General features: G+C 51.9%; 83 protein-coding genes across 83 annotated transcripts in view; 37 read left to right on the plus strand and 46 right to left on the minus strand.

The window, feature by feature from the left end:
• Positions 1-2905: 2905 nt before the first annotated feature.
• PpBr36_07612 (uncharacterized protein) lies at positions 2906-3400 on the plus strand (the record flags this gene model as incomplete). Its single annotated transcript, XM_029894747.1, has 2 exons — positions 2906-3003; positions 3262-3400. The coding sequence occupies 2 exons, from the start codon at positions 2906-2908 to the stop codon at positions 3398-3400; spliced, it is 237 nt and encodes a 78-aa protein (XP_029748514.1).
• A 1112-nt stretch (positions 3401-4512) lies between these two features.
• PpBr36_07613 (uncharacterized protein) lies at positions 4513-9899 on the plus strand (the record flags this gene model as incomplete). Its single annotated transcript, XM_029894748.1, has 3 exons — positions 4513-4661; positions 5323-5562; positions 5657-9899. Coding segments are annotated over 3 exons (4632 nt in total), but the record flags the coding sequence as incomplete, so codon positions are not given.
• Positions 9900-11757: 1858 nt separating this feature from the next.
• PpBr36_07614 (uncharacterized protein) lies at positions 11758-14667 on the plus strand (the record flags this gene model as incomplete). Its single annotated transcript, XM_029894749.1, has 1 exon — positions 11758-14667. The coding sequence occupies one exon, from the start codon at positions 11758-11760 to the stop codon at positions 14665-14667; it is 2910 nt and encodes a 969-aa protein (XP_029748512.1).
• A 2099-nt stretch (positions 14668-16766) lies between these two features.
• PpBr36_07615 (uncharacterized protein) lies at positions 16767-17690 on the minus strand (the record flags this gene model as incomplete). The annotated part of the gene is made up of 1 exon (XM_029894750.1): positions 16767-17690. The coding sequence occupies one exon, from the start codon at positions 17688-17690 to the stop codon at positions 16767-16769; it is 924 nt and encodes a 307-aa protein (XP_029748513.1).
• A 2251-nt stretch (positions 17691-19941) lies between these two features.
• PpBr36_07616 (uncharacterized protein) lies at positions 19942-20325 on the minus strand (the record flags this gene model as incomplete). Its single annotated transcript, XM_029894751.1, has 2 exons — positions 19942-20129; positions 20247-20325. Coding segments are annotated over 2 exons (267 nt in total), but the record flags the coding sequence as incomplete, so codon positions are not given.
• Positions 20326-22454: 2129 nt separating this feature from the next.
• PpBr36_07617 (uncharacterized protein) lies at positions 22455-24566 on the minus strand (the record flags this gene model as incomplete). The annotated part of the gene is made up of 5 exons (XM_029894752.1): positions 22455-23006; positions 23136-23597; positions 23673-23725; positions 24171-24226; positions 24409-24566. The coding sequence occupies 5 exons, from the start codon at positions 24564-24566 to the stop codon at positions 22455-22457; spliced, it is 1281 nt and encodes a 426-aa protein (XP_029748511.1).
• Positions 24567-27194: 2628 nt separating this feature from the next.
• On the minus strand, positions 27195-28342 carry PpBr36_07618 (uncharacterized protein; the record flags this gene model as incomplete). The annotated part of the gene is made up of 3 exons (XM_029894753.1): positions 27195-27218; positions 27277-28267; positions 28320-28342. 3 exons carry the CDS (start codon positions 28340-28342, stop codon positions 27195-27197), a joined length of 1038 nt encoding a protein of 345 aa, XP_029748508.1.
• Positions 28343-29245: 903 nt separating this feature from the next.
• On the plus strand, positions 29246-29866 carry PpBr36_07619 (uncharacterized protein; the record flags this gene model as incomplete). Its single annotated transcript, XM_029894754.1, has 3 exons — positions 29246-29344; positions 29430-29542; positions 29617-29866. The coding sequence occupies 3 exons, from the start codon at positions 29246-29248 to the stop codon at positions 29864-29866; spliced, it is 462 nt and encodes a 153-aa protein (XP_029748509.1).
• A 477-nt stretch (positions 29867-30343) lies between these two features.
• PpBr36_07620 (uncharacterized protein) lies at positions 30344-34278 on the minus strand (the record flags this gene model as incomplete). The annotated part of the gene is made up of 6 exons (XM_029894755.1): positions 30344-30553; positions 30617-30672; positions 30752-31009; positions 31106-32848; positions 32908-33336; positions 33408-34278. 6 exons carry the CDS (start codon positions 34276-34278, stop codon positions 30344-30346), a joined length of 3567 nt encoding a protein of 1188 aa, XP_029747866.1.
• A 604-nt stretch (positions 34279-34882) lies between these two features.
• PpBr36_07621 (uncharacterized protein) lies at positions 34883-36463 on the plus strand (the record flags this gene model as incomplete). Its single annotated transcript, XM_029894756.1, has 4 exons — positions 34883-34935; positions 35007-35108; positions 35249-35328; positions 35400-36463. 4 exons carry the CDS (start codon positions 34883-34885, stop codon positions 36461-36463), a joined length of 1299 nt encoding a protein of 432 aa, XP_029747865.1.
• On the minus strand, positions 35663-38031 carry PpBr36_07622 (uncharacterized protein; the record flags this gene model as incomplete). Its single annotated transcript, XM_029894757.1, has 3 exons — positions 35663-36509; positions 36831-37900; positions 37984-38031. 3 exons carry the CDS (start codon positions 38029-38031, stop codon positions 35663-35665), a joined length of 1965 nt encoding a protein of 654 aa, XP_029747864.1.
• An 839-nt stretch (positions 38032-38870) lies between these two features.
• PpBr36_07623 (uncharacterized protein) lies at positions 38871-40506 on the plus strand (the record flags this gene model as incomplete). Its single annotated transcript, XM_029894758.1, has 3 exons — positions 38871-39578; positions 39666-40407; positions 40490-40506. The coding sequence occupies 3 exons, from the start codon at positions 38871-38873 to the stop codon at positions 40504-40506; spliced, it is 1467 nt and encodes a 488-aa protein (XP_029747863.1).
• A 953-nt stretch (positions 40507-41459) lies between these two features.
• On the minus strand, positions 41460-42815 carry PpBr36_07624 (uncharacterized protein; the record flags this gene model as incomplete). Its single annotated transcript, XM_029894759.1, has 1 exon — positions 41460-42815. One exon carries the CDS (start codon positions 42813-42815, stop codon positions 41460-41462), a length of 1356 nt encoding a protein of 451 aa, XP_029747870.1.
• Positions 42816-44511: 1696 nt separating this feature from the next.
• On the minus strand, positions 44512-47963 carry PpBr36_07625 (uncharacterized protein; the record flags this gene model as incomplete). Its single annotated transcript, XM_029894760.1, has 5 exons — positions 47418-47963; positions 46960-47327; positions 46834-46894; positions 45940-46156; positions 44512-45830 (listed from the first exon to the last, which is right to left on the minus strand). The coding sequence occupies exons 1-5, from the start codon at positions 47655-47657 to the stop codon at positions 44512-44514; spliced, it is 2205 nt and encodes a 734-aa protein (XP_029747869.1). The 5' UTR covers positions 47658-47963.
• Positions 47964-49570: 1607 nt separating this feature from the next.
• PpBr36_07626 (uncharacterized protein) lies at positions 49571-49834 on the minus strand (the record flags this gene model as incomplete). Its single annotated transcript, XM_029894761.1, has 1 exon — positions 49571-49834. The coding sequence occupies one exon, from the start codon at positions 49832-49834 to the stop codon at positions 49571-49573; it is 264 nt and encodes an 87-aa protein (XP_029747868.1).
• Positions 49835-51373: 1539 nt separating this feature from the next.
• On the minus strand, positions 51374-52987 carry PpBr36_07627 (uncharacterized protein; the record flags this gene model as incomplete). The annotated part of the gene is made up of 3 exons (XM_029894762.1): positions 51374-51653; positions 51728-52579; positions 52665-52987. The coding sequence occupies 3 exons, from the start codon at positions 52985-52987 to the stop codon at positions 51374-51376; spliced, it is 1455 nt and encodes a 484-aa protein (XP_029747867.1).
• Positions 52988-55153: 2166 nt separating this feature from the next.
• On the plus strand, positions 55154-56847 carry PpBr36_07628 (uncharacterized protein; the record flags this gene model as incomplete). The annotated part of the gene is made up of 4 exons (XM_029894763.1): positions 55154-55297; positions 55424-55834; positions 55888-56354; positions 56424-56847. The coding sequence occupies 4 exons, from the start codon at positions 55154-55156 to the stop codon at positions 56845-56847; spliced, it is 1446 nt and encodes a 481-aa protein (XP_029747872.1).
• Positions 56848-57253: 406 nt separating this feature from the next.
• PpBr36_07629 (uncharacterized protein) lies at positions 57254-58558 on the minus strand (the record flags this gene model as incomplete). Its single annotated transcript, XM_029894764.1, has 1 exon — positions 57254-58558. One exon carries the CDS (start codon positions 58556-58558, stop codon positions 57254-57256), a length of 1305 nt encoding a protein of 434 aa, XP_029747871.1.
• A 1236-nt stretch (positions 58559-59794) lies between these two features.
• Positions 59795-62438, plus strand: PpBr36_07630 (uncharacterized protein; the record flags this gene model as incomplete). Its single annotated transcript, XM_029894765.1, has 3 exons — positions 59795-60322; positions 60439-62067; positions 62154-62438. 3 exons carry the CDS (start codon positions 59795-59797, stop codon positions 62436-62438), a joined length of 2442 nt encoding a protein of 813 aa, XP_029748475.1.
• An 810-nt stretch (positions 62439-63248) lies between these two features.
• On the plus strand, positions 63249-65236 carry PpBr36_07631 (uncharacterized protein; the record flags this gene model as incomplete). The annotated part of the gene is made up of 3 exons (XM_029894766.1): positions 63249-63443; positions 63532-64305; positions 64475-65236. The coding sequence occupies 3 exons, from the start codon at positions 63249-63251 to the stop codon at positions 65234-65236; spliced, it is 1731 nt and encodes a 576-aa protein (XP_029748476.1).
• Positions 65237-65572: 336 nt separating this feature from the next.
• PpBr36_07632 (uncharacterized protein) lies at positions 65573-68865 on the minus strand (the record flags this gene model as incomplete). Its single annotated transcript, XM_029894767.1, has 3 exons — positions 65573-66154; positions 66244-68384; positions 68451-68865. Coding segments are annotated over 3 exons (3138 nt in total), but the record flags the coding sequence as incomplete, so codon positions are not given.
• A 523-nt stretch (positions 68866-69388) lies between these two features.
• On the plus strand, positions 69389-70094 carry PpBr36_07633 (uncharacterized protein; the record flags this gene model as incomplete). Its single annotated transcript, XM_029894768.1, has 2 exons — positions 69389-69518; positions 69613-70094. 2 exons carry the CDS (start codon positions 69389-69391, stop codon positions 70092-70094), a joined length of 612 nt encoding a protein of 203 aa, XP_029748168.1.
• A 370-nt stretch (positions 70095-70464) lies between these two features.
• On the minus strand, positions 70465-71877 carry PpBr36_07634 (uncharacterized protein; the record flags this gene model as incomplete). The annotated part of the gene is made up of 1 exon (XM_029894769.1): positions 70465-71877. One exon carries the CDS (start codon positions 71875-71877, stop codon positions 70465-70467), a length of 1413 nt encoding a protein of 470 aa, XP_029748478.1.
• Positions 71878-72605: 728 nt separating this feature from the next.
• On the minus strand, positions 72606-75185 carry PpBr36_07635 (uncharacterized protein; the record flags this gene model as incomplete). The annotated part of the gene is made up of 1 exon (XM_029894770.1): positions 72606-75185. The coding sequence occupies one exon, from the start codon at positions 75183-75185 to the stop codon at positions 72606-72608; it is 2580 nt and encodes an 859-aa protein (XP_029748479.1).
• A 1652-nt stretch (positions 75186-76837) lies between these two features.
• Positions 76838-77776, plus strand: PpBr36_07636 (uncharacterized protein; the record flags this gene model as incomplete). The annotated part of the gene is made up of 1 exon (XM_029894771.1): positions 76838-77776. The coding sequence occupies one exon, from the start codon at positions 76838-76840 to the stop codon at positions 77774-77776; it is 939 nt and encodes a 312-aa protein (XP_029748480.1).
• Positions 77777-78287: 511 nt separating this feature from the next.
• Positions 78288-79018, plus strand: PpBr36_07637 (uncharacterized protein; the record flags this gene model as incomplete). The annotated part of the gene is made up of 2 exons (XM_029894772.1): positions 78288-78297; positions 78414-79018. The coding sequence occupies 2 exons, from the start codon at positions 78288-78290 to the stop codon at positions 79016-79018; spliced, it is 615 nt and encodes a 204-aa protein (XP_029748481.1).
• A 148-nt stretch (positions 79019-79166) lies between these two features.
• On the minus strand, positions 79167-83021 carry PpBr36_07638 (uncharacterized protein; the record flags this gene model as incomplete). Its single annotated transcript, XM_029894773.1, has 2 exons — positions 79167-82799; positions 82905-83021. The coding sequence occupies 2 exons, from the start codon at positions 83019-83021 to the stop codon at positions 79167-79169; spliced, it is 3750 nt and encodes a 1249-aa protein (XP_029748482.1).
• Positions 83022-83770: 749 nt separating this feature from the next.
• PpBr36_07639 (uncharacterized protein) lies at positions 83771-86482 on the plus strand (the record flags this gene model as incomplete). Its single annotated transcript, XM_029894774.1, has 4 exons — positions 83771-83822; positions 83917-84176; positions 84260-86320; positions 86408-86482. The coding sequence occupies 4 exons, from the start codon at positions 83771-83773 to the stop codon at positions 86480-86482; spliced, it is 2448 nt and encodes an 815-aa protein (XP_029748483.1).
• A 726-nt stretch (positions 86483-87208) lies between these two features.
• Positions 87209-88818, minus strand: PpBr36_07640 (uncharacterized protein; the record flags this gene model as incomplete). The annotated part of the gene is made up of 2 exons (XM_029894775.1): positions 87209-88008; positions 88182-88818. The coding sequence occupies 2 exons, from the start codon at positions 88816-88818 to the stop codon at positions 87209-87211; spliced, it is 1437 nt and encodes a 478-aa protein (XP_029748717.1).
• Positions 88819-89297: 479 nt separating this feature from the next.
• Positions 89298-89992, plus strand: PpBr36_07641 (uncharacterized protein; the record flags this gene model as incomplete). Its single annotated transcript, XM_029894776.1, has 2 exons — positions 89298-89370; positions 89484-89992. The coding sequence occupies 2 exons, from the start codon at positions 89298-89300 to the stop codon at positions 89990-89992; spliced, it is 582 nt and encodes a 193-aa protein (XP_029748049.1).
• Positions 89993-91063: 1071 nt separating this feature from the next.
• On the minus strand, positions 91064-94739 carry PpBr36_07642 (uncharacterized protein; the record flags this gene model as incomplete). The annotated part of the gene is made up of 6 exons (XM_029894777.1): positions 91064-91824; positions 91911-92753; positions 92838-93629; positions 94168-94307; positions 94329-94404; positions 94628-94739. The coding sequence occupies 6 exons, from the start codon at positions 94737-94739 to the stop codon at positions 91064-91066; spliced, it is 2724 nt and encodes a 907-aa protein (XP_029748052.1).
• A 2520-nt stretch (positions 94740-97259) lies between these two features.
• On the plus strand, positions 97260-98351 carry PpBr36_07643 (uncharacterized protein; the record flags this gene model as incomplete). Its single annotated transcript, XM_029894778.1, has 2 exons — positions 97260-97626; positions 97729-98351. 2 exons carry the CDS (start codon positions 97260-97262, stop codon positions 98349-98351), a joined length of 990 nt encoding a protein of 329 aa, XP_029748051.1.
• Positions 98352-101245: 2894 nt separating this feature from the next.
• PpBr36_07644 (uncharacterized protein) lies at positions 101246-103095 on the plus strand (the record flags this gene model as incomplete). Its single annotated transcript, XM_029894779.1, has 5 exons — positions 101246-101572; positions 101642-102163; positions 102225-102495; positions 102570-102600; positions 102672-103095. 5 exons carry the CDS (start codon positions 101246-101248, stop codon positions 103093-103095), a joined length of 1575 nt encoding a protein of 524 aa, XP_029748046.1.
• Positions 103096-104191: 1096 nt separating this feature from the next.
• On the minus strand, positions 104192-107653 carry PpBr36_07645 (uncharacterized protein; the record flags this gene model as incomplete). The annotated part of the gene is made up of 1 exon (XM_029894780.1): positions 104192-107653. The coding sequence occupies one exon, from the start codon at positions 107651-107653 to the stop codon at positions 104192-104194; it is 3462 nt and encodes a 1153-aa protein (XP_029748045.1).
• Positions 107654-110474: 2821 nt separating this feature from the next.
• PpBr36_07646 (uncharacterized protein) lies at positions 110475-112731 on the plus strand (the record flags this gene model as incomplete). The annotated part of the gene is made up of 7 exons (XM_029894781.1): positions 110475-110641; positions 110726-110851; positions 110962-111065; positions 111147-111293; positions 111391-111674; positions 111816-112379; positions 112534-112731. The coding sequence occupies 7 exons, from the start codon at positions 110475-110477 to the stop codon at positions 112729-112731; spliced, it is 1590 nt and encodes a 529-aa protein (XP_029748048.1).
• Positions 112732-113283: 552 nt separating this feature from the next.
• On the minus strand, positions 113284-116927 carry PpBr36_07647 (uncharacterized protein; the record flags this gene model as incomplete). The annotated part of the gene is made up of 2 exons (XM_029894782.1): positions 113284-116363; positions 116897-116927. 2 exons carry the CDS (start codon positions 116925-116927, stop codon positions 113284-113286), a joined length of 3111 nt encoding a protein of 1036 aa, XP_029748047.1.
• Positions 116928-116944: 17 nt separating this feature from the next.
• On the minus strand, positions 116945-117329 carry PpBr36_07648 (uncharacterized protein; the record flags this gene model as incomplete). The annotated part of the gene is made up of 2 exons (XM_029894783.1): positions 116945-117103; positions 117252-117329. The coding sequence occupies 2 exons, from the start codon at positions 117327-117329 to the stop codon at positions 116945-116947; spliced, it is 237 nt and encodes a 78-aa protein (XP_029747841.1).
• Positions 117330-118056: 727 nt separating this feature from the next.
• Positions 118057-119252, minus strand: PpBr36_07649 (uncharacterized protein; the record flags this gene model as incomplete). The annotated part of the gene is made up of 4 exons (XM_029894784.1): positions 118057-118194; positions 118275-118768; positions 118876-118988; positions 119089-119252. 4 exons carry the CDS (start codon positions 119250-119252, stop codon positions 118057-118059), a joined length of 909 nt encoding a protein of 302 aa, XP_029747840.1.
• Positions 119253-121511: 2259 nt separating this feature from the next.
• PpBr36_07650 (uncharacterized protein) lies at positions 121512-123421 on the minus strand (the record flags this gene model as incomplete). The annotated part of the gene is made up of 2 exons (XM_029894785.1): positions 121512-123061; positions 123172-123421. 2 exons carry the CDS (start codon positions 123419-123421, stop codon positions 121512-121514), a joined length of 1800 nt encoding a protein of 599 aa, XP_029748436.1.
• A 918-nt stretch (positions 123422-124339) lies between these two features.
• PpBr36_07651 (uncharacterized protein) lies at positions 124340-125946 on the plus strand (the record flags this gene model as incomplete). The annotated part of the gene is made up of 2 exons (XM_029894786.1): positions 124340-125587; positions 125674-125946. The coding sequence occupies 2 exons, from the start codon at positions 124340-124342 to the stop codon at positions 125944-125946; spliced, it is 1521 nt and encodes a 506-aa protein (XP_029748437.1).
• A 117-nt stretch (positions 125947-126063) lies between these two features.
• PpBr36_07652 (uncharacterized protein) lies at positions 126064-127686 on the minus strand (the record flags this gene model as incomplete). Its single annotated transcript, XM_029894787.1, has 3 exons — positions 126064-126199; positions 126328-127519; positions 127590-127686. 3 exons carry the CDS (start codon positions 127684-127686, stop codon positions 126064-126066), a joined length of 1425 nt encoding a protein of 474 aa, XP_029748434.1.
• An 858-nt stretch (positions 127687-128544) lies between these two features.
• PpBr36_07653 (uncharacterized protein) lies at positions 128545-130948 on the plus strand (the record flags this gene model as incomplete). Its single annotated transcript, XM_029894788.1, has 2 exons — positions 128545-129240; positions 129320-130948. 2 exons carry the CDS (start codon positions 128545-128547, stop codon positions 130946-130948), a joined length of 2325 nt encoding a protein of 774 aa, XP_029748435.1.
• A 371-nt stretch (positions 130949-131319) lies between these two features.
• On the minus strand, positions 131320-132859 carry PpBr36_07654 (uncharacterized protein; the record flags this gene model as incomplete). Its single annotated transcript, XM_029894789.1, has 3 exons — positions 131320-131905; positions 132000-132556; positions 132713-132859. The coding sequence occupies 3 exons, from the start codon at positions 132857-132859 to the stop codon at positions 131320-131322; spliced, it is 1290 nt and encodes a 429-aa protein (XP_029748440.1).
• A 1236-nt stretch (positions 132860-134095) lies between these two features.
• Positions 134096-135505, minus strand: PpBr36_07655 (uncharacterized protein; the record flags this gene model as incomplete). The annotated part of the gene is made up of 1 exon (XM_029894790.1): positions 134096-135505. The coding sequence occupies one exon, from the start codon at positions 135503-135505 to the stop codon at positions 134096-134098; it is 1410 nt and encodes a 469-aa protein (XP_029747929.1).
• Positions 135506-138586: 3081 nt separating this feature from the next.
• Positions 138587-140677, minus strand: PpBr36_07656 (uncharacterized protein; the record flags this gene model as incomplete). The annotated part of the gene is made up of 4 exons (XM_029894791.1): positions 138587-139252; positions 139365-140244; positions 140403-140533; positions 140621-140677. 4 exons carry the CDS (start codon positions 140675-140677, stop codon positions 138587-138589), a joined length of 1734 nt encoding a protein of 577 aa, XP_029748163.1.
• An 820-nt stretch (positions 140678-141497) lies between these two features.
• Positions 141498-142820, minus strand: PpBr36_07657 (uncharacterized protein; the record flags this gene model as incomplete). The annotated part of the gene is made up of 2 exons (XM_029894792.1): positions 141498-142490; positions 142569-142820. The coding sequence occupies 2 exons, from the start codon at positions 142818-142820 to the stop codon at positions 141498-141500; spliced, it is 1245 nt and encodes a 414-aa protein (XP_029748839.1).
• A 1724-nt stretch (positions 142821-144544) lies between these two features.
• Positions 144545-145814, plus strand: PpBr36_07658 (uncharacterized protein; the record flags this gene model as incomplete). The annotated part of the gene is made up of 3 exons (XM_029894793.1): positions 144545-144932; positions 145055-145166; positions 145262-145814. Coding segments are annotated over 3 exons (1053 nt in total), but the record flags the coding sequence as incomplete, so codon positions are not given.
• Positions 145815-146447: 633 nt separating this feature from the next.
• PpBr36_07659 (uncharacterized protein) lies at positions 146448-147224 on the minus strand (the record flags this gene model as incomplete). The annotated part of the gene is made up of 3 exons (XM_029894794.1): positions 146448-146587; positions 146665-146989; positions 147183-147224. The coding sequence occupies 3 exons, from the start codon at positions 147222-147224 to the stop codon at positions 146448-146450; spliced, it is 507 nt and encodes a 168-aa protein (XP_029747914.1).
• Positions 147225-148833: 1609 nt separating this feature from the next.
• PpBr36_07660 (uncharacterized protein) lies at positions 148834-151281 on the plus strand (the record flags this gene model as incomplete). The annotated part of the gene is made up of 1 exon (XM_029894795.1): positions 148834-151281. One exon carries the CDS (start codon positions 148834-148836, stop codon positions 151279-151281), a length of 2448 nt encoding a protein of 815 aa, XP_029748766.1.
• Positions 151282-152137: 856 nt separating this feature from the next.
• On the minus strand, positions 152138-153264 carry PpBr36_07661 (uncharacterized protein; the record flags this gene model as incomplete). The annotated part of the gene is made up of 3 exons (XM_029894796.1): positions 152138-152898; positions 152997-153122; positions 153213-153264. The coding sequence occupies 3 exons, from the start codon at positions 153262-153264 to the stop codon at positions 152138-152140; spliced, it is 939 nt and encodes a 312-aa protein (XP_029748765.1).
• A 751-nt stretch (positions 153265-154015) lies between these two features.
• Positions 154016-155111, plus strand: PpBr36_07662 (uncharacterized protein; the record flags this gene model as incomplete). The annotated part of the gene is made up of 3 exons (XM_029894797.1): positions 154016-154247; positions 154355-154710; positions 154788-155111. 3 exons carry the CDS (start codon positions 154016-154018, stop codon positions 155109-155111), a joined length of 912 nt encoding a protein of 303 aa, XP_029748764.1.
• A 2078-nt stretch (positions 155112-157189) lies between these two features.
• Positions 157190-158338, minus strand: PpBr36_07663 (uncharacterized protein; the record flags this gene model as incomplete). The annotated part of the gene is made up of 1 exon (XM_029894798.1): positions 157190-158338. The coding sequence occupies one exon, from the start codon at positions 158336-158338 to the stop codon at positions 157190-157192; it is 1149 nt and encodes a 382-aa protein (XP_029748763.1).
• Positions 158339-159083: 745 nt separating this feature from the next.
• On the plus strand, positions 159084-160235 carry PpBr36_07664 (uncharacterized protein; the record flags this gene model as incomplete). The annotated part of the gene is made up of 1 exon (XM_029894799.1): positions 159084-160235. One exon carries the CDS (start codon positions 159084-159086, stop codon positions 160233-160235), a length of 1152 nt encoding a protein of 383 aa, XP_029748943.1.
• A 383-nt stretch (positions 160236-160618) lies between these two features.
• Positions 160619-161074, minus strand: PpBr36_07665 (uncharacterized protein; the record flags this gene model as incomplete). The annotated part of the gene is made up of 2 exons (XM_029894800.1): positions 160619-160813; positions 160907-161074. 2 exons carry the CDS (start codon positions 161072-161074, stop codon positions 160619-160621), a joined length of 363 nt encoding a protein of 120 aa, XP_029748762.1.
• Positions 161075-162128: 1054 nt separating this feature from the next.
• Positions 162129-164090, minus strand: PpBr36_07666 (uncharacterized protein; the record flags this gene model as incomplete). The annotated part of the gene is made up of 2 exons (XM_029894801.1): positions 162129-163739; positions 163824-164090. 2 exons carry the CDS (start codon positions 164088-164090, stop codon positions 162129-162131), a joined length of 1878 nt encoding a protein of 625 aa, XP_029748761.1.
• A 1710-nt stretch (positions 164091-165800) lies between these two features.
• On the plus strand, positions 165801-172343 carry PpBr36_07667 (uncharacterized protein; the record flags this gene model as incomplete). Its single annotated transcript, XM_029894802.1, has 5 exons — positions 165801-168483; positions 168562-169094; positions 169360-169502; positions 169612-171013; positions 171108-172343. The coding sequence occupies 5 exons, from the start codon at positions 165801-165803 to the stop codon at positions 172341-172343; spliced, it is 5997 nt and encodes a 1998-aa protein (XP_029748759.1).
• Positions 172344-173037: 694 nt separating this feature from the next.
• PpBr36_07668 (uncharacterized protein) lies at positions 173038-173340 on the minus strand (the record flags this gene model as incomplete). Its single annotated transcript, XM_029894803.1, has 1 exon — positions 173038-173340. One exon carries the CDS (start codon positions 173338-173340, stop codon positions 173038-173040), a length of 303 nt encoding a protein of 100 aa, XP_029748939.1.
• Positions 173341-174188: 848 nt separating this feature from the next.
• Positions 174189-174609, minus strand: PpBr36_07669 (uncharacterized protein; the record flags this gene model as incomplete). The annotated part of the gene is made up of 3 exons (XM_029894804.1): positions 174189-174250; positions 174376-174459; positions 174549-174609. 3 exons carry the CDS (start codon positions 174607-174609, stop codon positions 174189-174191), a joined length of 207 nt encoding a protein of 68 aa, XP_029748949.1.
• A 547-nt stretch (positions 174610-175156) lies between these two features.
• PpBr36_07670 (uncharacterized protein) lies at positions 175157-176500 on the plus strand (the record flags this gene model as incomplete). The annotated part of the gene is made up of 1 exon (XM_029894805.1): positions 175157-176500. The coding sequence occupies one exon, from the start codon at positions 175157-175159 to the stop codon at positions 176498-176500; it is 1344 nt and encodes a 447-aa protein (XP_029748200.1).
• A 930-nt stretch (positions 176501-177430) lies between these two features.
• PpBr36_07671 (uncharacterized protein) lies at positions 177431-179585 on the plus strand (the record flags this gene model as incomplete). The annotated part of the gene is made up of 3 exons (XM_029894806.1): positions 177431-177977; positions 178043-179010; positions 179091-179585. 3 exons carry the CDS (start codon positions 177431-177433, stop codon positions 179583-179585), a joined length of 2010 nt encoding a protein of 669 aa, XP_029748201.1.
• A 3355-nt stretch (positions 179586-182940) lies between these two features.
• On the plus strand, positions 182941-190063 carry PpBr36_07672 (uncharacterized protein; the record flags this gene model as incomplete). The annotated part of the gene is made up of 4 exons (XM_029894807.1): positions 182941-183125; positions 183473-184223; positions 184440-189794; positions 189881-190063. 4 exons carry the CDS (start codon positions 182941-182943, stop codon positions 190061-190063), a joined length of 6474 nt encoding a protein of 2157 aa, XP_029748203.1.
• Positions 190064-191879: 1816 nt separating this feature from the next.
• Positions 191880-192463, plus strand: PpBr36_07673 (uncharacterized protein; the record flags this gene model as incomplete). Its single annotated transcript, XM_029894808.1, has 2 exons — positions 191880-192054; positions 192222-192463. 2 exons carry the CDS (start codon positions 191880-191882, stop codon positions 192461-192463), a joined length of 417 nt encoding a protein of 138 aa, XP_029747830.1.
• A 329-nt stretch (positions 192464-192792) lies between these two features.
• On the minus strand, positions 192793-193504 carry PpBr36_07674 (uncharacterized protein; the record flags this gene model as incomplete). The annotated part of the gene is made up of 2 exons (XM_029894809.1): positions 192793-193338; positions 193451-193504. 2 exons carry the CDS (start codon positions 193502-193504, stop codon positions 192793-192795), a joined length of 600 nt encoding a protein of 199 aa, XP_029748190.1.
• A 2885-nt stretch (positions 193505-196389) lies between these two features.
• PpBr36_07675 (uncharacterized protein) lies at positions 196390-197689 on the minus strand (the record flags this gene model as incomplete). Its single annotated transcript, XM_029894810.1, has 3 exons — positions 196390-197017; positions 197101-197401; positions 197488-197689. 3 exons carry the CDS (start codon positions 197687-197689, stop codon positions 196390-196392), a joined length of 1131 nt encoding a protein of 376 aa, XP_029748194.1.
• A 4589-nt stretch (positions 197690-202278) lies between these two features.
• On the minus strand, positions 202279-203468 carry PpBr36_07676 (uncharacterized protein; the record flags this gene model as incomplete). The annotated part of the gene is made up of 3 exons (XM_029894811.1): positions 202279-202679; positions 202805-203241; positions 203440-203468. 3 exons carry the CDS (start codon positions 203466-203468, stop codon positions 202279-202281), a joined length of 867 nt encoding a protein of 288 aa, XP_029748198.1.
• A 913-nt stretch (positions 203469-204381) lies between these two features.
• On the minus strand, positions 204382-206084 carry PpBr36_07677 (uncharacterized protein; the record flags this gene model as incomplete). Its single annotated transcript, XM_029894812.1, has 4 exons — positions 204382-204996; positions 205067-205197; positions 205265-205558; positions 205628-206084. Coding segments are annotated over 4 exons (1497 nt in total), but the record flags the coding sequence as incomplete, so codon positions are not given.
• Positions 206085-207316: 1232 nt separating this feature from the next.
• On the minus strand, positions 207317-209451 carry PpBr36_07678 (uncharacterized protein; the record flags this gene model as incomplete). The annotated part of the gene is made up of 2 exons (XM_029894813.1): positions 207317-208995; positions 209091-209451. The coding sequence occupies 2 exons, from the start codon at positions 209449-209451 to the stop codon at positions 207317-207319; spliced, it is 2040 nt and encodes a 679-aa protein (XP_029748388.1).
• Positions 209452-211312: 1861 nt separating this feature from the next.
• Positions 211313-214099, minus strand: PpBr36_07679 (uncharacterized protein; the record flags this gene model as incomplete). Its single annotated transcript, XM_029894814.1, has 3 exons — positions 211313-212270; positions 213400-213818; positions 214010-214099. 3 exons carry the CDS (start codon positions 214097-214099, stop codon positions 211313-211315), a joined length of 1467 nt encoding a protein of 488 aa, XP_029748389.1.
• Positions 214100-215042: 943 nt separating this feature from the next.
• PpBr36_07680 (uncharacterized protein) lies at positions 215043-216148 on the plus strand (the record flags this gene model as incomplete). Its single annotated transcript, XM_029894815.1, has 3 exons — positions 215043-215153; positions 215218-216006; positions 216083-216148. The coding sequence occupies 3 exons, from the start codon at positions 215043-215045 to the stop codon at positions 216146-216148; spliced, it is 966 nt and encodes a 321-aa protein (XP_029748105.1).
• Positions 216149-218487: 2339 nt separating this feature from the next.
• PpBr36_07681 (uncharacterized protein) lies at positions 218488-221023 on the plus strand (the record flags this gene model as incomplete). Its single annotated transcript, XM_029894816.1, has 3 exons — positions 218488-218526; positions 218618-218767; positions 218873-221023. 3 exons carry the CDS (start codon positions 218488-218490, stop codon positions 221021-221023), a joined length of 2340 nt encoding a protein of 779 aa, XP_029748104.1.
• Positions 221024-221788: 765 nt separating this feature from the next.
• PpBr36_07682 (uncharacterized protein) lies at positions 221789-222414 on the minus strand (the record flags this gene model as incomplete). The annotated part of the gene is made up of 4 exons (XM_029894817.1): positions 221789-221844; positions 221988-222095; positions 222233-222292; positions 222387-222414. The coding sequence occupies 4 exons, from the start codon at positions 222412-222414 to the stop codon at positions 221789-221791; spliced, it is 252 nt and encodes an 83-aa protein (XP_029748107.1).
• Positions 222415-223136: 722 nt separating this feature from the next.
• PpBr36_07683 (uncharacterized protein) lies at positions 223137-225109 on the plus strand (the record flags this gene model as incomplete). The annotated part of the gene is made up of 3 exons (XM_029894818.1): positions 223137-223152; positions 223260-223709; positions 223779-225109. 3 exons carry the CDS (start codon positions 223137-223139, stop codon positions 225107-225109), a joined length of 1797 nt encoding a protein of 598 aa, XP_029748106.1.
• A 7128-nt stretch (positions 225110-232237) lies between these two features.
• PpBr36_07684 (uncharacterized protein) lies at positions 232238-233631 on the plus strand (the record flags this gene model as incomplete). Its single annotated transcript, XM_029894819.1, has 2 exons — positions 232238-232582; positions 232690-233631. The coding sequence occupies 2 exons, from the start codon at positions 232238-232240 to the stop codon at positions 233629-233631; spliced, it is 1287 nt and encodes a 428-aa protein (XP_029748109.1).
• Positions 233632-234187: 556 nt separating this feature from the next.
• Positions 234188-234540, plus strand: PpBr36_07685 (uncharacterized protein; the record flags this gene model as incomplete). Its single annotated transcript, XM_029894820.1, has 2 exons — positions 234188-234291; positions 234450-234540. The coding sequence occupies 2 exons, from the start codon at positions 234188-234190 to the stop codon at positions 234538-234540; spliced, it is 195 nt and encodes a 64-aa protein (XP_029748108.1).
• Positions 234541-235676: 1136 nt separating this feature from the next.
• Positions 235677-237350, minus strand: PpBr36_07686 (uncharacterized protein; the record flags this gene model as incomplete). Its single annotated transcript, XM_029894821.1, has 6 exons — positions 235677-236087; positions 236157-236542; positions 236660-236816; positions 236910-237117; positions 237191-237242; positions 237344-237350. The coding sequence occupies 6 exons, from the start codon at positions 237348-237350 to the stop codon at positions 235677-235679; spliced, it is 1221 nt and encodes a 406-aa protein (XP_029748111.1).
• A 2154-nt stretch (positions 237351-239504) lies between these two features.
• PpBr36_07687 (uncharacterized protein) lies at positions 239505-240158 on the plus strand (the record flags this gene model as incomplete). Its single annotated transcript, XM_029894822.1, has 3 exons — positions 239505-239552; positions 239629-239779; positions 239890-240158. The coding sequence occupies 3 exons, from the start codon at positions 239505-239507 to the stop codon at positions 240156-240158; spliced, it is 468 nt and encodes a 155-aa protein (XP_029748110.1).
• A 713-nt stretch (positions 240159-240871) lies between these two features.
• PpBr36_07688 (uncharacterized protein) lies at positions 240872-248086 on the plus strand (the record flags this gene model as incomplete). Its single annotated transcript, XM_029894823.1, has 5 exons — positions 240872-240949; positions 241041-241236; positions 241430-243028; positions 244142-244565; positions 244882-248086. 5 exons carry the CDS (start codon positions 240872-240874, stop codon positions 248084-248086), a joined length of 5502 nt encoding a protein of 1833 aa, XP_029748113.1.
• Positions 248087-248801: 715 nt separating this feature from the next.
• Positions 248802-250131, minus strand: PpBr36_07689 (uncharacterized protein; the record flags this gene model as incomplete). Its single annotated transcript, XM_029894824.1, has 4 exons — positions 248802-248930; positions 249044-249177; positions 249263-249852; positions 250076-250131. The coding sequence occupies 4 exons, from the start codon at positions 250129-250131 to the stop codon at positions 248802-248804; spliced, it is 909 nt and encodes a 302-aa protein (XP_029748112.1).
• Positions 250132-251493: 1362 nt separating this feature from the next.
• PpBr36_07690 (uncharacterized protein) lies at positions 251494-254639 on the plus strand (the record flags this gene model as incomplete). The annotated part of the gene is made up of 4 exons (XM_029894825.1): positions 251494-251545; positions 251845-253679; positions 253736-254431; positions 254499-254639. The coding sequence occupies 4 exons, from the start codon at positions 251494-251496 to the stop codon at positions 254637-254639; spliced, it is 2724 nt and encodes a 907-aa protein (XP_029748670.1).
• A 932-nt stretch (positions 254640-255571) lies between these two features.
• On the minus strand, positions 255572-256888 carry PpBr36_07691 (uncharacterized protein; the record flags this gene model as incomplete). The annotated part of the gene is made up of 3 exons (XM_029894826.1): positions 255572-255639; positions 255747-256655; positions 256792-256888. The coding sequence occupies 3 exons, from the start codon at positions 256886-256888 to the stop codon at positions 255572-255574; spliced, it is 1074 nt and encodes a 357-aa protein (XP_029748671.1).
• Positions 256889-261429: 4541 nt separating this feature from the next.
• On the plus strand, positions 261430-263306 carry PpBr36_07692 (uncharacterized protein; the record flags this gene model as incomplete). The annotated part of the gene is made up of 2 exons (XM_029894827.1): positions 261430-262947; positions 263049-263306. The coding sequence occupies 2 exons, from the start codon at positions 261430-261432 to the stop codon at positions 263304-263306; spliced, it is 1776 nt and encodes a 591-aa protein (XP_029748668.1).
• Positions 263307-264191: 885 nt separating this feature from the next.
• On the minus strand, positions 264192-266034 carry PpBr36_07693 (uncharacterized protein; the record flags this gene model as incomplete). Its single annotated transcript, XM_029894828.1, has 3 exons — positions 264192-265122; positions 265259-265769; positions 265869-266034. 3 exons carry the CDS (start codon positions 266032-266034, stop codon positions 264192-264194), a joined length of 1608 nt encoding a protein of 535 aa, XP_029748669.1.
• A 3051-nt stretch (positions 266035-269085) lies between these two features.
• PpBr36_07694 (uncharacterized protein) overlaps positions 269086-269377 on the minus strand; it is a gene marked incomplete at both ends in the record, with an annotated part of 1941 nt that continues 1649 nt past the window's right edge. The window contains one exon of the mRNA XM_029894829.1: positions 269086-269377. This exon is cut by the window's right edge and continues 137 nt beyond it. Within this exon, the coding sequence (XP_029748666.1) occupies positions 269086-269377 (292 nt within the window).

Genomic DNA, 269377 nt, shown 5'->3' on the forward strand with positions numbered 1-269377 from the left:
AGACGCCCAAAGGGAAATTACCTAGACAACCCTGTAATTATTTGTACCACCACCAAGACCACCTAGCTTCCGGTACAGTTTATCTTACTCAAACCCTCTTCGTCCTGCTCCCTTGCAATGGAGCCGCCCTATTCTCGGTGGCAGCGCACCGAACAAATGATGGATCGACCTTTATTTTAAACACGAAAATCATACTTTTCTCAAGACGGATGTAGGGTGGTAATGAACCGACACAGTAAACCAAAAAAAAAAAAAAAAACCTGATGGTGCCATGCCATCTTGACCAACCTCTTAGGCGCCCAATCAGATGGTAAACAAGGATTACAAGCACAGATGAACCAGTTTGAGCATCCGAAATGTTGCAGGCCGACAGAGTTGGAGTGGCGATGGAGTTTAATCCAAATTTCCTGGAGGAGACCGAAATTCGACTCGTCAAATGACGACAGTCCCAATTAAACACACATCCTTTGATCGGTACTTCGGACTATTGCAGGTACCTCGCAGTACTTGACCATAATATCTCCTGCCGCACCGGGCACTAATGTTTCAACATGCTTATTGAGCTATAAAAAAAAAAAAAAAAAAAAAAAAAAAAAGACATCCCAAATGCCTTTTGGCATAGCAATTGCTTTTCCATGGCGGCGTCTCTAATGGGCGTCCTTGACTGGTTGGCTGGCAAGCAAACGATAATGCTTGCGATCGCCGCGTGGCGTACATACAAAGTTGGAAATGCCATGCTGGTCGAACACGAGTTTGACAGGCCCGAATATATGCAGAATCCAGTTTGCTTTAAATGTTAAACGCCACTGTGAGCGGGTGGACCTAATCAGGTTTGTGGTCGACGGGTGATATGGACTTTTCCACTGGAAGGGTGCGCTTCCGTGGCTGCCAATGCAGTATTATTTACTTCGGACCAAACAGACGCCTGGCACGTAGGGGTTTGTACTTCGGTAGCACGAGGTAAATAAGATGGACGAGCGCTGGAATTACTGTAGGTTGGGCTGACAGACAAGTCGGAGCAACGCCCGGGTCGGACTTGGAAGGTGAGCCGGTGGGTAGGAACAAGGTCGTGGGGTGTTGTGCCGATTGTGGCCCGGTTTCATCGGCGCCGATGACAGAGACGCACAATCAAGTCTTCATTCTTGTCGATCCATTAACTACTGCAATCCCAAGGAAATGGACAAATGAAACCTGAATGCCCCTTTTCCAAGTCGAGACAAGGCAGCAAATTACATTTAGCCATCCAGGCCATCCCTAAGACGCCTCTGAACATGACGTTTCTCCCTTGTTGCTTGTTTGTCTGTCTCCCTCGTCACACCGCCTGACCGTTTGTGCAGCAAGTCGACTCTGGTAAGTGGTGAATGATTGGCTCGGCACGTATTACCACCCATACAACAAAGGACGCAAGGGTCCGGGGTGGGGGGTTTTTGCAAGTAACCCTGTAGCTCACCTCGCTGAGTAGGGGGCTTGCTCATCAGTTGACTGTGTACGACTTCTGATGGTTACGAGCAAAAGCTTCCAGGTACGGAGGCAACCAAGCCCAGCGAGCCTAAGTGCTGTACCTAGGTACGTATGGGAGTTTGACTCGCATTTCTCTTCCCGTCAATGGATGGGACGATTAGGCGCCAATTAGCAACCGAATAGTGCTTCTGGAATGACTTGCAAAGACAAAACAGCATGAAAATATAGAGCATCAAAACCATGATCAGAAAAACTCAAATCAGGGGGTCATGACATGAGGATATTTCGGCGAGGCACGCATTGGGTTGTGTGTGCTTTTTGTGATGACCAGGATGCTTTTCTTTTCAAAACAAACCAACTCACAGAAAAGGAGGAAAACGGAATAAGAAGAAAGGAGGCATGGAAGGCGAGGATAATCATTATCTGCATAAAACATAAATTCACAACCTCAAGTGGCGGCTAAGCTCGTACCACAGATCGTTCGTTGGGTTCGGATAGCAGCAGTGCCGCCGGCGTAAAAAGAATGCCAGTCCTAGCAAGACAGCAGACCACAGGGAACTGCTGCTATGGAATCAAATACTACTAACCAATCAATATTCTCCGGTAGCCACCCCTTGCATTAGACCCGGCATCCGGAGGGCACGTGTTTCTTTTCAGACAACCCAGACAAGTCTAAACTGCACTTGCAGGCTGCAGGCCGAGAGCTAGAAAGAGGACAAAAAAAAAAGCGAAAAAAACCACACGGTACCATAAACTAGTACCTGCAGCGGAAGCAGTACCGGTGGCATGAAGACTCGCGAGACCAGATGGTGGACATCATAAGAGACAAAAAACCAAAGAACCAAGGATCGAATATACAGTAATTAATTGCTATCGACCAAACGAAATGCAGATTTGGCTGGGATTGAATGATCGACGAAAGTCAGCCCATATATCCCTACATATAGTACTGTACGCATTAGGACGGACGCCCTTTCTGCAGCGGGGAGTACCAACAAGAGAACAAGGAAGAAAAAAACTTAATTTGAGCCGATATAGAACAATGGGATTTCTTGCTTGACTTCTCTCTTTTTGTAAGGGTTTCGTGCACAGGCTTGGCTCCGCCTAACTTGGCTTGCTTGGCTTCCGAGAGCCACTGTGGAGCAGACTTGCTTTATCAAATCGTGCTGTACAATAGGGCGACCTGTTGTGCAACTTGACAAAACAGCGAAAAAAAAAGAAAGAGAAAAATAAACTGGATCTAACCATGTACCCTATACACATCGCGTTAATACTCTAATCGTCGTAATTACCCTACCTACAGTCTTCTTCATCCGACATGTTCAATGGAGAGATAGCCAACTTGACAAATTCCAAATCCCGCACCCACAATGGAAGTGGTGGGCGGGTGCAGGGATTTCTTCACATTAGCGAGCCGCTTCTGAAACCTGGGGCGCTGATTGGAATGAGCCCCGCTATAAGACCTTGGCGCTCACAATATCAAAATTGGAAAGTATCCAGACGAGTGGGGAGGGCAAAAATTAATGAGATGAGGGAATCAATGAAAGGAATTCATGGGGAGGCACCCAGGCACAAGCATTCGAACATGTATCTCTGCAAAGAAACCCCGCCAACATAAATGACAGGTCGAACGGTTCAATATACAATTGCAACGTGACTGGGTTTGATGGCACGCTGGTGGACCATACCACAGCGAAAAATAACTACCTGCGGTAGCAATATAGCTTCCTACCAAGGCACGGTACATGCACCTGTGTGTCGTAGGTAGTATTTATAATGTCTACCTACTTTGTAGCCAAGATCAGTGGATCTTACAGTACCAAAGCTGAAGAATGTTTCTCGTTCCATTTTGCATTTCCTACCCAACAAAGAAAGATCGCCTCCTGAACTTGAACTTTGTTGCGTTGCAGCAGTACCATCAGAGAGACGACTGCTATGAGAAAATACAGATACTGACACAATAAAATGACTTGTTTCAAGACTTTGTACCCCATATACCCAGGTAGGTATCAACAAAAATAACCTGACGGTTTTGGACAGTAGCATCGTCAAAAATAAAACTAAAAAGGGTCTCGCCCAGTCTGGATTCGGGCCCCAAGCGAACTTTCACTGTCCCTACCTTATTACTTAGTCGGGGCTAGTACCCGTTAAGGTGGGGATTAACTAGGCGGACCATAGTCTATTAGCTCAGGGGCAGGGATGGCTCGGAGGCGAGCTACCACCATCCAGGACAGCCGAACCACGCTGCTACCGGTACAGTGCTTGCAACTAATTATGGAGGATCCTCCGGAAGTCGTGGCTACCACAGTTCACTGGAGATGCCACAATCCACGAACTAGAAGGCCACATATGGACCTGATTTCCATCTGCAAATATTGATCTACCGTTCCGGTTGTTGTGCTCATTGAACAGGCATTGTCTACCGCTTCCTTGCATGTATTGAAAAGTGAGATTCTCGTCATTTGAAAAAAATCAGCGTACAAAATTAAATTCTTGCAAGCTTTGAGTAGTGGTTTTCGGCCGTAGGGAGACGAGGAACGATTCAGAGTCTAGACCTCGACTACGACACCACGAGGAGAGGGGGAAAAAAGGACAAAAAAAAACTCTATGAGCCTATCTGGTACAATACTACATACAGTAGTGTCAGCCTGCAGCTTCAACGCACGCCCACTCCCAACCCCCCAAAACAGAGTGGCCCCGGCAAAAAAAAAAAAAAAAAAGAAAAAAAAAAGAAAAACCAAGCGGTGCGCTGTACGGACAATTAGTGCTGGTTAGCATATGCGACGTCAATCAGGGTTATTTAGCCATCTCGAAACCTCATCGAGGGCCGTCGCGCGTTAAGCTCTGACCCCCTCGGCCGTCGCCAATTGAATTGGGCCTGCTCCAGGGGCCCTTCCATCCCCGACTCGCATAGCGGACCTTGTCGCAGCTTACGCACCAGAAGGGCTGGCAACGGCCCGTCAGACGACGCTCTCTGCTTTACTCATCCTCCACAACCAGAACTAGACCAGGACAGCCCTACCTTCTTGGCTAACACTTGCTCGTGCAGGCGCTGCCGTCGCGATGCAGCAACAACAAAGCCTCCGTCTACCGCCCCTGCAACTACTGCAAATCAACACCACAAAAGCTGCACGAACATTTCCCTCGACCGAATACGGTGACAGCAAATCCAACCACCCGACGACCCCGACGTCTGACCGGTTAGTTTTTTTCCCCCTCTATCTCTGTTTTTTTTTTTTTTTTTTTTTTTGTTATTTTCTCACATCAGCTCGTAGAGCGTACCTTGGCACCTTGCTTCGAATTTCATGCACACATACACACACGCGCGCGCGCTTGCCCACACCGCACCCAGTACAAGACAAAACCGTTATTAGTTACCTGCATCAAAAGAAAGAAGCCAAAGCCAGGGCCGGCCCCACTCGGCTTTTTATTGCCGTTTTGGGCTGTCTTGCGGTAGTCCCCAGTTCAGTTCAGTCCAATCCAGTCCATCCCTCCCCCTTATGTAGGTACCTGTCCCCAGATACCTAACCTACTAGCACCTGGGCTACCACTTCTAGTGGCTTGTTGATTTTATCTTCGTTTTCACTTTCTCATCCCTCCCATCTAAAAGTCACCCCTTTACCAGGGCACACGACAACCCGCGTGTAATACTGCCAAGCGATTAATCACCTGCCTTTTTTTCGGGAAAGAAAGGGCCTTTTCCCAGATCCCCTCAGAAAAAAAAAGTACAAACCAAAGAGCCCCGGCCGTGCCACCAGTGTACAAACGCTGGGCCTTACGACCACGGACTTAGTTCTTATGTAGTCGGTATTGCTAGCGAAGTCAAAGTGCTGATCGGACGCTGTCCTCCGCAATCCCCAGATCCCATCGGAAGCCCACTACTCCTAGTCCACTCCTTACTGCGACCGCGGCATCCGACGACATTTACAACAACCCGACCGCTTGCGATCCGTCGTCCTTGCACACGAGCAGACCTCACATTATTACCAACAGCCGACCCCATAAGGGCCAGTTGCTTTCAACGGCTACCATTGGGCAAATTCCAGTGTACACCGAACCGCCGAGTCTGACCAGCACCACAACCTCTGACGAACCACATACGTGGGTAAAAATCCGCCCTAGACGAGAGATCCGTCATCCGCCGAACCTTTGGTCATACTGGGTAATCGCTAACCCCTTTTAATCGCCCTCCTAGCACGACATCATTTCTAAGAATTCCACATGATACCAAGAGTGCACCCGACATCGTGAGACCTTCGACGCAGCCGGAAGGGTCTCAGGCCTGGCCAGCGATCACCATGGCTGGACCTCGAGTGGAAGCGGCCAAGGGCGCTCCCCGCAACTCGTCCATAGACTCTGCCATTTCGGCAATCTCGACCAGCTCACATTCCCACAAGAACCTGAAAAGTTCGGTCGACAGCCCGGCGGGGCCTTTGGATATTGGCAACTTGATCAAGGCGGCCGGTAGTGCCGAGGCGGTTATCCAGTATCTCCTGAAGGAAAAAACATCACAAGCCCAGCAAAACTCACAACTATGGAGGCTGGTGGACAAACAAAGGGCCATGATCTTGGGCTTAAACAAGGATTTGGAAAGAGCGCTGAAGGACAAAGAAAAGTATCGGAAGAAGCTTAAAGAGGTTCTGGTCACTCCCGAAGTACCACCGCTGCCAACGACAGCGTCCCTGGAAAGGTCAATGACGGACCCAACGTCCTCGGGCCGTCCTCCTCCCCAGTTGCAGAAGCTCAATGTCCCTCTTTCGCCCGTCTTGGATTCCGACAGCCAGAAGCACTCTCCTATCGAGGTTGCACTAGCACCCTATCCAATAACACCTCCGGCAGATCAACCCAACGGCCCCCCCACCGCTGTTGGGGAAATGCTTGATCCGTCTCACACGATGCCCAAAGCCCACGAGCACGCCCTCGACCAGTACGACCACGAAGCGGAGGAGCGGGAGGCCGAGGACGCCCGCAAGGTAGTCGAAGAACTGGAAGTTCCGATTCATCTGGCAATGCCCCCGACGAGGAGCCCCCCGAGCGAACCACCGCAGATGCCACCTCCTAAACCACCAGTCCCTTCGATGAACTCTAGTGACGGTCTCAGCCAGTTTCCTCTCCCGCCCGCGCCGCCACCACGGAAGCCGCCTCCAGCTCCCATACACATACAAGCCAATACCCAGACGTCGACTGATGACGGCGAGGCTGATACCGGTTCGACCGATTCAGATTTGGATGGCCTGATCGGGGTTGCCAAGGGAGCCGAAGTTGAGAGGAGAGGACGACGCAGAACTCGAGAGGAGGATGAGCATGATAGAGAGATCATTGCTCTGAAGGAGGCTGAGAGGCGCAGCCTGTCAAAGAAGAGTAACAAGAGCACAGCAAGCTCCAAGGGTACGCCCAGGGAAGAATTGCCGGTTCCTAGTCTGCCGGCAAGCCCGCCGGCCATCCCACGCGGCAGTCAGGCTGAAAATCCGTCCATGTTGACCCTTTTGAAAGCCGATGAACGAGATACTGCGCTCCCACTACCACCGCCATTAAAGAGCCCTGGTCTTCCTTCGAGCCCTCGGCCGTTCGCCGTAGGTGCAGCTAACTCTTCATTCAGCTCACCACCGCTTTCCCCACGCCAACTTGGTGCTTTTGCGAGTGCCCCGTTGTCGCCGCGGCCACCACGCCAGCCGATACCGTTACCACTGAACACCCCCCAACAAACACCGCCATCAGAGGAATTGAAATCGCCTAAACCACTGAACATTGTCAAGAAGGCTATGGATGCTCTTACGGCAACGAGCCCCACCAAGCATACGAGCTTGCGTGAAGGCCCGGTAGGAGAAGGCCAAGTTTACACTGGCTTCGTCACGGAGGAATATCCAGATCTGCTTCTTCCTCCTAATGCACTTCTATCGATTGAAGTCAAAGTGGCCTCATCACGAATGAAGCCATCGCGTGCCAGTCTCCTCTCGCTCACTCAGCTTGAGGAGGACCCTGTTTTCACACTGGCAGTTCTGTTGCGGGGTCAGGGTACCGAGCTCTGGCGAGTGGAAAAGGATTCAGTGTCTCTTGCAAAACTAGACCAACGATTGAAGCAGTGCCCTGCCTTCACGGCTAAAACGCCTGATCGATCTCTCTTCAGTGGCCACGCTCCCGCGAAGCTCGACGCCAGGCGCATGGCATTGGATCTGTATCTTGATGAGTTGCTGAACACACCTTTGGACACGGAAACAGCCATCGAGCTTTGCAAATACCTTTCGACGAACACCCTCCCGGCCAACGCAGACGAGACTGGCATTGCAATACCGCGACCCGATAGCCAGCCCCAAAAGGCGGGACCTGGCGGCCGTCCCTTCAGGACTGGCTACCTCACGAAACGCGGCAAGAACTTTGGCGGTTGGAAAGCTAGATTCTTTGTGCTCGAGGGTCCTCAACTACGTTACTACGAAACGCCGGGTGGTGCTCACCTTGGCACCATTAAGTTACAGAAAGCCCAGATCGGCAAGCAGTCGGCACCTCAAACGAACGACACGTCCTCTCCGTCGTCGGCCGCAGGCGGGAGCGAAGAGATGGACAACCAATACCGTCACGCTTTCCTCATCCTCGAGCCCAAGAAGAAGGACCCGACATCAATGACCAAGCATGTACTTTGCGCCGAGAGTGACACGGAACGCGACCAGTGGGTGGATGCACTCCTGCGCTGGATCGACTACCGAGAGCCCGAGGAGGAAGAGGCCAAGAAGAAGGAGGTATTGAAGAAGGAGCCAAAACAGGGCCAATCAGGGGATGGACGTATTGGACGTTCGAACTCGAAGCAGAAGAAGTCCGGTCGGCCTCAAAAGCCGCAAGATGCCGAGTCCCTGATTGCTGTCAACTATGAGGCCACTCAGCAAGGCGAGATGCCTCACTCGGCACCAAACCGCAAGGGTAATTCGGGGCCCAATTATGACCAGCCCTGTCCAACCCCCATGGGCATGAGCTCTCAGCAAAGCTTTGCCATATCGGGTCCTCAGAACCCACAACCTATCTCGGATTCGGCCTCTTGGGGTAGCAGGACTGGAGGCAGTGGCCTGGTACCACCCGATGAAAAGAAGATTAGGAAGCGCAGCTTTTTCGGCTTCGCTACCAAGCAACCCCGCGGCTCGAGCGATGGCACCGACTCACTTTTTGGAGGAGAGTCTAGCAGCGGACCAAGTGCAGCCTCCGGGGGCCACCCTACAGGTCCCTTCCGGCAGGCTTTCGGTGCTCCTCTGTCCGATGCTGTGAAGTATAACGCGCCATTCGATGTCAAGGTTCCTCTCCCTGCGGTTGTCTACCGCTGCATCCAGTATCTCGAGGCAAACAATGCCCTGAACGAGGAAGGCATTTTCAGGCTCAGTGGCTCGAATGTGGTCATCAAGCAGCTCCGTGAGCGGTTCAACGCGGAGAGCGACGTAAACCTCGTGGCCGACGAGGCTTACCACGATATTCATGCCGTGGCATCCCTTCTAAAGCTGTACCTCAGGGAGCTTCCGACGACGATCCTAACGAGGGATCTCCACATGCACTTCGTCTCGGTGACGGAGATGCCCAATTCGGCTGCCAAGGTTGCTGCGCTGAACGAGTTGGTTGGCAGGCTGCCTACTGCAAATGCCACTCTGCTCAAGTACCTGATTGCCTTCTTGATCAGGATCATCAACAAGTCAAACATCAACAAGATGACTGTCCGTAACGTTGGTATCGTCTTTTCCCCGACCCTGAACATTCCCGCTCCTGTGTTCGCCATGTTCCTCCAGAACTACGAGGGTATCTTTGGTATCGATGCAGAGCAGTACGAGCTGCCTTCGCAGCGAGACTGGCACGGAGAGCAGTCAAGGTATCATGACGAGGACGTCCGTAGCGTCGACATGAACGCGATGCCTATGCAACGACCGTCAGCCCCCAGGCGCCCGTCGATGGCCTCAATCGAACAGGTGCGCCCAATGACTTCGGGACAGGGCGGTTCACCTCACCGCCAGCGCTTGGCGGAGCAGGAGCGGCAGCGGAGCTCGCCGGAACCCAGGATAGGACTGGGTCAGCTGACCAATAGTCAGATGAGGCCGACCCCGGCGCCTCAGCAGCAACAGCAGCCGCCGCAACCAGCCTACGATCCGCAGTATTTGTCGCAACAAGGCTATCAAGGCATCCCCACTGCAATGTCCAACCGGCCTGCTTACGAGGGCGGCTTTGCAATGCCGCAGAGCTTTGACATGTCGCAACTGCACACGCCAATGGGGCCCCGGATGGTTAACCCTGGATACGACAGGCCATTGTATGAAGGTGGCTCTGCTGCTAGCAACAGTGGATATGACGCCTATAACCCTGGCAGTTCGAGGTCTAACCGCCGTGAAAGCGTCCTGATGGGCGGCGCCATGATGGGGGGCCTGAACAACCAAGGCTCGAGGAGCCGGTTAAACCAAGAGACTCACTACTAGATGGGGAGCGCATCCAGAGTGCTGTTTTTAGTTTTTCTCTCTCAAGTATAGAAAATTTCTCCAGAAGACAACGTTTGCGTGCCAAGATCTTCCTGAATACCCGGATAAACAAGTCTCGCTCATAATTTTTTTTTCATGTTTATTTTCACATATTTCCTGGGGCGGAAAAGACTACAGTTGGGAGCAGAGTCTTAACGGTTCTTTTTATTCATATTTCCCTATTGCTTCAGAGATACCACTTCTGCTGGCTTTCTGATTTATCTTGTTTAGAACATGATGGGTTATTTTCGACCCCTCTTAGCTGTTGCTTTTGGCTCTATCATATTCCCAGGGTTGGCTCTTTCATTTGGAATGAAACTTGCTTTTCAGAGGTATCAAACTGCTTTTTCTTTTCTTTTCTTTTCTTTTCTCTTCTTTTTCTTTTCTTTTCTTTTTTATTTTGCATATATTTTGTGTTTTCTTGGCGGCTTTTGTTTTTTGCACTAAATTCTATGTACACTACACTTAGGTCGATTGTTTAGAGCGCGATTGTCATGTAAACGAGAAGAAAGTAAACCCACGCATGACGATAATATTGGACTTGGCTAATAAATGTCATGAGTTCACTCCAGGCGAGGGCTCGAATACTTTTTTTTTTTTTTTTTCGTTTCTTTTCTTGGATACATCTTGCCTGGTCTACTTGTGATGATGGTTGTTCTCTTAATGACCCAAGTATGTCTCTCATATTTTCACACAGGCTGCAGTGATGCACTGATCCTGGAGTCTTGGTGAGATCGGGCAAGATCGGGGGCCTGGGATAAGATGGACCAAAAAGAAAGAACAGAGACATGACCTTACACGTCCACAAATGGTACATTTCAGCCCAGCGCTTGGTCCATCTGCTGTCCGAGACATTGAGTCTCCCCGCGGACATCCAGCCTTTTTCTGCCAAGACACGTACCTACTGGAGGGAAAAGAAAATCAGCATAAGACAGTCAGGAGTCCGTGCCTGGCCGATCTCGGTCTGTTCTGGGAGGGGGAAAAACCACCGCTGTACTGCATATACGTACGACGGACTTGCGAACGCTCGTTTACAATGCCGTGCAACATTACCTGCTGCTTCGACCCGCAGACTCACTGTCCTCTTTTGCGAGACAAACTGTCTTTCGTTCTTCTCTTTCTATATACTTATTTTTTACTCGGCCTTTGGCTTTTGCTGCTAGCTGTGACCTGCGATAATTCGCCAGCAAGTGTCGGTCTGCTGGCTCTTTGACAGTTCGGCGAGGCGGTCAAGGCTACATGCTGTCGTCGTCAGCCCATTTAATACTTTCGCTCTATTTTTCTTTTTGCTTTCTCACCCATTATAGTTTTTTTTTTTTTTTTATTGTTCACTTGAGCATTTATTTTTTCTTAGTTTTTCATCCCGACTCTGCAGGGTCCTGTTCCTTATCATCCGAGGACCGCTCACTCACTCATCTGTCTTTTTTTTTCTCATTCAGGCTTGAACTTTTTTGCTCCGCCACCACTGGATCCTTAGGAGTCTGCATCTTGGAGACGCGTGGCGGCAGTTTTAGGGGCGGCTCTGGCCTTTGCTTGGGATGATGGTGACGATGGTGACCCGTAAAGGAAGGGATGGGCTTGGACGGTAAAAACAAACCTCCCCAGGACAAAGAACTTTGCGCCGATTTTTTTTTTTTTTTTTGTTGTCTTCTCTGGGTTGGGAAAGTCCACCGCACTTCGCCTGCTTGTCTCGTCTTCTTGGATATTGACAAAAGAGGAAGCCCAAAAGCTCTAATCGTCCCCCATGAGCAGCGTCTCGACGTAACGTTGTTGGATTGATGCTACACAAAAGGCAAACTGTAGCCCTCATACGTAAGCAATGACGCTCACCGCAGCAGCACTTTTACACAACAGTTGCGATGACGCGAGTCTCAGGTCGAGGAGTCCGTCGCCGGCATCTGTTGCGACGGCCGCCACCACGAGCAGCGGTCGCGAGGGAGGAAGCATGCCGCCGTCTTCGAGTAACATTCCGCAGCAACAACAGCACCAAGTATCATACGCCCTTCAAGCATCCTGCCCCAAAAGCAATGGCGAAGCGGCGGGGTTTGGGTCCTCGGCAGGTGTCGACACGGACCACGAGGCCGAGGCAAAGAAGCCGCGGGCCTGCGACAGGTGTAGAGGCCTCAAGGTCCGCTGCATCATGGAAGGCGACGGCGACGAGGCTGGCGGCGGCAATTGCCAGCGATGCATCAAGGCCGGGCGAAGGTGCGTAGTGACGCAGCCGACCAAGAAGCGGCAGAAGAAGACGGACAGTCGTGTGGCAGAGCTGGAGAAGAGGATCGACGCGCTCACGGCGTCGCTACATGATAGCAGGCGCGGAAGCGGCGCCGGTGAAGGGGATGGTGGTGTGGAGGATGCTAGCTCGCCGGAGAAGGGTGACGACCAAGATGAACTTCTGGCCGCGACTGCCAGTGCCACAAGTGCAGCACCAGCGTCAACGTCAACGTCAACGTCAACGCCAACGCCAACTTTGAGCCGGCAGCGCCGGCCAATATTGACGGGCGGGATACCCAACCTCAACACCGACAGTTCCTCTCACATGAATGCCTGCGGCATTGTGTTTGAGCGTGCAGCTGGGCCAGGGGTCGGCCAATCTGGTGCTGGCGGCCAGAAGCGGAAGTTTGGGGACGAAGATGGAACTGGGTCACTGCCGCTTCAGCCGCCACGGCAAACCATGGGCCCGGGATATGAAGACGTCGTCACGAGGGCCATCGTCACAGAAACTATGGCAGCACGGCTGTTTGCACGCTACAGGGACCACATGTGCCCACATCTCCCTGGCGTCGTCTTCCCCCCGGACATGACGTGGAATCGGATCAGGGCCGAGAAGCCCCTGCTCTTCCTGGCCGTGATGGCAGCCAGCTCTTCGGAGACGCCATCGCTGCAGCGGATACTGGTGCGGGAGATGATGCAGATATTCGCCGAGAAGATAGTCATCATCGGCGAGAAGAGCATTGAGCTGGTGCAGGCGCTTCACATTGCTGTCTTTTGGTACTGGCCGCCCGAGCACTTCGAGGAGCTCAAATTTTACCAGCTGGTCCACATGGCCGCCGTCTTGGCCATCGACTTGGGCCTTGGGAGGAGGAGGCCGACGGTTCGGGGAAGACACATCCCTTGGTCACTGCGTGAAAGTAGCGGTGCGGGACCGCCGCCTCCAGGAGTAGTAGGCGGCAGCGGCAGCAATGACGATGCTTCTCCAACAAAGAGGAACAGCGCCAAGAGACATCCGCCTCCAGATCCTTGCAGCTTGGAATCTCGCCGTACGTGGCTCACCTGCTATTACCTGGCCTCCAACACCTCGATGACATTGCATAGGCCCAACCTGGTGCGCTGGACGCCCTTCATGGCAGAGTGTCTCGAGGTGCTACAGACGTCGCCTGATGCAGCACCAACAGACGCATATTTTTGCCATCTTGTCTGGACCCACAAACTATCCGAAGAGATCGGGGTAGAGTTCGCCATGGACGACCCAGGCGCCGTCGTGGACATTACAGAGAGACGCACACAGCATGCCATCAAGAGCTTCGAGCGACAACACCAGAAGTATCGGGATGCCGTTCCAAAGGACCTGATGAGACCTTCTCTCAAGCTGGGATTTCACGTTGTGAGCCTCTACATGCACGAGATTGCGCTTCGTATCGAGGAAGACGCAGGCGGGGGATGCGTCGGCGAAGATGCGGCGCTGACTCCTGCGCACGTCAGCTCGCTGTCGGCGTGTCTAGCCGCCGTCCACGGCATCTTTGATACCTTCTCGTCCATGACGCCCGAGGACGTGCGCTGCCTACCCGTCTTCAACTTTGTTCGTGTTGCGTATGCAACGGTGCTGCTCATCAAGATCTACTTTGCCGCCTCGGCTCCCGGTTCCGAGCTCGGCCAGGTCATTGATAAGGATGAGATACGTGTCGAAGAGCACCTCGGCCGGCTCCTAGACAAGTTTCGCTTGGCGGCGGCGGGAAACAGATCAAGGCCGGCCGCCAAGTTTCATATCGTGGTTGCGATGTTGAGGTCCTGGTTCCAGAGACAGGCGAGCGATAGTGGCGCCAGTGATGCGCAGAAAGAAGCTCCCACGTCCACGCAGAGGCGGCAAGAACAACAGGGTGTAGCAGCTGGGTGCGGGAGCAGCAAGCGGCCGTCACAATCAAGCTACAGCGCCGACTTTCCTTTGCAAACACCCTCCGAAATGAGCAAATTCGATGAGGTCGACACTGATGCAGGCGTTGCGGCCGGCCAGCCAGGAATACCCATGGCAGGACGAGAACCAACAACAGCATCAGGAGTCCCCTGGTACGTCTCCCAAAACGCAACCCCACAATCGATAATCTACGAGGCCTCCGGTTCCGACGATCCAGTTCCGTCTTTGACCCATACATCTCCGTCGGAGCCATCTCCGGTGTCCGTTCATATACGGCAGCGACAATACCCACAAATCCCGACCCCTTCCTTCCCCCAGCACCAGTGGATGGACATGGAGTTTGAGCCCGCCACCTTTGGCGACGGCGTGGTCCAGGCCATGGACCCCAGCTACAGCGGCGGCAGCGGTAATCGGGGCGGCTTCGTCCTGCCCGGCATGATGGCGGCCACTGCCTCACAAAACGGCGGTGATATGATGTTCTCAATGCCGCCTCTGGCCGGGACGGGGGCCACGGGGGAGTCGCCCTTTGCCGCGCCCGAGTCCTGGTATGGCGGCATCTTGGACTCGGCCGGCATGGGGAATATGTATTACCTGTAGATACCCTGGGAGGTATGTATAGCGTTGCATAGTCTCGGGAACGCATGTCAACAACGTTTCAATCCGTATGATGCACGCAAGCCACTCCAGATTGCTATCGCTATTTGTTGTAGGCTATATTTACCAAAGTCACTGGCATTAGTCATTGACGGGGAGCTTTCGGCTTTTGGCTGTGTTTTTTTAGTGCGACACTATTGCTCTCTTGTAGTCAACCCCTGAATGTTTATAAACCGTCTACGAATAACATTTCAGCACATACGACCATACCCACTGGAATATACGGGATCCCGTCCGCTCTCCCCTAGTCAAACCAGTGAGGGCCGAACTAGTACTCAGGTGGGTGACCACTGGGGAATCCTCGGTGTTGTATGTTTTTGCATTTCTCTTTTTTTGTGTGTTCCTCATACATAATGGATGGATGCGCTCATCTTTTTTTCCTTTTCTTTTGTGCTGCTCTGCTGGTTGCCCCAAATGTCTAAGACGGAGGGGGCATTACCCTGACGACGGGGGATTGCGACTCATTTTTTTCCCTACGATTACAATCCCAAACAACATTGGCTTGGCGCATGGTGGGTATACAGTAGTACTGAGTAAACATTAGACGTTTTGATGCTTTTATGTTTTTTTTTTTTTTTCTTGTCTTTCGTCTGATCACATCCCACGAGAACCCGAAAAAAAAAAAGAAAAAAAATCATTCTGCCAAGTATTATGCCTATTGACCTAGTCAGGATAGCAGAGTCATATCTGGATAGGGAAATTTTGTCGGCGTGAGGGGGGGTGAGAAAGCACTACGCCGTCGAGTACTGACCGCTAACTAGGTTTTCCCTTTTTGCGCACTCTCAGATCCCTTTTGGATGTTTATGGTTTGATCGTCCACTGTTTCGCTGTTTCCATATTCTGCTCTGCTGCAGCAGTGCATGCTATTATAAACATTGTAGCATACAGCAGGGAACTAGTCGCGCCGGAGAGATCGAGGACTATCAGCTGGGAGAAAGAAAAAAAAAAAAAAAAAAAAAGAACTTTGAAATATCAAGATGGGTCAAATGATCCCCCTCAAATCCGATCCTGGCATCTCTAGCTTTGGCGGGGGGGAAAAGTAACTTCGAGGTTTTCAGACAATTAACCATTCCAGATTAATTATCCGATTATCCAGTTGACAGCCCATTGAATCCTAGAGCCTCCACCTTGGTGCATTCATTATCGTTCTGAAACCAGCAGCAGCAAGTAAGTGTGCGGAGAACGACGAGGGTACTCCCAGGAAACCCTTTGAACTTTGCTCATCTCACAAAAAAGTACAGGCAGCGCTCGCTGCTCGGCCGGCCCCAGCCCAAGTCGTAATAAAAAAAAAAAGAAAAGAAAAGACGAATAACTTGTCCCTGAAGAAAATGACCCGCCAAGGCAAATGCAAGTATAGGTGCGTTCAAGAACCCTGGCACAAGTCTGCATACAGTAGTACTACATCTCGAGCCAAGTAAATTGTTGTGGGTAACTTGGGTGTTTCTGGTCATGTCTTAATTCATTTCCTCTTTTTTCTTTTTAGCTCATTTCATCCGTAACCCCAATTGGTCCGTCTCATCCCAGAGATGGTCGACATCTCTTTCCTAACGTGTTTCTACCAATCATGTTCGTAACCGCAGTTAACTTCCAATACCCCATGTGGCTCTCTTGCGATTGCCAGGAAGAACATGCGTCCCATACTATCAAAAGTGGCTAAAATCCGGCATTCCGGACCAGTGAATTCAGGTACAAGGAACAGCTCAATAGCTCGAGCAATCCATACAATCCGTACAGGCCACCCGCACTTGTGGCTGTGGGTAATTCGTCATATTTGTTGAGGGATTTGTGCACGGGGTTGGCCGTGTCAGGGGGAAGGAAAAAAAAAAAAAAAAGCAAACCCTGACACGAAGCCATTTGGACCTCGTAGATGGCGCGAGGCGTATTCCGTATGTCGTTCAAGGTAGGCTAATGTCTCGGCGGGCACTTAAACTCGGCTCGGGGGGCATCTGAACGAGAAGGCGCTTCTCTTCTTGATGTTGTGGTTGGTTGTGACCATCCTGGCTCGATCGTGGCTCAAGCCAGGATGGGATCACGTGGAACACTCAGTCCATGTAGAAATCCCCTTTGAGAATGCGCTCCTGGAACGCATCTGGCTTCCGAGGTTCCGATCTAGCCTGTGGCGTCTGCGCGGGAGGCGCCGGCATCTCGGAGATGGACTTGGCACGGTCATGCTGGGCACCTACACCGCCAGGGCGTGGCGGGGAGGTTCCCACGCTAGAACCGAACGAGAACTGCGGCCGCGAGCCGGCAACTGTGCTTTCAGCGCGGGACCTAAACTGCTCAGACCAGTTGAAGCCTTGGTCTATAGGGCGAGCAGAAGCAGATAAAGCGTCAATAGCGGTTTTGGGAAATGTGGTTTGGCCCTGTTGTGTGGGGTTGTGGGACTTGGGGACAGGTTGATCAGGTACATTGTCGCCTGAAGCAGCAGTCGACGACAATAAGCCGCCAACACTGCTTCGGCGAGGGTGATCAACACTGGCTGGAGGGGTTGTGGTGACCATACCATTGGTGCCGGGGCTGGTGCCCCTGCCAGTTCGCATGCTACGCATCGCCTGCGTACCAAAACTCATCCGTCGTGTAAAGGGAGTAGCAGGGGCCGTCCGAGAGTTAGGGGCGCCAACCTCGTCTTCATCAATGGCACTCTCGTCAATAGACTCGGAGCCATTGGTGGACAAGCTCCCGCGACGAAGCCCAAACGGTGTTGCCATGGTTGTAGGGGAAGTGCCGGAAAGACCGATTGTGGAGACCGACAGCCTTCGACGCGGGTCATTCATGGCTGTGGCGATGGGCCCAGGCAGTGCAGGCGTCCCGGCAGATATGGAGTTGCTGCGTTGAAAAAGGCTGGTGAAGGCAGTTGAGGAAACAGAGGCACGACGGTTGCGAGACATGTCGTTTGGGCCGTTGGCGTCGTTGTTGGTGTTGGGCGTGTTGTTGTTGGGGTTGCTGTTCTGATCATCCGAAGACATGATGACTGACTGCAATGGCGGCAGTGGACTGTGTTGATGGTGATAAGATCTTTATAGAAGTGCTTGTCAATGTGGATGGTGAGAAATCCAGAGCAAGATCTGATGATTCCGGCACTTAATCTCGAGATCGTTCGGTTTGATGGCGCGGAAGCGGGAACTGGAGCTTCAAGTGGAGAAGGCTTGCCGCTGTGGGTATGTTGGAGAAAGGAAGGTGGTTCGAGAATGGCGTGTGGTGGGCCGCGAAATGGCTCGAGGTCGAAACTTGAAGTGGTTTTGTTTGGCTGATTGACAAAGGAGAGATGGGATGCCCCGAGTTCTTGCAAGTGTGGTATCGTATCAAGCCCGAGTAGGACAGAGGTGGGCAGATGGGCGGCAGATTGGGGTTTTAAGTCCGTTGAACGGCGTGGGCTATACTAACACAGCTCCGCAATGTGCGGATCTGCAACAACGGGCAGGTCGGGCGGTGGTAGTAGCGATAGTGGGCGTGCACGTTGTTTTCCGTGGGTGGTGCAGATTGATTGATTGACTGATTGACTTGGGTTAACGGTCTCAATGCCTGCTTGCCTGCGTAGGGGGACTTGTCCGGGGTCGGCTTTGGTTTGCCTTTGCCGATCAAAGGGAGGCGACGAACAGCAGCCAGTCTCGGAGTTTTGACTTTTGGGGGGTTCTTTGTTTCTGGTTGGCGGGCAAGGTGCCAGACCTAAGCCAATTTAGGTACTTAGGTACCCAAGGCACTTGTGGCAGGGAAAAGGTGACAACAGCATGTAGGGGTAGTCCAGAATCCTTTCTTTTTGGACCAGGACCCTTTTCATGCAGCTTCGGGCGCCAAACAAACAAGGAATAAATCAAACCCCGCCAAGAAAGACGTTGAAAAAAAAAAAAAAAAAAAAAAAAAAAANNAAAAAAAAGGGAACAAAATTGTCTAAGCTGACAGGCACCACACCAACGTCGTGAGGTCCGCCGACTCGCTGTGCTGTTTGTGAGTGGAGTAGACTGTATGTACACAAAGTACGCTGGTGGTTGCTGTTGAAATTGCGTGACGTCGTGTAGCAGAATGGTCGTGTCTGTTCAGCGGCTTCCGTCTAGAGTAGGACGCTTGTCGATTGGCACCCGGAGGATCAGCAACGTGGGTGGCAATTTTTGTAGCACTCGGCCGCTACTTTTTGTGAGGAATTGCGTGTGACGAATGATTGTTGGGAACGGACGCTCGGGTCCCGTCAAAATACTGGAACGATGACGTTAGGACTAAATTTTGATGCTGTTCCTTATCAACGAAGAAATTCTTAGGGATGGCAGTGTTTGTTTCAGTCAATATCCGTGCTGTATGAATGAATAAATGAATGACAGTTGGCATTCTCCAGAAAAGACCTAACGACTCTCTGTCTGTATCCAGGTTGCACTACAAAAGGCTACCTGCAAGCACCTCAGTCAGACATTCTGGGGAAGTGCAACCAATTCATCCAATTGGAACACCAACGACCAGGAAATGTGGGCCTTGGGAAACATGCGAGCATACCAATGGCGGGGTCCCCTGCCAGCATCTAAAAGATCCTAATCCTTGTCACATGGGGTATCTGTGCGTCTAGTCAAATAATACTACTCTACCAGCAAGCCAGGTACCTACCTGGTCCATTCACGACAAGATGATCGAGAAGTTGAATTCGCAACTGTGGTGTCGCTGGTCTAGAGTCTAGTATAATCGTATCGTGACTTCTACTACAATACACGTTCCCAGCAAATACACTAGTCTAGTTATAGACTAAGATGGAGACACTGCAGAAGCTGCCTAGCGTAGCCGATGTGGGTACCGGAGAGGTGGGCGGGCTTGCAAAAGCTTCCCCCTTGCCTCTTAGACCTACTCAGTTCTCCGATTGTAGTGTAGGTTAGGTACACAAAGTGCGTTAAATCCCTGCTCGCTCAGCCGCTGATGTCAGTATCAGGACGAGGTTCCTTCCCCGCAAAGTCCAATGTGCTTGTTAATTAAAATATCTTGAGTGTTCTGGCCAGTTTGTGCTTGACAATATGTAGCTACGTGTCCACTTTTTGGGAGGGGACTCACTCTTTGCGGGGTAAAAAAAAAAACCCCCCCAACCAACCAACAAAACAACTTGAAAAAAGATGCAAGAATGAACAAGGGAGGAAAGAGTTTGGGCGATGAAGTGCAGCAAAACTAGGCACAAGCGTAACGGCAGACCAGCTTCCCCAGGAAAGATCTAAAGCTTCTTATCTGCAAATGCAAAATAGTCCACTATTACACCATAGGTGGAGCTTGTGGAAACGCAAACAAGCCAGGGAGCCACAGTTTGCCAAGAGAGAGGTTGCAGATCTTCATCTGTGCCTTGATGTTTGTGCCTGGAGACTGCCGCGCAGACGACGACCTTGTTGCTTTTTTGCGCCAGTCTGGGTTTCCTTCCGTCGACTTCCGGTTGGAGGCGTGATCTATGTGGTTAGCTCGCTTGCAGGGCAGTAGCCTTTTTTTTTTTTCTCTCTCTTAAACCCAACCCAGAATCCGATGGCTGATGGCTTCAGACAGACAAAGATAAATACCAAAGCAACCAAGCCACACGCAAGCACTCAACAAAAAGCGGTGTCGTAGCTGCCTCCTAGCGCCGATGGCCAAAACCAGAGAGTTGGCCCTACTTGAACTAGCATCTTATCTCACATCTACCATGGATCCTTTGTGGAATAGTGCGCTTCCTAGCTTGCCGTATAAAAAAAAATGAATCAGATAACTACCAATTTATTCAAGCTTCGATGTGGCCACCGTCGACAATGGCCGGATCCGCTACTTACTTTGCAAGTATGCCTTGGGGGAAAACGTCAAGCAAAAAAGGCAAAAGAAATGCATGCCAAAAAGAAAGGGCCACCTTGGTTGACAACATCTCGATGGCTCCCCCGCACACGGCCAATTGGTGCGGAGCTCCGTCTCGCACTGTTGGTCGCGTGTTTGCTTGATTGGTGAGTCAACAATGGACATACTGAAGATTGCGCGTCCCACGGACGGTGAGGGGGTTGCGCAGCATATCTCGAGCCTCCTGGTGTGATAAACAATACCAAAAAAAATACATACTACCATCTATCTCTACTCTGGTACCTTTTGTTGCAGGTGTGTGGGCAGTTTTTAGTGCTACCTCGCCATGGGCTGATGTCGTGTTGCGTTGCCCGTTCCGCATTTTCATTGGTACGTACTGTTTGTGTTGTACAATATAGTATACCAGGCCAACAGCGCCTTCCAGTATTAAACCTTGCCCCAGTACATGTTTTTGGCTTTTTTTTTTTCTTTTTTTTTCCTCCCCTTGGGAAAAGTTCAAAACTTTATCATCAACCAAACAATTTGTTCCAATGTTTCTCTGCTCAAGTCCTCTACCCCATGTGTTTTTAAACCTACCAAAAACGCCTACCACGTACAAAGCACAAAATAACCTTTTGGTTTTCAGGTGACACTCTAAACCAGACACAGCTTGGTGTGCTTGGTGACAAAAGCATCACATGAACTGAGATCCAACCAATTGCTCGTCCCATCTATAACCTACCTTGGCTCTTCTTGGATGCCTTATGATGGGAGCAAAAAGCCCACCCCATCCTCTACCAGCCCCGCACCCAGCCGTTGCCGGAAAATGGGCACATATTTGCATTAGGATGGGCTGGTTGGTCTATTTTATATGTACTACTGGTAAAAGCGGGGCACACAAACAGTAATAATAAGCTGCATCACGGATACCTGCCTCATCTGCAAGTCCCATACCGTAGTACCATACCAATTTCCACCACGCCACGGAGTATAAGTTCCTCTGACGGTTGAGACTTGGCATTTGGCGGCTGGCACTAGACCTAGTTCTAGACGTGAACAAGCTGCCTTTTTCCCCCATAAATCATGCACATAAACGGCGGAGTTTTCTCGGACTGCCTCTGAGCTGCAGGCACCACCAACATAAACAGACACTTACTCTCGTAATGGTCCTTGCAAGTTCTAGACCCTGGCCGACTTTTAATTCTTTTCCTTCCCTTCCTAAATCTCCTGCATGACCTGTACCTCTCCGTACAGTTGTCGCATTGGTCTTTACTACTGGACGGAAGACAAGCCCCGGCGGCCGCAGTTTGCTTCCCCGTGTCCAAAGAAAGCAAAGCATCCAAGGAAAAGAGGAGGGGGGAGGCAAGCGGGGATGCAAGACATGGATGGGATCATGCTTTCTGCCAGCCGATATCTTTGTTCAGGACCCTTTTCTTTTTTTTTTCTTTTTTTTTTTTTTTTTTTTTTTTTTTTTTTTTTGCGCTTGTAATATGTAAGTTAGTCGCTCCCGCCTTTGGACTGTAGATCATTCCAAGTAGGGTGCAATTCTGACTCGCGACTATATCCCCTTGGTGAAGTATGAACCGCACTATATGAACAGCAAGTATGCAGGGGATCATCACCTAGACGTCACCCCGTTGTGTAAACCGGAAATTCTACATCTTCAAAAGATATCCATTTGCTACCCAATGACACAAATTACTATCGGTCAGTTAGTTGAGTGTGACAGTGGCCACGACGTACTTTTGACTACCTGACAGCCAGTAAATCCAAATCAGCTCGCGTTTGTCTGTACTGTATTCTCTAATCTTACCAGTTTCAGTCCAATCTTTCCATGCAAGGATAAATAATTGTAAAAGGGAGAACATCATGTTCTGAAGTCACCATTGCTCAACATAATATACGACACAACATAAACCCCCCAACAGCGCTTGAGTATACAGTGAGAATCCCGGCATAAGCGTCCCGCCAACTCAGGGAATCCAAAGAGGCATCGTCCGACTCGACTCTGCTGCCCGTTGCAGGACAGATCCACTTCTCTGTCTGCTGAAATTCCCAGTGGACTGCCGGTATCGGTGATGCTCAGCCTCCACACCGGTAGCTCCCGAGGCCCTGTATGTTGCACGGCTTATCTGCCCTGGCTTTGCGACTATGAAATCATCTAATTCTGGCGGCGGCGACGAGATCCTGTACTGCCTGGACGATGGGAGAAAGTCGTTGTGTGAAGCCTCAGAGCCCTCCGTGCCGGTCTTGACTGTCATCACGCTTGACCACCTCCCAGATAGCTTGTTGATGCTATCGAGTTTTCCCATCCACCAGAGACCAAGCAGGATCACCGAAGCTGTAACAGGAAGTGCGACAGCCCAATATAGCCACTGACCCACTTCCATCTCACGGATGTCTGCCGTGTTCATTCCAAAAATAGATGCTACAGAAGAGAGCGGGAGGAAGACGATAGTGACGATAGTGAAGGCATAGATTGCTAGCTCTTGGTGGTCTTTGGTGACGTTGACCTCGGCCTCGATCTAAGGAAGAAGGTCCACCAATTTCATGACGGTCAGATACATATCATTTTTGGGAAAACAGGGGCTGTCAACTTGGCCAATCCTGATAGTTTAGAGGAGTGAGATTTAGTTTCTTCAAGGCAAACCTACGGTTTCTCCCAAGTCACGGACATATCCCACCAAGTGTGTGTATTGTTGAGAATCGCGCGATGATATTCGTTCGATATCCCTAATGAACCACGTTTTCAGTCCATATTGCCACTTGGTGGTGTGACTGGGACGATCTGGGTTGCCCTGAACCGTTAATCGCTCAACCCAGGCGTCTTGTGGTTCGTCGAGAATCTGCTGATATCTATGGGTATACTCTGTTCTCCTCGACTGCTGTCTCTGATCTCGAACAGGGGCATGCGTCAGCTTTACGTAGTCACCGTCACGGCCTGAAACTCTTGTCCGAGTCCCCCAGGAATCCGCGGACCGAGATGTGAAAGCAAGACCTCGGATCACTCGGGCTTGTGTTTCGACGACATCATGGACGACCGCAAGTTCGTTTTGCAAAAGATTGGTTGTTTGCAGCAGACGACGGTCCGATGGCTTGGTGGTGATATCTGAATACTATGTTGATCAAACAAGTTCGTTTAGCGCAAGTTAGCCGGAAGGCTGTAAGCCCAAGTTACAGAAACAGCATACCAGCTTTTGTATACACTCGTAGTAGACTTTCCTGATTTCGAGCTGGCTGTGCCCTGTATTGCTCAATAGGGTTAAGTTGAATATAGCAGCAAGATCCACTGGCAGTACAACGGCTTTTCCAAGCAAGCTGTCTGGTTTTGGAAGTCGATCAACGGCCTCCCTGATTCCTTGACTTATCAGGTCGCTCGCAGCGAACAAGTGAGATTCTCCCCTTTTCGAATTGCTTGAAAGGTGAACAAGACTCATAAGAATATGTACCCACGACTGAGGGAGTTGCCTCGGTATAAAGACGCTGTCGATTCCGGCTTTGTCTGTCCGAGAGCTTGAGATCATCTTCACAAAAGCTTGGATGGGCTGCGTGAGAGACCTAAACTCTTGACGAAGCGTCGGTCTGCACAGTGACTTGTCACTGTAGCACTACACTCTACTAGGTGAGCACCACATACGGCATGGCGGGCGATCTCTTGACACATATAGCATCAGCAGCTGGAAGCTTACCCTCAGCATCCGATGAATAGCTCCCCAAAACTTTCCAACGGTGGGCGCTTGGCTTCCTAGAGGTAAATAAAAACGCTGAATGATCTCTGCTGCATTGAAAATGTCAATGCATTCGGCATGAAGCTCAGCAAAGTGCGGGCTGTTAGTGCTTTCCGGTATGGCGCGTGATTTGAGCAAGCTTAGCAGTGACTGATGTGTGTCATTTTCGCAGGCTTCATATAATCTCATGTCTACAAACCTAGTTCGCTGGGAGAGGTGAGTATCAATCGCCTGAAGTTGGTTCTGGACGGTTTGTTCAATACCGTTGCCCTTGAGGCCTGCTAATCCAAGGACCATGAAGACATGAAAGTCTGGATCTGGACCTTGATCCATAAGGTCCGGTGTGATGCCAGTCATCTGCGGTGAGGCTTCGCGGCCTTGCGATCCCAAGACACCACGGGGTGGAGGTTGAGGAAGACTGCTATACTTCGAACTTGACAATTAATATAATATTACCAGCCAAGGAAATAATATCATGCAAGCGTACCTCGTTTTCATGCGAAGGGTAACAGTGACCCCGGAGCAGGCTGTCAAGTCGAAGAAGGCCGACCAGTTTATATGACACACTTCTTGATGCCGGTAAAAGAACTGTAAAGTTCTAGGCCAGAAGCTCCGGAAGTGGGCCAGGAACGACTTGATGCATCCAGATTAGCAAATACTTGGATTATCCCCCAAAGATATCGGGCACAACTCACAGGCCAGCTCTGGCAGTTTTCAAGAGGCAAAGACCATGTGGACTCTGCATAAGATACGAGGATAGAAGGTAAAGGCTTGGATGGTTCTCTGAGTGGTTCACTAACAAGCTCAATAGCTTTTCCTTGGAGTTCTTTCGAGCTCATTTCTCCACAGGTTATGAGGCATGCTGGGGATTCGAACATAATTCTTAGTTAATCGGAGGCAATAGTTGCTTGGCCCTGGAAAATAAGGCCATTAAACTCACAATTTCCCACAACAATACACCACAGTTGGCGAATATGAAGGCAGAAGCCTGGCTTTGCATATTCCGTCTGACAGATAGCCTGTTGCATGTCACGGTCCCGACCAATCTGACTGTGGTGAGCCTGCATCAAGGTTTGGTTGGGATACAAGGTAGGATCCCCAGCCGCACCGAGGCCTGAATACTTTGTGTACGATATATAAGGCATACATAGCCATGTCGCAATACGATCTTTTGGTGACGGATCTCCGAAGCTGTCTTGGTGAGCCAGAGATATGTTGCCATAGCCCGGCTCCATGAACGAGACATGTTTGCCATTCACGGCAAGTTTGGTGCCACTGCCAAAGCTTTGTTTCACCTCGTCTAGCAGAGTGACGAGTTTGGACCGGTCTTCAGAATGCCTCAGTGGAACTTGGCTAACATGTTTCTAGTGCAGCAAGTAAGCTCTTGCAGACGGAATGCGAAACAGAGGCCGGATGCACAAAGGTGGCGACCAGAGAGCAACCACACCAACCTGAAGGTCCTCAAAATTCAAAACATCTTGCTGAAGATGCCTTTTCAAGCGTGTCAGAATCTCCTGCTCTCGAATTAGGATTATCATGGTCATGTTTGAACTCACAGCCAACGGAACAAAGGCCGCCTCTGCTTCTTTGGATCCTGAAACGTGGTAAGCTTAACATGATGAGGTCCGCGGAGCAAGTCATTCGCAGTGTACTTGGAATCGTATATCCCAACCGCAGGGCTGTTTATCACTCCTGGCAAAGCCTCGTTGGTTTGCAGCTTCTCTGTACGACATTCTGTATCCTCGGTGCTCAAGCTGAATGGAATCAGAGAGTTCCAGGGAGCAGTGTCGAATGCTGAGCTGGAGAACAATTCGCTGTAATCCTGATCCAGATTCTCGCTTGATGAACCACTGAAGACATGGCCTGACGGTATTGGCACAGACCTTGAACGAGAGCGATCGTAATATCTTTGCGTGCCCCGCCGATTACGAGATCGACCGTCGTGGCGATCTCGGCTTTGGTCCCTGCCCCGGCTCCTACTTCTCGTCCTGCCGTGAACGAAGCGAAATCTCTCTCTGTGCGGTAATGCTACCTCCTCGGGTTCTTCCACTTGAACCCTAACACCATCATGTTGCCGGTCGCTCTATGCTTGCTCAACCCCGCGATCAGAAAAGTCCACAAACTCAATAATCACGCCGTGGGGGAAATGTGTTTCTTTCTCTGGTTGGGCGTTGGCCAAATGCTCACAGAGTCATTCGCATCTACATAGTGCAATCCTTCGGCCCCCTCTTGCACAGGTGCCTGGGCATTGATTCCATATCTAACTTCGTAGAGTGAATCCGGTAGCACTACGTGCGCCCGGGATCTTGCATCCATAATTGGAAACCTCAAGGGAGCGACCGAGAGCTCTGATATCGCTCACAAGCTTTTCGAGGCCAAGACTTGAGCCCAGCAGATATATCTTGAAAAATAGTATAGCAGTGAAGACGACTCAGTAGGTCACAGGTCGAGGTATTTCCTGAAATGTGGGCGAGTGGTTGCTCGTTTTCACTTGTGCCAAACTCAAATCTGGTGAGCGGTGCGTAGCTGCGAGGCGCACCTGCCTACTAGGGTAAGTAGCGGTGTAGGCAATGTCTTAGCAGTATCTGATGGACGCGAGAACACAGTACCAGCGTTACCTAACTCTAGGTACCTATTAAACGAAACTACTGACCGTCCAGTAAAACGGATGGCCTCCTATAGTCGCAAGCCACATTACCGTATGATTTTGCCATTGCTAGATATGAGAATCAATTTTTCTTCGGTACCAACTCAATCGAACGAGACTAGACAGGGAATTGGATATTCGGGGCTGGATAACGGCGTGTGACTACGCGATAATTTCTTTTTTTTTTTTTTTTTTTTTTTTTTTTTTTAAAAAAAAAAAAAAAAAAAAAAAAACACACACACACACACACACACACACAAATATTTGCGGATCAAGGTTCGTAACGTAAGGATGTTTGTTTTTATGAGAAAAAAGAATACGTCGCTGGCTAGTGATCTTCAGGATGATTTTATCATAAATATCTTCAGACAAGTTAGCGTCATTGCCCCGGGATTCACTTTCGAAGGATTTGTGCCTTACCTGATTCAATGCTTGTTGATCCTTCAGAGCCATCCGCTTTTGAGCAATGAAGCGTCTCCTTGCGAGGTGACGAACCGAGACTTGCGAGACAGGGGTTGAAGTACCACTGGCGACTGGCGTAGACGCACCGGTATCGACCGTAGTGGTCTCCTCGTCCGAGTTGGCCTCCGAAGAGGAACTGTCTTCTTCACGCTGCTGCTTCTTTTTCAATTTCTTTTCCCGTTTCTCCCTTCTCCTCTCTTTGCGTTCTTTCTTTTCCCTTTTCCTCCGCTTCTCACGGCTCTCCTCGTCCTCGGGTTCCTGTTCGTCAGAAGCCGGCTCTTCTTTCCTTCGCTTCTTCTCCTTTTTGCTCTTGTGGTCCTTTTTACTTTTGTATTTTGCCGAGTCCTCTTCCGATGTAACGTCGTCACCGCCAGAAACAGTCTCCTTCATGGACTTCTTCTGCTTCTTGGCCCTCCTACGCTCCTCTTTAGATTGTGCTTCATCGTCATCGTCTCGCCCAGCCTTGCGTTTCTTCTCCTTCTTCAACGACGTCTCTGCAGGCTCTGGTGTCGCATCTGTGCTCTCCACCTCAGCCTCATTCTTCTCTCGAATAACGTCGCCGACGAGGAAGCCGCCACTTACGAAGCGCATCGTCCCAAATTTGCGCTCCACATAAACGTTCATGGCGTGGGCCTCCCTGGCCTTCTTGTCCTTCTCAATCGCAGCCTCCGACTTGCCATTCAGCCTTGCCAGCATCTCCTTAAAGGCGTTCAGGCCGGTGCACTCGTCACCGCGGTTCATCTTGGCGCCCAGCCCGAGGTTATCCTCCTTGAGTGCAACCTTGATGTGCGACGCACTCGCTGCCGTATGGTAGACGGCATGGGAGGCATCTTGTGGTCCTAGGTACTGGCCGGGCTCCCAGCCCTGGGACCGAAGCATGCGGTGCCCAAAGTTTTCGGTGTTACGGCTCCATTTCGTGTTGTTAGGGTCATTGCCCAGTTTGCGCTTGCTGTTGGTTAATGTCAGCTTTGGAGGCGCAAGATGGCAACTGGGCCACTCACTTCTTTGGGGCGGCGAGACCCATTGTGGAATGCCGAACAACGACGGTCTGGCAGCTGGATCTTAGTATCTGGGGATGGAACCAACGCGCGGATCACGTCGTTGAAGGAAACTCCGACCTAAGAAAATTTTGGCGGGGCAAACCCTGGACATCGTCTTATCTTATCTGATGAATTGGGTCCAAGGGGGCTTAGAAACCCTAACCCTGGCTCCTCGACATAATTTGCTGGACGCTCCAGACGCCTTACAACATGAATCTATGCTCCAATATATATTTAATCACGTCACTGACTAATGTACGTAGGTAGTAGGCAAGTAGGTAAATAGCTGGGGTGCATAAATACATTAGGCCCAATGCTTTTGGACTTGCTCAAAGTTGGACAACGGGATTTTGCTGACGGTGTACATAGTCGCAATATATGCATCTGATGTGTGCCGATATTGCATCTTTTCTCGACACATATGAATTTATGTCAATAACAAAAAAAAAAAAAAAAAAAAAAAAAACCATTTTTCGGCTTCCAGACATGCTCTCGTCGGATGCAAGAGCCTAGTCGATACTGTAGCCTTGCCCAAATTTGACAAAATTCCGAATGGCGCACCATAATGAGAAAGATACAGTTTCTGAGAGCCCCTGCCCGATTAAGCATGCCACATGGTCGACAAAGGTCCAGCAAAATCAAAATGGGAAGGTGCAGGTTTTCAGCAGCTAGAAATTTCCAGCCGTGGACAGAGACAGAGACCCCGAGAGCCGTTATCAAAAACGTGCCGTTGTATAAGAAACCGACACAATTCTGGCTCAAATCATTGTAACAACCTGCAGTTGTACGGCACTACCACAAGCACCATGCCAGCAACCTGACAGCCAAGCCCGAACCTATTCAGTGACGCAACAGCCAGCTTTCCGTTGCCTTTCGTTTGGGTTGACATGCCGCCAAGGAAACAATCCACCAGAAACCGAGCTCCGCCGTCCGACGACGAGCCCGAAGACTTGCCCATGGTGGCGCCGGATCCTAAAGCAATTGAAGTTGGCGATATCAAGCCCAGAATACTTGCCGGAATATTACCTGACAAATTTACCAGACCATTCTGACATCTGACTCCACTTGCAGATCCAGACACGCCTTGATGAGCGAGTCGAGAAGATCCGAGCCGACTACTTGACCAAAGTAGAAGGCGTCAAGAAGAGAGCCAAAGGCCGCCTCGCTGTCCTGAGCGTCAAGGTGTATGTGATCCCGATATCGTGACTGCCACAAGACCCATGCACTCAGCTAATCACTTTTTCTTCTTTCTCGCAAGCAACCATATACGAGAAAAAGACCTAAGCAGGCTAGTGGAGCTGTTGAATCAAAGACAAACGACACAGTCAACAATCGCCACAAAGTTGACGGGTCTGGAGCGAGAATTGAACAGCCTTCGGCGTTACTTCGAAGCCGGTTACAACGTTGTGGAAAAGACAGCTGCGGAGTTGGCAGCCATCGGCATCACGCACTCGGACGCCCGTGAAGAGTCCAGGTGCAACAGAAGTAAGGCGACCGATGTGTCGTGAGCTCAAGGAACTTCATGCTCAAGCTGTCCCTCTACCGAGAATGTTGCAAACGGCCTGGTGACAGACTGCGATTTGACGTGATGATCTATAAACCTCTGTTCTCCCTAGCAGCCCCTGAGTATTGGGTTGGCAGATGAGATTATCGGCGACTTGAGCTGGATTTGGTCAGGATGTAGAAGATTGTTGCAGTGCACACAGAATAACGCCGGTACATATGTCTACCACTTAGCTTTGACATCAACTCAACTGTTTGACCATTTGGCGGACCATCAAAGTGCATGGAAGCGTTGCTAGCCTCTCCATTGGAGTGAGTTTGTGAGTTCCAAGCCAAAACGCCGTGTCTATTATGCCTTAACTAGTCGTTCGATGCAGGTAGTTTGTTGGTACACTGGTTGGGTCTAGTGGCCCCTCGTTCGTATAGTACAGTCTCATGCCCCTCGCTCATCCGACAGAATCCGAGGCGCACACAATGGCCATTCAGACCTTGAATCCAAAGCCCGCCATGCAGCTCTTGTACTGTTCTATCTTTGTCTTGCAATCCTCGGCTGGATCCTTGGCGTTGGAGAAGAGCATGCACTCGTCGCGTGCTGCCTTTTCATCTTTGCAAACACAGCAGGGCTGATGCGGGAGGTTGTAGAAAAGAAACTTGTTAGGCCAGATGATCCCTTCCGCTTCTCGAGACTGCTCCTTCGCTCAGACGCATGGTACTTCGCAATTCGCTATAGAAAAAAAAAAAAAAAAAAAACGCACCTTAGGCTTGTTGGCGTCGGCTGCGTTGGAGGCTTGCGCCGGCGCGGTTGTTGCGGCTGCACGCGTGCATGTCTGTGTTAGTTGTAGGGTTGGAGAAGTTTTTTGTTCACTTGCATTTCCAGAGTCCACACTCACGCATCTTTGTTGGTGCCGAAGCTTGCTGTCCCATTGTCACGGTTGACTGTGTGAAAGAATGTGCGTAGGTGATGTTCCGTTGATTTGAAATCATCACGTCGCAATTGTCCCATTGCGCCGACCTCCTGTTCAACTTTTTTATGGGTCCCTCTTCCGTCATGGGCCCACTGGCTCCCATGTTCTCCGGTGGTCGAAGTGCAGGGTAGGTTAGGAGGGACAGAGCGTTGGTAAACCCCTGAGCCAGGGACTTGACTTCAGCTTTGCACGTTTAGGATTGTCAACTTGGGGAGTTAAAGAAAGAAAAGTACTCGCTTTGCTGAGTGCAGCTGTTAGGACACAATTTCGATTATCAACCAATCATGTCTCCAATCAAGAAGGCCCGGAACCTCTCCATGGCATCCCTGAGCCGAATGAGCACTCCGGCAGCCAACATTTTGACCTCGTTCTCCTCGCCGCCTTCTCCATCACCACCGTGCGTGTTCTCAAATACCTGCGCCACCCACTCCTGCGTCTCAACCACCTCGCGCGCCAGCTCTCGGCAGATTTCGCGCATGCGCAGCTCCTCGTTCCCGTTGACCTCGAGCAGCGCCAGCAGCGCAAACAGTGCCGCGCGCGTCACACCCAGGTCTCCCGCGCATCGAGCCCTCACCCCACTGCCTAGTAGTAGACCCCACAGCTCGGCCGTCATATCGGGCAGGGACAAAGTCGATGGGCCGGCGGCATGCATCAGAATGCCCAGGGTGCGGAGCAGGTGGGCGAGGAGCTCGGGCTGAAGCACTATGGCCCTAGCTCGCGACGTCGACGAGCTCAACGCGGCCTGGAAGCGTGCAGTCAGGGGAAAGAAGAATGATGTGGATACCAGCTGGGCTGTGGTGTTTGCTATTACACGAACGCCTGCCTTCTTCTGACTCTTCGAAGCTGAGTTGCCAGGACCTTGCCTCTGCTGTAACCGGGAGGCGAAGGACGAAAGCTTTAGCAAATCAGGCCCTGTTTGTTTGTCTGCCGCGTTCGCCACCAATGGGGCCAGGAAGTCCGCCGTTATAGTTTGTACAATGCTGTCTATGGCACTTGGGGGCAGCGATTTTAGATTTGAACCCCCGGCAACCCGATTTTGCCCGGTTTGCCCCAGGTAGAACTGCTCTACCTTTTCGGGGAGTTTCTTGGATGGGAAAGATGCAGAGTCTGCGTATTCGGACTGCTCAAAACCTGCTATCTCCCTTGCCGCAAGTCCCAGCACGGTCAAGACAGATGCGCGCTGCGAAAGGCTGTAGTCGCCGTCGAAGAATGTCTTCGCAAACCAGGGACCCATTTTCTGCGGCTGCGCTATTATAATGGAAACCATTCCTTGGATCCTCAAAGACTCAAAGCCGTCCATGTTGAACTTGTCTTGTATTCCCACCAGCAGCCCTGCCAGCTCCTCCGCATGATCTTTGACTTCAGTGCCGTAGTTGGCTTTGCGTCGAATCAATACAGGGGCTGTAGTCAAAGCGAGCTCTTGTTTATCGTAATTCTCCGTATCTCTGAGATATGTGATCAGATCCCTGATGTAAACAGGAGCTCTTGGCTTGTCCCTGCGGACCAGCTCTGCATCATCCTCGGAGTCTTCTCGATCGGAGTCGGGCTTGGCGTATGGAACAAGATCATCGTCATCTTCTTCGCTTTCGCTGACCTCCTCAATTACAAAGCCGCTAGCCCGAGGAGTATGCTTTGGTGTTGTTTTCTTCGGAGGCTCCACTGGTTTGGCCAACCTCTGTGTCTGGGTCCTGACCTTGGATTCTGGGAGTGCAGCTTTGACACGTTGGCGCAGCGGTTCCAAAGAGCCAGCCGTGTCGGTCACTTCGACCAAGCTTTTATACCATTTTGCCTCTTCAGTCTTCAATATATCCATGTCGAAGCTGAGAGCCTTCCCAATACCCTGTGTTAGGGTCGAAAGTGCCTCGCCCACGATCATCCCCAGAACGCGAGCCCTTGTCTGAGGAGCACTCAGCCTGTTCGACACAGCATTGAGGTACACGCCAGATTTAACGAGTATAGCAAGCTTGTTAGGGTTCAAACGATGAACATACCCAGCACTGAGTAGTAGTATCTGCGCATGCGCTGTAGGAGAGAAATTTAGTTATGTGCCTGGAATGAGCTTAAAGGGCCGAGAAGCTTACCTTCTTGCTGCAGCAGCGGCGCATGCTTGATGTACAGATTGTCGCCGAACAGAGCCATGCTCTTCTCCAGTACAGCGGTAATATCTTCCCGGTGTTCTGCTAAAACGGCAATAGCAGCACGCCGGATACCCACATGCTCGCCGGCAGCACCACCGGAAACTGATGTCAGCCATCCCACTATAACGCCCCTTCTCTTTTCATCCACGTTAACAATTGCTCGAAGAAGTCCCGCAACTGCATATACCAGAGATTTTTCATCCTTTGGGCTCTCTAGGCTGCTGAAAACATCTGTAGCATACTTCAAGATACCCATCAGGATGCGCTTTTGATCATACCGAGGCAGGTTATCGAATATTTTCTCAAATAATTCGGCATCCTTCTCGATTGAACTCAAAAGCAGTTCTTCTACAATACAGTCCACCAAGAGGTCTGTAGGGGTAAGATCAGCTTTTGTGGTCGTCTCCAAATCACTCTAGACTGTGGGTTCAAGGCTATCATACCGGTATGACCTAGCTGGAGAGCTTTTGTGAGTAGCTGAGAGACCGGATTTCCGGGAGATTCGAGAGAGTCTTTCCGAGCCCAAGCAATGATGTTTCGTACCAGCCATATACTGTAGTCTTTATTACTGGCAACCCATACATTAATTTCACCAGAGATTTTTTGGGCAGACTTTTCTGCTTCTGCTGCCAATGAGACAATCCTGCCGCCACCAATTACATTGACAAACTCCTGAGTCAATGGTCGAAGCATGGATTCACTGCCAAGACTTTGGGAGATGTTGGTCCAAATTCGGTGCAAGGTGGTATGTCCATTCAGAAGTGAACAAAGCAGATCGAGAAGCGTGGATATATTCAAGCCCATCATCGACCTCTGAGTATCGACAGTGCTTGTTCCTAGCTCGCCAATAAGTCCTCTCAAGTGAGTCAATATGGCGTTGAGCCCAGTCAAGTTGAGAAGACAGCCCAGTAGTCTCTGCAATAGAGGAGACTGCTTGCTTTGTGGCTGGGCAGCATCTTGATTTTCCTTAGCTGCCTCGTCTTTCAATACCTGCCAGTAATTTGGTACGATGTTGGTGACTAGCGTCTGTATTATCTGCGAGTTCAGCGCGTTTGGCTGATGGACATTGTGCGGTGCGCCTTGTGTTTTGGTGGCATGTCCGTTGAGGAGAAATTTGAGGACAGAAGAAAGGTCATCATAGTCCGGCTCTGCCTTGAGGGCTTCCAAGGCATCCTCGTAGCTCGACAAGCTAGACCCTATAGCATTAGACTTCTCCCTGATGGGCTGAGAGCCTGAAGTGACTTCTTGTAAAAATGGTTGTTTATCTTTGTTTGAAGTATACACTTGGCTCACTGGTGTAAGTAAATCGTCCATGTTGGAAATGGGGAGTCGCTTGTCCGTTCAACTTGGCGCTTGGAATAAATCAGAATTTAGTGCAACATATTCCACCGTGGGTAGCGAAATGCGCTGCAGAAGTGCGGCGTTAATCTGTATGTAATTTTTCTCATCAAAACTGAGAGCCGATAGCAGATCTCATCCAGGCTGCTGTTTTTGATAGATTCACGGTGAAGCGGTCCAGGATTTAAGCAACGCGAGCGGCCGAGCCATTTGGGAGGTAGATAATCAGACGAAATCATGGGTGATGATGCCTGTAGAAAGCTGCTGGGAGTAACTCTACAGCCTGCTAAACCCGTGGGGTACAGGCCTTCAGCTTTATCGATAAGAAAGCTGCTTGTTGTACAGGGGTCGGCAGGTGCCTTGTGGCGGGGAAGCTCGCCGGGATACCACCAAGTGACTTCACCTCCACTCTCATACGCCCCAACTTTCCACAGTCATCTCCATACCTGAAGGTCCCAGTCCATACTCTACAGTCATCTAAAACGCAAATAAAAAAAAGAGACAATCTGATTTGTACTTAAATTACTCGCTTGTTGGTCAAATATATCTACGCGACTCTTCCACATAGCAGCCGGACAAAATGGCGGCGGACACGGAGATGGTTTCCGATGTCGATACAAGCACAAAAAGATGGTATTCACATAACGTACTAATCAGTGACTGTGTATCTGCTGCCTGTAGATACTGACATTTATGATTTCCAGGCAATATCTGGACAGAATAAGGACCAAACCAGGTCCTTTTACTGACATGGACAGCTTTGACCCAGAGAGCTGCGTCTCGAGCATGGAAAAGATGTCTGTTCTGTAAGTAGGCCATGTGCTGCTGTCTTCTTAGCCCAGAGCTGTAGCATTGATGGACTAACTCCCTTCCAGGGTAATGTACGGTGGTCAAATCCTTGACAAATTTGAATAATTGGACCGGACACTCACCCTCACTTTTCCAGAGGTGCTGGCGGGCTTGGGTGTGAGATCCTGAAGAACCTGGCCTTGACTGGCTTTAAAAATATACATGTCATCGACATGGGTAAGCAGGGACCTTTGACAAAAGAGATACCTCGTTGAATCCTGATCTGACCTGTTCTCGATCCCGGACAGACACCATAGATATCTCTAACCTGAACAGGCAATTCCTGTTCCGCAAGGACGATGTTGGCAAGTACAAGGCAGAAGTTGCCGCCCGATTTGTTGAGAAGCGGGTCAAGGGAGTCAAGATCACGCCTCACAACTGCCGCATTCAGGAGTTTGACGACGACTTTTACATGCAGTTTCAGCTCGTCGTCTGCGGGCTGGACAGTATCGAGGCCCGCCGGTGGATTAACGCCAAGCTGTGCGAAATGGTTGACATGGATAACCCGGACTCATTCAAGCCGCTCATCGATGGCGGCACCGAAGGCTTCAAGGGCCAGTCTCGGGTCATCTTTCCTACCATGACAGCTTGCATCGAGTGCCAGCTCGAGATCTACGCCCCTCGGCCCGCCGTCCCGCTCTGCACCATCGCTACAATCCCGCGCCAGCCAGAGCACTGCATTGAGTGGGCGCACATCATCGCTTGGGAGAAGGAAAAGCCGTTCCCAGCCCTGGATAAGGACGACCCGGAGCACATCACATGGCTGTTTCAGAAGGCGCTGGATCGCGCCAAAGAGTACGGCATCCAGGGCGTCACCTACTCGCTGACCCAGGGCGTGGTCAAAAACATCATCCCCGCCATCGCCTCGACCAACGCCATAATCGCCGCCAGCTGCTGCAACGAGGCGTTCAAGATCGCCAGCAACGCCGCACCCCCACTCGGCCTCGAAGAGAACTACATGATGTACACGGGAGACGCTGGCATCTACACCTTCACCTACAAGTACGAGCGCAAACCCGATTGTCCCATCTGCGGGAGCGAGGCTCGCCAGCTCGAAGTCGACCCGAACTGGACGCTGCAGGAGCTGGTCGATCATTTGGCGGTCCAGCCAGCCGCTCAGCTGAAGAAGCCCAGCATCCGCGCCGAAGGCAAGTCGCTCTACGTGCAGATGACCCCCGATTTGGAGAAGGCTACAAGGGGCAATCTCACCAAGACCCTTACCGAGCTGGGCTTGGTAAGCGGGCAGGAGATTGCCGTGACGGACCCGGCTTTTATGAGCACGGTCTTCCAATACAGGCTGCAGTTCAAGTGAAGACGGACGGCGGCAGCGTTCTCTAATGGAAAAGTGCTTGACTAGCCTTTTGGAGACTTTTTATCGCAAGCTTGTCCAGTCAACCTTGTTGGACTTGATGCAAACTTGGAAGCTATTTCCTCTGTTTGCGCCTGGTCTGTCCTCCTACAACATAGAACAAAACAGTTTGTGGGTGGATATAATGTTTTTCTTTTTTCAGTACCGAACCTTGCCTAGACGCCGTGCCCAATGAAAATCCAAGTAAAACAAAACCGGAATCCGCACAAGATCGGAAAATGCCAGATGAGCAACGTTTCTTTAGCAGCCCCCCTCAAGATTAACCCAACAATTATTGACAAGAAAACAGCCGAAATATGCTTTCATTCACCTAACCATGTTAAGAACCTGCTCCTCTAGCTTCTTGCACTTGGTTTTAAGCTCCGCAATGGACGCGAGGAAGAGCTCATCGCTGTCCCACTGCCCAGCGCTCTCAATCGAGAAGATGAAATGGTCTCGCTTGCGGCCAAGCTTGACCTTGCCCTCGAATTCGGCATGCCGCAAGCATTCCCTGCTGACCGTGTCGCGCATGGGATCGTTGACAACTGCCTTCATCTCGCCCTTGTGGCCCTCGTAGCCGCTGCCCTTCTCCTTGGCCTCGGCGGCGGTGACTGGCTCCAGCCTGATGACGCCTTCGGGAAAGCAGTCGCGGAACTTTTCAGCGTCTGCGCCGACGATGGGCTTGACGATGTCGATGATGGGCATGAGGCGGTACGAGGCGGTGCAGACGGGCGAGAACTTTGCGTGGTCCCAGCCGTAGCCGATGTGGGCGTGCATCTCGAGGTCGATGCCCTGGCCCGGCCGCAGCTTGGCAATCAAGATGTCCGGGTTCACAGGCACTATGGCGCCGTCGCCCGAGAAGTACTCGGTCTGCTGGCCGGCGGGCACGAATTCGATGTCGCTGGCGTAGACGTTTGACTTGATGTAGGCCTTGTTCGGATCGTTCTCGCCCGGCTTCGCGTCGGGGTTTCGGGTGCACTTGACGTTGAGCCGGAGGTTCACCGTGTTAAAGTCGAATGAGTTGTCGAAGCCGCCCGTCTCGGTCCTCTTGAAGGGCTTCATGAATTTTCGCAGCCCCTCCTTAGAGCCCTTGAGTGGGACGAGGCCCAGGCGTTGGGCGAGTACCTCATCCTGGATTACAGAGGTGTTGTTGGTTATGAAAACACGCTCGATGGCGAGGGAGGGGATCTCGGCGATCATGATACGGCGGAAGGCATTTGCAATGGAGGCGTCGACGCCGATTAGACTGAATGAGGCTAGGTTGGGGTCATTCTGGTGGAATTCTATGTTGAGATGCTGGGCAAACTCATTGACGTCCCAGGCGTGCTCCTCGCCGTAGTGTGCGCCGGGATAATCGGTCGATATCGTATTTGTAACTGTCTCCTTGTTGATACCGACAATCTGTGTGGTTGAGTTGGATTAGTTACTGTCGTTTCCTACCTATCGTAATATATAAAGCATTAAAATATGGCTAAATCACATACCTTTCGCCTGCTCAGCTCATCAGAGCTCGTACTTGTTTGTGAAGGCATTACGTCTTTTGAGACTCTAAATGGACGATATCGCGATTAGATTTCCAGAACTTTTTTTCCGCGTCGCAAAACTTTTGGCGGGGAGAAAGCTGCAGGGCGTTGTTAGACAGGCCCCACTTAGGGACGAATCCCTGCTTAAAATTTGAAGACAAAAATGCCATCATTCCGGCGCTGCCTACCCTGCACTACCCAAAAGGGACTTGCAGTTTTGTCGCGGCAAGGTCCATTGTCGGCTTGTTGTGTCTGTAGGGATATTATTGTAGGACCATACATAAGGTACCTGTGTGTCAAAGCTCATGGGCAGCTAGCTGCGTATCTATGCTAGCTCAGACAGCTGCATATTTTCCTGTAGTCAATTGGATGAAGAATACCTTCAGTGACTGTTTTGATAACTTGCAAATGCATATTTTTGCAGGTTGAATTAAAACTCTTTCTGTCTTGCATCAATGCTACATCTTCCAGGTACCAATGTCCAACAGAGCTTGGGAATTTGCATGGCGGTTCGTCGTGTTTTACTAATTGGCCCCTGTGATTGGCTGCAGAGGTGTGGTGGCTGTGGAGCCCACGCTTGTGCCGGATATTCTGCTCGCCCGAGGCTAGGCTGAATTGGGATTTCCAAGGTGGTAAAGCTTCGGGTCAATGACCACACGGTATTCTCGACATCACATATCGTTTGTCGCCCCCCTCCCTACTCTATCAAAAAAGCTCAAGAGCTCTTTCGGATTGCAGTCATCGCCAACCGACAAAGAGGGAGCCCCTCGGGAGGACACATGCTGCTGACCTCTTTGTGGACCGGCCTTTATCAAGATCATCAATCAAAATCGTCATAAATTTCAGCAATGGCCTCGCTCTACCGCCTGGCCGGTCGAGGCGCCTCCAAGCGTCTCTGCCTCCGTCCAGCAACCTCCTCCCAGATTCCCATCTCCGCCGCGTGCTCCTCGGCAGCTTCAACAATAAGATCCCTGTCCTCGACCACCCGCCGCCGATATGCCACGACTCCGGACCATGCCGAGCTCATCAAGGCTCAGGCGACGCGGCTGGTGCCCGTGGACTCGGACTTCTCGAACCCGGTCGACCCCTACTCCGTGACGAACCGCAAGGATGACATTGAGGCGAACGAGCCGGGCGTCGCTGAGCGCAAGATCCGCCACTACACGGTCAACTTTGGTCCCCAGCATCCGGCCGCGCACGGTGTGTTGCGTCTGATTCTCGAGCTGAGCGGAGAGGAGATTGTTCGTGCCGACCCACACGTCGGTCTGCTGCACCGTGGTACCGAGAAGCTGTGCGAGTACAAGACGTACCTCCAGGCCCTTCCGTACTTTGACCGTCTCGACTACGTCTCCATGATGACCAACGAGCAGTGTTTCGCGCTGGCCGTTGAGAAGCTGCTCAACATTGAGATTCCTGAGCGCGCCAAGTACATCAGGACCATGTTTGGCGAGATCACCCGTATTCTCAACCACTTGATGTCGGTTCTCTCGCACGCCATGGACGTCGGCGCTCTTACACCCTTCCTGTGGGGTTTCGAGGAGAGAGAGAAGCTCATGGTAAGGCTGTGTTGAAAGGCTTTTTGTCTTTTGAGGCATTAGCTTCTTCTGTCTGTAAGAGGCTTGGAGATGTTAACTTGATAATAGGAGTTCTACGAGCGTGTCTCTGGTGCCCGTTTCCACGCTGCCTACGTCAGACCAGGCGGTGTCCACCAGGACATCCCGGCCGGCCTGCTTGATGACATTTACCAATGGGCTACCCAGTTCGGCGACCGCATCGACGAGACCGAGGAGATGCTGACAGACAACCGCATCTGGATCAACCGTCTCCAGGGCGTTGGTGTCGTCTCGGCCTCCGAGGCTCTGGACCTCTCCTTCACCGGTGTGATGCTCCGCGGTTCGGGTGTGCCTTGGGACATCCGCAAGAGCGCACCTTATGACGCCTACGACAAGGTCGAGTTCGACGTCCCCGTCGGTCTGAACGGCGACTGCTACGACCGCTACCTGTGCCGCATGGAGGAGTTCCGTCAGTCGCTGCGCATCATCCACCAGTGCCTGAACCAGATGCCGGCCGGTCCCGTGCGCGTCGAGGACTACAAGATCTCGCCGCCACCCCGTGCCGCCATGAAGGAGAACATGGAGGCCCTGATCCACCACTTCCTTCTGTACACCAAGGGCTACGCCGTGCCGCCCGGAGACACTTACTCGGTCATCGAGGCCCCCAAGGGCGAGATGGGTGTCTATGTCGTCAGCGACGGCAGCGAGCGCCCTTACCGTGTTCACATCAGGGCACCTGGTTTTGCCCACTTGGCTGGCTTTGACCACGTCTGCAAGGGTCACTTGCTTGCCGATGCCGTCGCTGTCATTGGAACAATGGATCTTGTGTTTGGTAAGTTTTATTTCATCTACCTGTTTGCCTTGTTTCCGACCAAGAGACTAACGCAGAACTCATCTTTTTCCCCTCTCTACAGGTGAAGTCGATCGGTAAACACAGTAATCAAGTCAGTTGAAAGATTTGAAAAAATATGGCATAGAGTCTAGGAAGTGCGTGGAGGGTGGGGAGGGAATTCTGCAGATGAAAAGAGATGTTTCATGGACAATAGGTGAATAACTGCGCAATATTAGGTGCTGAAACGATGAAAAAGCAGAAAGCATTGATAATCTGGTGTCCTGGTTTTTTTGTTGGGTTTTTTCCCCTCCAACTATTTCCACCTTATAAAGCAAGGCGAGAAGAAGAAGAAGAAGAGGAGAAGAAGGGCTTGTTTTTTTCATATGTTGTATCATAGTAAGCATCGAAGGAAGAGCAACGCGCAAAGATTTCTTTTTTTTTTTTATTCAGCAAAAACAAAGTGGGCAGAACATATGATGAGGGGGAAAAAAGAGACAAGGCAGGTTTGATGAAGCAAATCCATCTTTCCCCTGAGGTATGTGTCTTATTTTTGTCAGTGCTGGCTGGGTTTGTCCTTTGTTGCTGTTGATTTCTGGTCTTTCTGGGTTTTTATCTCAACGCTGGCTGGTTTTATTTTCTGCAAAACGAATGGATGCTTCGTCAAAATGTCGTTGTCGTCAATAGATCTTCGAAGCTAACATAAATTAGGCAACGCAATAGATGTCGAGTTGTTTGCTTTGGCAGGATGCTAAATCATCGCGGACTGCTTGGTAGATACTATAAGGACAGGACGTTCACCGTCGCCGAGTCAGTCTTGTGGGATTCATGAAAGCAGTGAAGCAGTCTTTTCGCTGTAGGGGGGTTGTATCAGGACTTACATTCGAACTTGGTCTAGAAATCAACTATGTCGCAAGCAAATGAAGGGCTTCTTATGAAGTTTGCAGCTTAGAAGTAGCCAAAAAAAAGGCAAGACTTGGATGTTTTGGCTGGCAAATCACAAGACTAAGGATAAGCAGAACGAGAAGAGAAAAGAAGATGGGGTTGATCGTCTCTCAGTTGTAGTAGCGGGTCCTCACGCCAGGAGGATACCGACGCAGGACGCACTGCTCAAACGGTACCATGTGGCGGTGGCGACCCTCCGGTCCGGCTCCGACTGGCAGGCTGGCGATGGGGAGGGCGGTCGGGTTGCGGAAGCGCTGGTGTTCCTCGGGGTTGCCGCCGGTCAGGTTGGTGAAGCTGCAGACGCCCTGCTGCTGTGGCTGCGGCTGCATGCCGGCTCCCATGTGCATGTTGGCCATGTGCATCTCGATGTCGTGCTCCTCGTGGTGATGAATTTGGTTGACAGCAGCAGAAGACTGGGGCTTGAAGACGCCGCCGTCAGCTGAGATGGCGCGCAGGGCTGGGCCCCAGTTGTGGGTTGGGACCATAGAAGGGGGGTCGATGGTGATCATGTCCTGCTTCTGATGTTTGTCTTCCTCGCCCATGTAGTGTGCAAAGTCGGAAGTGGTGATCTCGACGCCGATGTCGCTGGACTCGCGGGTGCTGGAGTTGGACGTGGTTGTGGCCTCGGCGCTCGAGGATCGGCGGTGCTTGGGGTGATTGACCTCGGTCCTGACCTCGATGGCGCCGTCGTTGGCTTTGTTGTCGCCATTGTTGCAGGTGGCGAGGAGGGTACGAGAAATGTCGACCGAGACGGCGCGGCGGCGTTCGGGGCTCAAGGAAGCGGGGGCGATGGGGGTGGCGTACTCAATTTGGGGCTGGACTCGCTGCTGTTGCTGATCCGGAACACCACCGTCTTGGGCCACCCACTCGGGCTTGTAGGGTGTAAAGTCGGCCCTGCAAGAACATTCGCCGCGCTGGTGGAGCTTGCGGTGGTCTTCAACCCACTCGGCGGCGTACAGGCTAGGGAGGCGGACGGCGATGGCAAGCTGACCGTCAGGACCGTGGACTTCCTGGAAGATTGGAGGAGCTCGCTGGCCGTCTTGAGGGGGAGGAGTAGGAGGGAGGGCGTAAGACATTACGGCCTGAGAGTTGTTCTTGTTGCTATGGGTGCTGTGTGCATTGTCCATGGCGGCCTTGCTCTGCTGTTCCTGTTGCTCCATCATAGCCTGGTACCGAAAGACGGCCTCGCCACCAATGATCCTTGGGCGAACGAGGTCTGGGAAGATGACGTCGCAGCCGCAGGCGCCACGCTCGTGGAGGAAGTGGTGCTCCCACTCCTGGATGAGAACGGCGCGGGTGTGCATGATGCGGGAGCATGCCGGGCACATTTCGGGAGAGATGAAGGGCCGGGTAGCCTGTAGGCTGCAGACGGGGTTCTGGTGGACCGAGGTGGTGAGCGAGCAGGGGCGCAGGACCGGCATGGAGCAGTGGCCACAGGTATAGCCGATGAACTCTTGGAAGCACATTTTGTCGGTGTCTGCCTTGATGATGCTGTCGGTGGGAATGTTGAGTGTTGATTATGGTGTGAGGATGATTTTGAGAGGGAGAGGGATGTAAAATTGTAACACTTGGATACTTCTTGACAGTACTTGAGCACTGAGTGCGCTGCGTGTTGCTGAGATGCCAGTCGGAATAGTGAATAAGGTCGTAGAGGGAAGTTGTTGGAGGAGGAGATTCAGATGGTTAGGAGTTCAGAAACAAAAGTGAAGACTGAGGTGCTAAGTAACAAGGGGAAAGTGTATGCAATGAAGACAAGATGCCAAGGTTGAGGGTTAGAAATGGTGGCAGAGGGAGGGGGTAAAGAATATGAGGGTGTAGGTGAAGTAAAGATTGCACGCGTGTATGCGCGTGGGTTATGTGTTGCCGTTACTTCGTCTGGGTGGTTGTGATTTTCAAAGTCAGTTGAAGTTATCATGACTTCAAGGTTAGCAAAATCTGGATAATCCTTACCTTGATATCTGAGGTCTTTGTTGGAAGCAGAATCAGACTCGTTGAGTAACAAAAGAAGTGAAGCCGAAAAGAAGAAGACACTTCCTCGTGGATTGCCCGTTCAGGGTGTTGGTGATCATTCAAATCGAGTTAAAGGTAAAGTGATGATTTTGAAGCCTAGAAGGAGAAGAAGAAGGAAAATCTTCTTGCCAGATAATCTGTCAGAGAAAGAAAAGAGTCCTGATATGGAATAAAATGACAAGAGAAAGTACAGGTAGATTGTCAAGATGATGGCAAACGAAACAGAAGACGAATAGTATCACATCAACGTTCAACGTTGGAGAAAGTGAGGAAGTAATATTAAAGATGATGGAGAAAAACAGCGCACCGGTCAAGGCAGCGGTGAGCTCAACGTTGAAACGCAAAGTGAAGCTTCGGAACAAGTTTGTTGAGAAAGATGATGAAGGAGAGAAACGAAAATCAAACCAAGGCGGAAGAAGGCGGGCTTTAAATATTCAGATCCAGGGGGAAAAGTTTGCAGTAACGTAAGCAAACCAGAGAAAGAATAAACCACAAAAGAGAATGAAAGCCATTCAGACAATATCATGGGTTGGTATTGTTGAATGATGGTGAATGGGAAGAGATGGCCTATACTTGGCTGAATACCCGATATCAAAGTTGACCCGCCATCAGGGTCCTCAAGCGGCTTTTGACAATGCTTCAAGGTGGACAAGAGGGAGAGTATTGTCAATGGTCCCAAATCAGATACAATAGAGACGAGAAAGGCTGGGCGGGGGGCAACAGTCAGGGGGCAATACCCGGAGCATTGATGCGTACCTTCCTGATAGGGAGCATTCTTGTAAATAACGTACAGTGTGAGACCTTTCCACCGAGGTCTTTTTTACTGCTGAGGTGAAAAATAAGTCTTTGGGTTGGGATGCGTCCAGCAGTAGAGCCATGTAGACACAGCCAAAACTGACATGAGCACATAAAGAGACCCCTTCAACCAGATTCAAGAATCTGAATAGAAATGGTAGATAGTCAATCACTTTTACTAAGACATATTATAGAATCAGGTTTAACACAGGAAATCGCTTTTTAATGATAATACATGGAGGCATCGCTATCTCTAGCATAGAAGTGGTATATGATCCCCCAGGGACAGATTTTGCAGGGTCAGTCTATAGTAGCTTTTTGGTGATACATTACAAAATAGTACAAATCCACCCTCCCTCAAAACAGCTTGAACCCATTCCCGGCGGCCTGGTTCATAAAAAAGTTCTTGAGCGGCCTCGCGGCGTTGACCGCACTCAGGCCCAACGACCTCAGCGGCACCAACGGCCCGCTGCCGACCGAGTAGAGCTTGTGCAGCTTGTCGCAGACCCCGAGGATGACATGGTTGGCCGCGTACCGCTCCGCCTCGTACGGCTCGAGCGACATGCGCGTGCCAAGATCCTGCCCGTGCGCCACGGCCTCGGCGATGGTCCGCGAGAGGCTCTCGACGTCGCCCTGGCCCGCGTTCAGGCCCTGCCCGGCGAGCGGGTGCACCGTGTGCGCGGCGTCGCCGACCAGCGCCACGCGCTCGCCAACGTACGTGTCTGCATGCCGCATGCGGAGCGGGAACGACGCGACCGAGCCCTCCTGCACCTCCACAACCGGGGCGGGCAGCGCTCGCGGTGACGGCGGCGCGTCAACGGTGGCGTGCTGCAGTCGCCAGGCCAGCTCGTCGGCTTGTCCGGATGGTATCGTGTGCATGTACTCCAGGTCCACGGGGCTCAGACGGAAGGCAGCGTTGACCATGGCGGTGAAGTCGGCTGGCGAGAGGCTCTTGAGGAGGGCCGCGTAGGCGGGTGTCGTAGACCACACCAATGTGGAGTAATTACCCGGCATGGGGAGCGAGGCTATCGGACCCGAGGGCAGGAAACGTTGGTACGCAACCCTGTACATGCTGTCGTGTGCCGCGATGTCGTCTTCGAGCCTCAGGGTGGCGACCACTCCATGCCTATCATAGTCCCAGCCCTTGGCCTCAATGCCGGCAAAAGACCTCACGGGGCTGTTGGCGCCATCAGCGCCCACGAGCAATCTCGCAAACAGCTGCCTGCCGCCCGCGAGGCTGACGACGGGCCACTCGGACAGGTCCATCTCCTCGGTGTCCTTGCCGAGCGCGATGTCTTCGACGCTCGCATTGTCAAACACATCGACGCCGCCCAGCTCCTCTAGGCGCCGCAGCAGGCCCGAGGTGAGGTTGAGGTTCTCCACCATGTAGGCGATGGTGTTGCCGCGCGCCGCCTCTGCCGATCCTCCTGCCCAGTCGAATTCTATGCGTGCCCCCGTGACACCGTCCCAGACCTGCATCTCTTGATATGCCTGCACGCGCTGCCGGTCCAGGCGAGACCATGCGCCGATCGAGTCGAGAAAATGTGCGGACGATGGCGTGAGAGAGCTGCATCGGTTTGAGTACTGATTCGGGGGAAGGCTCCAGTTTCTTAGCTTGGAGAGATCCTGCGCCTCGACGAGGGCAACTCGGAGTCCGGCGGTAGCTGGGTTCGCCCCTGGAAGGAATTGAAGCAACTTGGTCAGTTTCGAGACTATCTGTCAGGTAGAGTAGAGCTAGGTGGTAGCTTAGACAAGGTAGGCAAAAGAGCCTCGGGGAATACCTACTTAGTGCAGTCAACAAACTAAGTCCGGCTGGGCCACCTCCTACGCAGACAACATCGTAAATGTCGAGCTTGGATCCGCTGATGCTTGTATATGAGCGCGCTGCTGTCCTTGACCTCTTGACGACGTCGTTACACCTTCGGCAAATGTAACGTGTGGTGGATGGCCTGGACAGCATCGCGACGGGCGGGAAAGGCTCTCCTGTCGTGTCGAAAAATGTCTATCAATATCCGACAGAGCTAGAGCTTTGCAGAATATCTGTGCCGAGTTTGGCTATTAGGAACAATTAGCTTTGAGTTTAGAGTGGAAAGAATATGGCCCGTCGTGGAATCGCCGGACAGTGGGCCGCTGAAGCTTTGTGACGGGCCCACTCCCCGGCGCCGATGATACGGCCCCATAATTCGGCAGGCATCTCCACAGCAGGCATCTTGTCAAGTTCAATGGCCACTACCACAGGTACGCATTTGCTTCCAGGAACCTATCTTCCTTAGAGATTAATACTGCTTTCATCTAGTCCATTGCACAACTCATTTCTTTCACCTCAAGCTATGACGGATGTCAAGTTCTCATCGTAGCCCAGAGATTAACTCAAGCTCTCGTCCCCTCCTCATCATGTCGTAAATGTATTCGCTCCAGATTTAAATTCCATCAAAGTCAACTCCTTTCCAACAATGTCTTAATAAAAAAAAAAAAAAAAAAAAAAAAAGGTAAAGCCAGCTTAAAATCACAGAAAAACAACAAGTTCCTTGTCTGGAGACGCAGAAACCAATGTGCAGTCGGCGCTGGCCCATGATGAGTCAAGCTTTGTCGCCCTCGCGTCGCTGTTGTTGCCGCCAAAGGCCTGCTCGTGCTCGATATCGATACTTCCTACATCCTCGAGCAGCGTAACCGACGCACAGCCCGCGCTGGAAATGCTATGTGGGCTGGCCACCTACGCCACTTCATTCGCTTTCCCGTTCTGGTCAGTCACCGGGGATTTCTCAGCTTCTGCCGTGTGCTGCTTTAGCTTTCCTTCCTAGTCACTTCCGCCCCCGGGAAAGGTCATGGATGGGGCCGTCCTTACCTGCGGTGGTTTCTGGCACCGGAGACGCGGCCGTCTCCTTCTTGCTGCCGTTGGTCTCGCTCATCGCCGGAGTCGATGATGACGCCTGCTCAGACTCCAAGCGGTAATCTGGCCGCCAGTTCCCGAGGTCGTCTTCGCAGTCGCACACTATCTGCCGGCTGTCAGCCGCTCCATGGTAATCGGGAATGGCTGCTCCGGGGACCACTGCCTCCTCGTCGAGAAGTTCGAGTAGTCGTCTGCCGTGTCGGGCGAGGATGATCTGTTTCTCTGCACGCTCAATGGTGGCGAGAAATTCGGCTTCGTAGGCTGCTTTGAGGCTTTTCCTTGTCTGCCGAATGTATAGAAGGGTCAGGAACTGTATACAGTGAAGAACAGCAGGAGGGGCTTTGATAAAGCACAAGAGGAAAATCAAACTTACAATATTGAACAGCTGCGCTTCGGCCACCAGATTCTCCGCCTCGGCGCGGACGAGCTCCTGCTCGAGGATCACCAGTCTTGCGCTCTGCGGCTCCTTGCTCTTGAGCCGCGCAATCTCATCCACCAGCTTTCCCCGGTTCTCCCGGCTCGGCTGGACGCTTCTCTCCGTGTTGCGAATGTGCTTGAGCATGGAGCGGCTGTCCTCGATCGCATGCGCGTATGCATCCTCCTGCTCGCCCATCTCGGCCAGGATGACGCCCAGTTTATCCGAAAGGTCGGCGACGGCCGGGTCGGGCGTCCGCTCGCCCCACTCGGACAGCTGCGTGGCGATCGAGATGCGCTCCCGCCCGGCCGTCTCGTGCGCACCTACCAGGGTGTTCTCCGACTTGATGAGCTTATACAGCCGTCGCGAGAGCTCGGGCTGGTGGTTCAGCGGGCCGCGCAGCGACTTGAGAAAACCGCCTCGGTTGCGATTTGCGTGGCCGCCTCCGCCATTTTGGGCGCCTGCGCGCTGCCCTTTACTCGAACGTATGGAGAAGCTTCGGTTCCTGTGATGGGGGTTGAGAAGAAATCCGATGGTAAGTATTTATTTATTTTGGCTGTGGAGACGGGGACTGGAGCTTTGCCTGGCTCACATCTTGTTTTGTGAAAATGTTTTCTTTTTGTTTCGTTCCTGTTATCGGAACACCGTCTCTTTGTGATTCAAACTTTTGGTCAGCTTCCACGATCCAAATTGTGAGTGAAGTTTTCCTGTAATCCGATAAAGTCAGGGATTTGTCTCCAGAAAGTAGCCCTTTCTGAGCTACAAGTTGTAGAAGCAGTCAGGATAGCTCAGTTGCATGGCAAATGCAAGTGTATATCCACGCCGAGGCAGGTGCTCTCAGTATTAGATTCATGTCGGCAGTACTCACCAATCTCTCAGGGCCCGGGCAAGTATTGTACGACCAGGGTCAGCAATTAGGTGCTGGGCTTACTGATCAAGCGTTTAGCTTGAAGAAAAAGCTTCGCCTTTATTCGTACAAGATATGGTATCAAAATGGACCAAAAAAAGATGAAAGGAAGTGGAAGTGATCTTCGACAAGGTCTTTATTCCCTTTCTCCCTCAGGACAGCAAAGCACTGTCTATGCCAGCGGTCTCTACTATAAGAAGTCCCGCCACTAACTGGCTAATAAGTCTGACGCGCAATAGCGCACTCCATTTTACAAATTCCTTTCACAAGTTTGCAGCCGGCATGACGACAACCAAGCCAAATACTGAAAGTCCGCCCACCTTGCTTGGAGAGACAATGCATTTCTTAGATAAGGTTCTCTTTCCCCCCCTCAAGAGCAGTACCCTTCCGATGGGTAAGGTAGTTAGTTAGCTAACTAGTAATGAACCCAGTACGTTCGATGACGGCACCGGAACCAAAGAAAGGACAGGTAAAGGCAGGCTAAGATGAGGAGATAGACGGCCATGGGAAGGAAAGGGTGTCAATCGATCGGTGCCATGACGTCATTGGCCCGAGAACCGGATCCGCGTTTTGTTGTCAGCTTTAGCGATGCGGTGATTGGGCTAAAATTGAGTCTCTTATTTTGCAGGTCATGTTGGTGTTGGTTAACGGATTTCAACTTTTTTTTTTTTTATAATTACTATCATTATTATTCTTCGGTATTTCGTAGCCCGTGACCAGTCAAAGCATCAAACTGCTGTCATCTCATACATGTATTTCGTCCTAATTAACTTGGTAGATCCATGTACCCCATATGGCCCAATGCGTTGTAACACAACACGTCCCTCCGAACGCCTGCATCAAATGAATTAAAAAGCGATCCTGAAGGCGCAATAGCCGCCAGTCCCCAAAGTTCCTGGGCCTTATGTGGACATAAAAGAACAAAGTCCCACGGACTGAAAACAGGAGCAGATGAAATTAAAAAAAAAAAAAAAAAAAAAAAAAAATTAAAAATTAAACAGAATAAAAACCAAAAACGCTCCGACACTGAAAAGTGGAAGAAATGTAAAGAAATGAAACAAACATGAACCCGCGAGACCTCGGTGTCTATACAAGAGACAGCTTTGCAAGCCGCTTATACGAAAATCATGAGGCTCATAAAAGAAGAGCAAAAGATCATAATCATAAATAAAACAAGAAGCCACGCACGAAATGCACTCCACAATCAGACATATCGCCTGCTCGTGGTCTCGCTGCTGCGCTGGTAGATGACTGGCCCGCTGGCGCGCGGGCTGTGATGGTGATGACCATGGTGACCGTGGTGTGACCTGTGCGATGAGACGCTCACATACGAAGACCTGGGCGAGTGGTGGTGATGCCCGTGGTGATGATGTCCATGGTGGTGGTGGTGATGGTGATGTCTCCTCGGGGGGACGATCTCCTCCCGGTAGTAGTACTTTGTCTTTGAGGGCTCTGCACCAAAGCACATCTTGGATTGTCTGGGTGGCAGGTAGTGGAGTTGATACAGTGTGTATATAGGTAGGTGGGGGTTATGTGTGGTAGACGGATATCCGAGTATTTGGTATTTGGCGGCTATACACAGAACCAGGGAACCGGATTTGTGTTGTGGTTGGGACGCGGATCTGGCGGCGTGATTGCAGCTAATGGTGTGTAAGAGGTCTGTTGTACGGTAGTGGGACGTTGTAGTATGCTATGCAAATAGCTACTGTCTCTGTAATTGTAGACGGAGGATGAAGGATTCAAACCCAAGGAAAACTAAAAGCTATGATCCAGGAACTCGGGGGGAAAAAATTAGAAAAAGGACCCTGAACAGGGAGGACCCGACTGGTTTATATCCAAAAGCCCTGCAAGTGTAGTGTCGTCTTTTCGTCGGAACGCACATCACCTTAAACAAGGCAACCAAAGCCATGGGCAAGGGTTAGAAGAGATAGACAGGATGACTTGCACTTGTCCCTACGCATGTCAGGGAGTCATCTGCCACACCCCACACCCACTCTTCACGCGCTTGTGCCTGCGCCCCAATCGCAAACTGGAGCTAGGCCGCCTGCTTTTTGAAGCCCGACTCGATCAGAAATGCAAGGAATCGGTAGGAAAAAGATAAACCCCACATAGTCGCTCTTTGTAACACAGTAGCACTGCCGCAAAGCGAATGTGGCGCAACTACGACTACGATATAGTAGGTCTAAAAAAAAAAAAAAAAAAAAAAAAAGGGAAAAAACCGGGCGTCGGCTGCAGAACGCAGCACCCGTATTGAGTTGGGCTGCGGGGAGGGTGAGACCCTGCACAACAACCAGGTTGAATCAAAGACCCCTTGCAATCCCTGCTTGTCGTGCAGGAGCTATGAGGTAATGCCGAAAAGACTGCGAACCGAACCTAGGCAAGTCGTGAGAAAAGAAGACATCATATCTGTATTTCTTTTTTTTTTCCCCCAGCTCATCACAAGAATCGATGAAGAATGTCCCTTTTTTCCCTCTCTCTCAATCTGAAACTCCTGATAATCCCTACCTAGTCTAGACTGAAACATTTTCGCTTTCGAGTGATGCGGGCGGGCAGATTGCAGCTAACTAAAGTGCTTATGCAGCTTAATCAAGTACGATGTACTTACTACCCTAATGGGCGCGGCCTCAGCGGGAGCGTAATGCAGCCCTATCTACCAAAAGCAAAGGGTCCGTGTGCTGAAGTCCCTGCTGACTGCTTCAGCTGGCCTTACATGCCTAATTCTAGATGACCGGACGGCTGTAAGCTTGGAGTTTAAAGAGCCATGGGATCTCGAATCACCAAACACCTCAAGGCATCTAAGCAACAGGGCGAATCAAACGGCAAGCTTCCTTAGCAAGGCCTGAAATGCGAACCTTTTTTTTTTGGGTTTTATATCTCCCTTCCGAGCAGATTGGTATTACATATGCGCGAAACAAAGCCTGAGAGTCTCCTTTTTGCATCATCAAATTCCCTTGTAAAACTCGTCATAACGAAGGCTTCTCCTTCTAAATACCGGTCAAGTTCTCGTCTACTTCTTGTAAGAAAACTTGGTTTCGACTTGGCCTGCAGCCCAGACAAGCGCAAAAACGCCCATCAAGCTCGTAAAGATCACCAAGGGCTTCCGCAAGCTTGCATTGAACGAGTAATCGTAGGATACTACAAGCTCCCGGTCGCGGTGCTCATCGATGAGATTGTGCGCTGTGATCACCAAAGATGTCCTTCCGATTGTATCCAAGTATGTCCTTTGCGTTCCAACCTCAACCGACGTGATCGACGACGAAGGGATTTTGGTGTGGTACTTGACGTTGCTGTGTTAAGTATATCAGTCAGTGCCGTTCTTCATATTACCTAGAAGTATCAGCTTGCACTCTGTAATACTTACGTGGCTCCCTCGGGAAGCAGTAGTCGCAGCTGAACCTGGCTGTACTCGATACCTTCGGGCTGCTTAGGTCCCTCCAGAAAAGGCACATTGAGCACGTATTGACCTCCGCTAGCACGGCGCACAAAATTCTTGGCATCCGCATTCCATCCGATGGTAAAAGGGAACCTCCAACCACCAAAGATGGGGTAACGCGGCTTCACCTCCAGAAGGGCTTCCCGCTTGTTGCTGCGGAATCTCGAGGTAGAGACATTACCGATCACGTCATAGTAGTACACGTCGGAACTTCCCACACGAAGAGGGAACTTGATTTCCTTGAGAGCATGTGTGGGAGAGTTGTGGTAGCTTTGGGTGGCCCACTTGACGCGGCTGAACTGCGAGCTAAGGTTGGCGCCCATGTTGAAAAGAGTGTAACGCTCCTCGAAAGCAACATTACCGCCCCAGTGGCTGACCTCGATATCCCGCTCCAGGCGGGCAATGTGAGTCACGGGTTTGGTGAACTCGAACCTAACCTGGACCGGCTCGAAAGCACCGGCAGGCTTCTCATCGAAGGGGCCGTAGGTGAGCTTGGAGCCCTGCTTTGCCGGGTTGGGCTTGTCGCCATCGACAGAGGGAAGTTTTGTGTAATCGGGGACATTAGGCGAAGAGAACTTGACTTCTGTCTTTTGCTTCGATGTGACATAGACTGACGGACAGTACGCAGAGAAGCGGTACGCAAGGAACTGGCTCCCGTCCTGGGCCACTTGCGCAGGCAGCGGCCTAAGCGCCTTCAGGATGTTGTAGGTGATTCCCAAAGTCTGCTGACCTCCAGCTTTGAGCGGGGTGGGCAGTCGTATCCGGTAGTACTGCAGGTCGCTGGAGGGGAGAGAATCGTTAGCTCCATCTCCCAAGATCTGCCGTTGCAAAAAGCGCGCCAAATGGAGGCCAACAGGATGCTCACCTTTTCGGGTCAAACTCAACTGCTTCGACTGTAAAAGGGCCTGCGTCGTCGTTCTTACGGTCCTTCACCTCGAACCCACCAACCCGTGACAGCTCGTCGACCGTGAACGGGAAGAAGTACTCATCCTGAGGAGTGCTGGCGATGTTCTCAATCAGGACGTTGACCTGCTCCTTGACATATATCTTCTCTAGCGATATGACATGAACCAAGTTGACGTTCTTGAATACTTGAGGTGGTTTGAAGGTCGAAGGAAGGCGAACGGAGCTTGCCGTCGCGAAGCTGAGGAGCGACAGCGCAGCCGGGATGGCTGTCCAGAGCTTCATTGTGAGAGAAATGAAACGAAATTGGTCATCAACAATACTGGCGGCGCTTCCCCGTTGGCAATTGAATCGTCACAGTCGTCTTTCGTGACGTCGGAAGCTCGATATGAAGATCCGTCGTGACGCCGATGAGATATACCTGACCAACTAACGAAGCCGACCCGCTTCACACTTCGAGACAGCTTGCATCAATCGATGGAGCTGTCCCTGTCCCGTGTTGTGCAGGGATCAAAAAGCTTACGTTGCGTTTCATGTGCCACATTGATGTTGGAATATGTGGCTGGGGGAATCAACGGCTGCGCCACGTCTCTAGGATGTCAAATCTATCTAATTGCCAGGCACCCCAGTTCCTAGCTGCGTCATTTCATCTTGGCACAGCTGCAGGTGTAACTCGTACGACCCCTCATTGTAATTGCCCCGCGGTCTCCCTCTGCTGTACAGCATCGTATTGTACATGCCTTTTCGCACGAGATATTCTTACGCAGTAATCCAGCGTGGTACCGACTTTAGGTAGGAGAGCTCTAAGACACGATAGGTTCACATCCAGTGTTTTGTCTCGCTCAGGAAGGAAGGGGTACATAGAAGGTGACAATCGGCTCCATAGCAGCTTTAGCAGGTAGCTCCTGTCTTTGTGGTTTGATGCGATTCACGCTGCATTTTGCGGACCCTCAAGATTAGATAATGCTCCAGTCGGTGACGCGATGTGCTTCTGCTTCTGCGGGTTCTGTAAATTCAAACCAAACTTATTTTGCTTTGGGTACATGAGTTCGTTGATGAGCTTGTCGGTGTGTATCCTTCTTCAATTGAGAATAATCTACCGGCCCAACAGCTGTACAGTACACTTAAATATCTACGCTTTTCCTTATACCTGCTCATTGCCTGAGTACTTGGGATTTTTGGCACATCGATACACCCTACTTTGACGCTGTAGGGTTCTTCATCCGTATTCTATATATCTTTACCGACGTCAAACGATAGTCAACGCCAAAATGGTGGGCTTGGGTCCGAAGAAGCCGCCGCCACGCAGGGGTAGTAAGTTATTTTGTTCACATATTGTGTTTTCCTTCTGGCGACACAAGTTCCTTGTGCTTCTCTCAGTTTAGTGTGCTTGGCCTCGCTTTTTATACGGAGAACAACAGACAGCCCTCCTGAGCATATTGAACGGCAAGCAGAAAGTTATTTGTGATGTTTAATGTTGCTGGGTGTCACAATCCCATTTCAATCGGCCACTTGACGAGCAACTTTCTTATCTGTCATCAGATCTATTTTAATTTGAGTTTGGATCGAGGATGGAACCAAGACAGAAGCTTCTAGCTGTAGTCATCATTCGACACACGCAGAATACAGCACTGCTTGAAGCACATCCAATCCGACGACGCCCAACCACATGCACTCCCGAATACCAAGCCAACCAACCATACCAAACCAGGCAGGCGTCAAGCGATCCCGGTAGAGATCCCCGAATTCTTCAAAGGCTTGGTAAAGAGGGGAAATACCGCTGGTGGTGGAAGCGGCTTCTCACGCACGAACGACATCATTGCATCACACACCCCCAGCACACCACACTTTTGCCTATTCACCCGTCTCCTTGTGCCCTCACGCATTCAGTCAAAACAACCTTTTCCCATTCAATTTGCCTGCGCCTCGACATTTAGCTCGCTATCCCGCATCCGGTATTTCCGCATAGAACTTTGCGCCATTTCGCACTGTCATGCGTTACCCAGGAGAAAAAGCACTGCAGTGTTGATTACGAAATCCAAAGCTACCTACTTCATCGGGCACTTGACGAACCTGCAATAAATACTCCCTTGAGCTTCCAACTCAGCCGCCCAAGCTCTATCCCGACCTCCAAGTGTGAGACTCAATTCAACACAAGCTTTTGTTTTTTGTACATCCATCATCCCTGTTCCAGCTCAACACTTATCATCTCGATATAAACTTCCTCCTGAATCATTCATCCCTGTCCACACACCGAAGAAGAGCTTGAATAAGGGCGTAAGCAGCTAGTGAAACCTCGAGATGTCGTGGACTGTGAACAACGGGACCTTTGTTTCTACTAGGAGACAACATCAGTCATATTCACCTCACAACTCTCGCGCAGGCATGCAATTCCGCTGCTCAGTATATCCTGAGCTCTTTGAAACTAACTGAGAATACCGAACAGGCACCATGGTGGACGCTCCGAAGGATCTCGTCAAGGAGATCAAGGACCTTGAGGAGATGTTCACGGTCGACACCGACAAGCTCAAGCAAATCACCAACCACTTCGTGGGCGAGCTTGAGCGGGGGTTGAGTGTGGAAGGCGGTGACATTGTGAGTTTGTGTCCCTAGGGAGCTTGCAGCGAGCCTCTTAAATGAAATAAACATGACGCAATATACACACACATATATATAGATGCCAAAACCTCTCGTGTAGATCACAACTGACATTGGCCACAGCCTATGAACCCTACGTGGGTCATGTCCTTCCCGGATGGCTACGAGACCGGGACATTTTTGGCACTCGATATGGGTGGTACCAACCTACGTGTCTGCGAGATCACGCTCACTGACCAGAAGTCGGAGTTTGACATTATCCAATCCAAATACCGGATGCCTGAAGAGCTCAAGACCGGCCAGTCCGATGAGCTTTGGGACTATATCGCCGACTGCCTGCTTCAGTTCATTGAGACCCACCATGATGACGGAAAGAAGATTGAGAAGCTGCCTTTGGGCTTCACCTTCTCTTACCCTGCAACTCAGAACTACGTTGATGAGGGCATCTTGCAGCGATGGACCAAAGGCTTCGATATTGACGGCGTCGAAGGAAAGAATGTCGCGCCAATGCTGATGAAGGCACTGTCTGAGAGGGTGAGTTATAGTACCTGATAAATATGTGACAAGACAGAAGGGCTCAAACTAAGGACCGCGACCAGGGCGTGCCCGTCAAACTTGTGGCTCTGATAAACGACACCACCGGCACCTTGATTGCCTCAGCTTATACGGACACTAAGATGCGTATTGGCTGCATTTTTGGCACTGGCTGCAATGCTGCGTACATGGAGGACTGTGGTTCTATTCCCAAGCTGGCGCATATGAACCTGCCCCCAGATACGCCCATGGCTATCAACTGTGAATGGGGCGCTTTCGACAATCAGCACAAGGTTTTGCCGAGGACTCCTTACGATGTAAAAATCGACGAGGATTCTCCCCGACCTGGACAGCAGGCATTTGAGAAGATGATCGCCGGATTGTACCTGGGAGAGATCTTCCGTCTTATTCTGGTTGACTTGCATGATAACCACGAGGTCCGCATCTTCAAGAACCAGGACATCTCCAAGCTACGACGTGCCTACACACTCGACTCGTCGTTCCTTTCAGCTATCGAAGAGTGAGCTCCCCCACAATGGATGAACAAAGAAGCAAGAGTACCGCTAAAGGCATACTAACATTGGCTTAGTGACCCCTGGGAGAACTTATCCGAGACCTTGGACCTGTTCCGGGACAAGCTCAACTTGGTTCCTAACCGGAACGAGCTCGAACTCATCCGACGCACTGCGGAACTGATCGGTACTCGTGCTGCCCGGCTGTCAGCATGCGGTGTGGCCGCAATCTGCAAGAAGAAGAACTACCAGTCTTGCCATGTGGGCGCTGATGGATCTGTCTTCAACAAATATCCCAATTTCAAGCAGCGGGGTGCCAAGGCCCTCAGGGAGATCCTCGATTGGCCTGAGAAGAAGGATCCCAAGGAGGAGGATCCTATTGAGATTCTTGCGGCTGAGGATGGCAGTGGTGTGGGTGCCGCACTAATTGCTGCGTTGACGATAAAGAGGGCCAAAGAGGGTAATTTCCACGGCATCAGCAACCCAGAGAACTTTAAGTGAGGGGCCAGTTAGTCCCTCAACGAGATTCGGCATACATCGGTCTCATGATGCATCACACCATTGCAACGGATCATGAACCAGACCCACACGCAGCTATCCAGATGGTAGAGCTTGATAGATATGTCCGCCCTATGTCCCAAGGAACAACCTAGAACCTTTTGTTTTATCGTCCCTTTAAGAACTATGTACCGGTGCCAATATTTTGAAATGATTATGGAAGGGATTGAGACTTATTGTGTTGCAAAACTACGTTGCGAGACACCACGAGATTAAGATAATTAGTGGTAGCACTGAACACAAGTCTGGATCCTCAACCCAAAAAGGTACACACTGGTAGACGATAATCTGCCAGCAATTTGTTAGCACAGACTTGGCATAGAAAGAATACATGTTTAGATTTCCGTGATTAGGAGGGAACCCAGGAAAGAAGTGCAAACTTACTGTCAAGAGTCCAGTACCTCCTCTTGACACCCTCCCACTCTCCTTTCCCAGCCTCTGCCATTCGCTCCATGTCAACAGGGACGTCGATCCAGTCGACATCGAGCCCTGCCTCAGCTAGGTGCATCTCAGAAACATTGATGTAAACATCGTAGCAGATTCGCCTGTCAGCCCCCAGCCCATTAAAGAAACCAAATCGGCCCTCGGCATCAAGCAGACCCGGTATAAACTCGGTAAAGAACATGCGGAGCTGGCTGTAGTCCTCGCCGAATGTGTCGAAGTAAATGGCGTCGTATACCTCTCCGGCCTCGAGGAGTTTGCGACAGACGTCTTGCCATTTGCCTTGATGCATCTTGAAGGCGCCCGGTTCGGGCCCGGACTCCTCCCAAGCCGCGCCGAACTTTGAGTCCAGTGCGGTCTTTGCATGCTGGATCACGGCAGGATGTGCCTCTATAATGTGGTGCCGAGACGGTTTTGTGGCCGCAAACATGCTGTCGATGATCCCCATGCCGAAACCAACATTCAGAATACGCTTGCCGGCGGGCAGCTCAGGCAGCAGGGCGTCGACGCTGCGGCGCATGATATCCGTCTCCCAAGCCATCATGACGCCATTGCCGGCATCGTCAATCAGCGCGCCGTCGTTGTAGGTCAGTTTGGAGGCGAGGTAGGCTTCGCTCTCGACGGTGTGCTTCTCCGTGGGGGCGTCGGCGACAGCCGCAGCCGTCAAGGCATCGACATCGATGAGCTCAGGCGCCTCTTCTCCATTCTCTATATCCAGGTCCACCACCTCCACCGCCTCCTGCTCCTCCGCGTCGCTGCCGCCACTCGAGAGCGCCTCGTAGCCGTCCATCAGCCCAAACAGCATCTCGGCGCGCACGCCGGCGTCGCGGCACATGGCGTACAGGTCGTCCAGGCCCTCGCGCAGCGCCACGCACCCGGGCGTCTCGTCCCTGTCGTCGACATCGTTCCAGATGGCGCCGGACCAGAACAGCTCGGTCAGGGTCTTGCGCGCGAGGTCCATTGCTGCGGTGTCGTCGGGCGCCGTGCCGGCGGCGGCCCGCACGGCGGCGTGGAGCGGGGTCTCGCGCGTCTCCGGGTCCTGCACGCTGGCCTTGCCGGGCTCGTCTAGCAGCTTCTTGAGGAGGGGCGCGTCGTGGGCGGCGGCGGCGCGAAGGATCGCGGCGGTCTCTTCGGGGCAGGATGGCGATATGCGCGGCTGGGTTTGGGGCGGCGGGGTGGCGGCCGGCGCCGCGGGGGTTGCGGCGGTGGCCATGGTGGGCAAGCAGGGATAAGTAGAGCTTGTTATGGTTGGTTGGAAGGTGAGGAAATATTATTTGAGACAGGGTGGTGCGTACGGCACTTTGGCGCAAATTCCAAACTTTTTTTTTCTCTTGTCTTTTTTCCCCCCCTAGGACGGACCCCTCCGGCTTGTTGCGGCAGTAATGCGGGGCACTTTGACGGACTTGGCTTCCGGACCCGAGCCGTCATGATGTGGACCGCGCATCGGGCTTGTTCGACTAAACAATTCACTGGGAAAACCTACCCTGTATCAATTGACTACCTGATATCATTGCATGCTCCAGTCTTGCCTGATCGACAAGCATCCATGGCAGAGGTGGCTGTCTAGAACTTTTGACGCGCATAACCGGCTCAAAGACAGTGCGCTTAGTGAACGGGCAACGGCAAGGTGTGGGGTTCAAGGCGCCGAGCCTCCAACAGGTTCACCCCATGATCCTTGTCGAGTCGAGATCGAGACTTACGCAATTGACCAATCAAATGTATTCTTGAAAAACGTGGACGGCAATAGTGGAGTTTCAGTCACGAACTAAGCACACGACCTCCCTGGCCCGAAAGCTTCACTCACTCGGTGGCGATGCACATCGTGGCCAAGGTTGAGGTTTTTTGTCTGCAGCACGCTCCGTCCTTATCCATCGAGCCACCTTCAGTGCCGAACTAGTGGTTGCAGTTTTTTTTTTCCTTGGCGCATTTTTGTATTCTATGTATTTGTTTTTAACTCTACGACGAACGCCCATTGGACTGTCGCGCAGAATAGGACAGTCGCGAACCACAGTTGCTAACCAAGGTCGGGTAGCCACGACAAGAGCCGACCCGCAAGCTCCTGCAAGAGCTAGCCAAGCTACCTAGCTAGCGCTAAACTACGAAACTGGTCCTGCAGAGCAAGGACATTATTTTGGTTGCCGTCACCAGAGCCGCCCGCTTGGTTTCCATTGTTTTTAAATTGTGCCTTGGAACGTAGTATCTGTATATATTCTACTACGGTTGGTTGGTGCCTCAACTGTCTGCCTTCCTATTGGATATCTTGGCAGCCCTACCTCCTTGGGCGAAAACTATTTACGGTACCAGCTCCCCTTCCCTTTTTTGTTGTTTATACCTCAACCGCATTGCCCTGAAGAGACGGCACCAAGCCTGTCAATGGCGTAATTCTTTGGAATCACCTTAGTTTTGCGCTATCTTGGCGCTCTTGCAGCTTCGGCAACCCTCCCGACCCATGCTAATTATTGAATACGATCTTGCTACAAAGAAGCGAACCTGGCACTCGACCAGACTCTCCGGTCCGTACCACCTAGACAGGCCCAACGTCGTCGTCATGAAGTTCGCCGAGCAGCTGCGGGCCAGCATAATACCCGAGTACCAATGGTACTACCTCGACTACCCGGGCCTCAAGGCCGAACTTAAGCAACCGAGCGGACCGGTCAGCAAGAACACGGGAGCCCGGGAATGGTCAGAGGATGACGAGACTCGCTTTGTGCGGAGGCTCGAGGCCGAGCTCGAGAAGATTCACCAGAAGCAGCAGGTCAAGTCCATCGAGATCACCAGAAGGATTGCTGTCTGCGAGAAGGAGGTCATGGATACCATCAGGCGCCAAAACGAACGCGGCACCGGTCCTGGTCCTACCGAAGAGGAGTTTGACCTGCACGAGTCGGATCTGAGCGATATCATCGCAGACGTTCACGACCTTGCCAAGTTTGTCCAAGTCAACTACACTGGGTTTTATAAGATTATCAAAAAGCATGACGTACGTACGCCCTTATTATTATTATTTTTTTTTTGTCTCTGTTTTTTGTGCCAGCGCCTTGACTGTAGGTTGGTTGGGGTTCTATGCTAAAATTCTGCTCGCTTGCTGTTCTGTAGAAAATGACAGGTTGGCATCTGAAGCCCGTCTGGGACAGTCGGTTGAAGGCGAAGCCGTTCTACAAGGAGAACTACGACGCTCAAGTTGTCAAGCTCTCGAAGCTCTATGATCTCGCTCGCACACGAGGCAATCCTGTTCAGGGAGACAGTGCAGCTGGCGGCGGACAGGCCAGCTTCGTCCGAAACACCACAAAGTACTGGGTTCACCCGGACAACGTTACCGAGCTGAAGCTCATTATCCTCAAGCACCTACCAGTGCTCGTCTTCAACGCAAGCAAGGAATTTGAGGTAGCTGACTCGGCCATCACGTCGATCTACTACGACAACCCGGAGACTTGGGAGCTTTACGAGGGGCGACTGAAAAAGACGGAGGGTGCCGAGGCCATCCGCCTTCGTTGGTACGGCGGTATGGACACGGAAACTATATTCGTTGAACGAAAGACGCATCGCGAAGACTGGACGGGCGAGAAGTCGGTCAAGGCGCGCTTCCCCATCAAGGAGAAGAACGTGAACGCGTACATGAAGGGAGATCTCCTACCTGCGGCCCTCTTTGAAAAGGCTCGCCGGGAGGGCAAGAAGCCACAAAAGGTGCTCGATGAGCAGGAGCGTCTCGCGGCAGAGATTCAGTATTCGGTGCTGAAAAAGGGTTACAAGCCTGTCTGTCGGTCGTTTTACAATCGCACAGCGTTCCAGTTGCCGGCAGATGCACGAGTGCGCATCTCGCTCGATACTGAACTCTGCATGGTACGCGAGGACGACTTGGATGGCAGGAAACGTGCCGGTGACAACTGGCGCAGGATGGACATTGGGATCGACCATCCTTTCAGCCAGCTGCCGCCCGAGGACATTGTTCGGTTCCCTTATGCCGTGCTGGAGGTCAAGCTGCAGACCCATGTAGGACAGCAACCGCCAGACTGGGTGCGCCAGCTCACATCGAGCCACCTGGTAGAGTCGGTGCCCAAGTTTTCGAAATTCATCCACGGATGTGCGAGCCTGTTTCAGGACAGAATCAACTTGTTGCCCTTCTGGCTCCCGCAAATGGATGTCGACATAAGAAAACCACGGACTCACAATTTCGGCATCCACCGACCGGCAGCCAACTCGGCAGTAACGGCCACCACCGACGACGAAGAGGACGAGATAGATTCGGACGACGAGGAGGCCGAAGATGCGGGCAAGAACGGTGCAGCTGGCGCGCATACTACCAACGGCAATGGTGAATCATCCAGCCGGGGACTCCACCGTGGTCAGCGAGCACAAGATGTCGAGGACCAGACTGTGGCGCAGCCGGTAGCCGATGAAGATTATCCTGTCTACGATTCGGACGTAGAGGAGGATGAGGACGTTCGGCTGGAAGAGGCACGGAGAGTGGGTGGTTGGGACTACTACTCGACACTGTTTTCTATATATTCGAGTAAAGCCGCGCACACGGGTTTGGCGGTGGCGAAGGCGCTCATCCCGCGCCCCCGAGGGTCAGCCATCCCGAGAAGCGAGCGAAACGAGGCTCTCTGGGGGAGCGAGGACACGAGTCTGAAGCGGTTCAAGGCTCCTAAGGGCAAGAAGATTCATGTGCCGGTCCGTGTCGAACCAAAGGTGTACTTTGCCGCCGAGCGCACCTTTCTGGGTTGGGTGAGTAGTCGTCTTGTTGACATTAACAACAACACTTTTCTCTTTCAACTAATTTAAACGACACTGGATGCTAACGGATTATACAGCTCGAATATTCGATATACGTGGGCATGATTGCTACAACTCTGCTGAACTTTGGCGACAAGCCCAACAGCGCTGCATTTGTGGCAGCCGGTGCCTTCACGATTGTTGCAATTCTTTGCTTGATATACTCGGTGGCTATCTACCTGTACAGAAGCCGGGCGATTCGCACGCGCCGAGCGTCGGCCAAGTACTACGACAAGCTGGGGCCTTCAGCTCTATGTGTGACATTGTTCATTGCGGTTCTTCTGAACTTTGGGTATGAGGGGCACAAGAGAAGTTTTTGGTAGGCCCCTGTGTGACAGTACTTTACTCGGGAGTTTGTGAAGCGAGAAAAAAAAAAGAGAAAAAAAAAAACAGTTGAGGACGCCTGTATGTGTCAATGGTAATGGTGTACATAGTCGGGTCTGCCTCGCAGAATATAGTTTCCTTATGTCTTGACCTGTAGGCTAGTGTTGTTCTCCTTGTCTTTGTTGACACTCAATGTGAGCATCTTCGGGTGGGATTGCTCCTTGTGTAGACATACAGTACCCAAACAATAAGCGACAAGAAACAACGTTGAGGTGAGCATATTCTCACTTCACTGGCTAACAATAATGGAGTACATCTAGACGGATTATCGCTGGCTGACGGCGTAAGGTGTTATGGCCAATAGTGATTTTGACGAGTTAAACATTGTCAGCTAATGTGTCAGTTGCCGATGAGCCGGTCCGAGACCAAATCGTGCTAGGGCTGAAAAAAAAAAAAGTCACCGAGCCGACTGTAAGACGGAGACTTTTTAGGGGCTGGAGAAAACGTGGTCGAGACCGAGATTGTGTCCGAAGAAGTAGCCGACTCCATACAGCAGCCAAACTAGCTTTGTGTCGGTTTTCAAAACGAATGCTTAGAGGGAATGCACCCAACTCGCCCCATGTCTGTCTGTACCTAGATAGGTAGGTATACAAAAGAAATGGAAGTCGTACCATCCTGAAAAAAAAAAAAAAAAAAAAAAAAAAAAAACAGCAGCGTCGAAAAAAAAGAAAGAGAGAAAAAAAGAAGCAGAAGCGGCACCAAATCCTCGTTCGTCGACAAACAAAAGCAAAAAAAGACAAAGCGAAACCATGACCACGACCGTGATGCAAAGAGCAAATGCCACAGAATTCGGACATTCTGCTCCCCCAGAGGGTCCCCATACCATCACAACGCATCTTCCCGGATGGAAATCGGCCGAAGGTCTGCTCAAAGGAGATGTGGCCATATTGCAAAGAATCCGGAGCATATACCCACGCTTTGGGCCGTTTGGCGTCGTTGCACAAGTAAGTCCAAACTTCCGTTCCCTTGCGAGTATATATATATGCATAGACCTAATCCTAAAACAAAACTTCCTCCTCACACCCCCATCAGCTGTCCATGGCCGTCCACAAAAAGCTGGGCCTCCAAGAATCTCAGGCTTGCTTCATTTGGGCGTGCTCCGATGCCTTGGAAAAGACCAGGCTGCACGCCTGCTCCTCTTTCCGGGACGACAAGGACAGGGTCAAGAACACTTCCGAGATCTACGAGACGGTCGTTCGTGTCAAACTAGGCTCAGACACGTTCAAACTTTACGTCATCCTCGGCCCGGCTGCAAACCGCAAAGCTATGGTGTTCTCGTGGCAGCTGGTCGGTTCGGGAGCGTCGACGAGGCTCGCCGAGGCGCTGCTTCCCGAGATAGAGACTTCGTTGGAGGTGGTCGGCGCCGGGGGTGAGGAGGATTTGCTGCTGCCCGAGGGCCTACCCGAAGACCACTCGCACGTTGCCCTCCGTCGACGCATTCTGGATTTGCTGCAGCGCTCCCCCATCGACGCGGCACGCGCGGCGCAGCTCAGGCCTGACGACATCTACCTTTACCCCAGCGGCATGACGGCCATTGTACGCAACCACGAGGCCCTGGTGGCTTACCGCCCCGGCAAGGTCCTCTGCCTCGGCGCCGTGTTTAAACACACCTGGATACAGTTCACTGAGAGTGGATGTGACGGCATGAAGCACTTTGGCGCCTGCCAGGACGACGATTTCCTCTATCAGGTTGGCGAGTGGCTCGAGGTCGAGTATCGGGAGGGGAGGCAGGTTAGCTACTGCTTCCTCGAGTTTCCGTCGAATCCTATCCTCGTCTCGGCCGATCTCAAAAGCCTTCGTAAGCTTGTAGGTTTTTTTTTTTTTTTCATTTTTTTTTTCATGATTAGCCCCTGACCCCTGAACTCCAGGTTGAGGGGCCTTTCTAAAGATGAAGGTTACTACCAGTATATAAACCCAAAAGAAAAAGAGAAATAAAAGAAAACAATGCTAACAAAACAATTAACCCGCATAACAGGCCGACAAGTACGGCTTCCCCCTCGTGGTAGACGACACGGTCGGCTCCTTTGCCAACATCGACCTCCTCCCCGTGGCCGACGTCATCGTAACGTCCCTGACCAAGTCCTTCAGCGGCTACGCCGACGTGCTGGGCGGCTCCGTGGTTCTGAACCCGTCGATGCCGCAGCACCACGGAGCACTGTCCAGGACGCTGGCCTCGCAGCACCGCAACGAGCTCTTCGCCGCCGACGCCGCGACCCTCGTGTCCAACAACGCCGACTACCTCGCCCGCAGCACCACGCTGAATCGCAACGCCGCCGCGCTGGCCGGCGCCCTGGCGCGCGCCACGGACGTCGTCACGGCCGTCAACCACGTCCGCCACGGCCGTACCTGTGCAAACTACGCCGCGTTCAAGCGGCCCGCGACGCCCGAGTTTGCGCCCGGCGACACGTGTCTGCTCAGCGTCGACTTTGCCGACCTCGACACGGCCGCCGCCTTCTTAGACGGCTGCGACTTCTTCCACAGCGGCCACCTCGGCGCTCACAGGACCCTCGCCGTGGCCTTTAGCTACATGATCTACCACAGCGCCGGCGAGGACGAGGGCAGGTACCACGCCGCGTACGGCTGTCGCGCCGCCCAGGTGCGCCTCAGCGCTGGGCTGGAGGACGAGGCTGAGCTGCTGGCCATTGTCGAGGACGCCCTGGCCAGGACGAGGGCTGCCGTGGCGGCTGCGGCCGCGGGGAAGAAGGGCGTTGAGGTGCCGGGCAGCGGTGCGGCCTGAAGGCTTTTGCCCGAGGGTTGTTTGGAATGTCTTGTGGTGGTGCAGGTTATACTGCGGTCATCTTCAGTCGTAAATATTGCATATCTTAAGCTTCTAGCATTGTCAAGCTCTTTGGGTTTTACCATTAATTAAGCCGGCCTCGATTGTATTTTTGCTCGCCTGCTTTCACCTCTGAATCTAGCAGTAAAACTTGGTATAGCAACAGAAACACAAACCACAAACATGCAAGAAATCATTACTCCAATTGAACCAGACACGTCAACTCGTCACTCATGGCTTGCGTGGCATTAGAAGCAGAGCCTCATCCTCTCATTCCTACACCATCACCCGTCCTTCTCAAACCTGGGCTGTGATCCTCCTGATTTGCTTCCGAGGTCCCTCTCCAGATATCGTGATGGCGCCGTCCATCTCCAGTGCCCTTATACACTCGGCAAAGTCGCTGGCCTCGACGGGGACGCTGGCACCCTCGCTCAGCCTCCTGGCCACCTCGCTGTACCGCACCTGGTGCCCGCCGGCCGTCATCTCGTCCAACAGCCCAAGAACAGCGGCCTTGAGGTCCTCGCGACGCCGCCTCTCGGCCGCACTCGTGCCCTCGGTCAGCAGCGACATGTCGATGCGACCCTGTGCATCAGTGGCCGCCGTCTTGAGTGCCGACTTGATGAGTCGGTTGGCCTCACGAACGTCCGAAGCGCTCACCTCTGACGCAAGCCGCATCTTGGCGTGCGCCTCGGAGAGACGGATCATGGACTCCAGCTGTCGCGTAGTTGCCGTGATGCGCTTTTCGGCAGAGCGTACGTCCTCGCCCAACTTGCGCATCTCCACGTATGCGTCTACCAGCTCGCGAGCTGCCTCTTGGCTGATGGTGGGGTGGATGTTGGCGCGGGCGTACGAGATGTATGATGTGAGAAACTCGACAGGCTACAGTCATGTTGGTTTCACATGTTAGCAAGCTTTACAGAGACAGGGCATAATCACGGGCGGATGGAACTATGCTTTTTACGACTTACTAAAATCTCGTTGCTAGAACTTGCAGACTCTGGCTTGTCCTCCAGGTACATCGACAGAAGATGCTTGGCTAGACGACGATCATTCTTCTCGTCAACCCGGTCGAGAATGAGGTATACGAGATCGAAACGGGAAAGAAGAGTAGGGGGGAGGTCGATGTTCTGCGGCACTGGAAGATCGGGGTTGTATCGACTGCCAATAGGATTTGCCGAGGCCAGGATGCTAGTGCGGGCATTCAGAGTTGTGATGATGCCTGCCTTGGCCACCGAAACTGTCTGCTGCTCCATTACTTCGTGGAGGACTGAGCGCGTGGCGTCCGACATTTTGTCAAACTCGTCGATGCAGCAAACACCACCGTCCGAAAGAACCAAGGCTCCGGACTCGAGCACCAGTTGCCGTGTTTCCGGGTCGCGAGTCACGTACGCCGTCAAACCCACCGCGGACGAGCCCTTGCCGCTGGTATAGATGCCCCTGGGAGCAATCTTGTGCACATACTGGAGGATCTGAGATTTCGACGTCGAAGGGTCACCGCAAAGCAGTACGTTGATGTCGCCTCGATACTTTGGACTGCCTCCCTTTTGGAAGCTTTTGTTTGTGCCTCCGAATAGTTGCAGCAAGATTCCTTTCTTCACGTCATCCATTTCGTAGATTGACGGGGCTAGGGATCTTGCCAACAGCTCGTAGATGTCGTCCCGTTGTGCGGTAGCTCTGATCTTCTCTTCCTCCTCGGGGGTAATCTTGCGGGTCTCCTGCATGTTGGCATCCCCCTCTCCAGCCTCTACCTCCTCATCCTCGGCAGCCAGGTCCAAGGTCGAGGGATCGACCCCCATTCGCTTGTTGTCGACCTTTTGGATGTGCAGAACGTCGACATACGTCTTGTGGACGCTCTTGACGGACCTCTGACGAGGGTTCACACGCACGGGCATGACACGGAAAATTCCAGTGAGTTGCACCCTGTCACCAGCCTTGCAAAAGTCCACGAGCTCGTTGTATGCGCACACCGAGACCGAATGCGGAGTCTGACCGGCAGGCACTTCGTCGGGGGTCTCTTGCAGCTTGATGACCTGCTTGTCGGCAAACGCACAACGATTGTGAACAATCTGCATCGAGTTCTTGGCAGAACACATTTGCCGCGGGCACTCGGTCGGCTCCTTAATCCTACCACGGTCGATCGTGACAGTGACTGAGTGGTTGCAGACGCTGCATTTGAAATGTGCATCCCTCATGTCTGGGATGACGGGTGTCGTCCGAATCACGAGACCTTTGACGGCAATCAGCTTGTCCATGTCGGAGGGATTCAGATCTCGTAGATTTGTCGTCTTCTCCAGTCCGAAGGGGCGGATTGCGTAGGTGGTCTGGGCCACTTGCTCCTCCAAGTCATTCTCAGGCTCTGCAGCCGGCCGAGGCGTTGCTGGTCCACCGAATTCTGAGCTGGCATATTGCGGCTCCGAGCTTGGGGTAGCTGCCACCGGGGTGGCTCTGATGCCAGCACTGCTCTGAGAACGCTGCCTCGCCATCTCTGCCTGAGCAAGATCCTCCATCATGTTTGTCAAAGCCTGGTCCATGATGGGAACAAGCTCTTGGGGATAAGCCTGGATCTGGTGCCACAGTTTGATCGTGCGCGGGTAGGCTTTGAGGTCGCGGAGATCGACATAAAGCCTCGAAGTCCCCAGCAAAAGCATAGTCTCCATGGCCTCCATGTAGGGTCGGGACTCTGCGTCATCTCGTTGAGCAGTCTCGGCCTCTGTCATTCCATCCGACCAGAGGCGGTACTTCTTGGTAAAGTTTCGCGCAAAGTCCTTGAAGGAGGCAAACGTATCGTCGATGGAAACCGTGGTACCCCAGATCAAGCCGCCGCTGTCTCCGCCCAGCGCATTCGCTTCTGAAGTATCCGGGTTGACCGTTCGGAACGATGGCGCATCTGAGCCGACCTCTGTAACGACATTACCAGACGGGTCTAGTACCACACGCCTTGGATGGGAGGATCTCAGAAGGGCATCAGGATTAATATCACCGCGGCGGTTGCGGGCAGAGCCTGAGCGCGAGCCAACAAAGATGCCACTGCTTTCACTACGAAGATTGTCTGAAAGGGGATTGAAAGCACGTCCGGGGCTGGAACTCTCGTATCGGATAGGAGAAGACTCTGTCAAAATGCAGTGAGATCAGTATTAGACCAGATACGTTGTTGCTTCCCATTGGACAGACATACCTCCGATGAGTCCACTACCACTGGCCCTTGGCGTCCGTTCAGGGTCTTCTTGGCTGTCGGACTGCTGGCGCAATGGTGAGCTGGGGGTGACGTTTGAACGCCGCGCTGTTGACTGGCTGTGCGTCATCTGACGCAAAGGAGAAGAGGGTTCTTGGGTTCTGCTCCCGTTGGCCGGCGAGGACTGATAAAACATAGGACTCGAGGCCAACTGCGACTGCCTGGGACCACGGGGGGTTCCTCGGACTGACGATGCCGGCTCCTGGTCCTCTGGAGCGTTCGACAATCCGGCCTGGGTGTTGCGCGCCGCATTGCGCGAGGGCGTCGCCGACTGCGAACTCCGTGTTCGCCTACCAGATGGTGTAGACATTGCGAACAAGACTATGGGTATAGATGAAGTGTAGATACGGGATTCTGTCTCTGTGTGGGGATTGTCGCAACAGCTACAAAATCTAGAGTTTGTTGATGATGAAGAGGCGTGAATGTGGAGCGAGTGGGCGGAGTGCGACTGGTTGACGGGAGAACCAAGACCAAAAAGGCAATCAAACAATCAATCATGGAGGGGGGGAAATGCTACAGTAGAGTGAGAACACGGTCAGGGCCTACTCAAAAATTGACGACGTGAGTTCGCCGCGACATCTTCGCGTAAAGTGGATGGTCCGTGCATCAACGGTGGAGGGGCAATCGTTGAAGACTTGAGAAGCTGTCGGGGTCACAGTAAGAAAGACTCAATCGTGGCACTGTACCGCTGCCAATCGAACAGCTTGCGTTGTGTAGCTGCGCGCGACACTCTATAGGAGTACCAGGCTAACATTCCCCGGCGAGAAACAAGAACAAATTCGGAAAGACAACGGCGCAAGCATTCATAGAACTAGTTTCCCAATCTACAACCTCCCCTCCCCTCCATCCGACTGACCTCTGTGGTCTTCCACATATTCAAAATGGCTCCCGGCATGTCATTATCATCCGTAAACGCCATCATCATTCTCGGCTGCGACGATGGCTCAAGGATATTTGCCAAATACTACACCTCCCCCCACCAGGCCGCGCCCGGCGCCGGTCAAGCTGCCGGTATGATCTCCAGCCCTTGTGTGCCTTCTACCTTTGCGTAGAGCTATGCTGACGCAAGACTCTCGGCGCCTTCCGCCCTCCCAAAACCCAACAGCCTTGACCGCCCCGCCAAACCCATTCCCGGACGTCAAGGCGCAAAAGGCCTTTGAGAAGGGCCTGCTCGAGAAGACGGTCAAGCAGACGGGCGACATCATCCTGTACGACAACCGGATCGTGCTGTACAAGATGGAGTCGGACGTCATGATGTACGTGGTCGGCAGCGTCGACGAGAACGAGGTCCTGCTGTATAATGTCATCCTGGCCCTGCGCGACTCACTGCACCTGCTCTTCAAGCAGTCGGTCGACAAGCGCACCATAATCGAGAACTACGACCTCGTCTCCCTTGCCATCGACGAGATTGTCGACGACGGCATCATCCTCGAGACCGACCCCACCATCATCGTTCAGAGGGTCAGCAAGGCCCCAACGCAGGACGTCAACCTCAGCCGCATCGATCCCTTTAGCGAACAGGGCGTCAACAACTTGGCGCAGTTGGGCAAGGCCAAGCTGACGGATTGGCTGAGGCAAGGGTTGTGAGATGGGGAGACGTCTCGGCTATATGGTGTTTTGGTTTCGGGGGGGGGGGGGGTTTTTTCCTAGTTTCCACCTGCGTCTTTACATGTTTCTATAAAATCCCAATGAAAGCAGATGGGAGTTGGGGGGTTTAAAGGGGCTAGCCCAGACCGGCAAGCCAATAAATGACCATTTCTTGTTCTTGGAGAAACGGTCCAACAACACAGTGACATGATTAACTCTAGCCCGTGCCGTCTATGTTTCTATACGCCAGACCGTGTCTAGTACAAAGTCACTGTCCTGTCTATTAACCACCCAACCCCCCCCCCTTTTTTTCCTTAGTTTCCCAAGTCCCAGGGACAAATAATCCTTGAAACATCAACTCCCCACCGCATCACCTCGTCTCCGTTGCCGCCTTTCGCAGCCTGTTCATGACGGCCGCGGCTATGTCATCCCCGTCTCCGACACCCTCGACGCATATCACGTCCGCCTTGCGCGTGTCAAGCTCTCTCAGAGCAGAAAATAACCCCTGAGCCACATCCCTGGGGTCCCTCCCAAGATGCAAATCCAGCACCGTCGTCCCATCCTCGATCTGATACTCCTCTATCGTCCTCTCTCCCGCCTTCTCCGCGGACGACCTCGTCCTGACCACGCCAAGCCTCGTCGGCCTCCCCGCGTCCTCTCCGACCACCAACCTCCCAGCGTCCAGATCCTCCCGGACCCTATCCCCCGCAGCACCGCCGCCGAACCCGGCCTCGTACAGTACGACCTTGGCCCGCGGGCTGTAGTGCTTGTACTTCATGCCGGGGGCGCGCGGTGCGGCGGCGCTCTCGCCTGCTTTGCCACCAGCATCACTACCACCCAGCTCCGCGTGGTCCTTGTACGCCCTGACGACGCCCTCCCAGCCCTCGCAGCGCCTCAGGTCCTCGATGGCGACGCCTCCCGGGCGCAACACAGCAGGCGGGTCGCACAGGCCGTCGACGACGGTGCTCTCGACGCCGACGCCGCAGGGCCCACCGTCCAGGATCAGCTCGAGGCGGCCGTCGAGGTCGTCGAGGACGTGGTGCGCAGTCGTGGGCGACGGCCGCGTGGACGCATTAGCCGAGGGCGCCGCGAGCGGTACGCCGGCCAGCTTGATCAACGTCAGCGCCAGCGGCGACGCCGGCATGCGCGCTCCAAACGTCGGCAGGCCCGCCGTCACCTCGGGCGCCAGCTGCGACGGCTGCGGGTTCGGGAGGAGGATCGTCAGCGGTCCCGGCCAGAAGCGCTCCAGCAGTGGGAGGTAGATGCCGGGGATCGGGTCGTGGGTCGGCGTCTTGCTGTTGCTGCTTGTGCCGTTTGCTGAGCTCGCTGGTTCTGTATCCCATCCTGTCTCCTTTGCCGATACCGACTGGCTGTTCGTCCCGTTGCCGCCATCGCACGCCGGTGACAGCAGTGCACGCAACATGTCAAGGTCACAGACATGCACAATGAGCGGGTTATCCGAGGGCCGACCCTTGGCGGCATAGATGCCCCTGACAGCGGCGCTGCGGGTAGCGTCGGCGCCGAGCCCATAAACTGTCTCGGTGGGGAAGCCGACGGGGACGTCGCTGGAGCCCAGGTAATCTGCCGCGCGCCTGAGAGCCCCAATGGCCGGGTGCCGCGACTCGGCCGGCACCTCCCACGAGTCCAGCCTGTGGGTCTGTGGTGGGCTCCGCGGCTGCGCCGATGACGACGGTGCTGCTGCTGCTGATGCGTGCTGCTGGCGGAACCGGCCTAGGCTGTCGTCGCCCCCGGTCGCCTCGACTTTCACTATCTGGGTTTTCATGGCTGCAGAAGAGATTTCTCGGGTCGTCTGGCGCGTCAAGGCTTGCAGAGGGGCGTGGTGGTAGTGTCTGCAGATGCCGCGCCAAGCAATCTGGAGACTTTTTATGCCCGCCAACTTGACGACTTTGAGTTTGTGAAATTGCAAGATGGACTTCCTCCGACCAGTTGGGTCAGTAAATAATTGAAAAAAAAAAAAAAAAAAAAAAAAAAAAAAAAAATGGCCGTATAGAATTATTAAGATTTCGACAGTATAGATTAATGTTGTTTGTGGGTTGTCAGTATTCGGCTTGAATGCAAGTGGCGTGGCGATAGAGGTATGAGAAAAGAAAAAAAAAAAATCGCTGTCTTGGTTTTTGCGTGAGTCAACTTTGGAAGGGAAATTTCAACCTGGACGTCATCAAAGAAACCTGTTTGACAACTCACAATAGGCAAACATTATTACCAACAACAACAACAACAACAACCAATTACATCTTCAAACGTCTAATTTTTCTATATCTATAGATTCTCCACAACATTCTAATGTAAATGCAGGCTATCAAATGGTGCTGTAGGTTGCTAATGTATCACGACTAAATATATGAAAATGCACGCTCCACGTCACCTCCAAACGCAGCCTTTAAAATGAAAAACATATGTATACATACTATAGGACACAACGAAAACTACAAGAAAAGCCTTCGCGGTGCACAATCGCTGCTATGTCCTGCAGAGCCAACGGTCCTCTTCTCATTCCACAACCGGCGGCTCCAGTCTACTTGCCGCATTCCTACGGACAGGAAGACTGGACAGGTGCGCGTTTGTAAAACTGAGATGCTCTTGGAAGCTGGCCAACATCCTCCGCAGCTCGTCGCTCGCCTCCTGCCTACTCCCGACACCCTGCATAACCCTAGCCGAGGGCGGTTCTGGCAGCGGAGGGATTTCTGCGTCATGATACGGCTGGCTCAGATCCTGTTGCCGGTACTGTGACTGCTGATATTGCTGTTCATCCAGTTGCCGCTGATCAGAGTACGGCCCGCTCATATCTCCGTACTGATCGCGGGTGCGGCGGTCTGCCATGGAGAGATAGTCGGCATCTAGGTAGTCTCCGTTATCATACAACCCTCCTGGTTGACTGGCACCATCGTATGAGTCCGGACGATCCCTTCGATCCAGAGCATCACCGTGGCCCCCATTGAGCACCAAGTTAGGCATGCTAGCACTCGCTGCATCCGCAACACTGCTGCCGAGACGCGCAAAATCAGAGTCGTCCGAAACATATATGGACGGCTCTCTAGCAGAATTCACCGGTAAGGGTTTGTATGTGGATGCGTGCCGTTCAAACTCAAAGGGGTTGAGAGCCCCAATGTCCGATCCAGTGACAGACGCCACGTCCGAGTTGGCTGTCGATGGCCGCATCAATTCGGGTATGCTGTCAGGTAGACTCTCGTCCAGATCGATGAGGCTGCTCATGGACGCGCGGTTGTCTGGCATGCGCGGCACGGACAGATCATTGTAGCTTTGCGACTGAAGGCCGACAGGGTCCGTTGGATGGTGAACCAAGGCCGGACGGTTAAAAGACGGCTCGGGAGTTTCAGGTTCGTCATCATAAACCAGCTCATTGAACGAGTGCTCGTTGAAAGAGAAATGTGACATTTCCGGATTTGCAGAGAGTGGCGCAGATGTCATGGAGGGGAATTTCCAATCCTGGGTCCGCCTGTTATTGCTGAGGTCTGCTGGGTCGCTGAGCGGTGCTTTGTTGAAGTCTGAGCTGTCATCGTACCCAAAGTCGATGGATTTGTGTCCAGCCGGGGCCCTGATGGTTTCCATGTCGGCAAACTGCGACAAGTCGCTTCCGTCTAGTGAAGCATCCAAGTCAATCAGAGACTCGCGCACCGTCAAATGTAAAGAGTCGTCCCTCAGTGGTAAGTCAGAACCTGCTGGTGCTGGGGCCGGTGCAGCAGCAGGAGGGGGCATCGGCCTGCCGTAATACATTCTTGAGTTGTCTTCGTAGTTTGAGATTGTGTTGGGATCAAACACTTTTTCCAGAGGAGCTTTGAGGACAGGGAGATGAGGCGGAGGCCTGCGTCGACCCTTGGCTTTTGAAGGACGCGTGGTCTCGTCGTTAAATTGCTGAGGCAGCTCAACGTTGGTCCCGTAAACGTCATAAACAGCCTGATTATTGTCAGAGTCACCGAGCACGAGCTGGTCAAATGCCATGGTTGTACTGAAATTCCATTCGTCCTCTGCCAGAGCAGTGGACGAAAGATCATTTGCAGAAAGCCCCTGGGCTCCGCCGGGGTTGAAAAGAGATTTCCTCGATCCACCTTGCGATTCCCAAACTCTGTAAGCCCTCACAAGAAGCGCCAGTGAGGATGTCGGGTACATGGTGTCGGTATTGGCAATATAAGGGTGCTGTTGTATAGATTCGATCGGTGGCCTTTGCGTAGGATCATCGACCAAGCAATAGGCAACGAGATCCTTGAGCTGGTCTGAGTACTGGTCTCCCTCCAACCTAGGACTCTGCTTTTTAACAAAGCTGCCGAGTTGCTGGAATCCCATACCAGAAAGTGCATTCGGCGGCAGACCTGATGCGATCTCAAAAACTAAGGAGCCAAAAGCCCAGATGTCGACCTCTGTACCGTATGAATTCGACCCGTCAAACAACTCCGGCGCCATCCAGTTGGGTGTGCCGATGACGGTCGTCCGCTTGTCAAACTTGTTCTCGATAACACCGGCGACGCCAAAGTCGCAGAGTTGGACACCACCAGCTTCGGTGATGAGGACGTTGGCGCACTTGATATCTCGATGGATAATACCTTGCCTGTGCACCCAGAATATAGCCTCGGCGACTTCTCGAAGGATCGGTATAATCCATTTCTCCTGGAGGCCATGGGGAGCGGTAGGCTGCATCAAGGTCGACACACTTCCACCCGCACAATACTCTGTGATGATCCACATGGATTGTTGAACAGGCAAGGCCTCAAAAACCTGGTTGATGTTCTTGGCTCCGCCCTCACTGAGTAACTTTAGGGCGTTTATTTCGTTCATGATCTCTGTGTAAGTGTCTACCAACTTTGGGTTGAGCGTGTCGGCTTCTTCGATATCGATCATCTTGACGGCGACAACTCTGCTGTTTTTGATGTCATTTGCCGTGTAAACACGGCCATAGCTGCCCTTGCCGATGAGCTCGAGCAGATGATATGGCGGTGGCTCCTTTCCAGCTTTATTGCTCTCCTCCACGATATGCATCTGCATCTTCTTGGCATCTTCCAAGGCCTTTTGTTTGGTGGCCGAGACGCCAACACCACGCACTTGGAGCGTAGCCATGGTGGAAACGTGACGCCGGGATGCTTACAGAACAAAGAAGCCGTGCCGTTATGGGGAAAACAAAAAATCCAGATGGAAAGTCTGACAACCTATTTCTTGGGCGCTTGGCATGGGGAAAGCAAACCCTTCAAAAAAGAAGAAACAGTCGAGAAAACAGAGAAAAAAACAAGATCGATGCTGAGGCTCGTGAGAAGAATGCAATGACAAAAAAAGAAGAGGAAACAAAGTAGTGTGTGTATTCGATAATGAGAAAGGATTCCGTCCTCCTCAGTTTGGGATCGGTTGGGATGAAGACCAAACCGACGGGGCTAGATCTCGCCCCAGGACCTCCCTGCACAGCAGCTCAGGCAATCTACCGTGAGTTGTCAAAATCTCATCCACATTGTTATGTTGCTTGTTCGGCGGTTCGATGCGGCTGAGATCTGTCAAGCTTTGGCGTTGCTATACGGAGATGCAGTGCACGATTGCAACGAGCAAAAGCACAATTAATTGGGGCCACAAAGCACTTGGCCGTTCGAATCTGAAGCCAACCGCGGCAGGGCCAGAAGGAAACCCTTGGTTACGGGATGGCTGGCCAAGCAAACAATTGCGTCAGAAGCCCCTTGAATGAAATTTCCCACTCCCCAAAATAAAAAAAAAGGACATGCGCGACAATCCAGAATGTTCTGCCGATAGTCTGAGAATTTTTGTAGGAATAGGATCTTTTCCCGCTGACGGTCGTAGGCTGGAAAGTGAGAGCAAGTCAGTAATGACGGGGCATTGTTTGGCCAGAATCCGTCGATTGATTTCTCCTTCCCCAGACAGAAAAGGGGACGTGCACTAACCCATTGCAACAGGGGTCGCCGCCACGTTGGTCCCCAGGAGGTATAATGTACAGTACATATACAGTTTATACATCATACTTTAACGGTCGACGTACATCCATGTACTGCGCCGTCGCAATTGAGTTCATTCTTGCCTTTGATTTTTCCCCAACTTCATTCAACATTAATTCGAGCGTTATAACTAACCCTCAAGCTCCGTTGCTGAACATACAACCCAAATATGTAAGCTTTTATAAAGCGTGTATCCGCACATGCATTCAAATCCATAATAGCTCGCAAGTTCTGCAACTTCACGCAAGATCGCGAAGGCGCGAAGGCGCGAAAGTGTCCAGTCTGTATAGGTTGGTTGGTTTGGCATACCAAGTCAGGATGCCTTCCCCCAGAGTACCTCCTTGTCTTACTCAGCTTTACGATCGGGCGGGTTTCTTCTTCTTTCACTTTCCACATATTTTTACAAATCCACCAACATATCAGCAACTTCGCTAATGTAGCAACATACGAGCCTCTACCGGCCGAGAATATGCAAACCCCTCCTTGATTCGTCGCACCAACGCCATATGGAGGTGGTTACTGTGCGCTGAGTAATCTGTTGCTGCATTCGGCCTTCATAAAGTACCCAAGTACATAGTAGCGGGGTATACACCTAGCCTAGATCGTTTAACGGCATCATATAAGGAAGCGTTACCACCAGGCTGCTCTTTGTCCACTACTCTGATGATCTTTTGTTACTATCAAGCAGTCTCAGCGTTTACCGAACAAACTTAGACTTGCACCTGCCAAACATCGTCCTCTTCTTGCTCCCCATTTCCGTCTATCCACATCAAAGGCATGACTATGCGCGCTATACAGGTGAAATCATGGGCGGATGGCCCACAAGAGTTAACCTCAGACAAGCCAGCAACACCATCAGCATCTCAGATCCAGCTCCGCATGCAGGCGGCCGGCCTACACCAGGTCGTGCGTTCGAGGGCATCGGGCAAACACTACTCAGCCCAGATGCTGCCGCACACTGTCGGCATAGACGGCGTGGGCCTTGACGAGGCTACAGGCACGAGCTACTACATCATGGGGATGGCGCCCGACTTTGGAACTTTTGTCGACTATGTCAACGTCGACAAGAGGGCAGCCGTGGCGGTGCCCAAAAGTGTCGACCCTGTTGCCCTCGCAGCGAGCGTCAACCCCGGCATGAGTTCTTGGATGGCCCTCACCACCCGCTGCACCGACCTGCCGCCCAACTTCACGGTGCTGATCCTCGGCGCCACCACCGCCAGCGGCGAACTGGCGGCGTCTCTATCGAGGAGGCTGGGTGCCGGCAGCATCATCGGAGTGGCGCGCAACGTGGAGGCGCTGAAGAAGATCGACGGCCTGGACCGCTGGATCGAGCTCAAGGCAGGCGCGGGAACCGACTACTCTGGATTGGAAAATGTTGACGTGGTGCTGGACTACGTTTACGGCGACGCGACTGTCCACCTGCTCTCCAGCCTGCCTCAGGGGAGGCCGGTGCAGTACGTCCAGATTGGTAGCATGTCAGGTCAAGATGCCATCGCACTACCCTCGGCTGCCCTTCGGTCCAAGAACCTGACGTTGCGTGGCTCGGGTCCGGGCGCGTGGTCAATTGCCGAGCTTGGACAGCAGATGCCAAAGCTCATCGAGGCGCTGGCGGGGTTGACGCTGAAGCAACCCCAGAAATTCCCGCTTGAGCAATTCGCAAAGGTCTGGCCGGATATTGAGCTTGCAAAGAAGGGCAGAGTGGTCTTTACCATGTAAATGGGCTGGACACCAGGGGATGTGGGGTTGACATAAAGACCAGGATTAGATGGAATAAGGAAAAAAACAACTAAAAATTCTGGTAAACTATGTAACGTACGTTGGAGCATAATTCACTAAGAAATTAACTAGCGAACTAAGAAAGAACGTATGTCAACGTGCGATGGACGAGCAGTGGTTGGTTGTTGGTGGACATTGACACAGACGGTGTTTCGGGCGCTAATGTGACCCTGTCATATAATCTCCCGCAGTGCCCCAGGGTTGATCTAACTTATTTGCATGCGTCATGAGAACCGAGTTCCATGACAAGAATGCAGCATCAATTTGGAGCTTTGCTTTTCCGGCTTATTGAATACTTATTCAAAGTTTTTATCTAGATATATACATTTTTCTTTTTTCATTTCATCGACGAAAGCTTTCACTTGCCTTTCATCTCTCAACCTGAGAAAATAGTCTAAATAATCGCCTACTGCTCAAGCCCAAACCCAACCCGCACCAGCCGTATTAAAACATGTCATCTTGTAAGTAAACGCCCACAGACATAACCCTCCAACAAAAAAGCCCCCAATCAACTCATTGACATGTCCGACTCTACCGCCAAAAACAAAAAAAAAAAAAAAAAAAAAAAAAAAAACAGTATTCACTGGCACGGCGCAGGTCTCACACAAGACCAAGCTGCCCGCCGGCGTGACCAAGGCCTCGGCGGTAGCAATGCTGCACGACCACGCCTTCTACCTCGAGTGCGACCCGCATCTGGTCAAGTACAGCGCGCTGGACGCGGACAAGGTGGCGTCGCTCAAGAAGACGTCCAAGCTGCCCAAGGGCATCGGCGGCGGCGGCGGGTCAGAGACCAGGTACTACGAGGTCCACGACCTCGTGCACAACCTGCCGGGCGGCTTGTGGGACTCCAACGTGGTCAGCAGCTACGAGATGACCGACACGCCGGAGGGCGTCTTCGTCCGCATCCGCAGCCCCATGAGCGTCGTCATGGACACGTACTGGACCATCAGGGAGATGCCCGCCGGCGAGGTGGCTGAGAATGGCGACAAGACGCCCGGCGGGCTGGCCATCGTGGAGGAGATCACCATCATCGCGCCGAGGCTGGTCGTCGGCATCGTCAAGGGGCTTTGCGAGGGCGGCTGGAAGAAGATTCACGACAAGATGCTCACGCGGTTCCAGGCACCCGGTCAGGCTGCGGCTGCATCCATCCCGCCAGCGGCTCCGGTTCAGGCGGAAAGTTGAGCCGGTCTTGACTAGAGCATAATATATCATATGCATTTCCATCCATAATAATATTTATTTTGGCTCAGGTGATACATGTAAACAGCTAGGTTTATACAAGCAATCAAACATTAAAAAAAAGTTGACTCCCCCCTCACCCCCACTCCCTCTACATCAGACTAGAACGTCCTCCAATCTCCATGGAAGGCTGTCCGTCTTTCATCTGCCCGCTCCTACCAACCACAAACTCTCTGTAAATCCTCTCCAGTCTTGCCCGCTCCTCCGAGCTGATGCTGGGACGCGTCTCGTCCAGCGCCTTGGTGATGTGCCTCCACCCAATCACCACCTCACCCGCACCGCCGCCATCCTGCTTTCCTTTATCCTCACTGCCCTCATCATCCACGCCGTTGACGGGCTGCACCCCCCGGCCGGCCTTGGATGCCTTTGCCGCCTTCTTTGCGAGCTTGATAGCCTCAAGCTTGGCCGCAATGGCCGCGCGCTCCGCCATTTCCGACGACAGCGTGGTCGCCCCGGACGGCTTCTGAGACTCCTGCTCCTCGCCGTACAAGAACTGGACGTAATTGGCGCGCCCTTTACCGGCGGTTGCCACGGCAGACTTCCTGCCGCCGTACTTGTCCTTGCCGGACGATGCGCCCACGCCAGCGCCGTGGTCTCCTAGGACGTCGTGAATGGCCTCGAGCTGCGAGTTCGACATGAGGGCCTGCAGGTCGGCGCCCGTGAATCCCTCGGTGCGTCTCGCCAGCTCCAAAAGCTCGTCCTCGTTAGCCAGCACCTCGTCGCCGACCTTCACCTTGCTCGCAAGGGCCCTGATGATATCCAGACGGTCCTCCGCGTTGGGGAAGTCGCACAGCAGCGACTTGTCCAGGCGCCCAGGCCTCAGTAGAGCAGGGTCGATCAGGTCCGGCCGTGATGTAGCCGCGAGCACGTAGACCCCTGACAAGCCCTCGGCACCGTCCATTTGCGTCAAAAGCTGGTTGACCACACGGTCCGTAACGCCTGTCGAGTCGTGTCCGCGCTTGGGCGCGATCGAGTCAAACTCGTCGAAGAAGAGGACGCAAGGCTTGGCCGCTGACGCTCGCTCAAAGAGGTCTCTCACGCTCTTTTCCGAGGCGCCAATGTACTTGTTCAGAATCTCGGGACCCTTCACGCTGATAAAGTTGAGACCGCACTCTCCCGCCACCGCGCTGGCTAGCAGGGTCTTGCCACAGCCAGGGTAGCCATAAAGTAAAAGACCCGAACGCAGACGCAGAGGACACTGCGCAAAGATAGGGGCATATTTTGTCGGGTACTGCAACGTCTCGAGCAGAACGCGCCGCGTCTCGGAAAGGCCGCCGATGGAGTCGAACTTGATCGTCGAGCTTTGCAGACTGACGTTGTGGAGCGATGCCGGCGTGAAACCCTTTAGAGCCTCGTCAAAATCCTGCATTCCAAGTGGAACGCCCAACGCGTTGAGATGATCATCCTCGGCAATCTCCTCGAGGGACCGACTGAGCGCCGCGTTCCGGGCTCTGGTCACGAGGAGCAAGAGATCTCCTGGCATGTACCCGTCTGTCCGCCCAGCAATGTCCAAGAAGTCGAGGTCTGGTTGCAAGTAGTAGCCGTCACTACGGTCATTCGTACCATTCTGGCTCGGCCTGCTGGGACCATCCATCCACGCACCCTCGTCTTCCGCAGTGCTGCCATCAGCTGTTGTGGGCCGCGAATGGTCACTGGGGGTGTCTCTGGTGGCTACCTCCGTAACGAGCGGTCCTTGCTTCGTGATGGCCTCCATTATCTTTCTCCTTGCGTCTTTGTCGGGCGACTTGAGCTCCACAATCTCGCGAACCACATGACCACCAATGACCACGCCATGCAACGACTCCTTAGCCTGGGCGGTGGCCAGCAGCACCACACCGCTATCCTCGGCGCAGTACTGTTTGACGATGGCACAGAGCGCCTCACTAATCTGCCGGCTGCGACCGTTGTCATTGCCCACTTGAAGCTCCGTCTCAGCTGGGCACAGCTTGTCGAGGTCATCTAGTACCACAATGGCTTTTCCACCCAGCCTCGCACCCCAGCTGGCGTTCATGAAGAGACGGTTGAGCGTCTCACGAACTGTGGCAACCCTGCTCTCGTCGTTTGTGAGGCTGCGACAGGTAAAGTATGTGGTGTGGTAAAACGAGTCCCGCTTCAGGGCGTTGGCGATGCTCTTTCCTACGGACGTTTTTCCAGAGCCAAGGGCACCGGTGAGAAGCACAGATGACAAGTGCATCAGGTGGGACTTGAGCTCCTTGAGAAGTGAATCAATGCCAACGAGAATATTGTCGCCAGACTCTGTCTCGTCGAGATCATCGTCAGGTGCAGCTCCCGCTGGTGGAGGCACTCCGGGCTGTATATCGAAAGGGATTAGCTTCTGTGATCCCAGTACCCAGCTCGTCGATTCTCGGGTTGGTTGTCCAGCCTCCGGTGGAGGGTCAAACTTGATTATACCGCCCTCCCATCCTGGAATCTGTTGTACGCCTTGATAGATCCCGAGGACTTGGCCATCAGTAAGAGGCCCTTGCAAAAGGCCTTTACCATCCTTGCCGCCATACACGAGCTTCAGTCTCTTTGTCGCCTCCTCCTTCTCGGCCTTGGATTCGCCTCCAAATTTTAGTCCAGCGGAGGGTGAGCTGCCAGCAGCCAGAAACGGGAAAATCTTGATGCGACGTATTGTGTTAGACTGATCAGGCTTTTCGGCACTCGAGCTGACTGTAAAAGGCGCTGGAGCCGGTTCGATCTTGACCACTCCTCCCACAATCCCCTGGCAACCCAGTGATGCACATAGGGGAGTCGACAGAGCTACTGTAGATCCGTTCGGCGGGTCATCCCAACCGCACAACATAGCCACGACCCGGGTAGACTGTCTTTGTAGAGGCTCAGTCCCATCTGCAGGTTGGGCCTGGATCTGCGAAGGTCGCAAGAGATCAACAGCGACGTACTTGACACCGCGAAACCCTCTAGAGAAGAGTAGATCCCGATCCACCCAGACGGTTAGTCCCTCTTGTAGTTCCTTATCTGCTTCGTCCACGTCGTCGAACCAATCTTGACAGTATCGTCTGTCCATGGCTCGCAGGTACAATGCAGGCTTGCGCTCCTCGCTTTTGCTCCTCCTGTTCCTTCTGACGGTGCTTGAGCTCTTGCCCGAGGCGCCATCCACGCTGCGGCCTCCCTTGCTGCCGCTCTTCCCCGGCCGAGACGGTTTTGACCTCTCCTTGGGCGCCACTATGACCTCGGCATTGGGGGCGATCTTGACAAACGGGACATCCGATCCCGCGACAGGTTCTAGGGATGCAACTCTGATGCTGGCGGTGGAGGTTGGCGAGACGTGCAGGGCCAAGGGGTGCGCGGCAGACCCCGGAACACCGCCTGGCGGCGCGTAGGTTGGATTGGGTAGCGCGCGCACCTGGGACATCATGTTGAGCTCGAGGAAGTTGGCGTGCAACTCAATGACCTCCCAGTCCTCCGGGGTGAGGGGCTCGATGTGGACTGTGTGCGCCATGGGGAACTCTAGGTGTATCATGGCCGTGATTTTCTGGCCGTCGCTCAGTCCGAGGGTATTTGCCAACGTAGGGTCGATCTCCACGAGTGAAATTTCCTGCTCCCGTGAACCTCCCGAGCCCCGCGAACCTTGAATTCCATCGCGGGTGACTATCGGGGCGAGCTTGCGCTTGCTGGGGAGGCCGGTCCAGCCGAGGTATGCCGACTTTTGCGAGCCGTCGCTAGATCGCCAGCTGAGTTCGACAACGACATTTTGGGCATGCTAGGCGAGTGGTACACACTGAAAGTTAGAAAAGATAATGCCGAGCATAACCGATATACAACCTCGTCGGTGCAAAAAGGAAGCTTGTTGTCCGCAGAAGCTTACAGCGTTGATATTGACAAGCAGGTTGACGAGAGCCGATGGTAGGTTTACGAGACAGTTCTTGAGGTGGACAAGCGAGATCTCGGCCGCTGTCGAATGCGCATTCTTTCGTGGAGCCATTATGTGGTGCGTTTTGATTTCTTTTTCTTTATTCCTTGCCGAATCTGCTGGGAACGAGGAAGGGAGAACAAGGAAACTAGCAGATTCATGAAGCTCTGCAACTGAACCCGACCCAGAGCTAGATTGGCAGTTTGCTTCCCTAAGGTAATTAATTCCCCAAGCTAAGTAAGGCACGGCGCATATAGCTAGGTAGGCTCATTTACATTTGGTGCATTATAGAGATGACGCGCAGGCCTCCCCCTGTCTTGCCCCGTCCGATGCTTCGGCTTTGCGATGGCTTTGCTTCATGCCGAGGCATTGAGATTTGAATTGGTCTAACCATTCATTGCACACCACATGGGGGGTGTCCGTAGTGCGTTCAGCTTGGTGGGGGCTGATGCTTTCGCCCGTTGCCCCTGGTCCAAGCTTTGCAACCCGTTGCCATCTGAGCTTATCGATTGAACCCGATCCACTGACAGGCTGCTGGTCGGCGGGGTGATGGAAAACGCGAAAACGCGCCTAAATTCGACCCTGAACGCGTCTTTCATGCCTCCTCTTGGCAGCGTACGTTCAGGCGCAAACCACCAAAAAGCCCCGTCGCATCCCACTTTTGAGGTCACCCACTTTTGAAGCAATCACTGGCGCAACGAGCAATTCGCAACAGGCCTTTGGACAGACGTCGGGTTCGTCTGATGCTATTTTGATACTTCCAACCGGCAAGAACTACAATCAAAATCACCGCCGCAGGAGACGCATATCCTCTTGCAAGAATGGCGTTGCTTCTCCAATATGCGGCTCCGGTGAGCTACTCGGCGCAACAGAGTATGTTTGGTCCCCCAAATGCATTGGCGGGAAGAAGCTATAAACAAATATCTGCTTTTGGAAGTAAACAGCGGCTGCAGCTAACATTTCTTAGCTGGGTTCGAAAACTTTATTCAGGATTTCAAAACTTCGCCAGAGCAGACCATTACCCAAGGGTTGGGCGACATTGCAATTGACGATGACGACTTGAGCGACGACTATGATTTCATGGACGAGGATGACGAGTCGGCGCAGCGCAGACAGCAGGAGAAAGCCCGGCAAAAGGGCCCGCGTCACAAGTATCGAGAGCTTTTGCAGGAGCTGGCAGACAGGAAGGTTGACGAAGTTGTCATCGACCTAGACGATCTGGCCTCGGTATGGATTTGCAATTCCAGCACTTATGCTTTTTTTAAGGGGCATTGTCTCGCGTCTGTATCAATACTGACCTCCTTTTGCAGTTCGAGGCAGATGTTGATGAGGGTTTGCGCCTGGTTGAATCAGTTGAGAAGAACACCAAACACTACGTTGAGATCGTCTCCAGGGCTATCGATAAATTGATGCCGGAACCGAGCAGCGAGGTCAGCTTCAAGGACGATGTTCTTGACGTGCTCATGGCACGCAGAGCAGAGCGCAACCGCGCTGTTGCTGAAGCCGCCGAATCGCAAAACGACAATTCTTTGCTAAACGACAAATTCCCTGCCGAACTCGTCCGCCGCTACACCCTTGTTTTCAAGCCGCGATCTTCGACAGCCGAGAATCCCCGAAAAGCCCTTGCTGTGCGGCAGGTGCGTGGCGATCATCTCGGACATCTTATTACCATCAGCGGTATCGTCACCAGGGTATCAGACGTCAAGCCCATCGCACAGGTCAGCGCCTACACTTGTGACCGTTGTGGCTGCGAGATCTTCCAGCCCGTAAACGACAAGGCATACGCTCCCTTGACTGTCTGCCCCTCGCAAGACTGCAAGGACAACCAGAGCAAGGGCCAACTCCATCCTTCATCCAGGGCATCCAAGTTTCTCCCCTTTCAGGAGGTCAAGGTGCAGGAGCTTGCCGAGCAGGTTCCCATCGGCCAGATCCCAAGGACTCTTACTGTTCTCTGCTACGGCTCACTGGTTCGCAAGGTCAACCCAGGCGATGTTGCCGATATCTCGGGCATATTTCTGCCCACCCCCTATACTGGCTTCAAGGCCATGAAAGCCGGTCTCCTGACTGATACCTACCTTGAGGCGCACCACATTGTGCAGCACAAGAAGGCGTATGCCGAAATGACTATCGATCCGCGGTTAGTGCGTAAAATCGACCAGTTTAGGGTCTCGGGACACATCTATGAGTATCTGGCCAAATCTATTGCGCCCGAAATCTTCGGTCACCTGGACGTCAAGAAGGCACTTTTGTTGCTGTTGGTCGGTGGTGTGAGCAAGCACATGGGTGATGGTATGAAGATTCGTGGTGACATCAACATTTGTCTGATGGGTGATCCCGGTGTGGCCAAATCTCAGCTGCTTAAATACATCTCCAAAGTGGCCCCTCGTGGTGTCTACACTTCTGGTCGTGGTAGCAGTGGTGTCGGTCTGACCGCCGCTGTCATGCGTGATCCCGTCACGGACGAGATGGTGCTGGAAGGTGGCGCTCTGGTCCTGGCTGACAACGGCATCTGCTGCATCGATGAGTTCGACAAGATGGACGAGAACGACCGAACCGCCATCCACGAAGTCATGGAACAACAAACAATCAGCATCAGCAAAGCCGGCATCTCCACCAGCCTCAACGCCCGTACCTCGATTCTCGCTGCCGCTAACCCTGTCTATGGCCGATACAACCCGCGCATATCTCCGGTCGAGAATATCAACCTCCCCGCAGCCCTTCTTTCCCGTTTCGATATCCTCTTCCTCCTGTTGGATACTCCAACCCGTGATACCGACGCCCAGCTTGCGAAGCACGTCGCCTACGTGCATATGAACAGCCGGCATCCAGACCTGACGGCCGGCGGCGACGGCGGCGTTATTTTTACCCCTCATGAGATGCGCAGCTACGTAGCCGAGGCCCGGACCTACCGCCCTACCGTGCCCACGGCCGTGTCAGAGTACCTGATCAAGACTTATGTGCGCATGCGCGACTCACAGCGCCGCGCTGAGAAACAGGGCAAGCAGTTCACGCACACGACTCCCCGTACGCTACTTGGTGTTGTGCGTCTTGCTCAGGCCCTTGCCCGCCTGCGCTTCGCCAGTCTTGTCAGCCAGGACGACGTCGACGAGGCTCTGCGGCTCGTTGAGGCCAGCAAGGCAAGTCTGGACGCCAGTGCGACGCCGTCGCGTCGTGGACTGAATGCCAGCAGCAGGATTTATAACCTTGTCAAGGCCCTTGCTGACCAAGGAGCGTGTCGTGCGGATGATGGCGAGGACGACGATGAGCTGGGCATCGAGCTGAGCATGCGCCAGGTAAGAGAACGTGTTTTGGCCAAGGGCTTCACTGAGGACCAGTGGACCGCTGCGTTGGATGAGTACACCGAGCTTGATGTAAGTTTTTTTTTTTTTTTTTTTCTCCCCAGTCTATCTCTCTTCCCTAGCCTGCTTCGGCTTTGTACTAACAAGAACGTTCGACAGGTCTGGCAAACTGCTGGAAGCGGCACTCGCCTCGTTTTCATCACGGCCAACAATGGGGAAGAAGGTGATGAATGAGGAAATACACGCGCGCGTTAGATTGTTTCATACCCCTTTCGTAGTCCGTGTCTCTTCTTCTTTTTCTTGTTTGCGCACCTTTTTGCCGTTTTGTTTTTCAAAATGCTGGGTTTAATATGTGTCATGGAGTTGTGGTGTCAAACTTGAATAATTATTCCTTTTGCATGGTGTTTTTTTGCTGCACTTTGTCGGAGAAAGCAGAGGAAAGCAGGTAGTGATAATGCAAGAGAATCATGACAAGCGTGGGACTTTTCTGACACTAAATTGAAAACCGATTCAGAACCATTCTGATGTTTTACGCACGCCTGGAATACACAAACCATATCAAATAAGATATATATATATATATATATATATATATATATATATATATATGTGTGTGTGTGTGTGTGTGTTGTGTGTGTGCGAGTGTGTGCGAGTGTGTGCAAGACATGTACAAGGTACCTGGTTTAGAATATTACAGAGAGCAAGATGACTTCTGTACCATATATACTTGCCTGATGACGAATGCGAACAGTTTTACCAGAGCAAAGGCGAAAAGTCACTGAATCGATTTTGATACTCATGCAGACATCCAACCTCCTCTATATTTGGTACTCTTCAAGAATTTATTCTTCACATCTCTATATGATTACAATATTATGTACACCCTGTACATTGTACATAGAGAGAAAAAATAACTAGCAAATGCATAAAACAATATGGTACACACTTTGCTTCCCATGTTTACATCTTCATGCTCATCAATGCAGCACGCTCCATCTCGCCTACGTTGCCGTTGCCGCCGATTGACCACACGTCGGTGACCTTTTTCTCGTCAACGGCATCCCTCAGCAGGCCGCTGGCGGCCCAGTACTCCATCAGCGAGCGCGTCTCGAGCCTGGACATGCCGCCGAGGCGCAGGACGGGCACGTCCTTGAGAGCCTCGTCAACGCGTGCGTCGTAGTGGCGGCAGTAAGGGTCCCTGGCGGGCGGCTCCTCGCCGCGTTGAATGGCCTCGCGCTGGGCAATGGCGAGCTCGACGCTAAAGGACTTGGGGTTGTTGCCCTTGGTCTCGGCGGCGATGAAGGCGCCACCAGCAGGGAAGCCCTTGAAGCCGTTGCCGTTGGACAGTCCGTCGACGAACCAGCGAACGAGGGTCAGGTCGTGCGAGTGGATCAGCTCAAAGGCAGGGGAGCGGTAGTCACTCGTGCGCATGATGTGGGCGAGGCCGTCGAGCGCTACCATAACGGGGCGGCGGTCCTTGGACGGGGTTTGCAGCTCGGTCCAGAGGGCCTGCAGCACGGGCCAAGCGGTTTCGGTCTCCTTACAGGAGTCGATAAGGTCCAGGAGGGAAGAAGCGTGCGTGATGATCTCCAGGGAGAGGTCCTGGTGCTTGTTCAGCACCGTCATCGTCTGTAGGATGTGGCCGCTAGCCTTGCGCATCTGCTGCAGAATGTTGTACGCGTAAACTGGTTGCATGTACTGCTGGGGTGTTGTGCCGGGTAGCGGGGCGTACTCTGTGCAGGCTGTGGTAAGTTCTTGGGCTAAATCGGTGCAAAAGGTATGTCAGTCTTCAAAATCTCCAACCCGCAAGTTTATCGTCATGGGCATGATATATATATATATATATATATATATATATATATATATATCCCATGTATGCTAGCAAAGGTTCATTGTCTGCCCTTATGAACAGTCCCGTTCGACGTTGACGAACCTTCAGGGAAGTTGATGACAATCCAGTCATTGAGAAAGGCGGTGGTCATAGCCTGCAGCAACAATGTACTCTTGCCCACGACCTTGTCACCAGAGATGATCAAGCGAAGGTTTTCCTTCTTCACTGCAGCATTTTGTATCCTCTCGGCGAGCTCAACCGTCTCTGTCCTGATGAGCGTGTGCGGCGCGTGGAACAGGCCCCACGTCTGGGTGTGCTTGAAGGCCTCTACCGCCCTCAGCTGGTCCACGATGGGCTCTGGGAGGGCGCAGACCGAGCCGATGCTCTTCCTGTCGCCAATGACCTGCCTGGTCAACGTCTGGAGGCCCTCGACGCGCAGGGCGTTGTTGTTGCTAAGCTGGATGCGCTTGCGGAAGGCCTTTCTCTCGCCCGGCAGCGGCGACTTGCCAGTCGGCTTGTACGTCTTCTTCTTGCGGCTCGCGTTGCCCTTTCTCTGCTTTGGAGCGGCCGGACTCGGACCCGAAGCAGCAACAGCTGCGCTGACCGAGAAGGCTGCCGACGCCGTCATGGCGCCCGGCATGGTGGTGAGGATGCCTGGCGTGGCCACGCGACGGGGGGCGGCCTTGAGGACGGCCATGGAAGGCCGCAAGAGGCACCTCCAGCAGTTTGGCGTGACCATGGTCAGTCAGTCGGTGGGCAGGAGGAGGAAGAAGGCCAGCTTCGACTGGTGACGTGCCGTCGTCGTTTTGTTTTGTTGTCGTGTCGATGTCGATTGGTTTATCCAATTCTCCCTTTCGCCTTTCTTCGCTGCACCAAGGTTTCGCACCTGAAGAAATTCATGGTCGAATGCTTTTGGGGAGCTGGCAGGGGTTCGGCAAGCTTCCCGTCGAGGTTGGCGACAGGTCCAATCAGCAGCTTCGAATTCGCCGGTTTGGCCCACAGTCTCGGCGTCAAAGGCCCACATTTGTTACTGCCGCTGAATACCGCCTAAAAAGTTCCCCCAAGGTAGCTGCATTCTTAGGAGGCATCGCGCGCCGCCTCTGGTGCGGGGATCACATACTAATATACCGTTGTTATCTAACTCACCTTTCCTTACCTTTAATTACGTATTCGGAAGGCTGAGGGCCAATAAATAACCTCTGCAACTAACGCTCAATCATGTCTTCGGCAAAACCTCAGGTAAAACTGCCCGTCGCAGTCAACAAGCCTACGCCCTACTCATTCGATCTCGGTAAGCCATTCGCTCCTTTCCTTCCGGTAGCCGCAGACGCGCTTAAGCTCTCCTGCTCTGTCGGCTACAACATCTACCTAAACGAAGGCTTATGCTGATCTTTGACACCACAGCTCTGCTTCTTGCCAATGACCCGAATCCAGTAGAGCTCGACAAAACGGATCTTGAGGGCTCGCTGTCGAGCCTGGCCCGGGATGGCGCGCAGGCGCTCATCAACCAGCTCCTGACGACGTGCCCGATCCAGTCCACCCCCTCGGGCGTGCTGCTGTCGCTGCCCGCGCAGCAGACGGCCCTGCCTCGCGAGAAGCCCGTGCCGGCCGCCAAGGAGCCAACCAAGTGGGAGCGGTTCGCCGCCAAGAAGGGCATCAAGCCCAAGACGAGGGAGCAGCGCCGCAATATCCAGTACAACGAGGAGAAAGGCGAGTGGGAACGCAAGTGGGGCTACAAGGGCGCCAACAAGCAGCTCGAGAAGGACTGGCTCGTCGAGGTCGACCCGGCAAAGGAGGCTAAGCTCAAGGAGGGCGAGACCCTCAGGGGACAGTCGAGAAGGGAAAGGGTCGAGCGCCAGAAGAGGAACGAGAGGAAGATGCGCAAGAACGAGCGGGAGGCGGCCAGGAAGTGATGAGAGAGTGGCGGGGCTCGACAATCTCTGCGCTGTGCACATATGTGTTTCTTTTGGTTGGGAAAAAAACGGCCTTTTTCAAGCGGCCATACAGGTGTCTGGAGTTTGGCTTTTGTTAGGAAATCTTGTGGATATCTTGGGTGGTTTTCTGTGCCGTTTTCACTTCTGCCATGGCAAATTCTTATGACCCCCCATCAGTGTCCTTGCCACTCGATATCGTGCCCATGTCTACTGATTGCCTGCAAAACAAAATATGATCTCTATGTAATTGTCGGTGTCCATAACAGGCACAGCTATGTGACCCGTCAGCTGGCCTTCGGTAACCAGGGATTCACGGTGTACACTTGACGCAACAATGAACAGTGACCACACAGTGGGGCTTGGTTGCATATTCGACAGTGATAGCTGCTGCATTTTCCGAAATTTCCAGCGTTTCAGAGGGATGTCCACATAGTGGCGCAGATGTAGTGCGTATATAATCATTTCCCCGTTTCTCCCAGTATTCAAACCTCCAAGGCAGCATCAATTCAAATTGCAAGAGAGAAAAAAGAAGAAAAAAAGAACACGTTAGAAGTAAACAAGGTCGAAAGCGACTCAAACAAAATTAGGAAAGACACAAAAGTTCCGCGCCTTGTGCTTCATGCGTCCGAAAGCCGATAATGAGGATAGAGAACTACAGATGCCGAAGGGGTATAAACAAAAGATATGGAACGAAATGCTGGGAAGGGGAAGAAGGGAAAACAGCTTTTAATCACAACGTAAAGATAGCAGTGCACCACTCCTACTCTCCAAAACCATCAGTCCGATAATGCAAAGAAATAGCGCCGTGAAAGATTTCCACCAAGTCGCGAGGATGGTGCCATCAGATTGGAGCTATGATTGTTGAGAGAAGTCCACATCAGTAGTAGCAGGGCAAGGCCTTCTACATTCGTGCCAAGAGTCTAATCCACTGCAGCTTTCGAGATGCAAGGAAAGCAGGAAAGCATCATTGGAACCCAATTCTCTCGTACCCAGATCTAAGATGAGTAGACTGAGCTCTCTTTGAAACGCAGGTTGACACTAGCAACAGTACTAGAAGCCCAGCGGCGACAGCGGCTTTATCGGTGATAGAGGCCGCATATTGTCTCCTTGCTGCCTGGGAGGCGTCTCTTGTTTGCTGTCTATTGTCAGGGTTGTCGATATGGTCGAGTCTGACGCATCGTCGGTCTCTTGAGGAGTCTTCTTGCGTGGCCGCGGGGCCTGTTCCTTTGCTTGCTGCTTTGGCTGTTGCTTTGGCTGTTGCTTTTGTTGTTGTGACTGCTGTTTCTCGACTCGATTGGATTGCGAGGCGGTTTCCGATGAAGAAACGGTCCTGTTCTCCATGGGGCTCTCCTCAAGGCGTCTCCTCTGTTCTGAAAGGCCCCGTGGTGGCGGTTGGTCAAACAGCATGTACTCTTCTTCGATGTACCTTGCCTCGTCCTTGCAGCCTTTCCAACAATCCCGCCAGTCGCAGACCAAGAACTTGAAGCAAAACGCATCAATCTTCATGCATGGTTGGAAGCAAATGCAGAGATTGCGGAAGTCCATCTTGTTCTTGTCCGAATGGGCCAGCAATAGGCTGAGGTGGCATGTGATGGCAAAGAGGAGATAATAATTGAAGGGTGACAGGTTGGACAGCTCGTCTATCAGCATCTGAGGTACCGTTTCTGAACCGGCACACTCCCTCGCTATCCGTTCTTGAGCTTGCTTGGGGAAGAGCTCATCCGGTAGCTGTCGGAGCCAGGCCTTGAGCATAGAGCCAATGATGTTGATATCGTAAAGATCATCTTGAGCAAAAAGATCAACGTCATATTCTTGTACAGGGATGACGGTCAGCTTGGTTTTTCCAATTTAACAAGAGCCTAGCCAGCGCGCTTGGAACGAACAGCTTTATACATACCTTCGTCGAATTTGCGTTGCCACTTCTTTATTTGCGGACCACTCCCTGGCACACGGTACAGGCCTTCAACCTCCGTTCCCTTGTAATTAAGATAATCGATTGCACGCCACGGAAACGCCGGCATCCAGAATTCGGTCTTGTCACGGGAGTCCTCGAGTCTCTTGGAAATGCGTGTGCGGCGGACCTGGTCACGGAGGGGCAGGTTCAGGACTTTCAACTGGTAGTGTTCGTCGTCCACCACCGGCTCCTTCTCGGTAGTGCTGCCACTCCTTCCACCCTTACCAAAGAGACCCTTGCTGATCATATCTGCGGCCTTGCTACCGGAGCTCTTCAGACCACTAAAAAATGCCGAACCCGAGGTGTTTTGGTTGTGACTGGTGGAGGATTGCACCTTGGAATGATTATCCCGGTGGTTGTCCCGGTGGTTCTGGTTCTCCTTGTCGCGGCCGTGCGCATCTCTTGTCCGGCTCCTGTCACTCCTTTCCGCTGACTGGTTTCGACTGGAAGAAGACATCATGTCCCGGAAGCTGCGATCGGGCTGCCCAGGAGCGGTTCGCAACGGATGTTGTCCTCCCGCCGTATATGCCCTCTCGGGCTTTTCGATTTCCGGCTGTTTCGCAGATGCGGGTGGCTCCTTTTCCTTATCTTTGGGGCTGAGCTGACCTTCCCTGTCCCTTTCTCTCTGTGACCTTGAGCGACCGAGTAGGGCGAAAGGCTTCGGTTTTCCCTTCTTCCCGGAGCTAGACTCGTTGTCGACCGAGGAAGCCAGAGATATGCTAGACTTGGAAGGCAATGAATTGTCTGTTCTGTGTATCGCACTACTACCATCCGCTGGAGTAGTTTCTGGTTTGAAAAGAGGGTCAGTCGAGGGACGGGGCAATGCGCGACGTCCACAATCGAATTCATGTTCCAAGATCAGGGTCTTACCTGATTGCTTTGAGTTCTGCTTGGTGACAGTAGAGTTATCAGAGCCCCTCGACATTGTGTCGGCCCGGGACTCGGACTTGTGATGGGAGGGAAGCCTATCGGTCGATTTCCCGGACTTGCCAAAATTAAAGAAGAAGCCCGACTTGGACGACTTGTCGTCGCCGTGCCGCTGGTGCTGGCTCTGCTGCTGCTGGGAGCGCAGTGATTGCTGCGACGACTTGTGCTGGTGCCGTGACGCCTTGTTGGTGGTTGCGTTATTTCGACCGTTATCTTGCGAATTGTGCAAGTCGCCAGCGTCGGCTCGTTTCTCGGTAGGGTTCTGAGAAGGCACCTGTTCCAAAGCGGAAGATATGGGAGGATATGGGTGCTCGTCGGAGGGTCGCCAGGACTGTAGTTGCTGGTCTTGATGCTGATGTTGCAGATACTGCGCTTGTGTAGCGGAGGGCGACGTGGCGGAGGACGGCGATTTCTTGTTGTGGAATCTGAACGGCGATCGAGGTGATTTGGGCGAACGTGGTGAGCGTGAGTCTGCGGGTGACAAGTTGACTTGCAGCGTTTCAGCGGGAGCTATGCGTTGCTGTTGGTCATTGCTGGTCGAGGAAGCGACAGGGTTGGACTCAGGAAGCGTCAGCGGCTGAGGTGCAGGTTTGCGTCCCATCGTGGCCTTTGGAGTTGAGGGCCCGTCCCTCCCCGACAGGCCTTCGTCCTGATTCGTACGCTGCCGCACGAGAGGAGGCCAGGCCAGTCTGATCTTACGCAGGCCCCAGTGTCTCGGGGTGTCGGGGCTTTTGGCTGCGTAAAAATAGGCAGGTTGGGCTGCGACGGTATTTGGGGGCACGTTTGCTTGGGCCAAAGGCAAGGCTGGTTTTGGGTTGGGGGTGACGGGAGGAGGGGGAGTGCGGGAGTTCCTTCGCCTTACGGACCAGACTTGACAGGGTCGGGCTCAGGTCCTGCGTATGGACTTTCTTGGTACGGTCTAGTCCAGCGGGCACTATTTTGAAGGGGTGAATTGCCTGCCTGCCTTCTTGGCTGGCTGGCTGGCCGGCTGCTCAATTGGGTTGCTGGTTTTCCGGTTGCTGGTGGGTCGGGTCGTTGCAAGTTCGTAACGAATACTCGGTGTGGCTTGTTCTGCGCAGAACAGTGGGCAACAAACAGAAAAGAGTTGGCGACGTGTATTGATGGATACTTTGTGGCCCGTCGTATCGTGCCGTGTTAGGATCAGATCAGCCTGAGGGATGGGCATGCAATGCAAGCCGCCAGCTTCGGATGCCTGGGATTACGGTGCCTTTTTGCTGACAGGACAGTGTAGGCAGACCTGTTCTTCATGTACGCTGTACAGCACCGTGCTGATTGGAATAAGCGCCGCCCCAAGCTTCTCCTGGGATTTTGCTAGCAGCGAGATCAATGGTGCGCCAGATTTCAATTACCGCGCTCAGGGCAGATTTGTAGTGGAAAGGATGAGCGGCAATTCTAACCACCTAACCACCTCACCCAGTTTGTATGGATTTCGTGCTAGGCTTGGGTGCGCAAAAGTTGTCGCTGCTCGTCGAGAGAGCCGAATTGGTAACTAAAAATATGGAATGCACGCACACGCACACACGTTTTTTTTTCTTCCTTTCGTACAAATTTTCAACAGGAACAAGGCAATTCGTATTGTAGGATGTAAAAAGTAGTGCAGAGCTTAACTTGTCGCGGGCAGCTAATGATTGGTACCTCACTAGGCGGCCGATACCCTCAAAGAATGGCGGTGGCTTTGGAATTGTGTGCCCGCCCGGCTGTCCATCAGGTACGGATGCAATAAATCGGAAAGACAGCCCAACACGACGCAAGAGTACGTGCGGCGCTCTTAAATGCTACGGTACCACCATGACGATTCACTATTGCTTTGTACTTTACAACCATACCTGCAGGCCAGCCCCGCTCAATTGGATGCGCGACGGCGAGCAGAGTAACAATTATCCAGCCAGGTCGCCGCCAAACGAGGCATTACAGGCGGACAATCTGAATGAGCATGGGTGTCAAGGACAAAACGGCGAGCTTGAAGGGATTGGGTTTACTAGTCCAGATGATCACGAGGGCAAGTCTATCTTTAAATAGTCTAGTTCGGGTCTAGGGAGAAAAACAAGAAAAAAGGTACGTACGTACGTCTTGCTCGGAAGTGATATCTAGGCAGAGGATCACACACAGATAGATCGATTCTTTGTCCTTTTACACACTACCTCGTAATTCATTCCTGCCCGACGGTGGATATCACGGTCTGTTATCAACCACAATTTAACATTTAACAGTGGATGCTCCACGGTCCGATCTGCAGAAGGCATGATACAGGACAACCCAAAGGAGAAAAAAAAAAGAAAGAAAGAAAGAAAGAAGAGAAAATAGACGCTCGGAGCAAATTGAATGGGCTGGACCGCGTCCATGGCCAGGATGTGCCCTCATCATCGCAAAATACTGCCGAGTCGCAACATCGACCCGGCCCGCCCTCTTCTTTTGACGCTTGATCAGGTTTCCACTTATCCCCCCCCCCCCCTTTGCGGTCACGTCTCGCCCGCTGCAGACCATGTGCTTTCTGAAACATGCCTATTGTGTACGCTCCAGCAGCAATGTATCATCACATCAGGGGTATTACTTTTTTTGGATTTGCGCACGCCCAGTCTCATTGCATCCAGTAGCCTGATTGGATCAATTTGTACTTTTTGTGCTATGGATGCTTACTGTATAGATGCAGAATTGGGGGCTTCGAATGAAGAATGAGAAAAGAGGAAAAGAGAGCGACGGAAATAATCATCTTCAGCAGACAAAGATTGATAACGACAGAAGCGGTCCGTGTCGTGCAGTCCCTTCCATCTTGGCAACGTCCTAAAACACTCATACCTGTTCGGATGGAAACGGTAACAAGCCAAATATAAACATTTGGTAAGATAAACAAGCAAATCAAACAGTCAAATGTAAACAACCAAAAAGAGTCTCTTAGGCATTTTCTATCTCCGGGCTGGAAAGTCATATACAACGTACTTTGTGTGAGGGGTAATTGTTATGTCGGACCAAGATCATTTCTGGTTTTAAATAAGGTACTGGCTTACCCAGGCATAGATGGCTGCCATGATCGCTATCGGGATTCTAAGTGATGCGCTCAATGGATGGTCCCTTCATGGACCTCAATGCGCGAGATGTGTGCCCCATAACCAAGGCCCCATTTGCTGCTGCGCAATGCATTATCGTGGAGTCGCTGGCCTTTGATCATCGAAATGCCCCGGATAATATCCGTAGTTTGAAATAAATAGATCAAAAAAAAAATGTCCCTCATCGAACCAATAGCGGTGAAAATGAGGGGTTTGCGAGCGATTGCAGATCCAAATACAGCAATTCCGTACTATGGGGTAGGTGGCACGTGATTGAAGATCAGGGCATTGGGGTAATATGTAAGGATGGTGATGTTTCTCAAACCCTTTGATCAAATTGTGGTGGTGTATTAATGGTGTTTTTTTTTTCTCTCTCTACTACGTAACTTATCCGGCACCCTGCAGTCAGTACGTTGGTTGCTTCCTACTACTGTACATGGCACTGTAGAATTATAAGTCAAATTCAGGAACTACTTTCGTCTGAAACACGACACATTATCTGATTTCTACCCTTACCTGCAAATTGTTTTCGGTCATCTGCAGCGCTTACTTACCTACCTACCCACCTAGTTTACATACCAGGGAATTAGACGTGTAGCATTGTAAGCATAGCGAGCGTACCTTGTGGACACCGTATACGAATTACATGACTTGGTATATCCCTGTATACAAAAATCCAACCCCTTTGATTGAGAGACATTTATCTAGACATCCGGGAGCATGGGCTGCGAAAAGAAAGAAGCCAACTTACCATATACTGTTGCTACAGTAAGGTTCTAAACTTCGTTCATAATTGACATCATATATACTTACTCACCCGTTTTTTCCGAATTCATCTCAACTGGCATCGGTCGAGTTTAGATTCCTCGGATGCCGTCGGGACTTTTACCTGAACGATCTCTGTTCGGTACGCTCCCTTCCTAGTCCTAGTCCAAAATTAAAATCACGATCTAGTATTGTCCATCACCTTTGTGCCGACTGCCGAGATTATAACCTCCTGCGAAGCGGACTATTGTTTCTGCTGGTATGGTCCAAGTGGCAGCGGTAGAGCGGGGCACTTTGGAGTGAAGGTGGAGCTAATGAAAGCTTGCTTCGTTAGGCCGGGAAAACCTATGCTGTGCCTGACCTTGTCCGGCTTCTCTGGTTCTCGATATCTACCAGGGGCGGCGTGACTGCTGACATAAGTCGCCAAGGTCGCTTACGGCATTCAAGCCTCCATCTTTGAGGTTAGCTATTGACAAATTTCATATACCATTAATTGTCTTAACCACCGCACCCTGCTGCGGTGCCGGCATCCAGAATGGCAACGCAAGACTCTTCTCTCCCGGACGAACTTCGACTGGCCACCGCTGCCCATGTCAAGTATGTCCAAAGTCTCGACACAAGAAAAGAGGATTATGAGTACTGGTTGACAGAGCACCTGCGGCTCAATGGTGTTTACTGGGGTCTCGTGGCACTTCATCTACTCGGCCAGCCAGACGCTCTACCACGGGATGCGACCATAGAATTTGTGCTTTCTTGCCAGCACGACAACGGTGGCTTTGGGGCCGCCCCGGGGCACGATGCACATATGCTCTCTACAGTCAGTGCTGTACAGATACTGGCCATGGTTGATGCGCTTGACGAGTTGGACAAGAAAGGAAAGAGCAGGAGGCAGGTAGGCAAGTGTAAGTCTGCGTCGTCCTGGCGATACGAGATGTTGTGCTGGAGCAGTTAGCAAATGGGCTTTTTGTGCTCACGCGCCATCCATATTTTGTCTTGCATTATAGTCATTGCAGATCTACAGAACCGGCAAACAGGCACGTTCGCTGGGGATGAGTGGGGTGAAGAAGACACGCGATTTCTTTATGGAGCACTGAACGCACTGTCATTGCTGGGGCTGCTTGAGCTGGTCGATGTGGGCAAGGCCGTCGACCATATTGTCGCCTGTGCCAACTTCGATGGGGGCTATGGCAACCGCCCGGGTGCAGAGTCACACTCGGGCCAGATTTTTACCTGCGTCGCTGCGCTGTCGATAGCCGGCAGGCTGGACCTTGTGGATACAGATAAGCTAGGCCGCTGGCTGAGCGAGAGACAGATTGCGGGAGGCGGACTAAACGGCCGCCCGGAGAAGCAGGAGGACGTATGTTACAGCTGGTGGGTGCTCAGTAGCCTGGAGACCATTGGACGGACGCACTGGATCGACCGCGATCAGCTGGCTGCCTTCATCCTCAAATGCCAAGACACGGAGAAGGGCGGTATGTCGGATCGGCCTGGAAATCAGGTCGATGTCTTCCATACATGCTTCGGCCTGGCTGGGCTTTCACTTCTCAAGTGGCCCGGCTTGGAGGCCGTTGATCCTGTGTATTGCATGCCAAAAGCTACCATTCAGCGCATTGTAGGGCGGGCTTAGACTAATAGTGAATGTATAATGGAATGTGGCTTAAATGCTCTTATTCCAGGTGTATGACAAATGCTATTCCCCGACTCAATTTCCGTTTCTCTTCCCGTTGCTCTTCTTTATTCTTCTCGCATATTCTCTTGCAGTCATGGCCTAGGAGCAAGATACAATGCTCGTTAGGATAGACAGTGCGGGGGTGGATTAATAGCTTGCGTGTTCTTGTGGTCTTGAAGTTTGCTACTCTGAAAAGACTCCTTTGGAAAGCGGGCGAACATGTCTTTGTTTGAGGGCTTCTGATACAAGCTGGGAGCAGCACTAAGCCGTACACTACGGAAGAAATGACCAGGAACCGTCTTTATATTTACAAACCGTTTTCATGAGCATGGAGGGCTCATTATAACACTTGGTTGCCGTGAAACCAAGCATCTTACCCCTATAGGATGTCTATGAGCCCATATACTATGCTTCATAAAATAGTAAGCATCTACCAAAAAAAAAAAAAAAAAAAAAAAAAAGGTTCTCGGGCACCCTCGACACTTTCTTTTCATTAAGAAACGCCCGTTGAGGCAAGCTTTAACTGAGACTGTTGATCTGATATGTGGCAAGGTATGACAATACTGGAGAGTGCACAGTTTCTCTATATGAGGCATTCAGGGGCGAGTGTAAGTGATGTACTGCTGCTAGCTTGTGGATCTGTCTCTAGAAACGAGAGAATAAGGCAGACAGGTTACCCCAGGAACATGCACTGAGAGATGTCAGGCTTAAGACTCGTTTTTGTGCTAGTAAGAAAATTGCCAGTTCTCCGTTACGTTGTACCTTCCCTGGACGGTGGACTCCTGCCAGCGCCCTTGCAGCCCGCATTAGTCCTGCTTCCTGTTCAGGCTTACCCCCTCTCCCACTGTCGCTTTCCAAAGAAACGTTCCAAACCCCAAAGTGATTCTACCATCTTTTGCCACTGGCACTCCGTCATCCTTCTTTCCGAGGCAGCGTAATCTAACTCCAAGTTCTGATGCTGCCTAAGCTCACATGTGAGTTTGCGTCACAGTTAATAGATACACGCTCAGCTTCCCTACCTGAGGAAAACCAGGGCCAGTTTTTCCATCACTTCAAGTGGTGCTAGCCAAAACCCATTCCTTTTGTCCCACTCCCTCTTCGAGCATCGTCTTGATCCTCCAAGCTTCAACAGGCAACTCTCTCCCAACCCAGCCGTAGCTGAGGCTTATCTTCGGGCGGTATATACCATCCACCAATCTCCAATCGTTTACCTTTTTCATTCCGATCACAACATTGGCGACTCTTCTTCGCCATTCGTTCACTCACTTCTCTCCGGATTTTATCGGGGTGTTTCCATTTTCTACCAAGTTTCCTCGTTTCATCCAGTTCCTGGAAGACCCTCCCAGCCTTATCTACATCTTTCTGGTCAAGTCAGCGCGGAGACCATCTCCACCCAGAAAGAACCTACATCTTTTCACTTTTCCTTACTCAGGGTTTCTGAAGCGCATAACCCAAGAATACAACATCGCCAGCTTCAGTGGTTCAAGACGAGTCTTCGAGTCTGGCGAGACGTGAAAAAAGGTTAGCGCAGCTTCAACAATCGTCTCAGATTAGACATGAAGAATCTGAGCTCGAGAACAGGTTCCTGACGGTACGAACAGCCCTTACTATAGACCGACAACACCGAGTACCTTCTCAGCACTGCCTTGTCGATAGGGAACAAAGGAGATAGATCTGGAAAGGCAAATCTGCTTTTCCCGCTATCAACGACCATCGCCTACTTGCTGGCATCGTGCCTCTTATCACTCCCTTGAAAAGAAATCACCTGAGGAAGCTCAGCAACAGGCATATCCGTATCGGCTTCGGAAGCTCCGATTAAGTCTCTACATTGAGGTTTTTAACATCAACAAGCCTCCTTGGCCGAGAAGCACTCCTTCATCGGCTCTCCTTGGGTCTTGTTGCAAAACACTATACCAAGTGAAGCGGCACGAGTTCACTCTCATAGGCAATCATAAAACAATAGCCACAGGCTCAGCACTAGTCTTCCAAGTCTACTCTGGTACTTTGCTACTTGATGTGTTATTGAAGACAGTTTACAGTGGTGAGAATTTTTCGATGTACAAAATACCGACTAGATCGCCACTGACTTGTCCTCTCAGCCGATACGAGGCTTCATCCCTCAATAGCACATTCCCTGTTTTGACAAACTCTCCTCGGAACCTATTGCCACGCAGCTTTCCCAAAGCTGCCAGAGATAACCCAGGGGCATCTCTCACTGGTATGGTATATGCTGCCTTTTAGCTTACAACGTAAGTGTGAGTAGCACGCCTACCCTACATGGGCTATTTCTCAGCTGACCTTCTCTTAAGATATCTGATTCTTATTATAGTGGTTTAACCGTTTGTTAGAAGCCTCCGCTCACGAAGGCCCTCCGAAGGTATCCTCATCGCCAGATATTCGGGACAGTTCGCAACTGGGTAGTATAGAGCTACTTGGTTCCCTCTGAGCATTAGGGCTCGAAACTGGACACTTAATCTGTCTCATCTTACCATCATACTGTGAGTTCTTGGCCATAAGACTCTACTGGATCTCGCTGGATCTGCCTCAATGTGTCCTTTTACTGACACCTCCAAACATCTTTACCCAGACTAATAGACTGCCTTAGCGGCACTCCCTGCTCTCCCTCTATACATGGTGTGGGAAGAGGCTAGCAAAAAGTCACTCAGAAGCTTTCGAGGCCATTCTGCCTCTCTCTAAGCACATACTCGGGCCTCACAGCCGGATCTCGACCAGGCCTGCCTAAGCAAGCTTTCTTGACCTGCAACATCGAAAAGCTCATTAATCTCAAGTGACGTGCTACATCTTTCGGCAAGGCTGTCATTGACTGTCTAGAGCACTTCACGAAGGACAACATGGTATCCCGGGGTTCCGGCTCTAGTCGTCGGGAGCCTGCCTCTACGGAAGAGTCTGCTATTCCTCTGTTATGCGACTTGTGTCCTAAGAAAGGCCAATTCTCCGACATTTCCCATCTCTTGACGCATATCTCGTCAAAAGGCCATCTTTCTTGCAGGTTCACGACTGACATGAAGGCAAAGGCTGGCGATATCAACGCTGCAAAGAAAATGAGGGATTTCGAGAAATGGTATGCTGAGAATGGAATTGATGGTCTCCTTCAGGACCGAATTACATCCAAGGAGCGTCGAGTCAAGAAGTCTCGAGGTCAGGGAGGACTAGCAACAGTGAGTGCAGAATATATGTCAATCGCAGGCTCTTCTTATAGGCAGATGACTGACGCCGACTTGCTGCAGACTAGATCAGCGCGTTCACAACCTTCACGACAGGCCTCGGTAAAATCCGAGCCTGTTGAAGAAATGGACAACATGCGATGGGAGCTTGGTCCCATGCGGCTCCGTCCAACCAACTCCGGTCGTCACAGTCAGCCCGTTTTTGAGACACCTACTACTCGACGCACGCGATCATCCGCCCAGTTTCCTGATTTCGACAGCAGAATTGACAGGTTTGACAAGTGGGAGACTTTTGAGACAGACTTTTCTGATGTGACAGACTTGGTTTACTTTGACACCACCGAAGACATATGCGAATCGACCGTCAGCAAGCTCAAGGGCATCAAGTATCCCGGCATGGCTGTGTTTGATTCCGCTACCCCTGATCAGAGAAGAAAGCGCAACCAACGCAAGCACGAGTCCGTCATAACCAACATGAAGCGATCTTCCGAGGCAATCGAGCCTACGGAGTGTATCTGGCAAGGCATTGGCAACTTCGAACGGAGTCGCGACATATATGCCACGCCTTCGGTGGATGGCAGTCCAGTAAGTTCATGCCCCCTGATACTCACGAATCTGCTGTCCAGCCGCTGAAAATATCCATTAGGTGAGTAAAAAGGCCGAACTCCAGGGCAACCGGAAGCGCAAGAGGCCACTCCGCCCGGATCCGGATCAGGAACTCACCGGCAAGCGCCGGACAAAAGTAGCAGTCAGGGGCGGACCGGCGAGAAACAACTCTGGCGGCTCTCACGAAAGCCTGTCTACAAAAACCATGAACTCAATCTCGGAGAGCTTCGACGATGACTCTTGGGACATGGATAACACAGCACCAGACACAGGAGATGTTTTCCAAGATGATGACAATTCGTGCGTCATCAGTGAGTGCATCTTTCTGGTGGTGAAGTTGTCTTTTTGATGATGGAGCCCCAGTCGGAACTGACGCTTAATACAGATCGAATAGTCAGTCCTGTTCACGATACAAGGTGAGAAGACTTTTTGCAGATCTTTACGGTAAATCCTCAGCTGTCTGACTGGCTCGGCTCACTGGGTATAGGTTCCAGTTCCATCGTCGACCAGCACTGCAACAACTTGACAGTAACTCTATGATGATTCCACCCACCCAGACTCCGAAGCATATTTCATATCCCTTCATGAGCCACGCTAGTCACCTACGTGACTTGCGGGATTTGCGTGGCCCTATCACCCAGCCAGACTTCACGCTTGGTTACATGATACCGCCGCCCACCGCCGACGGCAACAGCTTCAATCCTCTTTACATGCAGGGCCGGGGTGCAGCATACCAGCAATTTCATGGCTCAGTATATGACAGCACAGATCGAACCCCTACAAACACTTTCCCCCAACCCATCAATGGTGGTAGATACGGATACCAGGCTATGCAACACAATAACTCTCCTGTCAATGCCGCGCAGGTCTGCCTCCAGCACAACGGCGAGCATATTGACTTCCAGCTCTGAAGCTATCAGGACAGGGTGAAGGATCAACAAGTGGTATCCGTACCATGGCATACGGCTATGGTGCCATTTCTTGTACCACCAAGTTACGTATAGTTCAGCCTGTGCCGTCAGTCCGAGTCTCCCCAGATACTTTCCATTTCCTTATTCTGCCTGTCACTTCATCATCGTTACATCGACCACGAACTACTGGGACATAGGCGGGCATATACTGCCGCCCGCATCCTGTGAGAGTCTGCTGGTACTCCTATTTTGGTTCTTCAGTACGCAAGAACCCCAAACGCATGAGCATCGCCTGAGTGATTGGTACGTACTAGCAGTATCCGGGACAAATCTTGAGGGCCGTGACCTAACATATTATAGGTTTGCAGTCATCATGCTATGCCGGTTCTGAAATGACTTCTTTGCAATATTACATACTTCCTCGGTCTACTGTAACGGCAGATCGCAAAATCAGCTGAAGAAGGGCGCATTCTGTGCCAGGGTCACACCGGAGGCTCAGGAGGATTTGCTGCTGCTCCCGCTAACTGATTCTGGGGGTCGTATAATTCTTTTGGCCTCTTCTTTTCTTTCCCTTACTTTCCCCTTTCTTCCCTATTTCTTTTGTTCTTCTTTCCAGATTTGGCCCTTTGACTCTGCAATTTTCAGCCCCGGGTGATACCTTGACACATCAACGTTAGTACATTGGGATTGATGTTGCATGGGGATCTAGTTATTCTAGTCGCGATTACCTACACTGGGTGCAAGCAATAGGGCAAAAAAGGCTTGTCGTAGTCGTTTCAGCCTCTGGGTTCAACAGATTTTTGACGTCCTCTGTTCCAATCTTCTTTGTCTTGTTTCATTGCTTCTACTTACATAGTCAAAGAATCGAGACGCATAGATACAATCGACAGCTTTGGGGTACAAGACCTATTTGCAAGGAACGATATGGACGAACTGACCACTTGAAACCACATGCCCTGACGATTGCAAAGTTTCAAGATACAACACAGGTACCTAGCTCAAAAGGGAAGAAAACATTGCACATGGTTCTGATGTATTATTACAAGAAGAGGTATGGTACAAGACATTGTAGTGACACTTTCTAAGATTTCTCGGCTCAAAGCTGCTCGATACTCGACAGTAGATGCTCCAGGTGGTCTTCAGAGCCATCTCCTCGGAACAAGACCTCCAAGAGCTTTGTAGCGCTCTTGAGCCTCCTAGCCCTGACGTCGTCCTCCATTTTCCGCGACTTGCGCGCAGCCACTTCGAGTATCTTGCGAGGGATCCTAGCGAGACGGGCAACGTTGAGACCATAGGATCGATGAGCGACGCCATCGGCGACCTCGTAGAGAAAAGTGATGTTTTCACCCACGTCGTCGTCTTGATCTTGGTCGTCGTCGTCTTTAGCGTCACGGGACGAGGTGAAACGCATATGGACGTTGCGGACGAGGCCGGCGCCCAGGCCCTCTGCGACGCGGGCGAGGCTCTGGTAGTGGGTGATGAAGAGGGTGAGGCAGCGGGTGTGGCGGACGACGTGGTCGAGGACGGCGTGGGCGATGGCGGCGCCGTCGTGGGTGCTGGTGCCGCGGCCGAGCTCGTCGAGCAGGACGAGGGAGCGCGGGGTGGCGGTGCGCAGGATGGCGGCCGTCTCGCCGACCTCGACCATGAAGGTCGACTCGCCAGCGAAGAGGTTGTCGCTGGCGCCCATGCGGGTGTAGATGGCGTCCGAGAGGGTCAGGCGCAGCGAGTCGGCGGGCACGAAGGAGCCGACCTGGGCCAGGAGCACGAGCAGGGCCAGTGCACGGACGAAGGACGACTTGCCGCCCATGTTGGGGCCGGTCACGAGGTGGGCCAGGGGCGCCGGTGAGGAGAGCGTCGTGGTGAATGGGATGTAGCCGCTGGGGAGGGTGTGTTCTGCGATCGGGTGACGGCCGCCTGCCACGGCTATGGTGGGCGGGTGTGAGTCTGGGAGGATGGTGGGCTTGCTATAACCTGGCAGGGCTGCTACTTGTGCAAAAGAAAGGAGACAGTCCAAGGTTGCCAGTGAGGAGACGGCGTCTCGTAGGGGCTGGTACTGGTTTGCAATGGAAGCAAGCATGGCCTTGAAGGCGGCGTCGCAGGCGGCAGCGAGGGCCTCCTTGTGTTGATCCCGCTCGGCGATCAGTCGCACAACCTCAGGGGTGTGAAAGCGGGAGAGCTTCTTTGTGCCGCTAATCTTGGCCCACGACGCGGGAACCTTGCGGATCTCGGTGTTGGGGACTTCGATCAGATACTCGATTCCGGCGACGGTAACGTAGTCGACATCCTTCTTGCGGCCCAGGGTTGAGGCCGCATCTGATCGATGTGCATCCAGCTCCTGCTCGACGGCGGCGATGCTCATCTTCTGGGTAGTGATCTCGTCCTCGCCGTCGTCCCCGGTCTCGTCGCTCTCTTCGCGAAAGAATTCGTACTTGTCGTTTTTGCGGGCAGCGTCGGGGTTTATCCTGTTCAGGTACGAGACCACGATCTCCCTGATTCGAGGAAGGGAAGCCAAAGCCTCGCTGACGAGTGATGATTTGAAGCCGCTCTGACTTGGCTCCTTCACGGCAATATATTCCACCGCGATCCTCTGGAGGGTCTGCAAAACGGCGAGAAGCTCAGGCCTTGTGCACCTGCCGTAAAAGATGCGGATAAGACTCCTCTCGAGGTCGGTCTTGATGCTGGAAAGCAGTTTTTGTAGTTTTTCAATCTGTGGGCTGTTGCGGTTCTCAAAGAGTTCCTCCACCGCAGTGACTCTATCGTCCAAACGCTCTTTATCCAGGAGGGGACGACCCAGCCATTTCCTCAACATTCTCTGGCCAAACCGCGTTTTGGTCTTGTCGAGAGCCCACAACAAGCTCCCCTTCTCGGTGTGGTCGGTCGCGTTACGGTAGACCTCTAGACTCTCGAGGGTCGTTCCGTTGATGCACATGTGTGACCGGGTGCTGAAAGACTGAAAGTACTTTGTCAAGTCAAAGATGTGCTCCAGGCCAAACTCTGTCAAGTGCGTGATCATGGCAGAGAGGCAAAGAGTGACTGGTTCGGGGAGATTCAGGACCTTGTCTAGCAACACGGCAGCTCGGTCGTCCTGGGAACTGCCCTTCAGCTTCCCGGCATAAAACTTGGTCACATGTGAGGAGGCCTCTGCCGGTGTCGTCTTGCCCTTGACCACCCTTTCGACCCTCGTCCTGTCGCCAAAGACATTACTGGCGCTGCCCGAGAGGTGCTTGACTAGTTTCTCGGTAGCTTTGGAGAGCTGGCCCACAATAAGCAGCTCGCAGGGCGAGATGTGCAGAAGTCGGGTCTCTATCTCGCTCCGCATGAAGCCGTCCTCAAAACTGTCATAGATGATGTCTCCTGTGGCAGGCTGCACTGCTACTAGACCAACATCGACTTTTTCATCTGTCCCGGATCCCTTTGCCGCTGTCTCGGTGAGGCACAGAAGGTAGCCCCCCGAGTGCGCCCCTGAGGCTCCGGCTTGGGATTCCATTTCACCCATCTCGTCGATGTATGTGCCCTTGGTATACACCTCGCACAGTTTGCGTACAAAGGGTGCGTTGCGATTATCCCCCGCCTTCTTCAGGGCTGCCGTCTCGATCTGCCTCACAACGCCGACCTTGTGACCGGCGGCGACGAGCCTCTTTGCGTGAACTGGCAGTCGATGGACCGGTATGCTGGCCGAGGCGAAGCGGTCGAGGTGGGCTTCCGAAGGGTGCTCGTCATAGCGGAACTTGCCGGGTATGCACACGATGCTCAGCTCCTTGGCGGCCACGCGGGCATCCTCGCCAAAGAAGCGGAACTTGTAGCCGACCTCGACGATGAGGATCGTATCCATGTGCTTCCTCTTGATTTCTAGGAACTGCAGCTCCATGGGCGTCAGTTTACCCGACTTGGCCACCTTTTTCTTGCCCTTGGGTGGGAGGGGCGGCTCCTCCTCTGCCGCATCTCCGTCGTCTTCATCTTGCGCGCCCGTCTCCTGTTCTCCCCGCCCGGCACTCCCCCACCTTGACATTGCCTCGGGATGGCCGAGTTTCTTGACGAACTTGTCGTGGAGTTCTCGCTTCTTTCGGAGAGTGGCAGCATCAAGTGCCTCGCCGATTTCGTCGGTCTTGGTCCGTCCCTTCGGTTGGGACTCCTGATAGATGTATCGGCCAGCTCTACTTGCGGACGACGACGACGACGACTGAGAGACTCCGGCCGTGCCATCATCAGCAGCTACTACTGGTTCAGAATCGGCCTCGGCCTCGGGATCTGGCTGGAAATCGTCATCGTCATCGTCCCCGCCATCGCCCTCGTCATCTTCATCGTCGACGACAACGTTCTTTGCCCTTTTGCTGGCCCTTGGTCGGCGAGTGTTGCCAGCGTCAGGGTCTTGCTCCAGTGGGCGCTTCCGGGCGTTATCTCGCGACGAAGGGGATGAATCGGTAGCACGCTCCCCGTCCTCTTCACTTGCGCTCGGTCGAGATGAAGTGGGTCTCTTTAGGCCGTTGACCGTCTTTGGCGTGAAGAAGCCGAGGAGCGAGGCTTGTTTCTTGGGAGCAGCCCCCGAAGGCCCGGCCATGGTATGAAAAGAAAAGTGAAAACAGAAAATTGCGGGCAGCGTCAAGTAAGCGAAGGATATCTTACTGCCTTGAAATCGTTTTATGGGTTGAAAATGATCGGGCAAATTATCGTCGCTATTATAAGCATCGTCACCCGAATGGTTTCCAAGACTTGTCGCTGAGAAACGCGCCAGCCAAGCGTAAAAGCGCGTAAAGTGGTAATCCAATTCAATTCATGACGACTATTGGTCTGCCCATGCACGTTCTCACGTGATAAATCACTATCTATACCCGTCAATTTTTATAGTCAACCAGGCTCTTCCTTGCCTTTACAGTAGTCTAATCTTGAAAATGCATGACTTCCCTCGTCGGAGACTATTCATCTGAAAAACGAAATCAATTGACGAGAACTTGTGGTCTACTCATTCAAAAAGTGGTCATAGGATTTTAAATTTGGAGGGAAAATAAAAGACAACACAATATACAGAATGAGAAGAAGAAAAAAAAAGACTCATCCATTGAGCAAGCTCAGTCAAATTTACCTACTTCCAAACGCGTGGTGTCTCTGGTTCGGGCCGTTGTCCCTGCCTCCGCCAACTTTATTTATTGATCACCGCCAAGTGGTAGCGAGGGTAGTTGCTTTGTTTGCCAGGTAGGAGGAGTTCCAATTCAGCCTAAAATGCCACTGGAGACAGGACCTGTGGGCTGCTGGCCGGACCCATCGATCTCCGTTGAACACCGAAAATGGCATGGACAGCATAGGAAACGTTTTCGTTTTTCTCTCTCTCTCTCTCTCTCTCTCTCTCTCTCTCTCTCTCTCTCTCTCTCTCTCTCTCTCTCTCTCTCTCTCTCTCTCTTCTCTAGACCAAAGCCAAGCTGATATCCTTCTTGGTATGCATTTAGTGCTCATATAGCTTGGTGATTAACGCTTATGCGGTCATCATCTTGTCAAAGTCTTAGACAAAAGCTTGTCAGGACTTGTCTCATCCTTTCTAGTTGGCATTTTCTCTCTTTTTCTTCACGACGGTTCCTGCTGGTTTTGGTTATTATTCATTCATACCCACCACCATCAGCGGAAAAATGGCGGCGAGAGGAGGGAGTTCTCCACAAGAGCATTGAGTAAGGTAGGTACAGCTTGTCTAACCTCTTGATACACAGTGGCACAGTGATGCGGATCGGGATGGCGTTTCCGGGGTTCGAAAGTACCTCGGTAGGTACCCAATTACATACAATAAGCTTCTCACAGACAGTTGAATTGTTTAAACATCCCAAAAATACAGGGATAAAAGCACAGTTGCAAATATCGTGCCTTCTAATATATGGGAAGCCATGCCATGAGCTTGCATATTACCGCATAATATGCAGGCAAGCCATGCCGTTCCTTGATGGCCCGAATGGAGTCCTTAAAATGAACTGATTATCTGCTGTGTTTCCTACAAATATCGTCATCATACTACAATCGTAAATTATACCAAGATTACTTTTCCTGCTTAAATAGCCGAGAAGGTTTACCATTCGAATTTATTTGCCTCTCTGGATAAGCTCCGATCATCCGAAGATTACAATACAGACACCAGAGGTTGTCCAAAGGTTTCCTTCCCACTAACACGTGGTTGCGACGAGGTCATCCCAAGTCAAGGCAGGTGTAGCTACCAATGGAGCCCGGATCTCTGATAGTATCACTAGGGAATATAGTGGAGGATAGCCGTGAGACTAATGGCGCATCCCCCAGATTTTACCCCTCAACTTGTACAGCGCCAAAGCCCAAACCTTGGTCCGATTTGTTCTAAACTTCTAAACTCAAACCCACATTTATACCATGGTACAGCAGCAAATGGGGCTGTACTGTTCACGACTCGCTCGTTTTCCAAAACGCTTCCCGAGCTTGACCAGTCTCGCATCAGAGACATTGTGACCACTCAGGACCTGTTGCTCTTCATTGTCGATGGCAAAAAAAAAAAAAAAAAAAGTCGGATGTGCGGCGAAACCAGCAGCCGTCTCAATGGAAAATCGAATGAACCAAATAAGTAATGACCGGGAAATCCTTTTGGGAAATGCACTGGAACATCTACAGTAAACAAACTTGACCACCCAGGTGCAAGTGCAACACGACTAATACAACCTCACCACCTCGACTTGGCACTCGACGATCCAAGTTCCACTGGTTGTATTTTACCGGAAGTTTAAGGGACATCCCTGTGCCGCCTTTAGCTTTGTACCGCCATGCCCTGCGAACACTTTACCCTTTTTCTTTTTTTATGTTAGACTTGTTTTTTATTACCTCGTGCTTTCTCTTCCATCCTGTGCCCCTCATATACACAGGCTCACTTCTCCAACGAACCGTTTTCCGTAGCATGGATCCCCTCCTGGCTACATGGCAAAACTCCCGCATGAAGTTCGGTTGATACATGGGTCCAAGAACAAAAAAAAGAACGCAACACGCCAGTGTGGTCCTATACTAATTACATTTGTCTCGGTCCGTCAGTCCATTTGACCTTGCTCAGTCAGAATTAAGCTCATACATCCATGTTTATGGAGTTTTAAGGGTATTCTGTGTCGGGGTAGTTCATCTCTCTTATATCTTCACCTCGTCCTCCCCCCCTCCGCTTCGAGGACCTGCTCCATTTTTTACTTTTTTCGTCTTTCACTTTGTGCACCAATCGTGCTCAGGCCAGCAAAGCCAAGCCAAGCCCAGTCTTTTAAGACGTTGAGTCAAGGTGGTGCTTCTTGTACCGGCTAGGACTTTTTTTTGTTTTCTTCTTTTATTGTGCGTCCCATTGTCCGTTTTTCCCTGTTGGTACATCTGGTCAACCGACGTAGGGGCCAGCTCTTACGGCCATCATGTCCAAGCTATTCTCCAAAAAGCCCAACGAGGGGGCCACCATCCAGGCTCAGCAAGAGGCTCCCCGGTTCGAAAAGGTTTCGTGGACCAAGGAGCCCGGCCTCCGTCAGCTCTACTTCTATGCCTTTGTTCTTTGTGTTGCATCTGCCACTACGGGTTACGATGGGTATGTGCCATATCGTTGGGTACCCCCTTTTGTGCTGGCTCCCGGAGCTAGACTGCTGACCAATGTGACTCTCACTCGCTACAGTATGCTGTTCAACAGTGTCCAGGCCTTTGATACCTGGAAGGACTACTTTGGAAACCCCCAGGGCCAGATGCTCGGCTTGCTCGGAGCGCTGTATCAGATTGGCAGCATGATCTCTATTTTCTTCGTGTAAGTGCCTGACTAACCAACACTGCTCTTTGAGCTAGTTCTTTCTTCTTCTTCTCTTTTTTATGAATAGAAACCATCTTGAAAATTGACCTTTAGATTTTTTTGGACAGGCCTTTCTTCACTGACCATTTTGGTCGCAAGATCCCCATCGTTATTGGCTGTGTTATCATGATTGTCGGCGCTATCCTTCAAGGATGCTGCCAGAACCTTGCCAGTAAGCTCTGTCTGGGTGCATTCGTTGGGTGAGATGTACCATGGATGTGACTTTGACTAACGTCAAGCTTCTTTCTGAAAGCCTTCATGGGTGGACGTGTGATGCTCGGTTTTGGAAACAGCTTCACTCAGCTTGCATCCCCCATGTTGCTCACCGAGATCTGCCACCCCCAGCATCGTGGTCGTTTGACTACAGTCTACAACTGCCTCTGGAACGTTGGCGCTTTCAGTCAGTACACTCCGTTACCACATCATATTAGATACACTATTTTCTTTTTCTTGTTTCTTTTTTCTGGCAAGTGCTAATCTTTTCATCTACCATACAGTTGTGGCATGGCTTTCCTTTGGCACAAACTACATCCCCAACGAGTGGAGCTGGCGTATCCCATGCATCATCCAGGGCCTGCCATCCCTGATCCAGCTCTCTTTCATCTACTGGGTTCCCGAGTCTCCTCGTTACCTCATCGCCAAGGACAAGCACGATCAGGCTCTTGCTATGCTCGCCAAATACCACGGCAACGGTGATGCTCAGCATCCTACCGTTCAGTTTGAGTACCACGAGATCAAGGACACACTGAAGCTGGAGCTTGAGCACAAGAACGCTAGCAAGGTGAGTCAAAGATGAGCTTCATGCCACTGAGCTTGGGGCTCCCCCCTTTTATTTTGCATTGCCAAAAAAGAGGGATTATTTTTGTACTGCGAGGGGGGTTTTTATCAGTACATCCACTAACAGACTTTGCCTCAAACACAGTATTCCGAGTTCCTCAGGACCAAGGGAAATCGCTACCGGCTCGCCATCCTGATCTCCCTCGGCGTCTTCTCCCAGTGGTCCGGCAACGCCATCATCTCCAACTACGTCGCGGTGCTCTATGACACGGCCGGCGTCAAGGGCTCGACGGACAAGCTCGGCCTGGCCGGCGGCCAGACGGTGCTCTCCACCATCGTCTCCATCAGCATGGCGCTCCTCGTCGACCGCGTCGGCCGCCGGCCCATGTTCCTCGCCGCGACCGGCGGCATGTTTGGCACCTTCATCTTCTGGACCCTGACCTCGGGCCTGTACGAGGAGAGGGGGATAGACGGCGCCCGCTTCGCCATGATCTTCTTCATCTGGATCCACGGCATCTTTTACTCGCTCGCCTGGTCCGGCCTGCTCATCGGCTACGCCATCGAGGTCCTGCCCTACAAGCTGCGCGCAAAGGGGCTCATGATCATGAACGTCTGCGTCCAGGCCAGCCTGACCCTCAACATCTACGCCAACCCGCTCGCATTTGAGCACTTTACCGGCCACCTGTGGAAGCTGTACCTGATCTATACGGTAAGTCTTCTTTTGGACTCATTCTTTTGGGGGGGCATATTAGCTACCCGAACAAGAATCCCCAAAAAAGAATTCGTAGAAAAAAGAAAAAAAAAAAGAATTATGCTGACCTTTTTTCCCCCCCTCTTCCCCCTCTTGCCCCTCTCTGCTCTAGTGCTGGATCCTTGGCGAGGTCGTCTTTGTCTATTTCATGTACGTCGAGACCCGCGGTCCGACCCTCGAGGAGCTGGCCAAGATCATCGACGGCGACGAGGCCGAGGTCGCCCGCCTGGACCTCGACAGCAAGGTCTACTCAGAGAAGGACGTCCTCAGCAGCAGCAGCACCGAGAAGGTCCCGAGCCGTGTAGTCTGAGGGGATGCGGTGCCAGAAAGAGACGGCAACATCTTTTTTTTTTCTTTTTCTTTTTTTTTGTTGTCTCTTGACTATCTCGGGTTCAGAAGCTCATGGTGGACATACATATGACCTTTTCCTTTTTCCTTTCTCTTTTTTTTTTCTTTTTTCTTTTTTCAAAAGTCAAGTCCCTTCTATATTTGGGACAAAATGCTCTGGCACTCCCCTTGCCTTCACTCTATCCACTGTTTCGGACATGCTTTTTTCTCATTTACACGCTATACTTGGATACTAGACTTGGCTGATTGTAGATGGTTAATGTGATACCTCATCTGTTTATCTCGCACTGACCCGAAATAATCTACAGGAAACAAAAGGCTCATGATGTATCTAATCACGTATTATCTAATCACCATGTCTTCATATAATTGTATCTGACAGATCACTGTCTATGTAATTTCCCTATCCTAGCATTACTAAGCTAGCAAGCAGGCCTATTGCAGAATCAAGATAAACCAGCATCCCGATTTCTTGCATAAGCAACCAACACGCCGCTCCGATATCTTTGCACTATTAACAAGCACCTTTTTTCCTATCCTTCCCATCACTAAGCCTACTAATAGCCGCCTGTCTCCTCTGTTCCGCCCTCCGCCTCCGCGCCGGTTGGTAGTCCTGGGCCGCCGCTCTAATCGCCGCCTCCTCGGCCTCGGCGATGGCCTCAGCATCTCTCCGTAGCCCTTCAAACCCTTTGAGATCAGCCAAAAAGCGCCGCAACCTAAGGCCCGTCTGGTTTTGAATCCACGCGTCGAATTCTTCATCACAGGCTGCCTCTATGGCCAGCCTGAGCCCCTTGAGAACATCTCTGTCGCAAATATCGCGGTCCCGTTGATCCACAAACGTCTCATGAGGAGCAAGTGGCCGCTCCTTGCACGCTGGCGGCGCCTCTAGCTGATCTTCCCAGTCTGACTCGTTCCCTCCTGCTTTGTCTTCTGGTGATGGATTTACCGCCACCTTAATAGCGTTATTGGGAGCAGTCGCCGAGGAGAGTGGATTGTTAAGCTGAGCAGGACTAGGTGAATCCTCGACAGAAGCCTTTAGCCCGAATCGAGCGTGATCCTGGGACTCTGGCGTCGGCTCCGTGATGCTTATAATAGGCGGATCAGGCGCTGGCTGCTCGGTGTGAGGTGGAGTGGCTGACGGTAGAGTGGGCATTTTGGCGGCAGCGGCGGCGCCGTCCAGGGCTTCTAATTTATGCAGAACTGCGTCAAGCGCCTCTTCAAAGGATGAATCCGTAATAATTGCGTACTTCCAGGTGTGTGGTAATTTTGGGGGTGATCTAGCGCTCATGCGTTGGTACTTTGGGCTCGTCTCCGGCGCTATTTCCGCTAAGTCCTTTGCTTGTTTCGGTGTGTTGTTGGTATATCTGGCGTCGTTGATGGCTTTCTGTTCGGTAGGAGAGGCCTTCTGCTGTTCTGGAGGTGTCTTGGGTAGCGGCTTGTTAAAACCCATGGTCGATGATGGAGATGCTTCGAGCTCTTCAGGGATGGGAGAAGGCTGCTGACGGGTGTTGGACGAGCGAAGTTCGGGCAAAACTCGAGGTTGACGTTTTACACCTATAATCCTAGGTGATCCGTTGCTTGCCGACTGCGAGATCCTTTGACGAGCTATAGTATTTGGCCTGGTCTTTAACTTGTTACTCTGAGGCGGAGGAGTGGTCAGAATCTCCTCCGTGTGCTGGCCCGATAAGCACTTTTCATGATCCGGAATCGCCTTCTTGGTTGAAGAAATGGCGGGATGCTCGGTCAAGACCTGCCTCGGGCCTGATCTCTCTATGGGTCGCGCTGCTGATTTGACAGGGATTGGCGGTGCCTTCCACGATGATTTTCTCCGAGGCATGCTGCCGGGGCCATTTTTCTCAACAATTCCTTTAGCTGGACTTCTTGAACCTGGTGTAGCAACTCTCTCAGTGGCAGCCCACTCCCTCGAGGGTGATTTGCCTTTGCGTGGAGAAGTTTGCACCGCTGTAGGGACAGAACATGTAGGACCATGAAAAAGTTTAAATTGGGGCGCGTTTTCATTGTTTCTGTCATGGGCCTTGTCGTCAGATACTGACGTCTCGGATGCCGGGTAACAAAGCCACGGCAGTATCTTGGGGGGAGATTTCGGTTTTCTCTCAATCTCTGGAGTGGGAAATATATCATCCGCCAGTAGCCCTGGAATGCCACTAGGTGGAGTGATGCGGATATCTGATGAACTGCTTGACCCGTTGCTGTTTGGAGTCGCCCCACGTCCCCATGCCTCGCCGTTTAATTGAGAGGCTATAGGTGAGCCTGGAGGTCGTATGACCTGCCTATGAAGACTAATCCTTGAGAGGTGAGATGCCTTCGAGTGTGGGAGTTCTTTTTGCTCCTTGGATGTAACAGCAAGCCCGGCTGCAGCGAACTCGCAACGGTAGGGGACAAGTGCGCTGACTGTCTTGACTGACGGGCTAGAAGGTAGCGCCCCTGAAGACGAATCAGGAGGCTTGGGATGAGCCGCATTATACCTTTCAAGCTCTTTGGTGAAACGGTTTAGTTTCTTTCGATTGCTTGACGATCTCGACTGTGCCTCTATTAGAATAGAGGATGACTTGTCCGATCTCTCCGGTGATATGATTTCGGAGAGCTTGTGCTGCTGAGAAAGTGTGCGGGACACAGAGCCCCAGACCGTGGGATCAGCCAGGCCGAACCTCTTCTCTCGTTTGGATGTTGGGAGTGTAGACACCAAAGCAATATGCTCACGACCTCGATGCCTTGCTCTCTCTGCGTCTTGGCCCTGGGAAGGAATAGGCTTGCGGTTGATGATTGGCTGTGTGACTCGAGGCGTTTGTGGCTGAAAACCATCTGCCGAGGCTGTGCCATCGCAGCCCATGTTGCTATCAAGGGGGCCAACGTGGGCATATTCTGAATGTGCCACAGGCATGCCTTGGAATCCGGTGGTGGCATGGTCGGCAAAACTTATGAAGGGGCGAGAAGCCTGTAACCAAACAAGAGGCTCGCTTGGCACTTCGGGCATCTGCATCAGCGAGTATTGGCTTTGGTCGGTGTCAGGGGGTCCCAAACCCTGTCGAAGTGTTGCCGGAGTATTGTTGTCATTACCTGCATTTAGTGGTATTGGGTGACTGATGTCGAGAGCCTTGCTGCGTCCATTTTGGGAAGCGTCGGCGGCATTATCGTCTTTGGAACTGAGAATATGCCGAGTGACCCAGTTGTGTAGCCCCTTGGGCTTCCCAGCCTCCTTACCTCGGCCGCACTCAGACCCGTTCCGATTGTTTCTCCCGGCTACTCTTGATTTTGGAGCTCGATTGCGTTTAGCCCCGAGGGAAGCGGTGCCACTGGTGGAGGATCTGATGAACGAAGTTCTGGCCTTGACCCTGCTCCGGCGCCGTTTCCTAATGACATTTCGCTGATGAGGTCGTGGCTTAGCGACAGCACATGAGGTCAACGGCGACGGATGGTGATGGTGGAGGTTTCCAGCAGCAGAACGCCTCTTTCTTGTAACGGTGGTTGCCCGGACTGGGGAAGCTGGCGAGTGCTTAGGATCATCGTGAGAGGCGTTGCGAGAGGACCATACACTGGGCTTGAAACCAAACTTAGGGAAATGATGCGAACTTCCTTTCTAAGATAAGTTGAATGCAGGCATCGTCCATTACTATTCCAAAAAAAAAAGGCGATTCCAAAAATCCGAAAAGAAAAGACAGAAAAGAAGTGAGGGCCCAAGCAGGAGGTCACGCCCCTTTTCAAAGAAAGGGACAAGGAATCCAGCCAGCTAGAGGCGAAAGAGAGAAAGAAGAAGAAAAAAAATAGTAAAGAGAAGAATATGATGATGCTAAGGCATGTACCGACACAACCTGTTACATCTTCAATCTTCTTCTGAGGCTCAGACCCAAAGCGTCCAGGCGGTTTTGGGCCATCTTGAAAATTTCCAAAGAGAATTTGCTACTGGGGCTTGAATAGCCGCATCCTCTGCGCGTGTACAGGTCCTGGCCGAACTGGAGGCAAGGGGTCATTTTGGCAGGAAGTCTCCGTGGATTTTTAAGACATGTAGTCCGCATTTGGAAGCAGCGATTATCAGCCGCCCAGGTGCTTGGAATCCATAGAAGCCAGGCAGGTCGGGCCATTACATTTCGGGAGGTAGCTCTACCGACTTCCCGAAAAGACCAGGCAGTTACACTCCATAGTAACAAAAAATAGATTTATCGCCTGATATCTTTGATCCCAGGTGCAGAGTATGTTTCAAGCTGGCGGCGGCCTTTGCGAAGGAGATATTCGACAGCTGCAAAATCACGCTTGTCGATGGCCAGGTTCCTGTCAAACTCGGCTCTTGCAAAGTCTCGAAAGTGTTGCTGACTGGTCTTGAATCGTCAATGCTATTAGTGACGAGACAACAAAATTGCAAACAACTCCCACCAGACGTGTACACGTGTAAGCCAGCTTCCCCATCATCTAGAAAAATTGGAGGTTATTTTTTTCGGGTAGAAACAGACTACAAACAAAGCATACCTCGGGCTTCTTTCGAATCTCACGGAGTGTGCTCCGGTACAGGGACAAGACTTCCTTCTGTAACCCCGAAAGCCTCATTTTGTCGACTAATACTTTACAGCCCAGTGAGCTCTGTTGGGAAAATAAAAGAAACAAAGAGTAATGAGTTATCAACTCATCTCAATCGGTTTATTTCTTTTGAAAAATGAAAAATTGTGACTGCACCAATCAATCAATCACCGATCTCAACATAAGCTTGAACCGAGGTGACGTCCTGTTTTTGTTCCGCTGGCGCCACAGTATATCCACAGCAAGTGGCTTGTGTGGCTTCAATTAAGATTTCTCCCTAGGTTGATCACTTGCGCCAAATGACACGCGTTGTTGAAACAGAATCATAACATCTTTGTTTAATTGAATTTTTATACACAAGTCTGCAACGTTAAAGCTGAAGAGTAGAATATCGGTTGGGGCTAAAAATTTTCCCCTCCCGGTTTGCCAACGTCCAAACCCAAATCGTGCTCTTCAGACCACAGCCATGTGATCCGGCGTCCGTGCTGCTTGGATCATATTTCTTTAAAAGAAAAACCGCCCATAACCCCTGAAATGAGCCCAATGTTCAACGGTAGAGCCCTTGTAAAAAAAAAAAAATCAAACGCCTGCTGCAAATATCCAGTCAGGGGAACCACTGTCCCATCGCCGCGGCAGACATGCGTCGCCGCCGTACCGCGTTCATGAGAAGTGATAGAGGGGGAAGCCAGGTCTCCACAAAACTCTCCCCCAAACCTTCCTAGCAGCCCCAATAGCGTAATGCGTCGTTTTTTTATTCCTAGTAAACCTTCTTCTTCTCGTCGATGCTGAACTGGCCAGGACCGCTGTTGACGAGCAAAAGCAGACCACCGACGATCGAGAGGATCTGGAAGAAGTCGTACTTGGCAAAGTCCTTGTGGGGGTGGTGTTCGTGAAGCTGCGAAAAGGCAATGACATGTTAGCATATGAAACGAGTATAGACGCACCCGGCTGAACCGCTTTGGAATCCCAACTCACAGTCCAGAAGTTGTTGACAAAGAGGTTGAAGATGCTCAAGATGACCACCAGAAGAGTGGCGCTGAACTTAGCCTTGAATCCAACAACAACCATGATGCAAGCAACCAGGCCGACGATGGAGACCATGACCCTCCAGATGCTCCACTCGCCAGCAAACACAAAGCCGATAAAGAGGAAGATGAGCAAAACACGGCCAGCCAGCTGGAAGTACATCTTGCGGTCCTTCTCCTCGAGTTGCGGCAGCCCGGCAAAGTTGACGGTCTTGCGCACCCACGAGTCCGACAGGACCATGATCAGGCCGCCCATGACCGACAGGTTACGCAAGAAAAAGTTGAGATCGAAAATGAGACCATAGCCGAGAGCCTGCGTGATAACCACGGCGATGAGACCGCCGACGGCATACTCTGAGAATCTCCTGGTGATGACCATTCCTGAGCAGACGACCATGGCGACAACGTTGATGACGAGGAAAAGCTGAGGGAAGCCGCTGGGGACTGCAAGTGCGTCAAGAGTATGTTAGCTTGTGTCACGTTATCCTTAGGTCTGCAATCAATCCTCCATGTGTCTACGGCGAGAAAAAAAAAATAGGGAGTATGCATACAGCGACGATAGTCATGAAGGTAGTAGACTTGATCACTCCATTGCGTCAATATCCGCAGGGCGTCCTCGATGAAGGTGACCACGATGAGGAATCGGCCGATGGCTGGAAGGTATCTGCAGTTTCGCCCCAACATGTTAGCGGTCACCTAAACGAGTCTCTGCGACTTGCAGCCGTCACCAGGCGTCAGTGACACGACGAAAGAACAAAACATACGGCTTGATGGGCTCCGAGACCGAGTCCAGCATGTCCTCGATCTTGCTCGTTTGCTCCCTGATGGCATCCAGGGCGCTGCTTTGGCTGTCAGGCTGTGATGATGGGCCTCCGAAAGGGTTGGGGGCATTCGGTATGCCGTAGCCCGAAGGTCCTCGTTGCGCCATTCTTGCTAGCTCTAACGAAAGGTTGTGCAGCTGGTTGTCGTAGCAAGCAGGAGATTCGTATCGCTTGTCCTTTCTTGCCGGCCAAGCGCACAAAAATATCCAAGGTGGTCGAGCGCTCTGCGTGTAACGCGGATTCGAGCCGTATCCTTCGCTAGTGTGTGTGGACAACTATGGAGAATGCAACGGCGAGGCTATCGGTGGGCCGAGTTCCTAATGTAATCGAAAAAAAAAAAAAAGCGGTCGAGTCTGATCAGTACATGCGATGACTCAAAGTGGTGTTGTTGTCTTTAGAAATGAACGAAATAAAAGTAGAGCAGCGGAAAACTGAAAATAATAAAAGACTAAAACGACTTCCTGAAGAGCTCGATTGGGATAGAGGCTTTTTACAATAGAGGGGAGCTCCAAACCTACACGGGGGCTAGAAGCTTAGTTAAAACAACTGTGTCCTTTTTCCCAAGCTTCGACAGGTGGAGTGCGGATAAGCGCGACGACCGGGGTTCTGACAAGAGCCCGGCAGTGTCCGTGGGTTGCTGTGGCTGAATATAGATATCCTACTTGAATTAGCCCAGAGTCTCACTTAATACACTGTACCCCGCGAAAGGTGTGGTGTACCTTGCAGGCAGCTGGGAATTACGCTGGAGCTGAACTTAGGGGAAAAAAGAAAGTCGAAGAAACAGGCTGTAGAAAAGAAAGAAGAAAAACAAAATTGGCTCGGAAAACTGAGCAAAACTCGATGATATGACTGCGCTTATGAGCGTTAAAAGAATAGAGGATGGTTAGGAACACAATAGAAAAAATTGGTAAGTCATCCGTATGCTATTTGTACAATTAATGCGAACGAGTTATTTTAATCTAGAGAAATTATTTATGCGACTGGTTTATAGGCCCCTTGTGGATCTCGAATGAAATACTGCATTCATCTGACGATCTGTTCTCAGTGACGACATTTCTTCTGAGCTGCAATTTTTGCCGTTAGTCTCAGTTATGCGTACTAATAGCTCGGAAAGCCAATGCCGATTCAATTTCTTGGGCAGACGATTCCCACCCCAGTATGGTTGACATCTATCTGCTCATCAGACACATGCATTGGGCTAAGGTAATCACAAGAGTCCAAGACAGAACATTATTTCGGATCTTGATGGTCTACCATACAGTGTCAAATTCTCTCACAAATTGCGAAACCAAAATAACAAAAAAAAAAAAAAATCCATTACCGTACTTTATCATTACCTATAGTGGCAGTATTACTGAGAAATGGAGAATGACCCAAGGCAACAAAGCCTAGACCCCGGACATCCCGGCGGGCGCAGCCCCCAAAACCACAAGAGACCCGCCGAATTCCTGAAATAGCTAGCCTATCATAAGCCACGAATTCGTGAGGCAGTGTCTTTTTTGTGTTGCCTAGGCATGAACGAGCCTCAACAAACTCCAGATCTACAGATGCATCTAAGGTTGGGTGTAGAGTTGATCATTTGCTGCCTGCATTTCTCGGCGCCAAACATAACAGACAAGACAAATGCATCTTGTGTAAGCAACTCTGCCACAAAAACACCGCCATCAAGGCTCAGTTCTCACCTTCTCCCAAGGGGACAGGTGGCTGTTGGAATTTATCATGACGCCGCCCAGATGCCCGAACTGAGTAAGCCCAGCCGAGCTGCACCGTTACCGACAGACCGCCCGGCGCCGTTCTTTGTTGGCGGCTATGGGCCGAGCCCAATTCAACGTCGTCTAATCTATGATCGGAGGGCAAATATGTTTGATCTTTTTTTTTTCTTCTTCTTTCTTTCTTGCAGATGCCTAACTGCCTAGAAGCTGACTAGGACATCAGGCCACACTCTGCAGACAGTTCTCCATGTTTGTACTTGGCAGATGAGTTCATGTTCTGGTAGAAAACACATCAGACAGTACATATGAGGGAAAGCATGGTTGTAAGCAATAACTGAACCGCAGTAATCCGATCTCGCTTTCAAGGCGCTGATTGTCAGCTGTGAAGCATTGGCAACCTGCACCATGTACTATCTGCAGGCTGACGCACATTAGCGTTGCTCGATATGTGATTCACCGCAAAGACTGTAGCGATTGAGTGTAGGCTTGAGCCATCAATTGCAAATTTGCCCGACTCATTTCTGCGACGACCACAGCCCTTGCCAGAGTTGATCCTGATTTATGATGGGTATGGTCGAATAAATTCAAGAGAAATAGAATAAAGTGAACAACTCGCTCTGGATAAGTTCGAATAAAGCTAGCTTCTCACAATTTCTAGCCCTTCTTGACTTTTGCCTTGGTGTTGTACCATGATTTTGGTATCAAATCCGCATCAACTAAAAGCTTCCACATACACCAAAGGTAGCAGAGCGCGAACCCTACTGCACCCAGCCCGACATTGGCAACAACCCACAGGTCGGGCATACCAATGGGAGGCAGGAAGAAGCGATCAACCACATGCCACGCAGCCATTGCCAGGTAGAAAGTTCCATGCACCAAGAACAGTATCCACTGACCAGCCGTTGCCGGCCCTTCCTCGTCAAAATAGACGCTCGTCGAGGTCGGCGGGAGGCCGAGTAGGTATGCCCAGAGCAGAGTCAGCACGACGTAGGGCACCCTCAGGTCAACCCTCTGAAGCAATGGGAACATTGTCCAGGCGCCCAGGATGTTCGCAAAGCCAACCCATGCCCTTACTTCCCGGGCCAGCCCATTGCCGCCAGCTAGCATTATAGTCATTGGCATTAATGGAAGCAGTACGCTCTTTTCGTGGACCTGATAACTAAAGAGAAAAAATCCCCAAGCAGTCGCTGCGAAAGCCGAAGGCAGTAGCACCTTGCGGGGCCGTAGGAATAGGACCAGGTTTGGGGGAATGATGGCTGCGAGTGTAGCCCCCAGGGCTGCCTTTTGCAGAAGCGCAGCCGGGTATTTGCGCAATTTGAAGACGACGTTGATGGCGCACCAAAAGTTGGCAACTTTGTCCTCGAAAAGCCCTCGAGCGAAAGGGAAGACCCTGTGAATGAGCTGGACCATCTGTTCGACGACTGGATAGTACACCGCGTCTGTGTCCAAATACTCAGATAGGAACGAGAATATAGGTAGAGGTGTAGGTGGGCCATCGAGATCTGGTCGTGAGTCGATACCGCGTTGCGCATCGTAGAGGGCCCCGATCACCAGAGGCAAGACCAGAACGGCGAACGAGATCGCGGTGACAGCCGCGATGGCAAGCAGTCTAGGCAGATTCAATTTGGGAAAGACGCAAGCGCCTAAAAGGAAAGCAAAGACACTAAATGCGTAATAGAGTGCCATCTGCTTAAAGCCTAGTGCGGCCACGAAGAAAACCGAGGCCCAGAGAAGTCTGCCAGCCAACATGCTTGACATGCTTGCCAGGACGAAGCCAAGCATAACCGTATTGTACTGGAAGTGGACATGATCGATGAGGATTAGGCCCGGCTGCATAAGGATAGCCACCAGGGCCACCGAGCTCGACCACCTATCAACGCCGCTAAGCCTCCCAAATCTTCGCACGAAAACCACAGTCGCCGGTACGTAGATGAGATACTCAGACACAAGGACGGTGGCCCTCATGAAAATTTTGAGGACAGGGTCGTCCGAGCCGCGGGAGCTGAAAAGAGCAAACCAGGCCGGGTTGATGAGAGAGCCAATCTTGCCCAAAAGCCAACTGTGGTAAGCCGTCAGAGGCGGGTAGTCAAGCCCCCACCACTCGAGGTCATGGAAGTACCATTGCGAGATGGGAAGTTGCGTGGTCACTTCCATCCAATGTCTCTGCGCTTCGTAGTCTCCGAACAACGGTGGTTTGTGGAATCCTGCATATAGTTTAATCAAGTCAGTTCGGTCTGAGCAAGCACCCGAGGAAAGACTTCTACCAGCCAAGCGAAAAGGTGAGAGACACGGAAGAGAGCTGCCACAAACATACCCGAGTAACCCCACAAGCCAGCAGCCCATCTGAAGACGCCAACGATGAGCAAAGTGAGAGCGAGCGTCTCCCATTGTGTGGCAGACCCGCGAGCGGGCCAGAGAAAAGCCGCAAGGGGAAACGTCGGAACGCGCACGAGAGCTTCATTTTTGCGGACTGCAAGCACCGTCTGCTCTTGATCGTTGTCGACAATCTTCTTGGGCTTACGTGCCCGTGGTTTGCGAGGTGATGGAGAAGCTTGCCCGGCCATTGTTTTTGAGACGTGGAAACACGTCAGTCTAATCCGGTATTGTCGGAAAGCTCACAACAAAGAGATATGACTTTCATCTGTTGTTGTGCCTTTCTCGTCGCTCAGCTCAAGTCGCAAGGTCAAACGTGCCGTTGCAACCAAGGGATCTTGCGGAGAAAGTGCCAGCTTCACGAATTGAAGCTATCCGGTGGGGCACAAGCAACATCGGACAGGGGTGCGATGGAAGCAAACCCCCCTGTGATGTCACACAACACTACAGCAATCAATGCCAGCCAGCCGTGGCACAACTCATTCCGTCAGATCATTCGTTTGCTTTGGACTCTGACAATTGGAGTGTGACACAACAGGTAACCATTTGAGATTTGCAACATGGTCGTCACTCAAAGTCTAATGCGGCTACAAAGCATCATACGCGAGCACCTAGCTCATGTAAACCTGCATTGGTAAGGCCCCTTACCCTACACATGTCTAAGGCTTTTCAACAAGCTCACCATTGTACATGGGCCCTGCAGCAATCAAGATCTCCCGCTAGTAAAATCGTCAATCGAGCTCTACTGCGGCACCAGCTCGATCCTTTCCATTGTCGTCCGGGATTACTGTCTTTTTAAAACTCTGCGACGTTGCCAAGTTCTCCACGTCGCACTACAGTGCAGCTCTAGATGAGCCAAGTAGCTCTCGGAAACTGTGAACTTTTGTTACGGTCCATTTCAGGGTCAAATTGAGTTTTCCTTGCAACTTGCAACCAATCCGTCATCGTTCGCATTTACATGGGACGAGAACATTCCTACTACACACACTTACACTTACCAGCGGTAACAATCCCCCCCACATTTCGTTCATGTCGTACCAAAAAGGTACATAACTTTACCTAGATGCCTAGGTAGACATATCCGTTTCTTTTCACGCTTTTCGCACACAATGCCTTATCCCTTCGTCCTCCCAACAACCTCTGCCTTCTCATTCTCCACCAGCTTCAGCTGCGAGAGCCATCCGTCATTACCCCTCAACGCGAGCACGTACCGCGGGATCGTGCGCGACACGCTCAAGAAGCACAAGCGCCTGCCGCCCTCGTCGCAGTCCTCGAGCCTCTCTCTCGTCGTCGCCAGTATCAACGACTACCTGCGCTACCTGCTCGCCGTCGACGCCGGCATCGCCCACCGCTCCCCGCACGGCGGCCATGGCGAGCAGATCGATGTGGTTTTGCGCTCCGCCCCGGCCATCGAGTGGCGTCCTTTCCTCTCCGACTCGGCAGTTCCAGGAAAGGAGCCGCCGCGGGTGAGGATACAATCGCTCGAACACGAACTTTTCTTCACGTTGAGTACCCTGGCCAGCGCGCTGTCGCTCCAAGCCAGGGCTGCCCTGCAACCACTGTACGTAGTCTCTGTAGCCGTGCCGAGCCCTGAGCAGCGCCTTGCCGCCATCACCGGCGCCACCAAGCTGTTGCTGGATGCGGCTTCCATCTACGACTACCTAAGCACTCGCTCCACATCGCTGTCGGGCCCCGCCCCGTGTGCCGACATCAGCCCCGCCACCGTCTCGGCCCAACGCGCCCTCGCTCTCGCCGAGGCAACGTTGCTTGCCGTCTTCAAGGATGACCCGTACCCTACCGTTGTCGCGCAGGATCGCAACAACTTGGATAAGGACTGGATGTTCAAGGCACCCGAGATACCAAAGGTGCGCGCCCACCTGTTTGCGAGGCTGTGCTTGGCCGCGTCAGAACACGCCGCGCAGGCCTCCTCGCTATGTCAGGCACAGTCCTCCGCCGGGGGTTCGGGTAGCGGCGGCGGCGGCAAGATGGCAGGGTTGGTGCGAAATGCAACGGCACGGGGCCTCGATGGCGACTTCGTTCGGTACATTGAGAACCTGAGGCGGACGGCGCGGGCGAAAGCTTGCCGATTCTTTGCCATCGATGCCGAGCTGGGCGGCCAAACAGGCAACGCGATTGGTTGGCTCCGCGCTGGCCTGCAGGAGCTCGGGGTTGAGCAGCGGGAGACGGCCAAGAAGAGCGGCGGACTCAGCTTTAGCCGGCTCACCAAGGAATGGAGCGAGAAGCGGGAGGACCGCAAGGTGGAGAAGGGCGCCAGCTGGGGTGCAGATGCTGGAAAAATGGAGGAAGTGCGCGTAATCGAAATGCTGGATGCCAAGTGGTCCAAGCAAAACGACACCGTAAGTTTGCTCATTCGCTCATCAATTACGGTCTTTCTCAAAGTCAAGCGATTCAAAGCAATCGACTGACTGAATATGTTTTACAGATGAACATACAAGCCATCCCAGCACCAGCGACATTATTGGCACAGATGCCTTCCGGCAGGGATATGCATACAGTCAAGCCATACGAGCCGCCAGCCCTTGATCCTGTGGTCTTGGAGTCCATGCGTGCCCCGCCAGAAGGATCCGACGATTTTGAAAATGCGTCCGACTCTGAGGATGAGGGTAAAGATAGTAGTAGTCAAGGTCCGGTTGGTGCATTTCCAGGGACGAGAAACGAGTACGGAAGGACCAATAGCAGTAACTCATATTACTAGCACAAGTTCAACGAAGCAATACTTTGTCCCATTGACACGCAGCAGAAAACGATACACTCTATATGACCGCGTTCAGTTGCTTCTATGACCATGCTAGTGGGCGCTCCCTCCTGCCTCTCAAGAGATGACAAGATGTTCAATAGATATCCTCGCAACATCAAGAATCCGTTCGCAGTTGTGCTTTTCTCCGGAGGACGTAGGTTGATGTGCGTGCGACTGGGGGTGTAACATTTTCCCAGATGCGCAAAACTCGCTGGGACGAAATATTCATGTTAGTAATGGACATGGTCACATGATTTTTTCGACAGCAAAAGGAAAGATTTGGCCAAGGCTTCCGTTTCGAACGAAGTCCGTCGATGGGCCACAAAGAACGTCACTTACTCCATCATTGCGTGTCGCATCCTCTGCCTCTCCAACAGGTAGTCCACAATGTCCCTCAACCCGACCTGGCGCCGTGCCAAGGTCTTCATGGAGTCGTCGCCGATCTGAGCTGCAAACTTGTAGCCGTACACGTCGACCCTGAGCAGAGCGCGGACGGTGCTCCTCCACATCATGGGCGCTAACGTCTGCCTCTCTAGTGCGGCGACGTTGCTGCAGGCACCGGTCCCGAGCCTGCCCCACAGCCCTCCGTACTGCTGAAGCGAAAAGGGGATCTCGCAACCCTGGGCCGTCGCCCTGGCTACCTCGGCATCCACCATGGCCAATATGCGGTGGTATGTGTTGGCGATGGACGGCAGGAGCGCGCCCAGTATCAGCAAGTTTTGGTATGACTGGATAGAGGGGCGGAAGGTCGGGCTCGCGAGGCTCGGTGGGCTGCAGGCCGGGCACTCGGTCACCCCGTACGCGGTCTTGGCTGCGCTGCGGGCGCAGGACATCGCCGGCCCGACTTCTGTCGGCAGGTTTTGCAGGGAGTCCAGCGCCAGGTACAGTTTTGCCAAGCAGCCGCAGGGTGGACCGGGATCTGTCGCGAAGTGGCTACCGCAAACGATGGGTGCTGCTTCGTGACTTGTGTCTGACGGAGCGGGAGGTGACGTATCTGCCGCCGTTGGGTAGGGGCCTGTTTCTGGAATTCTCAGAGTGTCGTGTGTTGAGAAAGGATCCGTGATTTGCACGTTGCTTGACTGCAGGTTTTGTGATGCCGAGCCAGACAGAAAGGCATCCTCAAGAGACGGTCCTGACATGACCAACGTGGAATTGCTGTCACTGCCACTTGCAGTGGACAAGCCTTCCCAATAGCCCAGTGAATTCAAGTCTACCACATTCAAACTAGGGTCCACTGGTATTTGCTGAGATGCCTGCGGTTCTGGGACAGTGTCCGACATGCAGGGCCCCATCAAGCTGAACAAATCAAACTCATCACCAGCGGTGGCATCCATAAAAGAGAAATCGGCAGCTACTGCGGTGGCTACAGCATCTTCACTGCTGCTGCGTTCAGTCTCTTCCGAGACCTCGACATGCTGCCGTTTACGGGGTCGTCCCATCTGCTTCTGGGGAGAGTAGTGGCATTTGATACCCTCCTTCTTGCAGCGTGCGCAGCCTTCGGGCTCCTTGGTACATGCCAACTTGCGCGAGCCTAGGAATAGAATCAGCTTCTTAACCAGGTTTAAGAAAAATGACGATTGAAGGGTTCTGGGAAGACATACGACACTCATCGCAAGCTCGGTGCCTTGGTTGTGAATCCACGTCGGATATGTTTGTGGCCTTTGAAGTGGCGGCCGACTTGCTCGTAGACGAGCTCATATTTTCGATTCACGTTTTATTGTATAATAGGTATAATAGCCACCCTGTCAATTGGCCAGGGTACAATTTGTCCAAGCACTTGCTCACTTGAACTGATTTTCAGAAATGAAACGAAGTTGTCTACTCTCAAATGAGATAGGTTGTCTACCGCAGCAAAGAGTCTCAACTGATGTCCTCCCCTGGGACGATAATATCGGGAATGATGTGGCAAAGTAATATCTTGAGCAATGATAACGCTGAAGATAGTCCAAAGAGGTTCAAGATGGAATGCCCTGGCATATGGCGTCTAGGTCTATGTATCTAGCCTAAGTGCTGCCTGGTGCATGAAGATTTGCAGGGAGCGTAAGCACTAACGCACCGCTCCTGGGATGAGACCCTGCGAGAACACACCTACAAGTTTCAGAGAGCGGCTATCCAGTGAAGAGGGACACTAAGCAGCACCAAACCAGCAGCTTGCAAACAGTAAACCCATACCAACGACTTGATATCTGCTGCGATTTGCGCGTTAGATTATGTCATTCGAAGTAGAAGCAGGAGACACCAAGTGTGGTTTACAATAAGTCTCTCTGTGTTTGAGTTTGAAAGGCATTTTACGACAGTGTATAAAAGGCAATCGTACCAAAACACGAAATCATTGGACATTTGACGCTAGGATGTGGGGTTTGTACGTACCAGAGTAGAGCGGTGAGCCATTTTCCCCGCCTTCTGCGAGCCGGACCCATTTTATTTTTTTCTGCCACTGCTGGAAAAAAAAAGTTCGGAGAGGAGCATCGACTTGATTTGATGCGCTGCGATTGGGTTCGCTGCTTGGTTCATATAAATCAATCGCAACAAATATTTTCGGTATCAACACCAAAGATGGCCCCCACAGCACCAGCCAAGAAACGAAAGCAGTCAGTCGAGGCCACGGAGCTATCGGATGACGAAATCATTGATGGGCTCCTCGACGGCGCGCTTTCTCAGAGCGAGGACGACAGCGATTTTGTAGCTTCAGGGGATGAGGACGAGGAAGACGAGGAGGACGAGGATGAGGACGAAGACGACGAAGATGACGACAAGCAAGACATTGGAGATTTGCAAGATCTTAGCCTCAACGACTTGGACGACGATGCGCTGAACAAGGAATTGGCCAAAGATGGCGCGAATGGCGGTTCAGGAGATAAACCAGAGGCAGACGACGAGGAAAGACCAAACTACAGGGTTGTCGAGGATGCGAATGGCGGTATACGCTATGTTTACGACGAGATTGACCCGGTCTACGACTCAGACGACTCGGACAAGGAGGAGGAGAACAGAATTGGCGACATCCCGCTGTCTTTCTACGAGGCGTACCCCCATGTTGGTTACACGATCGACGGCAAGAAGCTTATGCGTCCGGCAGAGAGGAGACAGGCTCTGGATTCTCTACTAGACAGTATTGAGATACCTAAGGGCTGGACCGGCTTGACGGATCCGTCCACTGGAAAGCCACTCAACTTGAGCCAAGATGAGCTTGAGCTTCTGAAGCGTGTCCAGATGAACGAGATCCCTGAAGAGGGCTACGATCCTTATCCTGTAAGTTGTCGGACTCAAGCTTGCATTACGTCGGCCTTTTCCCAGAATGCCTAGGACCCAACTGACAAAGCTTGATTAGGACACGGTCGAATACTTTACCGGTATCGAGGAGAAGATGCCCCTGAGCGCTGCCCCTGAACCAAAGCGAAGATTCATTCCCTCAAAACATGAAGCAAAGAGAGTCATGAAACTTGTTCGCGCCATCAGAGAGGGCCGCATACAGCCGTACAAGTCGAAGGAGGAGCGCGAGAAGGAGGAAGAGGACAAGGAAGAGAAATACTACGACGTATGGCAGGATGAGCAGCCACGCGACCCCCACGTTATGCACATACCGGCACCGAAGCTCGCACCGCCGGGCTACGATATGAGCTACAATCCGCCGCCAGAGTACCTCCCGACAAAGGCAGAGAGGGAGGAATGGGAGAAGATGGATCCCGAGGACAGGGAAAAGGAGTATCTGCCGCAGAAGTTCGATGCCCTAAGGAAGGTACCCGGCTATGAGACTTTTGTCAAGGAGCGCTTTGAGCGTTGCTTGGACCTCTATCTTGCGCCCAGGGTACGCAAGAACAGGTTGAACATTGACCCGGCCTCATTATTACCCAAACTTCCCAGGCCCGAGGAGCTCAAGCCGTTCCCTACCGTCTGTCAAGCAATCTTCAGAGGCCACGAAGGCCGTGTTAGATCGTCGGCAATTGACCCAACGGGACTGTGGCTCGCAACAGGAGGTGACGACGGCTACGTTAGGATATGGCTCATCAACCCAGCTCGTCAAGTGTGGGCCGTCAAACTCAGCAGCGACGAGGCTGTGAACGCCGTGCGATGGAGACCGACAAAGGACACCATGATCCTCGCCGCGGCCGCCGGAGAGGAGATATTCCTGATGGTGCCGCCAGACATCGATCCGGAGGTCGAACAAACCAGCCGTGCCGTCCTTGATGCTGGTTTTGGACACGCTGCTGGTGGCGCAGATAAGCTGACGGCTGACGGCAAGGCGCCGCCAGCGAAATGGGCACGCCCGGGTGCGAGGTTGGAGGACGAGGGCGTGCTCGTGAAGGTGACGGTACGATCGCCCGTCAAGGTTATCAGCTGGCACAGGAGAGGCGACCACTTCTGTACCGTGTCTCCATCCGGTCAGCGCAGCTCGGTGGCGGTACATACCCTTTCCAAACACTTGTCGCAAATCCCCTTCCGAAAGCTGTCAGGTCTTGCACAAGTCGCTCACTTCCACCCTTCGAGGCCGCTCTTCTTTGTCGCGACACAGCGCACGATCCGCTGCTACGACTTGCAGCGGTTGGAGCTGGTCAAGGTGGTGCAGCCCGGTGCCAGGTGGATCTCGTCGTTCGACATACATCCTGGTGGCGACAACCTCATTGTTGGCTCCTACGACAGGCGGCTGCTGTGGCACGATCTGGACTTGTCTACTCGTCCGTACAAGACGATGCGGTTCCACCCGCAAGCCATCAGGGCCGTCAAATACCACCGCGGTGGGCTGCCACTGTTTGCAGACGCCAGCGACGACGGTTCGCTGCAGATCTTCCATGGCAAGGTTGTCAGTGATCTCATGGAGAACGCAACCATTGTGCCGCTCAAATCACTCAAGGGTCACCGGGTCATCGATTCGCTTGGTGTCATGGATGTAGACTGGCACCCATCAGAACCTTGGTGTATCTCGGCCGGTGCCGATGGGACGTGCCGACTGTGGATGTAGACAGATGCAAATGGCAGTTTGTGAATCCAAACTCTCGTTGCGCAATAAATAATACAAAATTCCAAGTTTTTTTTTTTGAGTCGGTGGGGTCCGAGTTTGCGTGTTTAGCTGGACAGCAGCTTTTTTTTTTTTTTTTTTTGTGGCGTTGTTTGCGAAGTAGTTTTGACAGCATTAACAGTTTGCACGGTGGGAAAAGGGCCACATGATGGCGAATCAAAAAGTGTGAGTGAGACCTATGCATTCTGAATTTACTTTCATTTGCTCTAACCAACGGCAAGTATATCATGTCTCACAAAGTGGTATCCTGCATTACTGATATCTTTCCGCTTATTCACTAGAGCCTCGTCTAGATATTACGTTCTTTTTTCGCCCTAGAGCATCGACCAGACACCATCCTTGAACTTTTCAAGCAGGCTCAGATCAAAGCCCTCCCCCATGGCCTGATAACCAGCCGGGTTGAGGTGGAGATAGTCGCCCGTGTCGTAGGCGGGGAGCAGCCTCGTCTCGTTTGCGGGATCCCTGACCAGGGCGTCAAAGTCGACGACGGCATCGAACCTCCCCGAGGTCCTGATCCACTCGTTGACGGCCAGCCTCGTGACCTCGCGCGCCGGCTCGCCGTACGCCTGGCCCGGCCCGGTCATGGGCGTGATGGTGGCGCCGAACACGGCGACGCCCTTGGCATGGCAGCGCGCGATCATCTGCTCGTACGCCGCGATCAGCCGGTCTCGCACCGTCTGCTGCGCCGACGCGGTCGCGGGCGCCGTCCCGATGTCGTTGACGCCCTCGAACACCACCGCGTACCGCAGCGCCGACGACGCCAGCACGTCCCGGTCGATTCGGGACAGGGCGTTGGGCCCCAGCCCGTCGTTTAGTATCCGGTTGCCGCCGGCTGCTTGGTTGATGACCGAGACCGGGGTCGAGGATGCCGCGAGCCGGTTCATGAGCACGTCGGCCCATCTGGTTTTTTTGGTTCGTTGGTTTGTTAGCGCCTAGGCTTCTGGTGGTGGGGCTTTTTGGCACAATGACAACATGTATATGGGTGGTTTCATACCGATTGTTCTGGTTGTGCGTCGAGCCTCGCCCGTCGGTGATACTGTCCCCGACAATGACCAGGGCCCCAGGAGTGGCAGCACCAGCGGGCGCCCAGCCCTCGACCCTCGAGATAAAGTACCAGTGGTCCGTCTTGTCGACGCCCTGTCCGGCAAAGTCCTTTGCTTCGACGGCATTGCCGGGCGCGAACCACGACGTCGTCCTGGACCCCGGGTGGCCCGTGATGCTGTTTGTGGTCTGGCCGCGCTCGAGGTAGATGGAGACGGAGAGGACGTCGAGGGCCTCGAGGGGCAGCTCGATGGGGTCGCTGACTACCAGCGCGCCCACGGGCACCGTGAAGCCTGCCTGCCCGCCCGAGAAGGTGACCTTGTGCAAGTCACCCTCGATCGCCGCGACGCCGGCAGTCTTGTTAGGGGTCACGCCGACCGTCACGGCCGTGATTGGCAAGTCCGAGCCGCCAAAAGCGTTGCTGATCTGCAGGCGGATGACGGGGGCGCCGAGAGACAGGCGGATGGTCTGGCGCAGGGTGGCGTTTCTGAAGACCTCGCCGGTTTGATTCTGTGATGCGATGGGGTAGGGGGTGGTTCAAGTCCCGTTTTTTGTTTCAGCTGAACAGGTCCTCATTCTGGAAATTGACAGGAGAAAGAAGCGAAAGGTGAAACAAAGCTTCTCGACATATAAATCTGTCTACGGAGAGTCCAGGGTGTGACTTACCCACGGCGCATTGGGCAAGTTTGCCGGCTCGACGAGCTGCGGCATGGAACCCCATACGTCTACCCATCGTCCGCTTGCGCACCTCGCCGCCGAGACAAAGGACAGGAAGGTGCACAGCAGTACGAATGCTCTAGTTGCTGCTGCCATTGTGAAGGTGCAAGACCGTATAGAAGCAAAACCCGAGATGCACGGTAATGACTGAACTGCGGCGTTTCTGGGGAGATCCGCTGCCAAAAAAAAAAAACGACAAGCACGAACGCACAAGACTGAACAGCAAACCACCGGGAGCCCATCATCACTTCCCTCTCCCTGGGCTTATATACACCTGTGGGTAGGATACTACATCGCCGCGTTTCGACAAGGTGTCGGTCCGCCCAGGCGAGTAATTGTCATGATGCAGGTCCCTCTCCTCTTCCCCTCCTTCATCCCCATCGGTCTTACACTGCGAGTGGTTCGGTTAGACGGATAGGGGGGGAACAGAAGTATGGTGGCCCGGAGTTGCATTTTCGATTAGTTTTTTTTTTTATCTATTTAATTTTTTTTCTTTTTCCATTACGGTTAATCAAACTTGGCTCGGTTACATGTCTGGTACCATGATGGTAGGGTATGGAGTCTATGCTTTTCTTTTTCTTTGTAGTATTTTTCATTTCAGGCTAAAGCTGCGAATTTTGGGTTTTGTTTTTTTTGGAGAACGACTGGGGTATAATAGTCGTATTTTGGTAGGTGGAATAATTGCAACTTGACCCAAAACAAAAAAAAAAAAAAAAAAAAGAGCTGGGATCATTTTCCTAATTGGAGATCGCTTTGGAGAAAGCATGGCGAGAGGAAACGGCAAGTTCTTCCGGGGTCGTTCACATATTGATTTGGCTCGAAAAGATGGAGTTTAAGAGCACTTGGCGATGCGTTTGCATGACATTCCGAAATCATCACTTTTGTCTGAAACATGACTTATAATAGGCAAGTAGTTAACAGGAACAAAAAAAAAACAAAGAGATGCAAATTGGGCGAGCTTTAGGGAGAAAGATCAGTCCAAGGTGGACGCGGACACGAGAAGTAGAATATTGTTCACCTGGTGGATGGTCATATATTGCTCCCAGATAAACTCACAGGTCCGAATACACGAGCTTGAACTTACAAATGATTCAGGATATAATACGACATGCTTGGCGAGAAGAAAAAAAATTAATTCACAAGGATGTTGCAAGTATTAAAAACGTATCAAACAAAACAAAACGCTAGTCATCCACATAAAACCAAAGAGTCTCCGCAGGAGTCATGAAAGCGACATATACCTATATATCCAGCCGTCACTCATATTCACACACAATCACTTGACATTACGCAGGTACGGCGGTCAAGTGTTGTTACTTCCCCCATGGCACGTCAAGCAGCGGGCAGGGGTCCCCGAGCAGCCATGGCGGCCCAGACGGGGTTGACCTGGGAGTACCTCTGGGTGGCGGGCTTCTGGGTCCTCTTGACGCACTTTCCGGCCGTGGGCTTTGCGTCGAAGCGGTCGTTGATCCAGGCGAACACCTCGGCCTGGCCGGCCTGCATGGAGCCGTCGTGATTCATGCCCGGGTACAGGGACCACTCGGCGGCCGAGTCGGGCAGGGCGGCGCACTGGTCGTCAAAGTCCTTCTCGGCGACCTCCCTGTACGTGAGCTCGTCCGCCTCGCCCTGGACGACGAGCAGCGGGGTGCCGAGCTTCTTGGGGCCCGAGGCTCCGTTGTAGCGGTTCTGCCAGTCGACGGCGGCCGGGTGCGTCAGCCACGACTTGTCCTTGTACAGCTGGTCGGCCGTCAGGGTGCTGAACAGGGCCAGGTCCGCGATCAGGCAGCGGTCCTTGGCCAGGGCGAGCCGGTCGATGACGATCTGGCCAAAGTAGTCGGCGGGCTTGATCTGGTCCGGGAACAGGCGGCCGAGGCTCTGCAGGAAGATGACGGAGGGGGCGTCGCCTACGGGCTTGCCGTTGGCGCGGCGGAAGGACTCGGGGATCAGGCTGAGCGGGCGCAGGGCCGGGGCGGCGGCGACGGCGCCGATGAGCCCGTCAACAGCCTTGCCCGGCATGCCCTGGCGCTCGGCGGTCCTCCACGCCGTCAGGCCGCCCTCGGAGTGGCCGACGACGACCCACTCCTTGGTCATCAGCGGTCCCAGAGACGAGGTCTGACGGGCGGCCTGGATGGCGTGCACGACATCGTGGGCGTGGAGGGCGCCGGCCTCGTACATGAAGCCCTTGGGGGCCTCGGCGCCAAGGCCGGCGTAGTCGGGGGCGATGACGATGAAGCCGCGCTGGGCCAGGGCCAGGGGTCCCTCCCAGTCGAACTCAAAGGCCTTTTGGTTGGAGGGGGCGCACTGCCTGTTGCCGCCGGCGGTGCCGTGGGCCCAGGCGATGGTGCGGAAGGGCTTGTCGGGCCCCAGGGGGTTCGAGTAGGGGATCAGGGCAAAGGCGGTGGCGGGAAGGGGCTTTCCGTCGATGTCTTCGGTCACGTAGTAGAATCTAGTCATGGACATGCCGGCAGGGAGGGTCCAGAGGCGAGAGATGGCAGCGCGGTCCATGTCCTGTGATCTAACCAGGTCGCCGATGCCGTACGAGGAGATGTTGGCCGGGGTCTGGTAGAAGGGGTCGGTGGTGATGTTGAGGTTGACGTAGTTGGCATCCTCGCTAGTGACGGCACTGCGGAACTGGGCCTGGCACGCACTATCGCAATTGGGCGAGGTTTGGGACTGGGCCTGGGCTGTGGAAAAGACTGCGGCCGAGGCCAGGCAGAAGAGGCTGACGAGCTTAGAGACCATTCTTTTGTTGTTTTTCTTTTCTGATCGCTTTGGAGTAGGCTGTAAGGATTAGTTAGTAGAGTCTGCCTGTTGTGTCCTGCCTCAGCTAGTCGAAAGCTCTAGTCCAGGGAGAAAGAGAAAACACCAAGTGAACGAGCGTCTGAGTGTGGCATTATGATTAATTATTTTTATATTTTACTCGGTGGATTCTGGGCTTATGAGCTTTGGGAAATGAAAATCAAGGCTCAATAATAAACAATAGATTCTTAGCAGGAAGGTGATGGAGTCGGCCAAACTCTAGGTCCGTCTCCCCGCTGTCAAGAATGGAACCGAATTATACGTGCCGAGTAAGGTCTCCATTGCAATTTGGACAAAAGTTGGTCCGAATGCCTACTTCTGGACAGACAGTTTGGTCTTGGTAACAAATGAATGCAGACAAAAGACGGCGGGGGCTTAATAAATCACGTGTGTGTGCTGTAGATACAGATTAGCTTTCATTAAAGTACCATACCAGTCATGCCGCTGCGGGTTTGGTTTGGCAGGTTTGATTTTGTCGTAGGATTTCCATGGGGATTTCTCTTTCCCTGCCTCGACATGGCCCAGTTTCAAACAGTGATTTTTGTAAAACTCTTCCACCACTGCTTGAACAAGTCTACAATCCGTGGTAAATTTTAGCCTTATGCAGGTCGAACGCCATTGTCCATAGTCCATCATGGATCCTTCTGATGATGCTGATGTTGGTGATAATGCTGATACTGGTGATAGTGGTGATGATGGTGGAGATGGCATTGATTTGGGTCTTCCTCCCCCGAATCGACCAATAGCCATGGCCATAGCACCATACGAGAAAACAATGGGAAGGACGGCTTGCAACTGCATTGTTTTGCTGTTTCCGAGCAGCAGAATAACAGGGCTGGTTGTAATAAAATAGACAATGAGAAAAGTGTCTAAACACTAACAATAGAAAAAAAAAACTGTTACATGTCAAGTAAAACAGATATTCACGTCCGGGTTGAAAAACGAATGCCGCCAATACGTATATGTACTTGTTTGCAATACATTTAACACCCAAACGAAAAAGAAAAAACCAACAATAGCATACTTGATCTTCGTCCATTAAAACTGGAGACTTGGGAAATTCATATCAACAGTCTTAGGATGCACCTCGTTAATCTGTCTATTAATTTTTCGGGGGAGGGTTTCTTACCATTGACCCTTCCTCATTTCCTATCATTACTACTGAGTAGGTTGCATGGCATCGGTCAGCACCGCACCCGATAGTAAATTAACTGATCACACATCTAATTAGTTTGCCTCGATATTAACATCTACTGCAACATGACGGATGGTAAAGTCTAAAAACACAGAAAAAAAGGGGGGAGTGGTGTACCCATGAAATCACTCGGATGCGCAACAGATCCCTACACCAACTCTTATTTTGTTATTAGAATGTACAGAATATTTCATGAAAAGGTAATGTCACTGTAACCTGGACCTAATCTACTCAATTCTGGGTTCGTGAACCTGACTTACTGCGTGCTGTAGGGCATGGTTTCGAGTAATAATATAGCATGGTGGATATCCAATTACCACCGAAACTTGACATCTTCCATCATGTCATACGTATTGTTAATTTACCACCTGAAAGCCACCACAGTTTGACCGTCAATACTGGTGCTCAGGTGGAACTGGTACTGCTGCTGGGTCCCTGCCAAGTGAACAAGATGAATATGAGACGAACCAGCAAGGAACGAACGTGTAAGTGCCCATGGTAAACACACATCAAGATTTGTTTCCACTTGGGGATGATCCCATGATACCTGCGCCGCCCCTATTTCATTCACTGCGGCATTTTCCGATATATTCTTGTCTAAGCCTAATAATATTTACAGTAGTCAAGACTGCATACAGTGTATACTGCTACCTACTACTATGGCGAGGTAATTTGCAGGATGCAGCCTACGGGTGTTATGCTTGCGGGTTCCTGCATTTCTTTGCACCATCTGTAGTGACTGCAGCTAATCCCTCCCTCCCACCAAGAGGTCAACGTCCATAATACGAGACCGAGGCTCATATCAATCGCGGACCGCAGGTATAAGACAAGACTAGACTAAACTACTAGATGGACAAGACAATTATGTAGTTCTGGAGCAGTGTTGAACTTATTCGTACGGCGTCTCCAATGCCAAACCCGGCTGCCTTGCCCGCATGTGCCTGCCACATTCCAGCCAGAAATCCCCGAAAATAAAGCACTCGACAAAAAAAAAAAAAAAAAAAAAAAAAAGCCCATCCACGCTTTCAACTGCCGAAGTAGTTTTTGCTAACGGGGAGTCCAGGGGTTTCTTCATCCCGGCGCAGCACGGCGCCCGGTGCAACATCTTTCCGATTTCTCTCTTTTTCTCTCCTTCTCTCCCAACAACGCTTGGCCCGCTACTTTCCCCACCACGTAAACCAACACGTCTGCAGAACAGACAAGAACCATGGGGTGGTGGTGCCAATATCTTGCAGGCGGTGGGAACGGCCTTCGAGCCTGGTTCGAACCGAGTCAGCAACCATGCGAGTTGTTACTGAGGGGGAGCGTCCCCCGCCCCCGGGGAAATAGACTCCACCACCACCACACCGTGCTTTCCTCACCTTAATCCTCCCGCGTGCTCCCGACGTCATGCTACGGTGAGCCCTATTATGTTTTCCGGTCGTCAGTTAATATGATGCTGGTGATTTTATTATGTGTTCATCAATCGACACACCCATCCCCCAAAACAGGCCTCGGCAAGGGGTGCTTGGTGCCCTATACACGCAAAGCACCATCTTGTTCACAAACGAAGAGGTTATGTTTAGCATGCTGCCTTGGAACGGAGCATTTAGAACTCATTTCACTTGCCTTCTTAGCAATGACATCGGCAAAAGGTTAACAGGTGGGGGAAAAAAAAAACTATAGCCCCCCTTCCCATACTGAAAGTGGGCAGCTTAGGCCTCTGTTATTCAACAGTTGTCTCGACGATGCTACCTTGGCAGATACCAGTCTCTACCATGCTCGAAATCCCGTCAGATCAAAGCAAGACATACCCCCGCCCACCTGCAAAGCCCAGCGCCTAGGCCAGGTCATGCCTTACCCGCACCGTTGCCTTCAGTGTTTGGCATTCCCAGATCCGCGTACTCGGCCTCGTTAGTCGCGTCGAGAACATCCTGGGCGTTTTGTATGACCAACTCGACGTGGCAGCGGACCCGGAGCGCTGCCAACGCCGGCCAGACGCTCTTCTCCCCGACCCTGATCCAGTGCGCCAGCGATTGCTGCGTGGGCACCTCGAGGAGGCGTGCAAAGTCGGCCATCTTGACGTCGGGCACGACGGTCAGACCTCTGCCGCTGGGCACGACATCGTCGATCACAAGGCGCCTTATGCGGCCCGGGATCAGCCCGAACCTGTCGAGCTGGCGTAGCCTGTGTCGTACCTCGAGACCGGCGTACCAGGCCAGGTCGTTGAGAATCCAGCTGAAGCTGGATACGGGGCCGTGCATGTCTGGCCTGAGAAAGGGCAGCATGTATGCCCGTGCCTGGCTTACTATGTAATGGTTGACGTTGAACTGCGAGCCGATTTTGCGGATTGGTGAGTTTTGCTCCGTGTATTGCGCCTGCGAAAAGTGCCTAAAGGTTCTCGGCGGTCCCCATGGTTCGATCTTCCCATCATATCCCTTACGCATTAGCTGCGTCGTACTACCATAGAGCGAGGGCAAGTCTGCATTAGAGGCTGCCGCTGCTGTCCAGATGAGCTATTGAAAGGAATGGACCGTCAGCAAAGTGCTAGTGATGTACTGGGGGAGTATTTGACCAGATCAGGCTGTCCCCATGTCTGACTAAACCAAGGCTGCATGCAATACTTACCACATTAGGCGTACTGAGATAATTAAGGACGGTGGGCACTCCGCCCTGACCCGAGGAAACGACAGTAATGTTGAGAGCCCTACCAGTACGCTCGAAAGCCTCCTGAAAGGTCATATCACCCACGTTGTCCCGCACGAGCTGCTCGAGCACGGTCAAATCGAGAATGTAGCCCTTGTTCACGAATCGGCGGAGGCGCCGGAACAGCGTTGCCCACCTAGAGCCGGAACTTGTCTTTCGCGCATGAGTCTCAAACGCGCTGAGATCAACCAGCTCACCAGAAAAGACCCTGGGCAGCTCCTCGTCAGTATGGGTAGCGACCAAAGCGGCGATGAGCGCCCCAGTGGCTGTGCCCGTGATGCAGCGGGGGAGCAATTCCTCTTCGTGCAGCGCCTTGACGACGCCGAGATGGCACATGCCAAAGATGGAACCACCCTGGAGGATCAAGCAAGTGTGACCAAAGGATCGCTGGAAGTCGGCGGCGGCCGTCTTTTTGTCGTGCAGAGTCCATAGACCTTGCACGCGTCGGGAAGTGATGGGGGTAACTGCAAGCTCGACGGGTGCTCCGCGGTGTCCTCCCGTGCCGGCTTGGGTGGACTCTTCCCCTTCCTCTTCGATCCCAGAACATGAGTCGGGCAGCAGAACCTTGTTGATGGAGATGCCGACTTGGACGACATAGTGCTCAATCAGGTGCTTGGTGCCGCCGAAAGCACGGTGATAAAGCTTTGTCGAGGTGATGTTGCCCATGTTGCGTGTCAAGCCCGACCTGATCAAGTTTGGAAGGGTGTGGTGCAAGGTAGGGTCACCTGTTGCCCTCTGTAACTCGGTGAGGTGGTCTTGAACCGCCTTCCAGCCGTAGAGGTTTGATTTCATGTCATTTCGCCTGTATTCAGCCATGTTTCCAGTCAACAAAGGCCCATTTGATGGTGGTTATGGCAGGCTGTCTATTCACGTCTCCTATCATCACCTTCTAGCGGACCACGTGACATATCCACGAGCAGCATCTCAGGGGGAAAACTAGCCACCAGTGGAAATGCATACCATTTATCGAAACCGTAGATGGAGTCAAGCTGGTCGGCAGCAGTGCGCCAGTCCTTGTAGCTTTGGGCATTGCGAAGATTTCTTCGCCATGTCGCCTTTGGTGACTTGCCTAGAATCCACGCAAAGAAGGCCTGGAGCGTGATGGGTTGCTCATAAATCAGTTATCTGGTTGCCAAGATCGATGACGGGAAGAGGGAAAGCCGAGTCTGCAGGCTTACGTAAATCCACTGGGTGAAAAAGCCAATAATTCCTCCCAAGAAACCAAATACGGCCATGGCGCTGGGATAGACTCTTATTTGGCGACTCAGCTTGTATTTATCGCCGGGGGTTGATATATATATATATATATATATATATTTTACTGAAGAGGTCGACCACGGAAAGAAAGGCGCGAAGTTTAGCGAACAAGCTCCTTTGCTTCTGATGGCTGGCCCTTGCTCAGCTTGGGACTTAGGTCTCAGTCCTCGTTGGATTCATCCCCTTGAATGTCGAAATCGCGCGCCGACATTGTCAAAACAAAAGAATATGAAAAAAAAAAAAAAAAAACCACCTCACAAATGTTGTGTTGGGTTCTTCACGTAAAATATTAAAATGCTTTGCATTAAGCCTTGCGCGCCACCTTCAGGTCAAGCCTTGTATGCAGGTATTTAATGATGTGGCCACGAGCTCGGGCTTGTTGCCAAGGTGCACGTCTTGTTTTGGCATGTGATCTAATCTACTGTTATGGGTCAGCCATTCATTCGTGGCGCACCTTGATGCACTGAAGCTCTGCCCAACTTTATTTTATCTTGCTGTAGAAAAATAATTGCATCATAACCCTTGACTGCATTGCAGAACTGATGCATTACGTTTATTGCTATTTCTCCCCGAGTCTGTATCTGGATCTTGTCTAGACCTAGAAATAAGATCAGAATGGAACGAGACTTGCGGTTCCTGCGCAACAACAAGGGCGCCAAGAACTGAGACTTTTCACCTTTTTTTTTTTCTCTTCCGGAAAAGTCCATGTGATCCCCATTTTGAATTAAAGGCTTTCTTATCAATACATTCCAAGTTTGGCACATTAAAATGGCCATTTTGCGCCAAGACATAGGCTCCTCACTCATCCTCGTCGTCAACAATGAGCCTCCGTCCTCTGCGTCCACCCTGTTCGGCGTGGGCAGCTGGCACATCGTCGGCATCCCCGTCCGCATCGTCGTCGGCAGAAACCTTCTTCTGCCTCTTCGCTTTTGGCGGTGACCTATCCTCGTCCTCGTCAAGTAGATCCTCATCCTCGTCTTCCTCTTCACCCTCCGATATGTCCTCGTCGCTGGGCGCAATGAATCCATCGGCCATGTCGTAGTCATCCTGCCGGCGTGCGCCCTGCGGCAGATCGTCGTCCGAATCATATTCAGGCCGCCTGCGCTTCTGCCGCGACTTGTCGCCCGCTCCCTTGCCGCGTCTCCGCTCTCCGCTGCCGCTCTCCAGGCCCCCGACGGAAAGTCCACCGCTGCGACCGCCGAACCGGGATGAGCCGAAGCCCATATCCAAGCGCGCCGCTGCATTTTCCTTCTTTCGGCGTAAGCGCTCGCGTTCCTTCTCCGCCAGCTCGGCCTGTTTTCTTTGTAGTTCCGGGTCCTCCGTGGCCCGGAAAATGACGTCGTCCTGGGTGTGCCTGTGCTTCGTTGCCTCGTCCATCTTGGCCATGAGACGATCCACTGCTGCAGCCTCCAGAGCCTCGTTGGGCCGCACCTTGAGCTCTTCCGTGATGTGGCCGACGGTCAAGAAGGCCTCGGTCGACAAGTGTCCGGCAGCAGCGTAGTAGTTCGCGTCGCGTTTCTCGTCGTAACCCTTGCCAGTCGGCGCGAGGGACTTGGCGTCCATGTCGTAGTGCTGATCACCGACGACAATGGAGATTGATCCGTCGCTCCACCTGTAGATGTTGGCATTGCTCTCCAGTTTTCCCGTCTCGGGATTCTTGCGCCACCTGATGACGCTCGCGGGGTACTTTTTCTTGTCTTCTTCGAGATCCCAGGCCGTCGGTTCATATGTGTCCTCGATGTACTGCTCGGGGACTATTTTCATGAATTGAGGGACTTTAAGGATGCGCAACTATTTTTTTATCGTTAGTGCCTAGAGATGGATCGAACAACATGCACATTTTGCAGCCCGGTGGTGAAAGCAGCTCACATTTCCATCTTTGGGCTTTGGGATTCGATGGCGGAACATCCTAAGTCCCATGATGCGTTTTTCCTTGTACTGTGGCGCGCGTTGGCTGCTTTCGCCGTATTCACGCTCGCGCTGTTGGTCGTCATCATCGTCATCGTCGAGTTCGTGATCACTAAGCGGTCGCTCGATGTCGGACTCGTCGCCGCCATCTCCAAAAAGATCCCCCTCATCACCGGCATCGGGGATGTCGACAACGTCGTCGGAATCGGACATGTTGTCGGCGGGTCGAAGGATTTGCTGGATACTACGCGGTTTCGATATTATTTTTCGCGCGTATTTTCATTCAACCAAGCTGTGAGAGCGATGATATGGTGGGCTGCAAGTTGCGAATCAGTTGCAAAGCCAAAATGATCGTTGTCGACAAGAAAGCTTTCGACGTCGAACAATTTGAATAAGAAGCGCTAGCTATACAGGTGCTGGGAGCTCCATTGGCGAGTCGCGCCTTTACCTTCATAACCACAAAAACGCACCGATCGACGTATACAGGGATTAGCGATTAGCCAGTGCCTATCCAATTCTGGCACTTTTGATTATGCAACATCACGTGAGAGCCTCCCTGAGGCAAAGACGCGTGGGGCAAGGTACCCAGCGCGAATAAGGGGCATAAAATGGGACGGATTCGAGCATGTACAAGTACAAGTACAAGTACAAGTCGTGGTTCGAGCCCATATGATCGGGTCTGGATGCCTCACCAAAACCCAATTCCTTTTGACGCAGACCCAACATTGTACCTGAGCCATTCCAAAAGCTTCGAGCCAGCTCCATCCTTGCCATTGCCGTCGGATATTGCTGGTCCTGTGTCGGAGTATTATATTATCTCACCTTGACTTATTTTTTTATCCTTCCACGGAAACAAAAGAACGGAACAAATAAGAAACAATAGGACAAGGGCTCCACGGACCTGCAGCCTTGGGTGAGCTAGAAGACGACCCCGAAAAAGCGACGCGTCCACGAAAAGTTACGGGCCTTGCTGCTTGGGGGTTTGCCATCCTTGAACCCAACCGCCCGCACGTCAAGCGTGGGACCTCGCAAGCCTTCCAAGAGAGCCGCTGGGACCCTTGACCCTCCAGTCGAGTTTCACCGCCGCGGCTCACCCCCTCCGAGCGATATTCAGCTACTGCATTTAGCTACCAGCTCTTGACTCTGACACCAACGTTAATTCCCATTCACTTGGGTTTTTTTTTCCCTTTACCTGATAATGTCAAACCTATTTTCTGGAATGTGAGTAGTTTGTTTTGATTTTTTTTTTCTCGCTCTCTCCTCTGTCATTTTTGTTTATTTTGTTTTTGTTATTGGCGCAGACTCTCGGTCGCTCAACTGCATACACTTCCCACTGTGTTTCCCACCGCCTTCAGCATTATTTCGTAGCGGCCAAAAGAAGCCAGCGGTTCCCGTGCAGCTCCGTTCAGGCCCGTCACTTGCCTCTCAGTGAGATGCATCACGGCCTACGCTTTAAAATAAATTGAGATAAAATACAAAAAGTCTCAACGGGCTATATAGACTCTGGGTGAGACAAGCATTGTCCTTTCTGTTACTTTTCTTTTTCTTTCTACCCTGTTGCTTGCCAATCAAGTCTTCGTTTTCCTTTTACCATTTTACCTCTAAGAGCCTTGACAGAACCCCGCCAGCCAGCCAGTCAGCCAGCTTAGTTGCATATCATGGAGCCAGCCTTGAGCGCCTCACAGCAAGGAAGGCTAGGATGACGGCGGCTTGAGCTGTCAATTTTGTGACTATTTTAGTCCTTCCTCTCCCATATTCTGCCCAAATACCATATCGTCTTACCCATCGTCCCGTCCTGTCGCGCCTTTCCGGTGCACCACAGGCGGGGTTTGGCAATCTCCATCAAACCTCTCATCCCTAGCCTTGGCTGCCTGCACTTTGCTTTATCCCTCCAAACGCCACAAAAGGACACATGGCTGTCACCGTTGTATCTGCAGTCGTCTAAACCGCCACATTCTAACTTGTGCCCCAGCAACGCCCGGTTCCGGGGTGGTACCAACAAGCCGGCCATACAGACCAAGAGCCCAAACCCAAGCTCCGGTCCTGCTTCTCCCACCGCCCTGTCAGCCAGTCAGTCGTCAAGCAGCCTGGCTTCAAAGTTACCTCCTCTTCCAAACTCTCCTTCGCTGGCCCAGACCCTTGGTATGGACGAGAACAGCGGCATTATGGCGACCGGCGAAGATATCCTCAACTCTTACCACCTACCCCGCCCACTGCCCTTGTGGCTTAACCCCGGCTATGCACGACATATCGTCAAGGGAAACTTTATGACCCTAAGTGCAAGGCCGAAGACGGTTGAACAGGGCGAATGGATTGCACATCAAGGTATGAACAAGTGAGCCTTTGTTGACGGCAGTGGCCATCCTGCCAATTTTGATTTGATCTATCGATCGCGTCGGTTTAGTGGTGAAATGAGCTAACCGGGTCCAACACGATTCAATCTTTAGTGGTCGAACACTATAGAAATCTATGGAATTTTGTCAGGGTTGTTCACGAAAAGGAGGAAGATGGAACAACAATTTGCAATTCTACCACCTGTCCTCGGACGTCCGCTGGGGCGTAAGTATCTCACCTTTTTTTTTCTGATCACGTGCAATTCACCAATAAGGATGAAAAAATGGCATCACCACTGACACGCTGCCTTGTGCGTTCAGCAACCACTCGTTCACATGGCTCAACTCCCGGAGGGAGCCTGTTGAGCTACCCGCCCATGAGTACATGACTCTCATGCAGCGTTGGATCTCGGGCAAGATTGATGATACCAACATCTTCCCGACGGAGGCCTCTGGAGTTTCATTTGCACACAACCCTCAGTACTGCCCACCGGCACTGTCACAGCTGGCCGGACCAGGAGGCGAGGGTGACTGGGTTGGCAAGCGCAGTGGGTTTCCCGAGAACTTTGTCGAGGTCTGCAAGACCATTTTTCGTCAAATGTTCCGCGTCTATGCACACCTCTATTGGGCCCACTTTGTCGAGCCGTTTTACCATCTCAACCTTGAAAAGCAACTGAACAGTTGCTTCAGCCATTTCGTCCTGACCGCCACCGCCCTCGATATGCTCAAACCCCACGAGCTGGAGCCCATGCAACCGCTGATCGACCTCTGGGCGGCCAACGGGACATTCCCGCAAGGATCCAGAGCTTACGAATATGCCAACCTTCGAGCCGGCGAGAAGCTGATGCAGCTGGGAGGCATGTCTACATCATGAACCCTATAATCTTGCCGCGCTCACTCCCAGGAGGCATCCTGTTGCAGGCGGAGCATATGTGATATGCCATAAACGGGAATGTACGAGCGGTTGTAGCGTTTTATCGGCCTGCTTGGATGAATTGCAGCCGAATGTTTTCTGAAGCTGTGGCTAGGAAGACAACAATTGGTATTGGAATTTAAGCAATTGTCCCACTGTTCTTGAAGCCAAGATTCGATCGCCTCAATCTCGGCACAGCTTTATGTCCATACAAGCCGAGCTTGGAAGACTATGTGGTAGGGGTTGATTATTCCTCAATTCAAACTTGATTCAGGGTATACCTACACGGAGAGTTTCCTATCACTTGGGAATTCACAATGCACCCACGGATAGAAATCATCATCCCACACAGGGCGTTTTGTTATTGTTTTGAATCTGTAGCCACTCACATTTAACTTGGAGTCTTGAACAAGATGGTGTGTGTTAGTGATTAATGAACAACTTCCATTTGAAGCGGAAACGTTGAAGGTCAGGTAAGCGGAGACTAAACTGGCAAGCAGTAAGCCCTGACTTTCAGAGAAAAACTAGTGCAGAGGAGCAGCTGCCTGAGTATAAACAACCGAAAGGAGGTGACTGGGCTGGTTTTGGCCCACACTAGGCAGCCACCTCACTAATCTTGTACTCAACAATGACCGGCTTGCCCTCCTGGAGAACAAACCGGCCCGACCCGACGTACACCTTTTCGGACATTGCCTTGAGAGCTGCATTGTCGGTCTCGAATGAGATTTGTGTGACTGCATTGATCGAGTTAAAACCACAGCAAGGCCCACGGGGTCAGAATGACAATCAACTAAACGAAAGAAGAACTTACAGACCTCCCCGAAATCAGTCGTCTTGGCCTCGGGGCTGCCGGCAAGGACCTGACCCGCCGGGCCTGTGGTGGAGGCGGTGCCCCTGTAGTCGAACCTGAAGTGGGCGCCCGACTTGGCGTCCCGCATAAGGCTGCTGACCTCGAGACGGACGTGCCGCTGATCCGGGTCCGGGCGAATGTAGTCGCTGCCGTGCACGAAGATGGCGTCGACCTGTACGGGGTATCCGGGTTCAGACTTGAGGGATCCGGCGTCGGGCACGAAGCCGGCGTGGACTAGACCACCAGAGCGGGTGCTGCCGATGGAGGTCGGTGCGGTGATTGGGACCTATGTGGTTTTCTTGTTGTTCAGTATTATCTTGTCATCAGGCCAGCTAATGTAAGTACTAGCTTAGCTAGCCCAGTCGGCTAGCTCATTATTCTGGTGCCACCGTGATGCAAAGATACGCAAAGAGGTTGAATGTTGACGGGGTGATTTGTAATTACTTTCTCCCATCAGAACTACTGGGTAGGTAACTTACCTCGGCCGTGAAGGCTGGAATAAGCCTGGGGAATCCTGACATGTTTTCCAAAGTGAATGGTTTCCTTTCACGTTATCAGATGCGGTCTGGTAACCGTCGATGTCTACGAGGCCACACGACAATGAGTTTACTGTAATGGAAATCCGGATATATCGGTGATGCAGAGATAAGACAGGTGGAGTTGAGCCCGGAACATGTTGGTCTGGACTATCTGGGTCTGTTGTCTAGTCAAGTCTAGTCCAGTCTAATATGAGGGGTTCAGTTCACAGCTGGTAAACTGCGGGGACCGGATCCGTTGTGCGGATCAACCGAGTGGGTTGTCAAAAGGGCGGGGCTTGCAGACATCGGAGCTGAATTGTCTCGCTGGCCATCATGATTGACTTTGATTGCCCTAATGGCTGCAGGTAAGCGGACTATTTTATCATTATTATTATTATTTTTTTTTCCCCCGTGGCGAACAATGTGGCAGTAAAGACCAGAACATACTACTGTAATTGGGCATACACTTATTAGATAATTAAGATATACGTTAAATCTTGGCGATGAGACTGACACGGCTAGATCGGTTGATGCATGCACTCGAATAGCTAGCTCTGCGAGTCGAAAGCTTCTGGTCTACCTAATAATTACCATATCCAGTTGATGAGATTCATTCCCCCATAACTATCCTAAGAAGACGAGATCATTCGAAAAAGTTAATGCAGTTATCTTTTAGACTTTGATGATGCACATGACTTACAGGGGTGGAGGTGGCAATCGCCCGACAGACAGCCAACACAGCCAGCTACGCCACCGTCCGATTGATGAACCAGATGGTCTTGAGTGCGCGCTCAGCCCAAATCATCACATCAGCCAACAAACCAACTCATCGATCGACCTATTGTTGATTTACCCTAACAAAAAGTATTATCAAACGACTGACTAAAATTATTCCGGCAGAAGCTGCTGCCCGGGTTGACGGCACAACCTGCAGGTTAAAAGAAGTCAACAAAGTACGCAAGGTTAGCAACTAACGCCTCATGGCCCAAACAAAAATCGGAAACTTCTGCACTGACAACTCGGCCCCCTTGCTGCATGGATGTGGCCGGTTCATATGACATCACCTGGCTCCAAGAAGCCTGCCCCTGGTATGGGTCACTCACTAAAAATCCTACCCAGCGCGTCTGTCTGGAGACGATCCACGCAAGCCTCGCCTTTTCTCCGGATTGACCCAAGCTTGCTTCAAACGCATCTCTCCACACGGAGTTGCGTCGAAAACCCAGTCATCATTGATTTATTTGTCTCAATCCAGATCATCCCATTCATAGCGAGCTTGCAATTTACTTTGTAGCGTCGCTTTGCTGTCTTCGATTTTCGCCAGTTTTGTTTTTCCCGATTCTCCGTAGTGACATCTGTCAAGTCTTTATTCGACAAATCGTTTGTTTATGTCGCTACGCTTTTACATGGGCGATCGTATCTCCAATTCGCATTTCCTCTACAAAGAGTGGGCACGTGCCTCCCTCAAGCCACTACCCGACCTCCCTCGGTAGGCTATATGGTACGCTAATATAGCTGACCTCAGTGATAACTGCCAATCCTGCTGAAACCTCGAATACACAACTTGAATCGTCAGCCCATTCGCAGAGGTGGCATCTACCCGGATTTGACCCCCATGGAGGCTACCAGTCACCACACAGAACAACAGCCTGCACGGCGCAAGAGAACTCACCGGGGTGGCAAGAAGAAGAAGAAGTCCCGGCGACAGTCGTTCGCGACCGAAACAGACGACATGGCCAACGACGACCTCGCGGCCACTGGGTCCAACTTCTATGTCAACCACGCCGCTCACCTCAGCAACACGAGCCTCGACAGCGAAGCACTGCTCGACCACAGGGAACAGCAGTCACTGAGACCTCGACGACCGTCCATCGCCGTCACGTCTGCCACTCCTTTCCCTTCCAATTCGCAGCCGTACTCGAGCAGCACTAGCAGGTTGAGGACCGTCTATCATGGAGGCGAAAACAGCGCTGACGAGGATGACCACTCGGCCAACGAGGGAGCCCCTTTGCTTTCACAGTCGATGCGCCTGGGTAATTCGGAGGCCGCGCTTGGTTACGGGTCTCGCGAGATGACGCAGCGCGAGAGCGCCTCGCGGAGCAGGACAAGCTCAGGCATGTCGGTCGATAAGAAGAAGCTGCATCTGAACCCTTTGTCCACCTCCAACAACAGCTACAATGTTAATTATCCACCGTCGATGCCCGGCAGCCCTAGGACGCGGCCGGTCGATCCAGCTGGACTTATCAACTTTGGGGACGACCTGCTAAGGGACGAGATAAGTAGGAGTGAGCTTCGGAGCCGCGCCGAGAGCATCGGTGACGAGGAGCGACCCTCTGGACGCATGTCCTCTCCGATGGAGAGGCGCCGTACATTATCTGTTCCGCCCGAAGAAGATGTGTGCTTCCCCCAGGAGGGCATGTCTGAGATGGGTGATGAGATGGTACACAACGATGAGGAGGACGTGCATATGGGTATGAGGTCAAAGGGGCGACGGCGGAAGAGAAGGTGGCCAGACCTGTCGGTGTTGGAGGAGTGGAGCAAGCTAGAGAAGGAGGCCAACGAAGAACGGCGAGTGAAGAGGATCACAGAACCACAGCTCATCAACGGAAGGCTTAGGCCTGTCAACAAGACATGGTTCAAGGCCGAGGATGATGCACCATATCGCTTCACCTACTTCAACGAAGAGTTCCAGAGCACGGTGCACAGCCAGACGATTTCGGGACTGGTGCAGGCAGGCGGTTCTTTCCGTGATCTGTTCATCCCCGACCCTGTCATCATCGAAGATTCTTCCTCGGAATCTGACAATGACGATATGACATCCACTATCCGCCAGCCTACCCCTGGCGAGTCTCGGGCCCCGAGCCGGCAGACTTCGGTACCTCCTTCAGTCCAGGCAAGCGAACATTCGTCCAGGCCAGGCATTCTAAATCGGACATTTTCACCCCCAACCGGCAGAGACAGCGTCATGGCCCCGGCACTTTCAATTTCGGGGCAGGATACACCAGCCACACCAGCGCCACCGAGATCACCTAATTCTGCCAAAAAGTCGACAACGCCACCAGAGGGCAAGCCAGTCAGGTTTGGTGAGCGCCCAGTGTGGTGGCTAGACGTTCTCAACCCTAGCGAGGCCGAAATGAGGGTCATTTCCAAGACTTTTGGTATTCATCCGTTGACGGCAGAAGACATCATCATGCAAGAAGCTCGTGAGAAAGTGGAGTTGTTCAGGCATTATTACTTTGTCAACTACCGTACCTTTGACCAGGATGAGGAGAGCGAGGACTTCCTGGAGCCGGTGAATATGTACATTGTGGTGTTCCGGGAGGGCATTTTGACCTTTCATTTCTCCATCACGCCACACCCGGCCAACGTGAGACGGCGAGTTCGACAGCTTCGTGACTATATGATGCTGTCGGCGGACTGGATTTCTTACGCCATTATAGACGACATTACGGACGTGTTCGTCCCGCTAATCACCCGAATTGAGGAAGAGGTTGACGACATTGACGATGAGGTTTTGGGCCTGCAGGAAGTCACGATTTCCGAGCCCGTCAAGGATACGACATCTTTCAAGAGCAAGGACAACGCAATGCTGCGGCGCATCGGTGACTGCCGCAAGAAAGTCATGGGCCTGTACCGGCTGCTGGGCAACAAAGCTGATGTCATCAAGGGCTTCGCCAAGCGGTGCAACGAGCACTGGGAGGTGGCCCCGCGGTCAGATATCGGGCTCTACCTGGGCGATATACAAGACCACATCGTCACCATGACGGCCAATCTGAGCCACTACGAGAAGATCCTGGCTCGATCGCACGCCAACTACCTGGCGCAGATCAGTCTGCGCATGAACGAGCGCCAGGAGGAGACAGCCGACATCCTCGGTAAGCTGACGATCCTGGGTACCATCGTCCTCCCGATGAACTTGGTCACGGGCTTGTGGGGCATGAACGTCTGGGTTCCGGGCCAGGCGGCCGAGGGCGACCTGACATGGTTTTTCGCCATCACTGTCAGCTTGCTGAGTGCGGGTTTGCTGTGCTACTGGCTAGTCAAAAAACTGTATGGGCTGTGAGAATGAGTGTTTGTGCCATTTAGGGTGACCAACTCCCTAAAAGGCTTCTTCGTACTTCTTTACCTCCGGAACTTGACCGTGTCGTTAGATGGGTAGCAGGTGATTTAGGCAAGGGTCAGTGTATTTCCTACTTGTTCATTCAGCATCGAAGAGCTGTAGGAGCAGAAAAGAAAACAGGACAGCCAAGTTGCTAGGATTTCCGAGATATTGAGATTGATGGGAAGGCGTTTTTAAAACACGAAAAGCTTTTGACACTAGCTAAGTACATATGGCGTGGTGGGTTTGAAGAATAAAAAGTGAAGCACATTACATTGATATCAAGGAACTCCTTCTAATGATCAAGCTATTTTCCAATATACGGGACTCGAATCATATATATATATATATATATGTACTTGATATTGTTCCCCTTTGATACGCGGGTCATGGACGCAGCCATCAATGACCACAAACCGCAGCTGATCCTCATACTTGTTTATGGTCAGACAAGAAGACAGTGACTGGGGAGACGAGGAACCGAATTTGGCGTCTGCTATCATGGAAGGATTTTCGGGGAAACGATATTGTTCGTCGTGCTTGATTATACATATACTCCGCCTCTATCACTGCCTCAGTCTCGGAGTTGCCAGACGTCCCTGACCTGAAGATGAACAAACGCCCACAGGCCAACTGGCGCCAAGAGCAACAATGCAAGTCTGATAGGCCAAGCAAACGTCCTTATCAATAACCTGATACCCGTCGTCGACGGCAGCACCAAAAAGACAAGTATAGTCGACTGCGATACAAGACCGCATCATAGACCGCCGTGCTCACTCAAGGTTCCCGAATCCTCTATCCAGCCCTGGCCAACGCTCTTCTACCTAGCCTGGCCCATCAAGCTTGCTCGCAGGGCCATTATCTGCGCACGCTCCGCCTCGGGAAGCTGGTCGATGGTGGCCTGCGGCAGGGCGAGGACCTGCTGCATGAGAGCGTCCGTGTCCTGAGGCGCGGCCGCCGGCGCGGGGGTCGGTGTGGCGGCGGGCGGCGCGGCGGGCGGCGCATACGGCACGGGTACGGGCGGGGTGTTGGCAACGGGGTGCTGCTGCTGGTAGACGGCGGCTCCGGCGGGCGGTGCGCCATAGGGAGTCGGCACGTGGGCCGGGGCGGCCGCCGGGGGCGGGACGGCGGCTCCAGGGTCGACGACCGAGTGGATGGCGTCCGGGGAGACGAGGTCCATAAGCAACAGGGCCTGGAAGATGGCGTACGAGAGCTGCGGGGCCTGGGTCAGGAGCTCGGTGGCGCGGGCCGGGTCGGCGCCGGACATGGTCTTCATTTGCTGCAGGATGTCGAGGAGCTGGGCGGGCGGGAGAGTGCGCAGGGTCCGCGAGATGGCGTCGGTCGCCGACACGCCGGCGGGGAGGTCCTTGCCCGGCGGAAGAGGGGGCAGCGAGGGGACCTCTTGTTGTTGTTGTAGTTGTTGTTGTTGTTGGTACGAGGGTGCGCCGGAGCCGTTTGCGCCACCCGGAGGGCCGTCGTCGGGGTCGTTTGTGCTCGGCTTTTCGTTAGAAAAATCCACGCGCAGTTTACGGCCCATGATTTCCGTGTCGTTCAAGTTGCGGACTGCTGACGCTGCTGAGTCTGGAAAGTAGTGAAATTCATGCTTGTTAGGTTGCGAACGAGGGTCCAGGGAGCCGACGACAGACTCCCGGCTGTCAGCCAAGGAGGATGGTACATACCATTGTCTGGATACTCTGCAAAGCCAAACCCCTTAGGCTTCCCTGTCTCCCGGTCATAGACAAGACGGAAGTTGAGGACTTTGCCTGCCCGGCTGAAGATGTCGGTTATTTGCTCCTCGGACAATCCTAGATCAACCAACAGTACTGATTAACGACTGTGCATAGTGGCATTCGTATATGACCACGGGGGCAGGCCTGGAAGGAGGAAGCAAATACCATATGGAATATTCCCCACGAACACCACTCTGGATGGTGGTTTCGACGACATTTTTGTGCTTATGGGAAAGAAAAAGAAATGTGATGACACGGGCGCAGGGTCTCAGACGTGAAGTAGGCGGCCCGTTGCTATTTCTGATGGCCCACTAAATATGGCGGGCGCAGGACGTTGATGTCAAGACAACACACGCGACGGTGGGACGCGCACTCGTCAAAGGTGATTGAAAGCCTTTGGAGACAAAAGTCACAATGGACGGCAATCAGTCTGTCAAGGAGAGAAAAATCAATTGCATCTAGCTATCAGATTGTGCGCAAAGAGCTTTGACGGACAGATAGCTGTCTATGCAGGTGCTAAAACCCAATAGCAAAATATAATTGACAGTCTCTTGGTTTGTTTCGTTTTTTTTTTTCTTTCTCTCTTTTTGTTTGTTTCTCAAGCAAGTTCATTCGTCGTCGCATTCAGTTGAGGATCAAAACTGCAAAGCACCAAAAGACCGCCGGAGCGGCCCCACTCGACTTAAAAGCGGGGCCTCTCAGTGGTACGTGCTACTGCAAGTACGTACCTTCGGAGGAGCATTGACCAAGCGATTGCTCGGCCAGGTTTGCCGCCGTGCGGAAGCTCTGACCCAGAAAATCACTAACCCGGCAAGACCGGACGATTTCCATTCACAAACGTCAGAAGCCAGAATCCAACGCACACAAACAAGGGAGCCGGGACTAAGCTTCATCCAACCACCACAGCATTCCGCATTCACGAGTCGACGAAACCTAGAGTGGCTCCGTGCCCCTAAACCGTCGTCAAAATGAACCAGAATCCCTTCCAGGAGTACATGCGCCAGCTGCAGCGGATTCAGCAGCGCGCTGGCGGCGGCGGCGGCATGCCTCCAAGGGGAACCATCGGTCTCGGCGCCGCAGCGGTCCTTGGTGCAACCGGAATCTGGGTCGTCTCCAACTCCCTCTTCAACGTCGACGGTGGTCACAGAGCTATTAAATACCGGAGGATAAGTGGTGTGAGCAAGGAGATCTTTGGCGAAGGTATGCTCAACATCAAATCAAGCTGGGGGGAGAATGCGACTAGGAACAAACCATGGACGCGATGACCACGTTGCTGACATGATGATGCGGTATTTGAAATTCTATAGGAACCCATTTCGCCATTCCCTGGTTCGAGACCCCGATCGTGTACGACGTCCGCGCAAAGCCGAGAAACGTCTCGTCTCTCACAGGAACCAAGGATCTTCAGATGGTCAACATCACCTGCCGTGTTCTCTCCAGGCCCGAGGTCAAGGCTCTGCCACAAATCTACAGAACACTCGGCTCAGACTATGATGAGCGCGTGCTGCCCTCCATCGTGAACGAGGTCCTCAAGAGCGTCGTGGCGCAGTTCAACGCCAGCCAGCTCATCACCCAGCGTGAGATGGTTGCCAGGCTGGTTCGAGAGAACCTGTCCAGGCGAGCAGCGCGCTTCAACATTGTCCTGGACGACGTTTCACTGACGGTACGTCTCATCACTGATGTCTTCTGCCTACGTCTAAACTGGCCAACGGTCGTTTTACTAACCCCACCCATTTGTAGCATCTTGCCTTCTCTCCCGAGTTCACGGCAGCTGTCGAAGCCAAGCAGGTCGCCCAGCAGGAGGCCCAGAGGGCAGCCTTCGTCGTCGACAAGGCCCGCCAGGAGAAACAGGCCATGGTCGTCAAGGCGCAGGGTGAGGCCCGATCGGCAGAGCTGATTGGTGAGGCCATTAAGAAGAGCAAGTCCTACGTCGAGCTGAAGAAGTTGGAGAACGCAAGAGCCATCGCTCAAACTCTACAGGAGGCTGGCGGCCGCAACAGGTTGCTCCTTGATGCCGAAGGTCTCGGCCTGAACGTGTTTGAGAAGAATGACAGGAAGGATTGAGGCCCTTTTGTTTGACCTCTCAACGCTCTTGTCTTTCTTTTTTTTTTTTTTTAACTTGTCTTCGGGGAGTGGGCCGGCGTGATGCAAAAAAAAACATAACTCCTCACTGTAACTCTATAAGGAATGGCGTGTAACTATTTAGCACATATAATGCAGCTATTACCACTCTGAAATTTATGGCCAAGCAACTGGCATCCCAGGAAACGGCATGATGATGGAGGTATTGGGAAAGTTAAATTTTATCGTTGATTTCTTTGAAATGTTGTTAACCTTTGTTGGGGATTTTGGGGGACTGACAGCTTAATGCCGCCAATACATTTCTCCTGGTAAGTCCCTTGATACCCTTACGTCCTTAAAGCAAGTCCAGGGTAGGCGATTATCAATCATCTTATTGCCACCACCGTCACAGTTCAAACTGGAGCGCGTCACATTACCATTACCGCCTTGCCGCGTCTGGGCTTGAACTTCCGACGCGACCCTTGCTAGCAGCTTCCCCAGCTCTGTCTGCCCCACCACCCCTCTTAGCTCACCTATGATCCAACACTTCATTGCTGTTGTGATATCCCATCTAATGCGATACGACATCAGGTAATTTGGACACACGCCATCTTCTACATTGGGACTTTCGGGCCTTTCGGAATTGCGACCATACCACAGACTTTAGGAAAGCAGGAGCAAACTAGCTTGCTCATAACCATTCAGTACATCCTTCCGCTGCCAAGATGTTAATCAAGTATGTGCAAACAAAAGCTCAAGTCCGCGCAACTCTTCTCATCACGGACCGGACAGGAGGACGGGAACAAAAAAAGACAACGAGGAGGACCTGTTCATAGACAAACAATGCGCTGACCACACTGCCTTCACAACAACAGAGTCAGGACACTTACCGGCAAGGAGATCGAGCTGGACATTGAGAGCGATTACAAGGTGCGCCGGGAAACCCAGACTATAACCCCCCTTCACCAAGCCTCATACTCGCGCTCATGAACCAAATTCGTGGCTTGGGGACATATTCGAAACCCAAAACAATATACAAACTGACGCAAGCAACGATCAACCCCTCAAAAACAGGTCTCTCAGATCAAGGAGAAGGTCGAGGAGAAGGAAGGAATCCCGCCCGTGCAGCAGAGGTTGATCTTTGGCGGCAAGCAGATGTGAGTTGGCGGATGGGATACCCTGCAATCAGATGCCGAAGCCATCTATCTGTAGTGAGGGGGCGTTTGGCTGACGGTGATTTACTACGCGACGCAGGGTGGACGACAAAACCGCTGCCGACTATCAACTTGAGGGTGGCTCTACACTGCATTTGGTCCTTGCGCTACGTGGTGGCTGTTGATGAAAAGGGGGAGCGGAGATGGAATCCAGGGACTCAAGAGAGGGTATACCCGGATAGCAAACCCACTTCGAAGACGAGGCAAGGGACTTAGTGCGCGGAACATAGAATTCCGGGAGAAACTATGACAATCTCTCCGGAAGCCGTGTGATAGGATGAATGATACCAGTTTACCATGGGCGCCTCTGAGAAGGGTGGCACATTGTGGCTCTCATACTCCCACGAAGCTATGGGCCACGACGGGTTCTCTGATGGAAATGGGCTACAGGCTGGGTATTGTAACGATACAGCCTGTATTGCGTGGACGCGAGTAAATCAAGCGCAGATTATTGAATTTCATCTGTTTTTTTTTTTTTTCTTCTTCTTTATCTTGGTTGCTGTGATTCCTTCAGTATTCGCTCTTATAACAGTGCAGTTCGAAAGCGGAATGGCACATGTTAAACTTACCAGAACTATCATGCCGCTAAGGACTTGACCAAAAGTTCTACGGATTAATCAGATCCTGCTATTTTAGTAACAGAAGTGATCCATTTGAAAAAAAAAAAAAAAAAAAAAAAAAAATACAAAGTCAACTGTCGCTAAAGTTAATACCTATGCATCCAAACTCCTCTATAATAATATGCCGACTTCAAGCCAAGTTGCCATGAACAAACTCGGACCAAGAGAGAACAGGCCACAAAACAAAATGGCAGTATGCTGATCTATATATCAACCTGAAACAGAGATTGTCATCCAAATACAGCCTTTAACGCCTCTTTTGCATAAAGACATTGGCCTGAGCCTTTCGCTTTCGAGCCAGGAACGATGATGAACTGCCAGACGCGGCGGCTGGCGGCGGCGAGGCAGGATCGGGATATTTACTGGCGGATTTGGAAGGCGATTGGTAGGAGGAAGACTGAGACTGTCTCGCAGGGCCTCTCGAAGATGAATAAGACGGCCTCGAACTCGACTCCTCATCCCCAAACAGATCCCCTCCTTCACCGTCGTCATCTTCGTCATCCAAAAAGCTAGCCGAGAGCTTTTCGGGAGCTTCAGCAACCCTCCGGTACTTGGCAGGTCTCGAGGACTCTTCATCAGACGCCTCGAGTTCGTCGTCGGACACCTCGACGGCTGGCCCGCGGTCCTTGGATGTCTGCTTGAGCTTCAAGAGCCGAGCCTCCATGTCACCCCGTCTGCTGGGCGGCAGCACCGACTCCTCCCTGGCGGGCTGGTGCGCCTTGGCGCCCGGATTTTGGGCGATTCGCTTGGCGTCCAGGAGGGCCTTGGGCGCCCTCATAACCTGACCCCGCAGGGCGCCGACCTGACCGGATATGGCCCTCCGTTTTGCGGCCTCAGCGGCCTGCCGCTTGACCTTCCTCATGTGCCCACCGGCCTCGTTGACGTTGGTCCTAGTGCCGCCACCCCATGACAGGTTCGACGAGGCCCTGGGGGCGCCGGGCGGGCCGAAGCGCGAGTTGCCGCCGATGGTGGTGGTCCGGCGGAGGTTGAAGGGGATCTGGCTGGGCTTGACCAGCTGGGCCTCGTTCTTTTGGCGCTCCTGCTTGAGCTTGTCAAACTGCTCGTTGAGGCGGGCCTCGGCCGCGGCGACAGCCTCGTCCCTCTCCCTCCTGTACTTAAGGTAGACCTTGCCCCACGACAGGGGGTTCTTGGGGACGTAGCGCTTCTTCTCGGAGTCCCGGGCAAAGTCCTTGTGAATCAGTCTCCTCCACAGCTCCGCGCTCTCCTCTGCAATGTGCGGGCAATTCTCTTCGATTTGGAGGAGCTGTTCCGCCGACTCTATTTTGAGCAGGATCGGCCTCACTAATTCGTACGGTGCATAACCGACGCTTGTGATGAGGCTGATGTTGCGGACTGCGGCCTTGACGGCCAATTCGACTAGGGATTTGGGAGCCATATGTAGTGGAGGTGATGGAGCATATGTTGTTGTTGTTGTTTGAAAGAATAAAAAAAAAAAAAAAAACACCCAAAGAAGGGCCGGAGGGTGGGACAAAGAGAGGCTGCGGGATGTGTCGTTTCAAGGAGACAAAGAGCGCCGGGCCAAGGAATTAGACGGTGCTGAAAAAGGCACCAGGATAAAACCGTTCATAAACAAACGGCTGAATTAACGGGCCAGCTCTGGTATTCAAGGAAACAAGATAATATTGATAGATGAAGCAATTTCAAAAACAGACAAACAACATCGCATTCTTACCCGCTAGATTTTGAAATTACAATTTGGAGAAAGGAACAGTTGATGATGATGTTACGATGAGTGAGAGGACATGTTTGACTGAGGTGAGATTTGAATCAGAGTCGAGGCCAGCTCAGTTGAAGCTGAACGAAAGCAGCCAGCAATGCCCAGCACAGCCCGTCCTGCATGTGGTTCCACTCCCCCACGCTACTGGCTATTTCGGGGGCACATGCACGCTAAGGCAAAGCTAGCAACGCTCCGCCAGACGTCGCTTTTCGTTTTTTTTGCTGTTGACCAGCCTTGAATCTTGAGTGGATCGACGTCTGCAACAACGGCGTATCGTCAAGACGCGATTTGTTCGCAACCCCAAACAGAAAGTCGGCAGCATATCTAGATCTGCATTGATATAGCCATTCAAAACTTACTTCATCCTCAATTGGGAAGAAAACACCTGGAGAGACACAGAAAGATGGCGCCCTTCCAACTCCTCGACCCCAGGGAGGAGGAGGAACTCCATAAATCACGCCTCCTTAACATCGAGGAGAAGCCATTCAAGCGAATTACGAAACGCATGCAGACGCTTCACGCCGCTGCAAGGTGGGGAAAGCAACCGGCATCAGCAAACGCGACAACGATAGCCAGCCCGACCGCCGCCGAGACGAACCAGAATGGCACCACCACCAGCCGACCGCCGACATCGGGCGGCGCACCAGCGCCGGTTTCAGAAGAGCTGCAGACCCTCCGCCAGGAGCTGACGCTCGACTTCGCCGCCTTCGACAGCACGGTCGCGCGGCTGCAGTTCCTGATGCGGGCCAACGAGGAGGAGCGCCGACGGTACGGGGAGGACCGGGAGCAGATCCTAGCCGAGTGCGAAGATGTGCGGAGCAACACGGCGTCGCTGCGGACGCAGCTGGACGAGGCGCGCGCACGGCTCGAGCAGCGCAAGAAGTTCGACGTGCTGGCCGAGAGCATCACGAGCAACCGTATGCTCAAGTCGCGGGCCGACCAGGAGCGGAACCTGTCCAAACTGGCCGAGGAGTGCGCGCAGCTGCAGGAGGAGATCAGCCAGAACACCACGACGCTGCGCGAGCGCAAGGACCAGTTCGAGCGCATCATGGACGAGGCCCACCGCCTGCGCAGGCAGATCCGCGACGAGAACGACGAGGTCGACAGGAGAGAGGGTATGGGCGAAGACGAAGGAGGCGAGGCTGACGGCCATACACCGAGGCCCGGCATCGCCAGCGGCAACGCGACGCCACTCCCCCATGCCGTGCCGCAGAGGGCCCTGGCCGGATCTACGCTGGGCAGTAGGACCCCCGCGATGGAGAGCCCAGCTCCACAGGACTCGCTGAAGCCGACCCCCGACCCGGTAGGGAGCTTCAGCCAGGGCGGCGGCCGGAGCGATAGCCAAGACGGCGCAGGGGCAACCCCGGCGGCCTCGACGGGCGCAGACGCCCGGAATGGCGAGGGCGAGGGCGAGGACGTTGACATGGACGATGTAGGCGACAGGCAGGCTGGCGATGATGGAACCCCAAGAAACACCGACGCCCAGGGTGAGGGTACTCCGCGGATCATGGTCGATGGTCCGCAAGTTGTGGAGGAGAAGATGGATACTACCTAGCAGGACCGCTGCTTCACTACGCGCAAATTTTCATACTTAAAATTGGCGGCCGCAAGGCCGTAGTGGGCGCTTTGAACTTAGTCCCCAGAGTGGAAAGCAAGCGAATGATTGGGAGTCGGGCGTGTAAAGCTAGATCTTGACACTGCCCCCTAATACGAACATCAAGCAGCATGTCTACCTTGAAAAGTCCCATTCCACAGTTACCTTATCTAATACGTTGGACCATGTCCTTGGCTCAAGTGAAAACGGTGCATGCAACGTGTGACATATTCCCGAGGCGCTAGTCAACTACTAACATTCTTTTAGTTGCTCTTTAATCAGGAAGAAGCTTTGCAAGGGGAAGGAAACAGACACCTTCTGGGCTTGTTCCAACAAGAAAGTCCTTACTCGGCAGCCTCGGCCCCATTCTGTTGCGTCTTTGCAGACTCGAGAGCCTCGTTGGCCTTCTTCAGGTCCTCCGCAGGCGTGTGCTCCTTGCTCTCGCTCAGCGCAATCTGCTCCTCAAGCTTTCGCACAGCCTCATCGATCTTGACCCGCAGCGGTTCAAACACCCTCTCGGTCTCTTGTATTGCCGTTTCCTGTTTTGATGACAAACAGAGGTCAGGTCAGATCGATTGCAGAATCAGAGGCTGTTTTTTCCCCCTAGTATTGAAGTTGGGTCAAGAACAAACCATCTGCTTAATCATAAAATTGTCATTGTAACCCGCGTCAGGGCCCAGTGACTGCTTCTCCTGGGCGAGCTTTTCCTTTTGCTGCGTGAGCTCCTTGCGATAATATCTCTCCTCCTTGACGAGCCGCGAGACGGAGCCCGTCGCGATGCTGAGTTGGCTTGGTGCCATGGTTTGTTTGGCTCTTGAAATCTGGGGCGAACTTATTTTATTCCCCCCCCCCCCTTTTTTCTTCTTTTCTTTTATCTTTTTTTTTTTTATTTTTTTTATTTTTTTTACCGGCCTTCGCTTGTCTCGGTTGGCTTGCTTTTGATTTTATGTATTGGAGAATGGGATGAATCCTGTAGTCCTGCCTAGGGTTAAATAAACGGAAAATGAAGAAACCTCTAGAACTACACTGATAGAAAACAGGTGAGAGCTGGGTGAGCGTCTGTTTACTTTCTCCTTGCCTGCTTGCTGCCTGGCGGGCCGACTACGCTAAAACGAAGGGGAGTGAATATGACGGAGGTGGTGGGGGTGGGTGGGGTCAACAAACACCATTGGAGAACTTGAGCTGGCATGAACTTTGCTTTGTCTATGCATAGATCAAAGGGCAATTATCATAGCGTTGAGTTGCTAAGCGCAAGCATATTGCTTGTGGGACAATACTTCACCAAAAGGAACGGGGAAAACTGGTGAACCGAAAAACTCCAAGTGTCCAAAGCCTCGTCTTGACCAGATGCGACGAAAGCTGTGGCTACCCAAGAGCCTCGTTTTGTATGCTACAATACTTTCTATCTAGAATTCTCGTTAACAACCGTGTCCAGCCAGGCCTTACTTGTTCTAGAAAAGTCAACCAGACAACGGCCTTTCCAGCCCAAGAGCTTCCTCAACCAGAGACACCCCAATACACACCGAGGTTTTCGAAAAAGCCAATACAAATGCTAATCCCCTTTCCCAGGGAGTATCAAAATGGTATTTCCCCCCAAACTCGAAATCAATCGTCCAAAAGACGCCAGAACGCCACTTGGTCGCGTGACGCAAACAGTAGTAAATGGAAACCACCCACAAAGAGAAAAGAACAAAAGGAAAGACACAAAAATCAGCGACATGGTAATAGTAGCTCCAGAACGCTCCCCAAGAACCCGAACAGCCGCAGGGCATGCCTGTGAATATATACAGCGGAAGCGAGACTTGCTGCTAGTCTCCAAGAGAAAGAAAAGCCTTGTAAAGCAAATGGACGGAATTATGCCTCGACTGATACAGCGGGAGCGCTCGTGGCTGCTGGCTCGGGCTCGTCGACTTGCGAGGCCATCTCGCCACCAGCCTCTCTCTCGGCCCAAGCTCCCCAGAGTCCCCTCTTGCCACGTATGCGAATGGGTCCACCAAGCACTCCCTCGGGCTGCTCGACTTTGATGGCATCCTTGGTGGCCAGAACAAGGCACTCGAAAAACATCTTGGTCGCATCTGCCTTTGTCGTCCTGCTTTCTGGGAGAAGCTCCTGGAAGACGACAGACGTGTTCTTGCGTTTCTCCGCATCCGTAGCGGCCTCCGGTCCGAAGAGATCACGCAAAATGTGGACGGCATGCTTGGTGCCGATAGAAATTGGTCCGCTGTCGGCAGGGAGAGTCTGCGGTGCTACCGTGTCGTCAAACGCGGGCATCGCAGTCACATTTTCGTATCCAGTGTCATCGTGCTGCTCGGAGCCTTCGTCTGCGGGTATCTCAAGAACAGTTCCTTCCGGTCTGGCAGTCTGGTCCGCAGAGTCGTCGCCGCCAACGTTGAGCTGCTCCTCGTCGTCACCAAGCTCGAGACGAGGCGACTTGGACTGTCCTTGGTCGTCCCCACTTTCGATATCAGCAACTCCACTATCCCGCTTGCGCTTAAGATCATTGATGGGGCGGATAGACTCCAGCGACAACAATCCTTTTAGCTCAGGAGCCCATTCTTCACTCCTCGACTCCAGAATGACGTTTGAAACGAAGCCACCACTCTTTTGCATGTCCAATAGGGTGAGAAGGTAAGGCTCATTGGGGACAAACGTCTGCGGCTTCAGGATGTTATCATGGTGGGCTTGCTGGTCTCGGATATGGTTGCTTGTCAGCATGGTGTCAGTGTCCGGCACAATAGCACGTCGCTTCTTTGCCCGCTGCGGCGCCTTCATTGTGATGGTCTTTTCTGTGTCGTCGCCCGGTTCGTACATGTCCCCGTTCATGGTGCGCGAGAACTCCATCTCCATCTCGTTCGCGAATGCTGGGTCAATGTCAGATAGGGGTGATTCTGAGATGCGAGCGCGTTCGGGAGCAACATCTATCAGCCCCTGAGGCATGGCTGACGCGTCGCCAATGTTGAAGTCCATGTCGTCGTCAAACATGGGAATGTCGCCTTCCACATCAGCGATGCGGACTTGCTCCTCATCGCCGAATTCAAGACCTAAAGACGTGTCTCGTTCCTTGGAAGGACCGAGCTCGCTGATCATATCGTCCTCCACGTCCCTGGCAGCTGGCGCATCACGTCCAGTTTCCACCACGGTTTCATCCATGTCCAAGTCCAAGCCAAAGTCCAACTCCAGGTCCTCCTCCATGTCAGCTACCTTTAGGTTGAGCTCAGTCCGTGACTCATCCTGGAGGAACTGGCTGTTGTTGAAGTCTTCCTGTAGGTTAATCTCGCGGTTGCTAACTCTGCCCTTGCGTCCAAGCTGTTGCGAAGTCGTGAAATCGTCGAAGTTGATCGTTGGCTCTGGCGGAAGATCATCAAGGTTATCATGCGGCGTGATGCGATCTTGAAGCATGAGCGATTCGCGGTTGGGTAGATGCAGATTAGTCGGCAAGTCATTGTTGCCAGACGACCGGAAGGCCTATTGCACAAGTTAGGTCAGCACAAGGTCCACATGATGGCTGGCATGCGCGGAGCGCTATCAGACTCAACTGGAGCGGCGCACCATTTTTATCTTCATCAAAGCTTCGTTGCAGTCTTCCAGCAAGTAACGCGCTTTCCGGCTGTAGATTCTCACGACACCGAGGAGCAATTGACCACTCAATCGCAGAGCTAGTGGGGCTTCTTCGCTGGGTTGAATGATCTGTTCAACGCTGTGCCGCAAATTTGACTGCAGGATGTGGGCTTTGGAGAGCTTGCGCTCCATGTTTGCCGCCAACCATACCCGCGACAGTGGCCCCGTGGTCCGGAGCAGGGTATCTGAATAAAACATGGCGAATGCTGCAAAATAGGAGTGAAACTGCTAAAAGTGTATTGATGGTGATTTTTGAGGCCAATTGAGAAGGGTGTGGCGATGTTTGTGGAAGCTGAAGTTGTCGCGACTCGAGGTTCACGAGAAACAGGGCGCGTGTTTTTGTTGTTGTTGTTGCTGTGCCAGGATTTGGAGTCGCGCAAGATTTTGGGGAATTCAGCAGCGCCAAACCTACGGCGCAAAGCGACGCAGTGGTGCTAACAGCGCGCAGCAACTTTTTAGAACCTCCAAATTCAAAAGAGTGATTCCCAAGCAAGTCGCGGCAGCAATAAAAACGCGACGGCTGTGGATGTTGATGAGGTAAAAGGACGCAAAAACCAACGGGGGGAAACGGCAGAGGGGACGATGGGTTGGAAAACGGGCGAGATTGATCGAAAAGGTCTCGGGGCGGTCGGTCGGTCGACCCTGCAAAATCTGGTGGCTGGGGCCGCTGGGCTCGCGTTCCTGGGCGAGAGAGAGCTGTCGGCTCCCCGACTGATGGCCCGTGCTTCGTGTATCAAGTGACGTAAGCATTGGCTTGCGCGCCTCGTTCCGCGCGCTGCTATATGATCACGTGGTAAGAAGGCCTGGTCCAGTATTAATAGAAATATAAACTACGAGCTAGCAAAGCTACGGTACATTATTCGATTGGTTTTCATAAGGTATGTGTCTGAGGGAGATATGTACATTGTCAATTTAATTTTTTATTCCCAAATCCAAACCTTCTGAGTGGATTATTGTTGTTTTGCAGGTATGAACTTGTCAACGCCAAGTCTTGCATCTGACAAGTCCACCTGATTGATAGATACATGAACCGCACTGATCAGTCTCCCCCAAAAATAGACTGGAGGTGGTTTAATAAAAAGATATATCCAAGCTACTTATGTAGGTAGGTAACTACCTACCTTCCGTTCGTCCCTACCATCAAAATCTACCTAGGCTTGCTAGGCTTGCTAGCCCATATATAGGCAGGTCTGATAATTTGTTAAGATGGGAAGAAAGATGTCGGGATACCCCGTCCGAAAATGCGCTAGCTTCAAGTCTGGTCAAAAAAGAACCAAAAGCAGGTTCGAATTGGATTTGAGGCTCTCTTGGCTCTCTCAACTCTACCCCGGCTCTTTGGGTGTGGGCCGGAGTGGACCCCATCGCGCCAAGAAGTGTCTTTTTTCAGTAAAGGTGTCCCGGGTTTCTGCGCCCAGCCAGGGAGAGCTTCTATTGGTTCTGCATTGGATGCAGGTCCGCGACGCCAACCAGTCAAAAAAAGTAACTCGAGACATTCTGCCTTCCTTGGGATCATAAGCACGACTGTTGGCCAGAACCAGGAACCACAGTCGTTGCACCAACAGATCACCCATCTGATCATCAACCTCGAGCTTTATCTGCACAACTACCACGGAGCTGCCAGCTTTATCCGCGGCATTTATTTCTCCCCGATAACACTCTAATCGTCATTGCTAGACAAAGACACTTTTGCACTCGACACCTTGCATTTTTCCCATGCATCAACATCTAATCTCGTACGTACTGCTTAGTGTGATTTTTTTTTGTGTGTGTTTGCAGTTCTCTTCATGTCTGTGCTGATAAGCATGTCCTTACTAACCAACACCGACTTGGATTTTATAGATAGACTCTGCATTTGCCGGGGTTCATGATCGTCGTCTCCCTCGCCAGCCCCTTAAGCCAACCGACACCATGGAGAAGGGACGCGATGGTGTCAATGGCACCCCCTTGATGGGCGCACATGATGAAATCGAAAGATCACAGTCTAGGACACCCGGCGGCCATACTCGCACTACGTCGTATCAATCCAGAGAACTGGCCGAGGATTTCTCTTACTTGACACCGAGCGAAACCGCCACCAGATTACAAACTTCGTTAACTCATGGCCTGACGGCTACCGAAGCCTTGCGACGACAGCAAGTCCATGGACTCAACGAGATCCCCCACGAACCCCCAGAACCGCTTTGGTTGCGCTTTATTGGTCAGTTCAAGGAGCCATTGATCCTGCTGCTCCTTGCATCGGCGGCTGCCTCCATATTTCTCGGGAATACGGACGATGCTGTGAGCATAACGGTTGCGGTAACAATTGTAGTCACGGTCGGATTCGTGCAGGAATACAGATCTGAAAAGTCTATCGAGGCTTTGAGCCACCTGGTCCCAGACCACGCCCACCTCATTCGCAACTCTGCCACCAAGCCCGCGCAGTCTCGATTAACGACCTGGCCTGCTAATAATGGCCCAGCTGATGACGAGGCCCCAGAGCCAACTGCTTCAGGCGCGACTACCCCGGGGGAGGCGGCGTTGGAGGCAACATCGGTAAAAGTTATGGCTGAACAGCTTGTCCCCGGCGACCTTGTTATCTTCACCACGGGGGACCGCATCCCTGCAGACATTCGTGTGACGAAAGCGACCGACTTGACCATCGACGCCTCTAATCTTACCGGGGAGAACGAGCCAGAACGTCTCACGGCTGCGCCGCGCCCCCGAGGTGCTCGGCCATTGACCCCTTACGCAGGGTCTAGTCTACAGCTGCCCAGCCCTACGTTCGCGACGCAATCCGCGCCTGAATTTAGCAGTCAGGCCGGAGACGACCTGAGCCATGAGCCCAAGAACGTGGCGTATATGGGCACATTGGTTCGATCTGGACACGGACAAGGAATAGTCTTTGCCACCGGGGGAAATACCCATTTCGGCACTATCTCGCTAAGCGTATCCGGCACCGAAAGCCCTCGTTCGCCTTTGCAGCTTTCAATGGACGAACTGGGTGGGCAGCTCAGCAAGTTTTCGTTTGTCGTCATCGGCTTTATCTCTCTCATTGGATTCCTTCAGGGGAAGAAATTGCTAGAGATCTTTACCATATCCATCTCTCTCGCTGTGGCCGCTATCCCCGAAGGCCTTCCCATCATTGTAACGGTGACTCTCGCGCTTGGTGTACATCGCATGGCCAAGCGCAATGCCATCGTCAGGAAGATGCCCAAAGTGGAGACTCTTGGATCGGTGAACGTTGTTTGCACAGACAAGACAGGCACCCTCACCATGAATCACATGACCACCACAAAGATGTGGTATTTTGGACAGCAGAGCTCAGTCAGCGTGGACTCTGACGATGAGTTCACCGAGATCAAGCCAGATGCTGCAACCTTGAGAATTCTGCGCATTGGAAACATCGCGAACAACGCACGCCTTGCGCATCAGTACACCGAGAACGGCGCAGCTGCTAGGGCCGTCCTGTCCTCAACCCTCGGCAAGAATGAGCACAGTTCGACATATACTCGCTGGGTTGGACAGCCCACCGATGTGGCCATGCTTGACCTACTGGACAGGTTCAAGGAGCATGACGTTAGGGGGTCCGTTGGGCCACGTACTACCGAGACTCCGTTCAGCTCTGAGAGGAAATGGATGGGTGTCACCATCGGCGCCGAGGGTGGTAGCAGAAACGATAAGGAGTTCGCTTACATCAAGGGCGCCATCGACCGAGTTTTGGCGAGTTGTGACACGTACATCACTGGAGAAGGCAGGGAGTTTGTCCTTGACTCTAATCGACGCCAGGAGGCCATCCAGGCCGCAGAGCAAATGGCAGCTAAGGGCTTGCGTGTGCTCGCGTTTGCAAGCGGTGCAGTCAGCAAGACTACTAGAGGAAAGGGATCGATCGCATCGGCGACTAGGAGCAGCACTCCTGCTGGAAACAACTCGGAAGACGGTCAACCTGCTACTAATGAGGAGCCTTACACCGGCTTGACCTTTGCGGGGCTGGTCGGTATGAGCGACCCGCCCCGGCCTGGGGTAGCGCGCTCCATCAGAAAGCTGATGCGCGGCGGCGTCAAAGTCATCATGATTACCGGTGATGCTGAAACCACGGCAGTAGCCATTGGCAGACAGCTAGGAATGCACATCGCAGCTCCCATTGAGCATGGTGATAACCAAGTCAGCGTCCGTCCGGTTCTCCGTGGCGAGGAGGTGGATGCCATGACAGAGGAGGAGCTGGCTCAGGCGATGCAGACCACGACGGTGTTCGCGCGGACCAATCCCGACCACAAGATGAAGATTATCCGCGCCCTCCAGATGCGTGGCGACATCGTTGCTATGACCGGAGATGGTGTGAACGACGCGCCTGCTCTGAAGAAGGCGGACATTGGAATCGCTATGGGAAGGCAAGGCACCGACGTGGCCAAGGAGGCGGCCGACATGATTTTGACCGATGACGACTTCTCGACGATTCTCCACGCCATCGAGGAGGGCAAGGGCATTTTCAACAACATTCAGAACTTTTTGACATTCCAGCTGAGCACCAGCGCTGCTGGGTTGTCCCTCGTCTTGCTCTGCACAGCGCTCGGGTTCAAGTCGCCGCTCAATGCCATGCAGATCTTGTGGATCAGTGAGTAGAGACCAAAATGGACATGAATTTCGGGACTGGCCAGGCTCCAATGGCTTTCTAACAAGGTTGTGAATACAGACATCATCATGGATGGACCTCCGGCTCAATCACTGGGTGTGGAGGCTGTTGACAAGGACGTTATGAACCGACCGCCTCGCAAGCGCAACGACCCTGTACTTACGCGGGCCGTTATTCAGCGCGTTGCGCAGTCGGCCGCTATTGTGATGGTCGGCACTATGCTAGTGTACACGCACGAGATGCTGGAGGACAGGCAGGTGACACGACGTGACACGACCATGACTTTTACATGCTTTGTGCTGTTTGATATGTTCAACGCACTCGCCTGCCGGTCAGAATCCAAGTCGATACTGCGAGGAGAGATAGGCTTGTTCCACAACACCCTCTTCAACTGGGCTGTTTCGTTGAGCATTGCCGGACAGCTGCTTGTGATATACTTCCCCTGGTTGCAGGAAGTATTTCAGACTGAGGCGCTGGGCTTCATGGATTTGGTGCGGCTTGTATTGATATGCAGCACCGTTTTCTGGGCGGACGAGCTGCGGAAGTGGCTCAAATATGGGCGGAGAAGAGTTGGCAGCAACTACAGCCAAGCTGTGTAAAAGTAAATATCTATGCAGTGTACGTAATTGTCTGCTTGCCTTGGTTTAATATGATTTGCTTTACTTTTATTAGTTGATCCTGTTGGGCAAAAAGATTGCAAATCACCGATATGGAAGCAAACAAAGCATCCGATATGTTGTTCCCTTGCTTTTAGCCCCATTGTATGTATAATTCATATCCACAACTACCCAATGAATGACGGCCGTTTTGATGATGTGGCCCTAAACAACTACAGTAGGGACGTAACAATATCGTAAGCTTGCAGGCCTGAAGCTTGGGACAAGTAGTAGAGTTTTAGCCCTGCACCCTGCTGTGGACTTGCCCCGCTACCCCGAACCCAGGACGCAAGTGCGTACCGTTGGATTCGGCGCGACCCATGCAGCGCAGTCCATGATCTGGCCGTCCCCGAGTAATCAGCCACCTTACTTCTTGACCTGTGCAACGCCACGAAAGATAAACCACGGAGGGGATCGAGCAACAAATTTGACCGGTAAACATCCCCTCCGCAAGACGCACGGCCTACGAGTCTCGCATTGCCGGACGATATGAGCCGACATTGCACAAGACGGCGCAAATGTCAGCCCTTTCCAATGGCCACGCCACAGCATCCAGCTCCTCGGGCAAGCTGCCGCCGGCAACGGCTAGTGACGATGCAGCAGCGGCAGCAGCAACAGATTCTGGCCTAAGTCCCAAGAAAGAATTGAGCAGCACCAAAACCAACGCCGGCGCCATGATGGCAGAAATGCTCCGACCCATCCAGGAAGCAAGCAGCGTCGCCGACATACGCACGGCGCTCGAATGCCTCCATGCCCGCGAGCAGGCCCTCACCAGCCGCCTCGACGGCCTTGTCTCCTCCCACTCGGACCTCAGCCGCGACCTGCTCCGGCTCGACAATCTGCGCGCGACCCTAGGGGCGCAGGTGATTGCCTCACGTACAATATCCAACACGATGCTCTCCGGGGCCGCCGACACGGCCGAGCGCCTGTCGAGCCGCGTGCGCACGCTCGACCTCGAGAAGGATCGGGTTCAAGCCACTCTCAACGTCGTCGAGCAGGTCGCCGAGCTCAAGGCCTGCGTGGCCGGCGTCGTCGGCAGCATGGGCGCCCCGCAGGACTGGGAGGCCGCCGCCGGCTACCTGGCCCGAGCCGCGGCGGTGCCCGACGAGATCCTGCACTGCGGGTTCGCGCGTGCCGTCGTGCCCACCGTCGAGACGCCCGACAGCCCTGCGGTGACCCTCGAGGCGGCAAGGGAAAGTCTGTGCAGTCTCTTCCTGCGCGAGTTTGACAAGGCCGCGTCCGAGGGTGACGAGGCCAAGGTCACGCGCTTTTTCAAGCTCTTCCCGCTCATCGGCAGGGGAGACGTCGGGCTCGACATCTACGGCCGCTTCGTGTGTCAGGGCGTGGCTGGCATGGCGAGGCAGACCCTTCGCGACGGACCGGGGGTCACGGCCGCCGGCGGGCAGCAGCAGAATACGTTTTTCTTCGCGGGGGCGCTCACAAAGCTTTTCGAGCATGTCGCGCGCATCATCGAGGGCCACGGAGGTTTGGTGGAGAGGCACTACGGCGCCGGCAAGATGGTCAGGGTCATCGAGCGGCTGCAGGTCGAGGTCGATGTCCAGGGAGGTATCGTTCTCGACTCATGGAGCGACGACCGGACGGTGGACAGGAGACTCAAGGACGTCAAGAGCTATCCCTTCTCATTTCTGGTGCAGAGCTTCCTGCCACAACAGAGGAGCGGCTTCGGGGGGACACCCCGTGTCAACTCGCCCTCCGGCGGCGTGGGGACCAATGATCCCCGCCAGAGCGAGGATGAGGGCGTCAACATGAAGGAAGTGGATGGGCTACTTGCTGAGATTGCCGTCATGCTAGGAAAGTGGTCGTTTTATGTGCGCTTCCTTGCCGTGAAGTGCAGAGTAAGTACCCAGATGTCTCTCCTGTTCCTTGTTACGATGTTGAATATTCGTCTCTTGCTATGCTATTCCTTGTGCTAACCTCAGACTTTCACAGGACGACTCGGCTCCTGAAGACGCCCCTTTGCTCACTCCTCCTGTCATCCGAAACTCCAACCTCTACCGCAAAGTCAACGGCAAACTCATCATACCTTATAACGTCATGTCGACTTTTTACTTCAGGAGATCTGTCGAGAAAGCATTCCAGCTCGACGAGTCTCCAACTGGACTGTCCCTTACTATGGGCAAGCCGATGGACGGCAATCCCCCCTATATCATCTCCGCTGTCGATGATGTCATGTACATTGTCAGCTCAGTCCTCCAGCGGACCCTGTCCACCTCCCAGATCGAAGTCATCACCTCTGTTGTCCCTACTATCGGCAGGGTACTGGGCTCCGACTTTGTGGGCATGATCCAGCGCCGGATGCGGGACGAGACTTATCCCGTCCCAGCCGTCAAGGGCGGTTTCCCTCCCGAGGACAAGATCATCGCGTTTACGGTACTCTGCAACAGCCTTGACATGGCCAAGGAGTACCTCTCTCGCATTATCAGTAGCCGCCTGGGACCCCCAGATGCCCCCGAGTCACTGAACGGTTCTGCCGCCGCGCCTCGGCCCACAGCCGGCGGACTTAAGGACCTCTTCCCTCTCGAACGTGACGCCTCTGTCATCACACGTGAACTACAATCCCTCGAGGCCGCCTTTTCCTCCAAGGCGGGTGACCTCCTCAAAGAAGGCATCGAAGTACTGTTTGGGCAGGTGGTCAGGCCGCGGCTCCGTGTGGCGCTCTCCGAAACTTTCCGCGACGCCGACTACAGCCTCACGGAGGAGGACCTCGCCGAGGCGGCGGCGCGCAACGACGAGGACGAGGCAGACCTGGTGGAGCGGCTCGAGGCCGTCGGGCGCGTCTTTGAGCACCGATGGGACGCGCTCATGCAGCCGCTCGCCCGCCTTCAGACCCCACGCACCTACGCATCGCTGCTCGAGCTCGCGGCTCGCCACCTGGCAAAGGTCCTCGAGAGGCGCGCCTGGGCCGCCGCCGGCAAGGTGAGCAGCTACGGCATCGTGCGCATGGAGCGCGACTTCTCGGCCATGATCAGCGCCGTCGCCAGGGGCAACTATGCCCTACGCGAAGAGTTTGCCCGCGTTACGCAGGTCCTCATGGTCGCCAATATGGAGGACGACGAGTGGGACGAGCTGGTAGCGGAGGAGAGTGCCGGAGAAGGAGGCGGGATGCAGTGGGTATTGAGCGAGGAGGAGAGGCGCAAGGCGAGAGCCATTGTCGGCTCGCTGTGATGGGTCGAGTCACACTAGTCCAATTTAAAAAAAGAAAAAGAAAAAAAAAGAGAGAGACATATTAGCAAAAGATCACTTCGAGTGCGGGTTATCTAGAGACACATCGCCAACAAGTTGATCATGGGATGTTACCAGTGTAGCATATCGAAATGAAAGTTACGATCACACATTGAGCATGGCTTTCGCGTTGTGAATCGGTTCATAAGTAGGCGTCTCATCAATATCTCATCCCACGGCTCGTGACGTCTGGTGATTGTCAAGATCCCCAAAGTCTTGGCATGCCAAGGCTGCCACAGTATTAGGGTAGTGCTCTCCAGTTCGTGCTCAAATTTTCAACCGATAATGCTTTGCAAATGCTCACTCGTAGCTCATCAATCATGGCGCTTCCCCAGCTCACCACAGATACATGTTGTGCCGATGTACTCTCGCAGACACTATCGATGGTCGTACCATGCATGCAGTGGCAGGAAACCCCCGCCGACCTTGAGAAATACATGGGGAAAATTTTCCATCGGACTGCCTTATTCGGTCATCTTAATTAGAGGCAGTCAAACGAGCGAGGGCTGCAATCCGACGCTAAATAAGCCGGCGTAACTAACTCGCATCATAATCGCCGATATTGTCGGCACCCAGCGCATTTGCACAACATGGTGATCTTGGCAGATATGCTGGTTGTGTAAACAGAGATGGTGTGCTAGCCGGAACTGACCGGTGGAATGATGGCGACTTCGTCACCTTCCGATATGATCAATTGGTTACCGTCGTCACCCGAATCTTGGTCTGACGGCATGTCTACGTAGTTCAGATTGACGGTGACGAGGCAAGAATCGAGAATTTTGGCCTTGATCCCACTGTAGCGCTCTTCAAGGACGGAGAAGAGCCTGCTAAGAGGCAGCGGCGCTGGCAACGACTCGGAACCTTTGGAGGTAAAAGAGTTCGCACTGGCAAAGTACAGAATATTAAAGTGCCCAGGTGGCGGCCTAGGGAGGGAAGCCATGATCGATAGCAAAATATTATTGAGTATATTTATATCTGAATTTTGATCTTCTTGTCAGTCTTGAGATCTAAAAGAGGCTTGAAATATATAAACAAGTGATAGGTGATTGATAGTCAGAGATCTCGGTGAAGAAATTGTTACATCAAACATGTTCAGGTAATACATGCTATTTTGATCATCATCCAATCGAATGCTGTGAGAAAGTAAAAAAGTGAATCACATACCTTTTGAAGAAAATAGTATTACTGGACAGGCCAACACAAGTTATTGTGGTGTGTGGTGAGAATTGAATGAGAAGAAAGAGTTCAAGAACAAGCGTGCAGTGAAAAATCTCGAGGTCCCATTGAAGTAGGGCCCGCTCAGCACGGTTGTACGGGGCGCTGGCGGAGAAGTCACGTGAAACACCCTCTCGTCCCCGGTTAGCGTCGCGCCTCTCGGCTTCGCGATGGCAGTATTCGTAGCATTTCGAGATCGGATCCTATTTGCTGCAGCTGTTGCTTGTCAATATCTCTCTGTAAATTCCCAACTTGACCGGCAATTGAGCTGCCTTGTCACTCGTTCTAAGTCAATCTCTTGGAAAATCGTATGTGCATTGGTGACAGGAGAAGCAGCACCGGCTTAACGAAAATAATGCCCATTTGGTAGTCGCGTAAAACACATGGTTGAGTATTGTCGTGAGAAGCCTATTCTGGATACCAGAATCCCAAACCAACGCCACTCTCTAAAACGTTAGAAAGACTAGCAATGCCGTTGCCGTTCCCTCGACCCAGTCCCTGCCGCCGAGGGTATGTCCCGTGTCATTCCGTACAGCCTCTTTCTTGAACCCAAACTTTTCATGATGTTTCTCTTTATCTCAGCCTCCTGGCCTCACGCTCAGACTCGAGGAGCACCAGAATGTCGTCGATGCGAACTGTGTATTCATGGTTAGCGAGTGGATCTTGGCATATGCGAGGTGGGCGATAACTGCGCAGCGAAGATCGGTTCGGCTGGAGAATTTGGGCGGTGATTATGGGAGTTCGAGGAGTCGTTCGTTACCTGGGCCCTTGACGTTGCGGATAATGCTTCGGCTCTGGTCGTCCATGAACTCGACACGGACCTGGGTCACACCACCACGAGAACCTGATTGTTATTCCATCCGTCAGCTCATTATTCCTCCATGGCCTCCATTAACACCAATAATGCCGACTTTGAGGGAGTTCGAGGCGTACCGGTACGGCCGAGGACTCGGGTGACCTTGACGAGCTTGACAGGCTGCTTGCTGGCGTCCATCTTGACAATCTGCTTCGTTCTTGAATGTCAGTGCTACATCCGTGCCCAGAACTCGGTTTTCATGTCCAAAGAAAGCCGTACATCAACTTGCACTTTTGCAGAGGCGTGCGGTGTATGTTTCTCGGAATGTCGGCGTGGCGCAAAAGGAGATGTCGTCTTTTGAGAGGCGGGGATGATCTCGAAGAGGCGGCCTTTGAGAAGTTTTGGACGATAATTCTGCAAATGTGTGGGCGAAATTATCAGAGCTTGTGATTGGGTAGTTGATGGTGGGGTTCGACCGCAAGTGGGCCCTCAAGCCATGCTACCCTGGAAGAACCTACCTCAGCCGCTCAAGAGTCAAGTAGGCTTTGGGGGTTAGGGGTTGTCGCGTTACTGGGTTTGTCTTTGTTTGCAACGATGGACAAGGATAGTACACTGTCCCCTCCAGCTGTACTTGCGTGTGCTAGCAATACATGAACATCTCGAGAACTCAGATGTTTTTATTGCTTTCCCTCATCTGCGTCTGATACAGCACCACTGCTCACAGAACTCTGTCTGTGATCTCACAATGGAGTTGAACCGGAAGTATTCAGCGCTTCCCGACCTGGACACCGCCCCAGACATCTACGAGACACCCGAGTTGACAGACGGTCAAACTAATACGGTAAAATCGACCTCGGACGATGAGGTAGACGACCAGGAACCACAGGCCGGTGTTGTAAAGCAGCGGCTACGACCAGGACAAGCGCGTGCGAGATTCACGCCCAGCAACGTTGACGCCAGAGATGTGGACTTCTCAGACAGAGTTACCAGCAAGAGGAAATCATACAAGGTCACAAACCGTCGCCACAAGATTCTAGAGGATGGCACAGAGGAGCTAGGGGATCTTAGCGATGATGATGAGGCAGAGACGTTAGAGCGAAAAGTCAAACGATTACAGCGTGAGGTTGAAGAGGCCAGGGCCGAGTATGCCAAGCGAGGAGCGGCGGCTGGAAACGGCTCTGCTGCAGATGGTACAACACCAGAAGGAGAAATCGATTCACTGAGTCGCATACTCGACAGCATTATACTACCTGAGAGGTCACTGCCCACCAGCACTGCAGCTGCCACTGGGCCTGCGGGAACTCACCCCGATTCGGTCAGCGCCGAAACAGTAGCCAGTGGTGAGGGGGCTACGTACACAGTCACCTATGCTCCTACATACCAACAAAGTCATGCTCTAGCAAAAGCCGCAGATTTCGACAAGCGTCTGTTGCTCCTAGAATCTTGCTTAGGCATTGGCTCCTCTGCCGCTCCCGAGCTAGACTCTGGCGGTCTATCTAGAGCCATACTGCCAACTCTAGAGACACTCACCAAGCAAATTGGAACTCTCTCGAGCGCTTCAACCGTCTCTCTCGACGGACTGAGTAGACGAGTGCGAACGCTTATTCAGGATGCCAGCGAGCTTGAGAAGTCACGAAAGCTTGCCAAGGCGGCACAGGACGCATTGGAATCGACACAGCTGTCACCCGCCTTGAAGGAAATGGTAACGAATGGGGATGACGATGAACCCCGGAACGAATCGGAGCAAATCGCACAGCTGAACAGCATGTACTCGGAGCAGACCACCAAAATTAATGCCTTGTATGGCACGCTCTCAACCATCGAGAACCTTGCTCCGCTCCTACCTCCGCTGCTGGATCGGCTCAGGTCCCTGCGGACCATTCACGCAGACGCGGCTGCGGCTAGCGAGACATTGGACAACTTGGAGCAGAACCAAAGCGACATGGCAGCTGAGATTCGATCCTGGAGAGAGGGCCTGGAGAAGGTGGAGGCTGCCATGAGGGACGGAGAGGCGTCGATGGAGAAGAACGCCAATGTGATAGAGGAATGGGTCAAAGACCTTGAGAAAAGGGTCACGACGTTGTCATGACTGTAATCTGGATGTCTGTCCCGAGTTCATTACTTGATACCCAGTCTAGTTAAGTTTTATCTTTCCACTTCCATGTATCTGGAAGTATAACGATTTCTTTTTGCATGTACCAGAAGCCGAGTATCGTGTTTTGCAATATTAAGCCAACTCGGCATGGTTTGGTTGTCGTAAGATAGAATTAGTTTTGCAAGCCAAACCACTCAACAAGCTTCTGTTCTATGCTCTTAAAATTTAATTTTTTTTTCCGAAAGATCGACAACCACAGAAAGACTCCCTCATGAACCTGCGACGCACCTAATGCGATATGCCACGCTGAAAGGCAGGTGGGGCTGCTTGCTGACCGACCTAGGCGCGTTCTGAGACGCGTTGAATCCGCACTGTAGTATGACCGACCCAAATTGACCTCGCACGCCCCTCTACTCAATCACCCAGCAAAGGGAATGTTGAGGTGTCAATAATCAAACCCAACTCAAAAGTGCAATACTGTGTGAGCATGCGACGACATCCAAACCACCACTACTTTTACATATTACGCCACACCGTTCCTGCCACTGGGCTACTGAGTCTCACTGCTCAACTCTCATCGGTTCTTGGCTGTTATCCTCCTCTATGTGACTGTCGTCAAGGTCGTGAAATCATTGCGTGACTATCTGCCTTTTACGCAAAGCCCAATTCTTCTCACAAATCATAAATCCAAAAGCGTTCAGGTGCTGGCACAAACCTCCATTGGTCGTTGACGACCCACTCAACCTCGGTTTCTATACCGAGTGACAAGACCAAAACTACGGCATAGACGACAACGGCCTAGGGGTATCGTTGAGGAGTAGGGTGGGATCCGGCTCTGCCTGTTGACTGCATTGTCGCTCTCTGAACCTACGCACATTTTGCACTCCGCCCAATCCAGCTGTTATTGTCTATTGCCTTGAATCCATGCCCCGGCACGTGGGCTTGTCCTACAAGGCACAGCCAAAGCCGCTTCTTAAGCAAGTCGGGGGTGTTTCGGTCGAGCCCAACATGAAGGCAAAGCTGGTGAACTCTGGGAAACGGAAAGGCCGCTCAGGTTCGGGCTCAGAGCCTGAGAGAGCATCAAGCTCAAGGCCCGAACCGGAATTCGATGATCCTCCTTTGTCTACTTCGGAGTCGGAGGATTCTGGCGATGAGTCCAACAGAAGGGCAGACATCAAGCCGACCACTTTTGTCTCAAAAAAAGACCTGCCACCTAGCAAAATGAACTCGAAGGCAGGGAATGGAGTAAGGGAAGCACCTCGGAGAGCATCGTCTCGCGTAGCCAAGTTTACAATGCCGTCTACAATCGATTCGGATGATATTCAAGACAGTGATGAAGACACAAGAGCCAGCAAACGGTCAAAGACAAGTCAAGATACGGACACCACACCATTTGGATCTCAACACAGCTTTGGCTCCTCGCAAAGGACAGCAGACCAGAAAAAGTACGGCGGTAGCCAAAAGACGCTCAGTATGTTTAAACCTTGTTTGACACGGCACGCCTTGCACATAAACATCACTAATCGTTCCCCACAGACAAGTCATACAAACAGAACAAGAACCGAATGATGGAGACCAAAACCATACGTGTGCCAAAGAGAAGGGGTCGACCCAGGACCCCTGAGGTCCCTAGGGCCAGATTCTCAATGCCAAGTGTGGACGGCATTGAGTCGCCTTCCAAGTCAGGTGGCCAGTTTATTTCTGTTGGACCCGACAGTTCACCTGTCAGCAGCGTCAAGAATTACAATGCTTCTGCTGTGCTGGACTCGTCGCCCATGAAGCCACGAAGTGCGTTCCAGCCTCTTCTGGGAGACGAAGATGTGCAGGTTCCCGTTTCGAGTGCAGCATTGTCGGACAGCAGTGAGCTTTCAGAGGCAGAGTCTATGCCAGATCCTAATGCGGATGTTTGTCCCATGTGTGATGCTCCTATCGACTCGGATCTAGCCAAAGACCTATCGAACAGATATATGAGCATAACAGAACAACAGAAGTTTTGTCGGCGCCACAAGGTTCGTGAGAGCACTGCACTTTGGAAGGAAAGGGGCTACCCAGATATAGACTGGGATGAACTGGAGAAAAGATTTGAGGAGCACACCGACCATCTCGGCCAGGTTCTCGAGGCAAAAACGAAATCACACTACCGCGATGCGCTCTCGCGCAAGGTGAAATCGGGCAAAGGACGCACATTGCTCACTTCGCAAACAAGCCTTACACCGGGCTACTACGGCTTCAGGGGTCTAAGGTTAATGACCGAGTACCTGGTCAAGCGGTTCTCCAGGCAGCTCAGGGAGCGAGCCATCCAGGATAGGCTGGTGGCTGCCAGGGGCCATACTACATTTGTCCAGTCTGTCTTGGTACCGGAGCTTGCTGTTCAGCTGATGATGGAGGACCTCGACATCGAAGCCGAAGCTGCGAGGGATGTTCTCCAGGAGAGTGCGAAGCTCGGTGAACTGCTCCATGAGGAGGACAAGGACGTTATACACGATCTTGGGGATGACATGGAGGTTTAGGCGAATACATGCGGTATTTTTCACCGAGGTTTAATAACCCCGCATGATTTCACCTAGGTGCATGACTTGTTTAGCTTGAAGAGAAGATCCCGTGCCTAATTGTTAGCGTAGGCTTCGAATGTGGCATTCACTTCTGTACGAGGCAGTCTGACGCTCTATTACTAGGATGGCACATTTTACTTCAAGATTTTGTGTATATACAGACTCGCAAGGTTTCCTTTGACATGTGCTTTCTCGTCCATTCGAAGTGTAATCCCGGCTGGACTTTAGACGACACTACTATTCTGAATCGGGGAAGCTTTCTCTATTCCAGAGCAAGAATAACATGGGATAAGGAAGTAAAAAGATCGCAAGTGTGGTCAGGAAACAAGAAGGGTCTATCAGCTCCAACACTACATGAAGCAAAACAGCCCTCACCCGCTCTGAAGCCTAGGCAGAAACTTTGTTTCAGCGTGGTGCAGTCTACGCAACAGCCAAGAGACCTTTGGCTAGCCCTCCGAGGTCGGTGGTTGAGCGTCTGGTCCCCGAGCCTTGATCCGGAAATCATGAAGCTACAGTTGACCGGCTGAAAATTGAAATACTCACGCTTTTTTTTTTTTTTTTTTTTGGCTGAAATGAAGATACTTTCTGAGACCGCGGGGTTAGGAGTACTCCCTCCTCTTCGTATATATGTATTACTTTGTGACCCCTTCCCAGTTCCACGTGGTTGACATATCTCCCCGACACGTAACAGCAGTGACTTTTGAGTTTTCCTGATTCGTAAAATTAAAAAAAANAAAAAAAAAAAAAAAAAAAAAAAAAATAAGAAAAACCTAGGCTTCAAGGAGCGAGGGGGGGAGGAATCGAAATCAATGTCATCCGAGATTTTTTTTGTCATTGGGTGTTGAGTTTGGACCGCTTTCAGATCGCGATGGCCTTTTTTCCCCCTATCTATAACTACTGCATGCTTCTTACTATTGTTGATGTTTATATTTGCACATACGACTAGTAAGTTTTTGCCTAATGTGCGCTGGATCCCTGACGGGTGTGTGAGGTCTTCCAGGAATCCCATGCTGGTAGCACGAGAATCATGAAAAAATCGATTTTCTTTTTTTTTTTTTTTTTTTTGCCAAATGACGAGGGGAGCATCCCCATCTGTTGCAACACACTTGCAAGACACAAGGGGTCGAAGAAAAAAGAGAGCAAAAAAAGGGTTGCGACTTAGTCTGCTAGGAAGTATACAATACAGTCTTTACCATATGCCGGATGCTACAGCCGTCTTACAAAAGGGGGAAAAACGATGCGGGTACCGAAAGCAACAGAAGGTTACTATACCACCAGGTAATTGATTAATGTCGTATAGGATCCTCATGAATCCCCTGATAATACATCCCGCGCAAGATTCCGGGCGGGAGGCCATCAGCCAGTCGCAGAGCTGCTTGCGTGGTACCTTATCCGAGGGCCGGGCGATCGATCTACAAGTTGTCACACAGCGATCAGTCAAACCAGACCCTTTTTGGCCCCTCTCGCTCTCTCTCTTTCTGTCTCTCTCTTTTTTTTTTTTTTTTTTTTCTATTCACTTTGTACAAAACCCGCCAATTTCATGACTCTTTCTATGCAGTTTTTATTGTCACACAATAGATTGCAAGGGGCTCGCCAAACCATGAGGAGCATCCAGATATACTACGAGAAAAGAAATTGTAACTCAACCTTAAATTTCAAGAGATGCAGCAGATAGGTCGCCATGGAAATTGTGGCCTCGCGAAAGCAAGAGAAGTCTTTTCATGATTGGGGTTCGGCTGGGAAAGCGCCCCAACGCTTTAGACAAGACATTGAGTGTGCATAAACGGGACGATGCTTAGTGAAGGGCTTTTTAGCTCGATGGCGAGATTCGCAAAACGGTTTATTCTGCATGTATTACTTTTTTTTTTTTTTTTTTTTTTTGCCTTCCCTACCCTTGCTTGGTTTATGTGCTGTAGGGAGTAATACATTTTTTACCAGGTAATCAATCGATCTCGTTTCTTTCTGGTTCGATCCCTGTCCTCCACGCCCTAACCGAAGAGGAAAAAATACGTTGTGCATGCATTAAAAATGGATGACACTGTACAGGTTAGAAATAGTCCCCAGGGGTGTGTTTAAGAACCACTAGAGAACGGAGCTACGTAGCATTTCCGAGGCGAACATGTAGTATATTAACCTTTCCCCACCCGAGCATCAATTGGGCAAGGTAAAGCCTGCAGTAGAGCTAATTCTCGATCTTGGCCAGATTTACATGCATCTAGTGTTATAGTTATAGAGTGTCGACACAAAATACTCGGTGGTGAGACAAGGCAGGGTCAAGTGTGTACCTATCTGTAGACATCATCCATCGTCTACTTTCGCTCGTGACCCCGAACCTGTCAGTTTTCATCTATTCATCCTATTCGTCTGGTTCTAGTGAGAAAATATTACTCCGCTCATCATTCCATCCATCAGTGCGTGCACCAATCAGTGTCAGCTTGTCATTTTCTTTTGTACTTGGAAACGAGATTGCTTCTCTTTTGAGTCTAGATTAATTTTTTTTGATCTGTTTGGCAATTTTTTTTTCTTCTAGCGTGTAGGGTCTTTTCATGATACCTAACTCCCCGCGCCCGGCAAGCTCGTCCGATCGCAAGCAGGGAGCTGCTGTCCAATTTGGTTCACCTCCACTATAGGCTCTGCGACTGTGCGGCAGCACGGAGCACGTACTTGAGGATTAGTTCAACATGCAACTCTTGCGAAAAATCTGAAGGGGGAAAAAATTGCACGGTCGGGATCGCAGTCGTCATACGCAGTAGCTGTACCTTGATGTACAGACAGTATAGCGCGCGCATGTCGATTTGTTTTGTTCCGATTACTATTACTACAGTGCCATGCCAATACCACTGGATGCCCAGCCCCTTGTACGTCTCGATCAATCGCATTCTTTCTTGTTCCGCGTTTGCCGATAGAGCAGCATGCACACTGTACCTCAGACATCTCAGCAAAGCTCAGTTGCTCAGCTAAGGTGAGGTGCCCAAGGTAGTAAATAAGCCGCATTCATGGCTCGATGAGTGTAGTGTATACCTAATTACCTAACGATTGTCAATACATCGGGATGCCTAGCTCCTACTGCTTTGACCAGGTAGCATTTTATCCAATCTCACAACCCACAGATCAAGCATCTATCAGACAAGGTACGTCTAGATACTATAGGTAAGGTTGGAACTGTAATTTGGCACGCACCAACAGTACTTACATAGTACTGTAAGTCGATTTGAATTGAGGTTACAGCTTTGCGTCGCAGTTTACCATGGCTGGAATTATGGGAGCGTTCTCGCCACCAAACCTCATTTGGCGGGCGGGTGCAACGCAACACAAAACGTAAAGTGAGGACCAATCTAATACTGGCGGGTTTCTGGCGTAAATGTACTCAGTCTACAGTAGCCAGGCCGCCCACTTTGTACTCCCTGGGATACATGATCGATCCTAGCCGCTCGCCCACGTATCCCAGCAAGCCCAGGTTTTGGGAGGCCCTGTCGTCCACCCGCCCGCGCATGCATCCCCCATCCCCTTTCAAATCGGAAAGCCTAAAAAAGTTGGCTTCGGGGGCCTTGTCTGACAGCCCAGGCTCAATTTGATGGCCTACCGCCCAATCGTCAACAACATCAACAATCACAAAAGCAAAAACGAAAAGAAAACAACGGCGACTCCCCCCCTCGCATTGGGTGCTCCTTGGATTATCCCTTGCGATAACGCTAGATATAGACGTACTCCGTACGAATTACATTTCTCAACCAACAACTACTACGTATACCGCTTGTACTACTACTATTACTACCAGTACCAGCATGTTCTGAGCAGGACCCTCACCGACCAAACCAAACATTGAATCAGCCCTCCTCAAATGGCTCAGTCCATACTGGTGGACCGTGCCTGGTGGTGACAATGACCAGGAACGACGCCCTGTCCCGTTTCAGCTCCATTACGAGCTCCTCCACCGACAGTGCACACTCAACGGCTACCGTTAAGCCGTTGCCATCAACGCCTACCGCCAGCGATACACGAAGACATTCAAGCGGCTCTCGGCCAGCCATACCCTCGCGCCTCAGGATCGACGATGATATGAACCGGTAAGTCGCTGCCAATATCGCTTTCGCATCTGGTGACCCAATTTGGCCGGTACCCCTGGCACCAATTTGCCGGTGGAGACGGGAGATCGGTGCCGCAGCTTTTGCATCCATCCCACGCTGTCAAAACTTATGCGCTTCATTCAGCTGCATTTGCCAGGCAAAGCGCAAACACGATCGAGTTAGATTTGACTTGACCTCGGGCTAGCCTTCTCCTAAAAAAGGAGAAGCGCCAACCAAAAGAAGAAAAGAAAAGAAGAAGAAGAAGAAGAAGAAGAAGAAAAATCGACCGGCGAATCAAAAGAAGACAAGAGCAGTTGACACAGATCCTAATGTTTTGCGCCTTCTAGTACCGCCTCTCCGCTCAAAGACGACCCGCAGGTATCACCGACAAACACGTTCGGCACGCGCGTTGCATTATCACCATCATCTCCCACCTCCAATGTATTCCCCCGCGAGCAACGACTGAGCGACTTTGGGAACTATCGAAGGGACCTCGCCGTGCTGGATCCCGGCGGCAGTCGAGTGCCTCAAATCCAGCAGCCTCCGCCTAACACGGGGCCGTCCCTGAGCAGCCAAGTTGCTCCCTGGATGACGGCCAACGGCTCCGGCGGCGCTCCAGCCGCCATTAATACCAGTTTCTACAATGATTCGAGCGACAACCTCTCGATCGCGTCACAGCTGTCACCTGGCTTCCGACTACCGGGCGGCAGACCTTCGATTTCGCAACCCTCGGGTGTCGGCGCCGATAACAATGAACCATCGTACTTCGGCGACGAACGAAGGCCGTCGATAGCCAGCATCACAACGACTGCGAGCAGCCAGGGCTCCAAGGCCAGCGGAAACAGGGGTGGCTTTCGAAAACTGCAGGGCTTCTTTGGGGAGGAGTTTCCCGGCCGAGATTCCTCCGACACTAGTCTTCCACCTGCCGTTCCGGGCAAGGAGCACCGCTCACACTCGTACAGCCACGGCCGACCGTACCGAGACCGAAACTATTCCAACGCGACCGATCACACTCGGGACGGATCGCCGTCGTCGTCCAGACCCAGAACACCAGTGCCTGCCCCAGAGGTAGTGCCCTTTCTGTATCAAGAGGCTGATGTATGTTCACGTCTCTTTTTATCCCCCCATCCTCCCCGTCACATTCAAACCCCCCCTCACTGCTTACACACATCGGGTAATCCCCGCATCCATGTTCTTTCGTCCTATCCTTCTGGAACTTGTCTTCCTTCCACATGTAATCCGTGTGTTCGCATCCCACCTCTCCTCCAAGCTGTCGAACATGGAGGAAAAAGGTTCGGTCTCTGACTCGTGTAGGACATTGCAAAATATGGCGAAGCTCCTGTCAGGGATATCCTGTCTGGCCCCGATCGTGAACGTTATGTGACTGGCGATTCATTACAAAACCCACCCAAGACCTCATCTTCATCGCGATCCGGACATTCTCTCGCCCACCTGTCGGGCCACCATCGACACCAGAAAAGCAACGATGACCCGAGAACTCTGCGCCCTACCATGAGCCGGGACGACTCTGCTGTGCCCACATACAAGGACCGTAGCGGGTCCGCCACCATGATGACGACCTCCCGAGACCGCGCCCACAGCCCGGCCCCGAGCGGACACAGCATCGGCGGTTACTTTAGCTCGAAAAACGGCACCTACGACGGTCAAACCTCGCCGCCTGGGCATCAAAAGAAGAGCCTGCTTGGTCGCTTCAAGAGGAGCAAAGACAAGGAGGACACGACTTCGCTCAAGAAAACCTCTCCCTCGAGCACTTCACTCAATTTGAAGCCTGCACGATCGGAGTTTGGCCAAAGCGATGGAGCATCCACCACAAACCAGGACTGGCCCTCACGCCTAGCCGAACCTTCTCAATACAGTTCCCACTCGAATTCGGCCTCGGCACGACCGCAGCAGCCACGGCACGGGACTTTCAAGTCACCATTTGCGAAGCGAGGGCGTACTCATCACAGGCATGACGATCGCGACGAGGCCATCGGGCCTACCGACAAGCATGATGGCATGCAGACGGGGGGGACCATGTTCCACCTCGATACTGACCTCAACGACATGAGCGGCATCCTGAGCCGACCTCTGCCCTTGACCCCCATGGATGCTGATTTCGTTGGTAATATCAAGGGCGAGAAGTCCGCTGTCACTTCCAACGGCCGCAACGGCGCTTGGGACGCCCCGGACAGCTGGGCTGTCAAGCGAACGGGTGACGATTCGGCCTACCACGGACCGGAGAACGACGAGGCTGGCCCATCACCGAGACCAGAAGAGAAGATGACATCTTACTGCATACGCGTGTTCAAGTCGGACGGCACGTTTGCCACTTTGCAGATGTCAATCGACTCTTCAGTCCAGGACCTCATCGGGCAGCTGTCCAAGAAGTCATATGTCTCCGGTGGTCTCGAGTACCACATCGCGCTACGCAAACATGGCCTCATCCGTGTTCTCGGCTCTGCGGAGAAGCCGCTCTTTATACAAAAACGTCTCTTGCGGCAGGTGGGTTTCGAGGAGCGGGACCGTATTGAAGACATTGGTCGTGAGGACAACAGTTATCTTTGTCGCTTTCTCTTCATGTCTTCGCGAGAGCTCGAGCAACAGGCACGAACCCAGGATCTCGGTCTGGGGCGTACACAGAAGTTCAACCACGTGGACCTGTCGGCGCGCAACATTATTCGAATCCCAATCTACCTCTACTCCAAGGTTCAAGACATCATCTCTCTCAACCTATCGAAGAACCTGTCCCTGGATCTACCACGAGACTTCATATCGTCTTGCCAGAACCTTCGCGATATCAAGTTCAACAACAACGAGGCCAGGAAACTCCCAGCCAGTCTTGGGCGTGCGAGCAGGCTTACGTATCTTGACGTGTCCAACAACCGCATTGATCATCTGGAGAATGCTGAGCTCAACGGGCTTGTTGGGCTCCTGAAGCTTAATCTTGCCAACAACAGACTTAAGCACCTGCCTCCATACTTTGGTGCTTATCGATCTCTGAGGACCCTCAATGTGTCTTCTAACTTTTTGGATAAATTCCCATCTTTTCTCTGCGAGCTCGAGAGCTTAGTCGACCTCGATCTGAGTTTCAACCTGATCGGAGCCTTCCCGCCGGCTATTGAGAACCTGCGGAACCTCGAGAAGCTCGTCATCACCAACAATAGACTAGCAGGCACCCTGCCGGACAGCTTCAGTCGTCTCCAAAGTCTTCGAGAGCTCGACATCAAGTACAATGCAATCTCAGGCATCGATGTAATATCTCTGTTGCCAAAGCTCGAGATTTTGGCTGCAGATCACAATGCTATTTCTCAATTTGTTGGCTCTTTCGAAAGGCTCAGGAGTCTGAAGCTCAAGGACAACCCCATCACGCGGTTTGAGCTGACATCGACGGTCCCAACGCTAAAACTACTCAACTTGTCCAACGCCAAACTCGCTAGTATCGCTGAGTCTTTTAATCACATGCTTAACTTGGAAAGGCTTGTTTTGGATAGAAACCATTTCGTATCGTTACCATCCCAGATTGGCAGGCTGCGCCGGCTGGAGCACTTCAGCATCGCCCACAACGCTCTGGCCGAGCTTCCACCGGAGGTAGGATGTCTTCAGGAGCTCAAATTCCTTGATGTGCGCGGCAACAATCTCAAAAAGCTACCGTTGGAGATTTGGTGGGCAAATAAGCTGGAGACGCTCAACGCCTCGTCCAACGTCATGACGGATTTCCCCAAGCCAGCGTCAAGACCACCCCAACCTCCCGAGTCGAGTCCCGGCTCTATGCAGGGTTCCAATGGCAAAGTTGCTCTGGTCGGCTCATTATCGACTCCCCCTAGCATGGAAGACCTTGATCCCGACGACTCCAGGCGGCCCAGCCAGGCCTCTTCCAGCACTCTGCTGAGTGTTGGACCATCACCCGTCCCAGCTGGCCCCGACCGCAAGAGCTCGGTGGTGTCTGTCTACGGCAAGGGTGGCCGCAAGACGTCGATCATATCGCGGAGTGCCAACTCGAGCGGCAACACCGCTACGCCCCCTAACACTAGGAAAGACTCGGGGTTGTCGGCACGCATTACCAATACGTTCTCGGGCTCGTTGCGGAATCTTTTCCTCGCCGATAACCTCTTGGACGATGACGTGTTTGACCAGATAATGCTTCTGTGCGAGCTTCGTGTACTCAATCTATCGTTCAATCAAATCAGTGACATGCCGCAGCGATGCATAAAGAGCTGGCCGCAGCTATCGGAGCTGTATCTGTCAGGCAACGAGCTCACGACAATACCAGTTGACGACCTGGAGGAGTACAGTCTGCTGCAGGTCCTTCATATCAACTGCAACAAATTTACCAATCTGCCGGCCGACATATCAAGAGCCAAGAAGCTGGCAGTGCTAGACTGCGGCAGCAACTTCCTCAAGTACAACATTAGTAATGTACCATATGACTGGAATTGGAACCTGAATCCAAACCTAAGATATCTGAACCTTTCGGGCAACCGGCGGCTGGAAATAAAGCAGCCAGCCTATGGTAGCGGTGCCGGGAACAGGGAGCAGTACACAGATTTCAGTAGGTTGCAGAACCTGCGGGTCTTGGGTCTCATGGATGTCACCCTCACCCAGCCTAGTATTCCGGAGCAGAGCGAGGACTGCAGAGTAAGGACGTCGGGCTCGTCGGCCGGGTATCTGCCTTATGCCATGGCTGACACGCTCGGCAAAAACGAGCATCTGTCGACGGTCGACTTGGTCGTGCCGCGGTTCAATGCATCCGAGACGGAGACGCTGCTCGGCTTGTTTGACGGCCAGGCTCTTTCAAGTGGTGGCTCTAAGATAGCCAAGTATCTACATGAGAACTTTGGTCAGATTTTGGCCACAGAGTTGAGAGCACTCAAGACCGGCCTCAAGGAGACGCCAGAGGACGCGCTACGACGTGCGTTCCTGGCGCTCAACAAGGAGCTGGTGACCATTGCGATCCAGCACAGCGAGGACCGGCCATCGGTGCCGCACCGCAGCGGCTCCCAGGCCCACGTAATCCTGAACAAGGAAGATCTCAACTCGGGAGGCGTGGCGACAGTCGTCTATCTTCAAGGGCAGGATCTCTACGTTGCCAACGTTGGAGATGCGCAGGCCATGATCATCCAATCGGACCAAACACACAAGATGCTGACAAGGAAACACGATCCGGCAGAGCCCACTGAGCGCAGTCGAATCCGAGAGGCGGGCGGCTGGGTATCCCGAAACGGCAAACTGAACGACCAGCTCGGCGTGTCGAGGGCATTCGGCTATGTGGACTTGATGCCAGCCGTGCAGGCGGCGCCGCACGTCAGCCACGTAGCAATCAGGGAGCAGGATGAGATGATCCTGCTGGCCACGAGCGAGCTCTGGGAACACCTAGCACCTGAGCTGATAGTGGACATAGCTCGACAGGAGCGCGGAGATCTTATGAGGGCAACCCAAAAGCTCCGCGACCTGGCCATTGCCTACGGCTCGACCAACAAAATAATGATCATGATGATCAGCGTGGCGGACCTGAAGCGGAGGACCGAACGTACCCGAATTAATAGAGGTCAGAGCATGTCCATTCACAACCTGAGCCTCCATGGCGAGCAGTACAAGTTCCCCACCAGGGGACGGCGCAAGAAGGACCAGGTCATGGACTCGACGCTGCAGCGCCTCGAGGCAGAAGTCCCAGCGCCCACGGGCATGATCGCCATCGTCTTTACGGATATCAAGAACTCGACAAACCTGTGGGAGACGTACCCGGCCGCGATGAGGTCTGCCATCAGGCTTCACAACGAGATGATGAGGAGACAGCTGCGCCGGATCGGCGGATTCGAGGTCAAGACCGAAGGTGACGCGTTCATGGTGTCGTTCCCCACAGCGACATCGGCTCTGCTCTGGTGTTTTGCTGTGCAGCTGCAACTGCTCGAGGTCAACTGGCCGTCTGAGATGCTCAACTCGCTCTCGTGCAAGCCAACGGTTGATAAGAATAACCAGGTCATCTTCAAGGGGCTTTCGGTTCGTATGGGTATTCATTGGGGTGAGCCACTTTGTGAGCCGGATCCTATTACACGTCGCATGGACTACTACGGCCCCATGGTGAACAAGGCGTCTCGAATCTCGGCCGTCGCCGACGGGGGGCAGATCACGGTATCCTCGGACTTCATCTCGGAGATTCAGAGATGTCTAGAGACTTACCAGGGAGCAAACGCCGCCGCTATGTTGAACGAGCCCTTTGACGAGGATCCCTATTCTACGGCGATCCGAAAGGAGCTACGGTCGCTCAGCAGCCAGGGCTTTGAGGTCAAGGAGCTCGGTGAGCGCAAACTGAAGGGTCTCGAGAACCCAGAGGTGGTGTATTCTCTGTACCCACACCAGCTGGCGGGTCGCATCGAAACGCATCAGGCACACGATAAGGGCGTGACGGCTGCTGCTCCCGAGGTGAGCGAGAACACGCCAGCGGTTCTTAAGGAGGGTTCGGAGCTCGACTTTGACCCAGAGATCATATGGGGTCTGTGGAAGCTGAGTCTTCGGCTCGAAATGCTGTGCAGCAGCCTTGAATACGTGGGAGGCCGTGGGCTGCAGGCGCCCGAGACGGAGCTGCTGGAGAGGATGAAGCAGAGGGGTGGAGAGGTCACCGAGGGCTTTCTGGTCAACTTCATGGAGCACCAGATCAGCCGCATCGAGGTAAGTTTACTCTGTACTGACTGACAGTAGTGCAAACATCAAGTCTCTTGGACACAATGATGCTAACGGACCCGGCTGTCACTCAGACCTGCGTCTCCACACTCAGCATCAGACACCTAAGCATGGGGGGCGGCACTATCAAGGAGCTCGACGACCTCCGGGGGCCCATCTCCAGCGTCCTGGCCAACATTGGCAAGCAGATGGCCGAGCTTCAACGTTACAAGGCGCTCTACGGGCCGCTCGATGCGATTGAGGATGGCCAGCAATGACCTTAGTGATGCCACCAGTTACTTGGTGGTGTTTGCTATGCGTACAGGTTACAACTCTGGCCTGCTATGGCTACGGCTGGCTACCTTGTCGTTTTGTTTTGTCTATTATCTTCTCTTCCTTCTATTGTCTTGATATCCCATCCCCCTGATCTAGAGAGCTGTGCTTTTCTGTCGCCGATTCCTTATTTCCTTTGGGGGGGTTTTTTTTTGGATATTTTATTGGAAACGCAGCGAGAAGAAGAAATGATGAGAAATGTGTGTTGCATTATTCTTTTTTATTATTTGCTTTCTTTTTACTTTTACTGGACATGGGCTAGCCTTGGTGGATGTCTGTCGGGGGCGGGCGTTTACTTCCTCTACGAGGTGCAGCGGATTCATGTTCCATGGTCTTTTTTCTCTCATCCCTTGTTTTCACCAGCTGCTACACACCTCCCATTGCCATACGTTCTTAGTGAGCATGATTGGTTTAGACTGTGTTCCTGATGCTGTTTGTTGTGTTTGTATGTGGAAGCGAGGGAGGACACGAGAGTGTGCGGGAGGCGTACCTACAAACGGCTGGCCTAGGTTGGTTTCATTCTTTGATACCTCGCGTCTTTGGGTTTCTACGGCGGTGGGGAGGGTTACTTTGGAGGTGTAGCGCGCATCTGATGTTGGGCTGGTGCGATGCTGGAAAAGAAAAAGTTGCTGCGTGGGATGATGGGTGCCTTTTTTTTTTTTTTTTTTTTTTTTGCTGTTGTTGTTGCTGTTCTTTGGAGGACCACAGCACATTAGTACATCTTTATAATTGAACCACACCATTATCCATCATAAGATTTTTTGACCAAAGGAGCAGGCGGTATATTGTAATAGTGGACACACAAAGAGAGTGACAAGATACATATCATACCACATGCCTGCCGGTACAATACTCCCAAGCCGCCCCCAAGCGGTCTAGGAATTGGGGGGACTTGTATCGCACCAGGTTGCGGCCCAATCAGATAAAGCACAAGCAGTTATCTTATCTCGGTGAGCAAGCTTTCTAAAAGGAATTACGTCAAGAGCTGAAGAGATAATTTCAGCTTTGCTTTGACGAGAAAACACCAAGCACGTTTAAATGATGATATACATTCTGAACTTTTTTTTTTGTTCTCTCTCTAGTAAAGAGAGAAGGAAGAGCGAGAGACAGAAAGAAAAGAAGAAAAAAAAACGCCCTCCTTAAAAAAAAAAAAAAGGCATTGATTTATTTCGACTTGGCGTGGGTGAGTCCCGTCCAGCAAAAGATGTTCATGTCATATGTGCTTCACCTAATTAGGCAAGCTAGCAAGCTTCTTTAGCTACAAAGTATGTGTGGTGTACTTTCCCCTGTCTCCTGCCTGTCGACCTTGTAAGGCGGCGGCGCACGGAGGGGCTTTTCTTTCGTTTCCCTGTTTCTTGGCAGACCTACAGTTCCCCAAACAAAATGCGCCCCCGTTATCTCTTGTCATCTTTGTTCACCCCCCCTGCGTGTCTTTTGTAGGTAGCACATTGTGACTAGCAAGGGCATGTCTTGATTTTCTTTGGTTGTTATTCAGAAATGGGAAAATGGGCGAGCTAGGTTAATGGTGATGCAGTAGTATTTATTGATATATTTCTTCTTCTTCTATTCCTCCTCTTTTTTTTTCTTCCTACTGTAGTCCCCCAACACACAACCCGCATATCCTTATCTCCGCTGATAGCTTTAATCTATCCGAACTTGACCGCGATAATCGGGCGTCGATTGTGATAGCACTTTGCTTCGTCTTGCTATCTACAACCAAACAAAAAAGAAAAAAAAGAAAAAGACTTTTCTGCAGTAGCAATGGGCGACCAGCTTCAAGCGCCACAAAAGCCGTCGCCGGAACCATCCATATCGCACGGGCGAGGCGGTGCTGGCAACATCAACCCGGACGCCACAAAGTACGTCGACGGTGAGGTGACAAGGACGGGCGTTGAGGGCACGCATGGTGATGGGGCGTATAGCACGGGACGAGGAGGTATGTATTTTTTTTTTTTTTCTTTATTTGTTATTTCTGTCTAAGCATTATCGGCAAGCACAACAACAACAACAACAACAACTACAAGTTTTAAAATGGCCACATGCCCCCTGGTGACTACTTTCATCTAACTTTTGCCTTCCCTCCAACAAACCCAATTTAAAAAGGCGCTGCCAACATCGGCGACAAGGGCGTCAGCTCGACGGGCCGCCTTGACAAGGACAACGTTCCCGAGTCGGCCGTGAGGCCATCCACCGAAGGCAAAGATTTCCACGTCGGGCGTGGCGGCGCGGGCAATGAGCACATTTCCCCTGCTGCTGCTGCTGCTGCCGACAAGAAGACCCAGGATCATCCGACGGGGCTGGCTGACAGGTTGAAGGCTAAGCTGTTTGGGGCCTTCAAAAAGTGAACAAGTGTGCATGGCGTGATGGTCGTGGTTGGGAAAGGCATTTGCTTTGGAGTAGTCACATGAACTCTTAATGTTCTCGTTTTTTTTTTTTTTTTTTTTTTTTTTTTTTTTTGTGTCATGTCTAACACACCCACTACACAGTCCTCACCAAGTTAAGACATCCCACATTCAAACCAATAGATTGAAAAGCCAGCCACCGCGGGGATATTTACATATTTACAGCCTCTGGAGCAGTCCACCAGTCCAGCAGACGACGCAAAATGATAACCAACAATTAACAGCGAGCACTCGCATTCTAATTCCCCCTTCCCCCTCCCCCTCCCGTCCATCTACGCATCATCATTCTCGCCCAGATAGTCGTAGACGAGCCTCAACTCGACCTTGTCGTTGCCCTTTGAGATGACCACGTTCCTCGCATACCTCCTCTCGCCGTTGATCATCTGGAAGCCCCAGATCTGGACCGCAGTCCAGCCATTGCCGACGCTCTCGGCCAGGCTCCTGATGTGGGTCTCGCCGTTGGGGCCAGCCTTTTCCTCGTCGCCCTCGAGCCAGTTGCTGCGGAGGTGCTCGTCGTCAATGTCGGCGGCCGCGATCCAGGTGGTGCGGCCGCGGACGGTGCCAAAGAGCCAGTCGGTGTGCTCGCGGGCCACACCGTCGACGCACCGGATCTCGGTCGTACCCTTGACGCCACCCGTCGCCGTCTGCACAATGTCGATGTGCATGACCGGGTCCGTCGAGGTCGACGGCGGGTTAGGAGGCCCTTCGTACATCTTGACGTGCAGCGTCACCGACGCCATGCCGATGCCCTTTCGGATAAACCAGCCGATTCCCTGCAGGGCCAGGCCTGGGTCTGGGTCATCCGAGAGGGTTTTGTTCTGTGACGGGGGTTTTTGTAGTCTTAGGTTAGTTTTTTTTTTTTTTTTTTTTTTTTTTTCCCCTCTTATTTCTCATCAAGTTCGTTAAAAAAAAAAGAAAGAAAAAACCTACCATAAACCACTTCCCGCTTAGGTCCTTCATAGTCTTGTTTGCCGGGGCCGCCATTTTTGCTCTATGAGTTGCGCGCGACTGGTGAATTAATCTGGTGACCGACTGTCTGACGTTGACGATGAAATGTTTCAAGGCGGGGTAAACGCAGTCGATTTATGGAAAGATGATAGTCCTGCTTCACCCAACTTTTTAAAATCAAGAAAAAGTACCAAATATGACAAGCTCAAAAATATATCAAGGAATTTGAAGTAAAGAGAAGCTCCCTTTCGCTTTCGCTTTCTTGCAGGCCTGCGGATCGACTTGAACTTGAAATTGGTATTAAACAATAGGACGAATCTCCCACGGGTTTATTTTAAGCAACAGACGACGGAGGACTCAAGATTCAGGGAGAAAAGACGGGATGACTCCTTTTCGTAGCTGTCGAGGATAGGTAGGATTCAAGACAAGCAAGTCCGTGTATGAGGTGTGCTGGCTCGGAGATGGACGAAGACGGCTTCAGAGAGAAAGAGCTGTTAGGGCTGCAAAAAGAGTTGAGCTGGTGGCTGTCGAGAGGGAAGACCGTCTCCAATTTGTACTACCCAAGAGAAGCGTAATTTATAATAAACCCTCGTCCAAACATTTTGAAAATACACTCCCTTCCCCTCACAAGTCATGTTTTGCCATGCTACCTCCAAGATTCTACAACTTTTTTTTCCCCCTTCCGAACTTGTGAGGGGGAACTTTCACAGGAGCCGAGGCTCAAAGAGAAAAAAAAAATGAGACCGTACTGTATTAGTACCAACACAAAAGAACCAAACCAAACCAAATAAAAACACAATCAGGCAAAGCCGCAACGTCACTTAGACATCACCCACCCCCTGATCCCAGCCGTAGTCTTGGCTCTGGGGAAAATGGATGACTTGTACGGAGACGGAGTAACAGCATTAGCCGCGTGCGTATGCTACTACTACCACCACTACTACCATACTGAAACTACCTACCTCCCTTACCTAGCTATGTACGGAGCGGAAGAGAGGATGTACCGAGAATTTCTTCCCAAGCGAGCTTCCTAGTTTTTTCCTGTATATTAAAAAAAAAAAACATCCAAAAATCCAAAAATCCAACCCCACATTGTATATACGGAGCACCACCCCTCTACATCGTGTGACCTCAACAAGCTGCCCCCAAACAAGAAGCTACCCCGCGAATGATGTGCGCTTGGCAGGCGCGGGCAAAGGAACAATACGCATGTGCTAAGCAGCGCCCCCTCCCTTCCAAGCCTCCCCTCGTGCTCTTCCCGCCCAAGGCAAAAAAAGGGAGGTACCGCACTGTCACTGTAAGTAAATTAAAAGATCTAGCTAGCTCGTTTAATACTGCGTAAGGCAGGTACGCTTTTTAACCTACTTGACATCCATGTCAACCCCGGCTTTTCTGGAATTTAACCACCCGTCTCCGGAACCAAGGTGTTTCCCTGTTTTTTTTATTTTTATTTTTTTTTATTTCTTCTTCTTTGGTGAGTCTGGGGGGGTTACATTTTGCCTAAAAAGCAGCACAGTACGCGGTACGCCGTCAACGTCGTAATAGGACCACTCTGAATATTATATCCAATTAGTGTTGTTCATGACATCCTTTGACCTTTTTTTATATTTCATCTGATTTTCATTTTCCTGTTTAGACTGGAAACAGAAACATCGCCCTACAACAAAGGTTGTCTTGGTAGTATATGCAACTTTGCAAAAATAAAAATAAAAATAAAAAGAAACAGAAATTCGGCAAAACAATACACAAGGCCGCACCCCCAAGAAGCAAAGCCTTACAAGCAGTCTTGATCCCAGTTTGAGAAAGAAAAAAAAAAGCCACAAGAAATCGTTTTCCAAATCTTATCCGGGTCCAACCGTTCAACGGCCGCCCCTTGCATTTTCTGTCCTCTCTGACACAAAAGAAACAAAACAAGCGGAACAAAGAAAGACCCGACTTTCTCGTCGCAAGTCGAGAGCTACTGTAGGTTTGACAGCCGAGGCAGTTGACACATAACCCGACGCGAGTAAGGGATGACATGTATACGTAAGAGATAAAGAAAAGAAAGTAGAAGAAGAAAAATAAAACAGACCAAACGGCTGATTAGCTCTCGAATAGTCTGTGTCTTTTCTTTCTTTGAACCGAGGTATATAGTTTTAGATATTAGGTATCCTACTACGTAAGAGGCATACATGTTATGTTGTGAAATGTCTGGGCAGAAAAAAAAAAAAGAAAAGAAAACCAGATGAAATAACAAGGTAAACACCGATGATGGAGAAACCGCATAGAACATGGAATACTAGGCCAAATATTAGAGCCAAGGGGGAAAGAAGGAAACGAAACCAAAGAACAAACAAAACAAGAAAAGAAACAAAGAAACAAAGAAACAAACCAAAAAAAGCGGATATCCTAAAGATACACGGCAGATCGGCTACAGTATGAGCAATTAACCGCCCTGGCCAAGTGCCCCCGTGAGGCCAAAAGTACAATAAAATATATGCTATACCGCCAGCGGAAGCCTTGCTGACACGACGACCCAAGAGCGCTTCGCTACTTTTGATTGCCTTCTCATCGCAACTCCTGTGCTTCGCCTTTCCCTTTTTGTCATGAGTTCGAGCATAATATTCCAACCACCTCCCCACTCACCCAGCCCTTTACACTCTGGCGAAATACTTTTGCGTCCAAGATGGCGCGATTCTGTCCTCTCACAGTTACAGTGTTGACCTTTGAATCGGCTCAAGGGCTTAGACTATTAGACTCCATTGAGGATGTCGCAAAAGGTTAAGCTCATGACACGCTCCAAAACGGCCTGCCTCGGCCGAAAGCATTTTCTTTTCTCTCTTTTTCTCGTTTTGTTTTTCTCGCGCGAAGCCGCATCGTCACTGCGATTGCGCCTTGTCCACCTCGTCATCTCTGTGACCTTTACGCCTGTTCTGGCCCAATCAAGCCGGCCACCAGTTCATCTTCTTGTAGCTTTCGATCACCTCCTCGAGTAACTCCCTGGTGATCTTAGGCTTCTCGTATTTGAACCCAAGTACCGTCTCGAGTCGGGAGCCGTCCATGCTGAGGTCTGTGTCCTTGAGCAACTCCTTCTCCATAAAAGGAGTCAGAGGACCTGGTCTGACGATGCCTGCCTGCTCTAGTAATTCCGCCCACGGTCCCAGCATGTTGTCGTTGACGTCGTCAACGACGCTGTCCATGTTCATCCGGGCAAAGGTGCTGATCAACTGCCCTTGGAATCCCGTCTGGATGCCGAATATTTCTCCGATCAACTCGGCCATGACGCCCTGGGTTGTGACACCCTTGTCAACCACGTTGAAGGTCACAACCTCGCCCATGGTCTTGCTGTCCCAACCTTTTTTGCCAGCATCGTACCACGAGGCCATGTCCCACAGTGCTCGAACAACGTCACTTATATGAACCGTGTTTGTGCGCAGGTCCTTTGTCCACAGCCACTTCATTTCCTCGTTCTTCTCCTTGTACACGCGCGCCATGCAGAGCGCCGTCGCAACCCATTGAGATGCATAAGGTCCGTAGACATGCGCCAGACGGGCGATTACGAGATTCAAACTATTGCAAAGCGGGTTCGTTAGCCGGTTTGTCTGACCCAAGGCTTATGTTGAAGTAGCCAGTCTATCCGCGGGTCGACTCACCCCTCAATCTTGGCCAGTTGCTCCTCGGCCTGCTGTTTGAATACAGCAATCTTGCTCCATGGCTTTTGCTTGTCTCCCTCTTTGCTCGGCTGTGAGTCGGGCTTGTATACCATTCCGGTGCTGAGCTCGACAAACACCTTGATTTTGCGCCTGGCTGCCTCGTTGCCGAGGGCGAGCGATAAGCCCAGCGACCGCAGCTTGTAGACCTCATCCTCCTGCGAGTACCTGGTCTCGCCTCCGCAGTTGAACACATAGTCCCACTCTTTCCCGTCTGGCCGGTCGAATATACGCGCCATCGACTCTGCGGGGTAATATTCGATGTAAGCTTCCACACTAATTTCAGGGGTATCTGTTGGAAAGGGATCGAGGGCATGTATGGAAACTTACCCTTTCTACTTGCGTCTGCCTGCACAAATTTGTCTCCGGCGCATGCATCTTTGAATTCAGGAGCGAGCCAAGCCAGCTGAGGCAATACCTTGTCCACCACCCTAACTTCTGAGGCCAGGCCATTTTGGTGGATGTGCAGAGCCAGGAAACGACCAATGTATCCCAGCCCGCCAATGATGAGAACCGAAGGCTTCTCAGCCATGGTTGTTGTGGCGCGACGCTCGCTGGGGATGATGCAACAAGTTGCGGAGGGGTGGTATTGAGAGAGGTAAAAGGGCGGGCGTCGAAGCCCGGTCGGATTTGTTGCTTCGATGTGTTGTTCTCTCGTGGATGGTTATTTTCGTCTAATCGTAAATTTGTAGGTGTGTTGCCTTTTCAGCTTCTTTATTTTCTTTCCCTCTTCCCCTCCTTTTTTTCTTCTTTTTCTTTTCTTTTGGCAGCGAGTCGGTGAGCTATTTTGCTTGCTCAAGCCTGGGAGACTGGACGTGACTGGTCAAGTGTGGTAAAGAAGATGTGTTGTCTGGGAGCCACAAGTACCTAGCACCAAATTGCGAAAGTCGTTTTCGCGCGAAAGGCTGGATGTGGTCAGGTCCTTCGAAAGTATGAAAGCAAATAAGCAAGTAAACTTCAAAATAAAAGAAGCAAGACTTTTCTGGCGAGAGATTTCAGAAAGCGAGAGTCAATGTGCCAAATAAACCGGGTAAATGACTATAATGTCAATGAACGAGGTTTACCGGGTACAATGTTGGCCAGGTGCGGGTGTGTGGTGTGGTGTGGTGTGCGGGTGGATGTGGGATAATTTTGGAGACTGAGCAGCACAGCGGCGCTTGAGGTTGGGTAGCAGTTGGATTAGGTAAAGGTTCGCGGGCCAAGTTCGAGGTGAACTGTACAGTGCCGTGCAGTGAGTACTACCCTGGGCACCTAACTATGTACGGATGAAGTATATGGCAGCCCAGGCTTCCCCTCCACAGCAGGGGAGAGGCTGATCAGAGACGTCAAGGACAGGGTGTCGGTCATGCAGAGGACAAAAAAGAGGACAAGGGCTCGTAGCAAGGAGAAGAGGCCTCAAGTGGAGCCTTTTATGCAAAGTGGAAAGGAGAGGGAGGGCACACGCCTTGTTAGGAACTTGGGCTAGAATCATATTGTTTTCTACTTCTAATTACCGGTAATCCGGAGGACACCAGGATGGCCTATGGCCCAGGCCAGCAAAAGGTAATGACGCGCACGAGGATTGCAAACTGTACGTTGCGTTTTTATTCAACGTTTATTTTTCTCTTTTTCTCGCTTCGTATTATCCAGCTCAGTCTGTGACGTCCGCCCATCGGGTCTGCAAATTATCCCAAGCTCGTCAGTAGCCCCACTTAGGACGGAGCAAGCCTGACATCAAGAGGTGAACGGTACACTTGCTCTTCCCAGCACCTTCGCTTCGGCAGCTTTGCTGCACCTCCAAAAAGCTAAAAAAAAAAAAAAAAAAAAAAAAAAAAAAAAAAAAAAAGATCTGACATGTTATCAAATACCAAACCAGCTACTACGGATGAAGACTTTTCCACTGCGTTGTGTGAATCCTAGCCAGACAAGCAATCGGCTATTTTTAATTGTTCACTGAAAAATATAGAGCGAGCCGGGAGACGACTTGCCATGTGTACAAAGAACGCCAATACGGTAAGTGCAATAAACGGGCTTTTGTGCGCGCAACCGTCCGGCAGATGGTTCCATCGCATCCGGTTTCCCGTCTCAGATCACCAATGCAGGTAGCCGCCGCCGCGTTCGCAATTTCCAGGCCAAATTCTTCTTGACTAGAACCAGCCAAGAAAAAGGTAGCTTTCCAAGACGATGTTTGCTGTAATTACAGTAATGGTTTGACAGACAAACCTTGATAGCTTCCCAAAGGTACTCACCGAGCCAAGCGGGACTAAGATACCTTGCCTAACCTGAAGGTAAAGTAATTACACAAGGTACCCAAGGCCCAATGTATGTACCTATGTACCTAAACTTACAGTACCTCAGCTACCTTATTTTACCGCTACATTAAATCTTAACCACAAATAATCATGCAGACGAGGCGCTACATGAAACAAGCAGAGAAGGATTTTCACCCTCCGCCTGCAAAAAGATTCTTCCGTCGCTGCAGAGAAATCAAGCGCCAGTTCCCTTTCCTGCGGCCCAGCGCGGATTTTCCTTGTACCTTTTGTAATTTCCTTTTCTTTTTCTGCGCCGTGAACGTTGATTCAACATCAGCGAGTGTACGTATGACCGTGAACCCCACTAGCCGTTCCCAAACTTCCACTACCCAAGGCAATGTCTTGCCGTATGTAATTACAATACGCAAGCAAGTACAACCCGCCGCACGAGTGTGGAGTTGTGTGACCCCTGCAGATTTTTTTTTCAGGGGTAAGGTGTGCAATTGCCAGTCTTAGGGGCTCCACTCCGCTCCCGTCTCAGGGGTTCACCTCCATGACAGCATGTTGAAATAAGTGGATGGATAATTACTGCAAATAATGCTGCGTCGATTTTTAATGTTTGATAATTTTTTCTCTTTAATGCCTTTTTTAACTGATCCATCACCCACCACGCCCCTCGTACCCGTAGGCAAGCATGTTGTCGTTCGTCGCTAAAAACCTGGAAGGATTCTGTCCCTGATTCTAGAAGTTTTCTTTCGGCAGCTTTATCCGCAAAGTTTCGCCCGTAGTGTGATTATTGCAGTCTTAGCCGTCTCTCACCACGTCCTGAACCTGAACAGAAACCACAAGGACCCTGTGAACCCCCAGCTGAGAGGGGTTGAACCGGAGGAGAGTATTGCATGTTTCTTACAAAGTATTTTCTGACGGTAACAATGGCCACAATCAATTACGAGGCAGACTAACCGTGGTTCTTCATGTAATACTTCTTTGTAGGAGAAAATACAAAAAAAAAAAAAAAAAAAAAAAAAAAAAAAAAAAAAAAAAAAAAAAAACCCTTCACACAATTTGACAAATTGACGCCTGTCGGTAATTTGCGGCCTCGAACCAAGAATCCCGTGTATGGGGCTAGCAACCAGTGCAGGCGCCCTTTCCGTGGTGTCACGCCATCCGCTATTCTCTCAATTCGCCTCGCTCGCTGGCTTATTCATGTAGCAATTTGCGCTAGAATATCGCGAGAGAAAATAGAAAATACATGTTTTATGGCTCGGTCCATACATGATTCAACACAGGCTTAAAAGAGTCATCAAACAATCATGGCACATCTGGCTTCCACCATAGTTCATGAGTTTAGACTGGGTTCCCTGGTCAACTAGTCGATGACTGTTATCCATATTTTGTTTTATTTTCTCTTCCCATCATTATTTTCATCTCGTCTGCTTTTGTCCCTTTCTGGTGTGCTGTGGTTAACATTTACCGAAGGCAAATACCTTACGTTAACTAGCGAGCGACAGAGTGTTGTTCAGGCGAGATCCACCCAATGACCTTTGGACAAGAAAGAAAAAAACTATCGAAACCATAGGATGAGAGCTCCATTGTCGGTTAATGTTTTAGTCCGGCACGAGGACAAGCAGAAAATAAAAATGCGGCAAAGCAAGCATCACGGCTAATTAGCGAGCCCATAAAAAGGGTAGGTATGTACTTGTGGATTCTGGGGGCGTCTCTTCTAGTTCCACAGGGACGCCCGCCATACCCGTAGCATAGGATTGACGACATATATTGCTTTGAGAGCTAGTAGATTGTTAGCCGAGCATCAGGCCCTGCTCCTCCACTGTTTCGGGGAGTTATCAACGAATGGCAATGGCCTGTAGTCCTCTTATCCACTTCCCTACCATGCAGGAGGAACCAGGGAGCTCATTCAGGATAGCGTGATCTTTGCCGCCCAGAATTTATTTCCTGTCTTCTTCACAGTAGACAGCCAAACCCGGCAGGCAAAGTAAGGATATCCACCTGCGGGCGTGGTTTCTACTATTCTTCTCGTCTGCCGCGATATAATGCTAGATAAAGAAAAACAAAAGAAAAGAAAAAGAAAAGCCTTCCCACCATGCCGCGACGGGTTGATAACACGCCTACTTGCGGTAGCATCCGGGATTTGCTCCTGGACAAATCAAACTCAATGGTACCTGGAATCTGCAGGCACCATCTCCGCGGCTATATCGTGTAACACGGCACGGTGTAGGGTATCGAATATGGGCGGAAATGTTAATATAGGCTATAATTACGTTGCAACTGCATGGGTAAATGTGGCATAGAACCAACACAAGGTACCTTCACTACGTTAGCCTGGTAGGTGAAGGTACAACTTCAAAGGATGGATGCGTGGGGGTTGGTTCCTCAAAAGTCGTCCCATGTCACTCTGGGAAAAGCCCAGATCCAAAATTCCCATCCTCGACAATGAACAAAAATGTACAACGCACAATTGTGTTTCTCACAATATCGCCTAGGGAGATTGGAAGTCGCATCGCGGCTTCCATAATCGACTGGCCAGACCCTACAACCCCATTTACAGCAGACGGTTTTCTTTTTCCTGCTCTCACGGTCGATGCCTTGCTAGAGTGCACACAAAATTCTCACATACGGGCATTCCATGTGTAACTTCAGTGTGGTCTGTTTCATTTGCTTTTTTCTTCTTCTTCTTCTTGTGTCTTTATCATCACGCTTCGTTACGAAAGTGACAAATACAGCAGCCATCCCATGTCCCATCGCATGGTTGTTGTGGGGGTTGAAGAGAAACCAGCCTCCGTGCCACCCAACGCATCCCCATTCGTTGCGGTCAAATCAAAAACACACATCTAGACCACCATCCTGGTGCCCATGACCCTTGCAGGTTTCATCACCTCTGCATGCTCCCTATGATCTCCCTCTGCGCGTCGCGATCCCTCTGGCCTTCGCTAAGGCTGCCGAGCGAGCGCAAATCGCCTACAACGTCCTTGGCTTTGCCAAAGTAGACCTCCTGCAGTAGGTTCCGCATCTTGAGCTCCATGTCCTCGACCAGCCGGCCCAGGTTAGCAATGTGGCTCTCATCTCCCTCTGCCGTTCGCATGTCCTGCTCCAGCTGCCGCGTCATGTTTCCACTCAGGTTCATATCGCCGAGCGCCGAGTCGCCACCGCCTGCCGAGAGTGTGAGTATCACAGTCGACGTGAGCCGGTACGTTGTCGAGCGGCCACGCTCGCTCGCCTCAAAGACGTGGATCGAGTCCCAAACACCCTCATTGCTGCCGCCTTGAGGAGCCGCTGTAGTTTTTGTGTTGTGTTGTGCATGATTCGTATCTCGTCAGCATGTTGTCTCTGAATCTTGAAACATCGTCACTCATCGCCGAAGCAATAGGGAAGCAAGCCATCCAAAAGTAGCACCGCACCTTTCTTCAACAGCACCACGCCCGCAAACCCGTCATCCAAGTTCCAGAGGTACACGCTCGACACGCCACCCTCGTAGTACAAGTCTCGGTAAACGTCAAAGGCCTCGTTGGCCTTGATCTCCATCTTGCGGACCCTTTCGCCCGGAACGCCCAGCTCGCCTGCACCTTCATTGCCGCCCTGGGGACCGACGCCACCCAGTCCTCCGGGACCGTCATCGAGCGGCGGGTCGAACTCGTTGGACCAGGGCGAGCGGTACGAGTCGCCGTCGCGGTTGTAGTCGCACAGCAGGTATTCACGGCCTGTTTGTTTGCAGCGCCGTACAGTGAGCGGCTGGTCGACCGAGGAGAGCAGATCTTCGGTCAGGTCGGGCACGATGGTCATGAGGCCGTTCAAGTGCCGTGTGGTGTGCTTCGGGTCGAGGCGCCGGAGGAGGTCCCTGTTGTGATGGGGTTATAAACCATGATGTTAGACAAAACTCGCCTGGCCACTGTTTTCTTGGGAGGATTACGAGGGCGTAGCTCTGCAATCCTCTCTCTACCGGAGAAGGCGGGAGGCTGAGAATCAAGAGCATCGGAGATGCCGGGATTTTGATAGGCTCAGTCGCACAGATGATACTGCGATAGTTGTTACTCACAGCGCTGAATCGAAAGGATCTGCAGCCATCTTGGCAGTGTGCTTTCTATCTTTACTGCTAGAGATTTTTCGATTTCTGGCCCAAGTCTCTCGGAGAGAGATATGGCGGCTTGACAATGTTTGGGGCAATTGCCAGATGAACAATTGGGAACCGAATGATGGAGGTGGAGAGCTTGTAGTTAATTCAAGGTCGCGCAGTCCTGGTGCCTGCAGGGTAGCTGACTTCTACCCCTCTGCCTAGCAGGGGTCGCGACGTTGGCCTCCAGTGCTGCGAAAGCGGGAGGGGCAGGGTTCGGGATAGACACGAACCAATCATCACTGATATTCATAGTACGAAAAAGGAGACCTCATTGACAAGGATGTGTTGTACTGGTAAAATGTGAAAACTGCATAAAGGTCTGATTTGAGTACACTCTTTGTCATCAAGAAGAACACCATCCTGTAACACCAACATAATGCGGATGGCAGTTGACAGTACGGTAAGGACAGGTTGAGAACCAGCAAATGACGATTAACAACAGAAAGCCCCGCTAACACGCTGCGAACAAGGATAAGAGCACCAATAGACAGAAATTAGCGAAACTCTCAAGAGTCCGCAACAGTTTAAGCTTGTTGTTTTTCCAAATAAGGCATATAACAAGAATTGCCCAGTCCGAATACAAAATCTCCAACCTCGACTCCTGTTCCCACTAACATCCAGAAAAAGAAAAAAAAAAAAAAAAAAGAAAAAAAAAGGAGGCCCAGCGTCCACAATCCTGTACAGTTCATCCAGACCAGGACGAATTTCCAGCAGCCAAGTGAAAAGGTCTAGCCAAATCCGCTCATGAGATGAGGACATGGACCTCCAGGTAATTCCTTCGGTCGCTGCCTCGCTCAGAATCTTTGCCAAACCCCCAAAACCAAATCGCTAAGACAACAAATAGCCGGGATCCGAGGAAACCAGTTACACAATGCGCTTTTTGCAAATTAGACAGTCCATAGGCTCCTCCCATGACTTCTGGCCACCGACAATTGATTCTCTCATATCTGTGATCTCAATCACTGGCGGCGTGAGATCCATCCTCGTCTTTGCCTCAAAGTGCCCCTCATACGGCTTTTCGGCCTTCCTCTTACCCCTGCCCCTGCCCCTCCCTCCCTTCTGTGCGACCGGCGTGGGATTTGGCGTTGAGGTGCCCCTTCGGGCCCTCGGCACTGGAGTCTCGGATGGTGCTACGGAGCTAACAGGCTCCTCGGAAGTTTGGAGTATTGGGCCCTCCGTCTTAACGTCATCCATCTTGATCTCGATATCTTTGATACTTGTCGCCTTGACATCAATAGACTGCTGAGCTGATGCGGCTGCGCCTGGCTCTGTTGGGCTCAGTGGCCGTCGCGTCTCCTTCATCTCCTCCTTGACAGCAACATGTGGCTTGTCAGCACCTAGGCGCTCCCACGTCTTAAGCAGGGCGTCGTGAATAAGACAGTCCTGGTGCAGCCAGTTCCCGCAGTTCTCCTTAGAACATCCAATGAGTATGTTATCTGGGTTTGCTGGTTGTCCGCAGCTGCATATCGTCTCAACAGTCTGCAATCCCGAAATCCCCCAGTCAGCCACTGAATACATTTCTGAGCGTGGTGAGCTTTTGGTAACGTACCGATAATTCATTTGTCCTGACATCGAGCGCTTGTCGCCAGTACAGCGCGCCTTGCGTGTCGTCGTCGTCGTTTTCAATCATTTGGTTAACCTGTGCCTGGCTGGTTACGCTCACCACATTGATAACGTCCACTGTGATGGGTTGTTAGCTACATTGGCCACACCTACTTTGCCAAAGACGGTGTGGTCGGGGTCATACTATGATTTGAAGCAATCAGTTCGGCTCGGCCGTGGTATGGTTGCCGGCCTTTGGGGTATTTCTTCCCATCCACAGTGTGTTCAGGGAGCTCGTCCGGCCAGTACATCCAGTAAACGCGGGCGTATACGTGATGCTCATCGCTGGCTCGAATCTCAAGAATCCGCGCGACCCAATCCTCATCGGTATTCGACTTGACCAAAGGTTGGCCCTTGTTTTCGGTTGCTTTAATACGTTCGATGGAAGACTCGTTCGCAACGAAGATGAACCCCTCGCTGAAATATTTGACACCGTTTACTGCATGAGCGGAAGCCTGTTAGCAGCGTATAACATACCAAGTCTGCAATGTTAGAGCTTCAGACTCACAAACAAAGCTGTTGTATCTTGTCATGTCCGTCCATTTCTTAGCAGGCTCAACAGCATAATGTACGTCCATGGTCTCGTGTGTCTTGAACTTCCCGGTCGGCGCAAACGGCGACAGCTGCGCCAACCTCCTCCGCCACCCATCGTCATCCTCCTCTTCATTCCCGCCGGACTTGTGCCTCTTCTGTGTCTTCAGCTCCTTCTCTTTGGGATCAACGATGCGGGCCTCGAAGGGGCAATCGGCGCGCGTGTCATCCACCGTCTCGGTTCGCGATCGCTTTTTGGAGGATGACATCTCGGACTTGGGTCGAGCGGGCGTGTCTATCTTGGATGTTTTTTCTGCTTTCTTATCTTGCTGATGTTGGCGCGTGGGCCGACGGACCCGACTGGCTAAGCAACCTCGCGCGTGGTAGCGAGAGCTGTGGACGCGTTCGAAGTATTCGGGGCGAAGGGCTAGTCGGCCTGTTTCTGAATTTATCAGATGCTCGACCGGGTCTTTAGCAATGCTTGTCAAGCGAGATCGGCGTTTTGCGTTGGTGTTTGGTCGTCGGGGGAAACGCGTTGAATGATAGCTCCACCGGATCGAAGCTGTCGGTTGAGCGACTGACTGGTCGGGCCAATAGCAAAGCAAGTCAAACGAAGTAGAGTAAAATTTCTGAATGCCCGCCCTGCTGTCGCTCGGACGATGTGGTACAAAAAGTCAGGCAATTAGTCGGAAAAGGCCAGTTCCCCCGACGATGTTGCTGAGTGATGAGAGAGTAAAAAAAAAAAAGTAGGAACCGTTGTCCCAATGCAAATCGTGTGGTGGAAGCGAATCGTCGGCGCAGAAGGAAGGTGGCTGGGGCGACTGTACCGTACCAGCGACGACCCATCCAAGATTTTGTACGTTGCGCAATATCCCCACAAAAGGATAATTGTCCTCCCGGTAAAATATTATTATTGCTTCTTTTCTATTATTTTCCCTTTTCCACTCTTTGCGCTTTTTGCCGATTTTTTTTTCAATGTGAATGGAAGCAGCGCAATTGATGGGCCGAGGATACCAGTTAGAAGGGGTTGTCGATGATGCAAAGAGGCTAGGCTGTAAGTAAGCAAGAGATTGGTGGTTGCTCTGTCGCAAAAGTCTCAAAGCAGGTAGATTGGAAAGTGGGTGCTTGCGCATTTCCATCGCTTGGGACTCTTAATTTTTTTTTTGGGATGACCGACCTTGCCGACCTCTGGCTTGGCTGGCCCGCCCACTTTGTTCCCTTGTCATAATTTCGCAAGACGTGGGAAGGATCACCAAGCAAAGACCCAATCAAACATGGGTCCTTGACACTGGTTCGCGAGTTGTCGCGACGTTATTGATCCGCTAGCTGACATCAGAAGCCTTCCCTATTTGGAATTGCCTAGGTCTAGGCATGGTTTGTTGCTCGCAATTGAAGCTGGTCAGTAAGCTCACTACAGCACGCAACTCGTGTCAGCCACGGCGTACGTTTAAACCGCTATCGGTCGCTATTACTCGCTCGTATAAAGTCGGAATAAAGTCGGATTATTGTAAATAGTACAGGGGGCAAAATCCCCTTGAACAAAGCGCCATCGCTATGCAAAAATAAAAGACATAATGTTGAACACAAACCGAGACCGCCCCATGCTGTTGTTATACATAGATATGGAGATGAACCCTGAAAATGTCCTGTACACCAAAAAACAAGTCTACCTCCCCCTAACGTCGCGCTCCGTGTCATGCTCATCTTCGTCGTCGCGCCCCCCAAGAATAGGTCCTCGACCATCCTCGTCATCATCGCTTTGGAACCGGTTGTCGTCAAAGGACTCATCCTGATGCCTCCGATAGCCCTCAATGACCGCGGCAAGCCTCTCACCCTCGACCTTGCCCCTGTCGACGTCTATAAAGTAAATGAGCGGTGCAGGGAGCCCCACCATGGCGGCCAGGAACCAGAAAGCCGGCCGAATCTCCTCTGTGGCATCGATGATGGCTCCTACGATCGCGGGACCAAAGATGCTTGAGCCCTTGTCCGTGATGGCGTACAGGGCGTAGAATGCCGCCTCGGATCCGGGCGGGATCAGCTCGCCGTACAATGATCTGCAATATCCGCTCAGTCCTCCCAGCACGAATCCATAAACCGCCGCGAGCGGGAACATCTCCCACGGCTTTTGCAGACCCAGAACGCCCCAATTCTTGACGAACGGGAGGTAGCCCATCAGTCCATAAAGCGGAATAAGCTCGAACAGTGCTATACACGCTAGGATCGTCTGGTGCGGTCGGAGTCCGAGTCGCCGGGAGATGAAGGCCCAAGAAAATGCACCTGCAATACCAGCTGTTGTCGAGATTACATTGATCATGGCAAGTGCCCAGGGCTCCATCCGCAGTTGTGTCTTGGCGAACAATATAGCCGTGGAAGACGTGGTGGCGATGGCATCTGAAAGAAGAAACCACGCGCCGAGAAACAGCACAATGTCTATCAGACGCCGTGCCAGAGAGACAGTACGAAATAGTGCCTTCCATGCGTATAAAGTGTAAGAAACAAAAGCCGCCACGCCACCACGGCTCGATTCTGATGCTGCAGGTAACGGAGGCCCTGGTCGTGGCCTGAGCCACATTGCGGCAGGGATAGTAAATATAGCCCACCAAGCTCCTACAAATAATAGCACGACTCTCTGAGACCAAGTCGAGTTTCTAAGTTTGAAGACGATGGCGATGGCAATGCATTGGACAAACAGGCCAGCACAGTAGCCGATGCCAATGCCCTTGGCTGAGATCTCGGTCGATAGCTGCAATTCGATCGAGGTGAGCTCTTCCTTGGTGTGCACTCTAGACAGCGCATAGTGGTCGTCGTGCTCATCCGCTAGGAGGTGCGAGGATGAATTCCGCATTCGATCCTCTGATTCAAAGTCGAGGTCGTCGCTGGTCGCCGGTTCCGCGTACTCAACCCTTGGATGGTGCCTAACCAACAAGGGGAGAAACGAGTTGAGGAGGACAAAGGAGGCGCCAAATGAGGTGTTGGAGACTATGGCGAGGATTGCTCCCAATAGATAGATATCCTTGCTAACGAATATGTAGGCCATGACACTGAAGCTGCCGATCCAAGCAAAGGCCAGCAACAGCTTTTTGCGATAGTTGCCGTGATCTGCAGCGCAACTTATGCTCACGACCAATAGCGCCTGCAACAAGACGCTGACGCTAAAGGTATACATGGCAAAGCTGGCGGTGTTGATCTCCATTCCCAAGACGTGGACTACGCACTGGTTGTCGTCATTCCCGCCATCTGGGGTCTTGTCGTAGCTTGCCTTGCAAGGCGATGTTCTATCCTTGAGGAGGACGCCATTCTCGCGCGCAAGACTTTCAAGTAAGATTGGAATGAAGGAGCCGATAGCTGCAGCAATCACGTTTGGGTCAGCATGCCCTCGATCTGGGCCGAGATAACCCGAGCCCAACGAATGTCATCATGTATGATTTGATTGAGCCTACCGCATATCACATACGTCTCCGCAGCAAAAGAGTACATGTACCAGCCGGCAAGTTCTTTTTCGCTCGTCGGCCTCGTGTCTTCGTCTGCGTATTGTTCACCACTATGCGAGCGCCGGCGGCGTCGCTCGCGGCTCTGTCCCCTTTCCGTCGAGGTATCCATGTCGGAATCGGAGTCGGAGTCGAATTGGGATCGTGAATCACTTCCTGAGCGTTCGTCGTCGGCTTCGAATGATGAAGAATACGAGCGGAAAGACCGCTTTGAGGCATGGGAAAGCCTGGAGAACAGGCGTGGGATTGTCGGCCTCTGCGGTTGTGGATGGCGCAAGGGCGTCGGCGGCAGTTCAGGGTTGCGAGGTGCCATCTTTTGGCTGACTTCAGCAAAACCCAGCGCCTATCACGGTGTCTCACTGTACCACCCCCCGCGCTGTTTCGGCGCTAGGACTTGCCAGCCCAGTGGTGGCTACCTTGGCTCTAGGTACCTTGAACCCCAACCCAAACGCGATGACGCGACCACTCAGAAGTTGCAGCACAATGCACGTGTCGGCAAAGCTGGCTGGATTGAACCGTAATATTGAGCGCAAATGTCTTATTGATTGGTAGGCAAAAAAAGGATATGGTAGTGTATGGGATCGGAAAAGAAATCTGCAGCAAGCCCAATTGATCAATCAAGGCTAAGCCCGGGATTTGGGGGCGGCCCATGTCCTCTTTGCCTGCCTGGTTGTTGCAGGCAAGTAGCAATGGGTGCCATTGATTTGGTGCCCAACGAACTTAGAGAACAATACGTGGGCTACTGGTGCTGCTTGCTGCATGGAGGAGCAAGGTTTCAGCTTGGCGACAAACGTATCTGCTCGTTTCGTCAGTCATTTTGAACTATGGAGCTTTATCAAGTCAGGCATGCCAGGTTTGGCTCGAGGTCAGCTGGCCTAACTCGCGACGATGACTCTCATGGGCCTTGCACGCGCCAAGTCTGGCCGACCCTCCACTGTTCGGCATTGACTATTTCTCGTTCCCACCAGGGCACCGTCGAGCTTGCGCAGGCCAATGTGAAGCCACCCTGTACCTAGCTGCGCAAGCCCTCTACGGTACTCTAGGCTTGTCCGGGAAAGTTTGGCAACCTGGCTTGTAGACTATCCGTGCTTTCGAGTGGCGCTAGAGTGCATCTCTACATCTCCATTCACCCTTTGGTACTACCCAACGCCCGAAGTGGGTGCGGGGTTGGGTTTACATCGCGACGGAGACCACTGACTAATTGGTTGCGGATCCCGAGAAACAAGGGGCCATGGGTGCCCTGTGATTCGTAGGAGGCCATAGTGGTCACAGATACTCTGGAGACTGAACCGCATCGGGCCGACGATGTGGATGCGCTTTGATGATAATCGTGTCAATGACTGAGGGCATAAAGATATCTTGTCAAGCTGTGCAAGGCGTGGTACGGTACGCATATCTTCTGATAGTGTCTGGATGAATCAACCCCATAATTTCCCCAATTGATCTTCTTGGAGCCACCGTGTCTTGCTCCACAGTCCACCCACACCTGAGCCCTTCCGTTCAACACTCTTGAGATTTACTTCCTTCTTGCTCGTCACTAATTAATCCGTCGAATCATGCGTCGATCTTTACGGTGCACGAGTGGAACCCGTCTAATTGTATCACCATATCACAGGTAGTGGTTCGTCAGCCCGCGGGGGCTAATTATACATAGGCAAGCGTAGTTTCCGAGTCGGGATTTTTGGGCGTCCAACATGGCATTTGGCTAGTTATGCATAGAGTAATCCAGCACATAAAACTGTAGTCAGTGATTACACCAGTATGGTATACCAGGGGTTACAACTGAGCACCAGGAACTCAAAATGTGGCCCGGAGAATTTCAGTTTCCCTGCACACTTAAACCTTAACCTTCTGTAAATTTTACGCTTTGAGGTAACTAAATGAGGTCTGCATGGCGAATAACACCAAGTTCTGCCACATTTCGTCCTTTCCGATACCATACACAATACTTGCATCTATCTTGCTTGACACATTAAAACCCGGGATAACCTGAGGCAACGCCGATATTGTATCCCGGCAGGATGCGCTCGCTGTCAGGAGCTGTTGCCTTTTCTGGCGCTGTCCACCAAATAAGGCTGCGCTGGCAGCGACCGCCCCTGCAAAAGAAGGCCGGTCCCATCCGGGCAACCCTGGTATCTCATGGCTAAATCAAACCCAAGACTATCTCGTCGCCCTTAGTGACGCCGATCAACATCCCAGGTAAAAGTAGACCGATGAGTGTGCGTCGAAACGACCTTGTAGCCAGCCTCGGTCATGTCGAGCTCCCTGGACCGGTCGAGTAGCGAATTTAGCTGGAGCATAGCCTCGTCCAGCTCATCCGCCGGCTCCTCCGGCTTCCACGCCAGAAACTTATCCAGCACCCGAATCCATGCCATGTACGCCGCCCCCAGCGTCGCCTGCCGGCTCATCTCGTAGGGCGGGATTTCTTTGGCGGCCTCGACGTCCTCCGACGTCACCAGCATCGCACCGCGCTTCTCCAGCAGAATCCGGAGCATCCCGCGCAGGTGGCCGGTCAGCTGGTCGCAGTCGCCGAGGTGCCAGGAACAGGCGGCGAGGACCGTGCCGACGAGTAGCGGAAGCTCAGGGGGGCGCGAGGACGCAGACGACGCCGAGCCATCTCCAGGCCTGCCAAGCTCCCGGATCGCCATGTTGCAGCCCAGGAGGATCTTCCTGAGAACCTCAGGGGTTATGGGCGAGGTCCCGTTCCAGTGGTCATGATTGAAGGCCACCGAAGAGGCGATGCCGACGTGGCGGATGGCGGGCTCCGTGTATATGCTGCGGATCAGCGTCTTCTCGAACGCGGGCACGTTGTTGGCCAGGTGCACCATCTGCATGTTGAACTTGAAGTGCGCAAGTCCCGAGCTCTCGGCGCTGCTGAGCTGGGACAAGAAGCTGGGCGGCGGCCGGACAAGGTCGTCCAAGAAACCAGGCCCGAGCGGCAGCTTCCCGGATGGAGTGCGGTGATTAAACTGGGCCGCTGCGATAATACGCCCGTCACTCGCTGACTGGCTCGGAGCCTGTCGGCCCACGTTTGCCGGAGCGCTAACATCATCCAGGTAGTCGCATTTCCACCCAGACACGGAGCATTGGTGACATCCGGGCCGCGTCTCGTCACATTTGCGATGCCTTTTTCTGTAACACGACAAAGACAGCAAAAAGAAAGGAGAGATAACACAGGTCAGCCCGGCTTTTATTTTTCTTTCTCTTCTTTTACAGCCAATCATCTACTGTTCGCTATGACCTTCGATGGCCCCAGCGTGACTTACTTGCAAGTGCGACATCCTGTTCGAGACTTTAACGCGCCTTGCGCTCTTGGGCGCCGCCTTTTTGGCTCCTCAGCCTGGTTTGACGCGGTGGCTGATGCGGGAGCTGACCCCGCTGTTGCAGGTGTTGGTACCTGACTGGCCATTTTTCTTTTTCTTTTCTACTTTTTTTTTCTTCTCCCCTCGTCTACTTCAGCTTGAACCAGGCTTGTATTGAGTACCTTCTAATAGGTACTTACCTAGCTAGCTTCAACCGTGCCTGTACTAACAAGGCAGCTTTTTTTTTTTTTTTTATCCCACCCTAGGTCTAGTTGGGATTGTAAGGGCGCAGGTTGTGAACAATAGTTAGCGGTGAATGACCGGAAAAGGCTTTTGCTCCTCGTTGAATGGGGACACGAAGGGAGGGGAATTCGACAAGAATAAAAAGGGGACAAAGAGAACAAGCCCGTCGCCCAGTCGGCGGTAAATCTGGCCGCTTCGGTGTGGGAACAACGGGAATGGGGTATCAACGAGGCTAGTCTCCATGCTTCGTAACCTGGGCATCTCCACTTCAGCCCGTTAGCTTACCGTCCCCTGATCGTGATTCTTTGTAATACAACCGTTCGTTAATTGGCGAGGTGTCCCTGGCCGGCTCATCATGCGAGACATACCTCGTCAACATGTCTTTACACCAATCATCAATTGTTGCTACAAAGATACAAAACGTCTCTTAATGCTCCAATTGGCCCAGCTGAGGAATGATGCTGGCCGACGTTTTCTCTTATTCGTTCTGCCCACCTCAGCTTTCTCAATAGCTAACACAAACGTTGGTGAATGGCAAAGCGAGGGAGAAGCCGCACCGCGGGGTCTCGAATCCTGGTTTGCCGCTTCAAGGGGCTAGGTGAAGCGCCGCAAGCGCCGGCCCCCTCAACCTGATGCCCAGCTGTGATCCGAGGCGTGATTATATATGATCATTCCCAGGAGCCTGATCCCCACCCTCTTGTGCAGATCACACCTACTCTGGCCTCCTCTTGACAAACTCCTCCAAATCCCCGGCAGTAGCCACTCCCAGCACGAACCTCCTCCGGTCGTCTGTGACAACGGCAAAGTCCTGCTTCTGACCGCCGTGGTGCGCGCCCTCGAAGAAGGCCTCGAGCTCCTCGAGCGGTGTGTCTGGCGTGATGGCCGTGTACTTCCTCCCCTTGCGCTGGAAGGACGTCATGGCAGTCCGGATCTCGTCCTCAGGCTTGGCGCGGCCCGATTCGATCAGCTGCTGTAGGTGCGGTATGGAGATGTAGCCGAGTAGCGCGCGTGTGTTGCTGTCGACGATGGTCAGGTGCGTGTACTCGCGCTCAAAAGCTTCCTGCAGCGCGAGCCCGATCGGGTCCGAGGGGTTCAGGGAAAGGGCGGCTGGCGGGTCCAGGTCAGAGACTACGGCCTGCGTGTTACGAGTGTGATTGTTTTTTGTTTTGTTTTTTTAGCTTGAGATCCGTCTGATGGCGGCATGGTACAATGCAAAAATGACGGCTCAATATCCACAGAGGAGTGTCTAGGGCTAAAGATCAAGAAAAAACAAAGGAGGAAAAATCGAGATGAGGAGGACTGGATAGGTTTCTCAGCATCACATACCCCTCTATATCGCGACGCCCATTTTGACTTGAAAGGTTGCGGCGCGTTGGCCTCTGAGCTGCCACTAGGCTGTGACATCACAGCTGTCATTAACGGATCTTGTGATTGTTGGCCGATTACACTGGAAAGCTGTTTCTTTGCCGTATGCGCGCGGCTGTTTGTGTGATTATAGCGTGAAAACTTCCGATGAAACGCTGATGGGAAGCTTCTCGCAGCTAACATCGTCACACTACGTAGAGTGGGTACGGTAGGTATGTGGGGTCAACACCCTCTGGTTCATGAGTCTGCTCGCCAAAGTCAATCGATGCGGGGCAGCTTATTAACCACACCGTTCTGCAAGGCTTTCTGCGTGGTATACTTGTAAAAAGTGATATATATGAAAAATATCCTTCACCTCGCCTCATTCAGTATATGTCACCAAACAGTCGTTCCTCCCGTCTAGGTATGGTTGTAATAACTCAGTACCAGGTATCCGTCTCACATACCCTATCTACCTGTCTTGTGTGTCGACAAGCCGACCTAGGTACCCATCCGCCTAGGTATCTTAGTGCTTACTTAGCTCGTGACTCCTGGACGAAAGCCGATTATAAGTGGACGTCTCTATCTCCCAAACCCCGATTAAGTCCGGTCCGGCCGGATTCCTATTTTGTATTTTCGTATGGTCGCGGCAGCAACTCCCGTTTTTTTTTTTTTTTTTTTTTTTCTTTGATTGATGACTGTTCCGATTCATCGTACACAAATGTAGAGGTCTTGATCTCTTTGTAATCTTACCCACCTCACTTGGATACACATTCATAGCTACTGTGTCGCCCATCCAACATCGTCGAAAAACATTAGCTGAGTCAGTATTATAATTCATATCCTTGAGCAGTCCGACAGGGCCAGTTGTGTACAGACAACCCCGGCTTCGACGGATGCAAACAACTAGAAATTTTGTGGAAGAATCACTGCAACCAATTCATGGCTTTCAGGCTTTTGATATCAAACTAACGATTTATTTGACTTGCCATCAGATCCAAAAAAGATACTGATTATGGCCACTGGTACCAGTACTCGAGGCCCCTTTCCGGGACCCGATGGCAAGATTGAGCTGTACTCCGGACAGTACTATGCCGCATGTGCCATTGGTGGTCTACTAGCTTGCGTAAGTTTGTCATTTCATTGATGGCCAAAGAAGTAGGATGATACTCATTGCCTTTTCGTTATAGGGCTTGACTCATGCCGCCGTCACGCCGCTCGACCTGGTCAAATGTCGCCGTCAGGTCGATGCCAAGCTCTACAAGAGCAACTTGCAGGGGTGGAGTGTCATCTACCGTGGTGAAGGTGTCCGTGGAATCTTCACAGGATGGAGTCCCACGCTTTTTGGCTACTCGGCTCAGGGTGCATTCAAGTACGGCTTCTATGAGTTCTTCAAGAAAAAGTACTCGGACGTGGTCGGCCCAGAATATGCTCACCAGTACAAGACGGGTGTGTACCTAGCTGCGTCGGCGTCGGCTGAACTCATAGCCGATGCTGCATTGTGCCCCTTTGAAGCCGTCAAGGTTCGTATGCAGACAACAATTCCGGCGCAGTACAAGGGCACTTTTGATGGCATCAGCCAGATAATAGCCAAGGAGGGCGCGTCTGGGTTGTACAAGGGTATCTATCCCCTATGGGGACGACAGATCCCCTACACCATGATGAAGTTTGCCTCATTCGAGACAATCGTCGAGATGATATACAACAGGCTTCCCCGTGCGAAGGACGACTACAGCAAGCTCGCACAGACCGGCGTGTCTTTTACCGGCGGCTACCTCGCCGGTATCCTCTGCGCGGTTGTGTCGCACCCGGCAGACGTCATGGTCAGCAAGTTGAATGTCTACCGTGAGCCAGGCGAGGCAGTCGGGGCAGTGCTGTCGAGGGTTTATGGGGATATCGGATTCCGTGGACTCTGGAACGGACTTCCAGTCAGGATCGTGATGGTGGGTACGCTGACTGGCTTGCAGTGGATGATATATGTATGTCATGATCCTTCGCCTCTTGTTTTGTGCCTCTGCATCCTGTCCTTCATCTGCTGACGTGACTGCCGCACAGGACTACTTCAAAATCTTCATGGGCTTGCCCACCACTGGTGGCCCGGCAAAGCCGAAGAAGGAGTAAACCGAAACAAAGTGTACACGCGTGTATACGGCTGAAAGCCAGCTGATTTTACTTCCGCCAGCGATGAACTGGGGATTTTCTTTGTTTCTATTTTTGATTTGCTGACAGGTCCGCGGAAACATTGACTGCTTGTTAATGTCCATTGGTATGACATTTTGCAAGCAAATTGGACTGAGTGGGCATGTTAGCAATCCTATTGTTGCTAGAAAGCGAATGTCAGTCAGGTGCCAGACGTACGTCGTACGTCATCTCAGGCAATCCCGGTGAAAGCCAAGATTCTCATCATTGGAGCCACAAGGAACTAAAGAAGCGACCCAATAAAACGAGATAACTCCAGTCGTTCCTCGGAGAGGTTTATTGCATGTTGATCGAATTGCGTACGGTAGTCTCGGGAGGTGGGAGGAGTGTTGGTGTTTGTCATTTTCTTCAGCGGCAAGGTGTGGTCACACCATGGAGTTGCGCGAAAGGGGATTGGTTTCCCCGCTCTAAGAACAACAAGAATGATGAATGAATGATAAACCTTCCCCACAGATCCCGAGGTCCAGGGCGGGGTCTCGTGCTCTTGGCACTCAATAAGTAAGTAAATATGGTGACATTTTAAGTGGACTCCTCTCCCATAGCACCGGGACGACCACTAACTCTTCTTGGATGTTTGTGCTGTTATGATTATGAACAGTATGTTCTTTCTCTTTATTGTGAAGAACTTGCCCTTGTTGATCGATTAGCGGTCTAAAATGTTCAAGGAATATCTGTATATATCTGTATTGGAATCCCACTCGTATTCAACTACCAAACTCACATTGAAACCCTCAGCATGACATGTAGATATCAGTGTGGAAGCAATAATTGGTTAGGGATCTTTACAGCTCGCAGCTGGGGTTATTCTGGATCTGCAGTACGGTAAGGAATCTTGGGCGGGTTGCAATCCAAAATCAGTTTTACACCAAAGCCCTCTCTTTCATACAGACGTACCCTACCGGGTCAACACCGTTTTCCCGACCCGGAATCCGAAGAACGCTTTGTGTTCGATCGTTTCGTCGCATTCTTCAAACATTCCGTCGGGATTCCGAATGCATAATATGCACTCTCACCGTCTTATAACCTAATTGATTACTTTAGGCAGCCCATGCAAGGCCTTGCTTTACACCGTAGTTTGAGTTCCATTGTAGCCTTAATAGATATAAGGTTGACTAATAACGCCATAATGCGGATAACTAACCAATACGGTTTAGGGGTTCAACTAGTAGTTAAAGTTCTAAAGTTGCATTGCCATGATATCAAGAAATACGCCGTGAAGTCACATGCACCATCGAAAAGACTCCAAGGTAATAATAGTTCTGATACCGGGAATCAGTATTTATATGCCTGCCTCCTTCGTACCTTCACCTGCCTGCTTATGTGAAAGGTATGGGCAGAAGAAGACGCAAGGATGCAATCTCTCGCGTGTGCCTGTCCGCTGGGCTCACTGTCGTTACAGAGAGAGGCTGGCTGATGCTACCCCACCCACCCTTTGGCCAGGGTCAAGCGCGACTGCCCCCGGATTTGGTGGTATTTTAGGCGAAGCAGCCCACCATATTGGGGAGATGGATCGAATCATACTGCGCGCTGCCTCGCGCTAGCCCCCCCGAACTTGGTGGAGGGTGGACCAGCTGGCCGCCAAACTGTCCCCTCCTTCCGGATCAACCATTCACATCCACCTGAAGCTGCCTCAGGTCGCTAGTGTGTGTGCGCGCCTTCGTCTCTTTAGTTGTCTTTTCTTTTTCTCCGATTATCCACCTATTGTTCGCCTGCTGGATGCGGGACAGGGTTTGCGCGGTGCTGTTCATCCTATCTTGTCGCCTTGGTCGCTTCATTAATAGTACAACCATTTCATTGCGTATGTTCATTTTTTTTTCGGACAGTCGATCGCAATTGGAGCGCATTTGCTTGCTGGGGACAACATCATTCGCCACGCGATCCTTGCTCGTCTGTCTAGTGCTCAATCCCACAACCCAGCAGCTGGACCGACGAGTGCTGCACTTGATCGACTCAACTCTCCGGCGAAATTGACGACGTCCGAGATCAGAAGCCAGTTTCCTGTGATTACCATCGCACGAAAACCCACGTACATTACTGTATATTCGTGAAAAATATTCTATTCGATCTACGGTTCGGTCCCATGTGGCACAGCCATAGCCAGCCTGGCACCTCGGATCGATACGCATCCTTGTACAAGATAGCCCGAGAGTCCCGAACACTGCCAACGCGAATTACCACCCAGTATCCCGTTTACCACATTCACTCAGGCGGAAAACCACAAAACGAAGCACAGAGCCGAACAGGCTGAGAGATTTATAGATATGGGCTGGAAAGACAAAATATTAAGAGGCACCGGTGCTGTGAGTTCTCTCGACAGTTCCGGGGGCTGGCCACGGCCCTGCTTTGGGGAGATTATCTAGCAGAAACATACTGACGTGCACCTACTCGTAGGGTACATCGGGCTCTTCGGGCAATGCCTCCGCAAGCAAGAAGAAGGAGAAGGAGGAACCGCCACCCGAATTGACGCCTCTAGAGAAGTTGCTACAGAACGCCGGGCCGGTCCGAGAAGACGGCAGTGACAAATTCTTTGGACTTGAGAACGTACGTTGCCTTGCCCAGCCCTTGCTTGACACACATAGCGCAATGCCCTGACACTCGGCTTGATTTCTGTTATAGTTCGGGAATACATGGTAAAGACCCTAATAGTCCGCCCTTGCAATTCCATTCAGGGGCTTCATTATTGACTTAGTAACACCCAGCTACTGCAACTCGATCGTCCAAGCCCTCTACTATTCCGAAATATTCAGAGAGAGTGTCGTCAACTATCCCCCATTCTCTCCGTCGGATACACCAAATGGCAAGCGTGCGAAAATCAGTGTGCAAATAAGGCCACCACCAAAAAAGGAAGTTGAGGAGGAAACACAGGGAAAGAAGAAGACATCAACGAAAGATGTCTTGAAACAGAGGCAAATGATCAATTCGGGACAAGGGGTTCCTGGGCAACCACCAATGCGGCCTGAAGATAAGCCCGACTCGCCCGAGTACAAGAAGAAGCAGGCCATGCTCAAAGGCCCTGTCCTCGAGTTGGCGCAGGAGAATTCGGCTTCGTACGGAATGGACGAGAGCACATTTACGGGGCTGAAGGACTTGTTCCTGGCATTGATTGAAAGCCAGTCGAGGACGGGAGTGCTTAGCCCACAGCGCTTCCTTGAGATCTTCAAACGGGACAATGAGATGTTTAGGAATTCTATGCATCAAGATGCACATGAGTTTTATGGCTTGGTTCTTAACGATGTCATATCTACCGTTGAGGCCAATGCGAAGCGGCTTCTAGAGCAAGAGCAAGCGGCTGCCAAGGACGACCTTGCGAAATCCGTCGAAGATGCGCTGAGACCGACGAATGCACTCGTCAAAGCTCCAGCAGGCTACAGGTCACCCGGGACTGGCTGGGTCCACGATATATTTGAGGGTCTTTTGACATCAGAGACCAGGTGTCTCACTTGTGAGACGGCATCGCAGAGAGACGAAACATTTCTTGATCTATCCATCGACCTGGACGAACATTCGTCAGTAACGTCTTGTCTTCGGAAGTTCTCAGCCGAGGAAATGCTATGCGAGAGGAACAAGTTTCACTGCGATCATTGTGGTGGTCTGCAAGAGGCAGAGAAGCGCATGAAGATTAAGAGACTTCCCAAGGTCCTAGCGCTGCACTTGAAGCGCTTCAAGTACACAGAGGACTACAGTCGGTTGCAGAAGCTTTTCCACAGGGTCGTATATCCCTACCACCTGAGGATGTTTAACACGACGCCGGACGCGGAGGATCCTGACCGAGTGTATGAGCTTTATGCGGTCGTGGTGCACATAGGCGGAAACGCCTACCATGGTCATTACGTGTCAGTCATCAAAACGGCAGACAGAGGATGGCTCCTGTTTGACGACGAGATGGTTGAGCCTGTGGACAAGCACTTTGTGCGCAACTTCTTCGGTGATCGACCGGGAATGGCGTGCGCATATGTCCTCTTCTACCAGGAGACTACGCTGGAAAAAGCCATGGAAGAGGAGGATTTTGAAGGCATCGAAGAAATAAGGTTGGCGACGCAGACGGCGGACCTTGCTTCTGAAAACCCCAGCGGCGCTGAGGGCCTGCCTCCACTGGAGAAGCCCCTTACCACGCCGATACCGCCGGTTGCAGACCATGAGGCCCTGGCAGCGCTCGATCATGCATTGACGGCACCAAATGGCACAACTCCGGCGGTACCGCAAATACCTGTCATCCCGTCCATTCCAGCCTTGCCCGTTGAGGCACCCTTCAGCCACCCACTGGTAGCCGCTCCGCCCAAACCTGCAGCCGAAATCAAGCCTCCCTCCAAAGAGGACAAAGCTCGAGAGAAGCAGCTACAGAAGGAGAAAAAGGCAGCAGAGAAGGAGCAGGTCAAGCGCGAGGAAAAGGACCGCAAAGAAAGGGAGTCCAGGCAACGAGAAGCCCGCAAGTCCGAGCAGGAAGATTTGCGCAGAGCCATGGAAGCAAGCAAGCAGACGATCGCAGAAGAGGAACAAAAACAGAAGGCAGACCACCCGTTGTCATCCAAGGAAGCGCTTGCCTCGCCTGCATTAGGGGGAGGTATCGGCAACTTAATGAAGAGAGGCAGTTTGTCACGTGCCAGTTTGGGTTTCCTCAACAGGGAAAGGGAAAAGGAGAAGGATAAGTCATCTGGCAACGGCGTGGCGAATGGAACGTCATCGGACCATGCAGCAAACGGGTCAGCAGTGTCACCACATGCTGAGAGCCCAGCGTCGCTGAAGAAGAAGTTCAGCTTTGGGTTGGGCAGAAAGAAAAGCACGCATGTGCTGTCTTAGCCGACGTTGAGTTAGCACAGCACTCGTACGTACAATGGCAACAGTCCGAGTTTATGGGTGCTGCCGAGCTTAATTCGCGAATTCCAGTGTTCGTCACAGCACGATTCTGTTACGCATTTTTGGACCACAAGGGTCTGAGTGGTCATATTCCGTCCTCTCTTTTTTTGCCTATATTTCCAAGCGATCTGATATGGGACACCAAGTCATAGACCGGCATTGTCTAATGAGAAACAATGTTAGATTCTCTGCGGCGGCATATATTGTGACAGTCACCAAAAACATTGTCAGGGCGAGTGTCTCTAGGAGGAGTATGTTTGCACTTCTTTTGTTCTTTTTTTTTTTTTTTTTTCGGACCAAGGCACTGTCGTTGATCACTCCTTCAGTGAACCTGAAGAAAAACTGGAGTCGTCATAAAACTTAATTATTGGTCACATACTTTCGTTGAATATATTCGGATGCTCTGCATCAGGTCTCCAGATCGACATGTTGTGCAGCTCAAGTAGCCTTTACTCCTTTGTGATCATTTCACGTGCCTTGCATCTACTTTCGAGAGGCCGTCCCATTTGCCAAAAATCCCAAGCCCGTTTTATTCCGAACGCCGCGAGAACCGCCAAAACAAACCCAAGTACATAATATAGGGACTATGTTTCTGGGATCCCGGATCAAGAGCTAGCCCCCACGCTTGGCCATCTCGCGCCTTTTTCGATATTCAGCTCCCGCCAGTCGACGGGTGCGAAATATGAATACGGTCGCTAGCCGCCCACCTCAACCGAGCACTATCTCGTAGATTATTATGAGGGTGTTGATCACGATCAGAGGTACTGTATAGGAAGAGTTAGCCATGCCAAAATAACAGGGGAGAGGGGAAGGTTCTTTTCTGTCAAGAGGGGAGCATGTGATTCTTGTTGCAAGACGCCTGAGAATAATAAAAAATAAAAATAAAAAATAAAAATAAACAACGTACTTCTCATAAGCGTCCGGACGCTGGCGATCAGGTTGATGATGCGCGCCTTGACGCTGGCATCGGGGCTTTGGCCAAAGGCAGGGTCGTATGAAGAGGGCGAGAGGTTGACTATACGAGCGAGGGAGAGGCAGCGGCTTGTTAGTCAAGGCTGAAAATACAAGAACCGTATATATTCTCCTTCCCCTGTTTCGCTCCACAGACAGCTCGTTGGCTTGCCACAAAGGCGGGAGACTATAAGAACGTACTGCGCGCAAGGAATCGGTCTTCGGACAGGATTGCTATGGCGTTGATGAGGAGGACGGAAACTGTAAACCCCGACAAGAGCCGACTTGGTCAGTTCGGCGTGGACTGCAGATGGGGGCTTTTTGTTGCCCTTGTCGATGTACTCTGGCGACTAACCATAGAAGAAGCTCCCCAGGATCATCATCTTGCTCGTTTGTTGGCGCGCCGCGCGCCGGGAAGTAACGGGATGATTTTTTTTTTGTTGCTTGGATACAAACGGGCGAAAAACAAATTACCCCCCGTTGGCTTGTCGCAAGTTGGTTTGCGGGGGAAAGGGTCGGAATCACTGTGTGCCGCTTCGCATGGAAATCTAGCTGGTCGACAAAGTGAGGCTCTCTAGCTACATCAGATGTCCATGAGAATAAGTGGGTCGGTCCCAAGGCAAGCTGGCTACACTCGAGCCTGGCAGAGGGCCAACACTACGTTGAGGGGGTTGAATTGTGGATCAAGTTTTATCCGTTTGTCTAACTGGCCGAAAACCTTGGGACAACAGCAGGCGTCTGTTTACCCAAACCCTTTTGAGGTCTGGTAGATGTCCTATACCTTTCTGACAGGTTAGATGGTGAGTACAGATACCACTGTAAATTGGAATCAGGTGGTTAAAATAACTGTTCATTCCTTACTTGCTGCATCAGTCCTCGATTCTGTCAGTGCCTAATCGCCTGCTCAAATTTGGGTTCAGCGAAGGGTTTGTCATTTGGCTGGTTTGTTCTCATGGGAAGACTCCAACAACAACTGAATTACTTGACATGAGATGCAGTAAACAAACACGCGCCCCTTCTGCAACCAAAATCAATTTATTTTCTGCACGATTGACCCTAGCTGCATTCGTTACCAGTCAAGATTGAGCAGCAAGCCACCGCAGTCATGATGCGGGTCCTGGGTGAGTTCAGGACGGCTAGCAACCGTTATCCGTACATGTTTCTCAACATGGGACTCCACATGGGTAGATATAGCTTGGAACACATCTAACCATGCAACTAATTTCAGACACGGTACTTTCGTTGCTCATCCCGGCGCTCATCATCTTTCACCTCGTCGTGGCCCCGTACACAAAGGTCGAGGAGTCGTTCAACATCCAAGCGACCCACGATGTACTCGTGTATGGCACACCCACCCAGGACATCTATAAGAGACTGGCGAACAGCTTTGATCACTTTGAATTCCCCGGTGCTGTGCCTCGCACATTCATCGGTCCTGTGCTTCTGGCCGGCCTGACGCAGCCCTTGGTCGCCGTCTTGGGCTTTGAGCACGCCCAGGTTCTTGCCCGGGCCGTACTGGGACTCTTCAACGCCTTTGCTATCCTCTGCTTCAAGGCCAACCTCGGGCGCGCCTACGGGCCGTCTGTTGCGAGGTGGTATGCGCTGTTTCAGGCCAGCCAGTTCCACGTGATTTTCTACGCTTCGAGAATGTTGCCAAACATGTTTGCATTCGGTCTTAGTGAGTACTCAACTAGAAACAAAACAGCCAGGGAGGTTAGAAGCACCGTTACTGAATTTTCAATCATAGCAACTCTTGCATATGCCTGTCTTGTCCCGGCTCCAACGCCGAAACGAGCACTCCCTCGGCAAAGACTGGCCGTTTCGCTCTTTGTGTGCGCCGCAATCATCTTTCGCTCAGAGATTGCTCTCCTGCTGGCCACGAACGCTCTGTATCTTCTGATAGCCCCAATGATATCCCTGCAGAAACTCATCTCACCCTTTTTCATCTCCGTCATAGCAGCCCTGCTCATTTCGGTCCCAGTGGACTCGTACTTCTGGCAGAAGCCAATCTGGCCAGAGCTCTTTGGCTTCTACTACAATGCTGTCCTCGGGTATTCATCCAACTGGGGTGTCTCTCCGTGGCACTGGTACTTTACCTCTGCCTTGCCACGGCTCTTGATGAATCCTCTTGTTTTCGTTTCGTTGGCCGTTGCCCTGCGCCAGCCAGCAACACGCAAAGGAGGTGCGAGGCTACTCGTTTATCCCAACGTCCTCTTCGTGGCGATATACTCCCTGCAGCCGCACAAGGAGACTCGCTTTATCTTTTACGTCGTTCCGCCTTTGACGGCGGCGGCAGCACTCGGCGCAAACTTTATCTTTACCCGCCGTTCCAAGAATACCATGTACGCCTTGTCCAGCATGGCATTGGTGCTGTCAATCCCCGCATGTCTCGTTGCCAGCACGGGAATGCTCCTGTTATCTTCGCTCAACTATCCTGGCGGCGAAGCCCTTGCGAACCTTCGGGCGTACGTGGCTATAGATGACGCCGCCAGAACAGCAGCGGGTGGGACCGCTACAGAGGTCTCGTCGTCAGGCCAGATGGTGTCAGTCCATGCCGACGTCCTGGCCTGCATGACGGGCGTGACACTGTTCGGCACGACGACGGGCGCGGCAGCCGGCATTGGTGCGCTTCCGTCGCTGCGTGCGCCTAACAAACCGGGGACCCAGACCGGAGGCGGTGATATCGGCGTCGAGCAAGGTCGGGGCGTGCTGCTGGCATTGGACAAGACTGAGGACCCCATCACTTTGGGAGATCCGAGATTCTGGCACCTGTTTGACTATGTCGTTGTTGAGGACCCACAAAAGGTCAATGGTGCCAAATGGGAGGAGATTGGGATCGTGGAGGGTTATGCCGGTATCGAGGTGTTGCGGCCGGGTGCTGTTTCTTCCACCAACTTGAGTAGTGGCGATAAGAGCGTCCACGGCCCCGTGGTCGGGAGAGGCAAGCTTGTCAACGACATCAGGGATCGGGTCAGAGGCTTCACAGGGGGTTGGTGGGTCGGGCCGCGGATGCGGCCACGGCTACATATTCTGAAGCGCATCAAGGGCGCCAACCCAATGAGGAGCGTTGCGTCTTGAGCCAACCTCGGCCGGTCACATGGAGAAAAAGGATGACCTCTCCCTCAAGAGTCGGCTGCTTACAAGGTAGGCCCCGACTTTTCATATGGGGAACTATACTCAACCCATCCTTCGCTAAAGTGAGCTGGATTTGAATATGGGGTTGCCATGCAGTGCAATGTGGTTCTCTGCAGTCGAGACAGCTCATGTCACCTGCGCCACGTTTGACTAGAGCTCGATTGTGTTTCGGGATTAGCATCCCGAGTGCTCATGCAGCTTCTGGCCCCATGGACAACAACAAAGGCACACGACAACCTCGGATCTGAGTTTGTTTTCGTGATCGCCCGGTATTTCTGCCAGAAAATAGCGGTCGGATTTTTTTCATCTGGAACCCGTTCTGTGTGCCAAAATACACGAGTCAGCCACGCTATAATTGGAAGCCTATGATGATTTGCTTATTTCTCTTATTGAAGAGTTCGTATAGACTATTTGGGATCATCAGCTGGCTTTGTGTATGTCACAGACAAGCTTTCACGTCCTGGAGGTCTTTTTTGTTTTGTGTGTTTTGGGATCCCTCCCACTCTTTGCCGTCGTAAAATTGCTCAAAGAATTTGTAGATCGTGATCACTAGCCACAAAACGACAAAGGTCGGATCCTTCTCGCACTCTTCCAACCACGTTGCACGATTAGATCTTATTAGGTTCAAGGTAAAGTTAGTTTAGTTTTTAGTTTTTGTTTGTTTGTTTTTTTTTTTTTTCTCCCGCGTGGCGCTGTGCTTCTTCCCCTTCCCAATCAGGGCGCTTCCCAGCCCAGAGAGTCGGGATGAATGCAAAGAACAAAAGGCCATTGGCGTCAACAGCCGCACAGCCTAAACGTTGATCAAAAACGCGGGTCCCCAAGCGTCTGTGTTTTTGGTTTATTTTTTTAATCGTATGTTGGCTCCCGCATATGTGGAAGGAGAAGATCAGTGGCACCAAGGTTTTTTTTTTTTTTTTTTTTTGTTGGTGGGAGAGCGAAGGTCTAAAACTCTCAGCCTCCGTTACCGGCTGGTCGGTTCATCATCAGTGACGAAAGCTTTCCATCCCCCCCTTTTTAGTCAATAGTAGTTACCAAAACTCAGGGTCATCAGTTCATGGCAGCCACAACATGCCATAAAACCCGTTACTCTGGTTCGAGGGCTTGCTCTGGGCCCTTATAGTTGTGACAGCATGGCAACGTGGCGAGGGCGCCGTTTGTCGCCTCGTGCTGAACCCCGTAGAAATTGCAAGAGTTTCTCGCAAAGTGTATGACCACTTTTTTTTTTTTTTTTTTTTTACTTTTTTTTCTGCCTAGTGAGAAAAAGAACCTCGTGGCAGCCGCTTACTGTTAGTTGGAAGCATTCCATGCCACGTAACGTTCTTTGTCACTCCACCAGACCAACCCAATCGACGGGGTCTAGGGATGTGGACGCCACGGGGAGAGGCAAAAGCGACAATATCCACGTTCACTCTTGGCTAGGACCTTGCTGCACACGGTGGAAAGCCCCCTCAACTCCCATACAATATGCAGAGCGGCTCGGGAGGGACATGTTCCAGAAAGGACGGCGACATTGACTGCCGCAGTCTGTCGTGCGTCGTCAATGCAACCGAAAACAACAACATCGCAGCACAAACAATGCAGTCAGTCTCATGGACGTGAATGTATAGGGTCCTCCCTCCTAGACCGGACGGCGATGAGGGGGAGAAACAAAGTCTGTTCGTAAGAAACCAACAGGCATATCTTGGGTATTGTTTATTTATTTTCCTTGTTTCCGACTTGGATCTTTGCGCGATCGGTTGGTTCGGTTTTCATCTCAGCTTTCGACTCTTCGTTACGAGTCGAACCCTAGCATCTTCAATCTACCACGAAGCGCTAGCAGGCATATCGTTGATCTTGGGTTGGGACGAACCCGAGAGGCTGTGCAAGTAGTAACTTGCTCGGATTTTCTGACGACATCGAAGAAACAGTGTTTTGTATTGTCCGTCTCCGAGTTAGTGCGGTTTATTGTTGTATCTGGGTTGACCATGGCCTTTCTTTTTTTTTTTTTAACTTAGGTAGTTCCGCTGAAAGCTAAATCGAATCATTGGGGTGTTTAGTTTGTATTTCCTGGGCAATGAAGCTGGAGGCGTGTAAAAAGAGATTTGATCATGAAACTTGGACACTTGTGCAATATACGCTAATCAGACCTAACCAATCTTGGTGCCTCTTTTTTTTTTTTTTTTTTTTTTTTTTTTTTTTTTTTTTCTATGCTTCCACATTGTGGCCCAAGTCCGTGTTCCACGTCGACGGTAACGAACTAGAAGACCCCTAGAGCTTTTCGGCTCCTCCGTCCAAAGGAAACCTTGGACAGATGGGGGCCCGCGCGCCAGAACCTCTTATTTTGCCCCAGAGCGAGAAGAGGATGTGCGTATTGGTGAAACGATGGCGACGCCGCCCCCAAGTGGTTTTTATTTATTTATTCTTTATTATGTAATCCAAGTCACAGCATCTCAAATCCCAAAAGCATCTACTCTACAAAGTGATATTTCTGATGATTTAGCGTCGTGCATCGGCTTCCCGAAAACGCCACCAATCAGTTCTGACAGATTGGACCCTCATCTTGGCTACCTTAGGGTTGTCTAAGCTGTAGTAGGCAGATTGTTTGGTGCATGGTACCTGCAGGAAAGCAAAAGGTTGCAGCTGCACCTGCAGCTTGCATGTTGATTGACATTAACCTGCAAAACTACTCCGTACTTCGTACTGCGTAGTACTATGATTTACCCATTACTGCGGAGTACATTAGGTAGCTTGAACCTTTCTTACTTCACGTGCCTTATTACATTATCCAACGCAAAGCTACCCTGTTGCTGTGGTCGATGCCTAGCCTGGAGGATTGGTATACCCACTCCAAGGTATCCTGAAAAGCGCAAAAACCCGCCGCTCACAAGACCCACTGGTCAAGACCGACCGTAGTAGTCCCGCTCGCTTACAGTTTTTACGTGTCTATAATGTTTGTTACGGGTAAATGCTATGCTTGATATGGCAGTCAACTTCCCTTACCTATTTTACTTCTACCACGGATGATTCCCCTATCACAATCAGCATGCTATATTCATCCTCACTTATTGTTGACTGCTGGGTTGGTTCTTGCTCTGTGCGCACATAAGCGATGCGCGTGTAAGGTTGCAGTGAACCAAAACATTTCAAGCCCAGCTACTGCAGCTTGTACTGCAGCTTGTTGGGGTGGTATTTTACCCCGCAGGAGCGCACACGTCAATTTTTCCAGGAGTCGAAAATGGGCTCGAACGCGGTCACGATTATGAGCAAACATGACAGAAGCAAAAATCTATAAAAAATGAAATGAAGGCGGGGATGATTTTCCTGATCATCGGAGGTCCAGACAAGCCGATCCTCTCCGAGAACCTGAATCCAAAGTCGTAACAGGTGTGGTTGGGAGCTCAAAGTACCGGAATACCAACCAGGTAAGAAAAGAAAGGCCCTGCGAATGTGACATTTTGGTCGTCTCGTCCCTCCTCCATTGCTTGGCCGTTCCATGTTTCGGTATTTGCCCCCGTCAATCATTGGCCCAACGGCGCAGTCCACAGTAGTCAGAGCACACAGCACGAGCCTCCTTTTCGGCATGGTGGACCGAGACAATCAATCATTGATAACAGCGTCCTGCAGGGTCGAGGCTCTTTCTTGTATACCTACTGCCACAACGATACATGCATGCCGTCCGCCGCCCGGGATCAAGGGGATCCATAGGTGGTGCATTGGCCATGGAAATCATTGGGGTTTGGCCGAATTCCACTCGTTGATTGATACCACAGTAGGGTTGCGAAATAGCACAACGACAAAAAACTTATCGGTAGACGACAAAATTTGGTCCCAGCGGTTTAAAGTGCTTCAAAGCTCCATCAAATAGTCCTTTGGGCCAGAAGTCGTTAGTCAGCCTCAGTTCCAAGCCGGCTGGCTGAAGAATGAATGGCTCACATCTCGGCGACGATCATTCTCCAGCTTACGGTTTTGCACGTGGCCCGCAACTGCAACTCTGCAATTCAGTACGTTGTCAGGAACCAACGTCAATAATGCAACGCCAAATGTTGTCGCAGCCGCCCGCAAGGATAGCCCGGATATACTACGTAGTAGTTTGTCCTTTGCGTCAACTAACCATATATAGCTGTGTGCTAATTGTTCGGATACTGCAGGCCGACTCTGCCAATTACTCTCTCTCTCTAGCTCGTCAGAGTACTGTCCCTAAAGTTGCATGCCACTTTGGCAAGGCAACAAAGCCTTGGCGATTGGTGGTAAATGGCTGGGGGGTCTGTTCCCCTCTGACATTTTGTTTTCGGCAACGAATACGCAAGCAAAGTATACTTCGTGCCTGACAACAGTAAAGGTTATAACGGAGAAACATGGATATGCCCAGACCAACCTTCGCAATCGTCATGAGCGATGTCACTTAGAATCCTTGATGTTGCTCATATCTAGCGGTTTTAAGACAGTGAAAAGAAACTATGCGTTGGACCCACAGTCGCACTCGGCCAATGAAAGATAATTAATCTGTAGTAGTTCCTCTTTTAAGACAACTATGGTCTCGTCCAACGTTGGGCGTGAGATTTTGTCGTTCGTCGGCTGTGACAGGTCGTTTTCAGTGTCACTATATCCGAAAACAATAAAGCGCAGTCACAGACGTTGCTACCAAACAAAAACAAAAGCATTTACGTGTAGTTATCGAGGATAGCAGCCAACCCAAAAGAGGAAGAGGAGGAAGGAAAAATAATAATAATAAAAAAAACAAAAACAAACCCTGAGCACCCATAGGAAACGCCATGGAAAAACAAAAACAGACACATTGAGGCTTTACCACAAAGTACCTACCTACCTACGGCAAGTAAAAGTCAGCAGTAGTACAGTACACGAGGACCGAGGAGGCAATAATGGATGGTTTAACTAATCCGGGGCATCGGGATCCGTGCGCTTGATTGATCAGATTCCGGTTTGAGAGGCCAAATGGAAGGAACTGCTGCTGCTGCTGCTGCTGTTGCTACATGCAAGGCTGAGCAGCCACGAAGCCGTTTCAAGAGCTCGTCCTGATCACCAGGGACGAACAGACAATCGTGACGAGATCTGGGCCACTTGGTAGAAGCAAAATGGCGTATTGTTTCATGGTCAAGGGTGGGAATATTTTCGTTTGCATTGCATGCAACTTTTCTGCGTAATAACCTGAACCAAGGCAGCATTTTTGGTGGAAGATTTGCCAAAAGCCCAAATGCAATGCCGCCCAGTTCCCAGACCTCAAACATACCAAAACTTTGCCGGACCAGGGCACGGGCCTCTATAGTGTCAACCAAGGACCCACAACCTTTTGCCCTTGTCCCTGTCCATTGTCTCAGGGAGAGAGAAAAAAGAAAAAAGAAAAAAAAAGATCCCTGCGCAGCGTCAGTGTCATCCCTGGGCTGGGTAGACTGCTAGCGAAGTCCCTTTCAGTAGGTACAATCTGCTGCCATTCAGCCACTACAGTAAGCATCTTTCAACCAGGGCTACCATGGAACCCACATCGCGGACGACGGAAGGTACTAACCGCTTGTTCTCCAATTTCCCACTGGCGCAACCTTCTCCTATTTTTTGTCCCTCTTTCAATCGCTAGGTACAGAGGTACTCCGTGAGTAGTCTCCTTCCTTGTGCATCGTAACTGTGTAAGCCTGCCTGCTAAAGAAGCCGTGCACACAAGAAGCAAAACACAAAACTCCACAAAAGAGAGAGAAAGAGAAAAAAAAAATCCAGCTCCAGAAAATCTTCAATATCCATCCCTACAACGGTCTTTTTTTCGGCGACAACCGTGCGTGCCCCTACGTAACGGTTGCTCACACACAAAGTTTACAGTGACAGAGTAGAGCTCTCCCTGGAGATCAGTTGACCGTCGTCACAGTGGATGAAATCGCTGCGGTATTCGTATCTCCATGTCTCTCGTCATGGTCCCCCAGTTTTCCACTCCTTTCTCAGGTGTCACTTCTGCTTGGTCTGGTAGTCAAATTCGAGCTGTCGGAAATTTGAAGACCATGTTGGCAGCTTTCTGGGATTGTGGGATGGGGATGGGGGGGCGTGTATGGGTCCTTTCGGTCTCCATGGTTTGCACGCCACGCCAGGGAGGGTTGCTTCGGGGGGGGGGGTGGGACTCTCGGAATGCAACGCTTAGGTAGGTACCCAGGAAGGGAGAGCACACAAGCGTGTGCCGCCGTCTCTTTTTCTCTCTTTAATTTATTCCCTAAAAGTCCCCCCCGACTCCTTTCCCTATGCACTGCGCTGCATTTTTTTGTTGATTTATTTTATTACTTGGATGCTAAAGTTAGTCTGGTTCTCATTCATTGATTGATTGCCATTTTATGCCTACCCGTCCATGGTCGACCTAAATCTGAATCGTTCGCGCGCCGTACTCAAAAGTACCAACAAGCCCAAGGGCACACACCTCAACCTCACTATCCGCCCTGGGTTATATCTCTTACACAGCCTCCCGCCACGCTCTTCGCCAACCTAAACCAGATTCCCTCCGGTTTATTCGTCTACTTTAAAGCGTTGTCGTTTGCTTGGCTTTGTCGTCATCCCTTTGGCCTACGGTATATACACGGCGTTGTCTGCCTCGACTCCGTCATCAAACGCTCTTTAATATCATCTTACGCAAGCAAGTCTTACTCAAACAACTTTGCTATAAAAGAAAAAACCTCAACAGTATAAAGCTTCTTTTTCATCACTAGCTTGCTTTTTCGTTTTTTTTTTATTGCTCCTCTCCGCGACCTCTCCGCAACCCAAAAGCACTTGTCAACCAACAAAAGCCACCAACCAAACACCCATTCGCATTGTTCGTCTGATAATTACCTGGTGGAAACCTCGACGGCTTCCGTCTGACCCGGCACGCACGCTCATACCTGGCCATGGGTCCGCATGCAACCTCTTGACAGTTTCGATATCAGTTGACCCGTCCCATCTCGAATCTGCCGAGCACCGATCCTCCAACTTTCGCGGCTTCGCGGACCTGGAGGGAAGCCTTGTTGACTTGTCCCCGCCATCACCGAACGCAATTGCCGGAGTCTTATAATTACCATCCATCTACCACCATTCACCCTTCCACCAATCCGCTAATAGGCCAAAAACATGGCTGGTTTAATTCCTCTTCGTCTTACCTCAGCTACGGGATCTCCTCCAGCAGCAAGTCACCGGGCCAGCATCGCAGAGTTGCCCACGCACAACATACCAGCATCAGCCCGCCCTGCGCGACACGCACGACACGCCAGCTTGGGATCCCTGGCGATCCCTGTAAGAGCTTCCAGAGCGATAAATCGTGTGTCGTCTCCCATGCTAGCTCTGCTCCCTAATCTGCCATACACGGCAGCGGAATGGAGGAGGACGATGGCCGAGATCAAGCGCCATCATGTGAGCAAAAGGTTCCGTGCCTGCTCGGCACGTTGCACCGAAATCTTGGAAAACCTCAAGGACACTGTAAGTAGGATCATCCCGACTATTCAAGATAGTCGCCTACCTTGCCCGTGTTTTTTTTTTTTTCTCCCTCTCTCTCTCTTTTATTTCGCCCGCTTACACCACTCCAGTCTTCTGTTGAACCGGCGCACTTGATCTACTTGCACTTTTATGCCGCCAACTCGTTCGAGATGTGTGCGAGGCCGTATCCGGCTACTGCCCCAGCGAGAGCTCAGCTTCTGACTCAAGCTCGCACACATTACGACGAGGCCGCAGCCCTTATCAAGGCCGCCGAGACCGCCGCGACTTCCTTGTCGCGGAGCAGCTCGCGGGCATCCGCTGGTTTTAGCGGGAGTGGCTACCACTCGCCTTCAGGGTCCATCAGCTCGGGGACCTGGTCTACGCCGTCCACAGCCTCGCCCACCAACTCTATTTGCTCTTACGACGATCTCCTTTCAAGATCTACCGATTCAACTCTGGTTCAGCGCAAGGCCAAGAAAACGGTCTCCTTCCAGCTGCCAAAGGAGGAAAAGTTTGCATTCCCCAGCGAGCCCATCATCCGTCCCGATTCGCCGACATTGGGTTTTGAGGACGCCTACTTCGCTTCTCCTATACTCAGGTCCCCTCTTCCCGAGCCGCCGAAACGCCCCGCCAGCCCCGAGTCTGCGTCAGCATGCAGCCCTGACCTTCACGCTCCCATGCCTCGGCGGTCCAGTATGCGTCACTCGCTCTCGAGCCAAAATGGCTTTGACCACTTCGACGATGATTCGCACAGAGCATCTCAGTCTGTCTACCGCTATTGTGACACGCTGTTGTCACTCAAGTACCAACTACAAGCCCACCGTTCCGACGTTGACGCCCTTCTCGGCGAATCTACCGGGCAGATGCGCAAGGAAGAGTTCATGGCCGCCATCGTCTCTGATCCAAATGCATCGATTGCCAGCGAGGAGCTCCGCGTGTTGGACCGCCAGGCGCGCATTGAAAAACTGCGACAGAACGGATGGCAACGCAAGAGGTTTGACGCTTCGCGCTACGAAAGGCTCTGCAACGATGTCTTGGCCGAGCTGTCATGAAAACCGACCACCCACTAAATCAACCAATTAACAACATTTCCTTTTATATACCCACATATCTCTCACGCACTTCACATACCTCGAAATCCATACGGCAGCATCTTGCAATGACTTACTAGAGACGAACAAGACTTGACGATCTTGTTCGATTTGGACGATTTGATACCATCATGTTTTCCTTTCTGAGTTTCTATCTCCTTTGTCAGCGTCTACCACGCACCACACCCTATATTACTACTGCACACACGTGCAATTTTCTTTCATGTCTTATGTTTGGAACGTGTACAAACACCCTTGTTACAAAAAGTCCGGCGCATCGATCTTGGTTGCACTCTGGTAGCCCTAGTTTAAAAAGTAACAGTAAACGTAATTGCTCTAAACAAACAAAACAAATTCAAATTCAAATTCATATTCCGCTTCTGTGCATAACTCTGTTACACGTGCACAAACTCCCCATGCTTCTCAGCCCCGGTGGACATGTCCACTTAAGGACGGGTTGCGTCTACATGTGTGCTTCTGGCCGCCAACATCAAATGAAGGTCATTAAACAATCCTAATGGCATCAGCTTCGATACAGTCAAAATATTATGAAGGCACCAAAAATAACTCGGACAATTTGCAACTTTTTGTTTCCATGCCACCCGTTCGCCCAACCTACCTGTAGCAGCGCACAGTCGCGCAAATATAGACAGACGTACAAGCCGTTGGCCAAAATTGCAGCATCTTGACATTAGAACCGCATAAATTCTCAATTTCCAGGGGAAAAAAATACCTTGTTCGATACTCACCCCCTTTTCGCGAACTGTCAATTAACAAAGGGAAACCCACGATGGTGGCTGTGCGAGGCGAGGGGACGAAAAATCCCCCCCTCTTTTCGCCAATCTCGCCGTTGCCGAGAAATCGCGATAAATCCGGGAAAAAAAGAAAACCAAGAACAGTCCTTGGCTAACCCAGTTGCTATCCGCTTGTTTTTTTTTTTTTTNNAAAAAAAAAAAAGAAAAAAAAAAAACCATCGAGATGAGCAATGATGAACTTTGACCAAGCAAAAATCCTGTTTTTTTTGTCTTTTTCTAGCTTCTCCCCACCGAACCATCAAGTTGTACAGACACGCCCCCGACGTGGACAACAACAACCCCCCCAAAAAAAAAAGGCCGCAATGATCGACGACCGGGTACGGTAACTTGACCAAGTACCACGTCGTTGGATTTGGGGCTGCGCCTTCCCGGGGTGTGGTTTGACGGGATTGGAGCTCGTCATTTTGGCAAAAGATCGGTTCGGCGCGGCTGTGTTATGCCCTACCCGAATATCCCAAGGACCCGGAAATGGATGAATGGGCTGTGCTTGTTTGGCGCCCGGGGCTTGCGGGGGGGTTCTTTCAGATTGGACGTTCATGCGATGGCATGCTCGTTTGAATGTTACACATTATTTTAATCATTCAATAGCCCATTCGCACATTTTATGCGCATCTCATTGTTCAATGTATAAAGGATCCTGTGTTTCTCTTATAAGAAAGACTAAAGTAATTTGCACACAATTGGTTTATCTTTTATGCTTGATTTGCGCAATTGCGCAAACTATCGCATTGAACAACCAATATTAAGCACTGGCGCATTCACGCCCCAGAAGGTTTCCAGCGCCGGAAAACAGCAGATTAACATAAAAATAATAAAAATAAAAAAGACAATGCTGCCTCAACCAAGCCCCAAGGATATTCGTTCCAGCTGGAGAAAGCAGCAAGATGAAAGACAAAACGGTAACTTTGAAATATTGAAATATCGCTAAAAGATGACGCAGGTATCCTATCACATCGACTCCCCGGTGACACGTCTACCCATATCTCTCTGCGAGGACGGATCTCAACTACAATGCTGCAAACCGTCATTCAATCCCAGAAACTACCCAGATACGCAAACAACAAGCCCAAAGCAGGCAAAGTAAACCCTACCCCACCTAAAACGGTAAAGTAGTCAAGAAAGGCAAAAGGGCAAAGGACAAAGGCTGCATTAAAAGAGACGCCGTTGAAGAGCAACCTAAGCGCTCCTCCTTCATGAACCAGTGAAGCTCTTCCTGCGAGCTTCCTTCTCTACCTCCTCCGCTACCTTGAGCGTCTCCTCTTGCGTCTTCATCTCCCTGACCTTGGCCAACACCACCTCGCGGAAGATTGCACCCTTGACCGCCTTTGACATGGTCTTCTTCTCCCCCGGCTTGAACAGTCCGCTGCCACCAGGCGATCCTGCACTGCCCTGTGACGCATCTGCCGCATCGACCGCGTCGTCCGGCATGTCCGTGTTGTCGAAGTCTTCTTCCTGGAGCTTGAGCGTCTGGATGCGGTTCGCCAGCTTGACCATCTCGATGCCACGTCGAAGTCGCGCCTTCGCCATGAAGGACTTAATTTCGGGCAGCAAGTTGTGGTCCGTTGCATTCTCGCCGCTGAGCCACGGGTGCCTGAGAGCTTGCTATATAGTGACACCGAATTAGCAGTCCGTCATCCCACTGAAAAGCGCAAAGGACAAAACTGAACTTACACCGCTGGTCGCACGATCGTCTGGGTTGGCCTGCAGCAGAGACCTGATAAAGTTCTTTGCGTCCTCGCTCACGTCTCGCCAATACCTATCATGGAATGTTACCTGTGCATTGGAGCATTCCTCAATAAGATCCTGAAGGCCCTCGGATCGGAACGGAGAATAACCGCAGAGTAGTGTGTATGTGATGACACCCATGGACCACATGTCGACTGGCTTTCCATGTCCCTTCTTCATCATGACCTCGGGAGCTGCATACCCAAAAGAGCCAGCCATAGTTGTCAGGACCTCGTCCCTGCTGTCTAGCATCTTGGCGATACCAAAGTCTGCCAGGACCAGATCCGAGTCGGGCGCTTTGCTCAGGTAAAGTAGGTTCTCGGGTTTGAGATCTATCATTCAAAAAGGCTTGCCATCAGTCATCCATGTATATTGCCAACTGAAGTTGCTTCAACGCTCTTCACACCCGATTGCGCCGCCTGCCACCCAAGACCTCTTCTGATGCTTACCTCTATGGACAACGTTCTTGCTGTGTAGGTAATCTACGGCACCAAGAACCTGTTTGATGGTTTGTGAGGCATCCTTTTCCGTAAACTTGCCCTGCTCGCAAATACGATCGAAAAGCTCGCCTCCGGTCGCCAGTTCGGTCACAATGTAGTACTTGTCCTATAGAACAGCGATATTGGTGTGTCGTCAGTTACTTATCACTTTGTATCACTTTGTTTAGGGGAGCTTTGCGGCAGCCTCTAGAGTACTGACTCTCGACTCGAACCAGTCCACAAACCGAACGATGTGCGGATGCTGCAGTCGCTGGAGCATTTCGAGCTCATCGTACACCATGCGTTCGTTGCCCTTGACATTCTTCTTCAGAATGATCTTGATGGCGACCTTGCCGGTCTGTCCCTCCGCTTCTCTGACGATGCCATATGTGCCAGCCCCGAGGGTTTTGCCGAATCGGTATTTTGATCTATGGACGCGGTAGGAGAGAGTGGGTTAGAGCGCGCCGCGAGCACACACATTGAGAGAATGTCGCTGCTTACTTCTTGTCGTAGCTCTCTGGCTGGCCATGCAGGCGGTTGAGCATACCAGAGACTGCCAAAAACACAACAATGGTCAGTGAGCAAACTTTCAAAGAAAACCAGGCCATAAGAAGCGAGCGGGAAGCAGAATAAGACCTCGTCAGGTATACGCACAGCTCATCGTGTAGGCACTATGTTGAGCGTCGCCTGGTTGTGGCGCTCCGAATGTATCGGCTCACGAGGAACCAACTTGACCAGTCTGGAATTGGTCGCGGGGGTGCGACAGGACAGTCTTTGATCCGGGGCGTATTGCTCTAAACAGTCGTAGCCGGAAGACCAGCGAGGAAAATGTCCAATTCTGACCTTTCGCGAAGGAGCCAATGGAAGCAGTGTTTCAGGCACAGAACAAGTGCGGCGGGTAGCTGCTTACGGCGAGCCAGCGACTATGAGATGAATGCGTCTGGTGGACTTATCTTCCAGGAAACAGGTGGAGGGGTGGTATGGCAGCAGCTTGGCAACGTAGGTAGATACCTATAGTGCCGCACCTCCCACGTACGTTGGTAAAGTAATGTCAAACAAGACAGGTAGGTAGTAAGGCAGACAGATGAATTGGGCACATTCGAGGATACTATAGATTCCTGGAGGAAGTGGAGGGGTGGTTCTGTTCGTGTGAACCAAATCAGGGATTGGCGTAACGCCTGGTCTTTGCGTCTTGGACCGGGGGCAGTAGGGTGGGATGCGGCTGGGCAGCCACCTCTTTGTTAGGTACTTTGTAGGTAAGGCAGTGGAGATAAGTTGGACGGTAAAAGTTTACTAGTAGGTGAAGCATTAGGCGCGCGACACGTGATTGATCATTCTAACCAGCCTAGTCTACAGTAGTCCTAGGACATATTGTAAATGTGCAGACTCAAGGCTCTATTGTTTGCATAAAGAAGGGAGACGATTGAGTTAAGTGTCCAATGTGATAAGTGCAGCCTGGCGCGCAGCCGAAAGCAAGGCAGCTCCCAAAGGCTCGAGACGCCCTCAATTGAACGGTTGCCCAATACCCCGCGCTAGAGCAGCTCAGCCCCTGCCCGCCAGGAACCGCGGCAGCTCCGCAGTAACAATTAGCTTGAGAGTGGAGGGGTCAATCTCGCTCCCCGCTATGGAAAACCCAGGCAGGGTGCAAGGGAGGAAGGATTTCGCCTCTGCAATTTTGAGCTGGGTAAATCCATCTTACGGCATGCCTATATACGGAATTAGCTCTCCTGTAATTAATTATCTTGTTACACATGTTACATACGCTACATATACGGTATACCTTAGCTTCGAGTACCGTATTTCCCAGCCCATGAGAGCCCACTATGTACAGTACTCCAATAGCACAGTCGCGGTGGCAGTGCCGGATCCCCTCCACTTCCATTTATATCCAGAACCTCATCCTTTTGCCTGCTGAGTCAAATTATTTGGAAATTCAAACCCAGCACAAACAGAGATGGGAAACAGTTTCAGCTCGCCCATCAGCAACGAGTAGGTAAGCATAGATAGAGTATTTGCGACCAACGCGACCCTGACAACCAAAGACCCCACCGCGGGGCCATACGTGGATCGGGGTAAAGAACCAGGAGACGTCATTTGGATTGGCAGGTGCCGTAGTTTGGCGAAACAATTCTTCCCTTCCTGCACTGCAATACTGCCAACCTCGCGTGGACCGAGAACGATCGCCGGGTTATCAATATCAAACCTATCAAAATCATCCTCCTTTTTTGGCATCAATCTTGGATCACATATAATTTGATTTGATATCTTGGAAGAGGGCGGTTTCTTTGGCGCCCTTGACGCTGTGCCGCACCTTGTCTAAAATCGACGTGCACATAACAAGAAGCAACAAAACCTTTGCCAAGATATTAGCTCAGGCACTTGCCTTCTAGAAGTGTTTGTTGGTGACTTAATACCGCCATTCGCTGCTTGAAGTTGGTCTCGCTGGTTGAGACTGCCCCGTCTTATCTGTCAATAATATTTATTGGCGCGACGACTGAATGAAGCTGGGCTAGACGTTTCTTGCTGCAAGATACTACCTCGCCCATCCAAGAAAAAAAAAAAAAAAAAAAAAAAAAAAAGTCTTGAGCTAGTCATTTTGCCGCCTCCCTCACACTGCCACGACAGAATTGTCCGCTGTGTACGCTTGTCTCTCGGCTTGCCATTCCGAACCCCTCGCACCATCAAGCAACGGCCACCCGCCTGATAGGAAGCGCAGCATCTCCGACACCATAGATTGCCCGCCTGATTCTGTATAACTGGCGGGTTTGTACAGAATTCTGCGTCGCTGCTGCGACCACTCGACCACCCTGGAGCAATGGCGGCCAGCTTTGCGAACAAGCGGTTGAGTAAGGAGCTGATCAAGGTTTGTTCTAGTTTCCGGGCTACACATTGAGCACGCTCTGTCTACGTAACCTAATACGGGATTCCACGCCTTACAGATCAAAGAAAGTTTACCTCCTGGCATTCTTCTCATCAGTGCCGACAACTTCGAGGAGTGGTTATTAGACATAAAAGTTCTGGACAACAACCCCCTTTATGCCAACGAGACGTACAGGCTGAAGTTCAGATTCAGCTCATCTTATCCGATAGGTTAGTTCCGGTCGCAACAAATGAAATATCACGCATTCGCGTGCGATACTGTCGGAACCAAACGTGGCGGTCTTTGCGTTCCCAGTTTTGCTAATGACTTGGCATGACAGAGCCGCCCGAGGTCGTCTTTACTAAGCTACCAGACCGCCCGATACCCATGCACCCGCACATATACTCCAACGGCATCATCTGTTTAGATCTTCTGGGACAACAGGGATGGTCACCAGTACAGAATGTGGAGAGCGTTTGCATGAGCCTACAGTCTATGCTCACGGGCAATACCAAAAATGAGCGACCGCCAGGGGATGAAGAGTTCGTGCGAAGCAATAGGGCACGGCCGAGAGACATCGATTTCTACTACCACGATAACACCGTCTGATTGACAGTATGGTTGGCGGCAAGATGGCCCGAGGTCGGCGACCCTGGTATCACTAGTCGCGTGTTACCGACTGCATCGGTCGGAATGGTTGACCACTCTGCTTACTGGCGATTTACTACATTCGGGGTACCTCATTGGACTAGCGTGTCTTTAACGCGGCGCATGGGTGTTGTCGTTTTCTAAAGCCGAGAATGATCATAATGACTATGCGACGAGAGATTTTGCATGCATGAGATTGAGTTCTACAAGAATCTTGCAGGGTTGCGAAGAGGTCACGTCGCCTTTGATCAAGAAATGAAGCAGGCATACATGGCACCAAGCGTTATTTAGTCGAACCGGGCTCCTTGACATTGCAAATGCTCTTTGAAAAACCTAGATGGGGAGGATTTCGTGAAATGAACAAATACAAGCCCAGAAGAAGACCTTTATAGTCATTCACAATACATCAAACTTTAATTCACCGTGTCAAATGTTACTTTTGACAGGTACAGGTTGTGCCATGGGCCTGAGGCATTTAGGTGGCGGCTTGTCGTCTGGCCTGTGGACTGCCGTCCCCGCTCAGGCCTGGGCTGGGCGGCAAGCCGCACCACGTGCAGTGATGTCAACTCCCCAGACGGAGCTTCCCAATTCTCAATCGAAACGTACGCCAACGATTAAGTTGTCGGTAGGAATCGCCTGCCGCCCTCCGCTCCGTACCGCATGGAGGGCTCGTCATGGCTCCTCATGTGGCATTTGACACCGATCAGGTCAGAGATAAGGCTCGTAAAGACCTGCTCTACCTGCTGGAAGGAGTGAGTTTACTTCCCGCGCCAATCCATATCTACAGGTTCAAACAATCTTCACAGCTAGCAACCCGATCGATTGCTGACTCGGAGCTCCTAGGTCCGCGGTAAGAAAAATCTCGTGATTGAAAAGAGCCTCGCCGGCCCTATTGGCCTCATCGTCAAGGTCTCTACCTTGCAAGACTACGGCGTCGACAAGTTCTTCTTTTTGGAAAGTAAAAACGCCAGCACCAGCCAGCGCAATGTCGTTTTCATTGCGAGAGGCGAATGCGCCCGTAATGCACAGGAAATCGCAGGTCAGTCTCGTATTCACCGATTTTTGCCTTTGATCGAGAGGCTACTCCCCAGCGTTTGCGCAAAGCTCAAACTCTATGCTATCGTCATGGCCTCTGTGGTTATGCTAGCCCTCACTTGATGGGCAGCACATGATGAGCACGTGGGCATCCGCACCCTCCGGGTATATCATACTGATGCCAAAACTACAAACAGATGAGATCCGACGACTGCACCGCGAAAGCCAGACTGGGCATGAATTCCACATATTCTGGGTCCCCCGGCGGACCACCATGTCTGATAAGTTACTGGAAGAGGCCGGGGTGCTCGGCGATGTGAACATTTCGGAGCTTCCGTTATACTTCTTCCCGCTCGAACGGGATGTGCTATCACTGGAGCTCGAAGACTCATTCAGAGACCTTTTCCTAGCCAACGACCCCACGCCCAATTACTTGCTCGCACGTGCTCTGATGGGCATTCAACAGAGACATGGCCTGTTCCCACGAATAATCGGCAAGGGTGACAACGCCAGACGTGTGGCTGAGATGCTATCGCGGATGCGCCAGGAGCTCTTGGCAGGCGAGGATGTGAGCGACAAGATCGGGCTCAACCCTAGTACGACAATGGAGAGCGTTATAATAATCGACCGAGAAGTCGACCCCGTGACTCCTCTGCTTACACAGTTGACATATGAGGGTCTGATCGACGAGGTCTTTGAGATCCAGCACAATCAGACAGAAGTGGACTCCACTGTCGTCGGTGTGCCACCACAGTCAGCAGCACAAAACAATTCTACTGCCCCAACCTCAAACTCGACGGGGAGGAAACGAAAAATTCAGCTCGACTCGTCCGATAAGCTCTTTGACCAATTGAGGAACGCCAACTTTGCCACAGTTGGCCCTCTACTGAACAAAATAGCACGTCGTTTACAGAGCGACTACGATAGTAGGCACGCGACCAAGACCACCGCTGAACTGAAATCTTTTGTCCAGAAGCTGCCGGGTTACCAGGCCGAACAGGCGAGCTTAAAGGTACACACAGGCCTAGCAGAGGAAATAATCAGCCATGCGCGCACCGACCTGTTTCGAAAACTCCTTGAGGTCGAGCAGAACCTCGCGTATGGCTTCGAACCATCGCTCGAAGCAATTGAAGAACTCATTGCGTGCGACACCCCGCTTCCCAAAGTCCTCAGACTGCTCTGCATACATTCCTGTCTGTCGGGAGGGATACTTGTGAAGGACTTTGAGTTCCTTAAGAGATTGGTGCTAGAAGGCTATGGCTACCAGCATCTGCTCACGTTACACAATCTCGAGAAATTACAGCTCTTCCTTTCTCGTACATCGCCTCTGGCGCAAATGATTCCCATGACAGGAGCAAGTCACGGCGCGACAGGCACCAAGACCAACTACACCTACCTTCGAAAGCAGCTCCGCCTCAACGTCGAGGAAGTAAATGATAACGATCCGACCGATATTGCGTACACATACTGTGGATATGCTCCGCTTTCGATTCGACTAGTGCAGTGCATACTACAGAAGCAATACCTTCTTTCCATTACAAAGGGCGGCAGTAGTGTGGTGCCTGGCGCCGCGGGTGTCGTCGGCGGGGCTCAAGGGTGGAAGGGCTTCGATGATGCCGTCAAGCACGCCAGAGGGCCTACTTTTGACGAGGTGCAAAAGGGTGAGGATAAAGCGGTCAAGGCGCGAGCGCTGCTGTCGGGGAGCGTGGAGAAGCGGACCGTATTTGTGGTTCTCGTAGGTGGCATAACTTTCACCGAAATCGCAGCGTTGCGGTTTATCGCAAAAAAAGAAGAAGGTATGAACTCGAACCCAGCGCTTAACTGCAGCCATCCACCTGTAGCCGTCCTAGAGCTTGGCTAACCTGTTACCGTACTCGATCACAGCTCGGTTGAACATTGTTATCTGCACGACCTCGATAATAAGCGGAAACAAAATCATGGCGGCCGCGATAGAGAAAGAAAGTTTTGGCAAAAGAGCGGATTCAATACAAACCACTGCGGAACAACAGGCATGATGAATGATAACCAACCTGGATTGGAGCGGAAGTGCACCAATCATAGGTACATACATACGTACTGAGACAAACACCCGGTCGCATTAAATTTATACTTTGTGCCGGGTGTCGATAATGGAAAGACCAGATAACATAAATCTTTAAGAGATGTGATTGTTTTGAATTTGCCGATTCGTTAAGTCTGCAATTGTCATGATGGGTATTAAACTAGTTTTATCTGGATCATCTGTAATAGTAATAGTAGTAGTGTCCCTGGGACTCACGTGATGTTGATGGCAAATTTGCGAGTCGATTCCCCGGCAGCCCTTGAAGGCTAATGGCCTGACCTTACAGCACAGTCCTGTCCCTATCGTGCCGGGTCTTTATAGCGAATTAATCATTGAGCAGCCAATTTTCTTACCCATTTTGCAATATCAGCTAATTGAGACGATAAGTATATCAACAAACTCGGCTTCTTCCGCTGCTCTGAGCAGTCCCCAGCCTCTGCAGACTAGCGGTTGAAAAGCGAGGTTGCCTGTCCTGATCCCAGTCAGTCCCCCCCGCCCAGGCCAACGCAGCCAAGTCACTGCCTTTCTTTGCTCTAAGCCAAAACCCATCGTACGACGGGGCCTTTTTTCCATCACATATTTTCGATTTGAGGACGTATATGTCATTTTGAACACTCAATTTTATACTGACGCATGCTCTACGCAGCTCTTTTGAATCCTGCTGTATTACAATCACAGCAGCAGACCGATGGTCGTCGAGATTTTCTTGCTATCGCGGTGGATTCAAGGCGGAATTGGTGCGAGGGTTGCAGTTGCAGAGCCGCTCCAAGTTGATAAGAATTCCACGCTTTGACATCCTGATATATATAAAGTCCATCCATCTACCAATTCGACGTCACCCCTCCAGACCAGCTCAATCAGGAGAGCAGCCGAGTGTACACAATGGACGGAGGGGTCAAGAGGCGGTTGAGGAATTCCACCGGGTCGGGGAGGGATATCCCGTCCAAAGGGGCCAAGGACTCGATCCAACTCGGTGACCCCTTGTCGGCGTCAACTCCACCTCGGTCATCGCGAGGGACATCCAAAAAATCATCCAACCCATCGCCGTCGATGCGATCTCGGCGGCTGGCTGCGAGGTCGTCGCCCACTGCACAGCCGGAACCGGCTCAGCTGCCGCCGGCGTCAACTTCTGCACCTTCGGGCCTGGTCAGCGTGAGAAGTGTATCAGTTGCTAGCACCGAGGATGCGTCCGAGATCATCGTCAAGACGGGTGCTGCTGAGATGACAAGTTCCGAAGATTCCATGGTCTCCACGCCGCTGGGGACTGACAGGTATGTTCATTTATAGTATTTATTCCGTCAACACACACGTGGTACCCTGCTTTACCTGGGCTGTGGTTGAGCTGTGTCTCGTATATTCCATATCGTGTGTTTGCCCTTCGAGCCTCACAGTTGTCCCCATCCTGGCCCCTATCTATCAAGCCACCTGAATTGGCTGCAAAATCACATGCAACCACTCCATGCATGATTAGCTGTATACTCTGGACCCCCCTGCTTTATTTATTTACTTATTTGGTTCTTGTTTTCCGTTCATATCCCAATCATGTTACTCAGTCGACTTGGTGTTTATGGGCTGACCTCATGGCAGCCCCCCATCGATGGAGGATCCTCTTCCCACGCTCAAGCCATCCCCGTCAGCAATGGCTGGAGAAGACGACGGCCCCTCATATTCGAGATGCATGTCAGAACTGAGCGATCAGTCAGAGCTGTCCTCCGTCCCTTCTTCCCTATCTAGTAAAGCCACAACACCCATTGACCTTGACCGTCCCGAGCCGCCGGTCCCGCCTGTGCCACTGGTCCCTGCGGCCCCTGAGATATCGAAGCCCTCAGCCCCGTCCCCCGAGCCCACCAGGGAGGAGGCCCAACCTCCTCCCGAGAGTGTGCGTCCCATTGAGTCTATGCAGCCGCCGCCAACACAGCCGGCCCCGCGGCCAGCCAAGTTCAGGATAAAATATGGGCAGAACAAGAAATATGATCTCAGACCGAGAACTTCGATCCCAACCGACGTTTCCACTCAGGAGTATGCCATACAGTGCATCGCGGCTGCCGAGTCGTCGAGACTGAACCCATACGCGCTTCATCCAGACGAGTATTTGATGCTTAGGGACCATATCAGTCAAGCACAGATAACCACGTACTTGAACCTCAGGAATGGAATATTGAGGCTATGGGTGCGAAACCCCACATTCGCCTTGACGCGGGAAGAGGCTATCGGTTGCGCTAAGGATAGCCGCTGGTTTGACGTCGCAAGTGTCTGTTTTGACTGGCTTGTACGAGAAGGGTACATCAACTTTGGCTGCTGCGAAGTGCGTCCCCTCCGGTCCAGACCCGGAGCTGCCGGCGTTCCAACCAAACAAAAGACTATTGTCGTGATTGGGGCAGGCCTTTCGGGCCTAGGCTGTGCTCGACAGTTACAGGGCTTGTTCGCACAATACGCCAGGCGATTTCGCGAGCGAGGTGAGTTGCTGCCAAAGGTAGTGGTGCTAGAGGGCAGGTCTAGAATTGGTGGAAGGGTCTACTCGCGACCTTTTAGAACGGCACCGCCCGTTCAAGGGAATGGCTCCCCGAGGCGATACACTGCCGAGATGGGAGGCATGATTATCACTGGGTTCGATCGGGGAAATCCGATAAACATTCTAATTCGCGGTCAGCTGGGTCTCGGCTGTCATGCGCTTCGATCAGATCTCAATCTGGTCAATATTTACGACACCAACGGCAAGCCTTTCGATTCGGATCGAGACATGCTGATCGACAAGCTCTACAATCACTGCATCGAAAGGGTTGCAGAGTACAAATGGAAGCTGCCGCTGCCCAAGTTGCTGGAAGGCAAGCGAGACTTGATTGACGAGGGCAAAGACAGCTGGGCAGAAGTCCACAAGACTATCAGCTACGTGGAAGAGACGGCAGCGGCACAGCCGCAAGCCCCGTCAGTGGCCGAACAGAACATCGCACCCAGGGTCGACCTAGTTCCAGTCTCGTCAGACCGAGCGACGGGTCGGGTTCATCTGGAGCCTGGAACACCTGCGGCGCACAAAGCAGCACACGCCGTAAAACTGCTGGGCTGGAATCTGAAGCAAGGCGTTAATGATGACGCCGATATTGACATTGGACCGGCCGTCAATGCCCCGGATGCTACGTTCGGGTCGGTCCTCGATGAGACAATCATGCAGTTCAAGGACATCGTGGACCTCAACTCTCAGGACATGAGGATGTTCAACTGGCATGTTGCCAATCTTGAATACAGCAACGCTACCAACGTTCACCAACTGAGCCTTAGGGGCTGGGATATCGACATGGGCAACGAGTGGGAAGGCAAGCATACCATGGTGGTTGGAGGCTATCAAAGCTTGGCACTTGGTCTTGCCCAGATTCCTTCATCTTTGGACATACAGTACAAAAAGGTGGTCAAGGCCATCAGGAGAAAACCATCCAACGAAGATTCTCTCCCTGCCGATGAACAGCCAGGATATAAGATTGAGCTGGAGGATAGCACCAGCATAGATGCAGACTACGTTGTCAACACTATTCCGCTCGGCGTGCTCAAACACGGCGACATAACGTTCGACCCGCCACTGCCATCCTGGAAGGCAGACGCCATTGAGCGTCTCGGTTTTGGAGTGCTGAACAAGGTCGTGCTTGTGTACGACCAACCTTTCTGGGAAGAGGACAAGGACATATTCGGGGTGCTGCGCGCACCTCAGAGTCGATCAAGTCTGCACCCGAAGGACTATTCGTCAGGGAGAGGACGATTCTTTCAGTGGTTCAATGTGACCAACACCAGTGGCATGCCTACTTTGCTTGCGTTGATGGCTGGCGATGCCGCCTTTGACACGGAAAAGACCCCGAACGATGATCTGGTTGCGGAGGCCACTGAGGTACTGCGATCCATCTTTGGTAAATCTGTGCCTCAACCAAGGGAGTCAATCATCACCCGCTGGGCCTCAGATAGGTTCGCCCGCGGTAGCTACTCATCTGCAGGCCCCCGCATGCAGCTGGAGGATTACGACCTCATGTCGCGTCCCATCGACAGGTTGTATTTTGCAGGAGAACATACCAGCGCGACGCATCCCGCCACTGTCCACGGAGCTTACATGTCCGGCCTAAGGGCTGCAGCCGAGGTCCTCAACGACATGCTTGGACCCATAGAGGTGCAGACGCCCCTGATCGTTCCCAAGGAGACTGGTACGACTTCTACACTTCTCAAGCGCAAGTCGACTGCTGATCAGGTCCGGGATCCGCAAAAGGAGGCCGAGGAGGCATGGCAGGTTCGACTTTGGGAGCATCAATGGTCTCTCCTAGGCGATCACCCATTGGAGCCTGCCAAAGTCGCAGTTAAGGCGCACTTGCTCTTCTCCAAGGCCAACACAGAGGCGGCAAGGCAGAGGTGCCTCGAGGGGCGTCGGCCTGGCAAGGGTCCTCCCACGGCCCATGAGGTCCGTGCAATGGCCAGCAAGATGTGGAACGCAGCCTCTGAGGAGGAAAGGCGGCCGTTCCTTGAGCAAGTTGCGGCGCTCAAGGAAGCGCACGTTAAGGCAGTGGCAGAATGGAAGGAAAAGTCCATCGAATGGAACAAGCAGGCCCTTGAGATTGCGGCCAATTTTGAAAAAAATAATCCAAAACCCACAGCCAACATCAACGCCGTCGTCAGCCCCAGCAATGTTAAGGATGATATCAAAGCATCAATACCCGCTGCTGCGCCGCCAACTGTGGAGGAGGCTGGTCATCAAGTCAAGAAGCTTGCGGTCGAGAAGGTCGACTTGAAAGAGGATGGAGACGTCGAAATGGCGAGTTGACATCTGAGCTTTCAAAGCTTCACTTGTTTGTTTCAAGTTTCTTGGTGGCCCTCGTCTCCGTTTTCCCTATTCCATGTTGTTTTGTTCCGTGATTGGATTGTTTGCAGACATTAGGTGTCTTTTGTTTTCTTTCTAGAGCGGTTCAAAGGGTTACCTTGCATTCATGCATATATATCACGTTTTCTAAACTGTCTTCTTAGTTTCGGGTGGGAATCTTCCTTCCTTCTGTAATATTTTGCTTTCTAGCGAGGTATCCGCGTGGATCAATGCAGGTTGCTGGCTTTTTCCACCTTGCGAGATTCCATCGCTCTTTTTGTACTTAGTGTCGATTGTGTATGCTTTGGGTGAAGGAGGAGTAAACATGGGCGGGGAAAATGAGCGAATCAAGCTACCTTTTAAGGTAACAGTTGCTCCAGTGCATCTTTGGGGAAGACATGCTTTGTTCCGAGTGCTGCCGACGAGGGTAACGACACGCTTCAAATCATCACAATAACTTAATTTCCGGGCTCGACATGATCAGCAGCACATCATCTTTATTCTAGCGTTTTAGTACACTTTGTTAACACGGGGGTCCCGCATGGTCAGGGGTTTTTAAGCGCATGCATTTGTTACAAAGGGAAGAAAACTATGGCGGCTTTTGCAGGGGAAAAACAAAAGACTTGACAAAAGTATTCTCTTTCCCTCTTTCCCTCCACTCGTCCTTCTATATCTCTTTTTACATGTCCGCAGAGGCGGTGGCACCAGTGATAATCTCGACCAGCTCGCCAGTAATGACGGCTTGACGGGTGCGGTTGAAGAGAATCTGGTACTTGGTGATCATCTCACCGGCGTTCTTGGAGGCGTTCTATACGGATTAAGGAAGGGTAAGTTAGATGAAGCTGTTGGATCAAAGTTTTCCATACTATGCTCGAGCTCGAGCTTGACAATGAGGTCGCTCAGCACCAAGGGAATACGTACGTCCATAGCGTTGCGACGGGCAGACTGCTCGCAGGCGTGGCCCTCGGCCAGAGCCCAGTAGAGGGAGTTGGCCAGGGCGTACTCGCGGAGGTTAGGCAGGATGCCCTCCTCAACCTCGAAAGCGGAGAAGTTGGCTACATGTATATGGTCGTTAGACGTCAGTCACCACATCTCATATCCTCCGCAGCCAACGTCAGAAGGAACAGTTCAATTTCTTACGCGAAGCAGCGATAGCCTCCTCGGAGAAAGCCTCGATCGGGGTGGCCTCGTAGCTCTGAGCGTTGATGAACTTGTTGTACAGGATCTTGATGCTCGAGTAGTCGCCGGGCAGACGAACGATTTGGTCGGCGATGGCGGAGGCTTCGGCAAAGGTGGGGATGTCCTTGCCAACACCGGCGAAGCTGATCTGGATATCCTTGGCGTTGGTACGGCTCAGCTGGGCCTTGCACTTCTCGCCGACGATGACCAGGTCGAAGGTGCCGGGCTTCTCGGCGGACAGCTTGCGGACGTAACGAGACAGACCAGAGTGAATACCACCGCAGAGACCCTTGTCGGAGCTGCAGATGACGTAGAGCTCCTTCTTGCCCTCACCCTCGAGGGGCTTGGTCTCGGCCGACTCGAAGACGGCGTTGGAGGTCTGGCCGTAGCTGCGGCTGTCCGTCATGGCGCGCTGGGCGCGGTTGAGCTTGGTCGAGGCGACAATCTTCATCGTCTTGGTGATCTTCTCGATGTTCTTGATGGACTTGAGGCGACCCTCAATCTCACGCAGCGTGGCGTAGTTGGCGGCATTCTGGGGTGTTGCGACGACTCTGCAAGGTGGTGAAGGCAAACAAAGGTCAGTCAATACTGATCATGTCTCCAGTGTCTTTTTTTTTTTTTTTTTTTTTTTTTTTTTTTTTTTCATCCCTTCGCAACTCCCCCACCACAAAATCCTAATCATCATGCCCCCTTCATTGAGCTTTAGAGCTCGCGTATCGCCTGAATTGGCCTCGCATCGGTTTGCAGCCGTCCCGGTAGCTCGTCGCGACTTACCGAGAAGGAACCGAAGCTCCAGCTCTCAGAGCTGGTCTGGCAGCCCTTGACAGCATTGTGACGGTATTAAGATGACGCGAAGGGTCTGGAATATAAGAAATCGAGCCTCTGCCAACGGTGGCTCAATTCGCCGTGTCGATTAAGAGCCAATTGACCGGTTTCAGGATCAATTCAAACGGCAAGTGGAGGTATGAACGTCGACGGTAGGCTTTTTGCTGGACTGTCGTTGGAAAGTCCAATCCCGTTCCGTTGTTCCCCGGCAAACTCCTCATGCTAGTCACGTGACTAGACATGTGGTTTGATCCCGAGCGACTTGGCAAAATTCCGTGCACGTTCCAGTCCAATTGATCAGTAAGGTCCACACCGGGCCAATGTGGCTTACCTACCCGGGAAGCTACATACCTAATTACTTGCTACCTAGCCTTGTTAGTTACCAGGGAGCGACTACTGTGTCTAATGGCTTAAACGCCTTTGCATTACATAATACATTGAAACCCTTCAATTACCTGACGAGTAGCATAAAAGTCAAGTCGCAAGCCAAGCCAGTCAGTTGTTCAGTCTCAGTCAGCTCAGTCAGATTCCTTCCATCTGCATCTGCCTTTCCTCCTTTTCTTCCTCGGCCCACTTAACCGACCCGCCCAACTTAGAAGTTCATGACGCGAGAAGGCGCGGCAACCCAGTCTCCAGGCAGTGCAATCTTTTGTTTTGCACTTGTTGTGTTTTTTCTTAAACCTTTTTTTTTTCTCCTGTCTCCATGATTTTCACTTGCTTCCAAGTCCAATCAGCCTCCAAAGCTCGGGCCTTTTGATTCGATCGCGCCCCACACTCGCTGACTCTGTCAAATCCGAAGCTGCTTTGCTGCCTTTGCCTTGCCTTACCTAACTTTAGTCGGGAAAGATCGTGCACGGTGTCAGCTAAGCCTAAGCCAACCAGGGACAAGAAAACGAAGTGAGAGGGTGCTTTGCTCTTAGAATCGTGAATCTTCACCCGCGCCAAACTCGCTCAAAATTCCTCCAAGACACGTTCTCTCTTTGGTCTAGACCCGCGTTCGCCCACTTCAACCTCACCTACCTCTCCTTCGCCTTAATTCTCTTTTTTTGCCCTTCCCTTACCCACGGTCTTTTCGCTTTTTGTCATGCACTCAATTTTGCTCATGGCTTTTCCTGAATTTGGCTTGTGACAGAGCGTCCACTTTTCGTTTCCTGTCTTCCGACCAAAAGTTGATCCTTACAAACTTCTCAACAACTAGTTTGCGGTCGTCGCAAGCTATCTTGCCCATCATTGTCGCCTTGACACGCTCCCTGGTTCACACATTACTGAGGAATCCCGCTCCTCTGCACATCATCCTACGCATACAGGGACGAACACGAGCACCATTGGCACTATCGCAACGTTTTATCAACGCACCCGCTGTTGCGATGGCTTCGAGCTCGGATGATGACTTGCCCATGTCGCGAACGAACGGCAAAGGTAAGGTTGCCTACCTTGTCAATTTTTCTTGACATATTCCAGGTTTAAGATAAAGATGCTCAGTTTTTTTTTTTTTTTTTTTTTTTTTTTTTTGTGTTTTGTCCTACTTTGATGGATGATTCTTCATGCAGAGGCGGGAGAGCGGCAATTCTGTCCAAAGTCGTGGATCTCACTTCTTACTTGCAGCTCGGTTGAAGGGCAAAATGAAGGATGCAACTCCCGTCATATTTGACTGCGGCCTGAAAACCCGCGAGCTGTATCATAGCTTGACGTGCCGACTAACTCGATGTTTGCTTTAGTTTCGTCTTCCAAGATCTCGAAAGCAGACGATATGGCTTTAGACAAGGCATACCCCAACAAGAGCAATGCACCTGCGCCAGTCTCGATTCGAAATGGACCGATTCGCGACGATGATGCTATGGACGTCGATGCCCCAAATGGACAAGCTAAGCGCAAATCGCGTTCTTCCATAGGCAAGCCAGCATACAAGGAAGAGAGCGACGATAGTGATGACGATGGCGCTCCTTTGGCCAAACGCCGAAAGTCGACACACCGCGTACCGGTGGACAGCGACGATGAACCGATGAGCAATCGAAAAGGAAAGCTCCCTCCTTCAGTTCACGAAACTGCTGGTTTATCATCAGATGATGAACCATTGACAGTGAAGTTGGCCAAACAAAAAGGCGCCATTGAGAAGAAGGCCGCCACGGAGGCAAAGGCAATCAGAGCAAGCGAGGCAAGGAGGAAGTCTGCCGTCAAGCACGAAGTTGACTCTGACGACGAGCCACTCTCAAAAACCAAGGCCAAGCCGGCTGCTAAACGACAATCCAACGGCACCGCTAAGAAGGCGAATGGCAAGGCCAAGTTCGAGTCAGATTCCGACGAGCCACTATCAAAGTCGAAGAAGCCTGCTGCCAAAGCCACACCTGCAAAGGGCAAAGTTGCCGCAGCGAAAAAGAGCAACGTCAAACAAGCAAGTGAGGAGGTGGAGGGTGATGAAGAGGAAGAGGAGGAATATCGCTGGTGGGATGCACCCAAGAAGGAGGACGACAGCATTAAGTGGACTACCCTGGAGCATAACGGCGTCTTGTTTCCGCCTGAATACGAACCGCTACCAAAGGATGTCAAGCTTTATTACAACGGCATCCCACTGCAGCTGCATCCGGAAGCGGAGGAGGTCGCCACTTTCTTCGGCTCGATGCTCCATTCGACGCAAAATGTGGAAAACCCCATCTTCATCAAGAATTTCTTCAATGGCTTCAAGGACAAACTGAAGAAGACTGGAGGCGCCAAGGACAAGAATGGCAACAAAGTTGACATCAAGGAGTTTGAAAAACTCGACTTCAAGCCCATATTCCAGCACTTTCAGGCACTAAGTGAAGCGAAAAAGGCACGAAGCAAGGAGGAAAAGAAGGCCGAAAAAGAGGCACGAGACAAGATGGAGGAGCCTTACAAGTTCTGCAAGTGGGATGGACGGAAAGAGAAAGTGGGCAACTTCAGGGTTGAGCCTCCTGCGCTCTTCCGCGGCCGTGGCGAGCATCCAAAGACTGGCACAATCAAGGAACGAGTCCCTCCAGAGGCGGTGACAATAAATATCGGGAAAGACGCAAAGGTGCCTGAACCGCCTGCAGGCCACAAATGGAAAGCTGTTCAGCACGATAACAAGGCAACTTGGCTGGCGATGTGGCAGGAGAACGTCAACGGCAACTACAAGTACGTCATGCTTGCCGCTAACAGCGCCGTCAAGGGACAGGCCGACTTCAAGAAGTTTGAGAAGGCGAGGGAGCTCAAGAAGCATATTGACCGCATCCGCGCTGACTACACTCGAGATTTGAGGAGCGAGATCATGGCCGATCGCCAGAGGGCCACAGCCATGTACTTCATTGACAAGCTCGCTCTGAGAGCTGGAAACGAGAAGGATACCGAGAACGAGGCCGAGACAGTTGGTTGCTGCTCACTGAAGGTTGAAAACGTAACGCTGCAGCCCCCCAACAAGGTCTTCCTTGATTTCTTGGGTAAAGACAGTATCCGCTTCGAACAAGAGGTTGAAGTAGACGCTCAGGTGTTCAAGAACCTGAAAATGTTCAAGAAGGCTCCCAAGGTGGAAGGCGACGATATATTCGATCGGCTTACGGTAAGCTTTCCCAGCCAGAGCCGTATTTGCAGAAATCGTGTCTAACTGCTTTGCAGACTTCCCAACTCAACAAGCATTTGTCAAGCTACATGCCGGGATTGACTGCCAAGGTCTTCCGTACCTACAATGCTTCGTACACTATGTCAACGCTCCTTCAGAAGCTTCATAGCAAGAAGAACATTAGCGATGCGGAAAAGGTCAAGATTTATAACGACTGCAATCGTCAAGTCGCCATCCTGTGTAACCACAAGCGCAGCGTCGGTGCCAGCCATGACGCCCAAATGAAGAAGCTAGGCGACCGCATCCTTGGACTCAAGTATCAGCAATGGCGCACTAAAATGATGATGCTTGACCTCGACCCGAAACTCAAGAAGAAGAAGGGTGCTCAATTCTTCGAGCGCATTCCCGAGCTTACTGACGAATGGGTGAAGGAGCATCAGGCCTTCCTGGTCGAGGAAAAGAGGGCAGCCATCACCAAAAAGTTCGAAAAGGACAATGAGAAGGCTGTCGCTAATGGCGAGAAGAAGATGCCCGAGAAGGAGCTGAAGGAGCGACTCAAGGCAGCCAGCGAGATGGATGCTATGTACAAGAAAGAAAACAAGACCAAGAAGGTTTTGGCCGAGGGCCGAGGAGTCACTGTAGAGAAGCTGGAGCAGCAAGTCAAGAAGCTCGACGAGCGCATCCGGACCATGGAACTCCAGGCGGCCGACCGTGACGGCAACAAGGAGGTCGCTCTTGGCACTTCCAAGATTGTGAGTGAACATCCTGAAAGCTATGTGTGTTGTGTCCCAATAATTACTAACCATGATACTCATAAAGAACTACATTGATCCTCGCCTTACTGTTGTCTTTTGCAACAAGATGAATGTTCCCATTGAAAAGTTCTTCTCTAAAACATTACGGGAGAAGTTCAACTGGGCGATTCAATCCGTTGGCGAAGACGACGAGTGGGAGTTCTAAGTCGCTTGTCGCCGCTTCCTTTTCGTCTGCTCTACCTTTGAGAAATGGGTGCATATGACGCCCTCAGCGAACAAACCGCTTGCTAAAATCAACCCTTGTGTCATATGTATATAGACCTCTGCGCATTCGCTTCAGCAGACTCCCTGGTTCATCTTCCAAAAGCAATTTATTCTGAGCAATCACTCTTGGAGCACCCACTCCTCGTCACATATACAGCAATCTGGTGCGAGAGACCCGAGGACTGTCGTTAAGGCGGTTTGGCTTCGTCAGCGCTGATTTTTCCTTCTGCGCGATTATTCCGGGCTGTAGAGGATGCAGTTTGTTACCGAGAGACTTGATTGGTCAACATGACCCAGCACGGGAGCAATTGGTCGTGGTATTTGCCATTAATTCACACAGGTAGACCACTCTACAGCGGTCAACTCTAGACGAGAACAAGAATAAAACAAGTTAAATCTGTGCAGAACTGGTTTATATCAAGAGAATTGGGGTAGACATATGTCCGCCCATTTGCGACTTAATGCTGGGTGGTTCTCTTCCCATCCCATCGACCGTCTAGGCATCCGTTGGAGCTGGTGGTGACAAGACGAGTATTTTCCGGGTGAGGATAAACGGGATCCAGGGAACGCTGCTATGTGAAAGAAAAACGATGATATATATGCTTGCTGCCATTAATCGTGTTATATCGTGATGAAAATCCTCAAGGTTCATGAGAACCTCATGCCGAGGAAAAAAAACAGAGTCTACATAGAGACTAAAGCATGGTGCTGACACAAGCCCGCTGTAGATGCAGTCTAAACCCACCGGTCCCCGCCGATGCAAACGCCCGAGATGATGCATATCGTGAAAAAACTTACAACGGCATAAATCCCAATTCATGCCAAAACAAAAACCAAAAAAAAAAAGGACAAATCTCATGGGGGCACATTTGTTTACAACATCAGGGCACCCAAGATAAGAGAAATAGCAAGCGGGCACAGTGCCAACATCACGCTAGGGCCTGTGGGACATGGTGGTCAGCATATCGTTCGGTTTCCAGTGTCAAACGATGAGACTTTGAGTGGGAACAAAGTTTGAAGTTGAGGGGAGGGAAAAAAAAAAACTCACGAATGAGTACTGCATTGCCTATTGGCACGATCTTTCCATTGGGCCTCATAATCCAGCCGTCTGGGAGAGCACCAGTGACACGAGGGGCAGGGCTGGCGTTGGCGCCGATGCCGGCGGGGACGCCGGGAGACAGCGAGCTCGAGGCGAGGGCGGTGGCGGTGATGGTGGGGCTGCCGACCTTGCCGGCGTTGCCGTTGACGGCGCCATCGACGGCCTGGATGCTTTTCCAGGAGCCGCTCGAATCGCCGTACTTATACTGCTTGCCGGTCGAGTAGTCTGCCACCATGACGGACTTGACCTTCATTGAAAAGGGCCCCTTGCTGTAGTCGGTGGGGCCGCGGGCCCAGTCGATGGTACCCTTGGGCAGGGACGGGTCGCCGCCGGACCAGGCGCCAAACTTGATCTGCATCGGGGTCTGGGGGTACTGGTTGGGCTCGGCCTCAGAGGCGCGCAGGGTGCGGACGGCGGTGCCGTCGATGAGCCAGATGATGCGCTCCTCGGTCCAGTCGATGACGTACTTGTGGAAGTCGTCCTGGTTGCCCTTGTTGGCGTGGAACTGGCCGCGGTTGTAGCTGGTGGTGAGACCCTTGCCGAAGTAGTTGGACTGTACCTCGCTGTCATCGGCGCCCAGCCACTCGTAGTCGATCTCGTCAAGCGTGTCCGACTGCAGGACCAACGTGCTGACGATGCCCTTGCCGGGCGCGGCCTTCATGACGATCTCGACGCGCCCAAACATAATGTAGAACTGGCTGATGAGCTGCGGGCTGTCGCCGCCCTTGGAGACAGTGAAGGTTACGCCGTCGCTGCCGTAGGTCGGGTTGCCGCCGCTCGGGGCGAACGAGTTGACGGAACCCTTGGTGAAATCAACGTTGATGGTCATGCCCAGGGCGGGGTTGGCAGGACATGTTGCTGTTTGGTTTGTATAGTTTAGTAAAGTGATAGCCCAACATGTGAGATCGGTAAAAAAAAAAAAAAAAAAAAAAAAAAAAAAAAAAAAGGCGTGGTTATGCTGAGCTGAGCTGAAAGCAGGGATGGGTGAACTCACTTGTATGCAAGGGATTGCAGGACGACCATGTCTGGGAGAGTACCAGTCCGCTAAGGGACACCACTGCCAGTACTGCCGTTCTTAACCTCAAGATCATTGTGAAGGTATGTTGGTTTGGTTTTTTTTGTATATCCTCTCCTCAGGTTCGTTCTCGACTACAAGCACCCTCACAATACACCCACTCACTCCTCGGGTTGCACTTCTGTGCTTATTAAACAAAAACACCCAAACAGAGTAAGAGATTGGTGAGAGGTTTGATCCGGAGACTGGTTGAAATTAAACGAATAGTCTTATTTGGTGTTATTGGCGATATATTGTCTTTGCGATTGGAGATGACTTGATGGCTTGTTCCCCAAGTACAAATGCAAATGTAGATAGATAACCGGAAGTGTGGATAAGAATGGCAGAGTAGAACAATTCTGATGCCTTTGAAGAGCGTTCGATAACATGGAAATACCCTAGAGTGGCGTTGGTTTTGGTAAAGAATCCACAAACGTGCGTCCCAACCTCCAGATAAAAAAATATGATACATAAAAATATATAGTGAATACGAGTTTTATACCCATGTCCAAGCCATTCCCGCGTCATCACTCAAAAGACAAGACTTGCCAACAGCGCAGCAGGTTTCTTACTGAGTTGGCATTAGGGATTCCCGCTTTGTTTATTTTTGAGGAGGTTGGGAGCAATAAACAAAGCGTGACGATTGGCAAGCTCGCCCACAGGGGCCAAAGTGGCTAGGGTCAGAGTATTCCAGGGGTATTATTGGTAAAAAGGCGGTGCCGATCCCTCAAAAAATACCCCACTCCTGCTTTTCGGTGGCTGGACGGTTTCGCGGCTTGCAACTTCCGCCTCGGACATGGAGAAAGAAAGATTTCCAGAGAAGGAAGCTTGGAAACTCGCCAACGCGGCTTGGGGAAGGCGAGCAATGGTGACGACAAGCGCCTGTCCACTACCCGAAAGACAAAGGACGGGAAAATTCCTTGTTCGATTTTTTAAACCTTGTGGCGGCCGGGACGCTCGAATGTAGCAACAAAAAAAAAAAAAAAAAAAAAATTATGTCCGGCCTGGTTGGGCACCGGGCAACGGGTATCCTTTTGGGGTCGTCAAACAAATAAAAATGTCTTGGTTGGCTAATCAATAACTTCCCGAGCTCAGCTTGCCTAGTTACAAAAACCCAACCAACCCAACCCCCACCGCCTTGACACTATTAGGCTCTGGGCGCCAATGTCCAGGGCGATCAATTCGGTTGTTGCTTTTCTACGCAGCGGGTGAGGGCAACGCGATCCCGATCCCAGGGGCTCGGCGCGAGGTAGGCCTGCCGCTCAGCCTTTGAGCAGCGTTGCTTTTTTACACATGCATCCATGCCCAACCAACTCTGCTCTGTCCAGCATTCAGGCAACTGAGCAACTATGCTCCCGGGTTTGGCCTAACCCGAGCGACTCGGATTGAATTGCAAACCACTCCAGGCACCGACCGCCTGACTTGTTTTCTCCGTGTCATGTATAAGGGATCTGTTGGAAGCTTGCGACTCGATGGGCGAGGCGAGCGCACACAATTCCACATTGTGTAATGGTTTACTTGACCAGCCTTTCCCCTTAGCAACGCCTGCCCCCCGAACTGGCTCGCCCTTTCATCGCTATCTGTCTGTTCGCAGCTTTGTGCCGTTCTGAACGGTCAAGAAAATGCCGGTCGGTCAGGGCACTTGGACGACCAAGCGTATGGGCGATCCCGCCACCTCAATCAATTCAACCGGCGCCCGGCTGCCTCTTCTCACAGGCTGGATCAGGTCTTTGCCATGTTGGACAATGATCACTGCTGCATTCCTCCTGATGATGGATCAGGGGAATGCTGTTTACAGTAAAAATGCGTAAGTAGAAACAGTCTCCTCTAATGGGATAACCTCTCTGGGATGACTCTGCATTCACATGGCTAGGAGCCGCTGACCGCAAGCGTTGGAGGACAGCACCATTGCAATTTTTATAATTGCGGCGGCGATGTTCCATCTGGTTCACATTGGGACGCTCCTGCGGTATGTCTGTCTCGTTGAGACGTGAATCTTTTTTCCAGCCTCGCTGCTAATGTGCCTCGGGCAAAAGCCACGGACTGCATGCTATCCCAGTAGTTATTATACTAACCAGCAGCGTGTTCTTGTTTCAACGGGAAAATCTGCGAGCATCGTCTGCTTCGCTGGTACCGATGCTGGTCGTGCTTCTTGATCTGGCCGTGCTCACTGTTCCAGAGCTGCACCAGGGAACCCGCCGGACCATGGCGGTGGGGGAATCAGAGGCCCTGACTCCCTCCGCCCAACCCCTACAAATCAAATCCGATTTTCTCCTTGGGTCTTCATCATTGGTCTTCGGGATGGCAGGACCATCGTCCCGTTGTTCCACCTACTCTACAAGCATGGAATCCATCAGCCTCGATGAGTGTACACTGTCCAGGGCCCGGGCAGAGTGGGACTTTGAAACCAGATCTTTTTTCCAGGACCAAAATAGCATCAGTGCGGATGATGAAGGGAAACCTCATCGCCCAGCTTGGGCCTGCTTGATTGGAAGTCTCACCGAGACCATGGCCAGTACTCCTTCTGGGGCCGAAACTGACAAGGCTGGGCTGTTGAGGGCTGATTTGGACTCTTGGGACCAATGGAACTCCGACTGGACGAGTACCTGGTGAGCACACAGACGTTTAAAAGGCATCCTGCACGTTCCGCTTTGCCATTTGGATTGGTTTTGGAGGCGCCGTCCTCGGCCCTGCCTTCTTCCGTGTGGGTGACATTATATCCAAGCTGGTGAATGAAGCCCCAGTAGGTGGACAGGCAACCCATGGGTGCTTGAGAAGCTCTTTGTTTATGGTTCCTGGTTGGCTTGATCAGTAGCGGGCAGATCAGTCGCTGACTTCTGGCGATGTCAGAGCACATCCAAAATCTCCGGAAGATCCGGGATAATGATGAGTTATAACGGACCCCATAATCTTTTGGCCAGGTTTCTTCCTCGCAAATACCTAGACAGCCGGCAACCTCAAAGATTACGCGTATGCCCTGGCCTTGGAGATGTCTGTCGCGAGTGCGAGACTGGAGATAAGATCAAGCCATCGTTACGATACATACCAGCGAATTTCACCTGAAGACCAGTAACTTAAACTGCACGGATATTAACTGACTATATGTAAGGTCCCCAGATACCGGTCGATAAAGAGATTCGTGTGTTGAGAGGGGAGTGCTATCAAGACGGGACGGTTGGTTGCTCAACTTTACCAGGATACGATTGATGATTTGACGGGAAACTAGGGAGGGGAGTTTGGATCTTTGGCTACAGAAGATGCTTTTGTGAGACACTATACCATCTGCTTGAAGCTGACATATTTCGCGACTTTGGGGAATGATTTGTGATTTATTCTACATTCCTACACTTATATATACCTATGCTGGCTTCGTGTCAAGGCTGTCAACCGACGCAACTACTTGACTCGGGATGCTTACCTCGGTATGTCGGACGCAGCCAACGCACCTCTTGTCCCTGCACAAGCTCGGATGATTTTCAGGACACGAAGCTATGAATGAGCTGCTTGTTCATCCCAACGGACGGGTGCGTGGTACTTGTTGTGCAACAACGTAGAACCTTGTCTCGAATTAGGCTGTGGGATAGTGCTGGTCGCAGACAGACTCGGGTTTGCATGAGAGTCGGTATGTTTTAGATAATCATTCACAGTTGGCTGCTAGTCTAATCCTGTACCAGCAGCAATGCATTCCAAAAGTGGAAAATAATGGCCGTTGATTGGTTGATCAAGAATCCCACATTACCTAACAAGAATGCGCCAAGTCCCCAGATGACCGTCGCAGGGCGTGTTCGATCTTGGAACTAGACAAGGTGAGGCGGGGTAGCAAGGATAGTCACCTACTGTAAGACAAAGCTGTTCCTTAAAAAGGTATTGGGCATCTTAGCAATGTGTCAATCAAGCAATAGGTCACAGGGCGCTAAAAGCTGGAAGTTTCGGCGGGGTCGACAAGTGCCGAGATCACTGCGAGATGAGAGTGCGCGGCTAGTTACGGCATGACGGGTATGTCAACGCAATTGGGACCCTGGAAATGGGGTTCTGTATCATGTCATGTCGAGCAAAGGGCGTAGGACCCAGTGTGCAACGCAACAAACAAACGAGTCATTCCATGCCCGCCCTTTCCGAAATTGTCCCGCCGAACAAAACAAACCTTGTCCACCGCTCGAGCACCTGTGCTTTATGCCTTTACGTAGCTTGGCTTGCTCGTTTCTAGATTCTTCCTTTATTAGGAACGGAGCCGTGTTGTATCGTGACCTGAACCATCAACAAGTGATCTTTGAAACAATGGCTCTTCCTTATCATCGCATCACGCGATTCGGGTCTGTTCTAGTCTAATATCTATCAAGCCCGTCGGCCCATCATCCCAAGTTCAGCTCTATCTAGTCTCTTAGTCTCTTAGTCTCTGGTTCTAGCCGCGCTCTCTTTTTTTCTTTCTTTCTGTTTTTGGTTATTTGTTCAGTCAAACGCACCTGTCGCCAAACTCCCATCATCCATCGTCGTCATCATCATCACGCCTGTACTTACTTTGTTTCTACTGTCTTCTACAGCTCCTTCCTAGGACGAAACAGCAGAAGTCTGGACAAAATGAGCACTTCGACGCAGGTCAGGACCTCGTCCACAACCAAGATAATGTCTCCCACCATTCTGGCCATCGACGACTCTGCGGCCGCCGAGGCCCTTGGTCCCATTGGGTTGCCTGCCAAGCAGGTCCCCGAAAATCCAAACTCCGTAGCTTCGAGGGCACCCAAAGTGCAGCGTCCGCGACGCATCACATTCAAAGACATCGCCGACAAGAGGACCAGGGCCGGCAAGCTCGTCGCCCTCACGGCATCGGGCTCGGACAGCGAGATGTTCAAAGTTGCCGCCGCCGGCCAGAAGCCCCAGGCGAGGCGTTGGGACCATCTTCTCAGCCAGGAGTCGGCCAGCCGCAAGCCTTGCAGGCTCAAGCAGGCCGCCCTCAACCTGAAAAAGCCCGGCATTATTTCTCTCGGCGGCGGCCTGCCCTGCCCAGAAAACTTCCCCATCGAGTCCATCTCGATGCGCGTCCCCTCGGTCAGCGGTGGCTTCTCGGAAGCCGACACCCGCGCCCACGGTCAGGACGTCACCGTTGGCAAGTATGACGTCCAGGAACAGGCCGATGACCCCAACGGTGCCGTCTACGACCTCAGCATAGCGCTCAACTACAGCCAGGCCATTGGCTCGGCTCAAATGATGCGCTTCGTCACGGAGCACACGGAGCTCGTCAACAACCCGCCGTATGCCGACTGGCGCTGCGCAATGAGCATCGGCAGTACGGGCGCGCTGGAGATGGCCCTACGCATCTTTTGCGACAGGGCCAGGAACGACTCGATGCTGACCGAGGAGTTCAGCTTCTCGACGGCCGTTGAGACGGCCATGCCTCTAGGAGTCAAGGTCATTGGTGTCCCGGTCGACGGCGAGGGCCTGATTCCTGAGAAGATGGACGAGATTCTGAGGACCTGGAAGCCCGAAGAGAGGAAGGGAGCCGCCAAGCCGCACGTGCTATACACGGTCCCCTCGGGTCAGAACCCGACAGGTTCGACGCAGAGTGAGGAGAGGCGGCGGGCTCTTTACCAAGTCTGCCGCGAGCACGATGTCTACATAATCGAGGACGAACCGTACTACTATCTTCAAATGCCCCCTTACCGCGGCCGGGACACGAAGCAGCAGCAGCAGCAGCAACAGCAGGAGCAGTCCACCGACGCCGAAGAGACCCCTGAGCAGTTCCTGGAGAGCCTGGTTCCTTCGATCCTCAGCATGGACGTCGACGGCCGCGTCATGCGATTGGACTCATTCTCCAAGGTAGTCGTTCCGGGTTCTCGCATGGGCTGGGTCACGGCATCAGAGCAGATCATTGACCGCTTCATCCGGCACGGCGAGTCGTGCAACCAGGGGCCCAGCGGCATAGCGCAGGTGGTGCTGCACAAGTTGCTGGACGAGACCTGGGGTCATGAGGGCTACATTCGCTGGCTGATGAACGTACGTGCAGAGTACACGCGAAGACGAGACATCCTGCTGGCTGCGTGCGAGGACCATCTGCCGCGGGAGGTTGTCGACTGGGAGGTTCCCAAGACTGGCATGTTTGTGAGTGATTCCTTTTTTTTTCTTGGCCTCGGGAGGTTCCGTGAGTTTCACGTCTAAATGGCAAGTTCCCGCTAACACGGTCCCCGTACCCCTCCCCGCAGCACTGGCTCAAGGTTGACCATACCAAGCACCCACGTGCCTCGACTATGAGCATATCGGAGATGGAAGCGGAGATATTCAAAGACTGCATCGACAAGGGCGTCCTGGTGGCGGCCGGCTCCTGGTTCATGGCTGACCACGACGCAGAGCCGAGCGGACTCTTCTTCCGCGCCACGTTTGCAGCCGCTACCTCTGACAACATGATTGAAGCTACTCGAAGACTCGGTGACGCCATCCGGTCTAGCTTCCAGTTGAGCTGAAAGCCGTAGTTGAGGAAAGTGGTGAAGTTCACACGTCATTTTTTTTCTAACGTGTTTCTCATTTGCTTTCTTCATGCGAATATCGACCGCTGTGAAAGACTTTGTCCCAGAAGTTTCAAGAGGTCTACGGCTTGGCGGTGTCCTGGGGATTTTAATTTGTCCACTATTTGCATAGAGCCCTCGTTGCTGGAGGCTGGAAAAGAGAGGCGGCTTGAAATTAGAGTGACTATTTTACATTGACGATTTATTGATAATGAAGCCACAAATGTTTCCGTCAAGACCATGACCAGTGAGCAGGAAAAGTTTATGAGATGCAGTGGACTACATCTCGAGCAAGAGGTTCTTGTTCCCATTTCACTAATTTTCTTGGCACGAAATACCCTCACTTGGTCTGGCAAACCAAGGGTAGGGGGTTTGTTTCGAGCGACGGACCAACGCCCAACGCTGCAACGCACAGAGATAAGCCTCGTCACCTAGGAAGAAGCATCGAACCCAAAAATACCGATCGAGCGTATTGCATTGTTCTAGCAGCAAAGTCTTTGAGAAAAAAAAAAACGGAAGTTTAGATGAACAATCTCAAACAATGGACAAGAGAAGATGGTTCCGTCTCTTACACAACGTATCCAACAAGTGTTTTTCGACGGCATCGGGACTTTAGAAAACGAACGTGATTGTTTCAAAAGAAAAAAAAACCTCGATAAATTAAGCTTCTGACCTTTATTTGTTACAAGATTTGGGGCCGACAAAAAAAAAAAGAAAAGACATCAAATCTTGATGCTNNCCCCCCCCCCCCCCCCCACCCCGCGATGTCGGAATCCCACAAACAAGATCCAAAACAGGACAGAAACAAACAAAAGGCCCATCCCAACAAGCTCCTCAAGTCATCTAAATCTTTTCATTATCCGCCTCCCAAAACGCCACGGTGACGCCGTCGCCCGGCTGCATGACGATGTCTGCCTTGAGGGTCGGGTGGCCGCCGTCGACCTCGGCCATGTAGTTGACGACGCGCTCGTAGCGCTGGAATATGCGCACGAGCACGTAGCCCATCTCGGTCAGGGCGAACTGCTGGCCGATGCAGATGCGGGGCCCGCCGTTGAAGGGCACGTACTGCCAGGGCCGGGGCTGCCAGTGGAACCAGCGCTCGGGGCTGAAGACGTCCGGATCAGCAAGGTTCTCCGAGGCGGGCGGGTACAGGTCCCTGCGGCGCTGCATCACGAGCGTCGAGTAGCCGATGGGGGTGTTCTTGAGCACGGGGACCGGGAGCGTGCCGTCGGGCCCGCCGCCGCGGGGCAGCGTGGTGTCGTGCAGCGCCAGCCGGACGTTGAAGGGCACCGCCGGGTAGAGGCGCAGCGTCTCGTTCATGACGTTCTGGAGGTACTTCATCGACTTGAGATCCGCGTAGGTCGGCGTCCGGCTGAAGCCCACCACCTCGGCGATCTCCTGGCGGAGGCGCTTGACGCACTCCGGGTGGCGTCCGAGCTCGTATATGGCCCAGGACAGCGTCGAGGCGGTAGTGTCACGTCCCGCCAGGAGGACGGCGACGATCTGGTCGCGCAGCACCTTGCGGTCCCGCGTGAACGAGGCCAGCTCGTGGAGAAACGTGTAGCCATGGTCCGACTTGGTCTTGGAGGCCAGCTCCTCCGGGGAGAGGCGGAGGGCGCGGTCGATAAAGGGATTGATGAAGTCGTCCATGACCTTGAGGCCCCTGTAGTATGATCCCTTGGGAACCAAACGCTGCAAGGGTCCGGAGCGTGTGATGGTGCTTTGCACACGCTGGACCTCGTTGAAGGCATCGGCAAACTCGGTACGTGGAGTACTGTGTTGTTGTTCGGGTCTCGTATTAGCTATCACAGTCCGCTCTCTCTCTCTCTCTCTCTCTCTCTCTCTCTCTCTCTCTCTCTCTCTCTCTCTCCCCCCAAAAAAAAGCTTCCTCACAAGTGATTTGTACTCACGATAGTGACTTGGCATCGTAACCGAGCAAAAAGTCCGTAGTAACGTCCAGCGTGTAGCGGAAGAACAGGTCACTGATCTCAAACTTTTTGCCATTGATTGCAGACAGGTCGACGTGCTGGTCCTCGCCGTTGAGGGCTGCGCCATTGGCCATCGCCTTGAACAGGGTCTTTATGTGAGTCTCGAAGCACTCCAAGTCGCTGACGCGGTCCTTGACGAACTGCGGGCGCAGCATCTGGCGGCTCGTGTGCCACTTTTCGCCATCGGTAGCGAAGATGCTGTCGCCCAGAAAAGGTTCCCACTCCTTGTGGAAGGGCTCCCCCTTGCCATAGTCTGTAAACTGCGACGCCAGTATGGCCTTGATGTTCTCAGGATCGGCTGTCAGGATGGTGCGGTTATTCAAGAGGCGGCCCTCGACAGTGTACGTCTTTGAGTTGGAGAAGTGTCTCCTCCACATTTCCATATTCTTGTTTTGCATACTTGCCCGGACGGCCAAGAAGATGTTGTCGAGACCTTTATACCGCGCGTAAAAAAAAGCAGTGTCAACAAGTCTGAAACGAGTGGCAACGAGGCAAACAAGACACACTTGGGGGAGAGGGAGACTTGACTGACCCAGAGGAACCACGCTTTGCATTGGTGCCGCGTGAGCCCCGAGCTTGCGAATCTTGATGTCTTCAGTGACCCTCTTCACAATCGAGTATACAATCCATGATCCAACAATCCATAACGCGACAGACTTGACCGAGACATGGTCCAGGACAACCTCCACAAGACCCATGATGGCCGACCAGCTCGACGCTTTTCTCGCAAGGCGGTTGTGCGGCGCCGGCGAATCGAGATAACTGTTTTTTTTTTCCTGTAATGACACGCTTTTCCTTGGCTGGTGGAAAGATATACAACCAGATCTTGTTTATGTATGGCGCCTCAAGAAGGGTTGGTGATTAAAGACAGACGAGTGCAAGACGGCGACAGAACAAACTCCCAGAGTTTGGAAATACAAAGCAAAAGATGCGTCCAAAGAAGGGGGCACCTTTTGTCAAGTAATATCTCGTATTTAAATCCTATCAGTAGGTTAGGTAAGAAAGGTAAGTAAGCAGCAAAGCAGTGAAACGGGATACAGAAATAAGGGTGGGTGGTCCCGCTTTCTTGAATTGTTCCCTCGCTCAATCTTTGGCCAAGCAGAAAAGGGATATATATTACCACTGCTTCTTTTTATTTCCCCCGCAGGGGACGTGACATACCGGGTCCCATTACCCCAACGGGACGGAACTACTCTGTGTGTGTGTGTGTGTCCACTCCCAATGAGCGGGATCCCACCTTTCTTTTTGTTTTCCTGTTGCTCCACGTCCGTTGCACCGCCTGCAAAGATGTCATCATGTTACCCACAGCGTCCGTGCTTTTGGGCAACCAGTCATGGGAGTCGGGGGGTTTATTTGATGCCGTTTGGTTGGTGCCCTTACGATCTCCCTTGTTAACCCTCCGAAGCCCTCCAGGCTGAGTGGGTCTTGCACTTCATCCTATATCTTGATCGCTTGAGCAAAAGTTCCCATCCTATGGTCCCAAGCCTGCATCAGTTTTATGAAATGAGGTTTTGGGATGAAAAGCTGAACCAGGATGCACCCATGGGCGTAAGTTGCGTAGGAATCCTCTCTTGGCAGCACGCGGCTAGTAGTTAAAGTCTTGGCTTCGTCTTATTTATTCCCGGGGGTTTTCCTTCTTCACCTGCAGTAGACCTGTATCGGGATCCCGCACGTCCGTTGGCCGTTAAAAAAAAAGTTCCATAGTATCCTATGCTACCCAGCAGGGCTCGAGCGACACATGAAAGGTACGGTATGATAAGGTGTACGCAACATTCTCTGGGATTTCAGTATGCATCCTCTTGCGTGTGCGTATGCGTGACGACAAGGGCAGAAACAACATTTGGTCTAATACTCCGTCCACTCTGGGCAGACCGAGAGCATCGTCTGATCCAAAGTATTGCCAAGGTGCCCAGGTAAAGAAATACCAGGGCCGTGGGGAGGGTTTATGCTTATTGATTGAATACAGTCCATGATTCGTACGAAGTTTAATGTGAGGTTCGATCAGTAGTAGTAAACAGCCATGCCATGTAGCCTTATGGCTTATGGGATGTGGCAGCAAACGACACAGCAGGTCAAAGAAACTTTGTGTGCCCTTCTCGGACCTTGCCGTATTCTGCTCCTTTGCCGAGGCACCAAAGGCGGGGAACAGATCGACAGCTTCCAAGTGGACAGGGATTCATGTGGGGTTGTGTCCCGATTGAGTTAAATTTTACATTTTTTCCTTTTTTTGTCAACCGTCAGCATTTTTTTTTTTTTTTTTAAAAAAAAACTTTACTTTCTTGATATCTAATTGACGCCTGCTAGTTCAAGCTCGAGTGATGATGATGACATGTCTCACGTCAGAAATTTCTACACTAGTCTGTCAGTGCTATTCTGCTTCTGTCTATGTGTGCCTTTTCATCGCACGAGCTTTCCGCGGTGAGTTTGTTTAGATACATGCTGCAAGGGCGCACCGTCTCCGCAGTACCTGGTCTGAGTGGGCCTACCTTATTTTATCGGTCAAGGTACATTGTGTACTAAATGTACTTGCTGTACGAGTGAATAAGTGCAGGTAGAATAATACATGGTGCGACAGATGCCAAAAAAGGGCGTACATAATCCTGCTTATTTTTTTTTTTTTCTTGCGCTTGATTTGAGGCTGCCCCGACCTGCCAAGCGACTTGGCAGGCATCTTACTGTACGAGCAAAACCATGAATTGCGTAAACGGATAAAAAAAAAACACTTTAGCTACCAAAGACAGGATAGGATTAGCGAGAGACAAAGCTAAAAAAAAGCAAATTGGTTTGAAATATCGCAGAAACAAACGGACGGACCCCACTCCCAAGCCCGACGCCAGCGGAGGTATCTTGATCTCCGTCTCCGTTCCCCGCTTAATTTTTTTTTTTCTCCTCCTACTCCGCACACGTCCATCTTGGTTTTTTCTTTTGTTTGCTTTTACATGATTTTATGTACATTTCCCAGATGAGTCCCGCAATTTCATAACATATCGGATGCTTGAGGATAGTTCCTGTCGACAGACATTGAAGGAAGTTTGGAATTGCATTTTGCCACGCACCATCAGTAGACCTTCCCAGCTTCTACAGACGGATTCCTGAGGTGGTGAGTGACGGGCGAAACTGTAATGCTAACTAACCATGGGCACTATCTCTAGAACTATCTAGATATAGAGGAGATCTTCTTCTGTCCTACATACAGATATCTATGCCTTGTAGGGACATTTTCATCCCTGCACTCAAAACATGATCAAGTCAAGGCCCTATCCTGACAAATGTTACAATGCACTTCATTACCAGCTACAAAGTACTTGCATACCACATTCGACAGAGGTCACGTTGGTTCATACTTCGTGAGTCGAGGTCCGACTTATTCACCAGATGGCATACTCTACAACATACTACCTAATCTACCTGTCCGAAAGACCTCAAACAAGGTGCCCACGGAGGAACATGATAGTCTCAGGCGACTAATTGCGGACGCTCACCCAACGCTGCAGCCATTCATATGTACAAGACAAAAGACGAACGAGGAAACATGGCTCTGGCTCTGGCTATTATGTCCAAGTATTACTAACGCTTCTAATAAAAATCAAAAGTATCGACATAACTCATCGTCATCTCTAGGGAAACAGGGAATACTCAAATAACAACAAATGATGTCCGCTACAAGCTGTTGCAAAACGGCGGTTAGAGCCTCTCCTCAATCTTTCTTTTCTCCAATCATGTTATTAACTGCCTGCTACCCTCAACCCCTAAAGAGGGTACGAGCACTCGACCGGGTTGGCTTGTGTGCACCAGAGCTGTGTGAGTGCCGCGGGGCGGACGCCTCGGGCGATCAGGCGCTCCCTCATCTCGCTCAGTCGGGGGATGGCTTCGAGCTGACTCCTGTTCTGGCCCGTCGCCGGGTCGATCCTGCCGGACCAGAGCACCTCTCCCGCCGCATTGGCCCGCGGCCAGAGGATCGAGTCGAGCGTCTGTTCGTCTATCGTCTCGCTCCAGACGGCCACTTCGCCGCCCAGCACGAGCTTGGCGGCCTCCTCGCTC

The sequence above is a fragment of the Pyricularia pennisetigena genome, chromosome 1, assembly GCF_004337985.1.
Source record: "Pyricularia pennisetigena strain Br36 chromosome 1, whole genome shotgun sequence".
NCBI classification, from domain to species: domain Eukaryota; kingdom Fungi; phylum Ascomycota; class Sordariomycetes; order Magnaporthales; family Pyriculariaceae; genus Pyricularia; species Pyricularia pennisetigena.